Here is a 288,358-nt window from a genome sequence, read left to right on the forward strand (position 1 = left end):
CCCGGGCAGGGGGTAGCTGACGTTATCCGGAGCAACGTGCCTCCTCTCTCCCTCTCACCTTTGTCTCAGTAAAGATGTTTTTCTCTCTTAACTAGAAGCCTTCAGGTAAAAATAAAGCAGCCACAGAAAAAAAAAATTAGTCTTTTTTAGGGTTAAACATCAGAAGACAAGCCTGTGCTGCTTTGGCCAATCAGATACGCCCCTGCCAGCTATAATATAGTACTGAAGACAGCCTCTCGCACAAGCTCTCAGGCTTGCTACCATTTAAAATCAGACTCTTTTTGTCTTTTGATTGCTGTCTTGAGCCCCAACTCCGATGTGTTCCGTTATCAGCGGCCAGCAGCCTGCCGTTCCAGCCCCCGTCTGGGTGGGGATCGGTGGCGAGTCCCCCGCAGCGGCGGCGGGCAAGGTTATATAGGAAGAGAAAGAGCGAGAGGCAGAGAGCGAGGGCGCCAGCAGCCAGCCGGAGCGAGCGAGGGAGGGAGAGCGCACGGGCACACACACTCGCACACCCGCACCCTCGCGCACTCAGACCTGCTCGGGCCAGCCTTGAGGTCCCCGGGCTCCATGGACGAGATGCTACTGCTGGCGAGATGTCTGCTGGTGGTGCTGGTCTCCTCACTGCTGATGTGCTCGGGGCTGGCGTGCGGACCCGGCCGGGGATTTGGGAAGAGGCGGAACCCAAAAAAACTGACCCCTTTAGCCTACAAGCAGTTCATCCCCAACGTGGCTGAGAAGACCCTAGGGGCCAGTGGAAGATATGAAGGGAAGATCACCAGAAACTCGGAGCGATTTAAGGAACTCACCCCCAATTACAACCCTGACATCATATTTAAGGATGAAGAAAACACTGGAGCGGACCGGCTGATGACTCAGGTAGAAACCCAGCACGGGGCGTGGAATGTGTTGCTTCCAAGGGGTTATGTGTAACCATGCCGTTCAGTCTGTTTGCTCTTCAGGCAGGTAGAAAGCCGATTTTGCCCTCTCCTTCCCCACCCACCTGCCGGCCTACCACCCCTTCCTCTTCCTGGAGGGGAATGGAGGTGAAGGGTCCAGCCGGAGAAGTTTAGGCTGGAGGGTGGGCATAAGGACACTAGGAGATGTGGTCCTTGCATGGCCCTGATTTGATCTGTCCTGCTGGGATGGCCTTCCCATCCTGCCTCAGCTCTGGCTTGCAATTTGGGGAGACCTTCACTTTGGGGGCATCCGTCCTTTCCAAGTTGGGAGTGGGAATGGAGGGAGGGGGCAAGCATCCCCCCCCATAAACATAGAGTGGCGTCCAGATCACTGTACAAGTGTAGCCTCGGCACTTACACGTTTCCCTTCTCCTCTGTGTTTTTCTTTCCCACCACTGCTACCCGCCCCCGCTGCCCCCCACCAAAGACCCTCAACTGGAAAAGCCAGGAGGCCGGGCTGACAAAAGGTCGGGGCTCCAGAGGCGGCTGGGCTAGTCCCTGACCGTATCACATAGCTCCACTGCGATTCCATCGCTGGCACTTGTGCCCATCAGAGTGTGAATGTATCGATATTTCTTTAAGGATGCCCTCTTATTCTCCCGAGCCCGCGGTACTTGAGGGGAGGGACTTAGAACTTACTGGCATTGCATCACGCTAGTTTTCAACCTGCTTGCATAGGAAATTAGGAGCGACTAGATATTAGCGGGAGGGGGGCTGGAAAGAAGAACCAAAGCAAAGCACGCATTCCTCTCTCCCTCTCTGCCTCCGTTTGAGACTTCTGGCTGCCAATCTGCCCGTCAATGGCAGACTTTCTGCAACTCCAGGCACGTATAACTGAAGCTAGAAATGGCTTTCCTGGCAAATATAGGTCAACATCTTTTTTATTGCCCTATTAAAATATTCAAGTCCTACCTTTAGGGCCAGGAGCGCACCGCAGCTGACGGAGCGGCGCTGGCGGGGCGCAAGTGCAGGGGAGGCTGGGGGTGGGAGGGACCGAGGAGACACCTCCCGGCCGCTCCGCTCCCCAGCCCGATGCCCGGCCTTGCTGCGGAGCCGAGGAAGGCCAGGGGCATGCGGGGTAGCGGGCTCCAGCTGACGGACGGAGGCGGAGAGGGAGGGGAGGAGAGGGTCCTCGTCCCCGGCTCGCTCGCATCTGCTCCCGACCACCTTAAATCTGGACCGCGAGTGTGGACGCGCGCGCCTGTGCCCGAGAGCAGCGCGAGCCGCAATTAACTCTGCGCAGGCCGCGGGGTGCCCTGCGCGTGCGGCCGGCTGCGGGCGCTTCTCTAGCTCGTCTGGGGCTCCGACCCCCTGGTCACCCTCGGTCCTGGCGGGAGGGCAGGGGCCTTCCCGGGATCCCTCGGCACCGGGGAGAGGGGCGCGAGGCCAGAGAAAGCGGCGGGGGCGGGGACGCCGCAGGTCCCCGAGCCGGAGGGCTCAGCGGCCGCCGCGGTCCGCGCCGGGCCGACGCGGGAGGAAGCGGGTCCCGGCCCGCGCCCTGCCCGGGGCCCCGGGCCTCGCCGCCCCGCCTACAAGTGCGAGCGCGCGGAGCCGCGCACCCGGGCAGACGCATCTCGGCTCCACTTACTCCCGGGTTATCGATCTCGCGGCTCGGGTTTCAGTGCGCGCGGGGCTGGGCTGCGGCCGCCCGCCGGCCCCTCCACGCGCCCGAGCGCGGGCTCGGCCAGGGCTCCCGGCGGCGCTCCGACGGCCCGGCTGCCGAGGCGGCGCGGGCGGGCCCGGCGGGCCCGGGCGGGAGGGAGAAGCCGGTTCCAGGGCGGAGGCGCCTCGCGGCCATGGGCGCCCGGCCCGAGCCCCCCGCCGGGTCCCTCGCCCCGCCGCCCCCGGCCGCCCCGCCGGGACCTACAGCCGCGCGGCCCGGCGCCCGGCCGCTCTGGCCGCAGCGTGCGCTGGCAGCCTTTGAACTTCTGACCTTCTGTCAACTTCCCTCAGACGAACGAAACGAAAACAAATACTTTTTTCCCTGGGCAGTGGCTATTCCCGTTCCCAGCACAAAAGGAGGGGGGAGGGGCAGCCGACGTCGGAGTGGGGTGGGGAGAGCCAGGCCAGGCGTGTACCACGGGCCCCAAAAACGTGCCCTAAAAACCTGGAGGCTGGGAAGGGGGGGTGGCCTGAAAGGCGCCCCCTGCTTTACCCCTTCCCCGTCCTTCCTGCGTCCCCGGTCCTAAGAGTTAAAGTGGGGAAGGCGGGGGACCTGGGAGGTGAGGGCAGGGCCCGGGGAAGGGGAAGCGGCAACGCCTCCCGGGCTCCTGGGGCACCTGCTCCCCCCCCTCCGGTCCCCCACTTAAGATAACCACCTAGACTCTGCTCTCGGGTGCGTGTCCCTCCTCCCCCGTCTCTGCGTGTCTCTGTCTCCCTAATGTGACTGCCGCCCAAGTCCCTCAACCATGGCAAGATCGTCCCCAGTGGAACTTTCAGAGCAGTTCAGGAACGCATGAGCCCCTGGTTAATATTAACTCCGAGAGGGGGAAGCGCAGACAGACACGCTCTCACCGCAGGCCGCGGTGCCGAGGGGCTCCGAGGGGGCAGGAGGCCGCGAGGGGCCGGCCTGCGGGCTGCGCGGGGGACCGGCCCGAGGCGCCACGTTGGGCAGATTTCCGGGTGCGTGGCGGCCCCGGGGAGCGGCGCTCAGGTGTGGGTTTGAAGGGAGGGGCCTGGTTTTCCGGAGGGGGGAAGGAGGATTGGCGAGAGGTGTGTGAGGGGACCCTTCTGAAGTCGGGACACCCTCTCCCCCGCGCTGGGGAAGCCCGTGGGTGTCGGCGGTGACAGTCCCTGCTCGGCTCCCGGGCGCGGAGCGGCTGCGCAGACTGGGGAGGTGGCGCGGGAGCTCGGGCGTGGGGAACAACTTGGCCTCCGCCGACACAAAGCCGGGCCCGTCGGCCCCTCTGGGCTTCACGGTGGCTGCACAGAGACGGGGTTGATTCGCGGCACACGACCCAGTGAATTGATAACCGGCCCGGGCTTCCCGGCTCTGCCCGCGACGATCCCGCCCGGCCGGGGCGCAGAGACTCTTGCAGCCGCGGGCCGAGGCCGCGTTGCGCCTGGCGGAGCCCGGGCCTGCCTCGGCCCTGGGTTCCTCGCCTGGGGTCTCCACCTCTTGTCCGAGTGGCGCAGCTCAGAACGCTGGGGGATGGTACACGTGCTCCCCTTCCTGCCCTCCCCCTCGCCAGCGGTCCCGGGGGAAGCCACTGAAAGCTTCATCTGCCCCCCGAAAGCAGGGAGCTGGGCTGCGATGGGGGCTCGGGAAGCGAGTGTCTGCGTGTGCGCGTCGGTGGTGTGCGCCTGCGCAGCCGGTTCCACATCCCGGCTCTAAACTGACCCTGGTTTACTGATTGATTTTCATGTAAAACGCATTCAATCCTCAAAATGACCTCACTCAAACTCTGTCCTTCTGACTTTTTTTTTTTTTTAAGAAAACTGTTGGCGGGCCTAGAAACCTGCAAGCGCTGACCTGTTACCAGGACCGCCCCCTAGCCTTCTGCCCTCCCTCCTTCCACCACGCGCGCGCGCGCGCGCGCGCACACACACACACACTTGCTGTATGTCTAACTCTACAACCATATACTGGTTTTTACTGCTGCCAACTACACAGGTCTTTTCCCGTCGCGCAATCGGTCGCATCCCCTTAAAACGCGGCAGCGGCCTTGCAGCAGCCCTCCGCCTCCCGCGCGCTCTGTACGAAAGAGTTCCCCCAGGCTATAATTGGGTCCTTGCTGGGGCCGGCTGGTCATCTCGGTAACCGGGGTCCCCGCCCGGATATCAGCCCTACCCTCTGCAGAAGTCAACTTGAAATTGTCCCCTGTCCCTCCTGAGTCTGCCTCTCTGGGGGACGCCCCCATCGTGATTTTGTCACCACCTCCCCTTTTTTCAACCCCGCACCAGCCGCAGTATGAACGCCCAGCGAGTTACCGTGCACACAGACACGCACGTGATTCAACTCTTTCTTGCATCCTCGTCTGAATGGGACCCGAGAATTATATGGGAACTCCCACAGCTTTACCCTGGCTTGAGTCCCGCCTATTCACTGCTTCTTTACTCCTACTGGCAGCTTCCTTGTGGGAGGTGGGGGGAACCCCAAGGGCGGTTTCCAGAAGAAGCCTCCCTAAGGCAAGAGCTCAGAGGCCCCAGGCCTTTCTGGCTCCCCTCCCCCTCCCCTCCCCTCCCCCCCTCCACCTCTTAAGTTGGCTCTTCAAACTTGCAGGACACCATTCTGCGCCGGCCAAGAAAACAAGAGGGGGGGAGGGGACAGGTTAAGGAAAACAAGGGACACAATCAGACCACAGAAAAGCCGGGAGAAAAGAGTTCCACGGGGAAAAGGAATGTTGCTGTCCAGATAAAGAATGTTTGTCATCCGGCCCTGGTCTTATTGAAAATTATAACTCACCTGGTTGCCTTTCACTTCTGGTTCCCCCACCCCTTCAGCTGCTATCAGGGTCCCGCCACCCTCTCTACCTTTGGCTTAATTCTCACCTCAGATAGGCGCAGGGCAGAGATAAGGCAAGGCTTTTAACTCTGTAAGAAGTAGACCGTGTATTTTTCTTTCTACAGCTAAGTTGCACCCGGGGCCTCTCTCCCGCCTCCTGAGAGGGAGTTTGTCCAGGGAGTTGGGTGGAGCCTTGCACAGGTGCGGAGTGATGGGGCCACAGAAGAGGGCAGGGGCGTGGAGGGCATCGTGGAGGAGGACGCGGGCCATAGCCTAGGGTGCTCCTGGAGGCTTCTGCAGCCACTGTCCAAAACCACACAGTTTACTTATTTCGAAGACAGACATTTCATCTGCCTCTCAGGCCGTGACGGGGGCTCTGCTATTTCAGGTGTGGAGAAAGGCGCTCAAGTCGCCTCCGAGAGGACGTGCCTCCTCCTACGATGCCACCCCCTCCTCCCTAGCCGAGCTCCCCCTCTCCGGAACAGGCCGGCCCATTCCAGGCCTGGCCTTGTCTCCCTACTTCTGCGCACAGCCCGCATCCTGGGGGGCTGGGCAGAGCAGCCCAGGGGTAGGGTTGGGGCAGGCCCGGACGCTCACGGGCGCTGGGTGCCCCCTTCTCTCCACAGCGGTGCAAGGACAAGTTGAACGCCTTAGCCATCTCCGTGATGAACCAGTGGCCAGGAGTGAAGCTGCGGGTGACAGAGGGCTGGGACGAGGACGGCCACCACTCAGAGGAGTCGCTGCACTACGAGGGCCGTGCGGTGGACATCACCACCTCGGACCGCGACCGCAGCAAGTACGGCATGCTGGCACGCCTGGCCGTGGAGGCCGGCTTCGACTGGGTCTACTACGAGTCCAAAGCGCACATCCACTGCTCGGTGAAAGCAGGTGAGGGGGCGGGCCCACCCATGCCGACAGCACCCCCCCAGCAGCTCCAGATCTGCGCCCCAAAGCCCGGTTCACGGGAAGGAGGAAAGTGGGGAGGAGGGGGGCAGACAGGGAGGGGACTGGGTGATGACTGGTGTTTCTGTGGCGGGAATAGTCCCCGTGAGGCCTGTCCCGGTCCCCAGCCGGGAGCTGTCCCTACCTTTGAGGCCACAGAGGCCCACGTTCTCTGAGCCCAGATGCAGAGGGCATCTGGCTTCTCGAGCCTTCCCCCACCCCTGTTTCCGGAGTCCCCGCTGCAGGTGGCAGAGACAGGGAGGAAAGATGGTGGGGCGGGGGGGGACTGTCCTGGTGAGAGACTGCAGCCCTGCCCAGTCGGCCAGCTCTGGCCCAGAGCCTCTGTCTCAGTAGAGCTTAAGAATGAACTACTCACCACTCGCCACCGGCCCGCACTCGGCACAGGAGGTTCTGCCCGGGGTGGAAGCCTGTGGATTCTGAACTAACTTAGCTCACTCGGCCTTTGGGAAGAGGCCTGATGGGAGGTAATAAAGCCGGTAGTTACCACTTCCAACATCTGGAGGCCGCAAAGCCCAGAAGCATCCGTCCTTATTAGGAAACAGCTGGGCTGCCCTGAGCCACAGGCAGGGCCAGGAAAGCCAAGCCTGCAGCTGGAGCCCCCCGCCCTGCTGCGTGAGGCTGACTTCCCTGGGCCTGCAACGCCACACGCTGTTGCTGGCGAGGAACAGCTCCGGAAGGAAGGCGCGCGCGCGCACAGGCCCCAGCTCCACTGAAGCAGGTCTCTCCAACTCTCGGCAGAAGCCGGCGCATTTAGCAAGACAGTTCACAGTGAATTTCGGAGGAACTGCGCCTCCCCCCGCCCCCAGTTTCGCCTGTTTGTCACCTAAACTGTATTTTAATAGCGTATGTTAGTAGAAAAACACTTTCGAGGTGTCGAGGCACACTTTGGAGGTAAGGAAAAGAGTGGCCTCCTCTAACAACAGAAAGAAAAGGTGTGGAAGCCTGGGGAGAAGGTCTGGGCTTAGGGCCCGGGAAAGGGTCTCAGACGCCGGCAGGGCGGGGAGGCGCGCCCCGACTTCGCGGGGCTCCTAAATGGCGGCGCGCCGCGCCGCGCCGCCGGCTCCGGGCCACCCCTGTCCGCGGGGTCCCCCTGGCGGGGGTCCCTCGAGGTCTCCTCGCAAAAGAGCAGCGGTCGTCCGGCCCGGGACCCCGCCGGGGGAGCCGGGCCCGGCGCGCAGAGCCGCTCATTGGCATTCCGCGCACAAGGGCCGGGCGCGGGGCGGTGCGTGTCAAGCAGGGTCGTGCGACTCGACGCCTCGGGCTCGCCTGCGTCCCGGGCGCATTCCGGGCGGCAATGTCGGGCCTCCAAAGGCCGGCCCCGCACTTCATGCCGGAGAAAACGATGAGAAGATTAAAAGCCCTCAGTAATTCCAGCAGGAAGATTCTTTCTCGCGATCTCTATTTGCAAAAAGCAGGATCCCGGAGATTGGAATGCAAAGAAGACGGGGACGTCCCCGCCCCTCCTCCACGGCCCCCTGCGCGCCGCCCGACTCCGATTATTGTCCTCGGGACAGTGAGCCTCAGAGAGCGACAGAGGCCGGAGAAAGCGGGTAGTCAAGGGGCCTTGAGAACCCGGCGCTTCCAGAGCTCGGAGCAGGCCCCGCCATTTAAAATTCAAATACATCTCGAGTGCTTGGAAGAGAGGCCTGGCTGTGCAAACAGTGCTTGTGAGGCCCGGGCTTCTGGAGAGCCCGCGTGTGAATCGCCGGGGGTGCGGCGGGGGGGTTGCACCTGAGCAAATAGGGAGGGGGCGGCCCAGAGCTGGAGAGAGAGGGAGCCGGGAAGGGGTGGGGGGATGGAAGGAGCCCCTCTTCCAAGAGCGCCTCCCATTTGTTGCAGAAATTACAATGACAATGGCGAGCCCTTTATTGGATTTTAATTAGAAGATCCACACAAGCCCCGGATTTTCACACCTCGGCCAATTCTCTGGAATGTTTGTCCAGTTGCTACAACTACTACAGCTATTTTTCAGCCCCGCCCTCGCCCCCAACCGGCCGACACCAACCAGCCGACACCAAGGCTCCCCGCTGGGCGCTGGGGGCGGGCGGGTGGGGCGCGGGGAGCGGCCGAGGGTCCCCGCCGCGCAGCCCTGGTGCGGAGCGCACGAGGGGGCGCCGCGCCCCGCGCCGGAGGCGGGAGCAAAGGAGGGTGCGCCCCGGCGCCCGGGTGAGCTCAAGGAGGCTTCCTGAGGAATCCAAGTGGAGAACAAATACCCTCTGAATTCGTGGCGAGGTTGGGTGTGTGCTGAGCCGGCGGGGGAGGGGGAGGGGCGGGGGAGGGGGGAGGCGAAAGGGAAGGAGTGTAACCGGCCTCCCGCCGGAGACGCCAATCGACCTTTGTCACCGCCAGTCCAATCCTAAGAGAGTCGTTAAGGAATGCGTCTGCATCTGAATTTGGTCACCGAGGCGGTGGGGATGGGGAGAGGGAGGTCCGCGCGGGACCAGCCCGGCACCTCTCCCCGGAGCCACGCGCTTCCTCGGTCTGGGCGCGCGGGACACCAAGCGTGCGCCCCCCCTTCCCAGTCGCGTCTTCCTCTCGGGACTCACCGCCCTGTCTCCTCTTCTCTCCCTTCTCTCCCCCCGCAGAGAACTCGGTGGCGGCCAAATCGGGCGGCTGCTTCCCGGGCTCGGCCACGGTGCACCTGGAGCAGGGCGGCACCAAGCTGGTGAAGGACCTGCGCCCCGGAGACCGCGTGCTGGCGGCCGACGACGAGGGCCGGCTGCTCTACAGCGACTTCCTCACCTTCCTGGACCGCGACCACGGCGCCAAGAAGGTCTTCTACGCGATTGAGACCCGGGAGCCTCGCGAGCGTCTGCTGCTCACCGCCGCGCACCTGCTCTTTGTCGCGCCGCACAACGGCTCGGCCGGCCGGGAGCCCGAGGCGCTGTCGGGCGCCGGGCGGCCGCCTGGGGGCGCGCCGGAGCGCCGGGCGCTCTTCGCCAGCAGCGTGCGCCCTGGCCAGCACGTGTACGTGGTGGCCGAGCGCGGCGGGGATCGGCGGCTCCTGCCGGCCGCCGTGCACAGCGTGACGCTGCGCGAGGAGAGCACGGGCGCGTACGCGCCGCTGACGGCTCAGGGCACCATCCTCATCAACCGGGTGCTGGCGTCGTGCTACGCGGTCATAGAGGAGCACAACTGGGCGCACCGAGCCTTCGCGCCCTACCGCCTGGCGCACGCGCTCCTGGCCGCGCTGGCGCCCTCGCGCACGGACCGCGGCGGGGGCGGGGGCGGCGGCCGCGTGCCCCCGGCCGCGCCAGGTGCGCCGGCTGCGCCAGGTGCGACCGACGCGCCAGGCGCCTCGGGCATCCACTGGTACTCGCAGCTGCTCTACCAAATAGGCACCTGGCTGTTGGACAGCGAGGCCTTGCACCCGCTGGGCATGGCGGTCAAGTCCAGCTGAAGGCCAGGGGGCCGGGGAGGGCACCGGGAAGGGGCGGGGCGGGGCGGGCGGGGGGAGGGGCGAGATACCGCAAATGACACACGGAAAAAGCGCACGAAATGAGACTTTAATTATAATAATAATTAATAATAATAATAAAAAGTAGGACAGTCCAAAGTAGACTATAAGGAATCAAAGACCCCGAGAAATTCTGTTGTTGTGTTTAGTTTATATATATATATATTTTTGAATTTTTTGATTCCTGTTTAATTTTGGTTATTTTTTCACCTCTCCTGGCTATTTATTTGTTTGGTATGAATAGATGTTTTAAAATAATATGAACCGGACCTTCAAGAGCCTTAAATAGTTTGTTTCTTGGATAATTTATTATCATGTGAGCTGTACTCACAGGGGGAAAGATTATTTTGTGAAGCCAAGCGACCCGCTCAGAGTCTATTTTTCTACACGTCCCTCGTCCTGACTTTCAGAAAGCAAAATTCTGTCCTCTCCATTCCTCGTTTGCAACGCTCCTGCTTTTCAGCAAGTGTAAACTAAAACATGCTTCATGGGGGTCCACAAATTATATTTTTATACACAGAATTGTAAATTAGATTTTTGAGAGATCAATACTTAACTGAATTACATTTCATTTTTGAAATAGTGTAAAATATGAAAATATATTATTTTAATTTAACTAGTTTCCAATGTAACAGCCATCTCCTGTTTCGTCTTCTGGGTTGAATATTTGCTTTGTCATCACCATTTCGGCCACATGCTTGGAAGTCAAGACTGTTACACACTCACACACACACATACACTTTTTTTTTCTTGGGCAAACTGGAAGAACTCTGTTATTTTTAACTTCAAAGAATTTATTAGAAAATAATATTTTTTAAAAGCGCACATAGTGATCCCACAAGGATGGAGCCTGTAGTTTGTACAGAGAAAAACAAAGGATGTTTTTGCATTAAGAAATTGAGAAATAACTGCTGTAAATTTACTAAAATGTATTTTTGAATATTTTGTAATAGTTTTATAGAAATAAAATGTACCACGCACAGCCTGGTTAGTATATAATAACTAAGAATTCCTGTTGCAGCCCTTTTTCTTTCCTTTTTTTTGGCTTCTTTGTTTGGGAAACCTAGTGCTGACAGGAGTTCCCAGTATTATATTTAGATGTGTTGCTTATACTGTGAATTCAGATCCACTTACGTAGGTAACCGAATCGACTTGTTTGTTTTCGTCACTGGAGAAACCTCAGCTCTGTTTGTATTTATTGTGTGAAAGCCTCTCTACTCAAAGGATGGCGGTGCCGTGCTGGGTGCCCTTCTGCCCTCACCTCCCCCAGCTTAACCAGCACAGCCTCAGCGGCTGCCTGGAGGAGGTGGCCTGGGGCAGTCACCCAGAACTTCCTCCCCAGGCCCCGCGTCATTGGTGGCCGACTTTGTTCCCTCCACTTGGTTGACCCAGGTTGGGGTGCACTGTCCCCCTGGCCTTGCAGGGAGGAGATCCTAACTGCTTTCTGAAGTCCTGGGGTGCCCTTTTCAGAAGGGTCCCCAAGGAGAGGGCCAGGTGTTGACGGTCTGCAGGAGGATGTGTTCCCTGCCTGCTCTGTGCGGACCCGGCCTTCCCTCCTCTCCCGTCACACCCACTAGAGCCTCAGGGTGCCGGGGTCCTCGGGCCACGCTGGTGTCTCCAAGTTGTCTGTCTTGAGTGGTTGTCAGGTGAGGACGTTTGTCCCTAGGTCGTGGTCCTCCTTCTGCGGGCGCCCTGGAGCCAGTGCCCTGTGTCAGCAGGGCCGGGGAGACAGGTCCTCCGTGCCTGGTGCTGTGTCATAGGCTCAGCCGCCCCGGGCGGTCACTCTGAGGGCTTTGGTTTAGTGAAGGCTGCTGTCCCGCTCTGCGCTCTGGGCCCAAATGCCTCTGAGGCTGAGCTTTGGGAAGGTGGGCCGTGTGGCCTCAGGGCCTCTCAGAAGATTAAACAAGGCGGGCCTGGGTTTAGGGGAACAGAATTGAACTCGACGGCCTCGGGCCAGTCTCGGTCCCACCTGGTCAGGGTCTGGAGAAGCTGCTTCTGAGGCTAGGGCTCAGGTCCCTGGGGGGGGTTTCTGTGCTGAGGTCTGGTGAGATGTGGCCCTCCAAGAGGCCGGGGGCCCCGATGGGTGGTGCTGGGGCCAGAGCTCACCCTCCGGGCAGGAGTGGTCCCTGGTCCTCCTTGGTCTCCTAGGTGGTCAGCAGGGTTACGATCCCTGGTAAGGTTGGTGGTTTCTGTTCTGATGACTGTCCAGGTCTGAGTGTTAAGTCAAACCAGGAGCACGCAGCACACCAGCAGCTCTGGCCAGACTGAGCCCCGGACTAGTTAGCGGTCAGAGAGGGAGGTCAGGTGTTGGCCTGGCCCGAAGGTCCCTGGCAGCGCCCCCTCCTGGCCGGGCAAGGTTGTGGCACCCTCGCCTGTTTCCCCCCCTCCCTCCCCACCTTTTAAGACCCTTCGCAGCTTTATAGTGAGAATTCTCTTTTTCACGTCCGCCGCGTAGAGAAAGGAAGTGCAGGGCATCGGGCAGGTGCAGCACTGCTGCCGGACGAGGGCCCGCTTCTCCATCTTCAGGGTTGACAGGACCAAGAGTTTGTGCCAAGCGTGTGCGTGGTGTTGCCGCCGGCTTCCCTCGTGACTAATTGCATATCTATTCCTGTCAAACACGCGTACCAGAATGTACTTGAAACTGTTATCTTTGTGCTCTGTTTGAATAATTAAAGAAGTTACAGAGACTTTGTGCCGCGTCTGTTCTGTGGCAAAATTCCCGTCCCATCCTGTCATCTGCAACTCCCGCTTTCTTCCACCAGGTTGTCCCAAATATGTGAAAGAAGAAGTGTCATTGAGTGCACACTGCGGATCCATCAGGGGTGGTGATGGGCTCTTGCGTGTGGGACAAAGCACGAGGCCCGTCCATCTGAGGAAGCTGCCGGCACGCGGCAGCGTGTGTGGCAGGGAGGGAGGCAGCCCCATCCTCTCCTGGTGGAGACCCTTTGCTGTCAGCATCACATCCACATGGGAAATACTGGGCTGACATGCAAAGAATGCCGGCTGGTTGCAAGATTTGGCAAGAAAGCACCAAAGTGCCTGCCTGTGAGCCAGCTCCAGGGCTGGGGGGCGGCGGGAAGCATCTGGGTGCCCCAGTGACGCAGAAAAGTGGCCGGTCTATCCTTGTGAAAGAACCATCCACTCAAGGGGGCTGAGACGTCCAGGGAAGTGACCTTCATAGTTTCTTATTGGCCAACCATGGCCCCAGGGACAAATCTGGACAGCGGCCCGTTTTTATACAGCCCACAAGCTGAGATCGGGTTTTACATTTTAAATGGTTGAAAATAAAACAGCTAAAGAAGAATATTCCATATGTGAAAATTCTATAAAATCTGTAACTCAGCTTCCATCAGCAAGTTTCTCTTGGAATCTTACTCCCCCCCACCCCACCCCCAGGCTGGCTCATTCCTCTGCCTGCTGTCCCCGGGGGGGCCTTCAGGCTCCCACGGCTCCGGAGAAGCTGCATCAGGGACCACGCAGCCCACAGAGTCTGAAGTATGTACCATCCGGGTCTTTACAGAGAACGTTCGCCAACCCCCATCTAGGATCTCATGGAAACCCAGCCCGCTGTGGTGGGGCTGGAACGTAGTGGGGTGAGGCCAGCACACCACACTCTCTATTGGAATTCAAAGGTGGCTCACATGGCTACTTGCTGGGGTAACAAATCCAGCAAGACCTGGTGGTGTGGCAGGTGAACCTATGCTAGCCTGGAGGTAAACAGGACCTGGTGGTGTGACAGGTGAACCTATGCTAGCCTGGAGGTAAACAGGAGACACCCACCTGTAAAGACCCACAAGCGGGCCGGGGCCAGAAGCCGTGCAGGCTTCATCCCAACCTGGTGAAAATCGCCCCCGGGGGGAAAGGAAGCCCGTGTTTGGAGGTAACCTTCTTGGCTTTTCTCGGCTGAGCCTGATTTTCTCAAAGGAAGAAGAAACTGACAGTAATTCACGTTCTATAAACAAGCTCTGGGCCCACCAAGAAGACAGGGAAACTGCATGAGGGTGGCGTTTTCAATGGGTGTCTTTGGTTTTCAGGATGAGGGCAGCTATGCTTCCAGAAGGGGGAAACTGGTTTAAATAAGAGGCTCAAGAAATCTGAAATGATAAATTCGAAGAAATATTATGCCGAAAACCCAAGGATTTCCCCCGTACAACTGAACCGGTTCCTGGGTGGAAACTTCCACGTCCCAGGCGAGGGCCTGGGTGTTTGCTTCCAGGGGAAGGTGATGCCCTTTCTGCTGGACGCCAAGCCTCATCCCAGTCGGGAAAGTCCCTTTCTCCAGACACCCCCCCCCCCCCCACACACACACACACACAGAAAGGCTCAAGGCTTCCCTTTCTGAGCCTCGCAACCAAAAGGCAGCAAAACAAACCCGGTGTCTTTGGAAGGAGCTTTGGGCCCCGGGTCCCTGTGTCTGTCAAGTCATCAGAATCCCAGCCGAAACCCTCCAGCCAGACCCAACAGGCAGGCCACACATGGGCCAAGAAAGCAGGAGCCTGGGCAGAGACGTGGGCGTGGAAGGGGGGCTGTTTCAGAAAGAGCCCCAAAGCGTTGGCATCAGCACGGGACCGCCAGGTGGAGCTGGACCTGAGCGCTCCCCCTGCTGCTGGTGGTGTTACTCCGTGGCCTATGTGGGAGGGCACAGCCAACCTTCCCGAGCCCGGGGCTCTGCGGGTCAGTGCCCCATCGCTGCCAGCATCGGGCGGACGCGCTCCGGCTGGCCCGGCCGGCCCCGTCTCTTGCCTTCCCGGGACGGCGCCCGCCCTCCCGAGCCTGCAGCCGCTCCGCTTCTCGCTGGGACTTCCGGGCAGCCTCCTTCCCCTCGACGCTGCCCCGGGCAGCAGAAGCGCCAAGTGCAGGAGGCGGCTGGGAGCAGAGGGCTGGGCTGCGGACTTGCTGGCTCAGGGTGGCACCATGCCTCTGGTTCAGCCTGCTCGCCGAGAAATTTTCCCGGGATCCAGCATCACGGAGAGGAAGCCGGGCTGGCAGGAGAAACTCCCCTGAGTGGAGTCCGAGCGCCCTCTGCTGGTCACGGTGGGAAAGTCGGGCCTCGCGCCCAGACGGGGGCCGCCAGCGCGGGTTGATCAACACAAAATACCAAAAGTACCTTCAAAAAGAGGGCAATGGCGGCAGGGCAAGCCCTCAGAGAGGGGTGACGTGTGGGGTCAGAGCCGACAGCACCGCCTTGTCCTGCATCCCCTCCCCACCAGTTGAAGCCCAGCCATCAAACCTGCCCCCCTGCACCAGGCTGGGTCAGTGCTCTAAAGCATCACTTCTTTATTCTGGCCAGTAGTCAAAGAAGGAAGAAGTAAACGATGACTGTGCTGGGAAAACTGAAGCCTAGAAACGTGCGCTGAGTAGGGCGGCAGGGCACCCTCGAGACTTCCTCTCCCTTAACTGGGCCTGAGGATCCCCGGGCTGGGAGGCCCCGCATCGGGGCCCAGCTGCAGCCCTTTCCGAGCTGAGGGGTGTGGCCAGGGGTGCGACTTGGCGAGTCCTCCTCCCGAGGGTCGGGGTGGCAGCGTCCGGAGGTTCCTGGACCTGTGGACCGTCACTTGGCTTCCGTGGCCTGGAAACAGCTTCCCACATCTTGGGGTGAGTGGATGACCTGTGAGAGGCTCTTAGGAAGGACAGGGCCACACACGTGGACAGTATCATGGTGGCCTCTCCTTTACCAAGAGGGAACCGATGGGCTCCCCACTCCCCAGCCCTCTGACTGGGGGGTTAACTCCGCCAGGCCTCCATTCCACCCCAGGGCAGATGAGACAGGGCACCCTGAGGTTCCTTTAAGCTCAGAAATACCCCGGATCTAAGGCTGGATCACTCCTCTGCCCCGTACTCAGGCCTCACCTGGATTCAGATGAGACTCTGATGGAGTCTGTCTACACACACGGAAAAAGATGACCTTACAGTCTTTGAAAATTCTAGATGAAGGCATCTGAGTCTCTGTGAACCGATGTTTGGGGTCAGCTACAGTGGAGCGCTGATGCTGACACCAGCTGTGTCCTGAGCAACAAAGCACGGGGCGGGGGTGGGGGGGGCGTGGCTCTTCCCTCGAGCGGCCTTCACGGGGGACCCGTCCCTGTGCTGGACGCCATCCTCAGTGGGAAAGAACCCAGCATCTGCCCCGCTCCGGTGCCCTCTGCAGCAACACCTGGGGACCAGAGACACTGTAGGAGAAATGCCCCCTCCCTAAAAGCCAGGGCTGGCTGTGGCGGGAGCAGAGTTGTGCGGAGGGCGACTGGGGACGGGGAGGAGAGATCCCTCTCTGTCCTCATCCACTGTAGGCCAGAAAGCACTTTCCTCCCAGCCCCTCCCAGACAGAGCCCAGGCCGCCCAGATGCAGACCCCAGCGCAGCCGCTGCTGTGGGGAAAGCACCCCTTTCAGCTCTTTTCCTCTTTTTCAAGGAAGAAGTTGAAGAAAAAAGTAAAAACCTAATAGACCAACGCTGATCGAACGTCCAGAACCCCTTCCCTGTTGGAGCTCCTCTGCGTTACGACCGGCCCGCCCACGGAGAGGAGCCGCATCTGCCCCAACTTCGGCCACGCGGCACCACAGCCATGCTGCCTGCCGCGCACGCTGCCTTCTCCCTCCCCCCTCCCCCGTTTATTCGCATCCAGGGGTCCACGACCTGGGGACGGCCTGCGGGAGAGGCTTTCAAGTGACCGCCCTAAACCCCAGGGCCGAGCCAAGAACCAGACAGAGCGTGCGGAGGGCGGCCCCTGCAGACGGCACCAAGCTTGGGTCCCACTGCAGCCCCAGACCCCCCACCTGCCCTCCTGGCCACCAGCCCACCCACGGAGGGCAGAGGAAGGTGAGCACCGGGGGTGAGAAGGAAAAGGGGAAACTGAGGCAGCCCGGGGGGTCTCAGCCGCCAGCCCCCATGGTCCAAGGTGCATCTGAGGAGCCTGCCCACCCTCAGCAGAGAAGCCCCGACACCCCTGGTCGGCAAGGAGGCTGAGCCGGGAAGGAGCGGCCCGGGGAGACTCAGCCCAGCCACGCCCATCACAGTGGACCGTCACTTGGCTTCCGTGGCCTGGAAACAACCTGTGAGGAGCTTCGTGGATACGTATCGATTCGTTGCATTCTCTGTGTTTCCCTCGTTCCATGGAAGGAGCGCACTTTTGTCGTGGGGGGAGAGTGAAGTGATTTCTAAATGCCAGGAGCTCAGATCCCGCCCGTGCGGTCAGGCCACCCTCTGCCCTGCAGCCCCTCGCTCCCCGGCCGCGTGGCACTCGGGGGCGGGGCAGGACGGCCTGTTTCATCCCTTCCCAGTTCCTTGACTTAAAGCGACCCCGGTGGCCCTCACGCGGGCCTCTATCTCGGGGTCCCCGGATGCCAGCGCCCTCCCCGCCGCTCCGAGCTATTTATAGGCAGTGCTCCGCGTCGGTCCTGAACACGAGGTGTTCAGTCCAAAAAGAACCTTTTTAGGTCAAGGAAATGAGTTTAAAAATACTTTGCCTGCGAGTGAGCCAGCGGGAGGGCGCAGCCTTCCCGTCCTCAGGCTCCTCCAGGAGGACCCTCTGAGCGCACCGGGCGCCCTCCTGCCAGCTGTGACCTCCAGTCCCCAGGGAAGACGCCCCAGGGCAGACAGACCCCCCCCCCCCACCCCGACCAAGTCCAACTCCAGGAGCGGCAGGGCCCCCGCTGCTTCCCCCTCCCACCCCGGAAGGTGCAGACAGGTAGGTGAGCACATGAGCTTCTGGATTAAGTGCTTGAGGGTGTGGCTGGGTGTGCAAGTGTACGCAAGTATACCGCGGGAGTTGTGAGGGTGCGCGCACACGCGTGTGCGTGAGCGGCGGAGTCGGGGAGGAGTGCGCAGGCGCCGGGCCGCAGAGCGAGGACCAGACTGGCTGAGTAAGAACGTGCCTTCTGAGTCCAAGGGCACCCGGATGGGGGGAGCGCGAGCTAAAGGCGCCTGTCTTCCTGCCCAGAGAGGTGGCTTGGGCTAGAAATGCTAGGCCCCTGGGGAGGAAAGCCTTTCTGTCACTTCTTCAGTATCGACTCCTCCTCTAAGGATGGGTCTTGAGAGGAACGGAACAGGCAGGTGATGGGGTCCTGGGACAGGCCACGCGGGGACCATGGGGCCGCCGGAGGGGCAGGCGGAGGACAGAGCTGAGGGGCCGGAGAGGAGAGGGGAGGGGGGCCCCGGGGAGGCTGTGAGCTCCCTTTCCCCAGCCCCGCCCTCCCCTCTGCTCCTGAGCCCTCGGTTAATACGATTTCATACCCTCAACCAGGACAGGGGCGATTTCCCAAACTTGCGGCAGCAACGTGCCAAGCCGTGTGGCCCTGGCCCAAACCGGGCTGTAGTCGACGTCACCGTTCACAGCACACAGGGGCTGTTGTGCACTGGTCAATACGTGTGTGTGTATCTGTGGTACATGTACGCAACATAACGCACATCACACAGGCCCAGCACTTACACGCGTTCGGTAACTGGCAGCCGTTACACCTATCCAATCGAAGCTGCCTAACTTACCAGTGGGAGGCACCACTGGAAGTTTTCACGCACCACGGTCCTTCCTCGATGGCCGTTTTCTGCAACATCAAGGCGCTGCAGCCGTCTGACGATGCCCTCGAGATGAACAACAAGACGTGCGCGACTGCATCTGAGTGCCTCCTGGCTGATGGCGAGTGTCAGACACACCTCGTCTCAGAGATGCCGAGGGTGAAAAAGAGGAGTATCTTACAGTCAACGTACCACAATGCAGTGTAGACTTCTTCTCTAGAGAACTTTATATTTGTTTCGCAAAGAATAAGGGCCATAATGCCATATTTTATAAAAATCAATATGGATATTTACATACATATATTAAAAAATATGTTTTTTCCTGAAGCCTGGGGCTTACAAGATGACGGGATCGTCACCATGAAATCCAGGAGGGGGATGTGGAAGGTGAGGACCAGAGGTCACTGATGTCCAGGTGTGACCTGAGGGCCTTTCATCCTCCGAGATTCCCCACCAGGATTCCCAGGAAGCAGCCACTTTCCACTGAAGGGCTGACAGCTTTGCTTGATCTCTGGGCCTCATGCCACGTTGGTTTCTGGGCCCCAACCAGGGGAAGACGTCTTGCAGCTGAGGGTGGCAGGGACCCAGCTCAGGCTCCGTGCCTCCTGCCCGGGCCGTGCTCTCCCGTGGCCACGCGCCCCCCTCCATGCCGTGTCCCAGGTGGTCACCGCGCCCCGCCAACTCCTGCACAGGTCGTAACACCTGAATTCCAAGGAGCGCCTGCAGCCGGTCACTCCCATTTGAAACGTTTACAGTTTCTCTTCAAACAGAAGGGTTTCCTCACGGCACACTCAGCCCCCGTCAGCAGACTGAACGAGAGGCTTTCCCAGTGTGCCGGGCAGCCAGGGATGCCGGGCCCTGCGGACGGGAGCACTGAATCTGCGGTCCTCGCGGCCCCCGTGGGAGCAGGTGCGGGGCAGGATCAGGGCCCAGATGGCCCTCCTCCAAGAGGAGCTCATGTGGTACCATCTGGGGACAAGTTCTACTCGTTCACTTATGAACTGAGCACCTTTTGAGTGACAAGCACAATTCTGGGCCCTCTGGATACAGCAGGGAAAGAAAAAAAAAAACAGGAAATATTTCCTCCCTTTCTAGAATTTACTTACTTATAGAGTGAAGGGAGGCATGAGATCAACAAAACATACAAAATGTAGTAAGTTATTAGGTTATATTACCCAACAGGATAGGAGCTCTGCTTCCAACCAGGACAGAACGACCACAACCCAACTGGTTCTGCCCCTGTACCAGGCATGAAATGGAGTGAAATGTACACAGCATCTCTGCCAGGTGCTGGACCACAGGCACACAGGGCTGTCATCACACATAGCCGGCTTTCTGCCTGGAGGAACCTTCCAGACCTCAGTGCAGGGCCGTGGACCCCGAGTGCAGCACACCAGTTCAGCTGAGCCAAGCAGACTGGAATTTGTGGTGCAGGGTCCTGGGGAGGACGAAGCAGAGGAGGAACTCAAGACACTTGCAGGGGGTCCCCGTGAGTCCTGGCTTTCTACTAAGCTGCACGTGTTCTGGGCATGACACCGTGGGGCTTGGCAGGAATCAGCCACGAACCGTGAGCTACGCAGACTGCAGAGGACTCAGTGCTCAGAGAGGAGGTGCTCTGACCAGACACAGCAGAAACATCACTGAACATCCTGGACAATCAATCTGCAACTCCAGCCCCAGGAGCCCTGAGCAAGGGCCCCCCAAGATGGACCAAACCAAGCTGAAACGACACCTCAAAGGCTCGTGCCAACCCTCCATGAGATTGGCTGCCTTCCAGAACAAAAATGAACATTCTTTACATCAGGACAACAAATTCCAGATTCCCAAAATGATGTGTCCAAAATGTCCAATATACAATCCAAAATTACTGGACATTCTAAGAAGGAAGAGACCAGGGTGAAAACTCCCAGGAGAATAAAGTAGTATAAGGAGAGAGAAAATAATGGTAGCAAGGGAACGGGGAGATTATTTAGAGAGTGGTCGCTTTGACAGAGAGCAAAGGCCTCGGAGAGTGTGCACAGAGAAGGCCAGGAAAACATCCAGGGGCAGACCATCCTAGGGCGAGGACACAGCCAGTAGAATCCTGCTTGGCTTATCAAGAAAGGGCAGGGCAGAGAGTGTTGCTTGGGCCGACTGAGCGGAAGGGTGTGAGACGAGCTAGTATGATGGGGGTCAGGGGACCCAAGGCCCGGAAGGCTGTTGTGGGGATTTTGATTTTAGCCCGAGTAAGATGAGAAATCACCGGAGCATTCCCAGCAGAGGAGTGATGTCACCTGACTTACATCTTAAGTAAGATGCTTCCAGCTGATGTTTGGTAACAGACAGTAGAGAGTGGATGCAGGGAAATCAGTCTCGAGACCAGGCCGGCCTTCCAGGTGACAGGTTGGTGGCTTTGACTGGGGTAGCAGCTGTGGAGCCAGAAGTGGTGAGATTCCAGATACACTTGGAGGACAGGGCTTGCTGAGTGTGGGTGGTGCGTTAGGGAGGAAGGGGAGGCAAGGATGGCTCCAAACTCTGGGGCCTGAGCATCCTTAAGAAAGGAGCTGCTGGGCTTCCCTGGTGGCGCAGTGGTTGAGAGTCCGCCTGCCGATGCAGGGGACACGGGTTCGTGCCCCAGTCCGGGAGGATCCCACGTGCCGCGGAGCGGCTGGGCCCGTGAGCCAAGGCCACTGGGCCTGCGCATCCGGAGCCTGTGCTCCGCAACGGGAGAGGCCACAGCAGTGAGAGGCCCGCGTACCGCAAAAAAAAAAAAAAAAGAAAGGAGCTGCCATTTCCTGAGATGGGGAGAGAAGGGAAGAGATCAAGAGCTCAGCTGGATTCGGTGTGAGCTGCGTACTGAACACCTCAGGAGGAATGAAGGTTCGAGTCTGGGGTTCAGGAGAAAGTCCACAGGAGGATGGGAAAGTCCATGGGACTCAGCGGCCTGCTGCTGGCTCTTTAAAGGTACCGAATTGCCTGAGGTCATGTAGGGAGTGTATGGACTGAGAAAGGGGGAGGTCTAAGGGCTCCGACCTTTAGCCGACAGCAAGTGAGGAGGACCCCACCTGGAGACCGAGAAGCAGGTTCCAGTGAGGCAGGATGAAAACGAAGAGAAGGCGGTGTCCTGGACACCAGGGCAAGTCAACTGCTTTACACACGCCGATGGACTGAGGAGTCCTGAGGCTTGATCCTTGAATTTGGTGACATGGGCACCAGGAACATTCTTAGCAAGAGAAGTTTTGGGGGAACGTTGGGTTCGAAAGCCAGACTGGTGTGGACTCAAGAGAGAATTTTTAAAAGAGAATATGGAGGCAGCAAGAAAAGATAACTCTTTCAGTGAGTTTTACCAAAAGGGGGAAAGAAGTACGCACTGGTCACCAAACGTGGTTATGCGGTCAAGGGAGGATTGTTTTCTTAAATGGAGGATATTGCTGCATGTTTGTTGCTAACAGGAAAGGTCCAGTACAGAAGGAAAAATCCAGGGGTGAGAAGAGACACCTGCAGGTGCCGGGTCCTTCAGTGAGGGGGGCGGGAGGCAGTGCAGCCGGGATGCTGGCTTTGCACAGGAGCAAGGATGCTCGCCTACTGTAGCAGGGGCCGGTGGTTCACGCAGGGCACCCGAAGGCATGTTGGGGGTTTCGTGGTGAGGGGATGTGGGAGTTCTCTTCTGAGCGCTCCTGTCGTAGTAAGGAAATGGGAGCGGGGAAGAGGCTGCTAACACTGAAGAGAGGAGGAGATGTGAAAATGCTCCCGTGAGAGTGACTGACCTGATCGGGAGATACGGTAGGGTTTCCCGGCTACACGTGGGGCTCACCTTTGAGGTCTGCAGCTGTGAATTCAGAGTAGGCCAGGCAGTGTGGCTGCCTGTTTTTCCAGCCGTGGTCACAGCTGGGGTGCGAGGCAAGTGTCCTGGAGGACTGGGGTCTTGCCCAGGGAGCATCAAAGCAGGAAGAGAACAAAAGCAAGGGAGTCGAAAGAGCTCAAGGAGCTGGCTCCCAGCAGCAGCCAGAAAAAACCGACGTCAGGTGACAAGCTGTCAGAAGAGGCGGGGCTGAGGCGTGGGGATCCCGGCGGCGTGGGACTCGCTAGTCGGGGCGCCCGCGGATCTGGAGTCCAGGAGGTGTCCACACAGGCCACGGGGGATACTTTCTGGCCATGACCCGGTGGCCGACAAGGGGTGGATGGGGGCAGCTGAGGGCGCAGAGGAAGGCAAGCGACCGAGTCTCCATCTAATACCATGCTGTGGGAATGACATTTCCTAAGAGTAACGACCAAAAAAATGGGGAGAGAAACCGGGACGGCATGACACCGGGGAGCGTGGGGGCGTGGGGGGATGTGTGTGACCATGGGGGAGGGTGGTGACCCTGGGGAGATGGCATCCACAGTGGGCAGTGGGTGGTAGAGTCCCACCTCTGGTTCGTCCAAGGATTCAGGCCTCAGGCAAGTACCCCTGAGGAGAGAGGGGTTCCCGGTCACGCAGACCTGAGCACCCGACGTGCAGCCGCCTTTCCTGGCCCACCGGCTCAGGAAGGAAGGAGGGCTGGGACCTGCATCGCGGAGGACGCAGGACACACGCCGGGCGGGCGCAGGGCGGGTAGGGTCCCCGGGCGGTGCCGACCCGGCTGTGCCGCGACCTGCACCCTTGGGGCAGCTGCAGGGTGCTCCCCGGCCAGTGCTCAGCGCTCACGGCTGGAAGCTGTAGGGGCAGGGCCTCCCCGTGGTCGCGTAGCCCTCAGAGCCCACCGCCCGGTCGCCGCGAGCCACGACCGCCCGAGGACACCTGCCGACCAGGCCGCCAGCGCAGGGGCCGCCATGGGGGCTCGGGCCCAGGGAGGCGCTGTCCTCCGGCCAAACCTCTGCTCTTCTCCTCCCCACGCCCACCCTGGTCCCTAGGCCAGGCTCAGACGTCTCACCTCAAGGCGGGGGGGGATCCATCCGCGAGGGTCCCTGACATGTCCTGCCCCCCTTTATCACCCAGGCACAAGTGTGGACGCAGGTTAGGGAGAGGTACTTGGTGGGAGGCTCAAGGTTTATTTTCTGGTTTGGATCTAACTTAAACCTCTCTGCCTCTCACCCCATCTATAGGCGACACCTCAAGTGGAGCGAGGAGACGTTATTTTTGAGCATATGAAGCTGAAAAACTGCTGTGCTCACCACTTCTTTAAATCTGGAAGCCACGCCTCAAGCTGCAGACACGTTACTTCCTGTGCTTCTCTTTCTTGGAGCCACAATTCCTAAGCGCTGTGCTTGCCTAGAGAACTCTTTCACGACCTATTTTTCTCCTCAGACTTATAAATAATTTCCTTCAAAATATGGAAATACACTGCTGAGTAACAGAGCCTATCAGATGAGAGCTGGGCGAGAACTGTGGGGACAGCTGCAGCCTTCCAACAGGCGTCATGCGAGCGCACAGAGTACCTCCCCGCCTCCCGAGCCTGCAAGGAGGCTCCCGCCTGCCGGAGACACACGCTCTCTCCTCCAGCCCTTGCAGGGATACTCGCCCAGGCCTCTCCAAGCCGGGCGGGGGTACAGAGGGCTGGCGACCTGAAAGCACCTTTCAAAGGAGCTCCATTCATAAGGAATCCCCCCAGTTGCGAGAAACCCACTTTCGACCTGACATCTCCAGGTGTGGAGTCCATCTTCCTGAGATCCCATCACTCAACGCAAAGGTCAGCCTTTTAGAAAAAGAATGACTTATCCATGGAATATGGGTTAAAATAGAAGAAAAATGGCTTTGACTTTATTCACTAGGTATTTTCCGATTCTGATTGAGCTGTAAAAATTCCACTAAATCCGATCTGAGAAGTTGATTAGATGTGCTGGCCTCTGTGACACATCACTTCCTTCTGTTTCCCCAAACCAGCTTTCTTTCTCACCAGCTCCCGTCCTTACCTGAGACCTGGGATCCTTCTCCTCAGCCTTCCCGTGGGTGCCGGGGACAGCAGAGCTAAGCTACGGCTTACCTTGAAAAGTCAGCCTCATTTCTGTCAGTGAGGCAGCGGGTGTGTGTGGATGGAGCCCAGGTTCCTGGCCTGTACAGCATGCCAGGAGGTGGGAGGGGCGAACCTCTGGTTTTCTCCTCCTCAAGCTTTTCCTTTAACAATGTTTGGTTTGTGTGTGGGGGGCGGGGGGGGGGGGGGGAAACCTTTATTTTTTTTAATATTTTCTAAATAGACCGTGAATTATGAGCAATCTGTAGCAGCGTGAAAAGCTCTGAGGATGCCTGAAGTGGGAAGTGGACACAGCAGCGCCAGCGCATATGCGGCTTCTCAGACAGGCCGTGTGCACGTGACAGAAACAGAAGGCGCCGGGCAACGGCGGTGGAAAGGCATGGGCGACGGATTTTCCCCACTTTCAGTGTCACGATTCGTGCTGGAGTACAGATCTCCTTTGAAAACCTGTACAGATTATTCGTGATGTTTTAAAAAATTAAAGAAGAGAATATAAGTCTCCCACTTCCAACAAACAAAACACACAAGGACGCTGTCTGCTTGGTCGGTTCAGACTCGTGAGACCGTGGACCGAGGAAGGCCGTCCCTGACCCTCCCTGAATCAGACACGTTCAAGGCCAAGCGCTGACCAGAGGAGGCGGATCTGGGGGCCTGGGGACAACCCCCATCCTCTGAGGGACGGTCCCAGTGCCCTCTGTCCACATGGGTAAGTCGTGGAACGGACCGAACCGAACCCAAGCGCGAGAAAAAATAAAAGCTACAGAACAAAAGCAGGAACTGCAAGCTATTTATTGACACATCTTCCAAATTACAGTACAGTTCAAGACATTCCTCAGCACGGAGTCACACAAATGATACACACAAGAATACATTTTTTCCAACCATGTCACAACTGTTCTTCACATATATTCCTGATAAAGCTGTCACAGTGATTAGAGCAAAGTGAAAAATGGGGTAAAACAAGGCAACGTCATTTCCCGCAAATGTGTGTAGCGTTTGGTAGAAAACAAGGAGTAGATCACCCAGAGGAAAGCAATTCGCTCAGCTCTTGATGTCTCAACTCCCACTGCGCGCCCCACAACCACAGCTTCAGACTCGACGCCGAGCTGGCCCAGACCAGCTCACAGCGATTAGCAACAAGGTAAGGAAGGGTCACAGTCAGCGAGAGCGGCAACAAAGCCAAACAAGCCGTCGCCTCCCAGTGGAAGAAGAGACACGCTACCACTAACACTGAACCCACGCAAAAGAGGTCCTGCAAACGTGGATAAAAACAGAGAAGGGGTGAGTAATGGCACGGCCGGCGCAGGCTGTAGGACGCTGGCTTCCGCGGGGCCCCAGCCCCTGAGTCGGACTGCAAAACAACAGAATCCAGATGTTACTCTCGCCAACCAAAGACCTGGAGGGACAAACCGTGAGTAAAACCTGTCAAAGCAAAGGTTTAGATGTAATCGAGTTGTCGACACAGCACAAAGATATTCATGGCACTGAGAGTGGAATTCTAAACGTTAACACTTGGACAGAGCAGCCAGGAAGGAGCGCCGTCACCAGATGAAGAAGCCGTCACCAGGGGAGACGGCAGGAGAAGAGAATGGACACCCAGCAATGGCAAGTGAAAGAAGGCGCCGCGCCTGAGGACGGTGGATGGTGGGTTTGGCAGGGAGACCCCCGAAGGAAGGAAGGAGGGTGCACAGCAGGCCTGGCTGACGTGGCCCGGACACTCAGCAGCAGAAGCGAGACCAGACTGGGAGCCCAGCAAAGAGAACCAACTCAAAAATGGGGTGGGGGGTGGGGGGGTGGGGAGAGAAAAAAAATCAGATTTCAGGCTGTGTTGTTGGTGAACCTGAAAATTAAACAGTGGAATTAAAGCCTTAGAGTTAAAATCCTCACAAAGGAAGAACAATTCTGGATCCCATGCCTGTGAAAAGCAAAGCTGAATTATAAAAACAAATGATTATCTGCTCTTCAGTCAACAGTATAAATGTGTGTTGCATGCATGTGTGTTGCTTTAAAAACATAAATTATATACTCTCAGACAATACTGCAGACTGCACACAACTTAAACAGTCCTTTAAAAATCAGGTTCCATTACGGGCCCTTAAAATGAAAAATAGTTTAAAAGAAAATCATGCTAGCAAGAGGTCTACTTTCTAGAGTATATAAATTACTAAATACAGAATATATTAAAACAGCACAACTGTTTGTCCACTCTGTGGAAAATATTAAAATTCAAAGACTATATCATGTTCCTTTTTAAAAGGCCTATATTTTTCTACATACCTTTCAAAATAAGTAAAACAAAACACCAACACGGAGGCCTTTTTACATTTTAGTTGGTGAGAAGTAAAAGCAAAAAGCAGCTTCTCACTAAAAGTACCTGCTCTGCCTCTGCCCATCTTAATGAAAAGACTCCTACCAAAACACCGCACAAAAAAGAGCGAGTTAAGATTTTCTGCACCTTCTCTAGAAAAGGCAGCTTACACGTGTAAAACCAATGATCCTTCCCAACCACACGCTACCAGAAGGTATACCTGGGATCCAATATGAATCAGTGAGTTTTGTTTGGTTCTAGGACACAAAACCATGGGCACTTTAAATGAGAAAAATTAAATAGGTTGTAAAAAACCTTACACAAAATCCTTAGGATTTAATAGAAGTCAAGGCTGACTGCCTTTGGAGAGATCATATTTACCAATGTCCAAAATAATGCATCATTCACAAGTTTTAAGAAGAGTTGAGAAGGTTAATTAATAAAATGCTCATTAAATACAATGGAGTATCTAAATTTTCCCTCTATGGATGTAACTCCTGTGGCTTCCTTCATGGGGGGTGGGGGCATCTCCTGGTCCTATTTCGCCTCACCCACCCCCCCTCCCTCTGTTGGTTAATTCCCTTTTAGAATTCTGTCACTTAAAGCCCTGTAAAAAATCAAATACCTTTCAAGCACCCCACCCCCTCCCCCAACAAACAAAGAGAAAGGAGCTGGGCTGTGGGGGGACAGGACAGGGCGGGGCGCCTCTAGCTGACTACAGGAAAGTAAAAGCAGCTCTACCGGGGTGTGAGTGAAGCCCAGAGAGGCACCAGGAGAGCAAGGGCAGCGTGGGCCTGCGCCCGCCGGGACACGCTTCTGGACAAGCGGCCCGCTGCCTCTCCAGGATCTAAGGGACAGAAGGGAGGACAGAAGCCCCCAAGAGCGGCTCTAGGTGCTCTGCACACAGACCTTGACCAAAACCTGACCGTCCCCAGGAGGGGACGACGAGCACATTGAGCTTACCTTCAATTAAACAACAAAGAGATTTTAAAAAATAAGAAAACAAAAGCCAAACATAACAAAACAAAAACCAGAAGCCAAAAAAAAACACACAAAAAAACAAAAACAAAAAACAAAAAAAGAAAGTGACAGGTTCTCAAAACAACACGGCCTCAGTTCTCATCTACCCTCCACGCAAGCCAGCCAGGCCTCCTCCTGTCCAAGAGCCCGGCGGTCCACCGAACCCAAGGGGCTGGGCCTGGCGCGGACGCCCCTCCTCCAGCCCGGGCCGCCAGCGGACATCTACCGTGCCCACCGTGCCCGCCGCCCGCCTGCAGGCCTCCCCACCAGACCAGCTGACTCCTGTGCAGAGCCAGCGTGTTAGAATAAAGCCTCTGACGGACCCTCGTTAGCACCCCTCCGTGCTACAACTCTCCTCGCCCCACTTCTAGGCTCCTTCTTCCCTCACCCTGGACACCTCCTCCCAGCCTCCTTCCAGCAACAAAGTCTGTTTGCATAATTAAGCCAAGTGCCCTTTAAAAAAAAGACCCCTTTGTGCAGGATCTAAGCTGTCACAATTCAGAAATGCCACAAAACCAAAGCATAAACAACGTTTATCCAGGACCTTTACAAATCATGAGAAGGAAGACCCCCAATTAGAAACAGTTATGATGACGCCCCCCTCCCCTCCCCCCCGGCCCCTCCCCCGCCCTCCCCGGTGGGGAGAGGGCACAGACACCTACTTAGCATGCTGCCTGTCCAGAAAGGGGGGGACCCGCAATATTTCTTTTGGAAAAAAGAGACGATATTTCTCCTTAAGAAGGATATCAGTATAAGAATTTAACAAATGTGGCCAGACCAACGGTAGTGCAAGGTTATGCTCAGATAAGTAGCTAAGTGAGCTTCTATTACAGCATAAGATCAAAACAAGATATAATGCAAAAAGAAAAAGCACCTCAGGTCCACACAGTCACCTACTGTCTTTACCTTATGAGATATACTGATATTCACTGGCTTCTTGAATTTGTGAACAAATAATACACAGGTCAGGATAAATGTATTGACTTACTACCATCTTTATAAAAATCGAATATACACACAAACACATCAACAATCATGGAACTGCATCCATTAAACTTTGATAAGACAACACAAGAGAACTAACAAATAGCTAAGATGCTGCCGAATTGAAAGCATTTCCAATAACATTTAGCTTTAAGAGGCCCGTATTTACTGGTTGTTAACTGCCCCTGCACCCTTTAAATGCACGATAGAAAGAACAAAGATAATGGTTGCAGCAGATCTTCCAAGAGGGTTCGGCTTACCGTGGTCTGATTTCACTGCGAGAAGTGCACCGAAAATGGAAATGACGTTCCTTTCTAATTCTGCTTCTTTCTTTCCCTTTCCAGTTTCCCTCAAGGAAAGCAAAGCCTTTGTTCCCAGGCCTGGCTGGCACTAACAGAGCCCGTGCCCAGGGGCCATGTGCGTCAGGAAGCGACCGCGGGAAGCCTTTCTAACCAGTCCTTTCCGGAAGGCCCGGCTCGACTAGGCCTTTCAAGAACTTTCTATCAAGAGAAAGCTTACTTCTCTGTGTGTGTAGACTGTTACACAGACACACACCTGTTCCGGGGCACCCCTGTCAGACTCAGACAACACAAAAACAGACCTTAAAGTAGCCACGAGGTCTGCCTTGAACAAAGGTGCCCAAATAGGATTCGTTTCTTACAACTAACTAGAAGAAAGTATGCCTGAATGGCTACTTTTCAGAGACAACATGCAGATTTTTAGTTTCAAAGCCACAACACACTCAGACTATTTCAAAACGTGGTAAAATTTTGTATACTCAGCTCACTGCGTCATTAAGTCCTCGGTGATAAAATAAGTCCATTAACTGTAAGCCTTCCTGCTGCCCAGGGCGGGGAAGTGGTGTGGATCTCTCCTATGTGGTGCCTGCATGCTACCCAACTCACCACTTCAACGCAGCTCTCTGTGGACTGAGCTCCTAACCTGTGAACACAACTTTATCTCTACCTGTGAGGACGGCAGCAGCGGCCACTGGCCATCTGGACGCTCCGCTGGAGCACCCGGGGCCAGGCTGGCACACACCACCACCTCCCAAGGGTTAGGCAGGGGCTTTCCGGAGCACGGGTGGCCAGGCACCTCAGCTCAGGCGGGCGAGGGGGGTGTTCTAGCGTGTTCTATGAGTGCCTATAGTTTCCTGGAACCGAAATCTTCTGAAGAGCAGCCATCAACACCCACCTTCACATTCCAGACTCACTCCTAGCACACGGTACCACAGTGGAATCAATGCTACAGAAAGTCTCACAGGGTCTGAAATGCTCTTCTCTGGTTCTGGTAACTTAATTTGAAAAAGTAATACAAAATTTCAACTGTGAAAATAAGAAGATACGAGTTCACATGACCTGTGTCTTAGCTCCCAAGAGAAGGCTGAGAAGGAGGGACGCCTTGCTGCAGGGGGGGCTGCCTGCTCACATCTGGTCCTCGCTGGGCTAACCAGACGCATTAACCGGTGGTAACAGGCTTCTATTTCCCTTACTTCCATTAATAAATCTCACAGGAAATCTCAGGTATAAAATATAGCTAAAAAGTCTGAACATGCCCCGGTATCATTTGCTCAACTAGTTCAGGTCCACGTTAGAATCAATCCAAAATAGTGAAACTCCTTCATGAGCAGAAATACAATAAGGCACTTTTTTCCACGTTTGCCCAGAATGAATTTTACTACAGATGACTTTAAGGGGAGGAAGCGTCTCTCACCTGAAGGAGCCTACCCAGCATCCCAGAGACACACTGCGCCACACGCCACGGAGAACGACAAGCCAGCGCAAACGTCCCCTCGCTCTCGGGTCCACTGAAGGACAGCGCAGCCCCTGCTCAAAAGGCCTTCAAAAAAGAAAATCTTAATCACAGATTGCCCAAGAATGTTCTTTCTATATGCGTCACAGAGCCGGTGACATGAATATGCCACTTGGGGCTGCATTTAAAAAGAGGAAAAAACCAAACAGGCCTGCGAAAGCTTCAGGCTGTCCTACCCTCCTCACCTGGCAGGTATGCTACGCTCGCCTAGCAGGGAGCCCAGCGAGGGCTGGAGGTGAGGGCGTCCGGACACCTGCTCTCAGCCTGGGGGCGCGCGATGATGCCCAGCAGCACTTCCGCCGCATTCAGAACGAGTACAAAAGGGGCGCTCCCTCTGGAACTAGGACTATACAGTTGGCGCTTCTGGAATATTTACAAGAAGCAGGATCGGCCACACAATTGGCACCACTCCCAACCACCCTCATACCCTGCTTTCCAGGATATGCAACTGCCAATCATCATCACCCGAATTTTAACCTACGTTTTTACAAGAGCCTTTTGAGGGCTTTCTGAGACGGTAAAACAAGTGAAGCTGGTTGAGAAAACGCTCATCTAGCCTGCACTGAAGATAAGTGCAACCATTATCAAATATTCTTTGCTGTGAAAACTACTGAGAATTTGTGGCATTAATGTCTTTACTCACTCTAAGTCGCTGTAATCGATCATACATAAGATCACGAAGAACGATGTCTACATGCATTGTAAGCACTTTGAAAACATGAGAAAGCGAAACCTGTAGTTCTTTGTGGTGACAAGAGAATGTGAAACGATCTAACACCGAGTTGAGTCTGCCGCGTCCCGTAAGGTCAGCTCTTCTGGAATCAGTGCTGGGCCGCTGGGCGCTCCGGACAACAGCCACGCAGGGCTGCGGACGGAGAGACCTAAGCTCGCGGGGCTCTGCGCAGCAGCTCCCGGGAAGAAATTCCACAGCGCGTGTGCAGCGTTACGGTCAGGCTCTCCTGCCAGAAGTCACTCAACGATCAGGGCCACATTTATGTGGGACAAATCTATCATATGCCTGTGGGGATTTAAAGAAACAGTGACCATTAAGCTACCTGTGCACATCAGCGGCCACCGGATCAAGCAGAAGAAACATGCAGACTGACAGAGAGGATCCACACACATCCAGGGCGACCACCCACGTCACAAGAGGAGGCGGCGTACCCTCTCTGCACCCCTGGCGCGTCTCCGCAGAGACAGACAGCAGGTGGCAGCACAGATTCCTCCCATCTCCCACCTGTCACCAGGGGATCCAAGGCTACCTGTGGAACTTCTGCTGAAACGCTAATGCATGGGCGGGTTCCTTGAACTTGGCTATGGCTTTCCGCTGCTGGGGAAGCATCTGTAAACTCTGAAGGAAGATGACAGAAACACTTTAGAATCCTGTTGTATGGGGTGTAATATACATATAACATACATACATACATTCGTTCGTTTATTCATTCATTCATTTTTATACATTAGATTTAATGCAAAATTTGAGTCCAGGCTGACCCTTAGATCACTAAAACAAACTAATTCTACCTCCCTGGCAATTTTTTGTAATCTATCCAGATAATCTATCCAGCAACAGTGCTTCGCTAAGTCACTGCCCTGAGCAGCAGTCGTTCGTGTCCTCACAGCTTGGTGTTAAGACCTTCCTTCCATCAGGGGGCTTCCCTGGTGGCACAGTGGTTAAGAATCCACCTGCCAATGCAGGGGACACACGTTCGAGCCCTGATCCGGGAAGAGCCCACATGCCACGGAGCAACTAAGCCCACAAGCCACAGCTACTGAAGCCCGCGCGCCTAGAGCCCGTGCTCTGCAACAAGAGAAGCCACCGCAATGAGAAGCCCACGCACCGCAACCAAGAGTAGCCCCCGCTCGCCGCAACTAGAGAAAGTCCGTGTGCAGCAACGAAGACCCAACACAGCCAAAAATAATATATATATATAGACCTTCCATCATTTGCCCCGTCAGCCACCCAATCTTCTCTCTAAACCTTCCTGGGGAGGCCCAGGACAGGTGTCCTTGGAGAGTTACTTTCTGCTTTCACGTCCTCCTGTCAGGCGATTTTCCACGGGGCCCTCAGTCAGCTTTTTAAAAGCACAATACTCACCATACAGGAGGAGCTGCTGTAAGGCAACGGGGCCCCGCGGTCGGAGTGGGAGGTTATCTCCTAATTATCACTGGGGTAAATTAAGGGTTTCAGATATGTGGGTGGGCCACAGTGAGGGGCAGCTGTGTCTGTGGCAGCCATCAGCATAATTTGGTCACAATCTGTGCTTTAAAAAGTCTGAGAGAAGTGGCATCTTAAATTAAACCTTTAGGGGACTTCCCTGGCGGTCCAGTGGTTAAGTCTTCACCTTCCAATGCAGCGGGGGCGGGTTTGATCCTTGGTCGGGGAGCTAAGATCCCACATGCCTCGCGGCCAAAAAACCCAAAACATAGAAGCAATACTGTAAGAAATTCAATTAAGACTTTAAAAATGGTCCACATCAAAAAAAACCTTAAAAAGAAAATTAAATCTTTAGGATTTGAAACAACCATTCCTGAGGCTACTGTTTGCAGTAAAAACCAAGTGAGTTTATGAAGAAGATGGATCCATCAAGTGAAGAGACTGGTGCAGGGACAGTGAACTTACACCTGGTCCTCCCTCACACTTGCCCTGAGGACAAGGGGCAGCTCTGTGCTTCCCCGAGGCCTGGGGACTTAGGATCCTAGGATTTGGGAGGGATGCACCGGAGGAGAATTTGGATTTCTCAGCCGGTCCCACTCTCCAGAGTCTGATCCTTCTCAAGCATTTTGGTGACTTGCCATGTGTGTCTGCGGCAATGAGCAAAGTGGCAGGGGGGCCTTGCTACCACGGGGACACAGCCTGAGGAAGTAGCAGAGGACTCAGTGGCAGGGAACCGTCTGCTGTGTCTGGGCTTCTGTCCAGTGACGTTTAACAGCCAGAAAAAATATCTAATGGTAACACACAACCCCTTAGAAGTGTTTACACACGTGGCTGTTTCATTTTAAAGCATTTGTTCAAAGACCTACAACAAAAGCACATAGCCAAAATATCCGTTCCTTGAAATACGTTCAAACAAGGTAAACTGGGGGCTTCCCTGGTGGCACAGTGGTTGAGAGTCCGCCTGCCGATGCAGGGGACGCGGGTTCGTGCCCCGGTCCGGGAAGATGCCTACATGCCGTGGAGCGGCTGGGCCCGTGAGCCATGGCCGCTGAGCCTGTGCTCCGCAACGGGAGAGGCCACAGCAGTGAGAGGCCCGTGTACCGCCAAAAAAAAAAAAAAAAAAAAAAGGTATACTGTCTATGAAATAAGCACTCTCCATTTTAGTAAACACAGAACTCCCATGAGTAAAACATGACCAGGAGAGCGCTAAAAAAAATATTCTTTCCAAAAAGTTGCTTTTCAGTGCTTCACACAGAAATAAACCGTTTCAAGTCTCCGTGTTACATGGCACTAAGGTTTACACACAGGCTCCCCTCGGAGGAGCAGTCAGATAGTCTGGGGCACATCACCAACCAGACCCGGACCAGTGCAAGGACCAGGACCGGAGGTGACAGAGGCAGCCACTAGGCTGCAGTGAGCTCCATCTGCCTGGTTTTCTGAAACCAGTTTAGTAGATACTAGAGTTTTCCTCTTCTTTCAGATATAAAAACCAGACGCAGAAGATTTTTCTTGATGATTTCACTTATCATTAAGTTAACTGGACAAGTAAAGCTCAGCAACCTGGTCTTTAATTAATGCCATCAATTAACTTCTCTTGGATACACTGTCAGCATGCGGCTTTTCTGGCCTCTCAAATTCGTTACTTGACAAAGACCTGTTTTCTCTGCCAGGCCCCGCTTTCGGCTCACGCCCACTCTGTGCCTTATCCTTGAACGATCTCCAGTTGCTGAAGCTCTTCTGGAACTGCTCCTGAAGAGAAAATGCAAGAGGAAATGCCGTGCTGTCCTGTCACCACCAGAGGAGGCCAGAGAAGAACGTGGGTAAGAGCCAGCTTCAAGCCACAGGTCCAACCCAAGCACTGCAGCAGAATCTCCCGCCAGGCCCTGCTTTCTGATTCCATCTCAGGCGCCTCAGGCACCCTTTTCCTCTTCCAGCCACGTGGCCGCAGTGCTTGAGGGTGCTGGGGTGTAGGCACAGCTTCATTTCTTCATGAACTGCGGCCAGCACTGTGGCAGTTCTTACCACAAGACTTAGAAGAACTTAACCTAAACTTATTTTGCCCAAAACTACAAAAATCGCTCAATTAGGAACAGACAAGAAAAAACTAACTTGTTATGATACCACAAATGATTATCCACACTCTACTATTCACAGATGGAATCTGGATTTTGAAAATACTATGCTCTTCTTTTGAGAAAAAGCATGTCTAGATGTCATTTCCTCTGGGTGATTTCACAATGTGGAATGAAGGCATGAAGCTTCCTCTTTACCATTTATAAGGTAAGAGGTAAGAAGATAGCTTATCTGTATCTAAGTGGTTTAAAGCGCAATTTGATTGAGAAGGTATCAATCAAGAGAGCATAAACTTTCAATGAAATTTTTTTTAACATTTACTTATTTATTGGCTGCGTCAGGTCTTAGTCGCGGCATGCAGGATCGGTTCTCAATAGTCAACAAAAGTAATAACACTGTCTTAAAATTTGTTTTCTGTCTGTTCCCCTTCATTGACATTTCTGCACCCTTTTCCAAAAAACAAAACCTATTTTCAGATATAACACTGAATTGCTAAAACTGTCAATATTCAGCCATTTCTGACCTACCAAAATGACAAGTATTAGCGATCACTTTATTGCGAAGAGAGGAAAATACACTGTCCACTAATAAGCTAAAAACTTATTATGATCACCAGCTTCTACTTTGAAAATACGTGCTTCTGCTAATCAGTAGCCCATTTCCAAATAATTAAACACGTCAATTCACCCAGAATGAACAAAGAGTTAAACTTTGTCTCCAGTCTACACACTCACTCTGACCCCGCCCCATCTCCCCCACAAATACGGTACTGGCCCTCGGAGAGACAGGCTAACTTGCCCACGCCCACCCTGATATACTTCTCATTTTTCAGAGACAAGACATCTGCAGAAAATTTGAGAATAACTGTGCTACTATAAGTAGCAAAATACCTGTTAAAATACTCCTTTAGTTGGCCGCTTCCTTTGTTTATATTCAGCCACCCCATTCAGGGCCATTTGACTGAACTGCCACAAGGCACTACATTAACAGTAGAAGAGCTGTGACAACCTACAATTTAAAGTCCAGAAAAATGTCCATGCTGTTCAGAACCTTGGCCGTTTTTTCCCTGATTAGGGAAAGTTCTTCCTCTTTCTAGAAAGAGCTTGTGTTCATGTCCATGTATACTAATAAATTACAATATTATGGGGATTCTTTTTTTTTAACATCTTCATTGGAGTATAATTGCTTTACATTGTTGTGTTAGTTTCTGCTGTATAACAAAGTGAATCAGCTATACATATACTTATAACCCCATATGAATGTTAAGGGGATTCTGAAATGATTCTGCAGTCCTGAAAATCAATTAAACTATTCTCCCACTCTGGCCAACAGTTCCCAGCACCTTCAGGAATCAACCTAAAGCCAAAAATGATATTGATATTAGTTGTTTTAAACAAGTGAAATTGCTCAAACAAGAGCCCCACTGATCAATCATTAGAAATCTACTCTCTCGGGCTCCACCCCAGACCTGGTAAGACACCCTGGGTTGGGCCCAGCCTCCAGGGACAGCTTGGGAACCATCGAGGGACACGCACTAGGTCCTCCTTTCTCACGCGATGGCACCTGCACGTGGTGGTGGCAGCTGGCCTACGCCCATTAAATCTTTTCTTCTCCCGCCTCGCAGCCGGGCTCCTCGAGCCAGTCCTCGGGCAGCATGGCGCAGGACCCCTTCATTCCGGACCCTTTCTGCACGCAGCCCACCCGACCCTCTCGCTGGTGACCGGGCAGCGTCTCAGGCCGCTTCTCGCGGAAATCGACGACCCCTCCAGTGCCTGTTCATATTGAACTAATCATCGCAGCGTGTGTGGTCTTTATTGATGCCGATTCCGTTTTCTCCTCGAGTCCTGCGTTGGGGCTTCTTGTGTCCACGGCGTAAGTGCTGTTCTTTCTGCTCTGATACAGTTTTAAAGACATTCTGAGGCCCTCCTCTTCCACACTCACCTTCATCTGGTACAAACGTGTCCTGCAGGGAAGAGCCCGTGTCCTATCACACGGTCTGCCTGGAATCCTCTTCTTTCTTCCGGGATTATTTACAACTGTGCTTTCAGAACTTTGGGTGGGAGCCTCCAACGAACAGTCTTCCCATTACGGTTTCAGATCATGTGGCCATGCCTATATTTTCTTTAAACCTCGTGATGTCGGTTTTCAGAAAGTCTACATTTGACTATGCCTGGTGTTTTCCTTCCCAAACGTCCTGAACTTCAAAATGACTGAACTGCTTTCACTGAGATCCCAGCTTTCTCCACATCACCCACCAGACATCCCTGGTCAGTCAGAACCAGACGCAAAGAAGGTAAGATGGTCTCATCCCAGAAGGCGATATGTTCTAATGTGACCCCAACTTACACGACTGCTCAAAAGGGCTCCCCCTCACTGCGCGGCCCAAGATACCCACCAGAATGAGGGCTTTCCAAGTGTCTGGTTCCCTGGAACTACCGCGTTGGGAGCTTGGCAAACTTCGTGGGTCCCGGACGGCCTCTCCTCAACAGCCTGAAGCGAACCCCCCAGAGGACTCTGCTCTGGGACGACAGGCCGCCTTTCGAGAGCACACGCTTTCCCCCTCAATGGCATGTGGAGGCCTCCATGTTTCTTCCATTCCCCCTTCCGGGTGACGCCAGGGAACAGTGAAAGAGGTAGGAGACAGCGTTTGCAAGCTTGTGTGGTTCATGAGACTCACGTAGGTGAAGCACTTGGTTGGGAAGCTGCACACCAATAAACGGCAGACCTGGGACCAAAACCGAAGCCCTCTCTCAAAGCCTGACACTTGCTGCTGCACTGCCGCGTCCCGAGGGGCCCGGCAGCTTCGAGAATGAGCCGCCATGGCCACTCCGGTCACTCGGGCTCTCGGTTTAGCGACTACCTTCCAGGGTTGTTGGAGAAATCAGGAAAGAAGCCAGGGAAAAGTGAACAGCACAGTGCCAGGCACGTGTTGGCCTAATCTAAGCCTCAGCCGTTGTTACTGCCGTTGCTCATGGCCAGCGCCCGCCTTTTTATTTTAGGAAAATACTTTTATTTTTACACCGTGGCATTTCATTTCTCTATAGGATAACACAGTTTTCTTCTTAATAGTTTTAGGTAAAATCCCTCAAACAGGGAAATAAGGATAACTAAGCAAAGGGGCTCAGAAGTTATAACTACCTTACTTCCTGACCCTAAGAGTTAACTCGACTTCAGTCTTCCGGAACGCAGCGGGAGGCCGCTCCAGGGGAACATGTGCCGGTCACCGGAGGGGCACCTACCTGCGCGAGACTCACCTGTCTGTGGAGCCCCCATGCCCCGCACAAGTCAGCCTCCCGGAGCCCCACGTGCACCCAGCCAGCCCCTCCCTTCCCTAAGAGCAAGACCCCCCCAGTGTCCGGGCAGAACCTTCTTTCTGATTCTTTCCGTATCACTGCTAGAGAGTACCAGGTGGGCTTATTCTCACTGCGCCCTCTCACCTGAAACTCTCAAACACGCTGCGATGCTTCCTGTGTCATTTCTACCACTGGTCAGAACACTTCTACAAAATTCTATCATTTTTCCTTATTCTGTCAGGAAGACTACAGATAAATGTCTTTAAAAAGGACTCTTTAGAGAGGCTTATGAGAACAGGTTATGGGGACAGCACACTAACCGGGGAGTGACGCCGCCACAGAAAACAAGCAGAGCTGACGTGCTGTTACTGCCGTTCCCATAATTAAAGGCCCAAAGGAACCGGCCTTCCTGGTCCAGACACCACCTCTTGCTGTTACACTAAGTGAACGCCAGGTGGCACCACAGCCCAGCCCACCAGAGACTTGACCCACGTTTCTTCCTCAGCCAGTGCAGCGGGCCGGGAGGCCTGGGTCCCCTAACCCTCCCTCTGAACTGTACTTATACTTAAACCACAATGAAGTCTTGTTATAAACGCCTTTAAAAAATTTATACCTAGCAATATTATTCTTTAGCTATCTAATGCTGGCAGAAGCTTGCTATCGACAGATCAGTTTGTTTCCGGACACGCAGGCTCAGCGGCCATGGCTCACGGGCCCAGCCGCTGCGCGGCATGTGGGATCCTCCCGGACCGGGGCATGAACCCGCGTCCCCTGCACTGGCAGGCGGACTTTCAACCACTGGGCCACCAGGGAAGCCCTGTTTGTTTTTCAATTGAGTAACTCAGCACTTTGTGAATGCGGTGCTTAAAAATCTATAAACTCGGGCTTCCCTGGTGGCGCAGTGGTTGAGAGTCTGCCTGCTAATGCAGGGGACACGGGTTCGAGCCCTGGTCTAGGAGGATCCCACATGCCGCGGAGCAACTAGGCCCGTGAGCCACAACTACTGAGCCTGCGCGTCTGGAGCCTGTGCTCCGCAACGAGAGGCCACGATAGTGAGAGGCCCGCGCACCACGATGAAGAGTGGCCCCCACTTGCCACAACTAGAGATAGCCCTCGCACAGAAACGAAGACGCAACACAGCAAAAATAAATTAATTAATTAATAAACTCCTACCCCCAACATCTTAAAAAAAAAAAAAAAAAAAAAAAAAAAAAAAATCTATAAACTCTCCCTCAAAACCATTCCACGGAACTAAGTAAGACTGGCAAGAAATGAGAGCTCTGCTTTTTGCTCCCTGGGATGGACGAACATACCCTACTAGTAAGTGCTAGATCCATCCATCACCCTCGGGGATTCTTTACGGCGGCCTTTTCAGGGTACCTGATGTAACTCAGAAAACACCACTCTCGTTTTCCTATCTCCCTCTCCCTTTCGAGTTAAGAGAAGCCCTTAAAACACTTGGCATTGTTTTTGCCTGGCTTTAAGTGCCCTCAGTTAAACTTTACTTAACACAATGATCTCTAATCCTTCTTTCCAGAACAGGAGAAAAAAAAATTAAAAAGGCAAATGGGAGGAAAGACGGCCCCCAAAATGCAGAACTCAGAATTCCGTTTTTAAGATGGATAAAACCAAGGTTAGGTGTTTTAGCAGTGGCTCCAAGCTAACTTTTGCAGGGCAGTCAACCTCACGCGGTACTGTGAGCAGCAAGAGCGCTGCCCTTCACACTTCCTGAAAACTGAGTCACATTCAAGGACGCTCAAGAGAACTACCAAGACTACGCAGGAAGAAGCGAAGCCCAGAAAATGAGCAGGTCACACGTGGAAAGCAACAGTGCTACCACTTCCCACCCAAACACAGACACCAGGAACACGAGGCCTCAGAGAACAGACTGCACTAGGCCCCAGGTCTTTAACTCCAGGCTCCCTGGTGAACTGTGATTTGACCCCAAGTTTTCAACCGCCATTTGTTTGAGAATCCACTCAGGATAACCATATTTTAATTTATCGTAATTTAACCGTATTTCAATGCATCGTAAGTTCTCTAATGCCAGTTCTGTTCCTGCAAATTAATCCGTGTTATGACGGACTGTCCAAGGACAACTCTCCTTGGCCGTGAGCTTAATGCCTCTTGATGACTGACAAGCTGCTCCCGACCACACAGCTGGAAAACTGACCCTCCTAAAAACAGAAGCCACAGCTTCTGGTTAACATTTCACTATTACGTACACATGAAAACTAAGCTTAACCATCTCTGAGAATCCAAGGATGAAGGCAGAAGTAGTTAAACCTAAACAACGAAACCATCTCGGAAGGGCTTCCATCTACGCCTCACTCTTGTCAACACGCAATGGTAGACGAAGGCTTAAAATACACTAAAACTTAATGTATTGTACTTAATGTAATTAATGTAATATACTTGTGTCAACTCTGTTTCCCCATGAAGCAAGAGACCTTAAAAGAAAGCACTCTGTGCTGTGTTCTGTTTTTTGGCCGTGCTGCGTTCGGAACCTTAGCTCCCCCCGACCAGGGATCAAACCTGTGCCCCCTGCAGTGCAACCACGGGACCACCAGCGAAGTCCCCTTTCTGTGCACTTTTTACTCAGAAATCTAACATTCACACTCCACGTCCTCCGATTTGCATCAAACATCCTTCCCAAGCGCTCCAGCCTCAGACATGGATCCTGGCGCAGGATGGAGGGGTGTGCTGCTCGGGGGGGTGGGGGGTAGGGGGGTTGCGGGGGCGGGCGGAAGGCGGGGAGCTGGCAGGAAAGGCCAGAGTTGGGGACTACAGACACGCTGCTCAAGGAAAACCAGGTCTATCCACTGCACTGGTTTACCTCCAGGGCTCTAGAGGCTGGAGCAATCAGGGATTTCAGTGGCAATTTTTGTTTACAACACAACTGGAGACCTATCTGCAGCCAGCTCGGCAGAGATCTTCACGCATTTAGAATTAGCCAGTTTAAAAATTAAGAGACCAAAATATAGTCCACATTATTTCACATTTGTAAAGTCTAAAGCAAGTTCCACAGGTGTTAACACGTGAGGCTATTTCTGAAAATTAAGGTCAAAAGGCTAGATACTTTAAAATGTTAAAATTGTTACACACAAAACAAGTGTGTGATAGAGCAAAAAGATTGTGTGTTTGGGTGCATATAAGAACTTTAGGATAATATGAGGATTTCAAAGGATAATCTGTTCAGCTAGAATAAATATTTCATAACGTTTCTGAGCACCTGATAATTTCCAAATAATCTAACCCTAAGGCAAAAGTTCTGGCATCAAGTGTGCACAGCAGATAAAATATTTGTCTTTCTTCTCAAGAGTACTGTTTTAACATGAAGTAACCAACACAAAGGGATTTTAAATGAAGAAATAACCGAGTCTTGGGAAGGACAAAGGGCACAGACAGAACGGGCCCCAGGTGACCCACCTGAATGGGTCCTACTGACATCAGCAGGCTCTTCAGTTGGGCGTCGGTAGTGGATGAAGAAAGCCCTTCAACAGACACGACGCAGGGCTGAGGCTTGCACTCCACCACCCGGAGATTCTGCTTGTTCGGCATCAGGCGGCCCCGGCCCATCGCACCTGCCATTCCCCGGCCTCTCCCGTGCATGATGACCTGGCAACAACAAAAGGAACTATTCAAGGTTGAAGCTTGGGGTTTTTTCACAGCTACTAAGATACAAAAGTGAACAAATCAGAATCCATTAAAATATACCGTGAGCGACAGGACCTTCTGTAGTTTTTATCCACTATCAGAAAAGGGTTTAATGTCTAAATAAGACCACAGTACCCAGCAAACTGGAGTAAAAGAAAAGGAAGGAAAAGGAAGCAGCAAAGTCTGCACCTATCTTGGTGCCAAGCATGGTACTAGGTAGGCACTTTCTCTGCTACCATCATCCTGTAGACGAAGCAGCAGGATCACAGGGGTTCAGAAGCCTGCCGCGAGTAACACAAAGATCTGGGTCCAGTCCTTAACGGCCCCGGAGCCCAAATTTCTCCCACGGTACCCCAGGCAAACCCAGCGGGGACCAGGGGACTGTGCATGGTGCTCCCCACAGCCGCCTCCCTGTCACTGCAAGCCACAACACTACGTACCCCGGAGGGCAGATTCTGCAGCAGGAGTCTCCCACCGGCTGCACCACCGCACGTTACACTCCTCCGCAGGGCTTTCAAAACAAAACCAAAAACCCAAACTACAACAACTGAGTGCCCCTGTCCCCCACCGAAATTACAACATCACTGGCCTAAGGTAGGACCCAGACCGTAGCATTTTTAAAAGCCGTCCAGGGCTCAAAACCACTGTTCTGGGATCTTTTAAACAAGAAGGAACCGCTGAGCTTTCCCGCCTTTTCTAATCCGGAAATTAGATAAAGCACCAGCACCCCCCAGATCCGGACAGCAGTGAGACGCAGACGCGGATGTGACTGGGCTCACTGCGCTTTCCAGACGTCCTGCCCAGTTCTGCCCGAGAGTCGGGGAGAAAGAGCCAAAAATGACCTCCCGCCCCATCACAGAGAAGGGCACAGAGGAAGGCAGACAGAAATCAGAATGAAACCTTAGTACATGAATGGCTGCCACACAAAGGGAAACTGAGAAAAGAACGCAACACTTCGGAACATTCCACAGAAGGTGACACAACTACTCCTGTGAAGTGAGTTCCTGGAGTGCAAAAGGGTATTTCAAGAGAAGTCACATGGGAAAACACCATCAAAAAGTGCAAGTTTCACTGCCTGGAAACCAGCAGTGTGTTCTATAACATTAATAAGAACGTTCTCTACCGAGTGCTGGCTCACATTCCAGGCACCGTGTATCTTCTTATAAAACCCTCGCAAGAGCCCAAATAAGCCAGGAGAGATTGCTGTCCTCACTTTTATAGGAGAGTAACCTGAGGCTAAGGGTGAAGAAACACGAGTGCTTTATCTATCTATGTGTACAACAGACTGTGAAGAAACACGAGTGCTTTATCTATGTGTACAACAGACTGTGAAGAAACACGAGTGCTTTATCTATGTGTACAACAGACTGTGAAGAAACACGAGTGCTTTATCTATGTGTACAACAGACTGTGAAGAAACACGAGTGCTTTATCTATGTGTACAACAGACTGTGAAGAAACACGAGTGCTTTATCTATGTGTACAACAGACTGTGAAGAAACACGAGTGCTTTATCTATGTGTACAACAGACTGTGAAGAAACACGAGTGCTTTATCTATGTGTACAACAGACTGTGGGGGGAGGGGTGTCCTACGATCTTTCTCATAGCATACCCAGGGACAACACCTGACCAAAGAAAATTTAGACTGGAGCAATTTTTAAAGAGTATATCTGAAGATACGACTTCATGTGCCTGTGCCTGTGCCACCTGCAGCAAAAATGTCACTACTCTGTTTGTCCCCGTATCATAAGGTATTTATGAGAAAATAAATCCGGAGTAACTGAATTTCTTCAAAGAGCTATAACGGTCTTCAGGCTAACACTACTCCTTAATATCACCTGCAAGGCAAGCAGAGAGGATGAACTGGCAGAGTTCAGAGCTTTCTAGAAGAAACTCAGAGCAGGTACTGTTGCCCCTCTTCCACCCTAAGGTCATCAGGCAAGGGGCACCTGGCTTCTGCGCCAAGAGGGGACCTTGCTGTCGGGCAGAGAGGGGGGCCTTGGGAAAGCTACGAAGACACCCTCACCAGAAGCTGGGGGGGTCTCCACCAGGACATAACGGGACAAGGGGGACGCTCCTCTCCTCGGGAAGGTTAAATTCACAAGGGGTACTGGATGCCCATACCTCGTCTCCCACACTGAGCTCGGAGAAGGAAAACACCCCCTCGACCCCCAGAGCGAGGGAGGGAGGAGGGAAGAGCCGGGGGGAGAGGCACTTTCTCGGGCGAGGTACTTCACCCCCAAGGCTTCCCATCTGCGAACTGGGGTGACGAGGAGGAAGCAGTCTCTGGAGGAGCAGCTGGCAGGGGAGGAAGGAGCGCTGGGCCGGGCTCTGTGCAGGGCTGTCCCCAGAGCACAGCTCAGAGCTGCCCGAAACACCCGCAGCCTGGGTTTAGGGTGATTTCCCAGCATCGTGCCACTAAAAATGTCACGAGAGGAAAGCGCTTTTGTGAACACGTTAGCTTTCAAAGCCAGGGCGAAGGAAACTATGGTCGTTCATCCACAATCTGAGCACTCCTGCTGCGCCAGGCACTCCCATCAGTGGGCTCACAGGGCTCCGCTCCTGGGGCGGGGCAGTAACAGGCAGTACCTTCTTGGCCGGGTGAATTCCTTGGATGCTCTTGATGCCTGGAGGGCCGGCTGAGTGCACGTGGGCCCCCACCGGAGGGTGCTGGGGCTGCTGAAGTGCCCCCTTGGTCAGCGTCACCTTGCGGGCAGGCTGCTGTCTCACTTCTGGGGGCTGAGGGAGCCGCTGAGGCTGGCCCTCCAGGTGAAAAAAGCCATCGCTCTCTCCTCCCTGCTGAAACCAAGGCAGCACGCTGGTCAGTCTCCGCACGAGCAGGCATCCCTCCCCAGCATCGGGGTCCACCTCGATCAGTGTTCAACTGAGAAGCAAAACCATCAAGCCTGCCATTTCACTAGGGCCACTAAGGAAATTTCTTATTTGACAGGTGTTTGGGTTTTAACAGCATTTTTCAAATTTAAAACTAAGATCTTTAATTACTGTATCCACTCAAGAGGTCTCTAATTACTAAAGGAAGTGCTGCTGAGTTCAGTGAAATAGGGCTTGACTTTAAAAATACTTCATACTCGACATGCCTCTTCCATTTTCATGAGCATTCTTGTGAAAATCTGACAGTTTGTATAGGCAGTGGTTTTAAACTTTTAACTCCCACTCAAACCTAGTGAAAGCGGGTCATCATCCTGACTCGCCCCACTGTCCCCCGGCGCTGGTGTGAGTCCCAGGCGCGCCCCAGTGCCTTCCTCCCTGCAGATACAACCCTGAACACTTGGGCTCCCCAGAGCGCCCGCAGGCTGAGCAGCACCCTGGTCGCCCCTCCTCCTCTGAGTCACAAGTACCCACACGTAGGCTGGCCTCCGGCCTCAGTCCTGTTTGGAACAAGAGCAGACCAGCCAGGAGTCTGAGAAACTGAATGAGGAAATTCAAGAAATGAAAGAGTTACTGGTGGCCCAGACAAGTCCTCCCCACATGGTGGACAGGGAACCGCAGGGGGACAGCAGGAAGAAGAGCTGAGGAGGGGTCTGAGGGGGCAACGCACTCACAGCTCGCCGGCCAAGGGCAGGGCGGGGTGCCGAGCACCACCGATCCCTGAGCGCTGGCTGAGCACTAAGCTGGGCAGCGACAGGGCTGCCTCCCAGGAGACCAGGTGAAGAAATGAAAAGCCCAGGCCCAAACGGATCCTCTGGTAAATTCTATCAACTGCTTAAGAAAGACAGACTCCCAATCTTACACAATCTGGTTCAGAAAACAAAAGCGGAGGGACAACTTCCCCACTCATTCTCTCAGACTTGTATTACCCTTTTACAAAAGTCAGACAAAGACATCAAAAGAAACAAAAGCCACAAAAGAATATCCCTCATACATATACATGAAAAAAATTCTCACCAAAACACTAGCAAACTAAATTCAGCAACGCAGAAAAAGAATCCTACACCATAACCAAGTAAGATTTACCCCAGGAATGCAAGGTTGGTTTAACTCAAAAATCAGTTATCAGACCACATCAGTAGACGAAAAGACCACATGACCACCTGCACTGACACAGGAAAAGCACTCATAATAAAAATTTTCAGTGAGCTAGGAACAGAAGGGACAAATCAACCTGACAAAGGAGATCTACCAAAAATCGACAGCTCACATCACGCTTAGTGTGAGACTAGTCAGGGGTATTCGACCTGCACGTTAGTCACCTGGGGAGCTCTCGTGTGTTAGTGTTCCTGGACTTTGACCCAGAACCATCCAATTAGACCCTCTGGAGCTGGAACCCAGACATGAGCATTTTTTTTTTGTCTTTTGGGGTTTTTTTTTTTTTGCAGTACGTGGGCCTCTCACTGTTGTGGCCTCTCCCGTTGCGGAGCACAGGCTCTGGACGCATAGGCTCAGCGGCCATGGCTCACAGGCCCAGCCGCTCCGCGGCATGTGGGATCTTCCTGGACCGGGGCACAAACCCGTGTCCCCTGCATCGGCAGGCAGACTCCCAACCACTGTGCCACCAGGGAAGCCCCAGACATGAGCACATTTTAAACGCTCTTCCAGTGATGTTGTCCAGCCAGGGCTGAGGATGGCTGAACCAGGTGGGTGCCCCCATAATGTTTTGTGACTCTGTGACTCTACAATGTCGGCTATAATTGTCTGAAATGTGATACTGCTGGGCGTTATTCCAACCTGATGGAAGACTGTTCCCCAAATGAAAACGGACGCACTATGGAAAGGCAGGCCGTTCTGCAGGACCAGGATCCACGTGGAGTCAGACTGCTTCTTGTGCTTCTTGAAACTTCTCCATTACATCTTTCATCCAAAAGGTGTGAGCAGGTACCCCAGCAAGGCAGGGATGATGGCCTATTCTCAGCACACAATTTTTCAAAGTTCATATTTTGAAAAGCTATGTGAACACTCTCTAGCGTTGTATATGCTTGAAATTTTCTATACTAAAAAGTCGAAAATTTTAAGGGTATACACCACATATTCCTATCTTTAAAAGCCAGTAATCCATCACTTATTAATTTACTTAAAAGCATATTAAAATTATGTTAGTATAAGATTCATAAATTCACTATTCAAATGTTAAGTCTCACTGTTCTTAAACACGTCTCTTTACATGGGCTGACACTTCACACTAGCCCCCAGGTCCCACCAGAGGCTGTGCCATAGATGCAGGTGGCACTGGGTCACTAAATTCTCCACACAGCTCAGCTACCTAACAGTCTACTGACTGATTCTCCACCGTCTACCTTTTTCACTAATGCGGATAAATGAACTGGCTATTATGTATGGTTTAGAGAAACCAGTGGCTTAGACTTGGGTGAGTCTGTTTTTGTTTACCAAGCCAAAATTTCCTATGCATACAGATGGCAATGAGATATTTACTGAATAAAACAATCAATGGTAGATCAGGCTTCTAAAAACTACGTAGCTCTGAATGTGCTATTAAAAAAGAGATTACAGTATCAGGATACTAGGTTATAGCCACTGTCAATTAGTACATACGTATTTACTAAATGCCACTGTGATACTAAAGAGGCCAGCCTTCAGTTCAGCACTGATACTGGGTGCACCAGAAAACATACTGTCATGCTGTACAAATCGGTAATCAGCTGGTACATGTGGTCTAAAACGAATGATGTCCATATATACGGTGGACTACATGGTGAATATTGTTGCAGATATTTTCTTTAGCAATCCAGAGCTAAAAACGTAGATGATCTTAAAATAGAAAACAAAAAAAGAAAAAGAGAAGAAAAAGGGAATTCCCTCACCACCAGTGGTTAGGACTCCGTGCTTCCACGGCCAGGGGGCCTGGGTTCAATCTCCAGTTGGGGAACTAATATCCCACAAGCCGTGAGGAGCGGCCAAAAAAAAAAAAAAAAAAAAAAAGTAGATGATCTAGATAGTGAAGTTTTATTTAAAAAGAAGAGCTTGCACCAAAAGTAGGATATTTGCCTATTTTTAAGGTATACACTGTGTGTATGTATTTGAGTGATAAATATGTAACGCTGTGGTGATCTGATGATTTTTAAACTGGGAATTAAGAACAGAAACATTTAGTCAATAAACACCCCAAACAAAAATTCTCTTTGCTGTTATTCTGAGTTAAGAGACTGGTGCTAATTTATGTCTGACAATATTAGATCAGAGGAACACCCTGAAAAACAAAGTTCTAAACTTTCATTTTCCTTTCAAAACAAGTTTACGTTTTAAAGTAAGCTTGATTCCCATCTGCAGTTCAGAAATACAGGTAGAGTTATCACAAAAAGCCTCTCCATTTAGGACTTCCTAGGAGATGGCCTGAGAAGACACAGTAAAGGACATCTGTGATCAGAGTGCCTGCAGGTCTGGACCTCGCCGCCTGGCGGTCTCCCCGCTCCGTCTGCATCTCACAAACTCACGGGCACGGTGAGCACCCCTACTCCTCCCCGCCCGGGGAGCCTCAGCAGCCGCCAGCCTGACCTGCTCACTCGAGGGGGCCCCCAGCATCTCTAACCCTAAGGTTTCCCAGGCCACGTAACTGCTTTATTCTTCTTCACAGCGTTAATCACCACTCACAGTCCTGTCACGCTCACGAGAACGGGAGCCCCGCGGGCAGCACTGGTCGCCACGCATCCTCGGCTCAGAGAAGAGGACCGAGCCCTGGGCAGGAAGACGACAAGCACTTGGTGAGTCAACGATGAACAAGAAAGAGGGATGCTTCAGGCAGGGATTATAACAAAGGCCCAACTTTTGGGAAAAACTGCTATCTTCAGCTTACTGACAGGTGACGGGAAGGTCTGGGTAAGCTCTGGAGTTACTTATATTCAGGACAATGTTTTACACCTTCTACAGCTACAAATGATGTAAGAAACTTTATAACAGAAATTTCCAAGGCACTCTAGGCTCTCCATCACCATGCTGAATGGCATCATTCAACATGCTCCACTCATGGGAAGATGGATGGAGTTGTTTGCTGAATGTCTTCAACTTGACAAGTAGTACACTAGGGTCTGTACAGAGACTGTTTTCCTTCAATCCTCCCTCAAGGTAAATATTATTATTCACTTTCCAAATGAAAAACCCGAGATCCTTGGTCACACAGTAAGTGCTTTTAGGACTTCCTGTCTCAGTGGTTCCAAAGCATGGACTCCACACAACCTCGTAGGCAAGGAGCTTATACTAACATAACTATTTTTAGCAGGGTTAGAAACAAAGGGACTAACCATCATTCAATTAAATCATTTTAAGGAAATGAAGGTTTACTATAATGCTCTGCTCCGACATTTTTCTGGAAACCAGGCTGAGGACTCAAGGCTTAAATATAAGTAATAAGTTATTTCATTTTGTAAGAAAAGCAGATTTTTTTTTTCAGTTGAGAGAACAATTATTTTCTTTCAAATTAGCACAACAAAAAGCTAATTCTTAGGATAAATTTTAAATCCCAGAGTTATTCTGGTTAACACCAGGCAACATTCAACCTACTAACTTCTAGGCTGTGGCCAGAAACATATTTTTTACACCTACTCTCACATTCTCACAGACACAGAAAAAAGGTGAATGAGAACCAAGCCAAACTGAACCCACCTATTTACTTAGAAGTCTTCTACAACTTGTGCCATATAGTTAACAGCACTGAAGGAGAGCCCAAAATTATTACTTATGTAAATTTTAAAATACTGTCGATTCAAATCAGGACTTTCAGAAACCTGAAAGTTCCATTAAAAACTTATTAAGTTACATTATCATCTTAATGTAAGGAAATAACTAGTCATCTGTGGATGGCAGATTACATTCCATTCAAAGAAAGGAAATCCACTTTGAAAGTGCATTTCTCTAGGGTGGCACAGTTCCCTTTTAAATTCTTTGCACAGCAGTGTGTTTAGACATGGTTTTAAATATAAATACCTTTTACTTCCTCCAAAACAGATGAAGAGAAAAGAAGTTTGGCCTGTCTTAGACCAACCTGGAAATATTTTCTTGGTTTTTTCCCACAAATAAATATCTTTTAATGAATATTATAAAAATGTCTCTTGAGGGCAGTTTTTCTTAAATATAAAAGGCACTTCCTGAATTAAGTAAGCTTAGGGAACACTTTTTATCAGCTTAATCGTTACAAAAAATGAGGTTTGTAGCCACCAACATTAGCATGACAAATTTATTTATAACAAATTGTTTAAACGTATAGATAAAAATGCCCATTGATATTGTCAGGGTATCCTGCAATTTGACAGATCAAATCTTATTTTCATTCTTAAACATCATGAAGAAGTGGTATCGCTGGCTCGCATTCACTAGTGAGCAAATTGATTAATCCCTCTCTATAGAAATCTCAACTCTTGATTACACCTATCAGACGTTAAGCAGCATTATTCTAGAGTGACAACACTTGACAAATTCCCCAACCATTTTTCTCAGCCTTTGTGGCCCTGCTAGCTTGTATTAACCCTGATGAAAAATTAATTTTCCTTATCTTCCTCTAAACCCCAAAATCCAAATCCGCCAAACTGGCAACTCTTTCTGTAAAGGTATTATGAAAACCTCTAAAAGATTAATTGCATGTCTTCAGGTGACAGTAAATTAATTTCTGTACTCACGACAGACATTTGATACCCCGTACTGAGAGGACAGATAACATTGTCGGGACACAGAGAAGGACAGTGGTTAGGGTCCCAGGGCAGCCTCTTATGAATTCTCCTTTCGATAAGGCCTACTTCACTGTCATGGCAATGCTGCTGATCTGCCAGCCCACAGACCTCACAGAGCAGGTTTCTATTAACCACAACAATGCTGGGCCTGGCCCTGTGATCTTTAGAAAGCTCGCCCAGAATCTGGACAAGAAATGATATGCGTGCTCTGCGACGTTTCTAAACACAAATACATTTCACGCTCTAGTCTGTCTTTGAGACTACTACTTAAAGGAGAAAAGATAAAAGAAAATAAACAGGCTAATAACATTCTTATCCAGGTTCCTGTGTCAATTCCCTAATTAAACTGCTGCAATATGATATGAGGTGAGGACACTTCACATGGGCAGTGTCCATCTATTCTATGCAATAAGCTATCCCTCCATACGGCAAGCATGCAGAACGTGTAAAAGCAGCAACTTAAATCTAAACTGCTTCCTATAAAATTCCAATAACAGGTCTACACGGGCTGGACTGAAACAAAATCCTTAAGGTTAAAGGGATCTCACAAGTGCTTGCTTGGGCTTCCTGGAGAAAAAATGGATTCAACCGATAGGTGCACCAGGATTTCACCTTATGGTGATAACACGGCATAGTTATTCAAGTGCTCTCTCTCTCTCTCTCTCTCTCTCAACATTCTACCTTTCTGAAACTAGTTAGGTTTGGGGACTCTTTTAAAAGCAAAATTAATTGGCCTTTGGAGAAATATACCAAAGCCCTGAGCCTGTGAGGGGATCTGATGCCCCAGGATTCTCCAATTTCTACAGCACAGACCTACCAATCTAAAAAAAAGGAAGGACTGCTAGAAGTGAGACTGCGGTTCACCCAGCAGCAGGGGCCCACGAACTCTGGCTTCTCCAGCAAGAGCGCCCCCGTAGGGATGAAGCTCCAGACTCTGGAAAGCAGAAGCTTCCAACCTGCCCCGATGGGCAGCTGGGAAGGACCTATTTCAGAGCGCCAGGCGACTTCCCGGCGCAGGTGACGAGGCTCCTATCCTTGGTAACCGTTCGAAGTGAGGAGAGGGAAGTTACCCAAGATGCTGGAGAAAGCAGATTCCTTTTCTGCTGGAGAAGGTGGGTTAGCAAATCCTGATTCCTAATTACAAGAGAATTATTTCTGATTTAACCACTTATTTCTCTCTGAAAGAAACACCATATGCCTAAAAACACCTATAAATTCATGTGCAGACGTTCTAATTCATTAAAACTGATTCCTGTCCTCTAATGAACAGTAGTCTATTTTGCCCAAATTTAGAGGTCACATGTTTAAGAATGCTTAAAACGTCATACCTCTAGAAGTTATCAGTTCTTCGCACCGAAGTGTTTCAAAGCTCTTAAAAACAATTATTTATGCACAGTAGCTTCTCCTCCAAAAGAAGATTCTAGAATATACATCTTATCAAACAAGCGATTCATCAAGATTCGTGCCCCATTTTTCTTCCTCTTATTTGCCTTTCGGCCATCTGACTGCTCATCAGCTCCTCTAACAGGGAAATGATCAGGCAACAAATGAGGCCCAACTACAACCAGCCACTTGGCCACTCTCCCCACCAGAGAGGAGAGGGATGGCAGGACGAGAGGGAACCAGGGGTCAGCAAGGTGGGAGTCTGGGCTCTCACCTCCTTGGACGGTGGTGCCTCCACGCCCATCCCCACTCCCCGTCCATCTGGGCAGGGCCTCTCCTGGCTCCCCTACCTGTGTCAAAGAAGTTTCTCTTACACTCAGCTTCCCAGAGGTGTTTCTCTATCACAAGCCCACTGCAGTTCTGTCCTTTACTACCCATTTCCAACTCACTTTCATCTGACTTGCTTTCTCCTGGTCCTCTAGCATGGCATCAGCTCTTGGGTACTGCCCCAAACCACGGCATCAAGTCAGCTTCCACCAGAAACCAATGAGTCAGGACAGCTGAGTCCACCAGCCGTGGCCAGGCAGCTTGGCGAGTCACAGAATGACATACACAACGTGAGCCTTGTTCTGCCTTGGCCTGGGACGTGGGTCTCCCCAAGAACGAGTCATCACCACAGACTCATCAAACAGCAGCCAAAAGTACAATACAATCACATCCTGTAAACTGAATTAACAAGGATTAATGCTAGTTCTGGTGTTATCATACTCTGCTTACTAGTGTCATCTAAATGTCTACAATACACAGCTGTTACTTTTATAATCAGAAGTGCCCGTGGGGCGGGGGGGAAGGAAACGACGACAACACCACACTGTGTTAACTCCTCCTCATTGGATATTTCCATAAAGAAACTGTAAACAATACCTGTATTTTTAAAGGGAGAAGCCACTTATTTTCTCTATTATTTCAACAAATGTTTCTTAAATATTTATAATGTATTTGAGACAAAAAATGAACTGAAGTGGAAACCCAGCCTCAGTCAGGAGCAGTGACTAGGAGACAGCTCCAGCACTAGGCAGAGAAGGGCAGGGCGCGGCGGGGGCGTGCAGGCGCCGAGAAAGGGCGCAGCATGAGTGTGGACGGAGCGGGGAGACAGAACTACAAGAGCAAGGCGGCCAGACCACGGAACAACGGGGCACGTCCGGAGAACGGGAGGCTGCGAGGGTGACCACTTGTACCCCCACCTGCGACTCCTTCTCAGACTAGAGTCCCCGAAGACTGACAGATGACTCCAAGACCAGCACTTCTGTTTCTAGTAAATCTGATACACAGTGTAAGAAACTCCCTATACTATTTTTGCAACTTCTCTTGAGATTACGTATATCAAAATTAAACGTCCTCCACTCCACAAAAAAAGATCAGGTATGCACACACCATCGCGCTAGAGAAAATCTGAGAATAACTTTTGAGGAAGAGAAGAAATCTACAAATGCACACCAACCCCCAAAAGCAAGCTCACACAAACAAATTGGGACCTTTTACGTGAAGCATTTTGACAGCCTTTTAAAAGTAAAATACAAGAATATCATGACTGGACAGCTGGCTTTCCTGCTGAGGCATTCTGTGCTTCTCCCATTTCTCTGTGTGGCCAGCAGAACAAAGGGCTCTTTACTTAATTTGCTGCCAAATTCTTAAAATTTTCATGACCTCAATTAGAATAAAGCAGCTGAATTCAGAATTTGCTTTCATTTTCTTAAAGAACACTGTAAGAACACACTTTTTCTTCCTTTAACTAAAAGGAAAGGGTAGTAACATCTACTGAGCCAATGCCACGTGCCCAAGCACTGTGCCACTCATCTCACCCATGTCACGACAGTTAACCCTCACAGCCACCCTGGGAGAAGCTCAGCCTCATTCTGAGGAGGACACAGGTTCATCTGGGCCAGGTAAGCCGATGCAAACATCTCAAAGATTCCCCATTTCCCCTAAACTGGAAGACAGAGCTGCAGGCCTAATTAAACTCCTGAATAAACAAATTTTGCATGGCACTTGCTCGTCCTAATTCTTTTTTCTGGTGTTTAATCACAACACATGGCTGAGGATGATTATACTAAGTTTACACTAAGTAAACATTTTACATTTTTATATATGCTCTGTTACTAACCTGAAGAGTTTTTCTGGATTATGTATTGGTTATGAGAGAAACTATGATTGGGGGCAGGGGGGCACGGCACGCTGCACGGCTTGTGGGATCTTTGTTCCCCAACCAGGGACTGAACCCAGGCCCTCGTCAGTGAAAGCATGGAGTCCTAACCACTGGATCACCAGGGAATTTCAGAAATTATGATTTAACAAGATTGCTCTTTTGGTTTCTGAAAATTAAATACTTAAAAGTAGCTTTCTGAGAAATGAGCAAATGGAGACTATTCCTATGTTTTAAATAATAAAAAGAGAACCATTCCATCAAATACAATTCTTTAAGTAGATTACTTATATAAATATTATTCAGGGAGGCACATGAAATTTTAGAAGCAATATTTGCCAACATTTAACACTCTTCACAAGTAGCATTAATTTGTTCCTTTTTAAATCTCACCCAACAAATCCAGACAATATAAATGGGAAAAAACTAAAATTCACAAAGAGATTGATTAGCCTCATAACAAAAGGTCTCTCTAAATTTCAAATTCCCTTAATGATTTCAATTTTAAATATAAAATCGGATCTATTTTGATCTACACAGAAATGTTCAAAGGCACATTTCTAGCACACAGCTATAGTCATAGCTACATTCAGCCAGGGTACACCGTCCCTCACTTTAATTCACCATACCAGGCTACTCCACACAGGTTCCAGCACAGGCGTGATGAAACCCCAGCCACTCCCCAGTCCTGACTCCCCAGTCAGGGCTCTGTGGCCCGCCTCTAAACCCTCTCCACATACTCTGCAGCCAGTCAGTACCAACTGGGGTTGGCAAGCAAAATGAAACCTGATCACCCCTCATCCTAGAAGCCGCCCCTAAAAACTCACTGGAAAGAGTAGACTACTCTCCCTAATCTAGAACTAAGAAACCTAGGAAGAAAAGGAGCAGCAAAAATAGCTATTATATTAAAAAAAAAAAAAAAAATAGCTATTATAAATAATGGCAAAAAAGCACAGGATTTAGAAGCCTCACTCTACCAGTTAGTAGCTGAGTGGCCCTGGGCTACTATGTGAGACTCAATTTACTTACCTATGAAATGGCAATAACAGATCTAACTCATAAGGATGCTGTGAATACATGCTAAACACCTGATAAACAGGAGCTACTACCTATTATGTGGCATAAAATCAGGGAATGTATTTCTAGAAGGGGCCTTAGGAGCATTCCAAAAAGAAAATGGACATTTATAAAGTACCTTCTACGTGTTGGAAGGGCCCCCAAGACAATAACTATTAGACAAGCTCCAGCCACGGGTCTTCCTCAAACACAGCCACGCTGTCTTCACCTCATCACACCCTCCTGGTGACTGAGGGCCTCAACCTCCACGCCCCATACACAGGAGCTTTGGATCGGCCAACAAAGAACGCATGATGCCAAACGGCTCCCGAAGAAAGTCAGGTACGACTCTGCGAGCTACAAACCCAGACCTGGTCAGGGAATGTGTGAGAACCAACACCAAGAAATACTTTTCATTACGTCCTTTTGAAAATGCTTCCCATGTCCGTAATGCATTAGCTCTAACAAAGAGGAACAATATAAAAAGACTAGAAATTCTCCTTCGATGATCAGTATGAATTAAAATCACTTTGAAGATAGTATAATTAATGAAAGGGCAGACTGAAAAACCTACAGTCTTAAGACGCAGGCTCTTTCACCTTTCAAAAAACCCAATTTAATAAAATCCAAAGATAAATTATTGAATTACAGACAATGAAATATGGAAATGACAAAAGAGAGGACCTTATTGATTCACAATTGCCTCACAGGTAAAAGTTCACCTAAAGAAAACTAATTTAAGCTGTAATATATTTTCAATTTGTACATCAGAATAAGACTGCCAAGAAAATTCCGCTTCCCTAACAATCCTGTAGATATATATTTTGACTGTGATCACCGCCAGAACACAATTTCTAGAACAGCACTATGTACTGCGACAGTCCTGTGTCCTGTCTGAAGACCAACTACTAGAACGAGGAGACCACTGAATGCAAAGAATAGTTTAGTTAACACATTCGATGCCAGTTTAGGTTAGAAAAAAGTGAAAGAAGTCAAACTGACTCTCTGAAAAGTAAAGTTCTCTAGAAAACCTTATAAATAGGATGTCTATTGTATTTCTGCACTAACAGAATGTGAGGAAGTCCTGGGCTCATAGCAAAATAGAAGAATGTGAACTGACAACGAAATGCTTCTATTAAACAAGTAACTATAAACCTGAAATGCATAAATAATATTCTGCACAGGTACGATATACAAGTCAATCCTCCCATATGCTAAGCCCCTGTCAGACCCTCACCAGGGTGGCTGGTTCAGCTCCAAGCACACAACATAGCACAGCCCTGGGCATTAATGCCATGGTGCATGAAAGGAGAGAAGGACCAGAAGGGACAGAAATAAAAAGGAAAAATGAGAGCATACTTAGCACTTACAAGAACTGTCTCCTTTTTGCACAATGGGTATGTTACAAATAGTTCCTACCCACCAAAAAAACACACCAAAAAACCCAGGCCTTTAGGGAAACACTGCTTGTTCTGGTTCAGAGAGATACAAACAAACAAGAGACATTTATCCTCTGATAAGGTGAAAGTTGCCAACATGCTATTGGAGGAATTATTGGAATAAATCCTAATATACAGAACATGTTGGTTAATTAACTTAATACTTAAGAATTAAAAAGGGAGCTAAAAAACCATTTCAAAGTTTGGCAGACAGCTATTTTCATGTATAATTCCTCTGTTGTTTTCCTGTGTATTGTAAAATTATACAGCATGATTTTGGAATATGGTCTGATATAAAAACTATATTTTTTCCACGGGAGAAAAAAGCAAAAATTGAGGTAGATAAATTCTGCTGAAGTAGATAAATTCGTTAGTTGAAGGCTGCCTGTGGACAGCAGAGCTGTGCCCCGCACCTCCTAGTCTGCCGGAGCCCAGAGTGCCCAGGCCCGCACCGCACCACTGTGGCTGCCCAGGGAAAAGGCCTATTCCCAAACCATCGCCCCATGGCCCATCCTCAGAAGTTTCTAACTCAAGTAAAAAAGTGAGACACCGACAAAGTATGATTAAAATACGGTCAAAAGCAAAAGGCCACACAGACACCGGAAAATGATGAACACTTGGGTCTTCACCTAAAGATAATAAACTCATACAATATTTAAACAATCTGATATAATACAGGCCATCTACTTATCAACATTTTGAATCACCATGAACCGAGGTGAGAAACAACAGATTTGCTCTATCACAAATTTTCTTATGGCGTGTGAAAAACTTCACACCTTAGTCTACAAACCTAGAAACAAAAGCAATTAAAACTCAACTAATTAAGCAGCAACAAGGAGCCGCCCTTAATCCAGCACAGCAAACAGCTCCCGCCCGTTCCTAGTGGTGCTGCTGTCCCTGGGTGAACTGAGGATTAGAAGTCCTTTTCTTTTTTTACTGTAAATATTTTGTGGTTTTAAAAGTAATCATCTGTAGCTGGTTTGCTCTAAGAGCCTGTGTCTTACGGTTCTCCCCCTTTCTTCCCCAGTTTGTAACACAAATTGCACACAATAGGGAGCTGCGACAGAGAGCACGACAGTTACTCGGACCAAAGAGAGTCTGTTGCAGAATTAATTATAATTAAAGCAAGAGATGAGTGCTACCTTCTCTAATAAATAAAGACTATACGGCAGAATCAAGGAAGCAAGTATTCTACAGACGCTGACGGGAGAATCTCCTGCAATGGGAATCTATCTGCAGCAACTCTGTTTAGTTTAAGTACTGAATTTATCCAAACTGCAATGACTGTGCTTTACTGAAAATGCTCTAAAATGGGCACTGTTATGAGGTGAAGAAAGAAATGAGGGGTGCCCCACTTCTGAAAGCACATGGTAGGATCACACATGATTTCACTTTAGAATACTGTCAATCCCTTTTTCCCTCAAATGGAGGCGGGGTGGTGGGCAATTAGCTTGAACTAGAAGACGGGAAAAGTCTTTGAAACAACGCTGCTTAAAAGCAACACACACACTGCCCCCCCCCGCCCCCCGCTGCCATAGATGCTCCCTGAATCTAAAGCTACACACAACAAATTATGTGTTCTGTGGTAAAGGAAATTTTATTTTTAAAACAAACTTGATGATGCTAGCATAAATTATCTATAAAAAGAAGCTAAAACTGAGAAACGTCTAATTTAGGAACTGTCACACTGGTTTTTCACTAAGACTCAAGAGACAACTGAAACATGGGTCCCAATTGGAAGCAGGATTTAAACGACAATTCTTACACCAGCTTCAAGTGGGGAGAGGCTGGTCCACATGATTCTAAGACAGGCAACTTTACTTCCCTTCCTTCAAACATCCTCTCTGGGAGTTAGGACATACTAAGTGAAACATAGATTCCAAGAGGCACTGGTGACCTCGTCAACTTACCCCGCCTGACAACTTAATCACCCTGACCTTGGAGCTGACGTGCGGCCCGTCTCCGCCACCGCTGTTGGCCCGGTGCATGACAGTCCTTTTCGCGCCAGGCTTGGCCTCCGGGGGCCGGCCCTGGAGGGACGCGGCTCGAGCAGTCTGTGAGGGGGGTGGCGGTCCCTCCCCGTCTGCAGGCTTTACCTGCAGGACTTTGTGCTGAGCTGGACACTGAGGTATGGTTCTGGCCTGTCTCAAATGTTTCAGTGGTTTCATCTGCTGTCCTTGATACTGCGTGTTAGCACCAGATGGCACAAAATTGGATGTTTTGGGTGGAACATTTGAAACAGTGGCATCTTGGTTTTTCACGAGAAGTCTGTTTTTCACATGCGGTCTGACCTGTGCCCCCGGGAAGGGTAACAGTGGGTTACCATTGGTGGGCGACGGTGCCGACAGCTGCTCTTCCTGCCCAGCCAGGGCCGGTGGGGGGCAGAGCTGCTGCTGCTGCTGCTGCGCCAGCCTCTCGAGCAGCTCCTTCTTCCTCGCGCCAGCCTGCTGCTGCCGCCGCAGCTCCTTCTGCTTCAGGATTTCTTCTCGGAGGCGCTTCTGTTCTTCTATCTTTAAGCGGTATAACCTCGTTTCTTCATCTTCATCAGGAAACTGAAGCAGAAAACACGCATGGTTTAGAGTACAAGGCTAGGTGACGGTCCCAGTCTGTTTCAGCAAACTTAAGAAAAGGCACTTTCTAAAAACCCTTTAGTTCAGGATTGAAAGAAGCCATTCAAAATCTGCTTATAGACTTTAAGTATAACTCCTTCCCCTGGGGAGGGAAAAAAAAATTACACAGCTAAAGCTAATTTGGAAAATCTTATCAGAATATTAAAAATGAAATAATGTAAATTTCCACTCATTTACAACTTTGAAACCAATTAAACTATTCATTTAAGATATCAAAATATGTTTGAAATGGAAACTGCAACAGTAGGGAGGCCTCGCTGTCACACAGGTTTTATCTGGCTCTCCTCTGACGAACCAACAAAAGGTGGGGTGTAAATGACCTGAAAGGGGCTGATTAGAACTATTGATTTTTCGTACAGAATTTTCAGCCTGATCTCAAACTCATTTGTCACAGAATAATTGCTTATAATGAACAGCACAAATCAATCTCTCTGACCTTGAACTCACGCACTCTCCTCAGAATCAAAATGCTGCCAATTGCGGTATTGGAATATTAACGGCATACAAGGAATGCCTTTAATATGCCAGTCCCAAACCATTCTGAAAGTCTATCAGAAGAATCTTTGTAAAAGTCCAATAATTTTCTTAAAAAAAGCATCCAGGGGCTTCCCTGGTGGCGCAGTGGTTGAGAGTCTGCCTGCCGATGCAGGGGACAGGGTTCGTGCCCCGGTCCGGGAAGATCCCACATGCCGCGGAGCGGCTGGGCCCGTGAGCCATGGCCGCTGAGCCTGCACACCCGGAGCCTGTGCTCCGCAACGGGAGAGGCCGCAACAGTGAGAGGCCCGCGTCCGCAAAAAAAAAAAAAAAAGCATCCAAAGAGGAAAGTAATAATTTTCTTTAAAAAAAAAATCATAGATATCATCACTCACAGATCCTTTGCAAAAGAATATAATAGGAGGGCTTCCCTGGTGGCGCAGTGGTTGAGAGTCCGCCTGCCGATGCAGGGGACACAGGTTCGTGCCCCGGTCCGGGAAGATCCCGCGTGCCGCAGAGCGGCTGAGCCCGTGAGCCATGGCCGCTGAGCCTGCGTGTCCGGAGCCTGTGCTCCGCAACGGGAGAGGCCACAGCAGTGAGAGGCCCGCATACCGCAAAAAAAAAAAAAAAAAAAAAAAAGAATATAATAGGATTTACTCTATCTAGAATTCAGCTGTTAGCAAATAAACCTTAGAAGTTAGGAATTATAAGACCACAACGTAGCTGAAGAGTTGGCTGGTGCCCCCAGAGCCCGTGCACTTGACCTACAAGACACAGAGCCAAGCCCCCTCACTGGGGCTTGCTTGTCATTTTAGAAGCAATCCTGATCAACTCAGTCACCTAATTTCAAAGTCTAGGACAGACCTGAAACAGAAAATCTTAAGTTGGCTGAGGGCTACACAGAGCTAGAAGTGACATTAAGGGGAAGACAGAAAAACAGAAGTTCAAAAAGTACAGGGGGCCAGGGCATTCTGGGGAAATAGTAACAGGTCCAGAGGACCCACTGTTTCAAATGCAAGAATAATTAACATTCACTAGGATTTTCCCCATGTAATCAGAAAAGAGTTAAAGTATGTTCAAGAATATAGGTAGAAATACTTCTAAATAGATTTGTCCTTCATTATATCATCACCAACTGGGTGAATTTAAGAAGATAAACCACACTCACCTAAGCAAAACACACAGAAGATTTTAAAAATAAAAAAACACTTTACTCCTGGTCCCATTCTATGTGCACAGAAAATTAAAAGCAAACAAATTAAGACACGCACCACTTACACTATGGCCACCTGCAAGTTCCACTTCACGCACAAAGCATCCATTTTATCCTACAGAAGACTTCTTCAGAAGCCTGCTTATTAACTCAACTATTATGAAAGGGACAAACGTGGCTAGTGGTATGCCTAAAAAGTCACTTTTCTCTTTTTATTTAGCCACTGTTCTACAAAAGTATATGTGACTTCATTTTTGAGCCAAATCCATTTACACACATGAGTCAGGAGCTAGCTATATAAACTAAAAGCAGGATAAAATTTTTAGCAATGATTTCTTTTTATAAACTATCCCAATCCCATCTGTAAATCTACATGATTTTTTCATATATTGATTTTAAAACCGAAATGTCGCCCTTCTTCTAATAAGATGTTATTAAACGTTAACTCAGTATTTTCACTTTATACTTACATTTCTGACTTGGAAACATTACATTACAGCTGCTATAATAATTCATTAGAAGAAAATCTGACACACACACCCCCGCACTTTAATTGATTGAAAGGCAAAAAACAGTTAACGCTTGTTTTTATTATGATTAAGGGCTTATATTCTCATCTAAGGAAACTTTGTGCCATTATTTTATAAAGTTAATAGATATACTTACTTATTACGTTATATATATTATTATTAACGTAACTTCCACATACTGGTCTCTAGCTATGTCTCAGGCACATACACCCAATAGTTAAGGAAACTGAGGCTTGGAAAAAGTGAAGTAACTGGCTCAGAGCCGCACTGCTAGCGACAGCAGATCATTCCAAGGGCGTGTTCTAACCTGTGCTACACTAGATGCCTATGCTTCATTAGAACCTACATTATACAGATACTGCCCAAATTTGTATCTATAATTCCAGGGAACAGCCCGCAATGGAATCCTGACTTCAGGGAAGCATTAGACAAGAGCATTCACTTCTTTTACAGGAGACCAAGGGCCTCAAGGGGTTTGTCTCAGGCATAAATTTTACTGACGTGAAGAAATTTTTTTTTTTAATGTAGAAGTTTGTGACTAATACTGCATTAACACTGAACTGCCTCTAAGCAAAACATAATCAAGTGGCCAAAACTAAACAAAGGTACAAATAACATCTCAATTGGAAATCATGTAGAATACTGACTTGCATTTATTATTTATTCTTACAACATTTATACAGATTTAGAAATCAGCAATAATATACACAATTCAGAACAAAACAGCCCTCCCCATCTTATTTAAAGGTCTAAACTGGTCCTACCTTCTAGAAGTTCACAGTGTAAAACCAGAAAAGCCACAGGAACATAAGAGTAAATGTAAGGGGTCAGCTAACTATGGCCCATGAGCCCATCCAGCCCAACACTTGACTTTGTCATAAAGTGCTACCAGAACACAGCCATGCCCATTGATGTAAGACTGTCTATGTTTGCTTTTGTGATAAAACAGCAGAGTTGAGTAATTCTGAGAGACAATTTGGACTATAAAACCTAAAATATTTGTTATCTGGGCCCTTCAGAGAAACAGTTGGTTAAGATCCCTGATATACACAGGTTCTGTAACACACAACTATAACTGTATAAATATATGAAAACAATCTGATATAGTACCAGTGAGAATGAAAGTGTATCTTATATGAATATGGCTGTTAGGTTAAAAGAAGGTGAGATGATTTTGTGAAGAACTCACTGGGTGAGAGTGAACTGAGATAAGAGGTACAGACCTTGATTATAAGGTCTCCCTGTTTGAGACCAAACATTATTTTTTAATTAGAAAAAGAAAAGTCCTACCTCTGGTTCTGTTTTTGCTTCCTCTTTAGGCCGGCCCACAGGGCTAACTGGCTTGACTTTCACATCAGCCTTCCCCTGCACAGTCCTGGGCCCCACCCCGGGCCTCGTGGGCGGTGACGTGCTGATAATAGGCTTTACTTGAGCCCCGGCTGGAGCGGAGGAGCAGCGACTGTTACTCACTTCTATAACATGTGATGGTGCTATTGGTAATTCACGCAAATTACTGTTTCTTGGAGCAGTTGGCTGCATTTGCTGCATTGGTCGTTTGGTTACATTCTGAGAAGTTGTGTTCTATCATCACAAGAAGAAAGAAATTCTAATTACAACTGGAAACTTGGGAGAAGAAACATAAAAAGGCACATTAGATTAAAATATTTTTAAAAATCATTCTAACTGAATACGTGACTTCTCCTTTGGGGGGCAGATACCTTCCTGTTGGTAAACATTTCTTCCCTGCATAAATGCTTTCTGCTCTACATAGTAACATACCCTTACTGATAAGGACTGGGGCTAGGAAAGGTACCATACCTGCCTACAGACAGGCTCCTCTTTATGGATATTACACCAGGTGACTTACAGGATGGGGACAAACATTTTTAACAGAATCAACAGTGCAACAAGGACTCCCGCACAAGGAGTCAGCTGGGTTAATGGCACCACCACTGTCAATGGGTCCCCTAAACTGAAGGTAGAACAAACAAAGAATGAAGCATTAAGTTAGAGCCCTAAGAAAAAGGAGAAAGATGCCCATAGCTCTCATCGGGGAGGAGACAGTCAAGTCATGTTCACCCTGAGGATTCTTAACAGAGACCCAACGCCTAGAGGAGTGTGTAGATCTGTGAGATGGCTGGGGGAGGACTGTATTCCACGGCTGCTCAGCTCAAGACTGGGGGTGTCGTCTGCCACTGTTCTTACAAAAGGAAGCCCAGGTTACAAAGCACCCTCTTTCCAGATCTAGAAATCCTTTCTTACTTCTTACATCATTTTAGTCTCAATGTTACTTTAATAAACAAAGAGGCGGGTATGAAAAAACTGAGATTAAAAGCAGCTAAGTGACATGCTTGAAGCTCAAGGTCAAAAGGACCAGTATTAAAGGGAAAACCCAAGTATCTCACCTTACAGCCTGGAACTCTAACCCTGAGCCTCTTTACACGGTTAGTTATTTAATGGAGGATAAGACAGTAACCGTGACTAGTCTTTGACTTTTAAAGCGACACACATCTCCCAGTCTCTTTCAATGCATGACAAGCCGCACATCTGCCGATGGTACTCGAGAGCATAACCTCACAGATCAATGCAGTCCATCCCCCACGATTAACTATAAGCTCCATGAAGGCAGGAAATGTGTCTCTCTCATTCACTGCTGTGTTCCCAGGAACCAGAGTAGTGCCTAACAACAAAGGATATTCAAGGAATTCTTCCTGAATCCATTTCCTTGTGCATTCACTGCCCAAGGAGACAGACAGCCACTGGCAAAGGTAGAATGATTATCACCCAAAACTACTTTCTGAAGTTATGCGTCAATTACTAAGGCCATCTCACACTACAGGAGGATCTAGACACACAAGGCCCCGCGACATAAAAGGTGCCCCCGGAAGACAGCTGAGGAACTGGACACTTACATGCCTTAGCCCCTGGCGCTGGGGGCACTGCGTCCGACTGCTGCTTGGCTGAGGCGGCCCCGTCTGCATGTGAGGCCTGAACTGGGGCTGAGCCGCGGGCATCAGGGGCGGGGGAGGAACAGAGAGGTGGTGGTGCTGGTGCGGGTGCGGGTGAGGCGGTGGCGGCGGCGGCGGCTGGTGCTGCGAGGGTGGCTGGAGCGGGGGCGGGAGCGGGGGCTGCTGCTGGGGCTGCGGGGGAGGGGGCAGAGGAGGGTGCAGGGGCCCCTTCCAAGCCACAAGAGAGAAGCAACAGTTTATCATGTACGTACTGCTCGTGTTCCAATTCAGCCATTTCCTTAAAAACCCCAACACCAGAAAGAAGCTTCAAGTGGCACTCAAATTTCATTTTAGATTTGTTGATGAAGCTAATACTATCTTAAATGCAGTGATAAGCCAAAAGCTACTACCCTGCATTTTATATTTGTCCTAAATCCTTTAGATCTTGAAATTCCAGGAATTTATCCTAAGGAAATAACTAAGGATGCGAGCAAACACAACCTCAAGGATGTTTCCTGCAGCACTGTTTCCAATACCCAAGGACTGAAACCAATAAACACGGCCAGAAATAGTGACGGCCGTAAAACGTCAACTCGTGCAGTGTTTTCAAATGCCGTGGTGAAAGAGAACTCATCACATGAGAAGATGGTAATAACACGTTAACTGGGAAGAGAGAGCATCATGATGACGATGCAAGCACTGAAGAGACTGAAAGGCGTGTGCACCCAGATGTCAGTGGTAACTGTCTCTCGGTGGTGGGATGACTTCATTTCCTCTTCAAATTCCTATCTATACTTACTTCTGCAATGCAGTGGTTATATACAGTACATTATACTGTATTATGTATATATATTTACACACACACACATTTATATATATTCCTATCTATACTTACTTCTGCAATGCAGTGGTTATATACAGTACATTATACTGTATTATGTATATATATTTACACACACACACATTTATATATATTCCTATCTACACTTACTTCTGCAATGCAGTGGTTATATACAGTACATTATACTGTATTATGTATATATATTTACACACACACACATTTATATATATTCCTATCTACACTTACTTCTGCAATGCAGTGGTTATATACAGTACATTATACTGTATTATGTATATATATTTACACACACACACATTTATATATATTCCTATCTATACTTACTTCTGCAATGCAGTGGTTATATACAGTACATTATACTGTCTTATGCATATATATTTACACACACACACATTTATATATATTCCTATCTATACTTACTTCTGCAATGCAGTGGTTATATACAGTACATTATACTGTCTTATGCATATATATTTACACACACACACATTTATATATATTCCTATCTATACTTACTTCTGCAATGCAGTGGTTATATACAGTACATTATACTGTATTATGTATATATATTTACACACAATGCAGTGGTTATATACAGTACGTTATACTGTATTATGTATATATATTTACACACAATGCAGTGGTTATATACAGTACATTATACTGTATTGTGTATATATATTTACACACACACACATTTATATATATTCCTATCTGTACTTACTTCGGCAATGCAGTGGTTATATACAGTACATTATACTGTATTATGTATATATATTTACACACACACGCATTTATATATATTCCTATCTGTACTTACTTCTGCAATGCAGTGGTTACATACAGTACATTATACTGTATTATGTATATATATTCACACACACACACATTTATATATATTCCTATCTGTACTTACTTCTGCAATGCAGTGGTTACATACAGTACATTATACTGTATTATGTATATATATTTACACACACACACATTTATATATATTCCTATCTGTACTTACTTCTGCAATGCACTGGTTATATACAGTACATTATACTGTACCGTGTATATATATTTACACACAATGCAGTGGTTGTATACAGTACATTCTACTGTACCGTGTATATATATTTACACACAATGCAGTGGTTGTATACAGTGCATTCTACTGTACCGTGTATATATATTTACACACAATGCAGTGGTTGTATACAGTGCATTCTACTGTACCGTGTATATATATTTACACACAATGCAGTGGTTGTATACAGTGCATTCTACTGTACCGTGTATATATATTTACACACAATGCAGTGGTTGTATACAGTGCATTCTACTGTACCGTGTATATATATTTACACACAATGCAGTGGTTGTATACAGTGCATTCTACTGTACCGTGTATATATATTTACACACAATGCAGTGGTTGTATACAGTGCATTCTACTGTACCGTGTATATATATTTACACACAATGCAGTGGTTGTATACAGTGCATTCTACTGTACCGTGTATATATATTTACACACAATGCAGTGGTTGTATACAGTGCATTCTACTGTACCGTGTATATATATTTACACACAATGCAGTGGTTGTATACAGTGCATTCTACTGTACCGTGTATATATATTTACACACAATGCAGTGGTTGTATACAGTGCATTCTACTGTATTATGTATATATATTTACACACAATGCAGTGGTCGTATACAGTACATTCTACTGTACCGTGTATATATATTTACACACAATGCAGTGGTTATATACAGTGCATTATACTGTATTATGTATATATATTTACACACAATGCAGTGGTTATATACAGTGCATTCTACTGTACCGTGTATATATATTTACACACAATGCAGTGGTTATATACAGTACATTATACTGTACCGTGTATATATATTTACACACAATGCAGTGGTTGTATACAGTACATTATACTGTATTGTGTATATATATTTACACACAATGCAGTGGTTCTATACAGTGCATTCTACTGTACCGTGTATATATATTTACACACAATGCAGTGGTTGTATACAGTACATTCTACTGTACCGTGTATATATATTTACACACAATGCAGTGGTCGTATACAGTGCATTATACTGTATTGTGTATATATATTTACACACAATGCAGTGGTTGTATACAGTGCATTCTACTGTACCGTGTATATATATTTACACACAATGCAGTGGTTGTATACAGTGCATTCTACTGTACCGTGTATATATATTTACACACAATGCAGTGGTTGTATACAGTGCATTCTACTGTACCGTGTATATATATTTACACACAATGCAGTGGTTGTATACAGTGCATTCTACTGTACCGTGTATATATATTTACACACAATGCAGTGGTTGTATACAGTGCATTCTACTGTACCGTGTATATATATTTACACACAATGCAGTGGTTGTATACAGTGCATTCTACTGTATTATGTATATATATTTACACACAATGCAGTGGTCGTATACAGTACATTCTACTGTACCGTGTATATATATTTACACACAATGCAGTGGTTATATACAGTACATTATACTGTACCGTGTATATATATTTACACACAATGCAGTGGTTGTATACAGTACATTATACTGTATTGTGTATATATATTTACACACAATGCAGTGGTTCTATACAGTGCATTCTACTGTACCGTGTATATATATTTACACACAATGCAGTGGTTCTATACAGTACATTCTACTGTACCGTGTATATATATTTACACACAATGCAGTGGTCGTATACAGTGCATTCTACTGTATTGTGTATATATATTTACACACAATGCAGTGGTTGTATACAGTGCATTCTACTGTACCGTGTATATATATTTACACACAATGCAGTGGTTGTATACAGTGCATTCTACTGTACCGTGTATATATATTTACACACAATGCAGTGGTTGTATACAGTGCATTCTACTGTACCGTGTATATATATTTACACACAATGCAGTGGTTGTATACAGTGCATTCTACTGTACCGTGTATATATATTTACACACAATGCAGTGGTTGTATACAGTGCATTCTACTGTACCGTGTATATATATTTACACACAATGCAGTGGTTGTATACAGTGCATTCTACTGTACCGTGTATATATATTTACACACAATGCAGTGGTTGTATACAGTGCATTCTACTGTACCGTGTATATATATTTACACACAATGCAGTGGTCGTATACAGTGCATTCTACTGTACCGTGTATATATATTTACACACAATGCAGTGGTTATATACAGTGCATTATACTGTATTATGTATATATATTTACACACAATGCAGTGGTTATATACAGTGCATTCTACTGTACCGTGTATATATATTTACACACAATGCAGTGGTTATATACAGTACATTATACTGTACCGTGTATATATATTTACACACAATGCAGTGGTTGTATACAGTACATTATACTGTATTGTGTATATATATTTACACACAATGCAGTGGTTCTATACAGTGCATTCTACTGTACCGTGTATATATATTTACACACAATGCAGTGGTTGTATACAGTACATTCTACTGTACCGTGTATATATATTTACACACAATGCAGTGGTCGTATACAGTGCATTATACTGTATTGTGTATATATATTTACACACAATGCAGTGGTCGTATACAGTGCATTCTACTGTACCGTGTATATATATTTACACACAATGCAGTGGTTGTATACAGTACATTCTACTGTACCGTGTATATATATTTACACACAATGCAGTGGTCGTATACAGTGCATTATACTGTATTGTGTATATATATTTACACACAATGCAGTGGTCGTATACAGTACATTATACTGTATTATGTATATATATTTACACACAATGCAGTGGTCGTATACAGTACATTCTACTGTACCGTGTATATATATTTACACACAATGCAGTGGTCGTATACAGTGCATTATACTGTATTGTGTATATATATTTACACCCAATGCAGTGGTCGTATACAGTGCATTCTACTGTACCGTGTATATATATTTACACACAATGCAGTGGTCGTATACAGTACATTATACTGTATTATGTATATATATTTACACACAATGCAGTGGTTGTATACAGTACATTCTACTGTACCGTGTATATATATTTACACACAATGCAGTGGTCGTATACAGTACATTATACTGTATTATGTATATATGTTTACACACAATGCAGTGGTCGTATACAGTGCATTCTACTGTACCGTGTTTATATATTTACACACAATGCAGTGGTCGTATACAGTGCATTATACTGTACAGTGTATATATATTTACACACAATGCAGTGGTCGTATACAGTGCATTCTACTGTACCGTGTATATATATTTACACACAATGCAGTGGTCGTATACAGTGCATTCTACTGTACCGTGTATATATATTTACACACAATGCAGTGGTCGTATACAGTGCATTATACTGTACCGTGTATATATATTTACACACAATGCAGTGGTCGTATACAGTGCATTCTACTGTACCGTGTATATATATTTACACACAATGCAGTGGTCGTATACAGTGCATTCTACTGTACCGTGTATATATATTTACACACAATGCAGTGGTCGTATACAGTGCATTCTACTGTACCGTGTATATATATTTACACACAATGCAGTGGTCGTATACAGTGCATTCTACTGTACCGTGTATATATATTTACACACAATGCAGTGGTCGTATACAGTACATTCTACTGTACCGTGTATATATATTTACACACAATGCAGTGGTCGTATACAGTGCATTATACTGTACCGTGTATATATATTTACACCCAATGCAGTGGTCGTATACAGTGCATTCTACTGTACCGTGTATATATATTTACACACAATGCAGTGGTTGTATACAGTGCATTATACTGTACCGTGTATATATATTTACACACAATGCAGTGGTTGTATACAGTGCATTATACTGTACCGTGTATATATATTTACACACAATGCAATGGTTGTATACAGTACATTATACTGTATTATGTATATATGTTTACACACAATGCAGTGGTTGTATACAGTACATTCTACTGCACCGTGTATATATATTTACACACAATGCAGTGGTCGTATACAGTGCATTCTACTGTATTGTGTATATATATTTACACACAATGCAGTGGTCGTATACAGTGCATTCTACTGTACCGTGTATATATATTTACACACAATGCAGTGGTTGTATACAGTACATTCTACTGTACCGTGTATATATATTTACACACAATGCAGTGGTTGTATACAGTGCATTATACTGTATTGTGTATATATATTTACACACAATGCAGTGGTCGTATACAGTGCATTCTACTGTACCGTGTATATATATTTACACACAATGCAGTGGTTGTATACAGTGCATTATACTGTATTGTGTATATATATTTACACACAATGCAGTGGTCGTATACAGTACATTCTACTGTACCGCGTATATATATATTTACACACAATGCAGTGGTTGTATACAGTGCATTATACTGTATTGTGTATATATATTTACACACAATGCAGTGGTCGTATACAGTGCATTCTACTGTACCGTGTATATATATTTACACACAATGCAGTGGTTGTATACATTATACTGTACCGTGTATATATATTTACACACACACACATTTATATATATTTTGGTTGTGCAGAGCAGCTTGTGGGATCTTAGCTCCCCGATCAGGGGTTGAACCCGCACCCTCGGCAGTGAAATCACAGAGTCCTAATGACTGGACCTCCAGGAAATTCCCAAATCATATTTTTTTAATAAAAAGAAAAAAACATTTTATCCTACTGTAACACCTTATATAATAACCATTTTCCTGTTCTTACTTTAGGGACATATTCCATGTGTTTCTAAAGAATCGGTTCAAGCCCATCATCATTACATACCTTAACAGGAAACTTAAGACACAAGAAAAAACATACTGGGTAAGAGAGGTATCAGACTCAAGGCAGCTGATGAAACATAAAACACCAGCAGAGGGCACTCAAATCTCTCAAATAATGAGGAAGCAGCAACCCTTTTTTTCCCCCACTACATATTGCAGAAACATAATTTGACAAAGAACCTTATTTCCTGTTAACCTTTTAAGAATCTTGCAATGATAAGCAAAGGTATTATCAAAACATGCCCTAATTTCATTAGCAATGTATAGTATATCCTTTACAAAATCTTACTACTGAATTTTTTCATTTCCCAAAAAATGACAATCACTTTCTCCATTTCTCCTACGATTAAGGAGATAAGCAATATTGTTAAGGAAGTTGTCTTTAATAAAGAGCACAGTTAAGTTGAATACCCTCGCTCTTTAAATAATCTCCACATCTTGGCAGACTAGAATAAAAATGTGAAAGGTTTTAACTTGAATTCTGAAACACAAAACCAGCCCCCGACGCCTACCTGAAGGTTAGGCTGTGTGTGGGCGGGCAGGAAGGGCTGTCCTGGGCCGGGCAGGAAGGGCTGTCGAGGAGGGATGAACGGCCGTGCTGCTGCGGACCCTGGCTGGCTGAAGTGCAGAATCCCCACCGGCCCTGGCGGCTGGAGGGCTGGCCTCACGGGCCTCTCTCTGGGGAATACAGGCTGCTGTCCTTGCTGATTAAACGCTGGTCCAGGCTGGGTGAATGGTAAGGGGCTGGGAGTGGGCACAGGGTGACCACTGCTAAGAAGCGTGGGAGGAGGTGGCGGGGGAGGGGGACTTCGCTGTTCCAGAAAGAGATGGCTCGGGAACCTTGGTTCACCTGAAACGGAAGGGCGTTGCAACGTTACTGCCCTCTGGTCACACAGAACACACACTTCACAGAAATCAGTTTTATGTACTGTCTTACTATGGACGAAAATTACAAGAGGTTGGGTGTGAATGTCTGAAAAGAATTCTACATTTTGCCTCTTATTTCTAGACTGCTTCATTAGTCATTTTCTATAGATGATTTCCTCCTTTGTATGAGATTTTCACATTTCAGATACCAATAATGTCCAATTTTAGCATCTGAAATGACAGGCAGAAGGGCTATGGGACAAAAATCTGACACTCTTATTAACAAAGTCTCCTACTGGGAGCTAAATACCGTTTAAAACACAAGCATGTTCAGGCACATCGCCCCACGCGGCTTTGCTCTATTACTCTGCGCCATCCTTTACCTCCTAAGAAGAAAGGGTCTCGCTCCTGGGGAGGCGGCGGGGCCCTCCACTGGTCCTGAAGAGGAAGCCGCGGGGGCTGGCTGAAGCTGTTGGGAACAGGTCCAGGTGTGTGCTGTGGGAACTCTGGAGGGCCCTGAAGCACAGCAGGAAAACAGGGTGGAAGGCAGGAAAATAAACGGTAGTTTTCAGAAAAGTGTACATGTTTTAAGTTTTCCTCTGCACACGTCAAGGAACTTATCTCCTGAAGCCGCCACCCCTGTATATACACACACACACACACACATATACATATATATATATAACCTCATGTTACAAAATAGGTGATTCTGCCATAGTGAAAGTCAAATGTCAAAATGCAGCATCTAAAAATTAATTCAATGTTTTAACAGCACTACAAAACCAAAAGAATATTAGTTTTAAGCTTACTGAAATCCATGCAATTACTGAGCTTCCTGTCCATTAATCCAAAAGACTAAATGTCTACTTTCAGTGTTCCTGACACTCTTCTCAAACATGCTATTCTTTGCTACCTTTTTCACACAACCGTAAGCCACAGCTATGAAGCTGCTTTATTTCAACAGAAGAAAAAGAAACTGAATGTGTACCATAACAAAAATCAGCAATCTCTGACGAAACAGGAAAATGTGAAATGTTTAAGAAACCACATTGCTACAAAAGAAATAATACAGTCAGATTCCACTGGCTAAAAATTCTGAACTCTTAAAACAGATTACCGTTTTTCAATAACTGCAAGTTACCAGCAGAACTCTACAAAGACAAATTACTTCACTTTTTAGCCAGTATTTTATAATAACTTTAAATGGAGTATAATCTATAAAAATTTTGAATCACTACGTTGTACACCTGAAACTAATATTGTAAATCAACTATACCTCAATTTTGAAAAATTACTTCATTTTTCAGTTGGCCTTTCAAGCATTTATGGAGATTCTTTTAAAACACCACATTTACTTAAGAAAGCCTCACAACTCTTTTTCACTTCTTTATCCAGAAATTCATTGATTATACATACTGCATCATCAAAATAATATTCATTTAATAACACCTCATTCTTTGAAGTATTTCTCAACTTTCAAAAACCACACTTCTTTCTCATAAACTTAAAATTCTAATGACTTTTCTGTCATTTTATTACGAATTAGCTGTTCTTTCTAAATGTGACATCATATTGTAACACTGAAAATGCTTCTGCAAATTACATTTGCCTTCCTTCTCTCTTTAAAGGTCTGCTCTATCCACAGTGTTGTAAGAATAATGCAAAATGAACACAATAAACACCACAAACCCATATGACCACTGGCTATATAACATTAACGAAATTAGATTTACACACAAATATTACATCTTCATAAAAACACATGGTACTGAAACATATGGATCAGCAAGTTGCAAAGCTTAAATTCTTGTAGTCTGTGTCTACCAGTTTAGGTGAAATCAAGGGTATTCTCACCCCACCAGTGTTTGACATCTGACATTAGGGAACATCACTTCTCACTCTAGATAAAGGCATCAATTAAGATACAACTGAAGCAAACCACATCAGAGAAATGTTGGATTTATAACTAAGAATACATACTGTACACACTCATACTAAACCAAAAGCTTTTGACCCCTAACAAATGTATACATTTTATCGCGATGTTTATTTGAGACTTTACTAATATGATGCTTTGGTATGGATATTCTTCAATATTTACTACTTTTTACTATGGTAATAATACGCTCGAAAAACACATTTCTAACAGCATCGGCTATCCAACATTGGTACTGATCACATCTGCACTAGGAGTTTCGATGGACTTGCCTTCTGTCTTTCACTGCCACGTTCTTTCCTCGTTTTGAAACTACTCTTATTTTTATGTGAAGCCGATGAAACACGTGGTGTGCATTTGCATGGATATTTTGCCAGGTAACTTAAAAAGAACATTTATTAATGAAGTATTTCTTTATAAAATATAGCATTAGTATCCTGTGTATAGTTTTACAGGCCTTTTCCCTCATGTATACACATATTTCAAAACTTTCTGGATGATAACAAATTAGCAATCAAGGTTCAGTCATTTTTTTGTTGTTGTTGGCTGTGCCACGTGGGATCTTAGTTCCCTGACCAGGGATCGAACCCGTGCCCCCTGCAGTGGAAGCATGGATTCTCAACCACTGGACTGCCGTAGAAGTCCCCAGTCTTTTTTTTTAATGTTTAAACCATTTTTCGTGGAGTGGCCCAGAAAATAAAACTGAAAACTGTCCGCCCTCTGGGTTGTGGCAAGGTTTGACTGGTCACACTGCCTCCAATCCATGCAATTTGACTACATAAATTAGCAACGTTCACCTAAGTAAAACCCGGTTTCAGCTATACGGCTTGTTTCCTTAAACTAATTTGATGTATACCTGACTGTCCCTCTTCTGGAGGGGGGAACACCAAGAAGGAGTTTCAAATAGATAAATACAGAAGGGACAGATAAGATTCATTAATATCACCACAGCCTAAAACAAGCTATGGGATGTAAAAGGTAAAAGAAATCACTGAAATTTAAAATCTTTTAAAAATGAAATATATGTATTTTTCATGAGGCTTTAGCTTACAAATAGTAAAATATTAACACCTACTTGAAGACAGAAAACATTTTCAGCCTTTAAAGTGTATTAAGAAACGACAGCTCTCTTCAAATACCTGAGCTGCGATCACTTACAAGCAGGTGTATGTTAGTCTGCATCAGGTCACTAGGGCAGGGTTTGCCTGGATACGGGTTTGGTGGGGTAGATCCCAGCCAGGGAGCGAACGGCACCACGAAGCCTCAGGAAAGCCCCTTGGGTATGGGAACTGCCCCACGGCAGGGGGACTGCTGCACCAGGAAAGGACCTCAGGCCCGTCCGTGTTCTGAGAATCAGGCGGCATGCTGAAAGACCGAGTTGTGAACCTGGGCCAGCGCTGGAGCAACTAGCAACCTGCAGGTCCGTCTGCTGAGCTGGGCACGGGGTGGCATCAGGACGGCGCCAGGCAGGACAGGGAGACCTGGGGGATGATGGCTTGGTGAAATGCAGGGGCTGGGACTCAGTGGGTGCTTACGTGGTGTAGTCACCTGGGTTCAGTGTCAATTCTCTTGCTTCTCTGGCTGGTCTGACAGCCCTGGGGGAGCTTGGTGAGAGACTCGGGACCCGCGTAAGAACCCAGGCCGAAGCCTGAACCAAGGCTCAGGTCTGGGCACCGTCAACCAGAGTGGGAGATGATCCTTTCTACTCACAAGGATTCTCAGCCTGTGGGTGTGCAAGCCCATGCTCCTGACACACTTCCACCGTGCAGCAGATAACGACCGCAGCAACTGGCACGTAATTCACACAAGTAACCTTGTGAAGCCAGCGTGAGCATCTGCTTCACAGTAAGAAATAATGAGGACCCAGGCGTGACGGCAGCAGCTTTCCCCACCTGTGGCTCACGCACTGCCCGCCAGGCCCTGTGCAGAGCCCCTGATCACCTGAGCTCATGAACGCACAGCACAGTGACATCGGGGGAGGCGGGGGGGGGGGGGGGGGGGGGGGGGGGGCGGTGTCTTACTTCACAGCCAAGGAAATCGAAACTTAGGACATTAAATAATGTGTCCAAGGTGACACCATTCTTTTTTTTTTAATCACCGATTTCAATACCCAAGAAAAACAAGTTAAAATGAGGTAGGGGAAATTTCATCCCATATGGTATAAACCTTGTCAAAATGACTAAATTCGGTTGGGCTTCCCTGGTGGCGCAGTGGTTGAGAGTCCGCCTGCCGATGCAGGAGACACAGGTTCGTGCCCCGGTCCGGGAGGATCCCACATGCCGCGGAGTGGCTGGGCCCGTAAGCCATGGCCACTGAGCCTGGGCGTCCGGAGCCTGTGCTCCGCAACGGGAGAGGCCGCAACAGTGAGAGGCCCACGTACCACCAAAAAAAAAAAAAAAAGACTAAATTTGGGGATTTTAAAAACCATACTTTCCCCTGACTTAGATATGAAAATGATCGTCTAGAATATGAATTCTGGAAACCATCACATCCCATACAAATTTCCATTAACTACTGATTTCTTCAGGAAATGTTCACTCTATACTTCTGTTTCAGCCAAAACGTGAGCCCTCTCGTAAGCCCTCATTATACAAACTTCATTTTCTCCTGTCCCTCCTTCACGCTCTCACCGACCCGTCCGTCCTGCAGCCACACTGTTTCAGGAGACCCTGCATGCACGTGGGCCCCAGCGCCCCACTTCTCTACGGGATGCTGAGCACTGCTGGGTGATACTCTCCGTATGCTGAATCAGACTCACTCTAAGTTTCTATTTACTCTTTTTTTAAAAATATTTATTCATATGTTTGTTTTTGGATGTGTTGGGTCTTCGTTGCTGCACACTGGCTTTCTCTGGGGGTTACGCTCTTCGTTGCGCTGCGCGGGCTTCTCATTGCAGTGGCTTCTCCTGTTGCAGAGCATGGGCTCTAGGCTCGCGGGCTTCAGCAGTTATGGCGCATGGGCCCTAGAGCGCAGGCTCAGTAGTTGTGGCGCACGGGCTTAGCTGCTCCGCGGCATGTGGGATCTTCCCGGACCAGGGCTCAAACTCGTGTCCCCTGTGTTGGCAGGCAGATTCTTAACCACTGCGCCACCAGGGAAGCAGAGTTTCTATTTACTCTTAACGGGCCCAGCAAGGTCCCTCACAGTTTCCCCTCCTCCTGGTCAGCCCTCCCACTGCCCAGGACATTCTCCCTTCTCTGAGCATCTTCTAGTCCCTCAGCCTCCTGACCTGCCCTCTCTCACCCTCTTATCAGGTAAGATGCTTCCTACCCACCCCCCATCAGGTGTCCCCCCACCCCGGGGGCCAACAGTGCTCTCTGCGTTCTCGCTTCCTTTCTGCCCCCTCCACTTTCATTCAGCTACAGCTACAGAGAATTTTCTGGCATGAATCATGTGTTTGTTGCTAATTTTTAGCAGCAGTCTATTTGTTAAAACTTTTAATTCTCATTCTATTACTGCATTTGGTCAGATTTTTCACTTAAAAGATAAGAACAGTATGCTGAATTATAACAGCAATTGAAATACACTACTAATTTGTTGACAAGCTTTCAACCTGAACTACAGTCAGCATACTTCAGGATTCATTAGCTGTATCAGTCACCACTATGCTAACGAGCTGACAAAAAAAGGACAGACACAGGGAGAAAGGAAGACGGGAGGAGTAAAACGCATTTTCTGAGAAAGAGGGAAAGTCCTTTGGGGCTATTTCCACTTAGCCCTTCAGTACTGTGTTGTATGAATAGCTAGAAAGCAGCATCACTCGTTGTGGGAACTTTTACTAACTTACGAATGTTTCGCCGATTCCCATAAGGGGTAAAGCAAAACGTAACCTCTGTTGTTCAGAACCACTGTGATCACAGGCCCCAGTCCAGCACTGCTCCTGCACCCCAGCTCGGCCCACTTCCACTTCCGTCCGGTGTGCGTCACTGCAGGACACATGGGGTTTTGCACAGTGTTGACATCGGCACTGCCAATACCCAGAAGGCAGAACTCAGCCCCATAAGAACGACTCCAGAACTGCTCCTTCACTCCGCTTCATGGAAGCCAGGGAGTGACAGACTCTCTTTGTCTTACTTCCCTGATTCTGCTCACAACTGGAAGAAGCCTGGAAAAGCTTCCTGACTTTTCTGTCTTGACTAATAAACACCGCTTTCTTCATTATTTAACACGTGAAGCCCCGATATTTATTACCACTTTTCTTAGCAGGCTCGCATCATGCTGGGAAAGTACTCGGTTTCTTCTGAAATCTGTAGTTATTTGTAAATTCCGTGAGTGCATTTTAGTGCCACAAGCCTCGCCCTCTGCTGATGAAGCTCTGACCGGCACTGGTCACGTGGCTGCTGCAACAGGGCTCTTTATAACCTTCTTTTCCTCCTTCCATTAGACAGTTAATTTCAAGTCCTCCAAAGATAGGTTTTCTCATTACAGATAAGGCAAAATATAAGTGGAAAATAGACTGGCTTCCCTCCACATTAAGTAGAAAGTCTGCTAAATTTTGATTTTTACTTTGCCACAGTCTGAGTTCAGGGAAAGTATTCGCCCCTTAGCCTCTTCATCCTTTTCTAAAAGGAAGTAGGGGGCTTCCCTGATGGCACAGTGGTTAGGAATTCGCCTGCCAACGCAGGGGACACGGGTTCAAGCTCTGGTCCAGGAATATCCCACATGCCGCGGAGCAACTAAGCCCGTGCGCCGCAACTACTGGGCCTGCGCTCTAGAGCCTGCAAGCCACAACTACGGAGCCCACGAGCCACAACTACTGAGCTTGCATGCCTAGAACGCATGCTCCGCAACAAGAGAAGCCACCGCAACAAGAAGCCCGTGCACCGCAACGAAGAGTAGCTCCCGCTCACTACAACTAGAGAAAGCCCGTGCACAGCAACAAAGACCCAACACAGCCAAAAATAAATTAATTTTTTTAAAAAGTTAAAAAAAAGAAGTCACTGAGTTACAAGAATAAACTCAAAGAGAGACTGATAATCTCAAGCTGCCTGAGAACTAGGTACATTACTTCTTGGGTCTCTAAGCACTTTCAGATTTCCTAGGAGATTATATTGAATATTCCTAACTTCTAAAGACATTTCTTGGTATTAAACTGAAAATACATTGGGATCATAAATCTTGCCCCCTCTGGAATTTTAATATGATTTTCATCTCTTCCCCAAACCTTCTTCCCTTTTACTAATCATCCATGTGCTAACTGCATATACACAGGCATTCAAGTGTTAGCAATACAGAACAAAGCCCCGGAATTCTTTCTCCATCAGTAATATTTAACTAGAACTTTATTCCTACTTCCAAATGACCCTCTATTATATAATATATAGTATATTACATTGATATAATATTATAATATAGTCACAATTAATAAATATATCAGCTTCTGACAATTAACGTGTTTCCTTGTAAGGTGAAAGACAAATCAGCACAGACCTCCTTCCTGTGCTCTCATTCTGAGTTCAAACCGGAAAGCCGTCACAGAACAGGTATTACCAAGTCCTAGTAATTTTACCTCCTAAATCTCCCTCAAGTCCACCGCCGCCTCTCTCTACCCTTCACCCACAGAGCCATGAGGGCCGAGACCACGACTGCTTCATTCACCAGTGCACTTCCACGCTCGGCACACGGCTGGGCACAAAGACGCCCGTAACACGTAACGCATGGATGAACCGCCTGACTCCAAGGTGAGGGGAGCCAGGCCCCACATCTAATGGAGAATGCCACAGCACGCCCAGCAACCGGCTGCCCAGGAAGCACACGGTCAGGGAGCGGCTGAAAGCCCCAGGAAGCAAGCAGAGGAGGGTGGACTGTGCTGCCCAGGGCGCCAGCAACCAGCCCCAAGGCCACGAGCCGAGCGGACTCAGAGCACAGACAGGGCAGCAGCACCAGGGAGCAGGCAAGACCGACAGAGCCGGACTCTGCAACCTAATGACTGTAGGAGGGAATATGCTGCAACTTGTCCTGTAATGACGTAATATAATTAGACAGGAAAGGTGACATGAACCTGGAGACTCTCGTCCTCACCCTATGACCACGTCCCTAATTGTAGAGAAGAGGGCTGTTCCCTGAAGAATGAAACTGAAGTGGACAGTGGTTAGGGTATACTTCCAGCGCTGCTGTTAAGGAACACAGCCCAGGCCAGTGTCCCCACCTTGCCTGTAGATCCAAGAACAATACACCTGTAACATGAATGAAGCCAATACGGCCTCATGACCAAGTTCCTGGCAGATGGCGTGTGAGCAGAAGTGATGTGGGCTGGTTCCAGGCCCGGTCACTGAAAGACAACCTCCCGTGAATAATCTTCCCTCTTTCCCCACCTGCCAGAGGGTGGAGAGAGAGGCCCCTGAGGGCCAGAGGAAGATGCCCAGAGGGTGATCTGAGCGAGAAATAGGCATCCCGGTGGCGCTGTGAAGTCAGTCCACGCTGGACGCTCCGGGGCCATCGCCGAGTCTCCTTCACTGGGCCAGCACCACATGCCCCAGGTGCTGTAAATGCCGTCCTTCGCCAAGGACTGCCTGACATGGCCACGCACTCTGCCCTCTGCCCCAGGATGGACAACTTACGCCCCAAAGCCCTACCCTCTGGGGATCAGGCCAGGGCTGGGGACTTTCACCTGAAACTGCACCTTACCCTGGGGGCTCTGCCTCCTTCCTATCCTGCATCCCCTGCGCCCTTACCTAGTCCTGGGCACCCCAAATGCCCCTCCCGGGCCCTGCTGTTGCCCACCTAAGGCTCAACCCACACTGCTGCTGCTGCCAATTCTGCAGAGCTCCTCTGCTATCTCCCTCAATCCTGCCAACAGCCCTACGAGGGAGCTACTGTGCTCACAGAAATCTTTTGAGCACTTAAATCACCTGCACAAAGCACAAGGTTAGAAAGCACAGGTCACCTATGGCCAGAGCACGGAACTCGGACCCACCATGCTATCTACTGCTTGCTGCGAACAGCAAACGGCAGGGACTTACTTTCACATCCCCTTATCTGTCTCAATGTCTTACAATCACACATATATATGTAAGTGCGTGAGAGTGTGTGTGCGCTTTAGAGTTAAGAAAACCAGTTAAATACTAAATCCAGTCAAGTCAGACAGCCATGGACGTTCCACTGGCCTGAATGGCTAATACAAATGAGCAGCTCTTATCTGATCAACCTGAGAGACTGATAAAGGAGGGAGGACCAGAGATGCTATCTACAGCTTAGAAAGAAATAGCTGACTCAAGCTGAGTAAACAAGGAAATTTCTGGCTTTGGAAGTTGGCTCAATAGAATAAGAATGGAAAAAGAGGGGTTTTGTGGGCTTAACCTTGAAACTAAGTGACACTAGCAAGGTGTGGGAACCTGGGACAGCCAGGTGGAAGGCAGCGGGTGCCAGCTAAGATCACGGCGGCTAACCCGCAGGCCCCCAAGAAGCTGAAAGCCACCCTGAGGTGTACAAATGAGGGAGGCTGACACTGGCAAAGAGACAGCTTTGATGATAAACGCAGGAAGAAGCCCATTTCCAAGAGGGCAAATGCCTACGTAAGAGGATTAGAAAGAAGAGGGCAGATAATACAAGATATTATTCCGAAAGAAAGACAATGGCTGATACGTGAAATAAACCACAGTGACAACGGCTACTTCTCTGGCGATGTCAGACCATGCCGGACACTAGGGAGAAACCATCTGGGAAGATAAGCGGGCCCCTAGTTGCCTCCATTTGCCTCAATGGATAACAGAACTTGAGAGTCTTGAATATGTAAACAAACTGAAAATTTTTGCGCTTTAAGGTCCTAGAAGCTGCTTGCTGACTGCTATCAGTATTGGCTTTATGAAATAAATACTTAACAAACAGGAGGTATCATTAAGCTCACAGTACCATTTTTCCTCATTGTCTTCTGTTCTGTTTGGAACACAGATGTCACTTTCTTTTTCTCAATTTACACAACTTAAGTTCTGACCACAAGTTTTAGCCACATGGAAAAGACTTCCCATTGCTTACCTAGTATAAATTCTCACTTCTTCCTTAGTAACGGAAGGACAACACTGTGCCCAGCTAGAAGACCACCGACCCCAGCCTGGGACACGGCGAGCTGGCACAGCTGGACAGGGGCTCCGGGAAGGCTCACTAGGGGCTGCCTGACCCTCCTCCTCTTTCAGCCTGAAACTTGGGTAGGGGAAAAGAACGGATCTCTGGTAACAACACAGAACTGCTATACCCACCCAGAAGAACTTTATTTTTATGCAAAGAATATGACACTCGGTTTGTTAACTCACTGTTAACTGAGTTTTCCGTTACCTGCAGCCTCATTCACATCCTGACTGATGAACCAAGTTTCCTTCATAAATACAGTGCAAGAATCAGGCAGAACCAGTAACTTTTCCTTTAAGGGATGAAGAAACCCAGGTTTAGAGTTAAACAATTATCCAGAGTTACACTGACTTGTGGTTTATAAATGCTCTTTCTCCCCTCGCGCACTGCGGCTGCGGCCAACCTGTCCTCAGGTAATGCTGAATAAACGGTTGTTCCTGAGTCTGGTGTTCCCTACCTAAATTCTCTTGATGCAATCATTCATGTAACAGCACCTGCCATTTCACAAGTAGAAAGGATAATAAATGACCAACTCTCTCTAGAAAATGAAGAATTATTTTAAGACTGTTAGTGAGCTGTAAATACCTCACTTAACAGAACTTTTAGGACTACTGTAATTCTGCCTTTTGAAAGAAAAAGCTAGCATAATCCTTTCAAATAACTGCTCTGTTTTGCTTTTCTTTATATCCCTTTGAAAGTCCAAGGTAAGAAATTATCATTCTCCCACATACAATTCTTATACAAATTGTACTTTCTTTTTTGCATCTCTTGTTAATTATGTGATGTTATCTATGTTAATCCTATTCAGGAAGAACTGATAACTTCAGTTACAAAAAAAGAAAGATGAAAACTTTGCATAAATTGCTTAGCACAAAGTTAATCGTATAATGCAAAGAATAAAGAGGCTCTAACAGCTATTATGTGACTTATCAGCTTCCCTGAAAGGGTCAGTTGGTATATTTTAATAAGCCTAATTGAATACCTTAACAATGTCATTGAAGCTTCATGAATCTTTCAATAAATTACAGCCTCCGCTACAACATGTTTTCATTTATTAATCTCACTTAAAATGCAAAGAACTATATAAGAAACCAATAGACACTTGAGAATGCCTCTCAGTTAATTCTGATTAAATGATGGGTTAAGTGCCAAGAATCAAGACCACTAGTGACCCCCGACGTAATTAGAATTATAGCCCGTTGTCACAATGTTAATCCTCTTGTTTCAGTATTTTCCATAGATTTTTTTCTTTCAGGTTATGCCTTGTTTAAATACCTACATTCATTTTCCTAGAAGGTACTTGTGTATTTGCAGATGCATTCTTAACATTCTGGAGCACCATATACCCAGCAGCAAGCGCTAGGTTTCACACTGGAGGTGGTGGGGGAGAGAGGAGGACACCACATGAACTTCAATACGCTAGGGTATTTAAGGTTACTGGTTCAAGCGGTGAAGCTAGAGCAGGCACTGCAAGTTACAACACTGTTACTTTAGTACAAAATACTGTTTCTGATGAACCCACTGAAGACCCTATGCCTCGCCCCCCCCCCCCCCCCCCCCCCCCCCCCCCCCCCCCCCCCCCCCCCCCCAGAAACAAGCTCACCCGCGTCAGGCCCTGCTGTGGTGACGTTCTCCACCTCAGCACTCCTGACAGCCACGATCTTACAGTTACGATGCATCTTACCAGATCCAATCATTTTTACCCAGTTTACTGAGGTGCATTTTAATATTCAGAGAGAAAGGGAGAAGGTTCAGCACGATTAAGAGACTCAGGTCGCCTTGCTTCAAATCCTACCTCCTGCACCCAGCTACGTGAACTTGAGCGATTTCATCTTTCCAAGACTCAAAGTTTCCCTATCTGTAAAGTGGAGAAAATGGTACCTTCATGAGGTTGTTGAACACAAGCTTTGAGCAAAATCTGGAATATTGTAATCACTCAATAATGTTCTTCATTTCCCACTGGTCGTCAATAGTATATGCTCTAAGAAGATGGTATTTCTTCATTCAATGAAGGACTAAGAAAGCAAAGCAGCGGTATCAGCTCTATCGACTGAAAGCACACAGTCTGTCTCAAAATTCTCATCTCAATATACCTACCGTGTGACCCACGATCCCCACCTCCCAACTATTCACTGACAACTATGACCAGAAAAAATTCCCAACGTCCAAATGGTGACTGGGCAGACAAACTGGGCTACATGTGCACAATGGAATAATGCTGGTCAATAAGAAAGGACAAACCACTGGCCGGGGCGACAGGAGGGATGGTCGAGCCTCAAATACACTGTGCTGGGAGCACGAGGCCAGGCTCCAAACGAAGCATGCCATGTGGTTCCATTCATACGCCACAATTTGAGGAGCAGAAAGCAGATCGCTGGTTGCCAGGGGCTGGGGTGGGGAAAGGGGCTGCCTACAAAGGGGCAGCACAAGGAAGTCTTCTGGGGAGACGGAACTGTTCTCTATCTTAATTGTAGTGATTACACAACCGTATGTATTTGTGAAAAATCAGAGTGTACATCAGAAGGACAAAATTTTTAAAGTCTAAAAAAATTCGAATCTTTTGGAAGAAGTGCTTTCAGGTGCTTTAAAATAAAATAGGGCCACTTTCAAAGTTTAAACAGAACTATGGATCGTCAAGGACTCCTGGAAAAATAAACACTAAAAAAAAATTGGTGTGCTTTGCAGGACAAATCAGTAAAAACAGGACAGAGATTTTCTTGGCATGGAAGGAGTTCTAAGACTTTGAAACTTTGTGTTATTGTCAACATTTCATTGGCTGAGTTATTAAATTACAGATGGGCAAGTCATACTCAAAGTTCAAGTCTACTATACAATGAGTGGCACTATGTGTCTGGGAAGATTTATGAAAGGTATTCAATTCAATGTAACAGTTTTACTTAGCCAAAAATGAAACAAAATAGTGCATCACACTTTTACAATGCGGTTTTTACACTGTGACTTAATGGCCGGACTTTCTGATCTCAATGAGTATTCCCTGGCCTTGGAGTTATTGGTGTGGATGCCCACCACCCCCTCTCCACCCAACGCACACAACACTTGCTGACAGGACAGCAAGCCAACAGGGCACTGAATTTTATAAGCAGCATATTTAATAGCTGTTGCCACAGTGCTTAGCTGCTCCTGTTACTGCTGCAGATGGGAATGCACTGATATGATTGAATCTGATGGTATGATAATGTATGGTAATCATGATTAATCAGAAACCCACTAGCAAATGGAGGATGTTGGGTATTATGTCACCTGCATTTTAAAACGCATTGTCTTGCTGCAAGCCTGACAATGTTTGACAGGGGGAAGGACCTCCTCCCACATTCACCTGCTACTACTCAGAGATCTGGTAAGAGAAAATGCCCAGCATTTCTTACCCATCTTAAGCGCTAATAATTACAAGGCATTGCAGGCAAGTTGTAAAAACAAGGGTTCAAAAGAAAGACTTCTTTTTCCTAGACGGAATAAAGTCTGGACTCACATCTGCAAGGGCTATAATCAGAGAGAAATGTAATTTGATGCAGCAGTCTCATCAAACATGATTTGCATGAAATGCCATATAAAATACATCCAGGAAGTGTCAATCACCACCACCTGATACCATGCATCCGCGTTACATGGAAACACAGTGCAGTCAGACCTACCTGTGAGGTGTTATAACTACACGGTAAACACAAATGGAAATCTCATTTATCGGGTCTACCTAATAAGGTAATCACTAAGGAGACTAATTTAAACTTAGTATGGTAGTCTTTTTTAAACATAATATTTAGTTTTCATTTAAACAAAGATCTCTAGGAAATTATTCAGTAGCCAAATTACTCAGTATTTAACTGGCTACCCTGAAATAGCAGCATTTACCAGAAACACCAATGCAAAATGAATTAATAAATAGGTTTTAAAATAGCCTAGGTCAAGAATCTTCACAATGTGAGTTACCAGAAATTCATCTGTATGCTTACCTGACACTGAAAACACTTTAAAAATATTATTAATCAACACTTCAGGGTTGCTTTTTCAAGTGGACAAAGTTTAAGAACAACAAACATCTCTTTGAGGACAAATACATAACTGGATAGCCATACTTATGGATAAAGAAAGGACTTAAAACTTTAATGACAAAAACATCAGGAACAGCCTTGTGGAAAGAGAGATCTATTAAACTAATATGTCAACAAAGAACATGGAACTGAAAACAGAATTCAGACAGACACAAAAACAGAAGCTGACTTGCAGAAAGGTAAACTAGTCTCCCCATCCTCGCTCCCTTGCAAAAACAAAAGAAAAAAGAGGGCTTCCCTGGTGGCACAGTGGTTAAGAATCCACCTGCCAATGCAGGGGACATGGGTTCGATCCCTGGTCTGGGACGATCCCATATGCCGCGGAGCAGCTAAGCCCGTGCGCCACAACTACTGAGCCCACGTGCCACAACTACTGAAGCCCGTGCGCCTAGAGCCCGTGCTCCACAACAAGAGAAGCTGCTGCAATGAGAAGCCCGTGTGCCGCAACAAAGAGCTGCCCCCACTTGCCGCAACTAGAGAAAGCCCGTGCAAAGCAACGAAGACCCAATGCAGCCAAAAATGAAGAAATAAATTTATTTTTTAAAAAAACAAACACACACACACACGAGAAAACCACAACTGTCCTGTGAAATCACACTAAAAGGTCGTGGCATGAACAAAAATGCTTCAGGAGTGGACTGCGGGAAAGTAGGCGGCTAGATGGCAGGATGGGGCAGAAGAGAAGGAGCTGAAATGGAGGAAGGACGAACAGTCAGTCACTAGATGGCCCCCTGATCTCCTGAGGCACATGCTTCCTTCCTGTGCCAATCTGCTCTTGTAAGTAGTCGCTATTTCTAAGGTACATTTTACATTCAGCAGATTAATATTCTGATATGAAAATAAGTATGAAAAAGATTCATTCTCTGATATGCTTGCTATCAACTGAGACACACTTACGATTCCTAAAGATTCATAACTCTGATATGAAAAGTTAAAATAGTCCTGGGAATAAAAGCTTAGGTGAGAAGAAAGCACTAATGGCTATATCTGTAACTAAAATTAAATACGTGAATCTAATTTTTAGAAACCTAAATTACAAAGCACTTCACTAAATTCCATAAACAAAGGAAGAAGGGGGAAAAAAATCCCATCTGGATGCAAAGACTAACATGACAAAAGAAGTGCTGGCAGTGAGCTTAAAAGCTTAAGCGGTATTTTCCAAAATGATCAAAAATAAGGAATCCTTTCTTATGATATTTATTACTTTGACATTCAAACTTTTGTTTCAGAAACTGTTTATTCAATTCTGTAAATAAAATTCATTAACAGGAAATAAAAATATTATTAGTATTGCTACATTAAGCGTAGCCTAGAATACCATATTTTGGTCTAAGATTGTGATTTTAAAAAATAACTAAATAATTCTGTAAAAAAAATTGTGTTTCATATTAGGTTGTCTAGAGTCCTCTGTGATTGTTTAATTAAAAAACTGGATGTGTTATCACTTAGTACAATTTCTAGGCATACTAGTTCTCAAGTTTTCTTACTAGTTCTTACAATTTCTAGGCATATTAGTTCTCAAATTTTCATACTAGTTCTCAAGTTTTCACAAAACTGTCAAACAAACTGGACCATTAACAAAGTAAAGTTTACCAGTGTTGGGGAAGAGAAGGAATATCTTAGCATTAATACCAACTGTATCCTAATCCCATTAAAACTGGGAAATCTAGTGGTACTTCTGTCTACTGCCTGCCTTTTTCACTCTTTAGTCAACCGGGCAGAGCTGAATTCTTGTATAGTTAAATGTGGATAATGTAATTCTATTGTGCAAATTCATTTACGTATTCTTGAAAACAACAAAAAGTAAAAAATTAAAGTATACACCCCTTCTCTACACTATTAATTTTATGTAGGTTCCTAATAAATAGCAAGATAACATTAAATCCCTGTATACACTTATTTAACAACTATTTATCTGGACTTCTGTGCACAAGGCCTGGAGTCAGGTCATCTCCACAAGACACAGGATGCCTGGGACTCTGTACAGACATGAATCGGGTCCTTACATCAATACAAGTATGAAGCTGTCAACAAGAGCATGACCTACTCTAGGAGCAATGGGAATTCATTAAGGGGGCTTAGGCTGGGGAAAGACAAGATCAAAATCAACTTTGCTTTGCTCAATACATTTCTGTAATTCAAATCTTTTTGTGTGCCAAGGAAGTACAGTGATTCAAACAGATCCTATGATGAAACTGAAGTTAGGTTTCCTAACATGTTTTACCAATGTGTGTGTGTGTGTGTGTGTGTGTGTGTGTGCGCGTGCTCGCATACACGTGTGTGTGTGTACAGTCATTTTACAAAGCAAAATTCAGTTTAACAAATAATGACTGAAGTCCCCTACGGAAAAGTACCAAGAAATAGCCTGCAGGGCACACTGCCATCAGTTAGAAATTGCCAAGGGGCTTTGTTAAGCCACAACAGTACTGTCTTCAGGAGCAAAGTTAGGCTTCATTGACCTATGCTTATACACTTTATAGTTTAAGGACTAGCTCTGTGCAGAGCATTCTGCATAGGAGAAACTCACTAAATGGTCACAAAACTATACCTACACTGATAAAAATCCAAGTATAATCTATTAGCAGAAAAGGAAAAAAATAATTTTTTTAACATCTTTATTGGGGTATAATTGCTTTACAACGGTGTGTTAGTTTCTGCTTTATAACAAAGTGAATCAGTTATACATATACATATGTTCCCATATCTCTTCCCTCTTGCGTCTCCCTCCCTCCCACCCTCCCTATCCCACCCCTCCAGGCGGTCACAAAGCACCGAGCCGATATCCCTGTGCTATGCGGCTGCTTCCCACTAGCTATCTACCTTACGTTTGGTAGTGTATATATGTCCATGCCTCTCTCTCGCCCTGTCACAGCTCACCCTTCCCCCTCCCCATATCCTCAAGTCCATTCTCCAGTAGGTCTGTGTCTTTATTCCTGTCTTACCCCTAGATTCTTCATGACATCTTTTTTTTCTTAAATTCCATATATATGTGTTAGTATACGGTATTTGTCTTTCTCTTTCTGACTTACTTCACTCTGTATGACAGACTCTAGGTCTATCCACCTCATTACAAATAGCTCAATTTCGTTTCTTTTTATGGCTGAGTAATATTCCAGGAAAAAGATAATTTTACTCAGAAAAGATATATGCACTCCCATGTTCACAGCAGCAGTATTTACAATTGCCAAGACGTGGAAGCAACCTAAGTGTCCATCAACAGATGAATGAAGATTGGTAAAGAAGATGTGGTACGTATATACAATGGAAAATTAGCCATAAAAAAAATGAAATTTGGGCTTCCCTGGTGGCGCAGTGGTTGAGAGTCCGCCTGCCGGTGCAGGGGACGCGGGTTCGTGCCCCGGTCTGGGAAGATCCCACATGCACAGAGCGGCTGGGCCCGTGAGCCGTGGCCGCTAAGCCTGGGCGTCCGGAGCCTGTGCTCCACAACGGGAGAGGCCACAACAGTGAGAGGCCTGCATACCGCAAAAAAAAAAAAAAAAAAAAAAAAAAAAAAATGAAATTTTGCCATCTGCAGCAACATGGATGGACTTGGAAAGCGCTATGCTAAGTGAAATAAGTCAGACAAAAACAAATACTGTACGATATCACTTATATGTGGAATCTAAAAAATACAACAAACTAGTGAATATAACCAAAAAGAAGCAGGATTCACAGATATGGAGACCAAGCCGGCAGTTAAGGGCGGGGGTGGGGGGGGGGGGTATACAGGGGTGGGGAAATGGGAGGTACAAACGACTGGGTGTAACACAGGCTCAGGGATGCACTGTACAACATGCTGAATGCAGCCAATATTTTGTAATAACTGTAAATGGAAAGAAACCTTTAAAATTACATAAAATTAAAAATTAATACTCATAAAGATATTTTAAAAAAATAATTTGGCGTACGTAAAATGACAGGAGATGGCCTAGAGTTACTCTCCCTTCCCAACAATATTTTGATGGACTATTAAGAAACTTAACAGCTCTAATGTAATTTTTAAAAAACAGATTCCAAATCCAATTGTTCTCTCTAAGGGAGACTGATTGTAGAAGTAAGTAGAGCACTGCATTTTCAAGATCACAAGTTTACTGTAACTTCAGCTTAAGAAACAGCATTTGGGCTTAAAGATACGTATTGGCGCAGTGGTTAAGAATCCACCTGCCAACGCAGGGGACACAGGTTTGAGCCCCAGTCTGGGAAGATCCCACATGCCGCGAAGCAACTAAGCCCGTGTGCCGCAACTACTGAGCCCGCGCTCTAGAGTCCGCGAGCCACAACTACTGAGCCCGTGTGCCTAGAGCCCACGCTCCGCAGCAAGAGAAGCCACCGCAATGAGAAGCCCGCGCACCGCAACCAAGAGTAGCCCCCGCTCGCCGCAACTAGAGAAAGCCTGTGCGCACAGCAACACAGGCCCAACGCAGCCATAAATAAATAAGTAAATAAATAAAAGATACATAATAAACAGCGGTAAATACTTCTGAAATTATATCACACACATGACTAATTTCTAGGCCAACTCCTTCCCATCACCCCCACACACAACCCACCTTAAAAAAAGTAACAAAACATTACACCTTGCAGAAACTTCCAAGAGCAGTTCAATAATATTTACCACCCTCAGAGTACAATATAACTTAAAAATAAGTTCAATTTCTCACAAAGAAATTCTGTTTTATTATCCTCTTGTAAAATCCTCAAGTATTATGAGGTCTGCTTCTTCCAGTATCAGATACAATTATATCTGCACAATCAAAAATTATAAGTAGATAAAAACTGCAAATGATTATTCTAATTTTATATTTACATACAACATTGCTTTATGATTTAAGCTACAATTGCTTTTTCACGTCAAGTTTTATCACTATATTGCAAATAAAACACAAGTCCAATGAGGATTCTAACGCAGAAGCTCACAACCCTGAAAATAGCAAAAAGTACCGTTTTTTCAATGTCAGTGCTTTACAATAACTAGCAGTTAAACTACTTCATCAAAAGAAATATATCTAATGACTAAAATCATACGCGCTTATCCCTGGGTAATACAATTAATAAATCTTAGCTATTTAGACAAGTGCTTCAAATACAGAATTGTACTCAATAAACATCACCTAATTTTTAAAAATAGCTAGTTTTTAGAACTTGGTAAGCAATTTTTAAAAATTAGCTAATACAGGGTATGAAACCAGTAAGAAGCAGTTTCAGAAATCATAATTCATAAATAATTACAAATCAAGGAATTTTCTTAAAAGCACTCTGAAACTTAAATCCAATACTGATTTTTTGAATAATCATCTGATTATACATCTACATATCCTTCATTAAAACCTTTTTGCTAAATGCCCCACATAACTATGGTATCTACTGTAGCATCAAAGCTAGAGTCAAATAGGTCATTTAGGCCTTTCCTGGATATCAGATTGTTTAGCCTCAACAAAACTACACCTGTTTTACATTAAAACTACATTAAAAAGTTATGGTCTGGTCCTTTTTTCCTCAAAATTGTTCTTAGAGAGAACACGTTCTCACTGATTTCACAAAACCATGAACTAACTACATATCAAACCTAAAACTCAAGTAAAACGAAATATAACTATTTAATGGACATTTTTCTTCCACTTAAAACATGTTACAAGAATGGATAAAGTTATGGGAACTACAGGAAAGTGTGGGCAGGAGTGCTTTCTCTTAAAGATATTTTAAAAAGAAAACCTCCATTTTAAAATATAAAACCAATGGCTCATGAAGACTTCTGAGGGTTTTTTTAAAAACAAGTAGGCATCTCATCATCATTCCCTAAAGTTGCACACACATAGCCGTACTTACCCAAATGCACGTGTCCCCCCCCCACACGATAATAAAGGCCCTTTTTCACTTTAACGTAAGGCAACAATGAAATCAAAATTCATATTCTTTAAGACGAAAGCCATCCTACTGACGATCCTGACTCAACAATTTCACAGTTAAACAAAATTAATTCCATCTCAAAAACCCACTGACCTTAAGCTTTTAACAAACATTTTCCACTGCAAAACTTATTGTCAATATTTACAAATCCTTCAACTTATACTGAGCTGGAACCACTTGTATTTGCTATAGTAATACTTCCTAATAAAGGCATGCTCATCCCTATCAGAGCAGAAGGGGCAGCTGCTACTCACCGGGAATCTCTGGGGTCCCACAGCAGGTCTCGGCTGGCTCGGGACTGGCAGCAAGGGCACTGCAAGAAAAACACCTTTCATTACAAACACATCCAAACCCACCAGAAGAGGAATACAATGTATTAAGCTTAATGAAAAATATATACTATGTGTATAACACATATAATAAGTTTACACTTAAGCTAAGTGCTGAATATTTTCACAATTCCATAAAGGGAAAGGGGAGAGAACTTCTGCCTTCAGTATACAATAGCACGAGCAGAAGCTTAAATTTCAACAGTGAATTCTTATTTAGAACTAAAATATTTTGCAACAAAAGGAGATATTATTCCTCTACAATAAAAAACCTACTTTATTTTTGACATCCATACCCAGGTTATCCAGGCTGTCTAATCCGAGTTATATTTTCTGACTCCAATCAAATATAAACCCAAATCCTCTAGGATCATGAAAGAGAGAGGAGGAGGGAAGGAGGAAGTGAAGCAGAGAAAGGAAAACACACACACCCAGGATATTGTGACAAAGAATGACCTACACAAAAACCTGCTATGCCAAGACTACTAGCTTGTCTTAGTTTTGTGTTTAAACAGGTCGAACTCTCATCAACTTACCAGAAGAACAAGGAGCCAAATAATTTTAAAACAGACATTTTATCATAGGGAAGAAGCCAGATGCTAGTTTCACACCGTGGGGCTAAATCAGATATGTTTAAGCTATTTAAAACATATGCCTTATAGTGATTTTGATTTTGGGGGTGAAAAAAAATGCCCACCCGAGTGGTGACTGCTACATGGTAGCCTGCTATATCTTCCATTAAAACGTCCTGCCAGGGCTTCCCTGGTGGCACAGTGGTTGAGAGTCCGCCTGCCGATGCAGGGGACACGGGTTCGTGCCCCAGTCTGGGAAGATCCCACGTGCCACGGAGCGGCTGGGCCCGTGAGCCATGGCCGCTGAGCCTGCGCGTCCAGAGCCACGGGAGAGGCCACAGCAGTGAGAGGCCCGCGTCCCTAAAAAAAAAAAAAAAAAAAAAAAAACAAAAACAAAAACAAAAACGTCCTGCCAAATGCATCCAGTAAGATCTCAGACGGTCAGGGGCTGTGGGCTGACCTGTGGCCCCGTCGCAAATCCCTATGTTAGTCCTAACCACGAGGACTTCGGAAGGTGACTGTATTTGGAGATGGGCCTTTAAAGAAGTGATTAAGCAAAATGAGGTCATGGGTGGGCCCTGATCCAACATGACCAATGTCCTCATAAGAGGACGACGTCCAAACACAGACACACACAAAGGGATAACCATGTACAACTTAGCAAGAATAATATAATAAAAGTTCTGGTAAATGAGAAACACAGAAGTGATAAAGCTTAAAAGTCAATCAAAATTACTTTTAAAATAGAGTGCTAAGGGGCTTCCCTGGTGGCGCAGTGGTTGAGGGTCCGCCTGCCAATGCAGGGGACACGGGTTCGTGCCCCGGTCCGGGAAGATCCCACGTGCCGCGGAGCGGCTGGGCCCGTGAGCCATGGCCGCTGAGCCTGCGCGTCCGGAGCCTGTGCTCGGCAACGGGAGAGGCCACAACAGTGAGAGGCTCGCGTACCGCAAAAAAAAAAAAAAAAAAATAGAGTGCTAAGGATGAATTTTTTTTTAGTTATTATGATTACTCAAAGAATTACGTAACTCAGCTCCTAATTAACATCACACTTCCACAGGTCCAACTGAAAGTGATACAGTGTAAGGGCCTGTGTCAATTGCCTGACCAAAGCCAAAAAGTGAGACCGAGAGAAACTTCCTTTGATAAAATGTAAAAATGGGAGAAGTCCATCCCTCTTGACAATCTAATCTAATGAGTCAAAATTTCAAAGTAACAGTGGGTCACTGTGCAAGACAATATAAAATTTTATACAGCTAGCTAACAGGCACTGGGGTACATGGATTATATACCTGAAGCAAAATATTAGATTGTGAAGTGGAGAAAGAAAAAACTAATAAAGTATCTCTGACCTCAGAAGATTACAATGAAAGTGAGGAAGAAAAAAACTACATAGTAAACAATATAAAGACAGTGTTTTTAAAATTAACTACCTAATAGAAAATACACAGATCTCCAAGAATATGTACCACTTATTTTTTTTTTTTTTTTTTTTTTTTGCGGTACTCAGGCCTCTCACTGCTGTGGCCTCTCCCGCCGTGGAGCACAGGCTCAGGACACGCAGGCCCAGCGGCCATGGCTCACGGGCCCAACCGCTCCGCGGCATGTGGGATCCTCCCGGACCGGGGCACGAACCCGCGTCCCCTGCATCGGCAGGCGGACTCCCAACCACTGCGCCACCAGGGAAGTCCCTGTACCACTTATTTTTAAACTTGGGATTTAAACATCAATTCCTATCAAATAATTCCAACATAATGAAAGGGTAAGTGTTTTAATTCTAAGTTCGGGGGGAGGGGGGAGGGGGGATGGATGAGAGCAAGAAATCCCATCATAATTAATAGATTTCTTACACAGAGGCCTTCTGATGAGTTGGCAATTTTTTTTTAATCAACTGTAAAAGGCAAGGAAGGAGAAAGAAGAGAAAAAGAACAAAAGATGACAGAAGAGAGCATCTGAGAACAGGTGTGATAGGAGCAGATCAGAAATCTAGCCAAACCCAGGGGGGCCGTGGTCAGACTGCCAAGGTGTTTGCAAAGCGTCTTTGCAGAAGTCTCGTAGCCCACGACCTGGTTTGCAAGCAGAACAGTTCTACTTATCTGCCTCCTTCTTCACTGTGAACAGGAGAGAATTTAAAACCTGTAATGCTAGGGTCTCCCTGGTGGTACAGTGGATAAGAATCTGCCTGCCAACACAGGGAACACGGGTTCGAGCCCTGGTCCTGGAAGATCCCACATGCCGCAGAGCAACTAAGCCCATGCGCCACAACTACTGAGCCTAAGCTCTAGAGCCTGTGAGCCGCAACTACTGAGCCCACGTGCCACAACTACTGAGCCCACATGCCACAACTATTGAGCCCACGTGCCACAACTACTGAAGCCCAGGCGCCTAGAGCCCATGCTCCACAACAAGATAAGCCACGGCAATGAGAAGCCCACACACCACAACGAAGAGTAGCCCCCACTGGCCGCAACTAGAGAAAGCCTGCGTGCAGCAACAAAGACCCAACGTAGCCATGAATGAATGAATGAATAAATAAATAAATTTTAAAAATAAATAAAATAAAACCTGTAATGCTAACAGATCATTCTAGTTGAACCCTGAACTCTTTATATTTGATATTTAATATCTATTTCCCATATTGTCCCACAAATTAATGAACTAAATTGATTAATGTTTCAATTCATTACCACAGTTCTAATACTGAAAATCTGGAAAACAAGTTAAATTTCCACCAAAACTGGTTAATTACAATATGACAGAACACTCTTCATCCTTGAAAAGAAAATATGTGCTATCAGGCAATGGTGTGCATACATTTTTAAATTTTTTACAAACAGTTTTTTAAAACACCTTTTAATTGCCTGAGGCTCTGAGAATCACGGGTTAATCTCTCATGTACAGGAGACCACTAGACATTCAGCCTCTCTCAAGAATAACGGCGGCTTTCTATTTCATTAAGCTCGTTCATTTAATATCGAATAAACAACTGCTTCGAAAGTGTTCTGAGTGTATACCCTGCAAAGGCAATTTCTCTCTCTCCCTGTGTCAGGGTTCTCAAGATCAAAGGTACGTTAAAGAGAAGGAACGTGGGTGGGGCACTGAGTCGCCTGGCTTCATGAGGAGAACACATTTAGCTGGTTCTAAGAGTTTAAAAACTTGTCAGAAAGCTGATCTTGTATTTACTGAATCAGGCACAAGCACTGGGATGCAAGGCCTGCATTCTGTACCCATCTGGCAACTGACTCTGGCAAGGCACACTATTTTCATGCCTAGAGGACAGCTTGGGGTTTCCTTATAGCTTTCCCACTGTGTAGTTCCAACACTGTTTATTTTCATTAAGCTAAAGAAAATCTGTGCACCTTACCAACTGCCAGTTTTCCATTCAATTTCAGAAAGAAATACACAGTAACAGATGCTGACATCGGTAAAATTATTTCGACAAATTAGATTTACTGCGGTTTTATGTCTTGGGAAGCCGCTGTGGAACAGGCTTCCCCAATGAGTCGTCCTGCCCCTTCACACAGCGCGTGCTGGGTCCTTCATCCCACAGCTGCTGAAGGAGACCCAGGCCACCGGTGCACTAGCTGCAGGGACTACAAAGGTTAAGTGCAGCAGCCATACTGCCTGCCCCTGGGAGCTAAGAGCCCAGGGAGGGGGTGAGGCCAACAAGTGACTCTAGCACAGCATGGGGACAAGAGAAGGGGCCAGGGCAGGAGGCTCAGGGACCCACAGGTACCAACCCGACTCTGACTCTCCTGGGTGTGTAAAACAAGAGCAACTCCTAGAGCCACACACGGACACTGACACCCACGGCCAGCCAGCTGCCCTCACAGCCCTCTGCTCCAAGGCCACAGCACAGTTTCATGGTGATGCCAGGCCCTGGCTTTCTCCCATACTCCAAGTCCTATCTCAGGCCTCTCTCCAACTTCTGGAACTTCCTGACCCTTTCGAATTCCAAGTTCACCATCAGCAGAACCTGTGATGGCCTCAGCTCTTCCCCTTCTTGGTCTAATGGAAATCTAACTCTCCCAAAGGATGAGGCCGTTTGTCTCCCTCAGCCTTCTTCCCGCTGGCTCTGGAGCGGGGGTGGGGGTGGGGGATCCTTCTCGGTCCTCACTGCTGTTTCAGACCCCAGACTTGGATCTCATGTTATCGGACAACACGGCCCAGGAACCCCCACTGCTGCCCACGTACTGGTCACACCACTGCTCTTTCCTTCCTGTGTCTCAGAGTCCAGTTCCTAGCTCACCGTCTTCAACACCAGCCCTGTCTCAGGCCTCGGCAGCGACGCTCAGGCTCCAGCACCCTGCCACCCCGGCGCCCGGCCGCCAGCCTGTCCCAGCTCCACCACACCTGAGACCTGGGCATTATCCACGACCTTACGCAATCTCTACGAGTCCCCCTTCTTGCCGCACTACCTTCTACCTTTCCACCCCTCTTCCTCCAGGACCCCAGCTCCTCCAACTGTTGGACCCTCAAAGATCTCCTGGCCCCTTGTCACCATACACGCCACAGCCCTTCATTATGAGCAAAGCGCCTTCTCTACTGCTTTGCCAACACCTGGACTCCAGCAAGTCCAGCTCTGTCTAGGCTGCACCTGACACAGAAAGGTGAGTGTGGCTGGAGAAGAGCATGCAAGCACGCGGCCGGGTCTCCGGTCAGGACCCACAGCTCAAGTGGGCGCCAATGCTGCCCAGCACCTCCACTCCCCAGCTTCTGTCTCAACAGGACACCTTTGACAACTGTCAGTACAACCATCTCCCATTTCTGTGCGCCCGTTCCCTCTCAAACCCACCTCAGCGAGGCATGTACTGCCACCACTTCACCAAAACCACTCTGTCAAAACCCCAAAGACCCCTCTACCGCCACGTGCAGCACGCGGCCTGAAGCCCATCCCCAACGACCCAGCAGCAGTGCGTGCCCTGCTGCCCCCGTCCTCTACACTCCTTGGGTTTCCACCTCCCTGCGGGCCCCCGCCTATCACGTCGAGGGCCCCAGGTTCCAGGCCTTGGTCTCCCCGACACGATGACGCCTGGGTCTCCCACTGGGTGCAGACTCTAGGTCCACCTCCGTGCCAACAAACCCCCACCTCTGCTTTGCGCCCAGACCCCTCGTCTCAACTCTTCCTAGTAACTTCATACGTGACACTTCCACCTGCACGTCTAGGTGGCATCTCCAGCACAGAACTTTTGCTGTGCTGCTCCTCAAAACCTGCTCTCCCCCAAGGGCTCTCAGGTGAAGGCAACTCCACCCCTCAAATGCTCAGGCCCCCTCGGCATCATTCCGCCTCTTCTCCCCTCTCATGCTCATCCGGCCCATTGGCTCCATCTTGAATTACATCCAGCATCTGACCCCTAACCACCACCACTGCCCTGAAATGAGCCATGTCATTTGTTACCTGGATTACCGTGGTCACCTCCTAGCTGAATGCCTGGTCTCCACCCCTGCCACCCTAACAAGCCCACTCTCAACACGCAGCAAGAATAACCCTCTTAAAACATACACCAGATCACGTTATTCCTCTGCTCAAATTGCTCTAATCACAGCCCACGTCATTCAGAACAAAAGCCAAAGCTCTCAGGATGGTTCCCAGGTCTTACCTGACCCAGGTTCCGCACTTCTTTCCACCTTTATCACTCTTTTAACGTTACATGGTCTCTTTTTAGTTACTTGAACACAAAAGGCACAGTCTCACCAGAAGAGCGAGCCCCTGTACTTGCCGACCCCTCTGCCCGGAGTATTCTCCCCCGAAAGAGTCACGTCACTAGCTCCTGCACCTTCAACTCTTCCCTTCTTAATGAAGCCGGCCCTCACCACCCCATGGAAAGCTGAAGCCCACCCCGATGCCCCCAACCCTGCACGTGTGTGTCACTGTATGCTCGTCCTCTAACACGCCACACAGCGCTCTTATTTTATTACGTTTACTGCTCACTGTCTCTGCTAGAAAGCCAGCTCACAACTGCAGAAAGCACTGTCTGTTTTGTTCACCAATATATCTCCAACGCCAGGGAGAGCAGGATCTCCATCAACACTGTGCTGAACAGACGCATGAAGATATGCTCCGTATCAACTGCTCAAAGCTAGCTCCCAGCTTCAGGAGCATGCGTCTGTAATCGTAACAGAAGAGGTTATTCACTCAGAATTAATAACTAAAAGATGGGTTTGTACCTCTGGAACTCAAAGGAAGCACACCGAGTGGAACCTGAAGGGAACATTCACTTTGCAAACATCCCCACCTGGGAATTTACGAAGAACACCAATCAGGCACTTCCACAATTACCTCTGATGCCCTTTACATTTACTGTGCCTTCTCAGTACCCGCCACTGAATGATACAACAAGAGACGCACGTGTTGCAACAGACGAACATGGCCTGGCCAGGCAGCACGCGTCTGAGTGGTGGGGGAAGAGTCAGGGAATCCACGTGGTCCTTACAGACCTGCACGTGAGAACGATCTGCCAGAGGAAGCCGGAACTTTACAACAGCAACGGAGACACGTACCTTGAACGGGCGTCACCACTGCCCCCTTGAAGTGGGGATTTATGTGTATGTTCTTGGGCTGCTGTGGAGTCACAGGAGGAGGGGTCATCATCGCCCTCGGGGCCTCAATCTGGGGCGGCAGGTGCATCCCTTGAGGAGGGGAGGGATGGTGCGGATGCTGCAGGGGAAGCAGAGGCTGGAGCTGCTGCTGCTGGAACAGACTTCTGATCGGCTGCTGCTGAGGCGGCGGCGGTGGCGGCGGAGGGGGAGGCTGAGGCTGTGGAGGAGGAATTAACCTCGGAGAGTGCGCCTGAAGAGCACCGGAAAAGAGACACATTCACAGAGATCAATGCTCAGAAGAAAAAAAGCCAGTGCCTTACAGATTTCACATCGACCGAACTGTGAAGTTACGACTTAGAAATAAGTTTACAGGAGCAGCTTGTGTAAAACAGCAGGAGAAATAAGCTGCTCGCCTGCTCACAGTAAGGGCCACTGTCGGACAACATGAGTCGACCTCAGGGCCAGGAGGGAAAACCGCAGCCCCAGAATAACACACATGGATTCCAAAAGGAAAAAAAGTGCAGTTCCACCATCCAAACTGCCCACGGCGAGCCAAGCGCTGCGCTGGGGACGGAACACAACCTGCCCTGGGCTGTCCCTGCACAGCCAGCCCTGCTCCTCTTTGAGAAAGCCTAGGGAGCCAGGCCAGAACGTGCACACACAACCCTGCCAGAAACCAGGCTGCAGAAAAGGACAAAGGGCTCCCTGAAAGGAGTGGGAGGAAGCTCCTGAGAAGACGGCATCCGAACCAGGAAGGAGGGGAAGGAGACGTGTCATGCCAGGAGGGGAACAGAATCACCAGAGAGCAGCAGAGGCAGAAACACATGCCTGCTGGGTACGCGAGGGGGAGACCAGTGTGGCTACAGCCACATCTGAAGACCGGAGGATGCAAAGGTGGGAAAATACACCCTCAAGGTGGTCAAGGATCTCGGGCTGTTTCATGGAAGACTCGCTGGAGAGCAGGAAACCACCACCCACAGCAACAGTTGCAGAGCACCGGGCTCTTGTGTTTTAAGCACCTACTCAAAGGTCAGTACGTGGAGTAACCGACTCGCTCCCAACCACCCTATGCAGCGGGCCCCTGTCAGGACTCTCCCTTTACAAGAGCAAGTGGCTGGTAAGCAGAAGAGCAGAGAATCTGATTCCACAAGTCCTGCTTGTAGCCACTAACCGAACTGGCCACACGCAGCAGGAGAGGCAGCAGGCTACTACCGACCAAAGCGTCTCGTACAATGAGCTGCTTCCCCGGGATGACGCCAAAGTACGGAGGCTTCTCAGCTGTCACAGCATGCGTGACGACGATGACTAACAGTGTGTGAGATGGACGAGGGCAAAGAGGATGGAAGAAGACAGACCATTTAACAGGCTACAGTGGGAGCTGAATGGAAGAAACGGCTGCGGTCTGAAAAAGAGCAGCAGGAAGAAGACATTTCAACGGAACAATGAGAATTTTGAAACCAAAGTGTACGTGACCCTGCCTAACCTATCCTTCCTCAGGGAGGACTTCTCTAAAGATTCTGGAAATGGCTTAAATCCGTGGATACATACATATGCTCCCAGAAACCAGTCTGTTCCCTCCTCTGACTCGTGACATCTGTAATGTGCACATCTGCACATGGTGCGGGAGTCTTTTCTATCTCATTCACCACTGAATCCACACGGAGAGCACACTGACAGAGCGACAGCTAAGCTAAATCTGAACAGAACTGGGAATGAGCACGGTGCAGGGCCATTCACTCAAGAGCGTGAAGGATTTTTAAGGAAATCGTGTGTTTTAAACAAGGGGAATTTAGGGCCTGGGCGACACCCATGCAGAGAGGCCCAGGGCAGCTAGGAAATGAAGAAACTGAGCTGGCAAGAGGCTAGGGCTGCAGACCCAGACTCGTGTGGAGACAGCAGATGGCAGGAAGGTCAATGCTGCTGACTGAGAGCTCTGACTAAAAAGAGGCCTGAGAACAACGCAGCCAGAGGAACAGGAGAGACAGAAGGGGCCCTGCTGGAAGAGAAGAGAGTACACCCCAAGCTCAGACACTCAAAATAAGAAAGGCTCAAGAAAGAGGAGCTCGTGGGTGATGCCCAAGGTCCCAGAGTGCAGTCCAACAGGACGGACTGCAAACGTCAGGTGGCGATTCTGGGAGCACATCCGGGAGAGGGAAAGGCACGAAGTCCAGGCAGCAAGGGACGGACCGAGAAAATGGACACAAGCAAAGACGGTGAGCAAAGGTTATTCTTTCCAGAACTCTGAGGGTGAAGAGTCAAATAGACAGCTCTGGGGTGGGGAGTGGCCAGGAACAAGGGTGGACACAAGTGTGAGCGAGGTTAAGGTCATTTCAGACAGTTGTGACCGTTTCAGTAAACTGCAGCTTTAAAACACCACTGACTAGGGGCTTCCCTGGTGGCGCAGTGGTTGAGAATCTGCCTGCCAATGCAGGGGATACGGGTTCGAGCCCTGGTCTGGGAAGATCCCACATGCCACGGAGCAACTGGGCCCGTGAGCCACAACTACTGAGCCTGCGCGTCTGGAGCCTGTGCTCCACAACAAGAGAGGCTGCGACAGTGAGAGGCCTGCGCACCGCAATGAAGAGTGGCCCCCGCTTGCCACAACTAGGGAAAGCCCTCGCACAGAAACGAAGACCCAACACAGCCAAAAATAAATAAATAAATAAATTTAAAAAAAAAAAACACCACTGACTAGCAAAGATGAGCATAGAGCATATATGCCAACGCTCCAGGAGTGGATTCAGTCCCAGCTCACTGGGAGCCCTATAGCATCTACAGAATTCCAGAGATACGGCATCACTGTCGGGAGGGACTCAGGTCAACTGACACTTGGGCAACGTTTTTAAAGCACTCACAGATCTCCCAGCTGAGCCTCTCTGAAGGAGGCACATATGGGCGCATACTTCCTCCATGCAGATAAGAAAACAGGGAGTTCAGTGACTTTTCCAGGATCACGGAGACACAATTATGCAAAAGGGGGTCTCCTGTGTGGCTGGTTCCCCTCCAGGAGGCCAAAATAACGGAGTTGGCTGTTTAGTACACGGCAAGTGGAGGTTGGGGGCGAGGAGACGGGATGGAGAAGAAAAAGAAAAAACTGAAGGGCCAGTCTTCTCGCTATCAGAGAAGCTTAAGAACAGTTCTATGAGCAGACAGTAGTTATTAATATCACCAACCTCTTTATGCTGTAATCAAGCCACCTGCCTCTCTTCCCTGTAGATCAAAATTAGAATTCTCATGCTAAAACAGTTAAGTCATCCTTAGAGGACAAATGTATGGATACCAAGGGGGAAAGGAGTAGAGTGGGAGGAACTGGGAGACTGGGATTGACACATTTACATTATTGATACTACGTATACAATAGACAACTGATGGGAACGCACCGTACAGCACAGGGAACTCTACCTAACGCACTGTGGTAACCTAAATGGGAGGGAAGTCCAAAAGGGAGGGGATATCTGTATGTGCACGGCTGAGTCATTCTGTCGTGCAGTGGAGGCTAACACAACACTGCAAAGCAACCATACTCCAATAAAAACTAATTAAAAGTAATAATAATAAAAAAAAACAGTAAGTCGTCTTTTCTATTTTGTTATTTCACAAATGAATGCCTCCTAAAACATAACATTTGTACACGGAGGCAAAGTGTGGTTCTCCCCTAAACTCAGATAATAATGTAGGAGGGTAGACAGCGTGGACACATATTTATATTAAATGAATCTGTCCGTGAAGGCTGACTTCTGAAGGAAAAAGCTATAAAATCCTGAAGCTAACTGAAGGAATAACAACAACAAAAAATCACTACAATTCCTGTCTTTATTCCTGAGATGTCTCGTCTTTGAAATACAGAGGAAATTCAAATGAAGCTGAAATTACAAGTACTTGATTTCTTCCTAAATTATGAAAACTTTTTATGGATATGACAATCTCCATTTTTATGGATAGGATATGATAGTTACTTGTAAGAGAAACTGCTACATTTAAGGAAAAACCTACGGTAAGCAGTGTATAAGAAAAAATATTTTATAAAATACGCCATTACTGCCAGATTCTAGATGTAAGACGTTCAGCATTTTCAGAACGGTGCTCGCAGGAGCAGCACGTCTCCACAAGCAGAAGGTAAAAGCAAGGCTCCCCTGTGGTTCGGCCACGGGAGGACACCAGGTCTCCTTATCGCCTCTCTCTTTATCAGCAGTGTGCAGAGAATTAGCTTGCACTACCTGAATACTAGAGGACTGAATGTGTGTGACCATACACGAAATCATACTATAGATTACAAAGAAACTTGAGCCATTATGCCTTTTACTCAATTTTAATTTCAGACTAAGATAAATGCAAAATATGATACCCACACAAAAGCGTATTTTCATCTGAAGTTGCAAAAGCTCCCACAATGAAACTACACAACTTACCACCACAGGTGGCTGTGTGGGCAGCAGGGCGGGCCTGTGATCCTTGGCTCTTCCCCTCTCACTGTTCTCTCTCCTCTGGTCTCCCACTCCACGACACATGGACGAACCTCCTCTCCTTCCTCCCCGCCTTGAGCCGTAGCGGCCCTGTTTATGCTGTCGCTCCCTTTCTTCGAATTCAAGCAACGCAGCTTTGGCTTCTGCTGAAAGCTCTATTTGAAAAGATGCATATGTGTTAGATACCTTCGAAGAGCCTAAATCAGATTTATAGGGAAAAACAGGAAAGAACTACATGACAATGAAACTTAGGAACAGCGAGTGCTTCACCCACTACGAACTACTCAACTAGCAGCATCAAGTAGGATACAATCACAGAGACACTCAGGCCCCATGAGTGAGACCAGTTAAATGGAAGACATGCCTTTCCCTTGTAATAAAATACAAGGATCGCCTGTAAATTTTAAAGTGTTTTCATTTGTGCTGAGGGAAGCTAAAAAGAAGGAGCTGAAGTTCAACCCAACCACCGCCCTTAATCTGCCAGGCATCTTGCAGCGATGGCGGATGACGCTGGTCAAGACCTGGCTCCCCCAGTCTTACACCAGGACACTCTTCTAAGCGGAACCAGGACAAGTATTAGATAATACACAGTGACACAGAGACTCAAAAATGACAAACTCCTGATTGTTCTGCTTTAAAAGCAGAACTAATAAAATCACTCTCGAGTCAAATACTTAATTTCATAAAAAATGGAAACTTATTTAATACTGTCATTTCAGATTTTCAGATTTATTTTTTTTTTAAATAACAACTTTACTCTGTGAAGAAAGGCTTATACCCATGCAGTCTGATAGGGAAGCTACAGCAAATGAGAGCAAAGCCAGAAAAGAAAAAAACCCATTAATGCAGATATTTCTGGGACACCCAGTAGGGGCTGCTCACCTCTCTGACCAATGCTTAAGGGATACGAGAAACATATAGGCTCTGGCCCTAAGAAACTTCAGTTGGCACATTATTCTGAACTCCTAGAAGAAAAATGCTAACTTATTCAAACACGGTTCCTTTATTTTAAAATATTATCTAAGTTATGATAATATATCTTCCATTGATAAATGAATACCTTCTAAAGATTTCACTGAATTCTACTAAGAAGGATCGTTATGCCCTCTTCCACAGTGAAGGGTAAATTTTAAATATTACCAGTTTATCTCCTACCTTGGATTCCATAATCATCTCCAAACTCTTCCAAAACCTCTAAGCCACATTTCATTTTCTTGAAATTGTTTCTATGGTATTCCCCTCCCTTTCAAATGAATCTTTGACTCCATACAAAAGAAAATTTAATCTCTTCTTAACAAGCACACACTTTTATTCTCATCTTGACTACATGACTGGTTCACATACACATTTTATGCAGTGAATCAGCAATTGTTTTGCTAGTGGTTCTAAGTGTCAAGATTAATTTCACTATCCCCAGTAATAAAATGGTTTCAAATGACATCTTTAATCAGCAAGTAAAAATGCTTTCCTCCAATTGAGACAAGCTGTCACAAAAGGTCACCAAAATATGACAGGATGGAAATTACATTTGTAACTTCAACTGAAATGTTAATTTCCCTTTAAGTGTTTTCTGAACTATGTCCATATTACAAAGTAAAGAGATATAGCTCAATGTAACAAGGTTTTACAGTGTTGTCCCTTTATAAAATGTGCTTAAGAAAAACATATTTACATATAAATAATTTCATAATAGTTGAACTAATACATAATGAATATCTATAAAACAGTTTACTTGGCAAGATAAAAACAAATGACAGTCTGAGTTTTTTTCTTTTTTAAACAGATAACTGAATCAAGAAATTTGTGAAAATCTTGCAAATACAAGGACCATCGTGTAAACTGAAGGCAGTATCCTATTGCTGGTACTAGGTGACCTTAAACTGTTTATTACTAGATGAAAATATTTTTCCCAAAGATCCTTTGCCTTAAGCAAAATTAGCCGAGGACATTATTTCAAGAGGACTTTATGTGGGCATAACAACGACGGTCTTCAGGTTAAAGCAGTAAAACATGGTTTAACATATTACATGTGCCAGTGAAACTGAGGACACGGCAAAATCTAGGTGCCTCCTCATACAGAATGAACTGTCAAAGCCTAACTAAAATAAACATAGTCTTTCATTTATTGTTTGTACTGCTTCCAAAGAGAATCTGAGGTCCACCTCCTAGGGCAAAAGAACTGGCAGCTCTGAACTGCTGTGCTGACACTTCAGGGTAACCGGTCAATGACACCCACGTTTTAGAGATGGCTTTTGACATTTCCATTCAAAATAAATCTTTCCCTTACACATGCATGTGCTAGAAACCCTTCTCAACTGCATTCTGTGAGAGAATTAAGCCCTTTTACCCAATGGGGTCCTTTTTATGTAATGAATGAATGTATTTCCTAAGTACGTAGTTTTGTACCATCCTTGGGAAAACTGAGAAACAGTCACATTTTCTCTAAGGTATTTAATTCCCAGAATCCTGGTTGAGGATAAAAGCTCACTACTTAAGATCATAACTCAGGTAAAAGCCCATAATTCCATATCTAATCCAATCTGTAATTCAAAATACAGATCAACAACTGTGAATTAGGTTCTACAATGGTCAAGACTGTCATAAATATGAATTAGTGTTCTTCATATTTAAGGATGACATCATATATTTGAATGTAAAGACGACCAAAAGTGACCAAATGCCCTTCCAGATTTTGAAAAGAACTCACTAGTCCACATGCAGATGGAAGGGTCAGAAATGGGGGATGCCAGACCATCATTTCATTCTTTTTAGAGTGGAGTGTTCTTAACATTAATCAATGATATCACAAAATAATTGTTTTTATTTGTATTCAGAATGTTAAAAGACACCATTTGTCAAGAAACACATATCATATGAGACGACATATATACTCCGGCAGCAAGGTATTTCAATTCCATTACAAAGGTAGGTAAGCAGCTTTATACAATCAAGTAAGTGCAAGCATCTGTATACAGAACCTGAAACTGATATTTCTATCACCAGGAGTATACAAAGTGATGAGAACAAGTTTATGTGAATTTCTAGTATACCAAATACTGTAGTAGCTTCTCTTTCTCACTGAATATTCTTCTTCTATATAAAATTAACCTTTTGTTGGGGGGAGGGGTCTTAAGGAAATAAGGGAGCTCACTGCTTAAGGAAACCAATCTCTAAAATGAACAGAAAAATCGTTTTTGTACTGGGAATAATCCTAACTTTTCAGTTACTAGAAAACTCATGTTTTCAAACACTAAGCTTTCTTAAGTTAGGGCTTACAAACAGGGAACAGAGAAAGATACTTTTAAGTATCATTTTTACTTGCCCTATTATCTAGCCAAAGAATCACATTCTGCACAAATACATTTAAAGCCTTTTTTCTTAACATTTAAAAAAATGGTAAATGGTCAAACTGTTTATGCTTCAGATACTCTGCCTCTAAGAACCCCAGGCCCTCTCTGCCCATATGTAAAGGGCCAACCTGCCCATCACTACCCACCTTCCACCCTCCTGTCTCAGGATGACATGACTATAGCAACTGAGAAATGCCCTAAAAAGAAAAAAAGGAAAAAAAAAAAAAGATTCGACACAAATTCTTTTCAGTTAAGGAAGGACAAATGACCCTGAAAAGAATGAAATGAGGCAAAGATCCTGAAAAGAAAGAGATGCAGGAATGAAACAAGTACAAATTATGAACACAGGCAAGCAGGACATTTCAGAACGTGTCAGTGCTTGGGTCAAGGTAAAGTGAAAAGAGATGAGAAGACCGTAGCTGAGGACCAGGGGACGGGAGAAGCAAGGGCACTGAGGATGCGGGGAGGGTGATCCATGAAATGCACCAGGGCCCATAAGGAGCTGGCTGCAGAGAGGGAAGGCCACCATTCCTGATGGTGTCTGTGAAGTGATTTCACATCCTTAGAACGTGTAGCTATCCCAATTATTAAGATTTGACACGTATGTTCCCCAATTTATGTAACAAAGCCACAGGCCAGCTACACAGAAGCAGAAAAGGGATGATTCACCACCACCACCCGCCCCACATGCCACCCTCCTTCCCTAATAAGCCGCTGCCCATTGCCCTCTGGTGTTCAGCCAGGGGCGCCATCTTTCCTTCGTTCATCTTATCCTAGCCCAAGATTGAGATGTCTATCTATTCCAATAAACTTGTTCTGTAATGTTACCAATTACTCCTGCTGACGGATACGTTTGGTCTTTTCATCCCCGTTTTAAGACCTTTGATTCATCTCCTTTTACCCAAGCCCAACTTCTCAGCTCTGCTTTCTTAGAAACCTATGGTGTACTGGTTCAGACTAACCGGCAACTTTATACCATAACTTAAGAACAGTCTAGGGAAATCCTGGGCCAAAAGGTAGAAGGAGGAAACTGGAGGGAGAAGAAATGGAGAACACTAAGTCTCTAGGTCAACCTTTCCACAAACCTCACTCAGTAAAGGAACATGGTAAGACTGGCTCACTACTGTTAACTTTGGCATCTTGTGAGCTTAGTGCCCTGACAGAGAATTCCTATCTGCCACTTAAAGACACATGCTCAGGGTTTCGACTGAAAACGGTTACAAATAACACTTTTATGAAGTAATAAAGGTAGTAACTAATGGTTAGTTTCTTGACTTTTACTTTGACCAAGACCAGAGAACAAGAACAACCACCCTCTGCCCTTCCATCCTTCCACCCTCCTACCCTCCTCCTTGGAGTACGGGACAATATCCCAGTGGCTCTCAAAGTATGGGTCCCAGAGCAACAGGAACGGCATTACCCGGGAACGCACCAGAAACGCAACTTCCCTGGGCCCCACCCTAAAGCTACCGAATCAGAACAGCTGAGAGTGCATCCAGAAATACGTGTTTTAACACGTCTTCTGGGTGATTCTGCCGCTCAAATGTGAGAACCACTGCTTTATTCTTTGCAATGGGCACTAGACAGAGCCACAGACGAGAGGGGGCGGGGGGTCAATACTGGAAAAGGCTCTGATTAGCAACAGCCTGCAGTAGGTCTGTAACAGGAGTGATGTTCAACTGACTGTGCTACAAACAAGTCATCTTGTCTCATTAAACACTGAGAGGAATGGCATACAGATGAACAGCAGCAAAAAGAGATGGTTATGATAACACTAAAACGTACAAAATAAAAAGTCTGGCCCAGAATTAGCCCTGGCAACAGTCTCAGGAAGGGTAAAATGACCCCGCACCACCCCACACCACCTTCCCAGAGCCAGCCAGGAACCGCACAGTATGCATGAGAGCAGCCACAGACTCCAAAAGAAAAACTATTTTTAAAAAAATCAAATATTTTATTCAAACATGTTTTAATCCAGAAGACAAGTCATGTTTATAGACTGACCTGTACAGCACCGTAACTCAGCTCTCACCTCGCAACGACCATCCACCCTGTAAATGCCATGCATAATACTCTATAAAGGCAACTTTTTTTTATCTGTTTCGTTAATCGTAACAGTACTATGGAGGAAGTTGAAATGGGAGTGAAGGATGGGAGACAGGCAAAAAACGTTACCCAAAGTTTCTGGAATGTTCCTTCTCTCTCTAGTTACATCTGAGAGCCTAATAATTGTTCCTTCTTTCCTTTCAGTTTTGAAACGTAATCGTCCAGATTCTTCATCATCATCCTCTTCTTCATCTGACTCCTCTTTCATGTCCTTCTGCAGCTCCAAAGTTTCCATGCCTCCCTACATTGCAGACATACAAAAAGCAAGAGGGAAAGTGAGTTCATATTCTTTTGAATTAAATACTGAATAATGGTTATGTATACACATATGTGTATGCACACATAAAAGCTCTTTATATTTAAGATGTAAAAATACTGTAAAATGTCCTATTTGTAAAGCCATGTGAAACATTAAACTGATCCCAGGAGACAAAATCTCAAACATTAAAAATTAACAATGTTAGAAAAAATTCAAATTCCTACTCCTGGTTAATAAACAAAGTCTTACACATTGTTACTACTTATACTTCTAAGAGAACAAACATGAATTCCAAAAATCCCTGCTGGCCTGGAGTCTAATTCAGAGCTAAACAAAGTTCAATATATTAATTAAATTAACACTAGCGTTCCATGAGCTTATTAGCATATAACCCACCCTGTAACTCACATTAGATGACAGCACACTCCTTCCCGTTAAACAGGCTCCACATTTCCCGTAATTCCTGACCCCATCTACTTTGACTTTCAATGCCAGGCAAGCGCTCCAAATCTGCTATTGGGTTGATCTGGTTTTTTTCAGCCTCCATAATCTTTCCTGTAACATTTCTCACCCCTTTCTACTTCGTTCCACTGCCTAGTGCTCGCTCACTACCACCTCTGGCTCAGATTATTAACCATAAAACCATTTTTTTCCTAATTCACATCACACTAAAACCAGTTTTCATCTTATATTTCATTACATCAGGATTCCTATAAAAATTCTGCCCAATCTGGTCCCAAACTAAAAGTAATTTCTTCATCAATTCTTTCTGTATAACTCATGTTCCTTTTGACACTAATCACTTTCACCTCATGTTACATCTTAGTGACCTACTGTTAGGTAATAAGGTAGGTACCTTCTGACCGTTAGGTTCACTTAGACTTCTGGTAAACTTGAAAAAAAAAAAAAAGACCCAGAAACTACTCCTTTAGTCTCATCATTCATAATTCCTACAGGTCCTTTACTCTTAACAGAAACAAATATGAACTACTTCATTAGAAAGTGTGCAAGAAAAAAAAAGATACAATCATTTTGGATTCTTTCCCCAACATTTTCCGTGTAAAAAATGCACACACTCATTGCTATAAACCCTAAAGTAGAGAATCAAATGCCTGAAAATAAAATAATGAATGTAAACTGTAACTTTTAGTCTAATGATTGCAAAAGCACTTTTCAGTATTCTGATACTCAGCATACTATAGAATTTTTTGTTTTTAATTTTAGTCCATTTCTTTTTTTTTTAATTTATTTTACTTATTTATTTTTGGCTGTGTTGGGTCTTTGTTGCTGCGCGTGGGACTTCTCTAGTTGCGGCGGGCGGGGGCTACTCTTGGTTGCGGTGCACAGGCTTCTCATTAGGGTGGCCTCTCTTGTTGTGGAGCACGGGCTCTAGGCGCGGGGGCTTCAGTAGTTGTGGCTTGCGGGCTCTAGAACACAGTTGTGGCGCACGGACTTAGTTGCTCTGTGGCACGTGGGATCTTCCTGGACCAGGGATCGAACCTGTGTCCCCTGCATGGGCAGGCAGATTCTTAACCACTGCACCACCAGGGAAGTCCATTATAGAATTTTTTTCATTAATTAATTAATTTATTTTTGGCTGCGCTGGGTCTTCGTGGCCGTGTGCAGGCTTTCTCTAGTTGCAGCAAGTGGGGGCTACTCTCTTTGTTGCAGTGCGCGGGCTTCTCATTGCAGTGGCTTCTCTTGTTGCCAAGCACAGGCTGTAGGCGCGTGGGCTTCAGTAGTTGCGGCACACGAGCTCAGTAGTTGTGGCACACGGGCTTAGTTGCTCCGCGGCATGTGGGATCTTCCCGGACCAGGGCTCAAACCCGTGTCCCCTGCAATGGCAGGCAGATTCTTAACCACTGCACCACCAGGGAAGCCCCTCCACTACAGAATTTTAAAGTACCAAAATGTTGGCATTTTGTTGGTTTAATACGATTACTTCTGTCTTACTGAATATCTGCAACCAAGAACGAGTGACGTGCGAGATGGACCCAGCTATGTTTGTGCTGCACTACATTCAAACTGAGCAAACGTCAACTCACTTACAAAATACTCTTCTCCACCGCCATTAATGCTCCAGAGCAGTGCTTCTCAAATTCAAGGTTTATACCGATCACTGGGAATCCTGCTAAGATGCAGATTCTGATTCCACAGGTCCAGGGTAGGGTCTGATATTCTGTATTTCCAAGAAGCTCCAAGTGAAGCCAACGTGCAGGTCCACAGAACACACTTTAAGTAGCAAGGCCACAGAGGAGGAAAGGAAATCACTACCAATAAAGCAAAGATTCTATTACAATAGTCATTTCACGTAAAAACCTACAGGAAAGGGCTTCCCTGGTGGCGCAGTGGTTGGGAGTCCGCCTGCCGATGCAGGGGACACGGGTTCGTGCCCCGGTGTGGGGGGATCCCACGTGCCGCGGAGCGGCTGGGTCCGTGGGCCATGGCCGCTGAGCCTGCGCGTCCGGAGCCTGTTGCTCCGCAGCGGGAGAGGCCACAGCAGTGAGAGGCCCGCGTACCGCAAAAAAAAAAAAAAAAAAAAAAAAAAAAAACCTACAGGAAAATGTTTACAGTTCTCTTTTGGATCACCGAAAACAGAAACAATAGTGAATGGATATACGAACTATGGTGCATCCAAACCATGGAATGCTCTTTCGGCCATAAAAAGGAATGAACTACTGATACAACAACTGGGATGCAATCACAAAGGCATCGTGCTGACTGAGAGAAGTCAAAAGGTTTATCACTCAAAAGGTGATGCTCTGCGACAATTCCACATATATGACACTCTCCAAGAAACAAAACTGCACTGGTTACCCGTGATTAGGAATGGAGGGAGGGCCTGACTACAAAAAGGATGGCACAAGGGAGCTTTTTGAGAGATGGAATGTCCTAGAATGCAAACTTCTGGTCCAAGTCGCAGGGTCCACTTCAGCTTTGAACTACATCAAGGATTATACAAGCCCTGAGCTAAAACTGAAACACTGCCTGGTCTCAGTTGCCTCAAGTGCAGGCCACCTGGCAACATTCACTAAGCTAGACTCGCTCCTTCAGCCACTGGTCACTACCTCTTACTCTAAATACTGGGCATCTCCTTTGCCTATGTGCTTATAGAATTAACTAACTAACCTACCTGCCAAAATGCTGACTTTCTCTGCAGAGAGATACTTATGAATGGAACATTCATACATATTCACAATATTCCATTCACAACTAAAATTCCACTGAAGGGTGGTGCTGGATAACAATATAATAATTTAATTAGCCTAAGATTATATTTTGTAAGAATTTAAATACGTATGTAAATCTCTGATTTCATTATAGACACTGCCAGAAATATTTGGAGGTTTGATCTTTAGCTATTTAATTATCCTGAAAACCTGAAACATGTAGTTGTAATGCTTAACAGAGGGTGCATATGAAAACCATCATGAAAGTTCTTTAAAAATAGCCAAGTCCACTAAAGTCTTATCATATATACTGGGTGGGCCAAAAAGTTCGTTTGGTTTTTCCTGTAAGGTGGCTCCAGGAGCACGTAGTTGTCTCTAACGTCATTCAAAACAATTTTGTTGGGCTTCCCTGGTGGCGCAGTGGTTGAGAGTCCGCCTGCCGATGCAGGGGACACGGGTTCGTGCCCCGGTCTGGGAGGATCCCACATGCCGCGGAGCGGCTGGGCCCGTGAGCCATGGCCGCTGAGCCTGCGCGTCCGGAGCCTGTCCTCCGCAACGGGAGAGGCCACAACAGTGAGAGGCCCGCGTAACGCATAAAAAAAAAAAAAAAAAAAAAAAAAAAAAACAATTTTGTTAGACTGTATTGTGACAGCTGTCATATCAGCATGCATAAAAAAAAAAAAAAGTATCAAAACTGTTGAATTTTTGTGTAGCCATTTTAATACTGAAGATGGAAGACAAAAAGCAACATTTTTGGCATATTATGCTTTATTATTTCAAGAAAGGCAGAAACGCAACTGAAATGCAAAACATGATTTGTGCAGTTGTGCAGTGTATGGAGAAGGTGCTGTGACTGATCGAACGTGTCAAAAGTGGTTTGCGAAGTTTCGTGCTGGAGATTTCTCCGTTGACCATGCTCCAGGGTCGGGTAGCCCAGATGAAGTTGACAGCGATCAAATCAAGACATTAATTGAGAACAATCAATGTTATACCAAGTGGGAGACAGCCGACATACTCAAAATATCCAAACGAGTGCTGAAAATCATTTGCACCAGCTTGGTTAAGTTAAGCAAAAAAACCTTCCTGACCTATTTCTGCATGCAATTCTCTACTTAACTGCAGTGAAAACGTTCCGTTTTAAAACAAATTGTGACGGGCGACGAATAGTGGATACTGTACAATAATGTGGAATGGAAGAAATCGCAGGGCAAGCGAAATGAACCACCACCAACCACGCCAAGGCCAGTCTTCATCCAGAGAAGGTGACGTTGTGTATATGGTGGGATTGGAATGGAGTCCTCCATTATGAGTTCCTTCCGGAAAACCAAACAATTAATTCCAACAAGTACTGCTCCCAATTAGACCAACCGAAAGCAGCACTTGACGAAAAGCATCTGGAATTAGTCAACAGAAAACACATAATCTTCCATCAGGGTAACACAAGACCGCAGGTTTCTTTGATGACCAGGCAAAAACTGTTAACAGCTTGGCTGGGAAGTTCTAATTCATCTGTCGTATTCACCAGACATTGCATCTTCAGATTTCCATTTACAAACTTCTCTTAATGGAAAACATTTCAATTCCCTGGAAGACTGTAAAGGGCACCTGGTACAGTTATTTGCAGTTCTTGGCAGAAGGTAGTGGAACAAAAGGGTGAATGTGCTGTTCAATAAAGTTCTTGATGAACATGAAAAATGTGTCTTTTATTTTTACTTTAAAAACTGAAGGAACTCTTTGGCCAACCCAATAGAAAACAACTATAGAGAACACTGCTTTAAAAAACTTCCCAATAGTTTTTAGTGCTTACAAAATATTTGACAGAGGATACTTCTTTACTATATCATGAAATACAAAAAGTATCTATTTCTACCAACAGTTAAAATTTACAAGCTGGAAAGACTGAGCAATTAAATTGTGCAAAAATTACAAGAGAAGAAAATTACAGACCAATCTCCTTCGTGAATACAGACACAAAAGTCCTTAAGAAAATAAAAGCACATGGAATCCAGCAAAAAATAAAAGGAAAATTTGTCACCACCAAGTGAAGTTTAGCCGGAAGCATAAGGTTGATTTAACATTCAAAAATCAATTTAACAAATCTTACTTTGAGAAGAATTCCAAATATATGTACATACTCTCCCCTCCTCCAGGAGTGGACCTTAAGTCCCTCCTCTCCCTCGCCTTGGGTGCAGACTAGACTTAGTTACTTGCTTCCAAAGAAGAGAGCACAGAAAGTGAAAGACAGTAACTTTACAGAATTACTATCTTTAACTGGCAAAGGCCACATCACCACATAATCAAGGCTGACATTGCCAGGGAGGTCCTGTACCCAGTGGTATGATGGAATGAGGACACCTAAACTCCACGGTATTCTTTCCAAAAACCCATAACCCCAGTATAATCATGAGAAAAACATCAGACGAGCCCAGGTTGGGAGACATTCCACAGGACACCTGGCCAGTACTTCTTTAGACTGTCAAGGTCGTGAAACTCAAGGAAAGACCAACAAACTATTACAGACCAGAGGAGACAAGACAACAATGTGGTGCCCTGGACTGGATCCCAAAATAGAAAGAGGACATTAATGGAAAAACCTGCAAAATGGAAATTAATTTGGGAATATAGTTAATAGTTTTTAAAGCCAATTTAATTCACATTAATAAAACGGGGGATAAAAGTCACAAGATTATCTCAACAGATGCAGAAAAAGCATTGACAAAATTCAACACTCACTTCTGATTTAAAAAAAAAAATCTCAGCAAACTAGACATAGAAAAGAACTTCAATTTGACTGAAAAACCTCCAAGTAGCTTATATTACTTACTTGATGAAATATTGAATATTTTACACCTACTATGAAGAACAAGGCAAAAACCAGTGCCCTCAATGTTTCTATTCTACATAGCGCTGGAGATCGCAGCAAAAGAAAGAAAGAAAAAAACTAGTAGAAAGAAATAAACTGTGTTTATCAACAGGCAACATGGTTATTACGATGTTAGTTTTCCCCCAATATGATCTAAAGATACAATGTAATTTTCATAAAAACCCCAACCGGATTTTTAATAGATATTGACAAGTGAATTACAGAATTTATATGCAAAATTCAAAGGACTGAGAATAGCCAAAACAATCTTGAAAAGGGAACAAAACTGGTGAATTACACTTCCTGATTTCATGCCACAGTAATCAAGATAGTGTAGTATTGGCAATAGAACAAAAAAGAGATTCCAGAAAGAGGCCTAAACTTAAGTGGTCAATTGATTCTCAACATAAGCACTAAGGCAACTCAATGGGAAAGCCTTTACAACGAATAATGGTACAAAAACTAGATAAACTAATGGGAGAACTGAGACTCTCACACATGACTGGTGGGAGTATAAATGGTACAAACACTTTGGAAAATCATTCGGCTGTTTCTTATAGCATTAAACACACTGCTACCCTGTCTCAGTAATTCCACTCCTAGTTAATGCCAAGGGAAACGAAAAACTACATCCACAAAACGATGTGTAAAATAAGCTTTGAGTTATTCATAATAACAAAAACAAAACTGGAAACAACCCAAATATCTATTATCAGGAGAACACAAATAAGGTATATCCATAAAATGGAATGAACTGTTGACTACTGACATACACAACCACTTGGATGAAACTCAAAAACATTACGGTGAGCAAAAGTAGCTAGACACACAGCATTACATCATCACAAACTGACTGCATAAATGTATGATTACATTTACATGAAGTTCTAGACTAGGAAAGACTAATTTAAGTCAACAGAACTAAGAACACGGCTTGCCTCTGAGAGGAGTCAGGACAGACTAGAAAGAAACAAGGGGGAATTTTCTGGGGTGATGAACTGTTTCTCACCAACAGAAGGATAGTAACTGGGATGTATCAAAACACTGAACCTCAGATCTATGCCTATCACTGAATGTAAATGTTATCACAATTTTAAAAGTTTCAAATTTAACTAGTGCAAAGATATTTTTAAACTTCTCACTCGTTCCTCTGTACAAGCCAAAACCTTTTTAACCATGTCTGAAGACAAGAGCGCCACTGACACTGAAGTGGCTGTGCAAGCAGGAAGGCCTGGGGGCTAGTCTTCATAATGGGGTCTTTCTCATTTGTTTCGAGTACAGTGATTCCTCTGTATTGACCAAGGAAGAACATTAGTTAAATAAAAGGAGCCACTGAAAATAGACCTTTCAACTGAAATTACCTTTTAGTTCCATAATTCAGATTCTAATGTGTACTTAAACATAACTCCTAGAAAGAAGTCATCTGAAAAACTGCAACATGCCTTCCACCTCCGTCTTAAGCAACCCAGAGCCGTGAGCGCTGCAACGCAAGGTGGAGTGCAAAGGTTTGGTTCATCAACACGCTGCAGTTAATTTAAGAAAATGGGTCAAAAAACTAGGAAGACACCAAAACACAGGTGTATGCGGCAAAATAAAACTGCTGCTCTTCCCTGAGGACTATATATTCATACTACTAAAAAGGATGGAAGGACAGCCCTCCAAAAGCAAAGCCTACCAAAAGGTACTGAAATAATACCTCCCAGCACCCACAACAGTACCGTGCATACAAGTTCTCAATAATGATCTCTTCGACTGACATTCAGCGATTCCACTATGAGGAAGAAAACAAGCCCAAGACATCTGTTGCCAGGAGAAAAGACCAGCACAACACCTGCCTCCAAGAAGGACTATTAAGTCCTGAGAGCAAAGAGCAATACAAAGAATTTTCAGTCAGTACAAAAACAAGCAACAAAAACAAGGTAATAAACAAACCAACAATCAAGGACAAAGGATAAGGAAAATGTGTGAGTGACTTTTTAAAAATATTTTTAAATACTACATATAAAATTAAATTATGGAACATACAGCTTAAAAGAAAAGGCAGATAATATACCTCTTAACAGATGGTATAAACTATGTAATCTGGATGAGAGTTTACCTTCTCCTCTATAAAAAGAGTCACATAGAAAACAAGCATTAAGATGTTTCAAGTGAGTTAGCAGCAACTAGAAATCACAGGAGTTAAACAAACGCATTCTACTTCTTTCCCCTCCAAATCACCAAGGGTCAAATTTTAACCTCTCTGTATTTCCCTGTTCACAAAAGTTATTTTATTCGTGGCAAAAACATTTTAAAATATTTGACACAGAGAGTATAAAATAATCCCACCATCCAGAGGTGATCACTATCACCATTTGTCTTTATCCATCCAGACACGTGTTTGAGAGTCACACACACACACATTTAAACATGCAAAGCTATGGAGGAACCTAAGGGGAGGAAATCTGTTAGCCTGCTCTTTTCACTTAACGCATCACGAGCCTCTTTCCATGTCCAATAGAGCAAGGGCATCCTTTGGCAACCTGCAGTCCCCTGACCATCATTTATTCAACCTTTTAGAAAACTCTATTTACATTGGTTCCACTTATTTTCAACGCTGCAAGCAAATACCCACTTCATGTATCCTTGAACAACACATCTTAGATTAACTCTTGGATAACTTCATCAAAGTGGAATTATTGAGCCAAAGGACTTTCAGGCTTTTGATACTGTCACGAACAGTGTAGGGTCTGCAATTTTACTCTTCTTGCAAGTTAATAAGGTAGCCTGCCACTGTTTCATGGAGGCTGTGAGAAGGCACGAGACTCTCAGCCACAGACTAGGACAATTTATTACTCTTAACAACTGCAGTAGCATTTGGGTCCAGCTCCCTAAGCCCCAATTCCCATTGGGCCATCTGACAAAGAGGGCCAGGTGACCCTGTGCAAAGGTAGCTGTATTACAGGAGGGGCACTGAGTTTAGGGAACTGTTATAATGAGCAGAAGGCATGGCTGCCCCCTACTCCAGAGAAAGATACGTCTTTCCTAGATGCTGCTACAAAAACATCCTTGAAAAGACTGTCGGGAACAAAGGAGGTGCTTTGCTCCCCCAAACATGCAGAGACATGACAGAATTGTGGAAAATTCTTCTGGCAGTCAATATTTCCAAAATAATCCCCCCAACAGAAAAAATACCTGACCAATAATTTTGATTTTTGCCAATATTAAGACAGGTTAGAATTCTCAACTGTTATAATTTTTATTTTATTGAATATATTTTATATACTTAGTGATCATTTGCTTATGTTATTTTTGGATTACTTTCTCACATTATTTGCCCTTCTTTCTACAGGAGTGCTCATCTGTATATACGGAACATACTGATATATTAACTCTTCCATACCGAACATATTAACTTTACTACATATACTAATTCTTAGGCTCATGTGTAAATATTTCCTCATATTGTCTAAACTTGTCTATAGTGTTTTGGGGTATTTCTCTATGACTTTCTAAACTTGTTTATAGTGTTTTGGGGTACTTCTGTATGATCAAATCATTCTTTTCCTTTACGGCTTAAAAAGGCCCAATACCAAGAGTAGCAGAGTAGTGAAACCAAGACAGCTTGGTACTCATTTTTACTCATTCTCTATCATGTCCTTAATCATGAAACTCCCAGCTTTAACTGAATATGCTGTCACCTAATAAAACACTATATTCACCAGTCTCCTTTGCTGTGAGGTACAGCCACGTAACTAAGACGTAACTCATGAGATGTTTACACAGTGTTGTTTGAGAACTCTGGGACATGTCTTCAAAGGGTGGGCATGGTCTCATTCAGTCTTCCTGCAATCCACTGCTTGGATGTGGACCATGGTAAGACCAGCAGCCCTGGAGTTGTACCATGGAAATCTGGAAGAAGCCTGGGTACCTGATTACCTTGTGAGGCCAATACCAGATCTGAAATGCCTTCTGAAATTTTTTGACATCATGAGAAATAAACTTGTACTATTTGGTGAGTTTTCTGTTTTGCAGGTAAGCCTAAGGCTAACACACCATTATTAAAACATTTTCTTCTAATACATGTAAAGTTTGGTGTGAATTAATCTGAGATCAATACTGGCATAAGGTACAAGAAAGGGATCTAACTTTTCCCCCGATGATTAAGCCTTCCCAAGTATGTCTGAGATATTGTTATATTAACTCATACATGTTATGAGTTCATTTACTTGAGGGCTGGGTCTGATCGTTCATGTTCCTCCAAAGATAACTCTCCCCCTCAGTCTCTGTTCAGAAGGCACTGAAAACGGAAGGTAAGATCACCATTTTTAATCATAATCCACTTTTGCTTCAATATTTCAATGAATACAGTTCAGGAACCAAAGTCGGAAACATCTGGATCTACAAGTCATACCTTATCAGTGTCCGAAGGCACCCAAGCAACAGCATAACACCTACCAGCATTCTTATTCTTTAACTGCTTTACAATAAAATAGTTTATATCTCCAGAGATCATTTAAAGCTTAAAATCTACAAAACCTTTTCTCACTCTAAAATATGCTACAAACACAATACATTATCCGAGTAAGGAGAAGTATTACCTAAAATGCTGAAAGAATAAATTACTGGGCGGAAAAAAAACACAATGGAATTAATTTTCCAACTACAAAATACTACAAACTAATGAAGAGGAAATGAACTAATTAATGGGCGCTGGATTCCCAGGTTTCCCTTTCAACTACTCACCCCCAGAATGACCTCCACAGCCACTTCCGTCTGTCCCCGCCAACGCCTTAACAGCTTCTTAGATTTCTCCCTCAGAGATCTTTTGCCAAAACACCCTTTCACAGGTCTGACCTAATCTAGGCTCATACTGGCTTTGCACTGGGTGGAACGTGGTGCTAAACACGACCCGCTTAAATCTGGTCTCCCTGAACCTCGGTTCGGTGGCTCATCACTCAGAACAGAGCAGTCACCAGTAGGAGAACCATTTCTTACTTAACATCTTCTTTAGCTTTGTCTTGGTTCCTTGGGCTGAATATATTTGCCTACAATTGAAGAATCTGGGAAAAGGGAGCGTTCTACTATTCTACCTTTTCTCTAAGTTTCAAATTATTTCAAATAGCAAGAGAGACAGAGAGAAAGCACAAAAAGAGAAGTCAAATTTAGCTCGTTGGGGAAAAGCAAGGGTGTCCCAGAAAGTGTCTGTACGTGATCATATACTCTGTCGTAGCATTTTATTAGGGAACAGATAAGGGCAAATGTTTTGTATACTGAGTTTCTAAAGCACTGGTGTAAGACCTAAAGGAAATGACCTAAGCCAGTGAAATACCACTTTTCATGATCTCTTGGGAAAAAGAGGGAAAAAAGTATTAAGGAAAATAACTGAGAAAAAACATTATTAAGGAAAAAAAAAATTTTAACCCACAAGTTCTAAGACTATAGAATGATTTTGTGGCTCACATGCTTGACCCATGGGACAAGTTCTAAGGTTGGAGAACAGAAACTATAAGCCTCCGTCTCAGAGCACACCTCTATTCATCCAATGACATCTATTTTTCCAGACCTACTTCACAGGCTACCTCTTCCATAAAGCCTCAACACATCCCACCCCGGTTCCCCAATCCATCCTCAAGACACACACCCGACCAGAGAGGCCCCCTGTGTGAGCTGCTAAAGCATATACCTGAGCCTCTCTTCCAGGAGGTTTACTTCTATGTTTACATCACTGGAATTTGCCGACGTCTTCTCTCCCTTTTATGAGGCTGCAATTACCTTGAGCACAAGAACCAAGCTTCTCAATCATCCTTATTTCTTCAATACCTAACACAGCACCTAAATCCAGGGAACTCTGCAGTATTTTTTGAATAATGGTCGAAATTAACTAACGTTAACTAATTTGAAATAATTACAGCACTCCTTTCAAAGCACTAACATATACTGCGCATTTCAAAACATTTCTACCCACACTCCCATAAAACATTCTTAGGGGCTTCCCTGGTGGCGCATTGGCTGAGAGTCCGCCTGCCGATGCAGGGGACACGGGTTCGTGCCCCGGTCTGGGAGGATCCCACATGCCGCGGAGTGGCTGGGCCCGTGAGCCATGGCCGCTGAGCCTGTGCGTTCGGAGCCTGTGCTCCGCAGCAGGAGAGGCCACAGCAGTGAGAGGCCCGCGTACCGCAAAAGCAAACAAACAAACAAACAAAAAAACATTCTTAACACTCAAAGGGCAAACAGCTATCTGGAAGCCACAGCTAACCAGAACTCACCGTCCAAAGATTCTAGAGAGCTCAGGGTTTTGTTTTTGTTCTTTTTTTTAAACTACACTCATACTTCAAAGAAGAGATGTATCAACTTTTCGCTAATATTAAAAAGATGCTCATTTTCAATCTGGAAGAAAAAAAAAACTCCAGCAAACTTTTGGACTCTTTTTAAAAGATGAACAAATACCTCTTCAGTTTCAGGAGCAACCTGGGAATCAGTAATCTCATCTAATTCCTCTTCAGCAACACAGTCTTCCTGCTCTTTCATCCCTTGTTGCCCACAAGCCTGCAAGTATTCTTCATCCTAACAGCCATTAAAGAGAAAGTAAGTTTTTCTCATATAGCTTTGGGGTTTTCAAGCACTTTTCACCTTCATGACTCATGCTTAGTTATATGTTAGCAAATTTTACTATGGCAATTATCAGACTGAGCAGAAAAGCACTAAGCACAAAACCAGAATGGGGCCTCCCCTGAGTGTTCATGGGAGCAAGAGAGCAGTATGCCAACCCAATCGTTGCAGGGAGTGATACGGACCCTGCTTCAACCTCCAAGGGCCCTGACAAGTAGCTCTTCTTCAAATCCAACACTAAGGAAATATAATCTTAAAAAGAAAGTGTGTATGTGCTTGCACAGAGCAGCTCAGCAGCAGTACGGGGGCTGGAATCATGCCCAATTCGAACCATTTTTATAGCAACAGAAGACAACAAAAGTATGAGCAATTCAATTCAACTCAGGAGCTGTATTAAAATTACATGTTAGGGCTTCCCTGGTGGCGCAGTGGTTGAGAGTCCGCCTGCCGATGCAGGGGACACGGGTTCGCGCCCCGGTCCGAGAAGATCCCACATGCCTTGGAGAGGCTGGGCCCGAGAACCATGGCCGCTGAGCCTGCGCATCCAGAGCCTGTGCTCCGCAACGGGAGCGGCCACAACAGTAAGAGGCCCACATACCGCAAAAAAAAAAAAAAAAAAAATTACATGTTAGAATTAGTTTCTCCATCAGCCGCTCCCTTGAATCAGAAGGATGCTTCCAGGTTTGCATGAAATGTAAGGGCATGGCAGCAGGCAGGCATCTCTTGAGGGCATAGGGAAGGAAGCAGGCAAGCTGCCTAGAAACAACAACTGCAAGGAAAGAAGGGCTCCTACAGGTATCACTACAAGTAACAAGATCTGATTCACTCCAGGGGAGCTGAACTCCCCAGTGCCCCTGGCCACCAGCTCAAGTGAACAATAGGCAGGAAGGAAGAGCGGACCAGCTGCGGGACCTGCACAGCCCTACTGCACAGAATCCAACAGTCTCTCTACAAAGAACAGCAGCTGTACCCAAGGTGACAGACCACCTTAGTCCCCACAACCGTCTCGCAAGACTGTCCAAACACACTGCATTTTACTTCCCCAAAGAAACTGTTACCATCCTACCTAAAAGAGCAACTATCACTACCCATGATTCACTGAGAGCAGAACTGTCGGATTTCAAATAAGGCCATACGATGCTAATCAAAACTGTCAGCCAACATACAATGGAGAATAGTCTACACCACTGAACTCTCACTGGGAAACAAAAATCTGCTGTCCACTACATAAATTACCAATCTGAAATTGTTTTTACAGAACAATGTCTTATGAAATCTCAATCTATGTTAACTTTAAAGGCACTAAGTAAATCTGGTTGTGCTCAAAAGTATAAATAATCTGACAGTATTCTCATATTCTGTTGAATAATAAATAATATACATCTCTTCCTAATACAAGAATACAAGTTTTTACATCAAATCCCAATTCACTCTCAAGATTAGGACAGGAAAATTCAAAAAAAATTTTTTTGAGTATGAAAGGAAAGAACACCACAATTTACTACCAACTTTTTATGGGAAAATGCAGTTTCTTCATATGTAAGATTGTCCCTTCCAATTGTAAAATTCTGCGATTTTACGATTCCACTCCCAGTTATACACAAAATTCCTCCCTGTGACGTTACATGTGAGCTCAAATAGACAGAACATACTCGTGATGAGTACAGAGTTAATTCTAGCTTTAGAGTATGAGTTAACAAGTCCTAACTAGGACATGAACCACAGTTAAATAAACCATTTAATAAACTAAAATACCACTGGGATACACAGGACTGCAATCTACTCATATGTTCGCTACTCTAATAATGAATAATTAATTAATCTGTGCACCAGTGACAGCCTAAGACAGTAAGAGGCCCGCACTGCAGAGCTGGAGAAAAGTATTTCACAGCTTAAGTCCATTTTTCTCTTCCCATGCAAAGAAGAGGCAGTGCCAGATTCTACCACTGTGATGTCTATAAAGAAACCAATAATCTTAAAGAAACCGGAAAGAAAGGAAAGAATGAGTGTGGCTGTAAAGCCGGATATACTGAGGTGAGCTGACACTGCTCACAGACATTTAACTTCGCCTTGTACCTTTAAACTTCACAACTCTCTGTGAAAATATCTGGACACGTTCAGTTAAGTAAATTTATTTACTTTAAGGTTTTTTTTTAATTCTGAAAAGATTTATTTTAATGCGGAGAAGTACTGTGAGTATAATGAATTTGCATTTTTGTCTTTTCAATACGCGAATCTTAGGCACAAGATGCTGGATAGTTAAGTTGGATTTTATACAACAAGGGGCCTAAATGTAACCTCAAGTTTGGAAAATAAGAGAGGGAAAGTCCTCACTTACTAAAAATTCTCTTTACAACAAACTCTGCAAGAACACCAAAGTGAGAGATACCTCTTATGTGACCATGTATAAGTGCTATCAAGCACTTTCCACACTGTGATTTGTTCCACTAAAGTCTAAGTTCACAGAAGGCAGGGGCCACGCTTTATGCTTCATATTTCAGCAATACTTACGTCCCCACTGCTTGGACACTGGTAAAGATCTGTTGAGCTTTTGAATTTACAAGGGATGTGACTGACTGACCATCTTATTTTAGGGATGAGCAGTAGAAATACTAAAACGCTCTAACCAGGGAATAATGGGGCACATTTTTTAAAGACCTTGGCTTAATTTTTAAGAATCATTTTAATTTACAGTGTCTCACTTTAACACAGTATATGGACACACCAGTAAACCAGAGAGCACCTGTCCACACTACTGAAGGATTTATTACCAAAAGAAACCATTACAGAGTTATCGAAAAAACAAGGACCCATGATGCCTTTTACAGGATTCTGTTTACCAAACCTAGAAATATTTTTTCATTACTATATCTACTAAAGAGAAAGCATTCAAAAAGAATAAATCTTAAAAATAACACTGCGATACATAAACGCAACTGTGTTTGGAACTAAATATTCTAAGGCTCCACGTAAACGATTAGTGTCTTTCAAAACTACACACACACACACACACACACACATTTTTTCTCAAATGAAAAATTACCTACTCTGAATGGAAACATTAAGAGATAAAGGCAGAACTCTAGCCCTAATGCTGCATGCCTCCACCCCATTCCAGCAGCCCCACTCACACTGTACCTTGGGGGAGACCAGCACCCTGAAAACCCTAAGATTCTACTGCACCTATGGAGGTCATGCCCTTCCAACATAAATTTCTTTTAATGCTTATTTCAAAAACAAATCTTTTTAATGATAAATCATGAAGACAGATGAGCAATCTTTCACTAATACCTTTTTCTTTCTTGACAGTTCAACCTAAAAAAAAAAAAAAGCTACCAACCAAAACCACCTTTCTGAAATAAAAATCAGTGCAATCTTTGCTTCCTGATTACAGATAACAAATTCTGTGTGACATTTCCTAAACTAACCTCCAATCTCTTTATTCATGTTTAGACAGTTCTCAGTTACAAAAAAGGATGAATGAACAGGACATCAATCACTCTGGAATATTAGCACCTTAAAGATGTCTTTAGCAGGTCAATAATCTTTTCACCTTAGAAGGACTTTATCAGATCTTGTCTAAAGCCTGGATAAAAGCCCTGCATTAAGTACTTCTAACAATTGACAGTGTATCTCCACCACACAAAGCTGTTTTCTTCCTCAAGGTCACGATTCTGTGCAGCCTTCCAGGATGACAAAGGAGCATTACCTCCAGCCAAACAAGCTGTCAACACAAACTTTGTCAGAGCGCAGATAAAGAAACTGGCAGACAGTGATAATAAGGTCTAATTTCCCGCCCTCCCAGGGGAGGGAAACAGATTTCAAATCAGTCTAGAAACCTGTACCCAGGCAGCCATGCTCTCTTCGGCCATACAAAGGAGAAAGACTCACTGTGAACTCATCTAAGGGCTCGTTGATCTCGATGTCTAACACCTCGTCGCTGTACAGCGGCTCCTCCTCCGGCTCCCCCGCGTACTCGATGTGGTCTTCTGCCAGCTCAGCACCGTGGCCTTCATACTGTCCTTCTTCCTGGTACTCAGGAGCATACAGTTCAGATCCATCGGACTTGTGATAAACGAGTTCATCCTCTCCTTGTTCATACTCGGATTCCTGTTCTCCAGACTGGTCATTAGTGTTGTCAGACAGTTCAAACGATGTGACCATGCCAGATGTGGTATTCAGACTAATTGTGACACCCTGAGAACTAGAGGCGACAAAAATACAAAGAAAGGCAGGCAACTGGAGTGAAGCTCAAAACTAAATCACTGCATAAGTTAACTGTTAGAAAGACCAGTGAAAAGTTACTCCAGTGACTGCTCAAGGCACACTGACAACAACGACTGCAAGCAAAACTCAATGTGCTCCCTACTAAGCCAGCACTACAAAGCCCTCCTGCACACCGCAGAGCTCAGTGCACTACACGTACACAGGGCCAGCACCAGACTCCTACTGCATAAGGCGCCCCCTCTATCATGAGCTGCGGCTTATTTGACTGGGAGAATCAGAGCAACCATGAGAAACAGGTCTACCTGGCAAAAGTCCAGGACTGAAAGCAAATAGACTACGTTTCATTCTAACTTCCAGAATGAAATGGGTGGTATCTATTTTCTAAAACATCCAGGTAAAACTAGGAGTATTACTCTATAAACAGAAAATCATAGATGGAATTTTAAGAACTTGTCTTCTTTTTTAAATCTATGACGCAAACTATAAACTCCTATTTAAGAAATCAAAATATTAAAAATCTGCATGAAAATACATTTCCATGTTCAACTAAAGTTTATACTAGCCACAAATTTTTTTTAAAAAGTTAATTTCTGAGTAAAATAAACGAGGGCAGTTTTAAAACTGCAAAAAAAGAAATCATAATTCACCTGTTAAATCACAACAGATAAATGTCAAACAATTAAAAATGCATAATAACACTTAAAACACAAGGTTTTGTAGCTAAATCTAAGTTTACACTTATTAAGTATCCAATCCTAACAAAAAATTGAACACGCCACATACACTTGAAGACATATGGCTAAAAGCATTCCAAAGGTTTATTTCAAGGGCAATTTAACTAACTCAAAAGATCAAAATATAATAATGATGTCACGGAATGGAACTGGGAAACAAATAACTGACAAAATAAATTAATTTAAAACTTGTTACCCATTATGTTAGAAAAACTATTACAAATCTATAGCTCAACAATGAATGGAATATATTTGTTAACTACATTTATAAGCAGAAAGTGTCTCTATATTTTCACAATAAATGTTTCCTCATAAAACTGAAAAAATTATTCCACCTAACAGAGTATACTAAATGCCTCTTCCTCTTCTAATTGCGTTACTATGTCAGCAACAGATATTCTTTATTGCCATGCACTGAATATTTGTGCCCCCGCCCCCTCCAAATTCATGTGTTGAATCCTAAAACCCAATGTGATGGTGGTCTGGAGGTGAAGCCTTTGGGAGATGCCTAGGTCATGAGGGTGGAACCTCTGAATACGATCAGTGCCCTTATAAAAGGGACCCGAGAGAGCTCCCTCACACCTTCCAACCATGTGAGTACACAGTGAGAGGGCTGGGGGTCCTCACTAGAACCCAACCAGGCCAGCACCTCGACCTAGGACTTCCCGGCTCCCAGAACCGTGAGAAATAAATTTCTGTTCTTTGTAAGCTACCCTTTTATATTTTGTTATGGCAGCCCAAACAGATGAAAACAACTATATTCAGATAGTCAACTAGAGGCGAAGTACAGTCCAAAGGAGTTTTCAAAATGGCAATTCAGTTACTAGATATGTACAGATAAAAACTGTCTAAAATGAAAACAAAAGCAGTAACATCAAACTGTGACCAACAGTATTAAGAGTGCGGGGCCACTGCCCCCCGTCCAAATAAAGGAATTCTTTAAAAGAGCGGTGCATATACCTGTACTGAACTTTTATAACCAACACTCAACAGACCTCTCAGAGGTCATTAAATGCAAGACCAACACTGACTTTAAACAGTTCATCTATTTATAGAAAAATATATATGGCTTCCACATCAAAGAGTTATATTAATATCCTGTTTACAATATAATCATATGTTAAAGATACGGTACATTATCATTTATATCCCACTATAATTATAAATTAGTCACTAGAAATTTAGTTACAGAAGGAACATTTTTAATGAGCTAATGCTGAGTACCTGAAATTTTCTTCGTCTTCGTTATCACTCTGCAGAAGATCATCATTTAGCTCCTCATCTGACAAATCTGATTGATTCTAATTAAAGAAATCTAATTAATGCATGTCACTTCCACAAAAAAAGACTTGTTACAAAAGTGCAAAATTACGTTGACTGGATTGTTTCTAACCTTGTTATTAAAACATCTACCATTCAGAAAGTTTTCTCAGTTTGATATAACCATTTGCCAGTCGAGATTCTACATATGGCATACTGGCTAACTACCCCAGACTAATTTTTATTTATTGATTTTTAATTAATTTATTTATTTATGGCTGTGTTGGGTCTTCATTGCTGTGCGTAGGCTTCTCTAGCTGCAGTGAGCAGGGGCTATTCTTCGTTGCGGTGCGCGGGCTTCCCACCGCAGTGGCTTCTCTTGTTGTGGAGCACGGGCTCTAGGGCGTGTGGGCTTCAGTAGTTGTGGAGCGTGGACTTAGTCGCTCCGCAGCATGTGGGATCTTCCCAGACCAGGGCTCGAACCTGTGTCCCCTGTATTGACAGGCGAATTCCTAACCACTGTGCCACCAGGGAAGCCCCAGACTAATTTTTAGATGCACAGTCAAATAAGTATAGAAGCAGCAAGCATAATGATCATATTTACTATAACTCTTAATGAAAGAAAAAAAAAGGAACGAGTCCTTTGGCAGTATCCTGTAAACAAGTAATTTTTTCTTACCACAAAAAAAAAAAATGGGGCTTCCCTGGTGGTGCAGTGGTTGAGAGTCCACCTGCCGATGCAGGGGACACAGGTTCGAGCCCTGGTCCAGGAAGATCCCACATGCCGCAGAGCAACTAAGCCTGTGCACCACGACTACTGAAGCCCGTGCACCTAGGGCCTGTGCTCCACAACAAGAGAAGCCACCGCAGTGAGAAGCCCGCGCACCACAACGAAGAGCAGCCCCTGCTCGCCACAACTAGAGAAAGCCCACGCGCAGCAACGAAGACCCAACGCACCCCAAAAAAAAAAAAAAAAAATATATATATATATATATGTGTAGAGTTACGTATATCCATATACACACACGATATATAAATAGATATAGACATCAATGATAACTGCTTTCAAGTTTTTACTTGATCAAGAGTTTAGAAAAACCTACATCAGGTTTTAGACTTTTATTCTTATTTATCTGAAAATGTATCATATTTGCGTATGTTTATTTTTATGCTTATCTCTGAATATTCCCAAAAAGTAAGTCCCAGCTCCAGTATGCAAATACTAACCACTAAATGTTAAGGAAGGAGCTGCTGCTTCCTTCTGGCAAGTGGCAGCTTTGCTGCCGCCTTCAGAGATTCAGTGCCTGCTAGAGTGCCTTGGCGTAGCAGGAGCTAGAGTACTTGCTTCAAAGGGTTTAGGGCTTGAATTCTAAGTTATCAAAGAACTTACTAACAAATTAAACACTCAACTCTTTGTGCATTTAAAAAGTAATTCGATTCACAAAATTTTAATCTATATCCAACTTTCTAGTAACACATCCCATGCATAAGATGTATTCCTATATTTTAAATGCAATTAAATAACTATCATTTAGTTTCAGGAAGACCTGTATTTCTTACCTTTTTTCCAGAGAGCAAATCTTCTCCAAGTAAGTCATCTTCAAGTTCACTGTGGAAAAAAGAGACATGACAATGTATTATTCCTATTACACACTGCAAAGTTTGTAGACCACTGGGAAATTTATCCAGGACTTTAGAGTTTGGGTACTTTCACATTAAGTTTGCTACATTTTCCTTTATTAATAATGAAAACATATTTTCAAATATATAGGGAACATCTGGTCCTTTAAGTATGGAAGCTTTGCTATAACTAGCGGCTCTCACTAGACTTCTAATCTTAGTTTTTTCACCTCAATATGAGATCTTAATTTCTCTGGACTTGTTCATTAATGAGCAAAAGAAGAAACTATAATACAATATCTATGCTTCCTCTTACCTACGATGAAATAGGAAAAGATAGATGCCCAACATCATTAACTAGGAAAATTAAAAACCAAAATCATTGAAAGACCATTTAACACTCAAACTGCGAAAACTGAAGAAGTTTAAAAATGAAAAATCAATGCTGATGAAGACATTCAAGTAAATCATAACTAAGAGAATTATCTTTATAACATGGGAGTCACGTCAGCTGTCTGCAATTTTTTGTCAGCGTGTTTATGTTCTGAAGCAATCAGAAGGAGTTTTTCTCATAATTAAAACAGAAACCCTTACCAGATGAAAAACCTGAAGACATTTCCCACTGTATGTTTCTCTAACTGATGAAGATGGCTACCACTAAATTACGTCTTTTAAAAGCAGATGACTAAGGACCAACATCTAGAAAGGAGGAAACACAACTAGGCTATGATTCTAGGTACAAATGCCAATGGAGATTTAACCGCACCAATGTTTATTATGATTTGCTACTTTTCAAATAAGGGCTCTGGTTACAAATATCTATAAGTTCTATAGGTTTTGAGTGCTATTTTACCCAAAACCCATGTTTACTTCTAGTGTGCTACTGGGCAGAATGCCAGAATATCCTGGAATGCACATAGGAAGTTACAACAGAAATTCTATATACTACTTTTTAGAACCAGAAACAACTCAACAAGTCATTTCATTCATGCACTGAATACCTCTTTCATTATTTTATGTTACCCTACATAAATCGTACACCATCTTATAGATAAAGGAAATAAGGACAAGGTTAAATGATTTGCCCAAGGTCACACAGCAGAGACAGATTCAGGACGAGAACTTAGCTCATGGAAAAAAATCTTTCATGGAGGGCTTCCCTGGTGGCGCAGTGGTTGAGAATCTGCCTGCTAATGCGGGGGACACGGGTTCGAGCCCTGGTCTGGGGGGATCCCACATGCTGCGGAGCAACTAAGCCCGTGAGCCACAACTGCTGAGCCTGCGCATCTGGAGCCTGTGCTACTCAACAAGAGAGGCCGCGATAGTGAGAGGCCCGCGCGCCGTGATGAAGAGTGGCCCCAGCTTGCCACAACTGGAGATAGCCTTCGCACAGAAACGAAGACCCAACACAGCAAAAATAAATTAATTAATTAATAAACTCCTACCCCCAACATCTTAAAAAAAAAAAAAAAAAAGTAAGCAGTAATGCCTACCTGGGGAAAAAAAAAAAAAAATCTTTCATGGACCTGTATAAGTAAAACAGTTATTAGAGACTAATGTATAACTTCTTCCAACATTTTCAATCCACAAATCACCTAATCATCTTTCAGATACAATTTTTGTATCTTCAGTGTTACAATCATTTTCCATGGACGAGGAAAAAGTGCTTTCTAGTCACAATATTTACAATAAGCGCATTTGAGAATCTGATTCCAGATAACCCCCCAAAAATACAAGCACCCCTTTGAGGACAAGCACCCCCTGGAGCATCCCTCCAAATAACTGAAAAGGGGAGGTAATCCCATTTGCCCCAGGGAAACTAATTGAGGAGAACTCTTAAAACCATAATATGAACAGGTGCTGGTAATCATACAAGCAAAAATCTAGGAAGTATCTGTTGCTGACAAATATATGGAAATAAGAAATCAGTCTTGGACTACCACCTATTTTTTCTAAACAAAAGCATTTTTTAAAAGAAGATAAATGAAAACTTTACCAGTTGTAAATGAGTGGAGTGTACAGAGGTGGAGAACAGTTGTTTCCGTGACTAACAAAGGCAATAATAGCATGAAATAAGAAAGCAAGATGGGAGACAGAAGGATTAAGTGCACGCGACTACAATATGCATAAATTATAGCTCAAGAAATCACTAACGCCCATTCAGTGTGCTACATGCCAAGAACCACTCCACGCGTTTCACACATACTCGCTCTTTTGTTGACATAACACAACCCCAGCAACCAGACACCTACATCATTCTCCATTTTTTCAACGTGAAAACAAAGACGCCAAGATGTTAAAGAACTGGCCCAAGGTCACCCTGCTTCCAAGTCAGAAACCAGTAGATGAGTTGAGACAGTCTGGCTCCAGAGTCCAAATACTAACTACTATGCACACACCCCACAAAAGTTAAATGTAGTTAGCTATCTATTGTTATCATAAAGTTGGATCCTTACAAAGAGGTACACGAAAGGGAAGAAACTTGTAAACTACGAAACACTACCAAAATTACACCAAGGGTCACCAAAAGTAACAATGAACCAATGGGACTGAATGGTCCAAATCGAGTCCTTTCAAAGGGGTGAGCAGTTATGCTCGTGGACAATAACGGTAACTGTTCAGAAGCGAAAGGAATACCAAAAGCATGAGGAGGTTTCCTGCACTCACCTGCAGAGCTCCCACAAGATTTCACCAGGAAACACTACTGGAGGAAGAACAACCTCTATGGCAGGTATTTCTTATCAAAGAGGAGAGACAACGATCTCTTAGGGAGCAAGTACATTTTTACTAACAAACAGAATTATACTAAAAGACTTTTTCAGGAAACAGGTATTTTGCAGGCAGTCACCTGACTGCAGCCTTTCAAAATGAGAAATCTAAGTGACAACAAAGACTGCACGTGAGCTCATTGTCTCTGTGCCTGCCTACTCCAGGCCACCCTCATCTGGTCCGTGCCGGCTCCAGGCCCTGGATGGGGTCTCCGGGAACAGCTCCCACGGGCTCTCCGTTCCCCCGGCCTTTCTTCTGGATGGGCTCGGCCATGGGAGGTCCCAACGGAAAGTCACAAAGCGGGAGGAGAGACTGCCCCCCCCACACCTGCTCAGCTCCAGTTCCACCCCACACAAGCGCAGCCCTGGCTGGGCCCTCGGACAGCCCTCCCCCGCAGGCCTGCGGCTGCTCCCCCAGTGTCACACCTGCTTCTTTAGCCCTGCCCCTAAACATCCCCGTCATCAAATGACCTTCAGTGGAGACCTTCTCAACATGCCCTTTCCTACCGGGACGTACACTGGTATGTTTTCTGACTCACTCTTCTCCTAAACTTTCAAACTTCTCCTCTACCATCCAGCACGTGGAAGAGGCTATTTTATGCTTTAAAAATATCAAATAAAGAAATACATATGATACAGAATCTTCATATGCAAACATGCACTGAAGATGAGTGAAGAGAGGGCACTGGGACAAATGCTAGTCACACTGGAAAGAACAAGAAAAACTAGAGCCCTGTCTCACTGCAAACAAAACCCAATTCCTTCATAGCAGAAGACCAACTAATGTCATGACAACCAAAATAAATTCCCACTGAACAAATACTGGGACAATTCAAACATTAATAAGAATAATAGCTACAATGGATTAAAAAAACACATGCAGTATTTAAATCTATGAATTTGAAATGATTCAAAAATAGAACTCACCTCTGGAGGATGCTAAGGAACTGACCCATTCTTTTGAAAACTGGTAAATAAAAGTAAAGAATCAAGCACTTATTCTGTACCTCAGAGGAACCAAGTAGTTTACAGAATTACCACAACTAACAGAAAAAGAAGAAATGACAGAATGAGAATATCACCACTTGGATCATCTAATGGCTGGTAACACCACAAAAAGTTAACAAGATATTGTGAAGCTCCTGATGGAGGAACATACCACCAACTAAGACACTGCAGAGCCCCTACTCCTGCCCAAATTCAAACCTGAATCTGATCAACCTCCAGATCTAACTATGAATTTACAGAAAATGCAAGATGAAGGAACATACTAAAAACACTCCAGGAGATGCAATCACCAAAAGTAGAAATTCTCCAAGATAAACCCCTTGTTTCTTCAACAAAAACTGCAGGGAACTAACAAAAATTGTGGAGAGAACTTACAGATGAAACAATACTTAAAAGACCTACCAATAAATTATGATATATGGATCTTATTTGGACTCCAAGTCAAACTATAAAAGGACACATATCCACATTATATGTATGTGTATTTGTAATATACTTATATATACAAGAGACAGTCAGGGAAATGTGAACATTAATAAGACATTCCTATTAAGGGACTTCTTTTTAGATATAACTATTATGGCTACATTCATAAATCCTTTATTTTTTAGAGAAATACAATCTGATATATTTTCAGATGAAATTATGTCTGTAATGTGAGGAGGGTTACAGAGATCACAGATGAAACAAGAGTGCTTCCCACTGACACTGCTGAAGCTGAAGGGTGGTATATCGCCTGCATTGTACTATTCTCATATACACCTGAAATTCTCAATAAGTAAAAAAAAAAAATCAATCAATTTAATCAATTTCAGGAGGAAGGACAGAACGAAGGAAGAAAAGGAGGGAGGGAGGGAGACCAAAAAACACTTTAAAACTTTCATAGGAACATACAGAATACAGGGTAGGGAAGAATTTCTTGAGGACAAAAGGCAGAAAGCAGCTTGACTGACATCACATGTCTCCTGAAGAGGTGGCCTCAGGAAGGCCACAGTGTCACCAAAGAGCGCACCTTACTTACCAAATGCACAACCTGAATCTAGGCTTGAGGAGACACTAGCAAAACCACACTTGAGGGCTGCTACAAGATAAACAGCGTGTCCTCTTCAAAATGTCAAGTCATTAAAGACAAAGCCTTTATAGAAGCCTTTACAGAAGTCTTTAAAGACAGAATTCTTCCAGATGAACAAAGAGGAGGAAAAGAAACTCATTTTTGGCTAGAAAGCACATTACTGGGACAACTGACAAACCTTGGATAACCAATGTAGATTCAGAAGAAAATGGCATGATACAAACTACTGCAAACTACTGTCAAATGGTGCAGGAAAGAAAAATGTTCTATGTGTGTGTGTGTGTGTGAGCATGTAAAGAGGGAGAGAATAACAGGAATATGACAAAAAGCAACTATGAGTCTGAAAGAAGGGCTTATAAGAATTCCTGGGTTTTTCTTGCAACTTTCCCGTAAGTCTGAAAATGATTTCCAAATACATTTTTCATATTTTAATTTAAAAAAATAAACAAAAACCATACAGGAAAAGATTATAATGATATTTATAAAAACCTACTTGAAGACTATTAAGTTTAAGACAATACACGCCACAGACTGGAAGGAGGTATCTCTAAGCGCAAAAAAACAAATTTCAGAAAGTATAAAGAATCCCTAAAATCAATAAGGAAAAGACAAACAACCCAAAAGAAAAAGACATAAATACTACCAGATGACTAACAGAACAGAAAGTCCAAATGATGAGTAAACTATGAAAATACACAAGATTTGACTCAGCTCCCCATCACAGTCTTTTAAATAAAACTAGCTATCAGTACTTCCCAATAGGACCACTGCTTATACAGAAAACTTTGCTCTAAGCTCTTACTTTTTTATGGACTACCTTAAAGAGTCATTGAGGGTAATCAACTTTATGTAGACTATAAGAATTACACAGTTTTTAATGTAGATTTTTCAGTAAAACTTCTGGGACATCACAGTTTTCAAACAGCAACCAGGTATTCTTTTCACAGCAGTATATCATTGTTGTTCCTTATTCACATCTACTGACCTTCATTATCAAACTTTCTGACTGCAACTCCAAGGTAATGTTCACATTTTCAACACAGTATTTAAGATGGTAAGAAATATGTAATGAATAGTCATCATTTGAGAACTCCTCCAACTCAAATGAAGGCCTCTGTGCACTTCTCCAGTGCACATCCCTCTAACCCATACTAGAGCGCCTTCCCAGAAGTAATCACTCCATGGAACTGACATCTATCATAACTGTCAACATTTTTAATAGAGTGTGTGTGTGTGTATGTGTGTGTGTGTGTGTGTGTGTGTGTGTGTGTGTGTGTGTATTCCTAAAGAGAGATTTCCATCTTCACTAGTTATCAGAGAAATCCAAATTTAAACTACGAGATACCATTTTACACAAATTAAAATAGCAAAAATGTTAACATCTAGCCAAATATTATGTAGGATGTGGAGGAATTCTGTTGCTATTGTTGTTGCAGGCATACAATTACTCCAGTAATAGCTCTGGGTGCCCACCAAGTCAATACCATCACTGTATAAAAACAGAGAGATAGGGCTTCCCTGGTGGCGCAGTGGTTGAGAGTCCGCCTGCCGATGCAGGGGACGCGGGTTCGTGCCCCGGTCTGGGAGGATCCCACATGCCGCGGAGCGGCTGGGCCCGTGAGCCATGGCCGCTGAGCCTGCGCGTCCGGAGCCTGTCCTCCGCAACGGGAGAGGCCACAACGGTGAGAGGCCCGCGTAACGCATAAAAAAAAAAAAAAAAAAAAAACAGAGAGATAAGACCCCCCGTGCTCCGCTGGCAGCCCTGAGACAGCACACGCCTGGGGTAGAAGCCCACTACAAAGCCTTCCACTGGAGTGCTCACCCCTGCCCTACTTTAGCCCAGTAAGGACCAGCCTACCCAGGAAAGAGCATCACTAGCTAACACACTGCTCAGTAAAGATCTCTGTGTGGCCTAGCGACAGGAGATAAATCAGCATGGATCCTGCACGTAACCAGGGGTTTCCGCACCTGTCCCAGTCCTCGTCTGCAGCTCTTCTCCTCCAGGACCGCTCTGCACCAGGCTTATCAAACTGGTCAAAGTCATCATCTGTGAGCGAGAGGCCACGAAAGTCAGTCTTACTAAATTAAAACAGACACACATTCAAATACTGAAACAACTTGTTTCATTTAAGGATTCCTGACACGACTTTTTAAAATACTAAAATTTCATATACAACAATTATAAATGCTTTAGCCATTTTTAATAACTAAAAAATTTTAAAGCACATATCTACCTAAAGAAAATCAACTTACTAAACACTATTAGGCATGAAAACTGACAGAATAGTTTTTTTAAAATCATAAATTTAATTAAAACTGTTTTCTTTATAAAACAATGGTTTTTGAGTACATATTTTTTACTACAACTATATAAAAGGGGAAAATTGCCGACTTTGCAAAAATTAAAGAGGCTTTTCTAATACTTTTTGAAATTTTTACATTTTTCCAAATTAATCATGGAAAACAAAGACCCTATTTAAGGGCAGTAGAGATAATGTAGAGAATTAACAAACAATAGAAATACAAGCTACATACACAATTTTAAATTTTACTACTGTTCACATTTTAAAAAGTGAAAAGAAAAGGACACAGAAAACAAACTTATGATTACCAAAGGGGACAGCGATGGAGGGAGGGAAGGACAAATTAAGAGTACAGGATTAATAAACACAAACTACCATACATAAGCAAAAAGGATTTACTGTACAGCACAGGGAATTATATTCAATACCTTATAATAATCTATAATGGAATATAACCTGAAAAAAAATAACTGAATCACTTTGCTGTACACCTGAAACTAACACAATATTGTAAATCAACTATACTTCAATTTTTAAAAAAAGAATTAAAAAAAATTTTTAAATAAAGACGAAATTTAAACAGGTTAAATGTTAACAACATTTTAACCTAGCGTATCAAAAACATCATTATAACATGTACTCGATACAGAAAAGATTAAGATATTTTACATTTTTTTCCACACTGAGTGTATATTTCACATATACACCACATCTCCTACCTCATTTTCAAATTTATTTTTATTATTAGGGAAATCAAAAAAATTGGAATTTAAGTTTTTCATCTTAGAACACATGCAAGCAAAGAGGCTTGAGAAGCAGCAGCATACGTCTCCCCAGAGAGTCTACCTAGGGGATCGAGATGACATAAACATAAAACCCCAGGAATTTTTCCAGCCTGGGGCTAGAAATTAACCAATAAAGTTCTAGCAAGGTAATACATCAATTCCTACCATACACTACCAAGCAGAATAGGTGCTTTAAAAAAAGAAGAAGAAGAAGAATGAGAGATATTAAAGAATTAGCATCCTTGGAGAATTCTGCTTCCAGTATAACATCAGGAGGAGCTCCACCAACCCACTCTCTGAGAAACTGGTGAAAATTATTTTTAATGAAATGACTATTTAATGTCTCTGGAACTGATTCTAAATGCATACATTAAATGGAAAACACTCATTCAAGAAATCTACTCAAATTTGGTAAGAACGGCTACAGGATTCTGTGGGTTTTGAACCAAGACCCACTCACTCCTCCCCCCCGCAGCTCAGTGAGGCATCAACTCCATCCCCTCGAGACCAGTGCAGCCAAGAACACACACCTCAGCATTCCTCCCCCTACGCGCAACCTGCCTGGCGCTGAGGCTAACCCCCGGGCGTGAGAAGGAGGCAGGGGTTCCCTTCTTTCACCCAGGCCCCAAGTGTGGTACAGACGCCACCGGCGCCCAGATCACCCCTGCCCCAGCTCACGGGGTGGGGGTTTCATACCGAGAGGTAAGCAAGCAGATCCAGGGCTACTGCCAGCACCCGCCCCCCACCCTGCTGTCACCCAGGCACTCGGCTCCTAGAGCAAGGGTGTCACCCAAGAGACAAGTACATCACTGTCCCCACCCACAGCACAAGAGCTGGGGCTCAGAGTCAGCCCAAGGGGCAAAGCAAACCTTGTAACAACAGAGCTCCAAAACTCTCTAAGAGGAACTAACTTCGTTATGAACAGAGTACAGAAAAAGTCCTAAGCAAAAGGCGCTCTCAGAAACAGTGAAGGTTTTGGAGAGAGATTATTAGAAAGATAAGAGTCACTGGAGATAAGGACTGAACTGCAGGATGCCTAGTGGACCAGAGAAATGAGGAGACAGGGGCCAGTGCCCTCACTTACTTAGAACAGATCTCAATCACTGACCTCAGACACTATCCAATCAAAGGAGTCTGAATTTGACTGGTCAGTCTGTAAAGGAAATTATGGCCCAGGGCACTGTGGAAGGTGTGGTCAGAGAAAAAGACAGAAGGAGCCCAGCCAAAGCACCACCATCCCAGGGTGCCTGTGGGCATGCCCAAGGCTGTTGTCCCCTTGAGGAGTGACATCAGAAGCTTCACACTGCCCAGGGTGGGGTGTGGGGCGGGAACAGACTTCACTTAAAACCTAGCTGGTCACCAAAAAGGTAAGCAAGCAAGTAAAAACAGGCCCAGGGTGGAGAAGTGGGGAGACCAGCACTCAGACATGACACAATATATTATCTAAAATGATTTCCAACAAGAAATTACAAGACATGCAAAGAAACAGGAAAGTACAACCCACAACCCATCAGAAAAAAGGCAGGCAACAGAAACTGCCTGTGAGGGACTTCCCAGGCAGTCCAGTGGTCAAGGACCTGCACTTCCAATGCAGGGGGCATGGGTCTGATCCCTGGTCAGGGAACTAAGATCCCACACGCCACGAACGTCAGCTTTAACAGACAAATTGGCCACTGAAAGTATGCTCAAATAACTAAATGAAACCATGATTAAAGAACTAAAGGAAGGTATGATGACAATGTTGCACCAAATAAACAGTATGAATAAACAGTAACTATAAAAAAGAAGCAAAAAGAAATTCTATAATTGAAAAATAGCTAAAATGAAAAATTCACTAGAGGGGCTCAACAACAGATTTGAACTGGCAAAAAAGAAAGAACTGGTAAACTTGAAAACAGATCAACAGAGATTATCCAATCCAAAGAACAGAAAGAAAAAAATGAAGAAAAATGAACATAACTTCAAAGAAACGTGAGATACCATTAAGCACACAAATATATGTGTAACAGGAGAAAAAGAGAAATAGAAGCAGGGAGAAATATCTGAAGAAGTAATAGCTGAAAACTTCTCGAATTTATTTGTAAATATTAATCTACACATTCAAAAAGTTCAACAAACTCAAAGTAAAATAAACACAGAGATCTACAAATACACACATCATAGTCAAAATGTTTCAGAGACAAAGAGAAAACCTCAGCAGCAGCAAGAGGAAAACAACTCATCACTTAACAAATGCGGTAAGATTAACAGCTAATTCTCATTAGAAACAATGGAGGTCAGAGGCATATACCAAGTGCTCAAAGAATTCTATATCCAGCAAAACTATCAAAATAAAGGTGAAAAAAAGACATTCACAGCTAAACAAAAACAGAAGAAATTTGTTGCTAACTGACTCTGTAGTTGATTGAACTGTGTGCCCCAAAATGACACATTTAAGTCCTACCTCCCCATTCCCCCACCTGTGAATGTGACCTTATTTAGAAACAAGGTCTCTGCAGACATAATCAAGATGAGAGTATTTGGAAGTTAAATAGAAATTTAAGACTTTGCAAAGCTCGTTTTAAAAATAAATGGTACAGTACTATTGTTTCTTTAAAAAGATGAAATTATACTGGATATTAGACCTAACAGATAAATACAGGACACTCAACTCAGCAGCAGAATATACATTCTTCTCAGGTGTACATGGAACATTCTCTGGAATATGTTAGGCCATAAAACAATTCTTAATTAATAGCTTCAAAAGGTCAAAATCATACAAAGCATACAAACCTGACTAAAGAATGGTTGACCCTTGAACAACACCGGATTGAACTGCATAGGTTTCACTTATGTGTGTATTTTTTTTCAATAAATATGTACTACAGTACTACACAATCCGTGCTTGGTTGAATCCACAGATGCAGAACCATGGACATGGAAAGCCAGTTGCAAAGTTATGCGTGGATTTTCAACTGCATAGAGGGTTGCAGTTGACCCCTATATTGTTCAAGGGTCAGCTGTATAATAAAACTAGAAATAAACAGAAGAAGGAAAACTGAAATATTCACAAATACATGGAAATTAACCAGTACACTTCATCAACCCATAGGTCAAAGAAGAAATAAGAAACAGGGAAATAAGAATGTACTTTGAGAAAAATGAACACAAAAATACAACATACCAAAGTTTATGGGATGCAGCAAAAGCAGTACTTGGAGGAAAATTTATGGCTATAATTGCCTACACTAATGAACAAAAGTCTCAAATCAACAACCTTAATTTAAATCTTGAGGAACTGGAGAAAGAAAAGGAAATTAAACCAAAAGATAGCAAAAGGAAGTAAATGATAAAGATTAGAACAGAGGGACTTCCCTTGTGATCCAGTGGGTAAGACTTCACGCTCCCAATGCAGGAGGCCCGGGTTTGATCCCTGGTCTGGGGACCAGATCCCACATGCATGCCACAACTAAGAGTCCACATGCCACAACTAAGAAGTCCGAGTGTGGCAACTAAGAAGCCCGCATGTGGACTTCCCTGGTGGCACGGTGGTTAAGAATCCGCCTGCCCGGGGTTCCTGGTGGCGCAGTGGTTGAGAGTCCACCTGCTGATGCAGGGGACACGGGTTCATGCCCCGGTCCAGGAAGATCCCACATGCCGTGGAGCGGCCGGGCCCGTGAGCCATGGCCGCTGAGCCTGCGCATCTGGAGCCTGTGCTCCGCAACAGGAGAGGCCACAACAGTGAGAGGCCCGCATACCACAATTAAAAAAAAAAAAAAAGAAAAAAAAAAAAAGAATCTGCCTGCCAATGCAGGGGACATGGGTTCAAGACCTGGTCCGGGAAGATCCCACATTCCATCCGCAGAGCAGCTAAGCCTGCACACCACAACTAAAGAGCCCACGAGCCACAACTACTGAGCCCACGTGCCGCAACTACTGAAGCCCCTGCACCTGGAGCCCATGCTCCGCACCAAGAGAAGCCACCGCAATGAGAAGCCCACGGGCCGCAATGAAGAGTAGACCACACTCATTGCAACCAGAGAAAGCCCGCGCACAGCAACGAAGACCCAACACAGCAATCAATCAATCAATCAACCAATTTATTTATTTAAAAAAAAAGAGGCCCGCATGCCACAACTAAGACCTGGTGCAGCAAAAATAAACAAATAAAAAATAAAATAAGTATTTAAAAGAGAAAACTGTGTCCATTGAATAAAAAAAGATTACAGCAGAGATACATGAAACAGACTAGTAAAACACTTTCAAATTCATCCCTGAGGCCACTATAAAACTAAACAAAGATATTAAAAGAAAAAAAATTTGACCATTATTCCTCATGACCATACATGCAAAAATTATTTTTAAAAAATCAGCATATAGGACTCAGTAATACATTAAAAGGATAATACACATTATGACCACATGGGTTTATCCCAGGAATGAACGGTTTGTTTAACATCCAAAAATCAATACTTTTAAAAAATCAATGTAATGTGTCATAATAACAAACTAAAAGTAGAAAACCCAATTATCATCTCAATATAAGGAGAAAAAGCATTAATCAAAACCCAGTATCTGGGATTTCCCTAGTGGCACAGTGGTTAAGAATCCGTCTGCCAATGCAGGGGACACGGGTTCAAGACCTGGTCCGGGAAAATCCCACATGCCACAGAGCAACTAAGCCCGTGCGCCACAACTACTGAGCCTGCGCTCTAGAGACCACGTGTCACAATTACTGAAGCCTGCGCGCCTAGAGCCTGCGCTCTACAACAAGAGAAGCTACCGCAATGAGAAGCCCGCACACCACAACGAAGAGTAGCCCCTGCTCACCACAACCAGAGAAAGCCCGCGTGCAGCAACAAAGACCCAACGCAGCCAAAAATAAATACATACATAAATACATAAATTTATTTTTTAAAAAAACCCAATATCCACATTCCTTATACAAACTCTCAACAAATTTAAGTATAGAATGGTATTTCCCTAACCTGATCAAAGGGCATCTGTAAGAAAAACCTAGAGCAAACATCACAGGTAAAGGCAAAGACTCAGTGCTTTCATCTGGAATCAGGAACAAGACTGGGATTGGGCTTCCATTACTCTGCAATTCGGCACTGTAATGGAAGTTCTACCTAGTGCAACCAGACAAGAAAAAGAAATAAAAGGAATTCAGATAGAAAAGGAAGAAGTAAAACTGTCATCATTCACAGCAAACATGATCAACTATGGAGAAAATCATATGGAATCTATGAAAAAAAGGTACTGAAACTATTCCGTGAATGAAATAAGGTCACAGAATATAAGAACAATATTTTAAAAATCAATAGTTTTTCTACATACAAGGAATGAGCAGTTGGAAATTTTAAAAATCCTTGCACTAGCTTAAAAATATGAAATACATACTAGGGATAATCATAATAAAATTTGTGAAAGACCTATAAATTAAGAACTATGAAACACTGCCGAGAGAAACTAAATACCTAAAGGAAGTGGAAAATAACTAGAATTCCCAAAAGGAGACACAAAAGGTTGTAAATGTGGGTAACCTTGTGCTTGGACAAAACCACATTAAGCAAAGGAAAAACCACACCTGATAAAGCAGAAAACAAAAACATACTTTCTTTCCACCTAGAATATGGAATGTAAAAATGGATATGAAAAGAACTCTAACTCAAAATCCTAAGAAACAAACTAAGACAAGAACTCTGTATGCCTATTTTTATTCTTCTTACATTTTCTGCATCACTTTCCTTCTGTTCTCCCTTTAGAATACAAACAAATCCTTTTTTTTCTAAAGTTCTAGTTTATATCTGTCATACTGAGCAGAACGAAGAGAACAAAACATGTCCACACTAATCCAGAGTTTTAAAGGAAGAACAGCACATCCCTGAAGACCAAGGGGAAGATTAACTCAGCAGGACAAGAGTGGTCAATGCCTTTACCTAGAAACTCTCCTTCTAAGGCAAAACATTATACCAGACATGCTATGTTATTAAGGGAATCAACTTTCCTCATCTGCAAGACTTAAAAACAGCTACTGGAATTTTTACAATCTTCAATTACACAGCAATTAGATATCTATAACGAACCCAACTCTTTTACTTATCATTCTTATTTCCTCATCCTTTCCAGGAACCTGGAGCTTAGATTAGAAATTTTATAGAATATTAGCTTGGTACAGGATTCTAGCAACTGTCTAGTCCAAGGGTCAGCAAACTACAGTCCACAGGCCACGTAGGGTCTGCCACCTCTTTTTGTCCAAATTTGGCTACTGCCTGACTTATGTAAATAAGCTTCTATTGGAACACTGTATGCTAATTCAGTTACATATTCTCTATAGGTCTTTCAAGCTACAAGGCACAGCAGAGGACTGCAAGAGAAGCCCTGTGATCTGCAGAGCCTAAAATATTTACCATTTGGCCCTTTACGAAGTTTGCCAATCTTCGCTCTAGTCCAAAGGTTCTAACCTTCTTTCTTTCGCCTCAACACCATTCTCATGTATACATGCTGATATTCTGAATCACTAACAGAGTCAAAATTCCGTATTTTATAAGTGAGGAAATCCAGACCCTTTATTTAAACAGCAACTAGAGGAAGGAATTGGACTAATATTTAAGAACATTCAAAGTGAGCATCTTTGCCCTACAGTATAACTACCAAATTTTGAGTAACCAAGCAAAATTTTCAGAAAGCACCCCTACATGTACTTGAAAAAATTATTTGTAGTCTTGTTCTAAAACTCTCTTACTTTCATGAGACCCTGGAGAGGTTTCCCTAAAGTGAACTTTGTATTTCGCTTATGAAGTGCAGTGCACACTGACAATTTGTTTTGCGGGTCTTACAACTGAATTTCCTCTTCCTGTGTTGGAAATTAATCACAGTATGAGTCCTGAAGGAAGACAGAGCAGGGCTCTGCCTCCCAATTACGGAAGCCATAAAAGCTAGACCCTTGAGTTCTCTACTGGCCCGGGCAGGCTGGGAGAGGACAAGAAGTCAGAGCTCAGCCAACTGAATGTTCCCGTCATGACTTAGAATCTAGAGAAAATGACACCTCATTTCTTTTCCCAAGAATCCACACCTTCTTTTTAAAAAGTGAAACCTTCTCAATTGCTAAAGATTAGTTGCTAAATTGGTGAAGTGTAAGGGAAGAAATGTCAAAGAAAGGAACAATTTCCTTCTACCCATCTGTCTTTCCTTCCACAGACAGAAGTAACAGCTCTGCTGAGACTGTGGTCCCCACCGCTCTATGCAATGGTGCAGGGAATGGGAGGAGTAGAGCCTCCTTCCCCGTGTGGCTCTGAGTTAGAGTATGCAAGGTAAGGCAGTCACAGGAGCTTTGAGTCACAATTATCATCAGTTACTCTGATGAGGCAGAGGCAGGACAGATGACGGACGGACACACACACTGCAGATGGGAGGTTCTCAGGGGTCAGAATGTGCTCTTGAAAACCATGTGTGGCATCCGGGCTTGTAGGTGCTGTGACGGTCAGTGGGAGCTTCTTGAGACTCGATACCATCGGAAGTCAACACCTCCAGTACTGCAGACTTGAGACAGTCCACTGGAGCCTCCGCAACAGTCTTCGGTTACAAGGGCTTCCGGGCAAGCTCCCAACCATCAGTATCAGATAATCAGACTAAGTTTTCCTGACCATCACACCCCCAGCCTTTCCAAGGATTGTACAAGCCTCTAATTCCTGTGTTAAAACCCTTCATACTTGGAATGCAAGGCATGGCCTCTGTCCTGACTAAAACAAGACTGATAAAACTCAACTAAGCCTAGCACTACCGAAGAGCTGAAGAGAGGTTTCATTTTACTCCAACAAGCTAGCATTTTCATATTTGTTTTCTCATTTAATCCATCCCCAAATTCTCCTTTTACAGATGTGAAAAGTAAGACTAATCAAAGTTAGTTAACAGCAAAATCAGATTTAAACTCTGGTCTACCAAACACGAAGTACAACGCTCTTGAATTTATTCAGGAAGCAGCTGCAGTAACAAACCCTGATCTCCTACGTAAAAATAGTAAAGGGTAACCATAACTTCCTGAATGCTTAGGGAGGAAGACCACTAATTCATGGAACCTACAAAATCACGAAGGCAGAATCACTCTAGAGCACACGATGCAATCTGCTGGCCTAGAAGACACACACTCTTTTTGAATTATGTTCTTTTTTTAATCAACTTGGTTGCCAATATTTTAAAAATATAATTATATATAAGTACCGGAGTTACAGCTTCTTCCAAAAAAAATAAAAATATCAAAAGATCTAGAACAGTGGACCCACATTTTGCTGTAGCTAAATCAGCTAAAGGTGAACAGCACCTGGCCAAACAGGAACAAAATTCCTGTGTCTATAAGAAGAGTAAGTGACGAGGAAGTGGCAGCCACAGAGCCTAGCTGGAGAAGCCCCATCAGCAGCTGCAAGCCCGCCCAAGGCCCACACCGCCCTGACTTCCGTTGTTCTGCAGTCTTAGCTGTCCAACTCCTTTATCGGACTCTATGAACTACCAAAATATCTATCCTTCCAAAAGAATCTTAATGAACTGCCTCATCATGCTTATCTTCTGTACACAAATGAAGTATCAAAATCCAATAATAAGAATTTCAGAAAGTGAGACAGAGGAACTGAAAGGAGAAAAACAGTACCATAAGAAAATTTCCCAGAACTGAAGGATGCATATTTCCAGACTAAGGTATCCACCAAATGCAGCACAAGAAATAGAAAAAGACCTATGCTAATGAATCTTATAATAAGGAGGAACTGTTAAAACCTTCCAGGAAGACAAAAAGGGTCACATACAAATGATAGGGAATCAGAATGTCATCAGACTTCTCAAGAGCAGAACTGGAAGCCAGAAAACAACACAGCAGTACCACCAAAAATCTAAGGAAAATGAATCTAAGTCAAATCTAGAGTTCAAGACCCTACCAAATCATCAATCAAGTATGAAAATAAAGTAAGAATTTATTCAGACATGCATGGGTCTCAAAAATTTACCTACCTTCAACACACCCACTCTTAGGAAACTGAAGCCTTTAACTCCGTATTTGTTCATTTGAAAATATAAACATAAAGAATAATTTTCCCAGAAAAATTTATCAAAATTGACCCATGGATTTAAAAAAGCTAAATAGACCAATAATATCAGAAGAAACTGAAAAATAAACAGGCAAGAGATCCAAATGGCTTTGCAGACAACAGCTCTTCTGACATTTAATAAAGAGATTTTTTACAATGTCCAGAAAATCTCACAACTCATTCTAGGAAGTCAGCCTATCTTACAAAAAACAGGATAGCACCATGTGCACACACAAATACAAAACTATAAGCCTATCTCTCTTATGATCACAGATAAACCCTAAAATGAAAAGCAACAAAACACTGAAAAGGACTTACAGAGCCAGAAGGTTCTGAACACAAGATTGCATGGTTGATTCAGCATTGGAAATCTATCAATACATCACAGTAAGATATTAAAGAAGGGGCCTCATGATCACCTCAATGGTACAGAAAAGGCTTTGATAAAATTAAAACCCCAACTCAAAAAATAAGCTTTCTGAGCTAAACAAACAGTAACTACCAGAAAACTACAGCAAACACTATACTCACTGGTAAAACATTAAAAGAACGCTCATTGAACTCATGACAGGATGACAAGACAAGGATGCCTGTCATCACCCCTACTACCCAACATTATATTGGAGGACTTGACATGGAATGGTTCCAGAACGAGAAGTACAAGAAAAAGAAATGAGACATAAATACTGAAATAGAAGAGACTGCAGATATGACAGTCTGACTAGAAAATCTAAAGCACCAAACTCTTAAAACAAGATTCCAATAAGCCAGTTATACACAATAAGCAAAAAAAAGTTTTTCTATAGTAGATCAGCAACAAATTCCAGAATATAATAGGATGAAAAACTATACCATCCACAACAACAACAAATACAAAATATCTAGGAATAAAACTAACAAGAAATGTATGAAAACTATATAAAGAAAATTTTACTAAGGGTAAGTTCCATAGAAGACAGAGATCCCTTCTCCTATGGAACTTACCTTAAGTAAAATTTTCTTCGTATCTGCAATCTCTTCTATTCCAATATTTATGTATCCCAACCTCTTAGATCAGTGCCCAGCACAGAGCAGGTACTCAGAAATCTGGTAGATAACTGACGGGCAAAAAAGAGCTTGACAGCAAGACATTCTTGTTGCTGAATGAAAGAACCCATATTGTAAAAGTAACCATCATCCCGAAGTTATATTAATAAATTCAATGCAATCCCAGTAAGAATTTCAGCAGAATTCTTTATAGAATGTGATGATTCTGAAGTTTATTTTTTTTTAAATGCAGAGCTCATCGAAATTTCTGAAAAACATGCTATAATATATATAGACACACACCATGGAGCAGTAATTTTTTAAAACTATGAATGAGAATTTAATATGTTCTAAAGTTGGAAAAGATAGAGAATTCAATAAATCATATTAGAACTGTTAGAAGCCCCAAATTCAAACCACACCCAAAATAAAATTCCATATGCAATAAAAGCTAAACATAAAAAAGTACAGAAGCATAAGGTATTAAAAGCACAGAGGAACTCTTGGCATGGAGACACCATTACGAAAAGAATTTATGAAAGCAAATGACAAAAAAAAAAATCTGAAAAAGAAAATATATATACGTGTAAATATATATAAACGAATCACTCTGCTCTACACTTGAAACTAACACAACTTTGTAAATCAACTACACTTCAATAAAAAAAAAACTTGGGTGGGAGCGGTAGTTCCCTGGTGGCCTAGTGGTTAGGATTCCGGGCTTTCACTGGTGTGGACCCGGGTTCAATCCCTGATCAGTTCAATCCCTAATCGGGGAACTAAGATCCCACGTGCCGAGAGGCAAGGCTGAAAAACAAAAAAACACACACACAAAAAAAGTTTTTAATATATGTAGCCTACAACACCGTATCTCCACTTCTAGAGTTATCAATCCTCCAGAAATATTTGCTTAAGCACACCAAGATGTGTCTGTAGACGTTTAGTGCAGAATTTTCCACAGCAGTGGAAAAGGACATATAACCGAAATGCCCCTCAATACAAAAATGGTTAATCAATAAATGGTGGATCCATGTAACTCTCACCTACTAACACAGGAGAGATCACCAAGACCTACTACTAAGTGAACAAAGCAAACTGGGGCGCACTACGTGATTCCATTCATACCATAAAAAGCCACACAGCTGTAAATGTGCAACTTACATATGCACAGAAAAGGGTGCAAAGGGATTCATAAAGAAAATACTTTATTCTTTAATCAAGTGTTTGCTGAACATACACTACATGCCGGGAACTTGGAATAAACGGCAGGTAAAACAGGCAGCATTCCTGTCCTCAAGGGGCTTACAGGCTCCTGGGGAAGGGAGATTTTAAAAAAGTAAATAAATAACCAAATAAAATCACAGACTCAGATAAATGCTCTGAAGAAAGAAGAGTGCCACAGAATTTAGGTGAGGGAGGCACACAAGCGAGATGAACATATCTGAGACAGAAGAAAGAACGCTCAAGGAAGGCCTCCCAAGGAGCCTGAGGCCTGGGGGATGAAGAGCCAGAGCGAGGGCAGGGGCGGTCCTCCTGGAGGGAAGCAGGCTGACCCAAGAGCCTGGGGAGGCTGGGGGACCGAGTCACGCAGAACTCACAAGTCTTGGTAAGGAGTTTGCCTTTAGTCTAAAAGCAATGGGAAACCAGGCACCTGTGACAAAATGGAAGGAAAAACTCCAAATCATCAAGGACAAAACCTACTTAATCCTCTAAAACAGCCATTCTCAAAAACTTTCTGGACTCAAATTTATTGAAGACACCAAAAAGTTTTTGTTTGTGTGAATCACACTCACTGACATTTGCTATTTTCGAAATTAAAAATGAGTAACTCAAAAAGCTATGCAAGCACACATTCCACTGGCCACCTGTACGACGACGCCTTCACCTGTCACGCAGCCTTTGGAAAACTCCACGATGCTCCAACGAGAGAGCAAAACATACAAGTGACACTAGTACTATTAACGGAAACACTTCTGACCCAGGAGTTCCCAGACTACACTTTGAAAATGATACAGAACCATGATTTTGAACCCCAGAAAGTAACCAAGTAAGGAAGGTAAACCAAGTATTTTCAAAATGTAACTAGAAAGCCTCAGGAAAAAAATCACGTGACAGAAAAATGGCATACAGCGAATCATACTACCAGAAGTGACATTTCTTGCATTTGGTCTCTGTGGGTTTTTCCATATGAGCGCTTCAATACTTAGACCTAGACAGGATCATTGCAATGTACTCATAAATAAGCATTCCTAAAGAACACGCAGTAGGATGGTTTCAATAATGAGAACTAAGCCCAAACACTGCTGTTGTTCATCCTTTACCAGTTAAGGGTCTCCTTTATCAAAGTTTTCGAACTATCGTAAAAGTCACTTTCAAGTGTTTTTCTCACGTTAAAAAAAAAAAAAAAAAAAAAAAAAACCTCAATCAACAAAATGTGATTTCAACCAGAAAGTGATTTGACCTGAAATCTGTTTTGAGTTAGGTCCCCTATCGAACTCATCTACGCTAGGAAAACAAGAGAAACTACCCAGAAGAATTCCATCAGTACCTGACCCTTTTCGGCCCCGTCTCTATCTCTTAGGATGCTGATCACGAAGCTCGGGTCGGTATCAGACCACTAAGGAGTTCATGGAAAATGAGACCAGCCCGGGGAGGTTATTTTTTCAGACTCCTTGCTCTCCGAAACTCCGCACAAACACATCCCCTCATGTAGATGAGTCTTAGCCGGGTCTAGTGCGGGGCTGCCAACCACCCGGAGCCCGACAGGACAACACCCCCTGGGCCGCGACCCTCCCCCAAAGGACCCGGGGGCGGGCGCTGTCACCCCGCCCCCGCGCAGGCCGCCCGCCGCCTCAGGTGAGCCTGAAGCCTCACCGCCGTGAAGGCAGGGACACGAGGGCACAAAGACGGCCAGGAGCGGCCCGCTGCCCCCCCGCCGCCGCCTCCCTCGCGGGGCCGCTCACTTACCTCCAGCGCCGGTTCCTCCGCCCGCTCCCAGGGCGGCCGCCATAGTGCTCGCTGGGCCCGGCCTTCAGCCTCGCCCCACCAAGCCAGCTGTGGGGGCCGCCGGGCCAGCCGGGGCCTGGAGACGCACGGCGGGGGACGAGACACGGGGGGCAGCCGGCCGGGCCTGGGGGCGGATGGCTGCGCGGCCGGCGGGTTGCTGGCCCTACGGCCTGCTCCTCTTCAGGAAGAAAACAACAAACTATCGCAACATGGCGGCCGGCTCGGCCCGCCGCCGCGGTGCACGCCGGGATGATGGCGGCCGGGAGGCGCCGGCGCGGGCCCTCCCCTCCTGGCCGCGGCGGCTCCGAGCCACCTCCGGGAAACGCAGGCCGAGCGCGGAAGTCAAACACAAGAGCGGCCGCCTTCCTCGGCTCCTGATAGCCTACTGTTTAACGCGGGGGCGGTTACCGGCTGTAGTTCGGCCCCGGGCTCTGTCGCAAGGCGCTTTGCAGCAGTTGGCGCCGAGCTTTACGGCCGGCGGAAGTCTCGTTGGAAGTGGGAGGGAGTGGATCCGCGCCCCACAGTGGGACCTGAGATTGGTTTGTGTGTTCAGACTGTGCGGCGCGGGTTGGGGGCGGAGTAACTGAGCGGTGGACCGACGAGGGGAGCGAGCGCTCCTGGGGCGGGCCGGGAGGTGTCGGGCATGCGCACTGCGGACTGCAGGCAAAGGCGGGTGTGCTGCGCCGGTACGGCCCTGAGACAGGCGTCGCGGAACGAGTGCGGGAGAATTTGCGTTTGAGCAGCGACAAAGGTGGAGAGCAAGATGCTAGTGAGTGACAGAAAGGGGACCACACAGTAATGCGGAGAAGAGTGAGGGCTTCTCAGGATAAGGCGTCCGAAGACGACTTATGACCTGTTGGCCTTTGGGGAGGGGGGGTGAATGTAATTAGGCCTTTACGTACCCACAAGCTACAGACGTTGGTTCCAAAACGAGTGTGGGGATTATGGGGAGAGAAAAGGGTCGTTTTAGGTAGAAAGACAAGGCTGAGCAAAGGCGCAGAGGTGTCCAATGACTTCATATGATTCCAGATCTGCAAGCAGTACACGTGGGCGCTGGCGTATTAGTAGAAAAGAATAATTTATGGTGGAAGAGCCTACAAAACTCCACCTAAACTGATGATAGTAAACATTTTCAGTAATGGGATAAATCAAAATTGTGTGCCACCTGAAAAGATGCAATAGGAAGAAACAGCATCACTTATGTGCTAATCCTGTCACAGATACCTAACAGAACCTAATCCTGAAGAAGTAAGGACAAAAAAAGTGAGGGACGTACTACAAAACAATTGTCCTTTAGTCTTCAAAAGTGTTAAAGTTATGAAAGTCAAGGAAAGACTGAGGAACTGTTTCAAACTGAAGAAAAAAAACAACATGACAGCTGAATGCAATGCATGATTCTGAACTGGATCATTTCACTGTAATATTATTGGAACAAGTTGCAAAAATTGATGAAGTCTGAAGATAAGATGGGAGTTATATAGCAAAATTAACTTCCTTGTTTTGATGATTGTAGGTGATATGCAGGAAGAAAGTCTTTGTAGAAAATACTAAGTGTTACGGAATCCAAGTTCATACTGCTCACTGCAGGACAGGCCAATAAATTGAGAGATGAGGTGTTGAGACAAGGAATAGTGAATTTATTCAGAAAGCCAGCTGACCAAGAAGATGATGAACTAGCGTCCCAAAGAGCCATCTTACCTGAGTTAGAATTCAGGCTTCTTTTATATTAAAGGGGTGGGGGTGGGGTTGATTACTTCATCCTTCTTGGGCCAGAATCCTTTTTTCTTGCAGCTGTCCACAGAGGTCTGGTCACAATGTCCTTATAAACCTCCAACAAGACAAATGTTATTCTCTCTTCTGCAACTTTTTATCTCGTTTTCATTCTACATGAATGCAAAATTGTTATACCTTTAAAGGTCAGAGCCCTGAGAATGGGCTACCCTATATAGTTCAGGCTATAGGCAACATTCTTAATGTGTAGCAAAAGCAATAGAATACAAAGGTTAAAGTAAAAGTAACAGATCCAATATGGAGTCAGATTTGTTCTTCCCTCTTACAAAGGTACTTGGGGGTGATGGGGCTTCAAGTCAGGAACTTATTCTCAAATGGATCATAAAAAAGGGTTTTAATTTTACTCTATATTAAATTTTTCTATAAAATTAAATATTGTTTTCTACTGCTTCACAACAAAAAAGAACCAAAGAGAACATTGTTTAAAAGTGCCACTTTAGGGCTTCCCTGGTGGCACAGTGGTTAAGAATCCGCCTGCCAATGCAGGGGACACGGGTTCGAGCCCTGGTCCGGGAAGATCCCACATGCTGTGGAGCAACTAAGCCCGTGTGCCACAACTACTGAGCCTGCGCTCTAGAGCCCGTGAGCCACAACTACTGAGCCTGCGTGCCACAACTACTGAAGCCCGTGCGCCTAGAGCCCGTGCTCCGCAACGAGAAGCCACCGCAATGGGAAGCCTGCGCACCACAATGAAGAGTAGCCTCTGCTCACTGCAACTAGAGAAAGCCCACATGCAGCAATGAAGACCCAACGCAGCCAAAAATAAATAAGTTAAATAAATAATTTTTTTAATGCCACTTTAATTGTGGTGATAGCATCACTGGTATATACCCATATCCAAACACATCAAATTGTGTACATTGAATATGTGCAGTTTTTTGTACATCAATTATGCCTCAATAAAACTAAAAAAATTCATTGTTGAAGTAAAATGCAAAAGAAAAGTTAAACAGATAAGAGACAGTTGAGAGAATTTTAGAATTACAGGCAGGTAGGAAAAGATTTCCCAAAATATGCCACAAAAGTGGGGGAGCAGAGGGACAATATGACTGAGAGGTTTCAAAATTGGGAGGTTGGAATGAGAATGTCAAATTGGAGTTCCAAAAAGTAGATAAAACAGAGGATGGAAAAGAGGCAATGTTTGAAAAGATGATTCCTGAGAACTTCTAAGAACTGGTGAAAGATATAAACCCACAAATACAGGAGGCATAACAAATATCAAGCAAGAAAAATAAGTTCACACCTATACATATGTGGTGAAACTGAACCGCATCCACAAAGGAGATCTTAAAACAACCATAAAGAAGCTGCCACCTCTGGTCACGATGAAGATGCTGGGACAGACTGCCCTTATATCGTAACTTGAAAAGTAGGCAAATTTGAGAAAACAAAACTGCTTTCCAATGTTGGGCCACAGGCAGTACAGGCCTGTGGTCACTGAGAGAAAGGAAACGAATGAAGTGGGCCTCAACAATCATCCAGCTTTCTGCATGGGAACACTTTCTGGATCATGAGGCAGGAGGGGAAACACACGTGAAATGCAGTCGTCTTAAAGGCTTGAGGAGACAGACCAGAATTTAGAGGGCCTAACATGGGGCATTGTGGGGAGGTGGTAGTGGAAATGATGGAGCTATGCTGAGGAAGAACTCCAGAAATCCACACAGAGACACCTTGAATGTGCTGCTGCAGGGCAGAATCCCATGAGGGTAAACAGAGGACCAGAACAACCAGAAAGCTGTAAGTGGAACCATTCCCGGAGCTCACACAGAGCCTGGGAGATGTTTGAACTTCAACCACCCAGAGTGGATGATCCTGGCTGACCACCCAGGACATTCAGGAGAGACCCAAGAAGGGCCAATGTATTAGGACTAGGACAAACCAGTGCTAGAATCTCCTAACAAAGCTTTAAAACAACTCTCGAAATAGTTTATGCTAATCAGCAAGTAATTTAATGGCCTACCAGAACAAACTTCATTTTTCTTTAAAGAAAAACAAACCCAGCACTCAATAAAGTAAAATTCACATAGTCACATTTAATAAAAAAAAAAAAAACTACTAGTGAAGGGAAGAAGCAGGAATATATGACCAATACCAGAGAAAAATTAATCAATAGAAACACAGGTGACCGAATTAGCAGGCCAGGGATTTCTAACAATTATAAATATGCTCAGGGATTTAAGGAAAAATGGGCCCATAATGAGGAAGGAAATAGAAGATACAAGTGGAACTTCTAGAGCTGAAAAATGCAATATTTGAAATTAAATATTCAGTGGATAGGAATGAAAGCAGATTAGAAATTTCCAGTTTCATCTGAGAGACATAGAGAGCTGGAAAGAGCATCACTCCCAAGCTCACAACAAGAAAAAATTACAACCACCTTCAATGTCCTCGAGCATTTAATGAGAGAAAAGATTTCAGAGCAACCAACTGGAAATCAAGAGAAAGACAGACGTCTGCAAAGAAAAGCAGGACCTGAGCCTTTGCTTACCTGGGGCAGACGAGGCCGGATGCCATAGAAGCTGGAACTAAGATTCAGCTAAAAATGTTCAGTGACATCTAAAGGCCACGTGTGGGCTAGCATGAGAGCGTGAAGCCCCTTAGGGCTGCACAGGCAGAGAGACCTGCACCGTCTTGCAAGCTTCTTCTCCATGAACCCCACAAGGCACTGACTGGGAAGATGGGCAGAGTCCCGAGCACACCCCTCCTCATCTTCCCTCTGAAAGTAAGCTGTAGGGCTTCCCTGGTGGCGCAGTGGATGAGAGTCCGCCTGCCGACGCAGGGGACGCGGGTTCGTGCCCCGGTCCGTGAAGATCCCACATGCCGCAGAGCGGCTGGGCCCGTGAGCCACGGCCACTGAGCCTGCGCGTCCGGAGCCTGTGCTCCGCAACGGGAGAGGCCACAGCAGTGAGAGGCCCGCGTACTGCAAATAATAATAATAATAATAATAAATAATAAAAATAAGCTGTAGTCTTCAGGGGGAAAAGCAACAAAAACGGTGGCCTTGGGACAATGGGGAACCCATTTCTACTCTGAGAAGGGGACAACTCACAGGGGAGCCCAGGCGACAGGTGGAAGCAGGGATCCTGGAGTCCACACCCTGAGACCCGGGATGGGACGCTGTGCCGGCCCAAAGAGGCTGACAGAGAACATCGGATTTCCCCTCTCGCACCTCCTGCCACCAGCCCAACAGACGTCAAATAAAACTAACGGTGGAATACAGTTGGGAGAGCTGCAAAGACTGATTCTCCAGGGAGTGCAGTGCAAAGAGAAGACCCCAACCCAGGGGACAAACAGACACATCTCTGCACCCCAGCCCTCATTCCAGCATGAGGCATCACTGGAGGACTTGGGAGCTTTGGGTGCAAAGAAGGTAGCTGTGGCTACAACAAATACCTGCTATATGATCCTTTCAAGGGATACATTACTGTTGCTTACAAAGAAAGAAACTTCGTGATCATATATCCTATATTTTACTTCTCAGTTATTACTTTCAACATAGTTAATTTTCTTTTTATGGTGTTTTTTTTTTCTTAGCCTATTTTTTTCTTTTGTTATTAGGAACATTTTCTTTATAAAGATGTTAAAAGGATATCACCCTAATGCATATTGATAAGACTAAAATATCCCATATGAATTGAGTGATTTTCAATTTAAGATGTCAAATAATGCATTTAGTAATGGCAACTGGAATATGAAGAGATGTTAAATACACACCTGAACAAGCAACTGTGCAGTAGTGTGCAAATCCAAGCTCTTGAGTTTCACTGTTTGCTTCAATTTCAGTTGCATTTAAATATAAGCCTAAGATGGTAATTGATTACAGAGCAGCGGTAAGCCTGATTCTCAATTCTAGCATAAGGTCCTCACCAAAAAGTATCCCACTTCTTAAGTATAAATCTGCTAATGAAACTACACTCGCACCAGGATGGTTTCTGAAACACGATTTCATCCTTTTTGCGAATGGTGACTTGTGTGACACACACACATCGTTGGTGTTTTCTGTCGTGTTTCAGAAGCATGTTTAAAGTGTTACTCTGGACAGCGCTCGTGGGAGTCACAGATGGCAGTGGCTGGTCCCCCAACCTTGTTACCGTCTTCCTTCACTGTTTTAACAGAGAATAAGACCAAGCCCACAAGATTTCCTCACTACCTCAGCGGTCCACCCAGGAGAGATTCCAGTCTGATCCTTCCCCATGTTGTGGAGAGCTGTGTGAAGTCCCTGCAAAATGTGAATAACAAAACTGAGAGTTGTGTAAAAACAAAAAGAAAAATACTGCTAACTTTCTAACTTTCTAAATTAATTCTTCTAGCCGCTTAGGAATATAGCTCATCTTTCGCCACTTGTCCATGCTACACATTTTGAGAGTTCAGGCTCCCACCTTTTTCTTGCTAACGTTGTTTTATCTTTCCAAGTCCAAATGATTTGTCTTGTCCGAATGCTCATCATTCTTCCGTTCCCTCCCCCATTATACCAATTGATAAGTAGTTGCTCGGGTGCGCCGTCCTCACCTTCGGGGTTACCTTCCAGAGGGCGAAGGACCCAAGTTTCTGGCTTATTCTTTTCCCATTAACATTAGCTACCCACCCAGCCACCACGTGCGCAGGTGTGCCAGGCTGGGGCTGGGCAGTGGAGGCGCCAGCCAAAATGACCAAGATCCTGCCCTGCCCCAGGATGTCCCCGTCTGGCATGAGCCAACAGCTCTGTGTGGTTGACGCGAGGACAGCCCGGTCCCGGAGGGAAGCTGCAAGACCAAATCATTAAAACACATTCTTACTGAAGGAAATTAGAGATCCCCACGTTCCATAGCTGGCACTGTCATTCTAATACCCATAAATTTAGTTCCTTGGGTACTGACTGTAGATTGGAAAAAGAAATATGGTTATTGATTATTGCAACTAAAAATTAAAACTGCTCTTCATCATTGTGACTAGAGAGAAATCTCATGAAGTCACACCTCCGTGGGAGCCCTGAGCATTTTGGGGTGCCTTTTATGGTGTCTAACCTGACGGCAGCCACCTACATGTCTGCACCTTCATTTCCTCATTTATGCATAAAAGGCACCTAGTGCCGTACCATGAGCACAGAAAGTGCGCTATGAAGTTCCTGTAGCTTCTGTATAATAGAACTGAAGTCACTCTCCCCCTCCTACCACCTTCGAGACTGTCCGCGAGGGTGGGTATGTAACCCAAGCCGGGGCCCTCAGGACGCTGCACACAGCGGCTGGTGGCGGGGGAATAGCTTTTCACGCAATGACGTTGGGACAGTGTGGCCTGAAAGATGTCAGTGGCCATGGCCTTCCTACGGCAGGAGCCCCGGGCTCAGAAGAGGGGAAGGAAGAGGCAGGAATGACAGAGTCCAAAAGTAATTTCTCGCGACTTCAAAGTCAGGCTAACATATTTTACTACACAAAGGATGGAATCCTCACCAGCAGAAAATGAAGCGAATGTGGATCGCTGCTTTCTGAGCTGTAGATAAATATTTACCAGCTGTATGAAATCTAAACAATCCTGTCCAAGTGGCGTACACCAAATGTTTGTTCAATTTTTCATTTACCACCTTCCATTTATAAACTACTACACTAAGTGCTGGGAGTGAAAACAGCGGTTTAAGCTACATCTGGTCAGAAGGAGTTTTTAATGTGGCTAAAGAGACCAGGGAAAAATCAATGTGAAGCAACAGCAGGCAGTTGGAGGAGTAGCTGGAAGAAAGGGAGGCATTCAGGGAATAGCAGCCTGGGCGGATCTAGGGGAGCAGTGCCCGGATTTATGGGGTAATCCATATTCGAGAGCATATGCTAAGCCATTGTTACTTTTCAGGTCCTCAGTATTGAATTAGATACCTAAGCACTTAAAAGATCTTCTTTTTAAAAAAGATCACTTACAGATAGGATATCTTGTTTGAACTGAAAAACACTTATAAAAAGATTTTGCTGCTAGAAAGTGTTAGTGTTAACATTTAGACAATTATAGGACTGATTATGAAGATAATCTAAGTGCAAGCATTGGAAAAGCCACTAATAAATCATTGACCAGGACTTCGCTGGTGGTGCAGCGGTTAAGAATCCACCTGCCAATGCAAGGGGCACAGTTTCGATACCTGGTCCGGGAAGATCCCACATGCCGCGGAGCAGCTAAGCCCGTGCGCCACAACTACTGAGCCTGCGCTCTAGAGCCCACGAGCCGCAACTACTGAAGCCTGCGCGCCTAGAGCCCGTGCTCCGCAACAAGAGAAGCCACCGCAATGAGAAGCCCGCTCACCACAACGAAGAGTAGCCCCCGCTCTCCACAACTAGAGAAAGCCCATGCACAGCGACGAAGACCCAATGCAGCCAAAAACAAAAAACAAAAACTCTCATTGACCTACATTGGAACTTAAGGAAAAATAATAATGCTTTGATAAATGTTTGCCTCATAGAATTATATCGATTCAGTGGGTAAATGAGGATTTTATTTAAAAGAATTTAAAAAAACATAACATAAAACAAAAACAGGCAGAGACTGGTAAATTGGAGCTCATTAAAATTTGAAACTGCTCCGTTGTTTAAAAATGTCACTTAAATGTGAAAAGACACACCATAAACTAGGAAAAAATATTTGCAACATGTATGACTAACAAAGTACTAGTACCCAGAGTACACACATATACACACTAATCGGTAACAATAATAAAAACAAATAGCCCAATAGAAAAATACGCAAAGGATACAAACACACAGATGACAGATGAGGACTCTCAAATGGCTAATGACAATATGAGAAGCTGAGAAGCCTCACTCTGTGTAATGGAGTATAAGAACTGAAACAAATTCACACGCATCAGATTGGTAGAAATCTAAAAGCTGGACAATACCAAGTGCTGGTGAGGCCGCGGGTGCCGACAGAAGCATAAAGTAGAGCAACCATTCTGCAGAGTGACTGGTAATATCTAGTAAAGTTATTAATTAGTGAAGAACAGAGCATGCTCTCCTATCCAGCAATCTCTCTGCTGGTACACACCCTAAAGAAATGCTCACACGTGTGCATTAAGAACGAGAAGATGCTTGCAGCATTGTTGATTATAGCAAAAGCAAACAAAGCTCCCAAACGAATAAAAACGCAAAACAAACACCGTATCCAAACGCACATTTTGAAAAAGAATAGAAAAATAGATTGTGATATACTCACGAAGTGAAAATGGTGAACCAGAGCTATGCATGCCAAAATGGAAAGACCTCAGGTCAGAGTGTCGAACAAAAAATGAATAAAGATGAAAATACGTATACAGAGAAAACTTTCATATAAAGCCAAGGTATAAAGACGTGCCCACGCAAGATAAATATTCCTGGTAGGGCACAGGGGAAAGGACTGCACAGTCACAGGGTCCATGTATTTTATGCTAGGTGTGTCTCAAACTTCAGTCTCTACAAGGTATTGTATGTCTGAAAGATTACATCATGATAAATCAGGCTTTTGTTCCATATGTGTATGGTAGTAGAATCCTCTGAATTCTGTGACTTCTCTCCTATCACAATATTTTATTTTCCATTGAACAGTTTTATTTGTAAGCATTTGTCATTATAAATATCAAAAAGCATCAGATTTATTAGTCTGAAATTTTTAACACTTGAAAATCAAAAAGTAATATTCTATTAGAAATTGTTTTTTGAATTCAATATAGAAAGAAAATGAAGACAACTCATCACACTGTTGATTTATCAACTGTTTGCTGATTTTTAAGGCTAGTTTGAGATGTAACTGATCAAAAAAGAGAGATTTTATTGAATCAAAACTGCCTAAGAACATTCTCTAGGTTGGCTTCAGTTTTGCAGGAAAGTTGTATTTTTCCATCTTACTTTTTAAACTAAAGATTTGTTAAATCTCCTTCCAACTCAAAAGTAATCCCAAAATAGGGCATTCAGGTTTTTCTCTGGGGAAAACTGATCAAAAAAATTAAGGTCCAAATTTTGTCCATCAGAAGAAAAAACAAAAGAGTTTGCGCACCTCCATATCTGCTAGCACGTGCTTACGTGACAAGCACCTGGATAGGTGTGAAAATGGGAAGTCAACTAAGAACTTGTCCTGCTGTCAAGAATCTCCACACACATATCTATTCTTTTTCACTATCTTTTTCATTATAGGTTATTTTACAAGATATTGAATATAGTTCCCTGTGCTGTACAGTAGGTGTGACCCAATATTTTTAATGCTTAAAAATAATATATTGAAAGAAGGAACAGAGGTGTGCACGGTGGAGATGTGAAAGCGGCCAGTCGGCTTCTCCTCTGGTGTTTACAGCCACCCCTGCCCCACTTCCCGTCAGGGGCTGCCTTTCCTAGTCTTCTGGGTTGGGGAGGGAGAGGCTTGGAGTATATTTCTATCCACAAATAGTATTCTTCTTCAGTGGAATTCTAGTAAACATAATTTTTGCCACCCTTCTACATTTCTAGTGGGTCTCTCTGTGTGTAGATTGACACCACAGGAAACCGCCCAGCTGGTCCACCCCTAGAGGTGCCTACCAGTTTTCTCCACTGTACCATTCTTCTTCCCTTTGCAATTGGTAAGTGTCTCATAAGGAGTTACTTTGAGACTATGTAAATATTCTGTTTCTATTCAAACATCGCCCACTAGTTTACATTCATTGATTATTCTCGCCCGAATTGATTCTGATGATGTTGGGTGGCAACTGATGCTTTTCTAAGTCCACAATTCTGTATTCATCACTTGTAATACTACTGTAAGAAGAGCTTTCACTATTTCCTATTCATTTATTTATTCAATTATTTATTTATATCAGTATGGACTCATGAATTTATATTCTATCCTACAGATTATAATCTATTATTATCATTACTTTTTATGTTCAAATTGTCACAGATTTGGCCATAAGAAAACCTTTCAAGTTGGAGCCGTATCCTTTTGCCTTTAGCTTTCGAGTATGTTATAGAGCTAATGTTTGTGTCTGCCCCCAAATTCCTATGTCGAAACCCTACCCCCCAGTGTGATGGTGTTAGGAGATGGAATTTTAGGGGGTGATCAGGTTTAGATGAGGTCATGAATGTGGATCCCTCATGACGGGTCAGCGCCCTTACAAGAAGAGACTGCAGAGCACATGACGTGTGTTCTCTGCCACGTGAACACACAGCAAGAAGGCGGCCGTTTGAAAGGCGGGAGAGGGTCCTCACCAAGAGCCCATTCTGCCGACATTTCGATCTCGGACATCCAGTCTCCAGAACTGAGAGAAATAAATGTCTATTGTTCAAGATGCCCAGGTTGGAGGTTCTATATTATAGCAGCCAGATCTGACAAGACAGAGAGATGAGAGAAAGAATGTAGTTGCAGTTCTTTCCTTGCCCACCCTCCTCTGTGCGGCTATGTTATTTATGTGTAACACACTAATTGGTTCTTCTGTTTCTGTATCTCATTGGAGTTCTCCCTCCGTCCTTACTGATCGAATAATGTGAAACATTAACTTGGTTCTAACCCGTCAGAACCATACAAAGGGTATATTCAGAGAGGTGTGTCCCTGACACCCGCTTCGCATTCCCCCGTCTTTTGCGCTCCATGCTCACCATCCTCTATAATGTTTCCTGATTCCCCTTTTCTCGGTGTCTTTTTTGCAACAGACAATTCGTATGTTTTCTTGTTCTCCTTACTTCTTAGATGAGAGGAGCTCCCTGTGTAGACACACACACACAGTTTCCCTCTTTCCCGTGCACTGGTGCCCTGTGTTATTTAGTGTCTGGGACCTGTCAGCGATGCCATCCCTCCTCCTTGGGTAGGTGATGGTCTGGAGTCTGCTCCTTCGGCTGTTTTCATTGGAAACTCACCTCTACCTTTGTAGCTGTCAGCTCACGTTGGGAGCACAAAGAACTCTCTGAGACGTGAAAGCTGTAGTGGGCAGTGCCCTGGCTGGACCATTTACATACCACTGTCCCAAACAGTGGAGTAAATACTCCAGAATAAATGCCATTATCTTTGAAGCTGTCCTGCAGAATGGTAGAAACAGATGGCAGTTAGGCAGTGCCAGGGATGTCCTCATTCTAAGCCCGATCTGGACACACGCTTTCACAATTCCATGCTGTTAACACAGCACTCAGCCCACAGGCCATGTGCCCTATTTAAACATAAAACCGCAAGCGTGGATATGAAGACTTCAAAGGGAGGTTGAAGGGAGATGTTTATTGAAATTGTCCTGGGCACTTTTAAGGTGTCCCTCAGCGAAGTCCAAGGCCCCAGGGGTGGGGTCTGGGGAGCAGGGGGAGACAGGAAGCACACGTGCAGCAGGGGGTGCTCCTCTGTCACCCCAGATGGAGAGCTTGCACTTGGGAAGTTTAAAGCAGCTGCGCCTGAGGGGCCGAGCCAGTGCTGGCCTGGGCTCCCAGGTGACCCTGAGGTGTGAAGATGAGCAGGGGTGCCCGGGTAGGGTCTGTTCAGGCTTGAGGCCCAGGTGTCAGCTCACCTAATGGCGGGGAGCTGAAGCAACCTGCGGTCTCCCCGGAAAGGCACAGGCGGCCTGGCCGCAGGGCTCCTCCCCGGGCCCCAAGGATGGCCCAGCAGGGCCCAGGGTGTGCGAGGCATCTTTCCTGCCTGCCTGCGGTGCCACAGACAAGGGGAGGGAGACCCAGGAGGCCCAGACCACCTCTTGTGGGTTCAGTGGGAATTTATAAAAACTGACCTTCTTTGAGTAATTCCTGCTTGATTTTATTTGACCTACTTGTAGATTTCTTTTTTTTTTGGCCTACTAGATGAGAAAAATAAGATTTCTTTATTGTCACTTTAAAGAAATGGCAGTTTGAACCACACTGTTGGCAGTGAAATAGTAGAGTCAGGAAACCAGACCGGCTACAACTGGGTTTCCTTTCACCAGCCCATAACCCCAAACAAATCACCTACACCCCTCCTCTCTGCACCCCTGTCCTCAGATTTCTGGTGGGTGATAATGGTGCTGACCTCTGGCTTATGGACAGGATGAAATGAGCTAATGTACTTAGGTGGTGCTTGACATTGGGTAGGTATTGACCACCCTGCAGCCTGATTATTCCCACCATTGCCAATACCACCACCACTGCCAACACCAACACCACCAGCCCCACCACCACCGTCACCGCCACCACCAGCACCACCTTCACCAGCACCGCCATCGTCATCATCCTCCAGCCATTGCTAGCAGAGTGTACACGGTCCGGGTTGGTCTGGTAGCGTGCTGATAACCTCAAAGTCCAAACAGCTAGCTAGTGGGGGTTGGGGCTTATTTAAAATATGACTGCTGGTCCTGCCATCAGATAGTCGAAGTCAGTAGGTCTGGGTGGGGCCCAGGAATCTGCATGCTTAGTACGCGTGATGACTGATTCTGCTGCAGGTGTCTCTGAGGCTTACACTCTGGGAATCATCGTATCAGCCTGGGTCTGCGGGTGGGGGGTATGGGTGGGACCCAGGACCATGCGCCCAGCTCCTCTTCACCAGACCAGATACAATGAAAAGCTTGCCATCGATTCATTCTAATTTGTAGAAAATATTTGACAAATTCCATCAGCCGGTGTTAAACATCGGCCAGACGCTGCTCCATTCCGGGTGAAATGTGTTCGCGAAGAAAAGGCAGAGATCCCTGCCTTTCTGGAGTTATAGTCTAACTGGGAGAAACAGATAATAACCAATACATAAATTTACTAAATAATGAAGGTGAACATGCCACGAATAGGACAAAAACAGCAAGGCAAGGCTAACTGAAAATGTGGCTGCTGTTTCAAACTGGTGGTCAGGGAGGGACTTACTGAGAAGGTGACTTGGAGGAGGTGAGGGCCTAGTCATGGGATCTCTGGGGGAAGATGCTTCAGGCAGAAGGAAGAGCCTGTGCAAAGGCCCTGGGGCAGGACGGTGTGTGGAGGCGTGAGAAACAGCAAGGTCATTATATGGTTGGAGTAGCCGCGGTGCTGGTCACAGGAGTAGGAAACGAGGATCTAAAAGGTAAGGACTTTTTTTCAATAGTTTTTAACTTTTAAAGTATATTCAGTTCACAAACAGATGAACAGGCTCCTTCGTGTAAACATCAGTCCTTCCCCTGCAAAAGCTGTTAATGAGACACTAAAGTGTGTGTCACCAGGCTCACTACAGGTGTTTTTCAAACCGCGGTCACTACTCATTAGTGGATGATAAAGTCAATTTAGTGGGTCGTGGTCAGCACCTAAAAAAAACCTCAAATAGTATAGAACAGAATACACACCATCAGGGTCATTGCACCTAGCTAGAGCGCTACATCGTGAAACTTTTGTGTCCTGCGTAACAGAAAACCAAGGGAACAGAGGCACTTGTTAAAAGTGAGCTTTGAATCTTGTGGACTCAAATCTCTTCTCGGGCTACTGGATAAAATTAATTAGCAACCGAATTGGCCTTCTTTCCACAAATCCGCACGGAGCTTCAGGAAACACCTCTGCTGTCACTCAGCAAAGGAAAAGCAAGGAGCACTTATCTTTCTGGAGGCGAAATGGCCAGATGGATGCTGATAACACGGAGGGCAAGGGTGCCACCGCAGGCTGCTCGCCGTACGTCATCGGACCACCTACATGGACCTGTTTCCTGACTTTAAAAATGGGGTCACTTGAAGCCCAGTGGGCTTCATTGGGATGGCGTAGGACTGGTAATGTGACGGAGATGAATGTGCTTCAAATACTGTCACCTGCAGATTGGCACTTGCCATCTGCCTTTACGAGGATTAAATCAGGTGCCGCTGTAGCTGCTAACCTTCAACACCCCCTGGAAAGGGGTTCAGGTGGAGATCAGGTATGAGGTGCTCTGTGCTCTGGGAAAAACTGTCAGGACAGGTCTTCAGATCGTTAGATATTTTCAAGAGAAGATTTTATGAGCCCAATTCTTGCATCTCCTCGTATCTAGAAAAGCACAAAATCCTTCATGGTGACGTCTGCTCCTCGTGACGAGCAGCCACCCTCTGCCTCCCCCTACCTCTTCGGAGCAGTTTCTCAGAGCTATCAGAAATGCTGTCTCCCGGGCTACAGTCCTCATTTTGCCCCAAATAAAACTGAGTTAGAACTCTCACGTTGTGTATTTTTTTCAGTCGACAATACAATTGCTACCAAAAGGTAAAATAGGATATTAAAAAATCAATGACTAGCAATTATGAAACTTTAAAAATTTTTATTTATTTTTATGTTACTTTTGGCCGCATTGGGTCTTTGTTGCTGCGTGTGGGCTTTCTCTAGTTGCGGCTAGCAGGGGCTACTCTTCGTTGGTGCACGGGCTTCTCATTGCGGTGGCTTCTCTTGTTGGGGAGCGTGGGCTCTCTGCGCGCGGGCTTCAGTAGTTGTGGCACGTGGGCTTCAGTAGTTGTGGCTCGTGGGCTCTAGAGCACAAGCTCAGTAGTTGTGGTGCACAGGCTTAGTTGCTCCACGGCAGGTGGGACCTTCCTGGACCAGGGCTTGAACCCGCGTCCCCTGCATTGGCAGGCGGATTCTTAATGACTGCGCCACCAGGGAAGTCCCGAAACTTTATTTTTAGAGTGGTAGAATATACAAAACATAATTTTCCATTTTAACCACTTTAAAATGCACAGTTCAGTAGTATTAAGTACATCCATATTGTTGTGCAACCATCACCCCCATCTATGTCCAGAACCTTTTCATCTTCTCCCAAATTATGAAACTTTATTCATAAAACTAAAGAGAAAAATCCACTGTTTTTAGTCTACAAGTTACGAGTTCTCAAAAATGCGTAGAATTATATAACCACCACCTCCATCAGATATAGAATAGTTTCAAATCTTCCCAAATTCCTTCCTGTCCCTTTTCGGTCACCCGTCCCCCAGTCCTTGGCAACCACTGATCTGCTTTTTGACTTTATTTTGCCTTTTCCAGAATGTTATATAAATGCGATCACATACGTGGAAGCATACAATAAGTAGTCTCTTAGGTCTGCCTTTTTTTTTTTTTTTTTTTTTTAAAGACTATATATATATATATTTTTTTTTTATAAATTTATTTATTTATTTTTGGCAGTGTTGGGTCGTCGTTTCTGTGCGAGGGCTTTCTCTAGTTGCGGCGAGCGGGGTCCACTCTTCATCGCGGTGCGCGGTGCGCAGGCCTTTCACTGTCTCGGCCTCTCTTGTTGCGGAGCACAGGCTCCAGACGCGCAGGCTCAGTAGTTGTGGCTCACGGGCCCAGTTGCTCCGCGGCATGTGGGATCTTCCCAGACCAGGGCTCGAACCCGTGTTCCCTGCATTGGCAGGCAGGTTCTCAACCACGAGCGCCACCAGGGAAGCCCAGGTCTGCCCTTTTACGTAGCACAGGGCAGGGAGAAGCATGTGCTCTCTTGAATGGATCAGTGTAGGGTAGGATTCCGCTGTAAAGACGGCCCCACTTCTTCATGCATCTCCCACCTGATTTGGGTTGTTTCCAGTTGTGGGTGATTAGGAATAAAGCACTGTCACTATTCACAGACAGGTTTTCGAGGGAACGTAAGTTGCATTCCCCTTGGGTAAGTAGGAGTGACATTTCTGAGTAATATGAGGAGGATACATTTAACTGTAATAAACTGCCAAGCTGGCTTCCAAAGCGGCTGTGCCATTTTGCATTTCATCAGCAGGTTGTAAGAGAAGAAGTCGCTTCGAATCATTGCCGGCACTTGGCATTGTAGGTTTAAAAAAAAAAAAAAAACTTTAACCATTCTAGTGGATGTAGAGTGGTATTTCATTATGGTTTTATTTGCATTTCCCTACTATGACTAAGGATATTGAGCATCTTTTCACGTGCTTGTTTGTCACCCATATATCTTCGTTCAAACTTTTTACCTATTTTAAGTTAGGGTTGTTCCATATTATCAAGTTTTGAGAATTCTTTTCATGTCATGGAAGCAAGACTCTATCACATGTGTGCTTTGCAGATACTTTCTCCAAGTCAGTGGCTTGTCTGTTCATAATCATTAGTATCTTTCGAAGATCAGAAGTTTTAAATTCTGATGAAGTCTAATTTATCAATCATTTTTTCTTTTATGGGTTATGGTTTTGGGGTCTTACATAATCTTTGCCTAGCCAAAGTTGCAAAGATTTTCTTCTATGCTTTCTTCTAGAAAGATGTTTTATGATTTTAGGTCTTCCATTTAAGTCTGTGATCCATTTTGAGTTCATTTTTATTATGGTGCAAGTTATGGTTCATTTTTCTTTCTCTCTCATGAGATTTTTTTTAACTTTTTTTTTTTACAAATTTATTTATTTATCTATTTTTGGCTGTGTTGGGTCTTCGTTGCTGTGGGTGGGCTTTCTCTAGTTGCAGCAAGCGGGGCCTACTCTTCATTGCAGTGTGTGGGCTTCTCATGGCGGTGGCTTCTCTTTTTGCGGAGCACAGGCTCTAGGTGTGCGGGCTTCAGTAGTTGTGGCACGTGGGCTCAGTAGTTGTGGCTCATGGGCTCTAGAGCACAAGCTCAGTAGTTGTGGAGCATGGGCTTAGTTGCTCTGCAGCATGTGGGATCTTCCGGGACCAGAGCTCAAAGCCGTGTCCCCTGCATTAGCAGGTGGATTCTTAACCACTGCGCCATCAGGGAAGTCCTCTCGTGAGATTTTTATTTACTTTTTTTTATTGAGGTACAGTTGACTCACAGTATTTTATGTTTCAGGTGTACAACATAGTGATTCATGATTTTAAAAAATTATATTCCATTTATAGTTATTATAAAATATTCCCTGTGCTGTACAATATATCCTTGTAGCTTATTTAATTTATACATAGTAGTTTGTACCTCTTATTCTGATGTTTATCTCTGAAAGTATGTATAGACATTATATTATTGACTAAATCTATATAATCATATGGCTATTTTATAATCTAGTTATCTGTTCTGTTGGTGATATTTAGAATGTGTCCTGTGTTCTCCTATTATGTATACTGCTGGAATGAACAATTTCGTTCACGTATCTTTGGATTTGAGATTCTTTTCTTGGGTTGGATTCCCGGAAAGATTTGATCAGTTTTTCCTCTCTCATATAGTACTTGTGATTAATACATTTTCTGTGTGTGATAATTTGATTGGTGAATCATGACATCTCAGGTTGGGCTTTCATTTGTATTTGATTGCTGTTGAGGTTAAACGTGTTTTCCAATGTTCACATTCCTTCGTATGACCTCTTTCATGATTTGTCTGTTAGTCTTTTTACCTATAAGGCAGTATCTCTGTTAGTAGGCGTTCTAAGACATATTCACCGTTAGGTGGAAAACATCACAAAGTCCTGACAGCCTGACACCATTTTCCACTTAGTATAACGTGCGAAAGAGACAAGGAAAATGTATTTCTATCAATCTCTGTGTTGTTGCCCTCTTGATTTCTTGAAAAACAAGAAAAACACAGTAGCATTTTTGACCTTTGAATTTTCAATTACTATGCCAAGCTTTTGAGACAATTAAGACATAATAAATATTCTTTATACAGGACCTTGTCCTTAATCCATGATTGGTGTACAAAAGAATCATCTCAGAGAACACAAATGTTAATACAAGATCGGTTGTCAAATATGTTTAGAAAGAAAAAACAAAGAGAGAACATAATTTGTCTTTCTCAGATGTCCTGACAATATCCCAGTAGGCACTTAACACCACCCGGATTTCCCTCGCCGTGACTCAACTGTTGTGTGTGAGACTTGGGGATGGCACCCACTGGTGGCTGTCAGCACGGCACGTGGACAGCTTCCCGAGAAAGGACCTGTTTTTAGAGCATGGGCTGAATTACGTTTGAAGATTTAAGCCTGTTTCATATGTCTGGGTAATATGTAATGCATTTTATAAACATAAGTTGTTAAAGATGTTCAGTTAATTGGATTGACGATTGAATAAATTCTCCAAAACCAACCAGATCCACAATTTGCTTCTCTTCTCTCATTTCTAAACATTGTAACCACTTTGATGATGATGAAGAGGAGGAGAAGATCTGCAGGTCTTGTTGACGTTTTATAGAGGGTCCTTGAATAGTCCTTTAGGGAATGTTGAGAAATTTGAACTCCTAAAGGAATCATCGCATTAAATGCTGTGTGCTTTCTCTTTTCCACTTATTCAAAGGGAAAACGGGAGTGGAGTAGGTGAGTTCAAACCATGCCATGTAGGACACTCTGCTTTAAGAAAACACGGTTTCCAAAACTCCAAAAGCATGAAGTGGATAATTTAAAGTTAGAACTTGATTGACTGCATTACAAAGGAATTTTTTCAGCTGGGAAAAATATGCTTTGTAATTTTTAAGTATCAGCTCTGTTTGTTCATTTGAAATAACTAAGGGATTCCCTGGCAGTCCAGTGGTTAAGGCCCCTGTGCTTCCACTGCAGGGGTTGCGGGTTTGAACGGTGGTCAGGGAACTAAGATCCCGCTTGCCACACGGTGCAGCCAAAAAAATAAAAATAAAATAAAATAACCAAGTTGTCGCATTTTTCATATCATTCATATTTTTTCCAGTGCACCCACACCAGTATCTTAAAAGTACTTAGAAATACAAAATTGTATCAACCCCGTATTCTCTTTTATTCTCACACAAGTTTTGCGTGGGTATCCTAGTGAGGACGCTAGAGCAAACGCAGACACACTTTGCAGTCACTTGCACCTGGAAATGTGACTCCTCAGATGTTTATCTTTTAGTATATGGTGAAAGATGCACAGTTTTCTTTTCCTCTCCAGTCAGAAAGATGTTTTTATTTTCTTTTGGCAATAAATTTCCTGCTGGGAGAGCATTGGGGCTGATCTATGAGAGCAACACAAACCCATTTAGGCCACTTAAACAATGCATTATGCTTGTCACAGCTAAAGTCTGTGAACCAGCTACTAATTTTCAATTTAGGAAGATATGCCTGTTTGGACACCCAAGTTCTCAACCTAATAGTTTATTTCGTCTAACGCTGCCTCTCTTATTAGGAGCACCCAGTCCATCAGATGGCTGTTAAAACAAAACAGAAATGAGCCCCGGGAAGCAAAGAATCAACGTCAGGCTGGGCATTGCAACGTTTATGTGTTTTCAGTGCATGAAGAGCCCCTGTCCTAGGACCCGGCCACCAGTTAAGTCGGTGGGACCCCGAGGTCCAGGTGTTCCCAGCAGCTCAGTGGTGACGGGCATTCGCGGGTTTGCCGTCACGGTTCTGAAGGAGTCCCAAAGCTGGACGTGTCTCTGTGACTGTTCTGTGACATAGCTACCTGGGTGGGGACTGAGAGACTAAGGTGACACCGGTGGGCTTTAAGGGACAGCCTTGCAATCGAGCAGTGCTCATGACAGATGACTCAGTCTCAGGACTCTTGCCTGCTCTGTGACGCGGCAGGAGAGTCTCCCACCTTCTGGAGAGAGGAGCTGACTGGCATCTCGACAAAGAGAAACTGTGATCACTTCAGACACCATCGCTTCAGAACTTCGAGGGTAGAGTGTGCACATGTTTCTACTCGCAAAGCGTGTCTCAGTGATTCCGGAAGAGGCTCGCATCTCCCTTGCTTTTTGAGGCTCCCACAGATACAGGATGCAGTTGCTTTCCCAGGCAGCCGGTTTGCTTATTGATCTCATTGGAAAAAAGAACAGAACTATGAAAAATTACTCCGACAAATGCTGCTTTCATCTTCAGGCAGTAAAGCGTCTTTACAATCTGATTAAAACACTTGGAGCCAAATAAAATCGCTTTTGGTTTACCAGTAGCAATGGATGTGGGAGTCCCGCCGGAACTGCCCCCCGACCACGGGTTCCCTCCCCGTCACCCACCCACCGTGTTTCTCAGATCCTGAACTCAGGTTTGAGAGTCAGAAGACTGGGGTTTTAAAATCTCAAGCCTGAATTCTTGACGATGTTTCCTTCATCACCCTCTTGCAACCCTCGTTTTAATGCATGTGATTTATTTCTGGTGACTAACTGTCTCTCCCGTCTCTCTTAGGTTCTATGCAGTTTGGAATCCAGGCACAGGCTGTTCCAAAGGTCCCAGCCTCCCCGCAGTCGAGGAAAGGGACTCCGATTGCGTGCTTGGCCCGGGCAGAGGGGGCAGGGACTGCGTGAGCGGGGAAGGGTGAGGGACGGCAGAGCGCAGAGGGGGTCCCAGCTGTGAGAAGGGAACCAGGAGCTGGTGCCAACGGTGACCAGGCAAATGCAGATGCTCAACGCCTTCCTCCTGCCTCTCCTGCCTCTGTGTGACTTGTGCCCCCTTTGAGGCCGTGCCGGGTATTAATTAAACTGATGTCACTTACTGAGGGGCATATGCCCTGTGACTCATTCCGGCGGTTAGAAGGCAGAGAAGCAGCCAGTGACCCTGCCCGTACTTCCTGCTGGGAACTGAGTCCGAATATCTTTGAAGAGCTCTCTGCTCCAAGTTGCCTGGCCTGCCCTGCTTTGGGGAGGGAAGAGGGAGGCTCAGGCTTCCGGATTCTGCAAAGGCTGCAACAGTGTCCAGCGTCCCGACCTGAGGACCAGTGATGTCGTTCTTTGAATTTACAAAGCTGTTTGCAGACATCCGTGGTCTCTAGCTCTTCTCGTTGCGTGGGGAGAAGGGGGGTGCCACGCCAGCAGTTTAGAACCCCAGGCTCTTGGGGAAACGTGAGCTCAAGTCACGTGTACACAGCAGGAGGAAAACACTCCCCGTGCCCAGCTTCCCGATAACGGCAGTAAATGAGTTAGAAAAGATCATTTGTGAGGAAAGGCCAAATAATTGGTTGAAATAAAAATGAATAGTCGTGTCTTTTACTTCCCATAGTTGAGATTTATGGAGCATTTATAATAAAATGGCAAATCCTGGAGCACAGGAACTGTCACAAGTCAGGAACAATTTGTTTCTTGCAAAATTAACCCTTTTTCTCATTAGATGTTGGGATTCTGTGCTTTTAAAAAATCCCTCTGAGGTTGTTCACTGAAATATCTGATTTTAGGAGGAGTTTGAATCTAGCATTGTGAGTAATACCATTTCCTTAAAACTTTTAAAATGGGATACATTGTAGACCTAGGGAAATTTTACTGTAAAAATGATGTCAGGTTTCTAAATCAATCTGACCTGATAGGGTGTGAACTGCATTTTAAATTGCCATTGTACACAGTGACTGAAAAAAATATTCAAACAAGCTACCACTTGGTTGAATAGAAATTAAGGCCTTCTCACACCTGAGGGCACCCAACCAGGACACAAAAATATCCACTAGGGATCGGGCCACGCCCCAGGGATGGGCACTGGGGGAGGGAAAGGGCCCGTCAGCTTCAGAGAAGCATTGCAAAGTAACCTGTGTCCCCAGGGGAGAGATGTGACCCCCCCCCCCCAAACACAAACACGGGTGAATATGGCTTACTTGCAGTCTGGAAGTGCCGAAGTCACTAAAAAATAATTCTCAAAAGGTTTCGTTGTAAGTTGATTGTTGGGAGCTTAGAATGAATGCTTCCAGGGAACGCGATTTGAAATGCTGGTCGGGCTCCCAGTATCCCTGGGAAGGCGGGCTAACCTTACGGTAGCTGGCAACCAGTGGCCGAGACTTACTTGGGAAAAACCACTCATGTTTTGTTTCTGGACAGTGAGACTCTGCGGGGAGAGCTCGGGCAGGGACCTGGAGGCCCGGCAGCTAAGTCCAGTCCTCTGCTGTGGAATTAATGAAGGGGCCAAATGAGAGCAAGCAGAGGCTGCTTCGTCAGAGCTGGGGCAGTTTCATCGTGGCAAAGGGGGCTCAGGGGTGCCCTGGTGGAGGCTGGGGGCACAGGGAGCTGGGGCAGGGTTGGAAACAGGGTTCTTACGTGGTCGCCGCGGGGAGCATATCAGGCTTTCCCCAGCTGGCCCTACATGGGAAGTGGGGACAGAAGCTGGGGATCGAGATATTGATGTCAGATATTGATCATGGCCCAGCTGTGTTGCCAGGGTTACTGAGCTAGTTGCTGGGGACAGAGGCTGACTTCCTGGAAGCCGGGCTGGCTCCCCAGGCTGGTCCCCAAGGAGGAGCTGCTGCACGTGTGGTCAGGGTTCTGTGTTTATATGCGGTCTGGTTGCTGTCCATCTGTCTATCCAGTCTCACCACCAACTACTTCTCAGGCCTTTTACAAGCCACGTGGCTGACTTTCATATATAAAAACCAAGTGTTTAGAATGCATAATCCCTGAGATATTGGCCATTTCTCACATTCTATAAAAAAATAAAAGCACAAGAATAGCAACTTCATATCCATTTAGGGCCTGGGTGGACTCCTGCCCGGAAGCAAACTGTAGCCGACTTTCCATGTGAGTTTAGAGCCTCCTTCGATAAATCACAGACGGCCAGGGGCAAAGAAAGTGGCTCAGAGGACATCAGCCTGGTACAGTCCCCCTACCCCTGGCCTCCCAAGGCAGGAAAACAAGGCCCAGGGCAGGAGGGCCTTTGCCAACCGCACGACTCCAGGCCCAGCGTCCCCAGAACCCCCCGTGAGGCCGTCCCAGCCCTTCCCAGGCTGGCGTATCTGTGCAGAAACACCTTCTGTAGGCATCTGGTGCCGAGCCGCCGGGCTCCACCGCCCCGAGCAGCTGAGGCTTCTGGGCTGTGCTCTCGGGATGAGCGCGGCCCTCATCACGCACAGCCAGCGGGAGACACGGGGTCTGCGGCCGCAAGGAGCAGGTCGGATCTTCAGGGAGACAAACACCTGAAGTAAATAGACCAACTGCCCAACTAGGAAGTGCTGGGGGCCCATCAGGTCCTGTGCGAGGATTATAGACACAGGGTCCTCCTGCAGGAAGCGCCCAGGGCTGCTCCCACTTCCTGTGACAAGGACACCTCAGGAATAAGAAGGGGGAAGCCCACTGGCCTGAGTCCGCAGAACAGGCCTGTGTTTCCCTGCGGAGGGTTGACTCCCCGGAGGCCCCCTCTTCCTGCCGTCCTTCAATCCCCAGGTGCCAGGAGCTGGCCAGGCTGCAGACACGCCCCTTCCCACGGCCCCCCGAACCCCGCTACAGCACCCAGAATTTTCAGTCCCTCATCTTTCCCTCGCCCCACTGAAGTGTTTCTGCTGTGTGCCCACCACTTTGGGGTCTTCTGCCCCTGTAGCGCGTTCCTGCTTTATTTCTGAAACCCCCAGTCCAGCAGCAGCTGTAGCTAGTACCCCGCTCCCGTGAGCTCTGCTTTGCGCCCTGGGGACCCTGACGCACAGGAGCTGCTTCCAAAGTGATGAAATCAGACTCCAGCAGGTAGGGTCAATGGCAAATACTCTTTATTTTGAAAATGTTATTAACTCAACTCTAATGACTGGCAACCGACCCACTGAGCAGCGCTGTCGCCTTCTTGGCATCGTTGTATTCGGGGTGATGTGCCCACATGCTGACCCACTGCAGACCCTGGACCCCCACCGCCTTTCTATTCTCACTTGGGAGAGGAGCCCTGGGTCTCCCCACTAGGCCAATTTTATTCATGGGGTCAAACTGATGCTGCAGTTATAGAGTTTCCAGTAAATGTGGTCGATGGCAGGAGTTATCTCCACTCCTACTCAAAATTCCACTAGAACAATGGCGTGAGAATTTGAAAAAGGTATAAACACGTAAAGATGGAGAGAAGAGGAAGAGAAAAGAACAATGGTGGCTGCAGACAGACCTACAGCACAAGGATTTCACAGGGGCGTCGCCAGGTGAGCTAGAGCTGGGGCAGCCAGAGAGGCTGGGCTGCAGGCAGAGGAGGGCAGACGGAGGACCGGAAAGCTGTGTGGCCAAGGACAGTTCCCAGGGTCGAGGGTCCTCACGCCAGCCGGCCATCGGAGGGGCCCGTGTCTCCCACGGACTATCTTGCCTTAGCTGCCCTCTCCCGCTCAGCCCCAGGGTGGGGAGCAACCCCTGGGAGGCCCAGCTGCACAAGTGTGGTCGTGGATCTCAGAGCAGAGTAGCTGGGACCCAGGTCAGCTGCGCTCCCTGTGGATGAGGCATGGGGGGTGATGGGAGGTGTGAGGGCGGGTGGAGGCGGGGCGACAGGTGAGGGTGCATTCCCATGACCCCACGATTCTCAACAACAAAGACGAAGGTGAAACTCAGTGGGAAAAGCCTTAGGAAGCCAGAGGGAAAATGACTTCCCACCTGGAGACCCAGTCAAATCATCAGTTGGATATGAGGGTGGAATAAAGGTATTCTTAGTTTTACGTGGTCTCAAAAAGGGTCTCCACAGCACGCTGTCTCGGGAGCTACTGGGGAGTGTGTTACATGTAAAGTAGGATGGCGACAGGGAAGGGAGCCCAGAGCCCAGGACCCCACGGACAGGTTCCCTGGCAGTGGTGTGACCGTGTCAGGGAGTGAAGTTCCGTCGGGGACTCTGGATGTGAGTTCCAGATGGGTATAGAAAACAGAGTGAATGGAAAGCAAGTCAGCCGTCGACAAGGTAGGAGAACCGTGCAGGAAAGGGGACATGATGTCACGAGCTGGGGCTCGGCCGCGAGAAGGGTGTCCACAGTCACAGCGTGAGCACTGAACACAGACTTAACAAAAATGCCATCAACCTGCCCATCACCGCGCCAGGAGGGCGCGTGCAGCCATGGGGTCCCCATCTTCTAGAACAGCCAGTCCGGAGAGCCTCACACTGGCACTTCAAGCGATAGTGGTACCAGCTGTTATGTAGAAGCATGACATCGATTTAAACTCTCCACATGGACTGCTTTGAAAGGCATTAAAGGAATATGTAATATCCAACCCCACGCTTGTACACACAGAATAATGCAATATGAACTCACACACCCGGGTGAAGTCTGAAAAATCAAAGACTACACCCGGGAAGGTGGCCTCTGCAGCGGATGCTGTGGGTCCCGGGGAAAGAGGACGCCGGCTTCTCCCCTCCCTGCTGGCGCACGGTGGCGAATCTCAGCGATACTCCTATTAACACCACCCCTGTTTTTTCCCATGTGCTCCAGTGACACTGTGTTTCTGGAAAGGACCATCCCAAGGCATGCAGCTTTGATTGTTTCCAGAGGAAACAGGGAAAACATATGCAAAATGCAAATACAACGCTGTGTACGATGGGTTCGCACGTTATTTCCCTAGTGTGAGCCGGTTACACATGCCCTCGGTGCCTCAGGCCCGAGCCTCATATGGTCCCCGACTCCTGTTACAGCTGAGACCAGAACTGAGGTCTGAGGGTCATGGCCTGCTGCAGGGGTGGGAGGTGATGGTGGGGGAGATGCCTAGTGGGTCGCTGGTGCGGTCGGCCTTGCCTTCCCCGGGTCACGGATCCCGCGGTCCCGTGGCACACAGGACGGTGATGAATGCTGAGAGCAGCCAGCAGTCCGTGCAAAGGGGACCTTTTATGCCAAGCTTTGTTTCCGTGGCTCTTGGTTCAAGGGCAATTGATGGAATGTGAGAGCTGGAAATGCTCTCAGAGTCCCTTTAATAATATCCCCTCCTCCACGGTGGGGAAGTTGGGTCCCTCGGACTTGTGAACTGCTCCGGACATCGGTTACTTCTCTGTTCAGAAACCCTTTCCTGAGCAAGTGTTTGGTGCCGGCGTTCAGTCCTGGGACACGCAGCGCGGGGCCGGCGGGGCCCTGGGGGCTCCACTGTCATAGCGCGGCGAGGAGGGAGGGGTGCCGCCCTGGGGGCACCAAAGCTGGGCTCAGACTCAGACCAGAGGACAGGCGAATGCTCAGGGAAGACTTCCTGGAGGAGGTGACGCTTGAATCAAGTCCTGGAGGACCAGGAGCAGCTGCGAAGGAGGATCAGCCTCTCTGACCGAGGGGCAGAGGTGCAGAGGTCTGAGGAAACATGAAGCATCTGGGAGACTTGAGGTAAGGCACCTGGATGAAACGGCACAGAGAGAGGCAGGTGGGGCCCGTCCTGTAGGAGATTGGGTTTTATCCTCAAGGAAATTCAGGCATCACTGGTGCTGTTGGGGTATTTGGTCTTTGAGCCACCATTAGTTTGGTGGTGTTGACTGCAAAAAAACCCCCACACAATGTGAGGGCCATGAGTTCGGTTTTATCTGGGGGCCCACTGAGGACCATAGCCTGGGAGACAGCAACTCAGAGAGCTCTGAGGAACTGCTCTGAAGGGGGGGTGTCCGTATATATGCGATTTTGGAGAAGGGACGCATGCAATCAAGCACACATCTCTGTAGAAGGTTCCTGTTAGTCACAAGGAACAGAAACCTCAGTTACTGATTTTAGTGCTTTTCTAAGTATGGGAAGAGGCCAGAATCTTTGTTCATGAAATTTTCTCCTGAAAAGTGTCCAGCGATCTGAGGGCCTGATCTGTCGGTTTTCCCAGAGCACAGAGGACCTCATCCCGATCTCCGCCCTGAACTCCTTTCAGGGTGTGTGGAAGGTCAGCGACTGCAGTGGCTAATGGCATGACTTTTGTGGAACTGGATGGCAGACCGCATTGTTTAGTCGCAGTGTCTTTAGAAAGATCCAGCTGGAGCACTTTGGGGACGAACTGGAGCGGCGGAGGAAGAGCCTGGCGGATGTGCCGTAACAGAGGAGGCAGAGCAAGGACCAGAGCGAGAGGGGGGCTGGGGAGGGTGTGGCCTGCGTCCCCCAAGGAGGACATCTCAGCCCTCCCCACTCTCTCCACCCCTCCCCAAGCCCCGGAGGTTCAGTGCTGGTGAATGGCATGGGATAGGCGTCTGTACAGCCCATCCCATCGTCGCAGGCTGGTACAGGTCACAGGCATCCCTCCACAGAAGATCGAGTTCAACGTGTTGAAGGTCGCTTTCAACAGCTGTGTTCCCTGCGGCTGTCCTCTCCGAGTTCCAGCTGCCCCTTTGGGCTCAGGGCTGGTCACTTTGCTTTGCTTAAGCCTGGCCAGCCCTTTGATAAGCCCTCCTTGAGCCACCCAGTTGACACCTGCTGTTTGTTTACTGTAGGGACCCTGAGTTACGTGGGTGCAGCTCTGGTGCGGGAGAGACGGGAGCTCAGAGCTGGAGTCACTGCCCGCACACTCGCTCCCCTGCGACCTCCTCACTCAGCCCGCGGGCACTGCCCCGCTGAGGCCTGAGTTTCCTGTTGCATCTCCACTTTCTAGTCCACTCCTGGCCCCGTCTGGACAGGTTCCAGAGTCAACAGGATTTCACCCAGAAAATGCAGCCTCAGATTCTCAGTCTCTGGGGTGAATGCATTTCAGAAAGAAAGGAGATGGGGAAGGAGGGGCGGAGGGGAGAGAAGCTGGAGGGAAAGCCCCTTCCTGCCAGTCTCTCCTGCCCAGAGGGGAAGCTCGCTCCTTGGCTTCTCAGCTGAGGTCATTTTCCAGAACTGTTGCTCCCCGGGGTGCTGCCGAAGTTAAGGACCGTGCTTTCTAGTGGCCAAAGTTTGTGCAGGGGCGGGTGCAGAAGAGGGGTCCCCAGAACACCCCGAGGGGGCTCTCTCCCTGTCTGCACAGGGTGGGGGTCCTGCCGGGGAGTTGCATGCATGGCCTTCCTCTCTCCTGCATGAATCAGGCTCACGGCCCTGCGGGGCGTGGGCAGGGGGTCAAGCAGGCCCGCCCAGAAGGTTCCCAGTCTAAGTAAAAGAGACAAAACCATTCAGCGAAGGAGAAATACCTGTCCCAGGAAATGAGATGGTGCCTTAAACCTCAGAGCGGGGAGGCCCTTAGCTTTTTCTCTTACTCATTCTTTCTTGCCTTGAGGGTCAACTCTCAACACTATCTCGCTACAAAATGGCCAGGTAAATGTGAAATGCTATCTTGATACAAGTTGACAGGTTCCAGTTAAGAGGGAATGTATTGATTTTAAATGGAAATGGCCGCTTGGCCTTGACCCTGGTTTGGACACAGCACGGTGCGGGCTCACAGCGGCTTTCAGGGCGGCGAGGGGGAGTGGGGCAGACCCGGCTTTTCGGGCATCAGCCATCGCCCCTGCTGCCCAGAGCTCATGTCCTGTGCCTCAGAGAACTCCCACACTCCCTCTGCGTTGCCTACTCCAGCAGCACTTAGGGCAGCACAAGGAGGTTTTAGCCCCAGCAAAGGTGACTCCTACAGGATAACACAGGAGGTCCTCTTCCTGGCAGGTGTTACGTGAGAGGGCAGGGGGAGGACAGCCTCTCCAGCTCCAGACACATCCAGACAGCACAAGTCCGTCCCCTTCCAGCACACACCGCAGCCCAGGGCAACAAGGGAGCCTCCTCTTCCCATCACCTGTTCATCTGCAGGGTGGTGTGAGTACGTCCCGCCCGGCAGGTGGCATTGGGCAAGACAGGGATTGAGGCCTCAAGGAGAGGTCGGTGGATGGGCAACCTGGGAGCTGTGCCTTTTCATCCAGGCATCCCCAGGACCCAGCACGCAGAAGGGGTCCATCACTCCCTGTTGAAAGGTTGAAAGGTGGAAGCACCTTGGATAGACACCCCATCTTGGAATGCTAGGACGGGGTCATTGCTCTGGAGGCTCCGGTTAACGCCGTGGCATCCTTGAAGGCCATTTATGAAGTTCAGAAGAAGGGGCTCACCTCACATCTAACCCAAATGCTGTGCTGCTGTTCAAACACAGCCAGGACCGTCCAGCCCCGCAGCAGCCACGGCAGCAGATCCAAGATGGGGCGCAGGCTCTTCTGGCTCCTGGGGCAGATCGAGGGGACGGGACAGTGCTTCTCCCAGGCCTCGGTCCCCACCTAGTGCCACGAACTGAGTCCTCAGGCCCCTACTTTGGAAACAGAAGGGGCAACAGCTGTTTAAATGCTAGCGTATCCCTGGCACAAATGATGCTCTGATGTCCAGGTAGATAGTCTGAGATGAAGAGGAGAAGAGAGCAGCCCGCTCAGGACACTGGCCTCTCACCCGTCCTCAGAGCTGTCCCTCGCCTGCAGCCGAGGAAGCAGTGGCAACACACGGAGAAGGGCGGCTCTGGGGATGCTCGGACAGGCCTGTCCTCGTGTGGAGGCTGCCCGTGGCCTTCCTGCTGCTCCTCTGAGAACTTGCCCAGGCGGCTGAAGCAGGATATAACCACAGTGGACTCTGCGCAGGATGGCGGGCGAGCCACCCTCTGTGAAGGACAACCAACCAGGGGATGGGAAGGGGGCAGGGGGCGGGGGGCGGAAGTGCATCAGCAGGGGGGCACAGTCGACCACTCGAGTCTCACCTGCAGAGAGGACGACTGTGACGCCCATTTGACACAGGTGATGGACTCAGAACGCATCAGTTTTAACCCGGTGAGTCAGGAACTGAAACGCAAGGCCAGCCCAGCACGGTCGTCTCTACACTGCTCTGCGGTCACCCCAAGCTCCGTCCAGCTTTGACACCCTCTGATTCCCTCTGGTCACAGAAAAACAACCTGCTAAGTGCTTTCCTTCTCTTCTTCTGTTTTGCGTGGCAGAAAAGCCCAGAGGAGAAATGAGGATGCAGAGAAGAAGCCCCGTGAGCAGAAGAATCCAGGGACCGAGCGGGGAGGCTTTTCCGAAGGGCCTGCTTCTCGCCGGCCTGCCCGACTGTGCTGCTGTTTCCCCAGTTCCCGTGTTGCACGAGGCTTTTCTTTCTGTGGCGAAATCAAACACGCCCAAGGCTGCGGTCTCCAGGGTGGGAAATGCAGCTTCTAAAACGTGGAACTCCCCTCCCGACCCGAGCGGCTCTGCCCAGACACCCGTGTCTCGCCAGGTGGTTGCAGTGTTTCTGACTTGGAGGGTTGGAGGTCTGTGTGCTCCAGGCTAGTCGGTGAGATCAGACAGAGGATGAAAGAAAAGGGCTGCCAAGGAGAACAGCGAAAGGATCAGCCTCTCTCCTCTCCAAGGGGACCAGTCCTCCACGAAGCAACGGCAAAAGATCTTTTTTCTTAAGGTCCATCAGGTGCTCAAAATTCTGCCTCATTTTAGTTTACTTCAGGTTTAGACCATGCTTTCATGTACAACTATTTTTTTTTCTCCCAGAGTTAAAAGTATCTTTCTTTTAATTTCATGTATTTAGCTATAAATAGGAAGCATACTTTTAAAAAAGGGACAAATGGTTACAGCAAAAACTCATCCCCCTTTTCTTGTCCTTACTATGACACCAACTTCAATTCTGACACCAGCCACAGGGACTAGGTTCAAACCCCACAGGTTAAGGGCTCCATCCCTCCAAAAGACTGCCCCACTTCAGACACCAGCCACCAGTGGGGTCCCCAGGCCACCCACACTTCTGACAAACTGTCTACAAATCTGGAGGTTCCCATGATGCCCCTCAGGTTTGATAATTCACCAGAATGATCCATAGAACTCAGGAAAGTGCTGTGCCTGTGATTACAGTTTTATCATAAAGGACACAACTCAGGACCAGCCACGTAGAGAGACAAACAGGGTGAGGTCTGGATGGGTCCCAAACACAGAGCTCCGGGCCCTTTCTAGGTGGAAACAGGGGGCATCACCCTCCCCACACATCAGAGTGCATCAGCTGGGAAGCACCACTGAGCTTCAGCATCCGGCGTTCTTATTGGCGTTCCATCACGTAGCAGAACTGATGGCTCACTGGCTACATCACTGAGCTCCATCTCCAGCCCCCTCCCCTCCCTGAGGGTCAGAGAAGGAGCCGAGAGCACCTGGCCCCAAGCCCCCACCCTCTAATCAATCTAATGGTTAGTTTTCCAGTGGTCAACTCCATCTTGAAGCTCTGGTTGGCATAAACTCTCAGGGCCCACCTTGAGTCACAAACACACTCCTGTCACTTGGGAAGTCCCAAGGATGTAGAGGTTGTGTTCTTTATTATTTGAGTCTCCAGCCACCAGTTTTCTTATCCAGAGGAGACGGATATTAAGAATATCTTCGTATCCTTCCAGAAATATTGTATTTTTCCCAAGGGTAGCATTCTATGTTATACACATGGTTTGGAACTTTTTTTAAAACTTAAATGTATATTTTGATTATCCCATAGTTATACTTGAGGCGTTTCTCTTTTTCCTGACATAGCAGTTCATTGCACCTGTGCTATAACTGCGTCCTATTGATGGATAGATTGTTTCCAGCCATGGCTGCTACAATAATGCTGCAATGGATGACTTTATACGAGTCATTTTGCTCCTGTACACGTGTATGTGTGGTCCGAACTCCTGGACTTGGAGTCACTGGGCCACCCCATGTGTGTACTTGTGATTTAAGTGACTATTCGGACATTAGCAGATACCCTCCGCTGAGTCCTGTCTGTTTCCACTCCCACCAGTGATGCACGAGGCTGAGGTTTCATCACGCCATTACCAACCCAGCCCTTTTATTTTGCTAGCCTTTTTGTTCAAACGCTTACTCAGTTTTTAAATTTTTATTTATTTATTCATTTATTTAATTTTTGGCTGCATTGGGTCTTCACTGCTGCACGTGGGTTTTCTCTAGTTCCTGAGAGTGTGGGCTACTCTTTGTTGCAGTGCACAGGCTTCTCGTTGTGGTGGCTTCTCTTGTTGCAGAGCACGGGCTCTAGGCACGTGGGCTTCAGTTGTTGTGGCACACGGGCTTCAGTAGTTGTGGCTCGCAGGCTCTAGAGCGCAGGCTCAGTAGTTGTGGCGCACGGGCTTAGCTGCTCCGCAGCATGTGGGATCTTCCGGGACCAGGGATCGAACCCACGTCCCCTGCATTGGCAGGCGGATTCCCGACCACTGTGCCCCCAGGGAAGCCCCCTTACTCAGTTTTCAATGAGGTTGTTAGATTTAATTTTTTGGTTTCATTTTTAGTAGGCTTTCTTTTTTAGAGCAGTTTTAGGTTCACAGCGATACTGAGAGAATTACATAGATTTCCTGTGTCTTCTCTGTCCCTACAAATGCACAGGCTTCCCCTTATCAACATCCCCACATTTGCTACCTTTGTGTGTTTAAGATATTGTTACAGCTGATGAAAACACATCACACGTCACCATCACCCAAAGTCCACAGTTTACATCAAGTTTCACTCCTGCTGCTGTACATTCCATGGGTTTGGACAAATGTGTAATGACGTCATTATAGTGTGATCCAGAGTGGTTTTATGGCCTTAAAAATCCTCTGCTTTCTGCCGATTGATTTTAATTTTTTTAATGGTTATGAAGGTGCTTTCTCTCTTGTTTTATGATTTAGTTTTTTTGGTAATAATTAGAAAGGCCTGTCCCATTCTGTAATTATATAATAAATAGTCTCCCATAAGTTATTCTAGTATTTTTATGGTTTTGTTTTATAATCCATCTGGAGCTTCCCCTGGTGTGACATACATCCCGAGACCATTTACTGAACAGTCCCTTACTGGAAACATCCCCTTCATCATATCCAAAGGCTGGTTTGTGAAAAGCGCTCTCTGGCCACAGGCAAAGAACAAGTGGATTGTCCGAAGGGTGCAGGCATACCTGTCAGGACTTTCTGTAGCTGGGTGGCTGGCAGGACGTAGCTTGGAGCAGCATGACTTTAAAAATAAAGTCCTGGGGCTTCCCTGGTGGCGCAGTGGTTGGGAGTCCGCCTGCCGATGCAGGGGACGCGGGTTCGTGCCCCGGTCCGGGAGGATCCCACATGCCGCAGATGCCGGCTGGGCCCGTGAGCCACGGCCGCTGGGTCTGCGCGTCTGGAGCCTGTGCTCCGCGGCAGGAGAGGCCACAACAGTGAGAGGCCCACATACCGCAAAAATAATAATAATAATAAAATAAAATAAAAATAAAGTCATGGTCCTAAGCATGCAGACAAGTGCACGTGAGGAAATGGCTATAAATCTCCCTGAGGCTCAGTTTTGTATCTACAGAATGGCGATACCATGTGAGTGAAAGGTGAATATAATACTAGGCTATTATTTATCAAAACCAAGCCTCATTCCTTGAGCCTAGAGTGCATGACAGAGCTGGGGGCCAGGTGGTGGGCAGCAGGGCCATGGACGCTTCGGGAGACATGCAGGGGATTGAGCAGCAAAGAAACCCTTCAAGGGAACCAGGAGCCAAGTTTCTTGCTGTCAGAGGAGGCATTTACTAGTACCGGAAAGGGAGAAGGTTAGAAGAACCTGAGGGGCTGGATTGGGTTGAAGGGATCAGTGTCAACTCACCCATCTAGACATAGCCATGGAGGTGTGTATGCGTCAGGCTGAGTGTGTCTGTAGAGCACTGCATACATAGATTTCCTGGTCTTTCTCCCAGAGAACCAGGGAGCAGTGACACCCCAGCAGCAATAAACAGTGAGTACCCCAAGCTTGGTTTCCAAATTGTCTTCTCTACTAAAGGGTCCCAGGGCTCCCTAGAGGAACGGCTAATTGGGGATGCGACAGTGGTCCCTCCCTCCCCTCCCCCTTCCCTCCCTCCCGCCTTCCTTCTTTCTCTCTTTCATCTCTCCCCTTTCCCCCCACCTAGAAATACTCCCACTTTCACCTTCAATGGGCCAGCATTGTTTTAGAGACAAAGTGCTCAGAATCGAACTACAGAGTTGGTATTTTCTGTGCAACCGTGGTGCCACAAGCTCAGCTTCTCTGTGCACTGGCGCCAAATCAAATCTCAGAGACAGAGTTTTGGGTGAAGTAGAAAAGGAGAGCTTTATTACTTTGCCAGGCAATGGGGAACGCAGCGGACTCCTGCCTCAAAACACTATGTGTCCCCCCCTTGGAGTGGATAGAGGGAAGTTTTATAGTAATTGTTAAAAGAGGGCGTGGTCAGCTCATGGACATCCTTCTGATGGATTGGTGGTGAGGTAAGTAAGAGTCAGCATCATCAACCTTCAGGTCCAACTGATCTGGGGTCTACAAGCTTATGGGCAGCATACCATCGTTAACCCTCAACTTCTCCCACCTGGAGGGGTTTCAGTATCCGCAAAACAGCTCAAAGATATTGTTGTAGGCGTGCCTTGATGGGGAACCAGGACCTTGCCCCAGCCTGCTCTTGGCTGTTTGTTTCTCCCCGGTCTGGCATCCCCTCCCTTCCCTAATTAACAACTGCTTAAATCTGCCCATTGGAACTCTGGGAAGGTCATGGAGGCTGAATGAAGGCTGTTTCCTGTAATCAAAGAAATGGGGGGCACAGAAAGGCTTTGTGCCCAGGAGCCCACAGGGCCTGCTTGGTATCACTCAGAGAGAACAGGGATCAGGTGGATATGGAGGAAATTATTCAGGTTACTTGGAGGAAATTTACAAAAGCATTTCTCTCGCTGAACCAAAATGGCCACCCTTCGCTGTCCACCCGCACGCTGCCCCTCAGCCTGCAGCTGGGTGGACAGGGCTGGAGGGAGGGTAGGGCATGAGTGAAGGAGACCAGGCTCAAGGGTACCACACCCGCTGCTTTTCCTGTTGGGATTTTCATGGGAAAAGGATGCCCTGCTGATTTTTAAGGCAGTTCCTGTTAAAATGTAAATGTGACACTTAATTCACCTGCCCCCTTCACAGCCCAGAGCTTGTGGGGAGGGTGGGGATAAGGCGGAAAGAAACAGGACTGATGGAAGGGGACAGGGGACAGTGGCGAGTGGGCTGGGCGATGGGGCCAGCATCCTCACAGAGCCTGGGAAGGGGGGAGTGACACTGCCAGGGCTTCTCAGGACCCCTAGGAGGACGTTCTTCTGCCTGTCGTAGCTAGCAGTGTTGGGAACAGGCCCACTGGGGCCCAGTGACCTGTGGGTCTGCGCGTCTTCACCCACAGGGTGAGGGCCTGCGTGCAGGTGCGTGGGCACCAAGCAGCTCTGGCTCCCAGGGCCGTCTGTGCGGGAAAGCTGAACCAGAAGATGCTCCTGGCGTGGAGACCTGGGGACGGGACCCGGCACCGGGGTGGAGGTGGGGGACCTGGGAAGGAGGTTGGACATCTGGGGCGGGATGGGGACCCGGGATGGGGGTGGGGACAGGGCGGGAGTGGGGGCGGGGCCGTGGCCCGCCCGGTGGAGGCAGCTGTGTGCACCTGGCTGCAGCTGCGGCAAGAGGGCGCTGGTCTCCTGGGCGACGCGGGGTGGCCGGGCCTCTGCAGCCACTCCCTGCGGGTCGCCCAGAGGCTGGAGGGCTCCGGGAGGAGGCGGCTGCAGGCATGGGGCCTGCGCTAATGCCCGTGGCCCCGCTGGCCCTGCTGGCGTGGCCGGCAGCGGCCCGGGACCCCCGGGACCCCGACGTGTTCCGCGGAGGTGAGTGTGCGGGGCCGCAGTGCAGGCCGGGCTTCCCCGCGGGCTGGTCCGCCGCCTTCCCTGTCCCCGGGCGCCCCAATGAGAAGCTCTCTGGGGTTCCGACTGAGCCCCACGGCCCAGGCCCGGGTCCAGTGGTTGCGACACCTGCCTTGGTGCCGCCAGGGCTGTGGTCCCTCTACCGGTTCCAGCCCTGAGCCTGGGCTGTCAGCTCACTGTCTCTGAGTCTCGTTTGGGGCGGTCTTGGGGGTGCTAGCTCAGCTGTGGGGTCACGCTGGCGTATCTGCTCTGGAGCACTTTCTAAATTTATTTATTTATATTTATTTATTTATGGCCGCATTGGGTCTTCATTGCTGCGTGCGGGCTTTCTCTAGTTGCGGCGAGCGGGGGCTACTCTTCGTTGCGGTGCGCGGGCTTCTCATTGCGGTGTCTTCTCTTGTTGCGGAGCACGGGCTCTAGGCGCGCGGGCTTCAGTAGCTGCAGCTTGCGGGCTCTAGAGTGCAGGCTCAGTAGTTGCGGCTCGTGGGCTCTAGAGTGCAGGCTCAGTAGTTGTGGCTCGTGGGCTCTAGAGCGCGGGCTTCAGTAGTTGTGGCATGTGGGCTTCAGTAGTTGTGGCTCGCAGGCTCTAGAGCGCAGGCTCAGTAGTTGCGGCTCGTGGTCTCTAGAGCACAGGCTCAGTAGCTGTGGCACACGGGCTTAGTTGCTCCGTGGCATGTGGGATCTTCCCGGACCAGGGCTCGAACCCGTGTCCCCTGCATTGATTCTTAACCACTGTGCCACTTTGGTGCCATGTCTCATGGGTCTACTGGACTTACTGGTACCAGTTAATTACAACTGATTCGAATAAATGCGCACCCAGATTTCGTGGCTGTAAACTTGCTCCTTGGACTCTAGAACTGTAGGTGGGTTTAGACTTTTTAGTCATTTAGAGGACAAAAGGCAGAAGGGATGTCCTTTCAGCCACACTGAGGTGATGGGCATGATTAAGGAGGATCGGGTGACCTGTGTGAGGAGCGCAGGGTCTTTGATTGGCTGTCGCAGTGGGGACGAGAACTTGGGACCAAGAGTCTACTACCGCCCGGGCAGAAGCATCTGGTTCGGTCTGGTCGGCTCTGGACGCACGGCGGAGCCCAGCTCTGCGGTTTGCTTCTGCACAGCTGTGGCCCCGTCGCATGGCCACTGGGCCTCTGGGTGGAGGTGGGCCAGTCTTGCCTGTCCCAGCAGCTAGAGGCCACGCTGCTGGCCTGTGCTGGCTTCCCCGGCTGGGCTCCGGGACAGGTTGGGGGTGGGGGGATGGGAGGAGGGAGTCCCACAGGGGCCCTGTGTGAGGCCAGAGTCTGCGGACAGGGTGCAGAGGGACAGGTGGGCTGGAGCCACGGAGCCAAAAGTGGAGAAGGGACCCTGAGCTGGGGGTGGGGGGCGCTAGGAGGCCTGTGGGTCAGGCGCTCTGCTCAGAGCCCCCGAGCTCTTGCTTGTGGCGTCAGCTGAGCCTTTTCCCTGTAGCCTCAGAGTTGGTCCCCACCTACCACCCCTCACACCTGTAATCCGCAGGCCCCCTGCAGTGGGTGACTGGAGATGAAGCAACACATCTCCCTGACCTCACATACTGAATATGTCATCCTTTGCCAGGACCCAGTGCCTCACACTCATTTCTTTACCCTAAAGCAAGATCTCCAGAAAGTTCCTGCTAAAAGGCAAACGTGTAACCCAGCCTGAGGAGCCCACCATACTTTTGGAAGAGAGACAAAGATAGCCTGTCAGGTGATCTAGAGCAGAGTAGGCAGGGTGGGGAAGCTCTGACAAAAAGAGAGAAGGTCTGGGACGTTCTAGAACTGTTTCGAACTTCTTTTTGGCAACAGATCCTTCTTTTCCGATGAAAATCGTGTACCCGGAAGCACGATACGAAGAGCGGGTAGAGCGGGGCGAGCTGGCCTCTCCAGGGCCTCTGCACCCAGGTGTGCGCCCTGCAGGGCGTGGCCGGGAAGAAGGCGAGGAGCCCCGAGGTCCGGCCTGGAGATGTTAGTGCTTCTGTTCGGGTGCGTTTTATCTCGAAACTATACATGGTGTATAAATGTGTCTTAGAACACATGTACGACATTTGAAATAGACATATATGGGGGGTAGTCAACATTTTTAACTTACCGATGCGTCTCGAACACACCAGACATGAGGCTTGGGTGCCAGATGGGTGCAAAAGCGAAAGCACAGAGAACGGAGGCACCAGGATGGTGAGGGACCCTCCCACCAGGCCAGCGCAGCTCCCTTGGGGAACCCCTCCTCTCTCAGGGTTTTGTCTCTTTGCTCTCTCTTTCTGTGTTGCTCTTTTAAAATCTCTTTCAGTGTTTCCTTCCATTTGAAGCCAACTCATTCAGGGAAACCTGGGAGGGAGGGGAGGCCTGCTGCGTTTGGTTGAATCTCTGTCTCTCTCACACAGACGGCCCTGAACCCTGACACTGGATGTGACGGGGCTGCTCGTGTCCAGAAGGAATTCTCCCAATTCTGTCTCCCAAAGACTAGAATCCAGGACACTTTATGCCGGGGGGAGGGGGGGGGGGTGTGGGGGGGCGGGGGGGGGCAAGCCGGCTGCCTTCCCTCTAAGGAGTCAGAGCTGCAGTAAAATGCCTGAAAGCCGCCACCTTGGCCACATTCCCAGTCGTCATCGTCATTTCTGCCGAGGAGAGGCTGTTTTCAGAGCAGACTCTTCCCCTTCTGTGGGAGAGGCCAACAGGATGGACGTGGGAGGTCACAGCTGACTTTCGTGTCTGGCATCCATCGCACATGTGAGGGGTTTTGCACGGATGGCCTCACTCAGGCCTCTGCAGCCCTCTGAGGGGGTGGGACCACCCACCTGCGGGTGTCCTGTCCATCCCTGCAACCTCACCTGGCCCCTGCGACGTAGAGAACAAGCAAACAATCGGACATGTCTATGTTCCAATAAAGCCTTATTTATAACACCAGGCAGAGGGCCAGGTTTGGTCCGTACACTGCAGTTGCCCAGCCCTACTCAGCATAGGCTCCACAGCCCTCAAACGACTGAACCGCACCTGCCGCTTCCATGCAACTTCTTTGCTCACCTCTCCACGCTCCTTCCCACTCCTTTGTTTTGTGGGAACTCAACCTATGACAGGTAGATAGAATTATTACCATCATTTGACAGATGAGGAAACTGAAGCAAAATTGTGGTTTTTCACCTGGGGTTGTTCAGCCAATGAGCGGCAGAGCCAGGCCCGTCCGAGCCGCCTGGTTCTGTAAACATTTGTATCTGTGAACACCTCTAGGGGCCATGGGGACAGAGATTGTGCACTGTGGGGGAAGAAGCTGTAGAGAAAAGAAGGTGCGCTAACAGCGCCGAGTGTCAGAGGAGGGGAGGGGATGCCCACAATGGAATTCAGAGGAGGGATGAATCCATGCCCACCCCCGACTTCCACAGCAGAGTGGGCCCTCCTGACCTCTGCCCTCCTGGCTTTCTCGGCAGCACTTCTTCATCTCCTTTGCTACGCCCCCCACCACGTCTGAATGCTGGGGGCTCAGGCTTACTCCCTGGTGAGCCTCTTGGTTCCCACTGTCCTGGTCCAAAGCCCTGGTTACATCGTTCCCCTCCTGGCGCCTCTGGAAGCAGAAGCCTGACCCCTCTTTACCAGCCAGCCCCCTGGAGCAGTCGGAGCCTTCGCAGACGAGCTGATGCAATGTTACTGCAGTAGGACAGCAGTGAGGCTCACGCGTGTATTTTTTAAATAATTGCTCTGCTTCACTTTTGGCTGCGATGCCCTAACCCCTGAATGTCGGGCCACTGTCCATGCGCTTGGGGAGCCTGACCCAAAACATCTGTTCACTCTGGATGGGTAGGCTGGTCAGTTCTGTTGTCTGGCCACTCAGGACAAAGGCAGACACCCAGCTGGCCCCATGGTGGGTGGGCCTTGGTGGTGCCGATAGCTTCTGTCTGGCACAGCCTGAGGCCACAGGACCTGCGGTCAGCCTTGCTGAGCTGACCCTGCCAGGAAGGTGCCGCCTCTCCATTCCCCTTTCTGAGGCTGTTAGTACAACTCCTCCCAGCTTCCCTCATCACCGGCAAGGCTGAACCCTGCTTAGAGTAGCAAGAAACTCTAATCATTAATCCCCTTCCTCCCTGAGGGGTCAGCCCCCGCCCTCCCGGCCAGGCCCAGGCAGGAACAGAGGCCGCAGAATGTTTGCCATGTCTTACCCATCCTCCACAAGCTTGTGTCTGCAGGTAAAGGGCCCTCACCTGGAAGGCAAAGACCCGCTCTGCTCTTTCTGGAATCAGGAAGCCCGTTTTTCATTGGAGAAATCCATCACGGACTTCCCTGTTGGTCCAGTAGTTAAGACTCCGCACTTCCACTGCAGGGGACCCGGGTTCCATCCCTTGTCGGGGAACTAAGATCCCACATGCCGTGGGGCAGCTAAGCCCACACACCCTAGAGCCCGTGCGCCACAACTGGAGAGTCTGCACACTGCAGCTACTGAGCCCGCGTGCTCTGGAGCCTGTGCGCCACAACTAGAGATCCCGCGTGCTGTGTGGCTCGGCCAAAAGAAGGAAAAATAAGCCTCTACTCATTCACTCTGGGTGATCCAGCCAGGTTCTTGCGCTACTCATCGCTTACATCCAACCCAGTCCCTAGAGTCCTGTGTGCACCTGCCCACGGTACCCACCGGAAGTCCACGAGCATCTCGACCATTGTGCGTCCGAAACGGACCCTGCCCCGTGCTGCTGCCCAGGCTTCCCAGCCCCCTGCGTGGCTCCACCTGCCACTCAGCGGCAGGAGCAAAGCCCTGGCCTCTGGCTTTGATTCCTCCCTCTCCTTCCCCTCCGAGGCCGCCACATCACCGAGTCCTGACGGTTCTACCCCGAGGCTATTGGAAGCCATCCACTCCTCGCTGCCTCCCAAGCAGTGCCACCGCAGTCACCGCGCGCCTGGTTTGTTCCTAAGGGGCCCCACGTCCCTCTCTGCACCCTCCAACCCGTTGTCGATGCAAAGCCAGCCGTCTGTTTTATTTTAGTCCCTTTCTTAAAGTCCCCAGTGTCTCACTATCGCTCTTGGAATAAAATCCAAATCCTTGCTATGGCCTGTGAGACCCTTGGTGACCTCGCCCCTCTGCCGTTTCGACCCCACCTCCCAGACCTCTGCTCCAAGGCCCTGCCCTGTCTGGCTGCTGCCCAGCTCATGCCCGTAGCTGCCTTTGCTCCGGTCCTCTTCTAGAATGTTCTCTCGGGGCCCACTCTCATCCTTTGGGTCTTCGTTCAAACGTTCACCTCCTCAGATAGGCTTTTGCAGCAGAGGCTCCTCATGGCCGGTCACTCTTCTCGTCATCGTTTGAACAGCCCAGGGTGAGCCAGGATGCATGGCCATCCCGCCGAAGGCTGCTCTCCCCAGCCTCCCGTGTGTTCGTGCTGTGTGGTTGCCACGGGAAATGATATCTGCTCGCCTTCCTTTCCCGGCTCTCCCCCCGCCCCCCTGCCCAGGAGCCTCCTTGGACCCAGAGCGGAAAGCCCCGTGTCGAATGGCAGAGCCCCCTGCCAGCCCTGAACCTCTAGCCTCTGAACTCCGAGCCCCCTGGAACACGCTTCATCTCATCTAAGTCACTCCGTTTGGGGTCTTTTTCTTGCTACTGCTTAGCAGTACCTTTGGTAATAGAAACGTACCTGCCACAATCTCTAAGAGAGATTTCCCCAGCCACTTCCTATCTCAAAACCTGGTTCGTGCCGAGCAGCGGCTGTGATGTGCGACTTCTTCCTGTGCTAGTCAGTTGTCACCTCTCCACTTGAACAAAGGCTCTGTGTGCGCGTGAATGTTGTCGTGCTCACCTTGAAGGCAGAGCGGGTGGAAGGCTCCAGGTAAGTCCTGCTGGATGGATGAACAAGGGAAGTGACCCAAGGAGGCTGTGAGGCTGGAGCCCCCAACCTGGAGCTTCACAAGACTCCTTTGTTAGAGTCCAGCGGATCAGAATGGCTCCTCCCGTAGGTGTTGTGAATTTTCTTTTAGCTTTTCTTTATCATGAATTTGTCCGTGACTTTTTTCCCACAAATTTTAATGTAGTCAAATTGATTAATATTTTTCCTTATGATGTTTTGCTTTCATCCCATGCTTATAAGGTCTTAGCCCACTTGAAGACTATTTTCAAAAATCATACTGAGGGCTCCCCTGGTGGCACAGTGGTTAAGAATCCGCCTGCCAATGCAGGGGGACACGGGTTCAAGCCCTGGTCCGGGAAGATCCCACATGCCGCGGAGCAACTAAGGACGTGCGCCACAACTACTGAGCCTGCGCTCTAGAGCCCATGAGCCGCAACTACTCAGTCCACGTGCCACAACTACTGAAGCCCACGCGCCTAGAGCCTGTGCACCCCAACGAAGAGTAGCCCCCGCTCGCCGCGACTAGAGAAAGCCCGCACGCAACAATGAAGACCCGACGCAGGCCAAAAATAAATACATTAAAAAAATCATATTGAATCCACTTAAAATTAATTTTGGTGTAAAGAGTTAGTAAAGATCAAGGCTAGTGAGCTGACCTTTGGCCCATAACATGCTCAGTAAGTGTTGCTATTCTCATTATTTTAAATATTATCTTCTAATCAATTTCTATATGTATTAGGGTCTATTTCCAGACTGCTGGGTTTTTTAAAAAATAATTTATCTATTTCTGTACTAGTATCATTTTATTTTACTTATCATAGCCTTACAGTATATTTCAACATCCCCTATTACTCGTATTTTCTATCAGCTTTTCAATTATTTTAGAAAAGGTCAGGGAAGACCCTGTTCTTATTTTGATTGCAATCTCATTGAATATATGTAGATCAGCTTACAGAGAATTTACATCTTTACAACGCTAACCTTTAGCCGAGAACAAGCTCCTTTATTCAAGTCTTTTTACTATCTCCCAGTCGAGTTAAAAGTTTTCCTGATATAGATCAGGCACGTTTTGGGGGAATAGACTTTACTTTGTAGAGCGGTTTTCGGTTCATGGCACGATTGTGGGGAAGGCACAGACCTTTCCCGTTTACCCTCAGCCCCCGGCGTGCACGGCCTTCCCCACTATCAACCTCCCCACCGGAGAGGGATGTCTGTTACATTGATGACCTGCACTGCCTCGTCACCATCACCAGTGTCCAGAGATGACCTTGGAGCTCGCGCTTGGTGTCCTACGTGCTGTGGGTTTTGGGCAAGTGTATGTATGAGGTCATGGATCCACCCCTGTAGACCGTACAGAGTAGTTTCACTGCCCTAAAGCACCCTTGCTTTTAGGTTTACTTCTAGCTACTTTGTCTCTTTTATTATTGCTGGTGTTAATGAGAATTTTTCCTCCTTCGTGTTTTCTATTGGTTATATTTGTATGTCAGACGTTTATTATTTTTGCATATAAATTTTGTAAGCCGGACTTTGCTGAACTCTGAAGTGTTCTGGAATTCTTTCAGTGGATTTGTTTGCATTTTCCAGGCATCATCTACAAATAATGACCAATTTGCCTACGTCTTGCCAATAGTTACACCTTTCTAGTTCATTCTGCTCCTCCAACGGACCTTCTCCCACTCTGTCACGGACCCTAGACTTTCATACCCTTATCTACCCCTTCCCAAAGGGCCTGGAGCTACCGGTTCCCTGGGTCACCCACAGACACCCTCCTGGCCACGCTCTGGCCCAACAGTGTCGCACAGTGGACTTGTTCTGCCCAGATACTGCCCACGGAGGTGTGTGCGTACGCGTGTGCACGCCTTTGCGGTATAGTTACGGTTACGACTCTCCCGCATACATCGTTGAACTGAATAACCTATTCTCGTCTTCCAAGACCAACTCCCCTTCCTCTTAGTCACGGACCCCTTAGAAAACTGAAAAATGTGCTGCTTCTGGACCCAGTCTGAGCGTTCCTAACCCCGTTCTCCCCGGTGATGTGTTAGCTGTTGCCGGGAGCGCTGCCCCTGGAGAGCAGACCCCACAACCCCCGGCTTTCCATCAGTGCTACTCCCAGGGCTTGCCTTGGGCTCCTGACACAGGATCTATTTCTGCCTTCTCTCTCACTGACCCTTGCTCTGCTCTGTGGGCTCATCTGGAGAAGAGATAAAGGTGGAACAAGACGGGAGGCTCCTGCAGGGTGTGCACGCCGCTCTGGTCCAGCTGCGCAAGAATCCGTGCAGAGCACTGGCCCTGACCTCTCTGCGCGGCTCTGCCTGCGGCATCCGGACCACTGCCTCTTTCCCCTCCTCTTGTGCTTCGACCTGCAGACGGAGCAGACTTTCCCTCTCCTGACCCTCCTTCCCCCCTCCGTCTTCCTACTACGCGAGGGCGCTCTGCAGCCCCACAGTTGTTCACAGACCTTCACGCGTGTGTGTCAGCCGTCAGTGTGATACGCCAAACGGGCTATTGATTTAGTGACAACCACCGCTGCGAGGAATTGATCTAATGTTTTCATTACGCTAAAAATGCTTTAACAAGTTCATTCGGAATTAGGCGATGGCAAGGATCTGCTTGGTTCCCATCATGTTCCCAGGAGGAGGTGACTTGTAGGGCAGCTTGAGGGACAAAAGCCACCACTCTACCCAGCAGTGCCCAGCCCGGTGCTGCGGGGCTGCCTTCCCCAAGGAGACCAGAGCCCTTGGTGTCCCCACCAGGCCTTCGTCTTGGAAATACTCAGTGTGGCTTGCTTGGCTTCCCCGAGTCCCTGACCTCGGGGCCCTGGCCCTTTCTCCATACCCACCCCCCCAGCAAGTGGCCCTGATGGTCCTCGTCCTCCGAAGGCCTCAGCATCCTGTCTGCACGGGGGAGGTAGTATGTTCCACCTGGCTTCCCCGCCCTTCCTGCCCAGGCTTTTCCTGCATATCGACCTCAGTTTGAGGCCTCGCTGCTTCCTGCTTATGGGACCCTGTGCCTCGGGTGTCCACACATAACTGTGGGTAACACCACTCGTTCTTAGGGAGGTGGTGGGTCTTCAGTGCAGTGACGGGAGCCCAGCACAGGTGGGGGGGGGGGGAGGCGGAGGGTACTCAGGGATGCAATCTCCCCACAGGGCCCATTGTGTAGGGTGCTGGGGCCGTCCCCTGGCCAGCAGGGTCCAACTCTCTGACAGCAGAGCCTTGGGTCCCGTCTCAGCCCGGCCTCGGTGCCCACCTCCTCCCGAGCCCAGGTCCCAGCCTGGCACAGAGGGCTGGCCTTCCACTCTGACCCCTATTCTGAGCCAGCAGTCCGCTGTCGGTCACTTAGTTCCCCCAGGACAGGACCGGCTGTAATTTGTGAGGCCCGGCAGAAATGCCGATGCAGAGCCCCTGTTCACAAATCAGGGTTTCAGGACGGTGATGGCAGGGCACAGGTGGCCCTGCCCCATCAGGCTGCGTCCCAGGAACCAGGGTCAGAGATGCAGACGGTCTGCGCATCTGGACTTGAGGGGGCCACCTGCCCACAAGCCCGAAAGATACGTCGCTTCTTGGGTGCCTTATGGCTCCCACTGGGGTCCCTTCTGGTGGGCAGGCCTGAAGCCAGCCCCGTAGGCCCATGCTGGCTGAACCCATGCAGTTGTCATGGCCGAGGGCAGAGAGCCCTGGAGGGTCCCGGCCAGAACTCGGATGTGTGGACACAGCCGTGATTCCAGCGCTTCTGCCCGCTTGGCTTCACGTGAAGCTGGGGGAGCCCGAACGCTGCCTCCCGTACGCCTGGGAGATGAGCAGCTGGTGCTGTTTACCTAGCGGCATTGCTGGCGCCACGTTTCTGAAGCTAAGCCAGGCCTGAGCACAGCTCCGTGACGCCACTGTGATTAATGACGCTGCTGCGGGCATCACCCGAGATGCACCCTCATTTATTCAAAGCAAATAAAACCATCTTGGGGGTTTTCTGCACGTGCACCTTCCTTGTGTTGTTATTAGGCTACTTGATCTGAAAAAAACAGAAACACCCAAGCTAGCATCTAGCATCCACCCCCAGCCTCTAAGTTCTAAATTCTTAATTGATTTGGACGTGCACTGTCAGCCAGCTACTGCTGCATAACAAAGAAGACTTAGGGGCGTTTTCCCTGCAAGTCTGCTGGTTGATGGGCGGCCAGCTGTCTAGACCAGGCTCAGCAGGCAGCTCTACAGGGTAGGATGCGCCCAGGTCTGTCCCTTACGTGACTCCTCCCCCTCTGATCCGGGAGCTGGTTGGGATGTGCGCTTCTCTGGCCAGGTTATGGGCGCAAGAGGGTGAGAGGGCTGCACTCAGAACTGGCCACTTCCACCTCAGTCCACTGGGGTCAGATGGCTGAGCCCCACGTCTGGGGTGGGCCGGGAAGAACTGCAAATTGATGCCGCAGAGCCAGTGTCGCCACCAAAGTGGGGTTCTCTCCCTTCTACAGGTGGGTCTGTGTCTGCAGAGGGAACTGAGCTTGTGCCCTCTCGGCGCTGTTTATATCACTGCTCTGGAAATGCCGGCTTCTCAACCAGCCAGGTAACTGTGCTCCCTCACCGCTGAGTGGGATTAGCTGATGAGATGCTCCCCGGCTTCCTCGGTGGGAACCAGAGCCCCCCTGCCACGCACACGCCGGAGGCAGGAGAGCCGTGGTCTTGCTGGAACCAACGTGGGCATCTTTGGACACTTCATTGGGAAAGTGTTTTCTTTCTTCCTGGGAGGTGCAGGTGTCTACGTCCACTGTGGGGTAAGCGTCCTTTCGGCAGGACTGGAGGGGCCCCTGGTGATGGCAGCGCGCAGCAACTCGGGCTGGGCGCGCCGCGCTCAGGATGAAGCCAGCCTGGGCTATTTCTTAATCGGCTTGTTAGAATTCATGAGAGTTTTGCATTTGAGAGTCTTCCTGTGACCAAACCTCTTAGGATGGAGATAACGGGGCCCGTGACAGTCTCTACAGAGCCCGCACAAGATGATTTGGTTGTGTGAGCCGCTCTCCCCACTGTCCTTGACAGCCCTACCTGCCAGCTCTCACCGTCACTGGATTGCTTTAACGCCTCTCTAGGCGGAAGGCATTTGGGTGGAACCATGGTGGGTTCTGGAGATGCACCTGCTTTTGAATCTCGGCCCTGCACCCCTGTGTGCTTACCTGCTCAAGTCTCAGTGTCCCCATCTGTGAAATGGGACGATGACCACAGCAGCTGCTCCAGAGTCTGTGTTGGTCTTCAGTGTGATGGCGTGTAGAGGGCTCAGCACACAGTCTGCACACAGTGGGCCTCGACAGGTGGAAGCTACCGCCCCAGCGTGTGGATCCCCAGCTCCCCATGGACAGGCCTAGATTCAGTTCCCAGACGGTCTGTTTTTTAATTGAAGTATAGTTGATTTACAATGTTGTGTTAATTTCTGCCGGACAGCGAAGTGACTCAGTTATCCATATATATACATTTATTCATGTTCTTTTCCACTGTGGTTTATCCCAGGTCATTGAATATAGTTCCCTGTGCTCTACAGTGGGACCTTGTTGTTCACCCATCCTACATATAATAGTTTGCAACCCTGATGATCTTTAATCACGTCAAGGTGGTTTTAACAGACAGGGACCTGAGGGCTGGAAGCCCCACTCAAGTAGCTCTGACTACGCCTTGTGAAAATAGAACATGACAAATAGCCTGTTTTATGCTTCTCCCAGACTTTTCTTAATATTACCAAGTCTCAGGGAAATTTAGTACTCAAGACATGCAGAATGAAAACTTACAAAGAGTAGTCAAGCGCGGGCCTTCCCTGGTGGCGCAGTGGTTAAGAATCCGCCTGCCAATGCAGGGGACACTGGTTAAAGCCCTGGTCTGGGAAGATCCCACGTGCCGCGGAGCAACTAAACCCGTGCGCCACAACTACTGAAGCACGCGCCCCACAACTGCTGAGCCTGTGCACCTAGAGCCTGTGCTCCGCAACGAGGGAAGTCACCGCAGTGAGAAGCCCGCGCACCGCAACAAAGAATAGCCCCTGCTCGCCACAACTAGAGAAAGCCCGCGTGCAGCAACGAAGACCCAACGCAGCCAAAAACGAACAAATAAATAAATAAATAATTTTTTTTTTTTTTTTTTTTTAAAAAGAGTAATCGAGTGAGAATGCCCTGAATGAAAGATATAAATTTTAAGTGGTGTTTTGGTTGGTTGCATTTCTGGTCTCCTGAAGGCCAACAGAGACCCTTGTATTGTTAGAACCAGAAATCTTCCAACTCTGTATCTGCCCACATCCTCCCAAAGTAAACAGCATCTTCTGATCATAATCACCTCTTCCCTTGGTGACTGAAGGCCGTTATCCTGAACATCAGGGATGATTAAGATGGGAGGTAAATAGAATTATAGTGAAACTAGAATGTTCCCTGGAAAACAAACACTACCACCGATGAATCCTAATATAGCTGCTTTTTCTTAAAAGAATGTAGGAGGAAAATGCCTGTCGTTTGGGTTCTGAGTAACCAGGGTTTGCCTGTTTGATTAAAAAATATTGTTTATCAGATTTTCCTTTTCTGCCACCCATCTCTATCTTTGAGCATCTTCAAGTTGTTAAAATGACTTCTTCTCACAGTGTCTCTGTTTTTAGATCTGGAAATTATAATTTGGGTTAAAACTCGATGGGGAGTCGCTCAGGCGGATGGGTTGCCGTGGTAACGTGCGGGAAGGGGAGCTGTATGGCCGGAGGTATTTGCAAGAGCCTCTGGGTTGGGCTTTGTCTTTGCGCCGGCTGGTGGGTCTCCTCTTTCCAGGCCCTGCCTCCACCTGCTGCCTTCCTGAATCACTGCCCGGTACTGAGAAGACCATGGGGTCCCGGGGCCAGGCGCATTCTTGCTGGCAGAACTCCGATTTTGTTCAGCTACAGAGAGGCCAAGTGCCTCCTAGGACAGGTTGCACTCTTTCTAGCCCCAGAGGGTGGATCTCAGTTGGTCTAAACTAAACATCATAATTTTATTTCCATGCCAGTGACCGGGTTGGGCCAGGTCATAGGACAGTTCTGGCCAATGACAGTGAGAGTGTGTCAGGCGTGTCTGGGAGCTTTCCTTACAAATAGAAGTTGACAGGTGAGGAAACACCTGTCTAGGACTCTAGATGTCAGGTCTGAGGATTTGAAGCTTAGAACCACAGGTGACATCTCTCACCTGTGAAGGAAAGTCAAGAGGGTTGCAAAGAAGCAGAACCAGAGTCGGGGTGTCACTGAGGCAGAGTTAATCAACCTGGGGACGTCCTGATGTCCCAAAATAAACTTTTTATTCCTGAATTGTGTTCCCCCAAATTCATATGTTGAAGCCCTACTCCCCTCGTACCTCTGGATGTAGTCGTATTTGTAGGTGAGGTCTTTAAAGAGATAATTAAACTAAAATGAGGTCTTTATGGACCCTAACTCTAGTGAGTGTTCGGGTTATAATCAAATAACCAGTGAATTATAATCAGTAACTGTTGGAGGATGGAGGGAACGAAAAGTGTCCACCGAAGAAAAAAATGAGGTGGGCAGCTCTGTTATACTCAGTGGGTCAGTTTCTTATAGGGTGGGGTCTGGTGGGCAACAGTCTGGAAGCGTTCGAAGCTGTATGCCCTGCTGCCAAGGGCAACTTTAGAGTTAATTTCGGGTATGGGGGCATGTGTTTGGAGACAGGATGAGCCTTCCTAAGTCAAGATTTATGAACGGGTAACCAGTCTCTTGGACGCCAGGAAGACATCAGCGAAGGTCTTTGTGACGGTTCAGAGGCTAACAGCGCATGGAGGCCACCTGGACCTAACAATCATTGCACAATACCTCTCAACCACAACAGAGAAGAGATTCACTGAACAGTACAGGCCTGGGTGGGGTCAGCAGGACAGGTGGGACCATACGGGCCCAAGATGGCACCAGTTACGCTAACGGCCTTACAGTAACTCATAATCCAACTTGACTGGTCTGTTACAAGAAGAGGGATTTTGATGCAGACATATGCATACACGGCAGAAAGGCCATGTGAAGACACAGGGAGAAGACAGCCACATATATGCCACGGAGAGAGGCCTCAGGATGAAACTGACATTCCAGCACCTTCATCTTGGACGACTGCCCTCCAGAATTGTAAGAAAATAAATCTCTGTTGTTTCATCTCTGTCTGCCCCCTCCATGGTACTTTGTCATGGCAGCCCTAGGACACTAAAACATCACCGAGGCCAATACGGGCTTTGGAAGCAAGTTGCATCACCCCCAACTCCAAATGGCTTCAGTAATAAGGAGAAAATGGACTAAATCACATCCAAGAAGTCAGGCAGTAAAGCAACCCATGGTAGTCTCAGCAATGCCATCAGAGACCCGGGTTCCTCCATCTTCCTGCCCACTTGGCATGTTGGCCTGACCCTTAGGCGGGCTCCTCGAGGTGCCAGGATGGCCACCATGTATCCAGCTGCCTCCTGCAGGTGACGCTGTGCAGGGGCAGGAATGAGGTGCTGGAATGTTCCTACATGTCTGTTTTGTGAAGGGAAGAAAGCCCTCTCCTCCTGTCTCATTGGCCAGAACTACAACCCTTGCCCATGGCTGGCCATGGGCACAGAATTACTGCGGTGGGAATGAACCAGGAAGAAGGCAGTTGTCTGTCACATGTGGCTGCCAGTGATGGGATGTGAGTGGTGCTTTATTAATACATTAGAAGAAAGTGGAACAGAAATGGTGGTTCGATTACAGCCAGCAGGGTCTTCTCCCCACCTGTGCAACCGGTCATCACCAATCCTATTGATTTATCTCCCAAAGAGCTCTTGAATTCATTGGCTTTTCTGCATCCCCTCTTCCATCACTGTAATCCAAGCTCCAATGATCTCTCACTGGGACTATTACAGTAGCCTATCAGCCTGCCTGAACACACCCTGATCCCCTCTCGTCTCTTCTAACTGTAGCCTAATGACCTCTGAAAAATGTAGATGTCATCAAGTCTCACCCTACTTGAAATACTGCAGTGGTTCCATGCAGCTTAGAATGACATACTTCCTTACCTCTGCCTGCAAGGCTCTGCCTAGCCTGGCCTCTCCCCACCCCACGGCCTCGTCAAACGCCACACTCTTCCCACCCACTCCTCCTCAGGCACGTGGGCTGTTGTTTTTACTGTCCCTCAAACACATTGTGATTTCACTCTTGTGTTTAGCATGTGCTGGTCCCTCTCCCCAGGACCTTGTACACGCCTCACCTGGTAGGTGCCTCACCTGGCCTTATCCCTCAGGGCTTACACATCTCTTCCTAGGGAAACCTGCTGTCTTTCCTGACAAGGTCCAGCCCACCTGATCCAGCCCACCTGATCCAGCCCACCTGCACCCACCTGTGTGTAACCCTCCCACTCTCAGAAGCCTGCATGTGAACCAATCATCCTCCCAGGTCGGGAGCGGGCCGGTGCTCTCCTGGTCCCACCTGTGCTTGCTTGCGCAGCCTGAGGCCTGCGGTGGCTCCCCTGGCTGGAGGGTCTGGGGCCTGTGTGCTGGCTCTCAGCTTGTGCCCTTTCCCACGTGACCTCTCAGTCAGCCGTCCTCCTGGGCTCTGAACGTGGTGGCCAGACCATTCCAAGAGGGCAACGGCGAAAGCTGCAAGGCCCCTGGAGGCCTGGCCCTAGAACTTGCACACGTCACTCACGTCACTTCTACTGGTCAAAGCAGTCCATGGGCCTGCCCAGCAGTGTGGGGAGACGGAGGGATGGCGAAATACTGCCTTTTCTAATCTCCACTCATCACGTGGGTCTCAGAGCACAAGAGGCTCTCTTTCCGGATATGATCAACGCTCCTCTGTCCTCTGCGAACCCCGGAGCGGCTGTGGCCAGGATGGTGGGCTTCTCACCCCCATTATAACTCCTGCGCCCTGTACAGCGCCCAGAAGAGAGTCGGGGCTTTAATACTTATTGGATGACCGGATGAATGAGATACAATTAAGCACCAGGTTAATTCAAAAATGCCACTGTATTGCCAATGAGGATCATTTGTGAGCCTAAATTATCCATTAAACATTTAAACATCTGAAACAACTTAACATGCACAGACAGAAGAGTTAAGGAGATTACGGCACATCTACCTGATGGGATATAATACACAACTTTTATGATAGTCACCATTATGCCACAAGTTGAGAATATACTTATGATACAAAATTGAATAAGAAAAATGACAGAGGGACTTCCCTGGTGGTCCAGTGGTTAAGAATCCGCCTTCCAATGCAGGGGACGCAGGTTCGATCCCTGGTCGGGGAACTAGATCCCACGTGCCGCGGGGCAACTAAGCCTCCTGCGACAACTACTGAGCCCTCGCACCCTAGAGCCTGCGTGCCACAACTAGAGAGAAGCCCGTGCATTGCGACGAAGACCCCACAGGCCGCAACCAAGACCCAACACAGCCAAATAAATAAATAAATAAATATTTTTTTGAAAAAAGGAAAAAATGAGACAAAGAAGACAAAACTTTATAATAATGTCTCTCCATCCGTCGAGCACTTGGTCCCCCGGCTCGCCTCCTGCTGGTGGACACGCCTCTTCCTGGCGCCAGTCTCCGTGGGTCCCAGCATGGCCGTCTCCTGCTTGTCCTTGGAGCTTCAGTTCACATGTCAGTCCTCAGGGAGGCTCTCTGAGGCTCCAACCAGGTACGTCCCTGTAAGTCTCCCTGTCCCTCCCCCGTCGTCTGCCTTACTTGGGGCTGTGTCACCTGGCACAGCGTCGGCACAGGTGAGATGTGGTGCCTCGGGGTGCCTGGGGGGCTTAAACAATAGAAATTTTTTTTTTTTTTTGCAGTACGCGGGCCTCTCACTGCTGTGGCCTCTCCCGTTGCGGAGCACAGGCTCCGGACGCACAGGCTCAGCGGCCATGGCTCACGGGCCCAGCCGCTCCGCGGCATGTGGGATCCTCCTGGACCGGGGCACGAACCCGCGTCCCCTGCATCGGCAGGTGGACTCTCGACCACTGCGCCACCAGGGAAGCCCAAACAATAAAAATTTATTTCCTCGTGGTTCTTGAGGCCAGAAGTCTGAAATCGAGGTGTCAGCAGGGCCACATTCCTTCTGAAACCTCTAGAGGAGGGTCCTCTCTTGCCCCTTCCGATGTAGAGTGGCGGCTGGCGACCCTTGGCTTGTGGACGCGTTGCCTGATCTCTGCATCTGCTGTCCTGTGGCTCTCCACCACCCCCGAGTCTGTACATGCTCTTCCTCTCCGGGTTTCTCCTCTCCTTATATGGACTCTACTCAGATTGGATCAGGGTCCACCCTAGTGACCTCATCTTAACTTGACCGTCTGCCAAGACCCTGTCTCTAGACAAGGTCACCTTCACGGGTACCATGAGTGAGGACAGGCACATAGCCTTGGGGATACTGTTCCACCCACAGCAACGGGGGACGGAGGGAGGAAGTGAAAAGGTGTGGGTGCTGTGAAGCTGAGATTTGCTCCCCAAGCCCGGGAGGCTTCCTGCACTGGCTGGCACTCACATCTCCACTGGGGGCTCTGGGCTACAGCATCACAGGCCCTAGAGGGGATGCCAGGCCCCGGTTCTCAGTTCTAACCCGGTAGCTCGTCTCTGGACCTCTTGGCTTGTGGCCCACCTGCCCCTCTTAGCAGCATGCAGTGCCCACCACACTCCCGCCATGCTTTCTGGTGTCTCGTGGACAGAATTTTCAAGCAAGACTCGAGCATCGGCCGCTTCCGCTTGCGGGAGACTGAGAGTTCCTTGATGGGCGGCGTGTGGGGTCGTGTTGCCCTCTCCAGGACACCCACTACCATGGGGTCAGGGCTTTGTCTTCCCCCAAGGGAGCTTCGGTCCCACTAAGCCGAGACAGGTACTTTGGTGGCGGGAAGAGTGTGGGCCTTTGAGCGGCCGTCCCCCAGTCACAGGTGCAAAGCGACTTTCTCGTGAGGCGGAACCCGGGTCTCACCCCGAGTGCTGACCGGGATCCTCCCAGGTGGGACCTGGATCCGTGTCTTAGCATCTGCCCAGGTGTGTCTGCTGGTCACCTGCACTGGCACCCGGGACCGACTGCTGCGGGTGGTTCTGCGTGGCTCAGGTGTGCTCACTCCCCCTCTGGTCCAGGTGAGGTGTCTGCAGGTGTCCCCTCCACCCCCGACCCACCGCACCGGTTCCTGTGCCATCGGCCAGCTCGCTGACCTCCAGGCAAATGCGGGCTCCTCGAGGGCCTGTCTGTGACCTGCTCCCCACGACTCCCTTGTACCTTGTGCCACCTTGAAGACAGCAGGTGCGAAAACGCTGGTTGAAAACGCAGCAGAGTGTAGGTGGGAGAGGAGTCGGCCGCAGCGTGAGGCTTGCTCCCCGTGGAAGTGTTTTCCCCACGACAGGGCCGGCGGGTGTCAGGCTTCCTGTGTGCTGTCCCCACCCGCAGGGCTGGGACGAGCTGTGCCCGCACCCTGCCCTCTGCAGCCCGCCCAGGCGCTCCAGCGCCCTGCCCCCAGGGACCAGCCCAATTGCCCTGACATCCATTGCCTCCTCCCGAAACTCACTCCCAGAAAGAGCGAAAGGGTGGGAGAGGGGAGGAAGCCGGCAGCGGGCGGGGGCTGGTGGGCCCAGCTGGGGGGAGGGCTCGCCCTCTGGCAGGCAACGTGACCCCCCAGGAGGCCCCATGGCCCCGCCTGCTCTAATAAACTCGAAACTCCAGTGACTTAAGTGAAGATTTCAGATTAACATTTAAATTAACACCGGACTAGAAATCTGGAGGCCCAGGTCGCTGGTGTGACTGTGTTAACTTGTTCTGTGACCTGGGGCGAAAATTTAAAATGATCTTTTCTGATCGAGCCGCCCCCTCCCTCCGTGGGGAGGTCAGGACGTGGGCCTGGAGGACCCCTCCGCCCCTCCCGGGCTGGAAGCCCGGCCTTCTGTGTGGGTGGGGCTCACCTTTGCCCCTGAGTTGCTCTGTTTGACCAGTGAGTGTGGACCCTCCTGGCCCCTGGAGGCTGGGATCCAGGCAGCTGCTACCAGAGAAGGGAAGGGCGGGGCCGTGGGCTTGGGGACCATCAGTGACACTGCCATCAACTCAGCCACTGCAGGGGGACCTCTTTTAGGAGCTTTCCTGTACACGGCCTGTCTTGGTGCTCCCCAAACTTGGGGCCCGAGCTGAAAGGAACAGGGCATTAACACGACCCATAGCCCCGGGGGTGGGCACGTCTGCCAGATCCAGCCCAGTGGGCTCCAGAGAGCCAAGAACATCCCAGATCTGCCAGGGTCTGAAACCCCGGTCTGCAGACACAGAGCAGAGAGCGGAGTGGGATCCAGGATCCCAGGAGGGTAACCAGGTCCAGCTGGGGGGTTCCAAGAATCTGGACTCTTCCAGAGGGGCGGGGAAGGCGCCAGCCCTGGCTGAGTGGATGTGTGTGCTACGTGCCTTAGAGATTAGTCCCCGTCCTCCGACGAAGAGAGAACTAAAAGTGAAGCAGGCCCAGGTGGGCAGGATCTGAAGCCAGGTGCTGTTAACAGGGCCCCTGCTGCCCTCCGGATGGGCAGCTGTATCAGGAAGGGCCGGGGGCACTGCCAGAGCGCAGAGCCACCCGGACCCCCGGGGCCCTGCCCCACTCGCCCGGCTCTGCGGGACCCTGCACACCAGCCTGTCGTATTCGTCTCAGACAGGGATGCTGCACCCCCAGGAAGCTGCCGCGTGGCCCGGGGCCAGACCAGCCACTGCTCCTTCACACTGGCCGTTTCCTTCCCTGCCGCCAAAAGACTGCCTCCCACTGTCTTCCCTCTCCTGGGAGCAAGGAGTAAAGGATGTCAGAAACCTCTAGGAAATCCCTTCTTCTCCACTCTTGTCTGTCCGCAGGGATCCTAATGGCCCTCAGCCTGCAATGGTCGCCCTCCCTTTCTTCCCAAGAGGCCTCCCGGCAGAGCCTGCCGGGCCATCTGTCACGTAGAGTCCTGGGAGGTGTGGCCCTGTACCCTCCCAATCAGCCCCTGCGCCCACCGGTGTGTTCCCACGGCTGGTCAGGGTCCCCGCTGGAGAACCCTGCCCTGGAGGCATAGGGATCTCTTTCGTTGGGAGAGTAGTGAACTCGAAATAGCAGTGGCTGAGGCATCTCACAGAGGATGGAGAATCGCCATCCAGGTGGACGGGAGATCTGTCCTGCAGTGCACAGGACCCTGGTCCTGATGGCCCGAGCTCCGTCCAGGCTCCAGTGGGACAGGAGGGCAACACCGGGCCAAGGGCCTTCAGGAAGGCTCTGGAATGCATGGTTCTGGAGGCAAGTTACATGGCCACAGGAGCTGGAAAGGACACCTGTGGCTACAGGTTCCTTTCCGGGGAAGAAGGAACACACTGCAGGAAGTGCTGGGTCCTCCTGGCCTCTGGTGTTGGGCCCACAGACCTTCCAGCCCTTGCTGTCACCTTGGACAGACAGGCTGTTCCTGGGGACCTGGGGAAGGAGAAGGACTGGGTGCCACTCAGGGGGCTTGTAGTTCCATAATTGGCAACCATAATGATCAAGGACAGCTCACTCTGCCCGAGGGTCACCTGGCCAGTAAGGGGCGGGGTCAGCAGTCGGGCTTGTGCGATCCCACGGCCTGGCTCTCAAGCAGCTGACCTGCCCAGACACGCTCACAGACGTGCACCGGGTGACCCGGGAAGTGGAACTGGGGAAAGTTCCCCAATCTCTCTAAGCCTCGCCGTAAAATGGGGATACAGTAGTCCTTGGGTCACTCTCATAGGCTGAGACGAGCGTCGAGTGCGTGGCACGTGGAGCACGACACGTGGAAGGTGGGAAGCGTCCGTAGCGATGGCACCGTCGTGGCCGTGGTTGGTCTTTGCCACCGTGGATGCAGGCTGAGCCCTCGGCCATCCCATTCTGATGTACAGCCAGGAAACAGCACAAAAATCAGGGTCAGGTCGGCCGTGCCAGCATTCAGATTTAAAGGTTATGCTGTTCTCCCAAAGACACCCCGAAATACAGTGCTCGACTGGTACAGATAACGTCTTCACACCTCGTTTAACGCCAGGCGAGCGGTCATGACCGACCGAGGCTTTGCCAGGCTCCTCCAGCATCCGCGGTCACAGCTGGGGCAAAGACAGCACGTTCAAAACCAGTTTCCTGTTGAGCAAATGAGGCTGACGTTAGAGGCACCGCTTCATTTACTTTTTCTTGGTGAGAATTCTCAGCTGGGCAGCCCTGCCTGAGAAGAAGGGGCAGAATCAGCTGTGTAGCCCATTAGAGGTGAGTTGCAGAGGCTCCCTGAGGTTTTAAATCCAGCCAAAATGTGTCTTCGGGAGCAGGGCCCAGTTTGGGACAAACCTTTTCCATTTGCAAAGGTTCCTTGGGTGTAATTAATGCGACCCAGTGGGGCTTGAGGTCTCTGATGGACTCAGAGCATAGGTCTCCTTATTCTTTAAAAAAGCGTGTTTTAAATGGAAAACGTACAATGTATGTGGTTTATAAAAACACGAGTCCGAAAGGGCATGCAAAGAAAACTAGTCTCAGTTTGACTGTCTTTGAAAACTCTGTACATTCCTGCCTTGGAAGAAGCCGCCAAAGGACAAGAGTCCAGCCCAGCCCCCAGGGACCGTGGGTCTGCTGACTCTCCAGCTGGAGAACGGCTCACAGGAGCCTCACTCCCCTTCCAGAGATAACACGTGCTTTGTGCCTGTTTGTTTAGCGTGCAGGGCCCTGGTGGATGAGGTAGAGTACGACGTCACCAAGGCTCGGCAGAAGAAGACCAAGGTGGGCTCCCTCCGAATAAATCCTGACGGGACGCGGGAGAGGAGAAAGGTAGCGGAAAAGAAATTATGTGTCAGTGTATAATTGCGGATATGGGCAATTACCAGCCATTTATCCAAACAGCAGTTGGTCTTAATCTTCTAACCTTTCTCTTGTTCAGGGTATCAGCTCTAAATTGCTTCCGGGTCCTGGGGGACCCAAAGTAATCTTTAAGCTTGAAATTGAAGTCTCTCTCTCAGCACCTAAATTTTGTGTCTTGTCAAGTCGGAAGACATTTCTGCACTATGGCTTATCAGGATAAAAATAGTGCTTCCGTGGTTCTTGGGCAAGGCCAGCAGGGGACCCAGAACAGCTGCAGGGGCTGCCCAGAGACCTCAAAGGCTGGGCACCCTCCCCCAGGCTCCCCACCCCTGTCTCTGAGATCCACAGGAGTTTCCAGTGTGGGTAAGGATGCAAGACCCATCTCCGGGACAGACTCAGGCACCTGTCTGAGCGGAAAGATGGATGTCCTTCCACCACGGAGACCATGCAGAGAGGGGCCCAGCCCTCGGCATCTGATGGCAGGGGTCTGAGGAGTCAGGAGGGACGGGGCCACGGCGAACTCAGGCTCCCGTGTCCTCCCCCAACCCCGCACTCAGGTGGTAGAAGCGCTCAGAACAATAGGGCAATTCATTGTCATCCTAAGCGCACCGTGACAGGCGAAGGCGTTGCATAGCTTCATCGCTCACTCGGAGCTGAACAGAAGCTGGTTTGGGATTTCCTGTTGGTTTGGCCAAGCACACGGCACCCTGTTTTAGAGCAAATGACCGAGGTGGGCCGTCTGCTTTTTCCACCTCTTTCTGGAATTGTGTGCCCGCCCAAGAGCCTGGGAGTAGGGCCACCAGGGGGCTCTGTAGGGTATTGAACGCACCTTTACGGGAGGCCTAAGTGCGTTGAGCTAGGAGGCCCCCTCTAAGGAGGGCGGGACAATCTTCCCCACAAAAGCCCATCTCCCATCATGTCACCGGGTAATTCACCAGAATTACCAATTCTGATAACTCAGGTACTTTCCCGGGAAGAACCGTGATAACTCGCACCACTGCTCATCCACAGGCCTCGTTCCCTGCGACCAGGCGGCCCCGTTGGTCCCAGAGACCCGCAGGGGAGGAGCAACCCTGGTCCCTGACGCCAGCTACAGAGGACTCTCACGGTCAGGCAGCGCCAGGAAAGGCGTGTGTGCCCGGGGCCACGGCAGCTTCGAAAACAGATGGAGGGTCACTGCCGTAAGAGGTTAAAACGTGGGTTACCTGACCCACTGTTGGTGCACTCGGGCCAGGAGAGAGGAAGCAGTCTTTCTCTAAAAGGTCAAAGGGCAAAAGAGACTGACCCCGGGAAGGAGCAGGGGCAAGGGGAGGGACGCGGGTCCGTGAGGGAGGACGGGGGAAGCCGGCGGCTCTTTATCGAGGACCTGCCACGACAGCCTTTAAGTGAGTTTTAGTCCTGACAGCAACCTGCAAAATAGGTGTGTTTTCTGTTGAGGACACGCAGAGCAGGTTAGTGGTGTCCCGGGGTCCCTCGGTGATGGCATTGCACTCATAGGCCCTCCATCCTCCGAGCTCTCCTGCTGTGTCCTTGGGGATCTTTCCCGGGGTCTGTGCTGAGGATCCCTGAGCCCCCCAGCCGCTGACATGGACTCACCTTTACCGGAAACAGACCTGCTCTCCCTTCTCTATTGTCTTCTGCTTTGAGACAATCGAGTTGAAATCATGTTTTCAGTGTTGCTACAAACGCACCATCTGCTGAGCCGTTTGAAAGCCATCATTCTGCCACGTTCATCAGGTAGACCAGAGTGACCTCAAAGTCCCGGCGACGGTGAGCAGGGCTGTCCTGGACCACGTCCTGCTCAGAGCTGCTGCCTGGCGGTCGGGGGGAGAGCAGCCCCCGGGAGCTTCTCCCCAGCCTTCAGCACTGGAGCCGGACCCTCCCGGCAGACACGTGGAGGGTACGCGGTGCCCGGAGAGGCTGGTCTTTAAGGCCCCGTGTTTTGGAGCCGTGTGGCTTTGGGGCTGAGGGGTGGAGGTCAGGTTTCCTGCCTGCGGTCAACGTGAAGCTAGTGATCACAGCAGCTCCCGTGCTTTGCAGAACCCAGCAGTCCTCCCTCCCTCTCCGAAAACTCTCCTCTGCTTCAAAGGCCCGTGGTTGTTTCCTCGGCCAGCGGGCTGCTTGGCCAAACTTGAAACACAGGGGCCTCGGCGTGAAGTCGGGGCCTCACCCGCCGCCTTGGACGCAGGCCAGCTGTTCTCGCCGGCGGTGCTCCTGTGGAGGCATCTCTGTCCTTCCGCGGGGGGCGCGCGGCCTGTGTGCGCTCAGCTTAGTGTTCAGGAAACACAAGAAAAGCACAGAGAAGCGCCCGGCAGGATCAGGCCGGCGCCCTGGCTGGGAGAGGTGTCAGATTCAGGGCGCTTCCTGGGTCCCTGACATGCCGGCCGAGGGCGACACGACCCATCTCCTGCCCCGTCCTGTCTTTTCTTTTCCTTTTTCGTTCTGTTTCTCCAACGATGGAAGGAAACGCTGACCCGTGGGCTGCGTCCTCCAAGCTGAGGGTCCTGGAGAGCCCGGCCTTCCTCAGAGGGAGGTGGGGAGTGCCCCCGAGGGCCCACGTGCTGAGGGGCAGGGGCCCGAGTTGGCCTTCCAAGTGCAGTGTGGACACTTAACGCACAGACTGGCTGCTGTCGATGCAGGCTGGCCGCTCGGGTGCAGCTCTGCGGAGGGCGGCGTGCGGGGAGGGCCGTGGACAGCTGCTCTGGGCTGGGCCGCGCTGGGTGAGAAGGTGCCAGGTGGTTACTATGGCACATTCTGCCCCCAGACGACAGCCGGGGGGGAGCTGGCCCGTGTGACCGCTGCGGATGGCCACTGCCCCGGCACGCTCTGTCCCTGTGGAGGTGGGCACGGAGGACACAGTGAGGGCGGGGCAGGTGCCCAAGGGACCACGTGTCCTCCAAACAGCAGGTTCTGTTGCCCGTTGCTGAAGCAGCCCCGAGGACCTGGGGCCCTCGCACCGCCGCGACCCGCCCGGGAGCGCCAGCCGTGCTCTCGCTGCCTATCCTGGCGACGTTCTCTGTCCGGCCTTTTCTCCAGCCTCCACTCTGCATTGCTGCCCTGCGGCCTGTGCCCTCTTCTGTCCCAGGACTCCTTCCATGTGCATCCCAGCTGTGGAGTCCCAGCCGCCGGTCCAGAAGCCAGGGTGGCCCGGCCGGGGCGCTCGGGGACCCTGGGAAGCGCTGGCCTCAGGCTGTGCCCGGACTGCGGGAGTCAGGCCCAGGCCACGGTCAGTGAGGTCCCCCGGCCCCCGCCCACCTGCTGCTCCACTTTGCTCTGGCTCGGCCACGTGGTCGCGGGTCCCCCCGGGTCCCGAGCCGGCCGTGCCTTGAGCCCCGTTCCCCTCTTTCCTCCCTCGGCTCCGTACACACATGAGCAGGGCTGCCTGCCCCTGAGGCCGCTTGCGGGGCCACAGAATCCCAGACGTGGCCCCCCACGTGGCCACCTGCGGGATGCTGGCCCTCGGAGGACGGGGTGGGACTTGGGTGGGGTGGGGTCAGGGTTGGGGGTCAAGGTTGGGGTCAGGGTTGGGTGAGGGGTAGGGTCGAGGTTGGATGGGGTGGGGTCAGGGTTGGGGTCAGGGTTGGGTGAGGGGTAGGGTTGAGGTTGGATGGGGTGGGGTCAGGGTTGGGGTCGGGGGTAGCTTTGGCAGATACAGCAGCTCCATTTCTCCCGCTGACTCTGGGAGACGTGTTCTCTCCGTCTGACAGTTTTCTCCGGTGAGCAGGAAGGGGATAGATTGGGGGCGGAGCAGCGCAGGGAAAGGGGTCTAATACTCCTCGGTGGGGGGACCTCCGAGGTGTCCTCTGCCTGGCTCTGGAACGTCCCCAGTGGAATGGGGGCCCCAGCCGCCCCCCGAAGATACACTTTACCGTCTGCCCCCTCTTTTGCCAGCACTGCCCCCTCCCCTCCCATGTTTGGAGAACCTCCCAAGGAAAACCCAGCCAAGATAGTTGCTGTAAAGCCGCCCGACGCAAACTGCCCCCCTGGCACCCCTCCTCCCCTGGAGGGACACGGGAACCACCACCAGCTCCCCACCTGGCAGCAGTGGGCGGGGAGACCCTCAGGGAGAAGCGCTGTCTTCTTGCAGTTGTCACCCAGCAAGGCCTACGACAGGTTCTCCACAGCATCGGTGGACGGCGGGGCTTAGGGCCACAAAGCCAGGCTCGGGCTCCCAAACCGGGCGGGCTAGAGGGAGGGACATGCGGTGCGGGAGTGTGAGAAAGTAAGTCTTGTTTGCTTGAATTGACCCCGTCCTCGAGGCATCGTGCAGGCCTGCTATGAACGTCAAGTTCAAATAGAGAAAGTATCGTCAATAATAGTGATGATGAGACCAGTATCTCCTTACACTAGACTCCAATGCTGTTTTCGTTAAATCCTTTCAACAACTTTGGGAGGTAAATGAGGCCACTTTAATTGGCTTCGTGTTAGAAATACAGAAGATGACGCTCAGAGAGCTTCGGTGACTCGATTTTGACAAATTGGTATTAACTTAATTTGCGGATAAGTCAATTTAGCTCTTGACAGAGCTGCCCCATCCTGTTGCATACCACACAACATCAGGTCACTGTGGTGCCCTGGGGCCGTGCAGTACACAACCTGCACAACTATACACGGGACCCTGTTTGCTAACAAGATGAGGGAGGTGGACTGTTGTAACAGGACAGCTAAGAGGCAGAGGGGAATTCAGTCCGTCCGCAACCTTCAGACTGCAGGCTGCCACCCACTAGTGGGCCATAAATCAGTACAGTGGGGTGAAACTAGCATAGAAAAATATACATAACATTTCAGAGTGCATCTTATAGGAAAGGAAACTTATCTCGTGACGCTTTATGTAATGAGTTGCAACGTAAAAAGTGGGTCATGTCCAAAAAACTGAAAGCCACTACAGCAGATGGCTGTTCTCAGCATGGGACAGTAGCCTAAAGATATTTCATTGGGGAAGATTATTCATACCCAAACAATGCCACAGTAACGCCTGATTCCCCATGCGGAGACAATCAGAACTCCTCCTCTGAGACCAGGTGTTACCACAGAAATTGCATTGGGTTTGGCGATCTATACAGTCTGTAGACCAGGGAACCAGGGCGCCACGAGCACCACTGATGTCTTCCCAGCCCAGCAGTGGCCCCGGCGGCCTGGCTCCTGGCTCGCGGCTGCTGAAGCTCCGGAGTCGTGCTCTGGCACCGTGACTGCCCTGAGTCAACACACCGCGTATGTGTTCAGCCCACGCTGAGTATGGTGTAGAGAAGGAATTCTCACCCCGAAGGAGGTAGCGCTCTGACCCAGAGCTCTCAGAAGGAGCCACCGTGAACACTGCACGCAGCGACAGAGAGGAATGGCTTTGGTTTTTGTCCCAGCTCCTGGCACTAGAGCTTTATAACGTGACCGCTGCTCCTTTCAAACATGTCGCCATGGGAAGCTCTCAGTCTCAAAGAACAGACAAACCAGCTAAAAGCAGTTTGGCCATAAGAGCATTTCCTATCCTACACACTAAAAAGTCTGAGTACAGGTGGCTCCGCGGTGGCGGAGGTGAGTTCAGTGGCCCAGGGGCACCGCGAGTGACCTCATTCCTTTCTGGCTTTCTTTTCTGCCGCTCTTGGCAGTAAGAGAGAGCTCGGCCTCATAGGCTGGTTCTTTTCACGGTCCCCGCACGGCTGCCCATCTCCAGGTGTCACATGTAGACAACGTTCAGAGCAGAAGACGGAAAAGTTTTGCATTCCGTTCTCTTTTAACAAGTGGGGAATTTGTCCACAAGACCCCCGACGCCCCGTCCCCACGAGCCTCGTGCTTGTATCTCACGGTCAGGAGACCACTGGGCAAGGGAATGGGCCCACCTTGAGGGTCCCCATCGGTTGAGGCCCAACCCCGGGGCTGAGGGTCGGGGGTGGCTTTGCGGCAGGTGGCCGCTGGCCCGCGCGCACTTCGGCCACGCGCTGTGAGCGTGAGGGCCCAGCAGGCGGCAGGACCAGTGGCTGGAGACCCCAGTGTGGTGATGGCTCTGAAATGGGGTCGGGGGACTGTCCTGAGTTCCTTCTTGCATTTTCCTGTAAGCAAAAGAAAGAGATGGTGTGCGTGTGGCTTGCAGGGCTGGAAGCTACACCTAGCAAACAGGGATCACGAGGGCACCCTGTGTTGTTTTATGGACATTGTCAGCCCATGGTTAGCACCTTAATAAATAGATTACTTGGAGAACAATCGCGGATAAAATTATGTTCACAGGAACCTGAGAGGCAGCGTGTAAAAAAAAATCAGAAAGGTGTTTTCCAGTTTTTAAGTCCAAAAAAGAGGTAACTAATCGGTGTATACTGACGACCCTTGTGTGTGAGTATGTCTTCTGGGGGTGAAGGGGCACAGAATACACCCTGCGGTGGTGACGGGGTCACATCTCTGGCCTTACCTGAGCTGCTTTTCTTTTTGCTCACCTTTCAAATGTTTTTCCATAATGAACAGATTATTACTGTGACATTAAAAAATAGTTTGGGGGGGCTTCCCTGGTGGCACAGTGGTTGAGGGTCCGCCTGCCGATGCGGGGGACACGCGGGTCCGTGCCCCGGTCCGGGAAGATCCCACGTGCCGCGGAGTGGCTGGGCCCGTGAGCCATGGCCGCTGGGCCTGCGTGTCCGGAGCCTGTGCTCCGCAACGGGAGAGGCCACAACAGTGAGGGGCCCGCGTATCCCAAAAAAAAAAAAATAGTTTGGGTTATTTTTTTGAGAAATCAAAAGAATTCCATGTCATTTCAGGACTTCCAATTCTCAAAAGTAGCCTTGCTCCTGGTGAGATGGAAACCACACACAGATACGTGATACTCTCCTACAAAACCCTTAGCAGGAAGCGGCGGAGCAGCCACTCCCCGCTTTGCGCAGCCTCCATTCCTGGTTCCTGGTGGTCCTGGTTCTGTCCTGTCCTTGGAGGTTTGGAGAGTCCCGGGAAGGTGGGGCTCATGAAGGGTGGCTGTCACTTTGTCTCTTTGACTCTTCTTCCCGTGACCAGAGGGGGCCCAGGACCTAGGGTCTGAGATAAGTTGATCTCATGTTTCTCAGTCATCTACAAGGAAACGAGCAGAATTAGTGTGTTCGGTAATCGACAGCCTGACTGGTTTCCTTCCACCCTCCATTTTCCTTTCCTCTCAAAGAAGAATGAGTGACTTTTCTAGTCCTCAGGACAATATACTTGGGTTCTTTGCACCTTTATCATTAATTTTCTCTGGTGGCTTTTATTGTGTATCATCTTCTCTTTTACTTCTTTTCTTTCTTTCATTTTTTAAAAAGAGAAATACTTCTGCTCTAGCGTTGATTTATGACACTGCGTGCATCTTTCCCGCTCATAAAGCGAGGGGAGGCCTCCCACGATGAGAGCTGGCCTCCTGCCCACGTTGGGTCCAGGGCAGGTTGGCAGGGGAGGCCACTCCACTTGGTCACCCAGGGACCCAGGCTCCTCGTATCCAGTCCTCAGTGTTCTCTGCATTCCTGGGAGGGCGGGGCAGACGGGGCAGAGGGCTCCTCGGGAAGGTTTCACGGGCAGACCTAAAAGTGGGGTGTCTCACTTCTGCCCACATGCAACGGCTGGGACTCTGTCATTCGCGCTCAACTGATTGCAAGAGAGCTGTGTCCAGGAAGAGAAATAAATGAGATGGTGGGGCTTCCCTGTGGCGCAGTGGTTAGGAATCCTCCTGCCAATGCAGGGGACGTGGGTTCGAGCCCTGGTCCAGGAAGATCCCACGTGCCGCGGAGCAACTAAGCCCGTGTGCCACAACTACTGAGCCTGCACTCTAGAGCCCACAAGCCACAACTACTGAAGCCTGCACGCCTAGAGCCCGTGCTCTGCAACAAGAGAAGCCACCGCAATGAGAAGCCCGCGCACCACAACGAAGAGCAGCCCCCGCTCGCCACAACTAGAGAAAGCACGCGTGCAGCAACAAAGACCCAATGCAGCCAAAAATAAATAAAAATTTTTTAAAATTAAAAACAGAAACAGGACAGTGACCATTCAGCAGTTTCTGCCGTGCGGCCGCTGGGGAGAAGCTATGAGCCGGGGGCTCCGTGGTGCGCAGTGTGTGCCCCTCGGGTTACAGGCATCTACCGTGTCACCCGAGTGACGTTGCCTCAAACCTATTACTTGGAGCCCCAGTGCAGAGCAGCCCAAAGCCTGTTAATCTCCCGATGCAGTGCAGTCAACAGCCCACCTCGGGCTCGCCAAAGCCTGGCCTTGTTCCACAGACGCTTCGTCCCAGGTGGTCACAGACGGCCACTCACATCGCTATTTTGCCACTGCAGGCCTGGGATTAGCGGGGTCCCGCTTTAAATGGAACCCGATCTCAGTGCCGCTACCCAGGTAAGGACAGCAGCCCCAGATCCCCGCCCCAGAGGGCTCGTGGCCTGCAGACAATTCTTGTACCAGACCACATCTCAGGGAGGGTTTTGCTGACTGTGAGAATCCCTGCAGCGATTTTAAACAGAAAGAGATTTAACGCAGGGTTTAGGTGCTCCCACGCAGCCACCAGGGAGCTGCTTCCTCTGCCGCTGTCAGGACAAGGGGACTCAGGGGTCCACGGCCAGGCGGCCACGGGGTTCAGGAAGATCGGGCTCAGCAAGGGCACCTGTGGCCACTCTGGCCTCGGAGCCAGGACACGCCTGCTGCCTTTGTGCCACAGAAAGGAGACAATGGCAGCCCCCCTCCCTCCACCGCTGGCTTTTCGAACCACAGACACCCTCGTCCTTCGCGGGACCCACGATGGGGTATCGGGGGCCGCTCCAGAACCCCCAGGCCAGCAGAAGCAGCACAAAGATGGGCTCCCCTCATGCCACCCTCTGGGTCACAGATGAACGCAGAGGATCAGCCAGACCTACGTCCCAAAAAGAACCCCGGTTGTAAGTGGTCCTGGAATTGGGGGTTGCCTGGCTGGCCTCTGCAGTCCGCAGCGGCAGGCGGGCAGGGGAAGCTGAGCGCCCATCTGCACACCCCCGGCGTCCAGGAGCCTGGGGGCCGCTCGTGACGATGAAGAGGAGACCCTGGGGGCCGCGGCCTGGGCTCTGTGGGTTCAAGCCTTTTACGTCCTTCTGACGGGTCTTCCTTCTTATTCCTGTGGGTGCCGTAACTTTCTCCCCTTCCTAAAGCTGGTGTGTTTGACCTAAAGGTGTTGGCTTCTCCCCACCTCTGGGAAACTGTCCCTCCGAGGTCAGGTGCTCCTGGTCTCCCCTCCCGATGGGCTCAAAATCTGGCAGAGAGAAGGGACTGCCTGAAAACCTCCCCGGATGCAGGGGCGGCGGGGCCTGAGACCCCCAGGGGGCCACGGAGCCGTAACCACAGGGAAGAAAACAGGCGTTAGTATCAACTACCATGTCGCGTCCCGAACGCTGGGTCTGTCCCAGAAGCATCTGCAGGTGCTCGGAGCACCACAGCAGGAACACCTGGTCGTGGAAGGTGGTTAGGGAATCGGGACGGGGGTCTGAGCCTGCTTGCTGGCTCGTCTCTGAGCGGCAGGGCCCTCTCCTGCCCTCTGCGTGGGGCTGCGCGTCCACCGCCTTTCCTGCGTCCACACAGCCCAGACCTCTCCCTCAGGAACTGGGTCCCCAGCCGCCTTTGCCTCCCTTCCTAGAGAACGTTCCTGACCCAGAGGGTGTCAGCCGCCTTGGCCTCTCAACTCCATCCCCCAGGAAGAGGCGACATGCCCCAGCTTCCCCAGGCCGCTGGACACGTGGACAAGGGCACAGAAGGGGCTTCCTGGCACTTGTCCGCTCAGCGCCCGGCCAGCCTGCTGCCCCCCACCAGAGGGATGGGGCGTCTGGGACCTGCAGGGCTGTTGATCTCTTCTTCACCTGAGGCTGGAGTCCCATCTACCTTCCAGACTCCATGCCAGCCCCTAGCTCCTGCTAGAGGTGGGGCGAGCTGTCTGAGTTGCCCAGGACCTGCCCAGGGCAGCGGTGCAACTGGCCATCGCCCCAGGCTGGAACTGCCCACAGCCCCCAAATCCTCTTCTCGGCCTGAGCCGTCTCCAGAGAGGCCAGGGTGGAAATGCAAACCCGGAGTACGGGAGCAAGTGTGTGCGAGCACACGTGTGTGCTCACGCATGCACACGTGGGAGAGTGCGTGTGTGTGCGCGTGCCTGTTACGCATGCATGTGTGAGCACCGCGTGTGTGTGGGTGTGAGCGTGCCTTTGCACACGCGGCACAAACCCATTAGCTCGCAGTCGCCCACCACAGAGCAGAGAGTGGAGACTTGGTCAGCCGAGGGTGATATAGGGAAGGAGGGAGCTGCCAGTCTGGGCAGGCCTGGTTGGGACCCACCGAGATCGGGGGACTGCTGGTGGCCCCGGGGGCGGGGAAAGGCGCGTTACCGCGGCCCGACCCACCTGTCTGGTGGCCTTCATTTGGGGTGGGTGCTCAGCGCTCTTCCCAGCAAGGCCAGCAGAGGGACCTTTTCCCCAGGGCTTCCTGTGCCCGCTGGCGTCTCAACAAGGGTTAACCAGCGCTCCACCCAAACCACAGGGATTAAAAATCCATGCTGTCCCCAGGGCATGTGGGGCGGAGGGGTGACATAAAATTAAAAGGGAAAGAGAAGATTATTTTTAATCCTCTTGGTGGGTGTTGAAACAATGAAGGGAGAGCAAAGCCGCTAAAAGTTTGTCCCATGAGATTGAGGCACCCAGGACAGACTTTGCCACCAGGAGCAGGTAATTACAAACTGCATATTTTCCTCTTCTAAATAAGAAAATCGCTTTAATCCCACAGAGATCGTTTCTCCGGTCAAAGGTGCTCAGATTTTCACTGTGCTTGTCGTTGTGGGCAAGTGGAATTCAGACCTGATGTCAACTTCTGCCTCTCGAGGGGTTTCAAGTCAGATGAGGGGAATTGTGGAAAGTGAGCGTCCCGTGCGTCCTAAAGAATGTCCCGACACGGTGTGGGTCAGCCGGGTCTTCTCTGGGGTCTCATTCCGGGGACCCTCTCTACCCAATTACCTGGGTGATCTGTAGCCTCTGCCAACCCCCAACCTGGGCACGTACTTAAAAATAAAAAGAACAAACGTTAACTTTGCTCTGAGAATCTTTTTTGAAATGGCACAGTTTCCTGTTTTCCCTCTCTCTCTGACTAATGGGCATGTTCCAGGATTGAATATAGAGCAGCTCCTTTTTTTAAAATTTTATTGATGTAGAGTTGATTTACACGGTTGTGTTAATTTCTGCTGTACAGCAAAGTGATTCAGTCATACATATATATACATTTTTTTTCATATTCTTTTCCACTATGGTTTATCCCAGGATATTGAATACAGTTCCCTGTGCTCTACAGTAGGACCTTGTTATCTATCCATCCTATATATAATAGTTCGCATCTGCTCATCCCAAACTCCCAATCCATCCCTCCCCTACTCCCCTCCCCCTTGGCAACCACAAGTCTGTTTCCTATGTCTGTGGGTCTAGAGCAGTTCCATTTGTTTGCCAACTGAAAACGTGTCAAGGTTCTGAACTGCCCAGCTCTGGCTTATTCCTTTCTCCTGTCTTCCCGGCTGTGGACGGGGCGGGAGGCTGAGGAAGAGAGGCACAGACACCTGCTGTCCCAGGTTTAGCGCATTTGGGGATGACTGTGACGGGGCAAAGCCCTTGGAAACGCGGTTCTGCAGTTGTCTGTGCGTGGTTATGTTGATTCCCAAGTCACCACACATGCATTATCTCCGTATGGTTTATTCTTAGCTCCTCTAAGGCACAGACGATCCCCCAGAGATGTCTCGCTATCTTTGATCTGTATGTCAGCAAGCGTGCATGGATAGCCATTGAAGATTTTTTGGGTTTATTGAATGATAAAGGAGAAATTAGTGTATTTTGTTTTCTGACTATAGACTGAGGAGGAGATGGTTGGTAACATAAAATAAAGCCATGGCATAAAAAGGTGTCCTGGTCCCCAAATGGTCAAAGAATCATTTAAAGAGACAATGACCCAGAGAAAGAAACAGCCCTCGGGGCTGTGCATGGATTGGCAAGCAGAGAAGGTGGAACTGTCTTTGTTATAAATCAGCTATTAAAGAAAATCAGGCTGAACTTTCAGAAGCAGTTTTTTTCCATCTCTAAATTTCAGCCTCATTTTCGCTTATGGAGCGTCCCACCAGATGCTGATCTAAGTAAACTCCTATCTACGATTTTGAACAGGTGTCGACGCACATTCTGTTTTACCTGCTCAAGCTGTTACCTGAGATCCAAGCTGACTTGCTTCTCACACTCGCACCAAAAATGTGGGTGATTTGCTGTGAGGGGGACTTGTTCTCCCGGGTCTGTCTGATGCATCCTAGGACATCAGGGGCTCGAGGCTCAGCCCTCCAGGGACCCGAGGAGGCAATGTCCCCCTTTCCCCCACGGACGAGGCATTTCCCTGGATCTCTGTCCCTTTAGCCATCACCCACCTGTGCCCGCATTTTGCCTGGATGTCCGGTTGCCGTCTGCCCGCCGGATTGCGAGGTGCTGAAAGCATCCAGAGTTGCTGACGTCTCAGCCCAGGAGCTCTTAGGAAACAGACGAATCAGGAACGATCCCACGGCCGCCCGCAGCTGTGCGTCACCAGCACACCGCCCCCGACAAGGAAGAGCTCGCATCCCAACCCGCAGAGGGAGAGGAGGAGGAAGGCGGGGTACGATCAGGGTCAGCCAGCCAACATCTGGCCGTGCACTCGGCAAGGCCGCGGTCTGAGGCTTGAGGACCTCTCCTACTGTCCAAACACGTTTTTAACCTTCTAACTGTTATCTAAACCTCCATCCAAGTTCAAATGTCACGACTACTCTAATGACCTACGCGCAAGTTCACACAATTTTGAGGGAAAGAAAATCTTTGATTTAGTTTAGCGTTAAGCCACAGAGGCCAGTGCCAAATATGGCCACTATTCCTTCAATTTCAATTAAAACAAAAAAAAGTGACTGTAGAAGGCAGAGAAGATTGATCGTCAAGGATTTGGGCCTAGTATGGCCCAGAGTTTTTTCTTTTTAAGGGTCTATTACGAGGAGAAGCCTACTCCCACATAAAGTGTACGTGGTCACCCGTTTGGCAGCACCCGCCCTCGGAGGCCTGGAGGCCAGCGTGCTCACCTGCGGGGCGAGGCGAGGGGGGTCGGGCTGGACTTGTTTGGCCGAGGACGCTACGATGTGCTGCGCAGGGGTCAGCCCTGACACAGCTGCAAGGAAGAACAGGGCGGCCAGAGAGCCAGGTGGGGGGCAGAGCCATGTTTCCCGCCAGAACGCTTCGGCTGAGGCTTTACACCCGGGAAACTGGTTGGGCAGCAGTGGTTCTGCGCTGGGGGTGACACTGGGCGACGTCTGGAGACGGGCTTGGTTTTCACAACCGCGGGGAGGGGGCGCTGCTGGCATCTGCGGGTAGAGGCCAGGGGCGCTGTAAGCACAGGACAGCCTCCATGACAAAAGATGATCTGGTCTTAAATGTCAACAGCACCGAACTGGAGAAGCCCTGTTCTGCGGAAATCAGGACTTTTCTTTACTTAGATCCGGAATTCTGGTGTTTGGAGAAAGGAGTGGCTGTAACTGTACAAAGAACGGCCCCCTGGGGTTGCGTTGCCGTCCTACGACTGAAGCCCTTAGCTGCTGGTGTTGCACCTCGGCTGTGGTCAGATCCAGTTCGGAGAGAGGGACACGCCAGCAGGACATAAAGGAGGGAAGGGGCATGGAAAAAAATCACACGCCACCCTGGTGAGGCGGTACGCTGGATGGAGTAGCGCTCTACCCGCCCTCCCGCCCCCGGCAACGCACGTCCACCCAAAGCCTCAGATTGCGACCTTATTTGAAAATAGGATCTTCGCACATGTTTATAGTTAAGATGTGGCCATCTTGGATAAAGATGGGCCCTGATCCAGTGACTGGAGTCCTTGCAGGGAGGCCAGCAGACACGGAGATGCCCAGAGCGAGATGCAGGCAGGACACCCAGGACGGCCAAGGGCACCCGAGGTCGGAGCGAGGCTGGGAGAGCACAGCCTGCCGAGCCAGCCGCAGGCTGCAGCCCCCCGGCAGGTTCCCCCTCCTGTGGTCTCCCAGGCTCTGAAGCCCAGTATTCACTGCCGGGGGGCAGTCGTTTCCCTGGCAGGTGCAGAATCTTTGTCTGTAACCAGGTCTCTAACAAAGGAGAGACACTTAAAAGACAGTGCTCGGAGGGAGGGGGCCGCGTGTCGCCCTGGTGGGGCGTGAAGACCACCTACTCTCCCGCAGGGCTCGGCTCTGGGTGGGGAAGCTGTCTCAGCCTACACGGCCTGCTCGGGCAGCTCCGACGCATGGTTTTCAAGGGCTGGACTTGAACGTCCCTTCTCTCCGGCTCCAAGCGGACTCCACGACGGGGCCAGCCCCCGAGTCCCCCTGCCGAGCTTCACGTGGGACAGAGAAGGAAAAGTCGGGGGCCCTGCTCGCGATAAGATGAATTGACAGGATGAACAGAAGTGCTGCAGTGGACAAAGGTTCAACTGAGAGGCTTTAAAATTTATATTAAGAGAGGCCTGACTCCCCTGCCCACCGTTTAAGTCAAGTGAAAAAATAATTAGGCTCTGGGGGCTCTTCTCATGCCCTTTCTCCTGAACTTTCTGGAAACATCAGAGGGAAGGAGGCCTCTTCGGCCACTTGAATGGTCTGAGTTTGGTCTGTCTGGAGAGCTCTATGTAAAAATGTGGGATGAAGAGTAGCCTTTAATATTTCAGAGGCTGCTGGGTCCGCTAATAAGATCACCTGTTTAGCCAGACAGCTCTGTGGGCGGCTGTCCCGGGGGTTTCAGGGAAGGAGCTGAGTTCTTGGCGGAGGGTCGGCCCGTGCCACCCAGAGGCTGGGTTTCGGGGGGCTTCTAGGAGTCCCTAGACAGCGGGGAGCAGTGGGCTGGGAGCCCCTGATGGGTTTTTGAGCAGTTTTCAGGTGGTACCTAAATCGAACTAGAGGACATGCCTGTCTGGTGACTCTACTTCGGGTTTTCAAATTTTTCTTCATTAAAAAACTTACATTGCAGAAGTAACACGGTCATTTGAACTAGAGATACACAGTCCCTTCCCCCCACTCCCCAATGGCTTCCCACCCACTCAGATAATCCAGGGTGAGAGCACTTCCTTCCCAGCATCCTCCACACCCACTCAAACCTGCACAAACATACCCATTTGATATGTTTTAGTTTTTGTCTTTTAGTCATTTAAAAATAATAGTGGGACTTCCCTGGTCGTCTAGTGGTTAAGACTCTGTGCTCCCAATGCAGGGGGCCTGGGTTCGATCCCCGGTCGGGGAAGTAAGATCCAACACGCCGTGTGGCACAGACAAAAAATACAATAAAATAGTAAAATCATGCTACATTTGTTCCTCTGAAGACTGTGGAAATGTTCAATGAATTTTTTTTTTTTTTTTTTTGGCTGCTCTGTGCAGCATGTGGGATCTTGGTTCCCCAACCAGGGATCGAACCCACATCCCCCACAGTGGAAGCACAGAGTCTTAACCACTGGACCGCCGGGGAAGTCCTCAGTGAATTTAAATGTTAAGTTTGAATGCTCTCCTTACACTGTAGACTGGACTGTTGCTTCCCCATTCACATGCTGAAGCCCTAACCCACTGCCACACCATGTGACCGTGTTGGATGGAGATGGGGTCTTTGAGGAGGTGATTCGGGTTAAATGAGGTCATAGGGGGTGGTGTCTCAATCTGACGGGACTGGTGTCCTTATAAGAAGAGAAAGAGATGCCAAAGCTCTCTCTCTCTGCCATGTGAGGTCACAGAGAGAAGGTGGCCACGGGCAAACCGGGGAGCGGGTCCTCACCAGACACCGAATCAGCCGGCTCCTTGACCTTGGATGTCCAGCCTCCCGAACTGTGATAAAAATTTTCTACTGGTCAATCCACCAAATTTGTGGTGTTTTGTAATGGTGGCCCAGGCTAAGATGCTCACTTAATGAAAATATGTCATGGACCCCCTCCAGGTCAGTGGATGGAGATCTAGCCTGGTCAATGAGACCATTCTCCTGTAGATGGACACACAGGTTGTTTCCGGTTTGTTGCTACTACAGCAGCATAGGCAACAAGCCTCCTTGATTACACATCCCCGTGTCTGGTGCATGTGATTTCTGCAGGACAGACTCTCAAGAGGGCAGGGGTCAAAGAGTAGGTACATCTTCACTGGAATCCATGTCGCCAGGTTACTTTCCCCAAATGCTGCCACGTTTTATGTCCCTACTGGCCGTGCATGAGACCTTTCTTGCATTTTTGCACCAGATAATATAATTGTTTAATTTCTGGTAATCTAAAACATGAAAGATGGTATTTCATTTTCGTCTTAATTTCCCTTTCAGTGGCTCCTAGGTTGCTAAGCAGATTTCCTGTGCTTCGAGTTGCTCATTTGTATCCTTTACCCATTTTCTGTTGGGTTGTTTGTCTTTTACGTTATTTCCCAAGTCACCGTGTAAGGACAGGAAGCTCCATGCTGCCCACACGTGTTCTTGGTTGAGGTTTGTCTGTGGCTTTGCACCCTTTGCCCCACAGACAGTCTCTTTTCATGACGCCTGTTGGTGTCTCATCTTGTCAAGAACACCTCCCCCCCCAGTTGTCATACTAATAGTTTTCTGAATTTTCTTCCAAGAGTTTGTGCTTTTATGTTTCAACATTGAGTCTGTACAGAACGCAGTTTTTGGATATGGTATGAGGTACGATCCAGCTTTCTTTTCTTCCAGCTGAAAGCAAGTCCTATGTGTTAGCACCGTTGATTAAACGAACCATACTCCCCTCCCTGTTGCATTAGAAGGACACTACGTTAGCTTTTCTCAAAGATAAATTTGTCAGAAACTGAAATACAGACGTTCCCTCACAGGTTCTGGACATTCAAGTATTTCTGTAGCTCTTTTAGAGCATTTGTTAAATCCTGCATTTTATCCTAGTTATTTGTGTGCTGTCCTACATCTCTACCCTGAAGGACACATTTTATCTTGTATCTCCCCGCTCCCTACGCCACATAGCACAATACTTTGCTCATAGCGTGGCCTCAATTTCTGTGAAATGAGAGAACAGGTGTTTGCTTGATAGGTGCGTCACTTCTCCTCCTTTGGTTCTGTGAGGTGTCTGGGGACTATTTCCACTATTTTGTGAAGCTCCTGGGAAAATGATAGAATGTCAAGGAAAAAAGAGGATTCATCGCCTGTTAACTCCTGGGTATTTAATTAGATGATGTTATAAGTGTCTATGGTATCAGGCTTGCGCTGCTCAAGCCCAGGATGACATAAAAGGAGCCTATGATACCAGAGTTGGAGTTTCTAGACTTGGGAAGGCTGCCCTGTGCCCCCAGCCCTGCTCACCCAGAGCAGGCTCGCACACAGCCAGCCCCCAGCCCTGGGTCTCTAGCACCCTCCTCCTCGGTCCCCACGCGCTCTGCTGCTACTGGTGCTAGTGGGCAGCATACAAGACACGGACAGAGGCAACGTGACCTGACTAACAAATGTTCTGGCTAAGCGAGAAAACACTGACGTTAGCATTTGGGCATATAGAAAGACTAAGCGCCACGCTATCCTCAGGGAGAGGAAATAAAACAGATGATTCGATGCCCCTGAACCGATAAGAATAATAATTATCGGAGGGCATAAAGTGATGGGAGAGAATTAAAGATTACAGTAGCTTAGCACAGAATTAAGGTTAATTGACCAAACCCTGGCCACGCATGCGTTTCAATCGATCAATACAAACAAAAGCCAGGGTAGACTATGCACCAGGAGCTGATGGTGCCCCCTAGCGGCCGGCAGGCTGCTCCCTCCCTGACCTGAATCCTCCCAGGGACCCTGAAGAGGATGGCAACGCCCCCTTTCCCGCTCAGATCCCGGAGGGAAATGAATCTACTCCCCAGTGTGGGAGTGTGGTTTCCCCAGCTTCTCCCATCTACAGCTCCACCTCCTGCCTCCGGGTGTCTGGGCCACTGGACTCGCTTGTTAGTTCTTCATTTCTAAAGCCAGACTTGTGCCACAGAGCACCACGAACCGGGTGCTTGAACAGAGATGGATTGTCGCACAGTTCAGGAGGCCAGGAGTCCAAAACCAAGGTGTTGGCAGTTGGTTCTTTCTTGGGGACCCAGGGGAAACGGGTTCCCTGCCTCTCTTAGCTTCTGGTGGGGGCTGGCGCTCCTTGGCTCTCCTTGGCTTGGAGATGTGACCTCCACAGTCTCTGCATCCGTCAGCTCGTGGCCCTCCCCTCTCTGGGTGTCGTGTCTCTTCTTCCATTCCTATGAGGACATCCGTCACATTGGATTAGAACCCATCCTCACCGAATATGACCTCATCTTATCTACCTACAATCTGCAAAGACCCTACTGTGTTCACAGGCACCGGGTGTGTGGGCGTGAGCTTATCTTTTAGGGGGACACAATTCGATCCGTGCAGGCTTTAGAGGTGGCGACCCCGGGGCCTCCCAGTTCTGTCTTGCTGATTCCATAAGGCTCAGGGGGTTTGTGTTCCCACCTTGCCCTCCTGCTGGGCGTTCTCAGCTGACGGGGGTGCTGGAGGGTGGGTAGGGAGCCCTCTGCAGCCCCTCTTCCTGTTCGCTGGCTGCTAAGGCTGAGGGCCGCCCAGTCGGGGCTGGCACGTCCCGCCCCACGTAGCATGGTGGCCGGCAGCGGCCTCCGTCCAGATCAACAATAAACATGTTAGGGAAACAAATGCTAACATTGACCTCCACGGCCCTCATGAAATGCAGCCCCCTTCCCGGCCTCCATCTGGGCGTGCAGCCGAGTGCCCTGTATCCTTTGTCTCTGATCTTTGCCTCCGCTTCCGGTACCTGAGACTGCTCTCATCCAGGCTGGTTCAGACCATTTGGCAAGAATAATTTCACGAGCCTGGTATTAGATGCTGCACAGAAGTCTAAATACATAATGCATTTTGTAATTCCGTCACACTCAAAACAAGCTGTCCAAACTGTCTGGCATGACTTATCCTTAATAAATCCCTCATCCCGTTAATTGCTCCTAGTCCACAGAATCAGAATTGTTTGAATCCACAAATCAGGAGGAACGGAGGGGTAAAGGGGATGCATTTAGAGGATTGCACTGTTTCCTCAGCACAAAAGGAACCAGGCCTGGCGGTGGGCACCACGCAGCCGTCAGTGAGGGAGCTGGGTTGAATGCACTGCAGCTTTGCATCTGGTGGTTTCGAACGATTCTTTCCTTGGAAACTTTGGAGGGAAAGCAACGCACTGATTGTCTTTGAGAAAGATGACTGAGGCGAGAGACTGAGTTCCGTGACACTGACTGTTCTAGAAACAGTAGCTTTGGGGCGCCTCCTCGGTGCCAGAGGTGAGAGGTGTCTGTCCAGGGCTGTGCGTGGCAGTGCACACGCCCTGAAAGCAGGGGAAGGGTCACTCCCTCTGGCCCCCCACACTCAGAGAAGGGCTTTGGCATCACATGGACCCGATTAGCTTCCGGCTTAGCGTATACACGAGTTCTGTGACCTGGAGCAAGAGACCTGCATCTCGAGGGCTGCATCTGGTGAGGTGGGATGGACAGGACGGGGAGGGGGCCCCTGCGGCAGGCCTCGTGGATGGAGAGAAGGGGGTTTCGCTGGGAGAGGCCCCGGGCAGCAGGCCTGGAATAGGCCGTGGAGGCCACAGACATTTGCTGTGTCCACTGTGGGGCTGGTTATGTGGTGCCGGTGGGGGACATGCAGGCCTGGGGCATCTGTCCCATCCCAGGCCTCCCTGAAATCACTATGTGAATTTCTCGAGGCCTCAGTTTCCTGGCCTGCAGCGTGAGATAACAATGTCCACCCCATCGCGGGGTGGGGTCCTGGACCAAGGCATATGTGCGAAGCTTCACTATTGTAGTGACTGTGGTGTCGCCGCGTACAGGTAGGTAAAGGCAGGCCCCGGGTAGAAGCATCTCTACGCCCCATTGGGGACGATGCGGCTCACTCAGTGTCTGTGCGTGCATGTGTGTCTACACGTGTGCATGCATGTGTATGTAAACAAATCTGGAAGAACTATCGTTGGGTCCTCCAGGAGAGAGGCGCTATTGGCATCCAGAGAAGGGAAGATGCTGGGGAGGCGGGAGCCACGGAGGCGGGCCTGCGTCACTCGGCAGGCGGGGTTGAGTGAGGACGGAACGGCTCTGCCCAGCTCCACCTGGGCAGAGGAGCTTGGCTCGCCAGAGGGGGGCTGGGCAAGAGTCTTCTGGAAAGACCTAGACAACTTTTTGTGGACACTGAAATTTGAATTTCCTATCATCTTCCCGTGTCACAAGATATTCTTCTTTTGATTTTTTCAGCCATTTGTAAATGTAAAAACCAGTCATGGCTCACGACACAAAACAGGTGGTGGCCTGGGGGACCCCGAGGCCAACATGGCCCCTGTGTGATTTCAGGTAGGGGCCCCGCCCACAGGTTCTGGGAGGACAGGGACCACCATATTGTTGTTCCCTGCTGTCTCCTCACATCTAGCTCAACGCCTGGCACCTAGCAGGTGCTCGGTAAACGTCGGTCAAGTGGTTGATTTCACCGCTTAGGTCTGTGACTCGTGCCGGACTCTCTCGGCTGTGGGGGTCTCCTGTGAACCGTTCTCAGGGCTCCCGCACCGGGAGGGGCCTTGCCCTGCCCGTCGGAACAGTTCACTCATTCTCACTTCTCAGCACCGCTCTCGGTGAGTGGAGTTTAGCGGATGCCCACTGCCTCTGCGATCGTGGAGCCCTGAGGCCTCACTCCACCCGCAGCCCAGGCTCCTGGGACCTGGCAGAACGATGGGCAGGGGTTCTTTCCCGTTGGGAGCATTAGGGGGAGTGTTTCTTACTCCCGATTTAGAAGTGTAACCCTTCTCAAAGATCTGGACGTTAACCAGCAGAAAGATAATATTTATCCAAATGCACAGAGAATCAGGAAGGAAGAGATTTCATGTTACCTCTTGGGATTGTTAATCTTTAAATAGTGATAAAGAAAACTCAGCTCAAAGGCAGCAAAATGACCTCGGGTCTATCTCCTTTCGGAAACATTAGCAGCGGGCAAAGTGGTAACACGTGAAGGAATGAAGAGACACTGGTGGGCGTTGCCGGGCACTGAGAGGTGCCTCCAGGCTGCGTGGTAAACCCAAACTGTTGCTCCTTCCATGATCCGCTCTCTACTCGGAGCAGGTTTCTGAGGAATCCCCAGCACACGGGGCCTCGAGGGAGCCGTTCCTCTTTAGGGAAACCGCTGAGGAACTTCACCGCGACTTGATTCATAGTTTATTTTCATAGATGTCTCTCTATTAGCTGGATTGGGTTTCATACCCCGACCAGAAGTATCAGCAGATAAAACCAAACGCGACTTAGTTACCCCACATTTAGGAACACGGCCTGAGGAAATAATCCAACAGGAGAAAGAAAAAGCACTCCATCTACAGGAGTGCTCAGAGCGGAGTTATTCATCATGTTTTAACCGGGGGCAACCCCCTCCCTACCTGTCCCAAAGTGAAGGAGCTTTGAGACGGGCCATAGATTCTCACAGGCGCTGCCACCCAGATGATCACAGGACCGGGTGCCCCTGGAAAGGCCTGCGACGGGGCAGGGCGGTGGGGATGCACAGGCGTGCACAGTCCCATGTGGACGAAGGCTGGGAAGGGCCAGGGCCTGGGTGTAGAGATGCTGAGACAGCGGGCAGAACTCCCCCCTCGCGTCTGCGTCCCGTTGCCTGAGTGAAGCAGCGTACCATTGCACGCTTAGCTTGTGCGCGCTGACTTGGGAAGAGTCGCGGTCACTAGCGGCCTGAACGCTGAAAATGAAACAACACAAACAAAACTGTCCTCTTGCGTAAGAACAAAGCTGACTTGTTAACAGTCTCTCCATCTTCCTTGGAGAGAGGTTGGGCGGGGTCTCAATCAGGGCCAAGTTTTGTGCTCATTCTTTTGAGGCTTTAAGAGATGCGACAGAACTGGAATCCAAGAGTGAGCAGGACCAGCAGAGACACCGACAGCCCTTCCCTCTGGCCCTGAGGTGTGGCGGCCCCCCAAACACTTCAAGAGTTTACCGATGACCTGCCCCCTTTGCATGTCTGCTCAGTACCCTAGGACTGACTGGCTCTGTTTTCTTTCCTTTTCTTTTTTTTTTTTGGCGTGGACCATTTTTTAAAAGTCTACTGAACTTGTTACAATATTACTTCTGTTTTATGTGTTGGTTTTTTGGCCACGAGGCATGTGGGATCTTAACTCCCCGACCAGGGATCGAACCCACACCCGCTGCATTGGAAGGCGAAGTCGTAAGCACTGGACCGCCAGGGAAGTCCCAAAACTGGGAGTTCCTGAGACAAAGGGACTTCCAAGCCAGGTGGACGTGCGGGATCTTCAATGTCGTGTTAAAGCCATTTCCAAGCTGCTTGCCTTGGGTGACCTGAGTTTGGTGCATCAGAGAAACCACTATCCCTTCTCTTCTTAACCGCTTCTTACTAGAAGGGCTGTGGCCCGTGGGGCCTAGTGCAGAAGGGGTGGGTCCTTACACGGGCACCCAGCTCAGAGAGCTCCTCCTGGCGCTAGGACATCCTGGCAAAGTCACACTTGGGACAGCACCCCTGCCTGACATGGGTCTGGAGAAGAGAGGGAAGGTCAGAAACACACGAGAGAAAAACAATGCCATGAGAATGAGCTACATATTTTTTAGAAAATGTTCAGCCTGTAATACAACAGACCTGACTCTCGAGCTGGGCGCCTGGGAGCGGCTGTGACGCCCTCACCGTCCTCAGCTCCTCTCGGTTTTCTCTGGGTGTCGATGAAAGATCTCCGTCCTGGAACTGCGTCTGCTCACTCGTGATCCGCTGTCTCTCCCAGTGTAGCGCTCATCAGGGGAACAGGAGCGTGAGATCCTCAGGTGCTACCTGGGTGCTGTTGGGTCTGAGGACGGAGGCCTCTTTCCAGGTCATCCCACATGTGTTTCTAAGGACAAGCCTTTCGCTTGGTCTCTCTATACTAACTGGTCCTCCTCCAGTTTCTGCTCTTTCTAGGCTGAGCACAGAAGCAGAAAATAGAAACGTCAGCGCAGGTAGCAGCCCCTCGCGTTGCCACCCTGACCGCCGTCCGCAGGATTCTAAGCAACACTGCTCTGTTCTGAGCACACAGCTGCCCGAGGGTCTTGGAAACAGGCAGTCTGACGCAGCAGGTGGTAGTGACCACGCTTTGAGTGCCATGGGTCTGGATGCCCATGCTTGATAGCTCTCGGATTCTGAGAGGATGGGAAGGGGAGAAAATGACAAGAGGTCCTCAGGCCAACTTTTCAAGGCACTGCCTTGGAGTCACCGGACCATCCTACTAGCCCACGGGTAAGGAGAGTGCAAAAGTCAGTCGGCATCACTTTTAAGGCATTTACAAACTAAAACAGTCAGCATCCATCGGAGGGGAAGTAATCATAACCCTTTACGTTTACTTGTCGCGTCAAACTCTCGAAAGATTTTCCTACCAGTTACTTGACCTGATCAGATACACTAGAACAGGTGTCGTCTTCGTCCCAGGTTTACCGGCGAGGACTCTGGGAGATCAAGGAGGCCAGCGTCTGGTCCAGCCCTCAGCGGGCTGTAGGTGGTGCCAGACCAGGATGGAGGTGCTTGGGGGCCTGTGCGGAGTCCTGCCCCCGGCTCAGACGGGATCACAGCACCTGTGCACCGAGGCAGACCAGCATGCATCACGCGTTGCTCCATGTCTCCCCGTCATGGCAGGCTCCCGAGCAGCCCCCAGTCACCTCCTGGGCTTGGGCTGTCCTAGCAAGACTTCAGGCGGGGGCTCCATGGTCTGGGACTGTATTAGGAGCTCGGGCGGCTTCAATGGCAGAAACGTGTTGTCTCCCAGCCCTGGAGGCTGGAAGTCCCAGATCCAGGTGCGGGCAGGGCCAGTTCCTCCTGAGGCCTCTCTCCTTGCTGTGTAGACACTGTCGTCTCCCCATGTCCACACGTGGCCGTCCCTCTGTGCGTGTCTGTGTCCTGATCTCCTCTTCCTATAAGGACCAGTCCTATGGGATCAGGGCCCATCCATGACCTCATTCACCTTCATCACCTCTTTAAAGGCCCCGTCGCCAAATAAGGTCACATCCTGAGGTCCTGGGGGTTAGGGCGTCACCCAGGAATTTGGGGAGTGGCCGCACCTGGTCGCTTGGTGGAGGGCAGCAGCGTGCACCGACTAGAGCAGCTGGCTTCCAACCCTGGCTCTGCCGGGTGGTGCTCAGGTAAGTCGCTCCCGTCTGACCCTCAGTCTCCCCACCTGAGGAGTGGGGGGTTTACCGTGGGATCTCCGAGGTCTTCCCGGCCGCAGTGTCTGCGTTGCTGTGTCCTCAGGCACAGGACCTGGAGGGCATGGAGAGCAATGACCTTGCAGCCTCACGGTGGGTCGTGGAAGGAAGTCCCTGGGGCCTGGGGCTCCTCACCCAGGAAAGGGGGTTAAAAACACTGGCCCCGACCCTCTCAAAACCATTGTTTCAGGATAGAATAAGCTAAGATATATCCCCAAACAGATTTTGAACAAATATTCCAGAGAGAGTCTGCCATAGCTCACGTGGGCGGGAGCTCCCCTTTTGAACCTGCCCTTGGGATGTAGGGCATCTTTGAATCTAAATGGACTTGAGGACTTCCCTGGCGGCTAGGTGGTTAAGAATCTGCCTGCCAATGCAGGGGACACGGGTTCAAGCCCTGGTCCGGGAAGATCCCACATGCCGCGGAGCAACTAAGCCCGTGTGCCACAACTACTGAGCTCTGCGTGCCTAGAGCCCGTGCTCTGCAACAAGAGAAGCCACAAAAATGAGAAGCCCACGCACCACAACAAAGAGTAGGCCCCGCTCAACGCAACTAGAGAAAGTCCGTGCGCAGCAGCAAAGACCAATGCGACCAAAAAAGTAAAAATAAAATTTAAAAAAAAATGGATTTGAGTTTTGATGCCCCCATAGTAAGTGCACCTTCATCCAGTGACCGCCAGGAGACGGTCCTCAGCCTCCCGGGCGTGACTGAAACCTCTTACCCCCAAGTGAGGAAGACAGGGGGTGTGCTGTGCTCGGATCCTGTAAAAAGAGGAGGAGGGACACTCACAACTGCACACATGGACACACTCACACATGGACACATACGCACACGGACACACATGCTTACACGCCTACATGCACACATAGATACACATGGACACACACAGGCACCCGTGCATACAGGCAAACACGGACACACACATACACACACACACACATTCATTACACACTCATAGAGGTGCACTTAGAATGTTTCTGGGGGAAGGAGAGCTGGGCTTCAGGGTCTGGGGGAGCATCAGCCTTATTTTTGATTCTATTCTTTTGTTCCTTCTGGATTAAAAAAAATCAAGTGAATGTGCAACTTTTTCTATTTAAAAATGTTTTTAAAGAAAGAGGGACTTCCCTGGCAGTGGTTAAGACTCCTGGCTTCCACTGCAGGGGGCGCGGGTTCAATTCTGGTCAGGGAACTACGATCCTGAATGCCCATGGCGTGGCCAAAAAAAAAAAAAAAAAGAGAGAGAGAGTGCTTTCTTTGCAGCCAGCGGGAACTGGTATGTGCATGTGTGTTTTCCACAACTGTGGAGAGGGAACACCCAGAGCTTCTTAACTTACCCCATTCTTTCATCCTTTTCCTCTGAGACCTCTAAGGTTTTCCAGGGAAATCTCACCACTTGCCCACAAGTACACAGATGATGAAACTGAGAAATGCCACAACAGGTTCCGCAAACGTGACTTTTCGCCTCTTCTATTCTGAGAAAGTGTTTTGCAGAGGTGGTTAGAAAGGGATAACTATTGTGTTTTCAGTAGCAAGATGGTGAAAGACACGCAGATGGGGGGGGACAGAAACTGTCAAATAAGGACAGAGATATTGTATTCATGTGATCTTTAAATTATCATCAACTAGCATTTATTGACTCTCTTCCAGGCAGTCTTTTTCGAGTATTTCTTTTCACTTTTATTCAGAATCACGGAAGAGTCCCCTTTAAAAAGTCCGAATTAGAGAGGTATGTTTGTCTGACACGGAGGTGGAGTTGAATAAATATTGTTGAGCGAATGAACCAATTCACATCACCTCTATCACTGTTGCAGTCTTAACGGCCTTTGCCCTTTTAAGCACTGTTACTTTCTTCTATTACTTTCTTTTTTAATCTGCAAAATCCTTCCGGGGTAAGCCAGCAGAGGTCAAAGCTCAGAAGGAGCATGAAAAGGTCGTGCTAAATCCTCACTTAGAGTGATTGTTAACAAAGGTTGAAAAATTATAACATTTTCCACGCGGAGAGCTGTATTCGGTTCACCTAAAATGCTTGAAAATTAGTTATTTTGAAGACGAATAGAATAGTTTTTAAGATGAGAAATCAAATGGCGGTTCCAATTTTGTATTTAATAATGAAAAGAGAGTATTTTTTTTAACTTTAGGAAAAAGTCAAATTGAGTTAGATGACCCCCATTTGGAGCTCATTAACGGGGATCCATCATACGATTTTTCTATACTTTCAAGTTTTCTATACTGTTAAGTTGAAGACAGGCTCCAGAATAAGAAAATGTGATTGAAACTTTAATAGTTTTGAATTCTGGGGAAAATTTCCCCCCAAATCACGTTGTTCTTGTTTTATTATTTTTCTCACAACCTGAGAGTATACGTTACGTAGACACAATGTCTCCACGAGTAAGAAGAGGAAACACTCGCAAAATACTTTGTTTCGAATAATAAGAGTGCCTTTTTCCAGTATCCAGATTAAAGGGGGCAGAATTTTGATGTTACTTTCCTAAATTTACTGTGTCATTTGTGGTAAATTGTGCTGCAATCTTCGTATTTTTGCCCCCAAGGTTTTACTGATTGCATAAATTCACCTGTTTTCACATCGAATTTATGGAAAAACTAATATTAATCCTGTTGTCTGGCTCTCTGAACAAAGGCCACTTGAAATCTCTCTTATTGATTAAGTCCACATGGGATTCGTTTTTTCTGATACACAGAACACTGGAAAATGTATCAACCTTTATTATTCCTCATCGAAATGAGCTTCTTTAGGTTTCTAATTATTTTGTTCAATAAAACTAAACAGTCAATGCTATTTGCATATTATATGGTGTCACACAACAAACTCATGGCAGTCAATTAACATAAAAGCTAATTATAGATCTCATCAACTTAGAAGAGTTTCTGAATTTTTGCTTTCCCTGCTGTAGCCTAGAGCAAAGAAGGTTTGAATTTTCACTTCTAAATATTGACTTTTAACTAACATCAGAAGTGATTTCAGTATTTTTATGGATGAAAAGTTAGTGATTAAACTAGATGTAATATTTGCTGTAACGCAGTTAAAATTTTTACATTAACTAAACCTCTAGAAAGAAAATCTTTGCAACAATGTGAAACTAACTATCGGTCACTAAGCAGGCTAAGTGCTGGTTTCCTATCTGAGGGACACTCCAAAATTGTCAGACTTATGAAAAAGACAGTGTACCACAAGGACAGTCTCCACATCAGACTGTGAACTGTAACATAATTGTGATAGCTATCAAGCCAGAAATTTGCTGCAGGATGAACAGAGACACAGTAATGAACGAACATGGGAGGCACCCTGTAATTGACTGTTATTAAAGTGTTGCTATAGTGATCTGGAGTAGATCCCTAACTCCAGTTTTCTCAAGAAACCAAAGCCAAAACTTTCAACTACCTTTTTCCGTTTTCAAGTTGGGATCTGAGTATCTCCTCCCACTCCCATGTCATTGCCCACACAGTAAGCACATGGTCACAAGAGGCCCCAAAGAAAAAAATAATAATAAGCACGACATATACCAAGTATGATTTAGAGTCGTAGCTAGATTCCAAAATGGCAAAAGTTAGGATTTACTTTGATGAGGGTGTGCTAAGATAGTAACGAAAGTGTAGCAGATCGTTTTTGTATTTATAACGTATACCAAATGAGTCTGTCTGTAAAAGTAATGGCTGATAGGAAAACCATGCCAGTGAATCGGTTTTCTCCTGATACAATGATGGCGGCCTTTTTCATTCATATTTTAATGAGGTTAGTATCTCTGAGACCCTCCTTCCAGGGTGGAGGAAATGCTCCCCTAAGATTACAATAGGAGTTGCTTTATTGACAAGTACTATTCAGAATCTTCATAGTGTAGGAAGAAAGACTTAGTTTTATCCCACTTGTCTCAATACTTATTGCACTCTTAGAATCAAAACGCTTTGAGGGGAGAAAAAGGCTCAATTATTCCCTGAACAGTCTTTAAGTTTAGTGAATGTAGTTCAACTAAGTGGAATCATTTAAAACCCTGATCATGTACATTTTAATAAGTGTATAAATAGCTGTCATGCATAAACATCTTTTTCTTTAAAATTTTCTCACAAAATCGGACGCTTTGGCATTTTAGGTCGGTTTTTAAAAAATATTTCTGTAAAACGAACACTACTAGGTCTCACGTTGGGTGTTTTCCTTTCTTGCTTTCAGTGAAGATTGTAACGTGGCATTTTCTGAGCTCTCTGCCTGTAACATTTCCTACTCTTTCTACTAAAGAACATTTACTCAAAAGAGCCAGCAGTTACATCAAAAAGCCAGTTAGCCTTCAAAGATGTATGAAATCAGCAAGATTCGCGTGTTGATCCCTAGTTATAACATATCTGCGTTAAAATAGGTACAATACTACTATATTCAAATACGTAAAATTCCACTTTCAAAATAAGGAAGACAGTCCCGTTTGGTGGAAAGTTATCTTGTGGCGACTGTTCTTTCAAAAGCATCAACCCAGGAAATAAATAACACGGCTCTCAAAAGTAAGTTGTGGAAGGTCTCGCATATTGACATCCTGATTTGCTCAGATCTTATACACTCAGGATTTTTGCACGCAGCTCAGAACGTCAGGTCAGTTTAAAAAAAAAAAAAAAAAAAAAAACAGTTTCCAGAGTAGTCTCCTCTCAACGGGAGATACTGTGGTGTGTAAAGGACGGCATCCAGGGTTCCAAAAGCGCCCTGCCAATGCTCAGACCCTCTCCATTCAGTGATAGCGTGGCCCCTCGGTGTTTACAGTTTGATTGGGGAAGGAGAGGGTTAGGGAGGGGGGAGAGAGAATGGATTCTTGATCACAGTTAGATTTTTTAAATGAAAGAGCCAACTCTTCACTTTGAGGTTAAAAACGCTGCTTTGTGGACATGCAGAAAGTGCTATGAGCCTATTCATATGGACCAGACAAGGAAATATACGAAAGCACACGCAGGGCAGGAAGAAACCATAACCATTCTGTTGATGATCTGCTTGATAAACTGTAATTTAAGAATCTACCTCTGTTTTCTAGCTTTTAAGTCCCGATAGATATTTAATCTTTCGTTTCTGAAACAGATTTTCAATTTGCTAACCTATGTTTTTGGTTTTATTTACAACTTACGATGCTAAAGTGGCACAGTTAAAGGTGTAAATAAAAACGTAACTTGTGTTTTGACTGTGCGCTTTGAGCTACTTTCTTTAGGGTCTTTTGAGTGTAGACATTCAAAAACCTTAAAACACTCAATTTTTTAACTTGATATTTTAGCGGATAAAGAACGCCGCGGTACACTCCAGTTTAATAAACGACTTGATTTCAGAGATGACTGCACGGGCCTTGAAAGCAGTTCGTAATCAATCTCAAATCGAGTTTTGCAGGCAGAAGCAGGGATATTTTATCACGGCGCACGTGGTGGTGGTAATGGAAAGTTCATTAGTGCCGGTTTTCTTTGGCTCCTTCCTTTTCTACAGAGTTCGTTCCTTGCCGAGCCTGGGGGGTGACGGGAGTGACGCTCGAGTGGTTTTGGCTGGAAGCAGGGTTAAGCGAAGAGGCGCGCCGCACAGCCCGCCCCGAGCCCCGCGGCCAGATGGCAGGGAGGGGCGCGGGGAGCCTTTGTGCGCCCGGAGCGCGCATGTGAATGCCGCGCGGTCGCCGGCACCGGAAGGGTTCACACTGCGTCTGAAAGGGGACAATGGAGGCTGGATATATCAACATCGGCGAAATCGAGTTCATTTGTGATTCAGCCCCTTTCACCATGGTTGTCATGCAAACTTCCTACTTTGATCAGCAGAGGGTGGAGAGGGAGAAAGCCCGCAGAGGCCGGGGCCGCGGCGGGGCCGCGGCGCGTCCGCGGCGCCCTTGGCGGGTCCCCGCCCCCTTCCGGAAGGAGCCGCGGGGACGCAGCATCCTGCACCTTGACCTGTCTAGACGGCCCCCGAGTTTTTGTCCCGGTTACCAAGGGCGAGGGGTGCTCTTTGACCCCCGCGCGGGGCGGAGGTGGTTGGCCAAAGGGTCCTCTGAATCCTCGCTGGATTCCGGAGGGAGAGGGGCGCGCGGAGACGGGCACCAGCTGTTCCAAAGGCAGCGCAGCCGCGCCTGCGAGAGGGGCGATTCTGTCAGCCTGGCTTTTCCCTGCCCCCGGGCCCGAGCGGTCGCCGAGGGGCCACGGCGCGCAGGGCAGCGGCTGCGGAGCGCGAAGCCCGGCCTTCTCCCAGCTCGGGGTGCGCTGGAGGAGAGACCCGAGCGCTCTCTCTGGCTCTGTCTGTCTGTCTCTTGCAAGTAGATAGATAATAACAGCCATTACCTGTGTTTAATGCCTTATTCTGCATGTTCCATGACTCTCCAAAATGATCACCTGTAGAAGTATAGTTTCTAGCTTGAATAGAAGTTTTTTTCTTCTGTCCGCTTTCGAACACAGGTACTTTTTAAAAACCGGAATTTAGGCTAACCCCTTAAATTATGTAAATAATAGAACTGTGCACATGTTGTATCAGGACAGGAATACTGTTTGGGGGATGGGATGTGCTACCACGTGCATTCAGGGGAAGGTCTTTTAAATAATATCAACGTTAAGACGAGTTTCCTCCCTTTTTTGGCTTTTCTCCACAGATTCCCTTAGCCCAGTCGGAGGCATTCCTCACAGACCTCTTGGATAAAGTGTGTGAGCGAATGAATGACTACAAGCTCGAAGAAGACCCCGTGACTAAGGAGAAGACTTTCCAGAGATTTGCTCCAAGGAAAGGAGACAAAATATACAAAGAATTTTTTAAATTCTCTTTTTATTCTGATGCTTACAGACATTTGAAATTCTCGGTAAGCTATCTTCTTCGCAGAGGAATTCCGTACTCCGTGAACATGTTTTTGGTACATTTTTTTTTTTTTTTTTTTTTTTTTTTTTTGCTGTTTGTTTGGGGGTTTGTTGAGTTTCAAGACATGCCCATTAAACTGTTATCTATTAGCTTTGTTGTCCTGCTGCTTTCTCAGTGTTAACGGCGCACTTAGTGACTTGCCTTTTGAGACACCTAGGGGCTGTCTCCGTGGAGACAGTTAAGTGATATTTTCCAGAAAGTGCGTTACAAATCCCAGTGACTTGGAGGCACAGTTTGCACGTTGCTTTGCTCCTGGGGACGGTTGGGAAGAGGACTCAGTCCTCCCCGTGCCCGGGGAAGGTCTCTTACAAGTTCCTACGTCAGGAATCAGGGACTGTGGTTCCGAGGTTAAAATCCAAATTAAAATGAATGTCGTTTTCAAATATTTATAACCACATGATGGAGGGAGAGTGACACACATCACTTCTTTTTCCCCAAGGCTACACAGAAGAGGGAGAATTTTTTTTCCTGAGTTCATTCAAGTATTTTAGCACTAAACAAGGGTTTAGTATGATAGCTGGCTTTATGCCGCACTTCCTCCCAACATAATGTTTATTTCACGTGAATGCTGGCCTCTGGCTCTCTAGAATGTGCCTGGCAAAATATATAGCAAGAGGTTTCACTTAATGCTATGGAGTCCGACCAAGTGATGGGAAAGCCTGTCTGAGAAATGTCTTTGGTTCACACGTTGGCCAAAATGTCAGACATGCTGAACCCCTGGTATAAATAAGGGCTGCAGCTGACTTTTGAAGATTTCATTTTAATTAAAAAAAATCAAGGCAATAATTCAGGGCTAAAAGTACTGTAGAATGGGAATCACAGTGAGGAAGTGTGTTCGTATCTCACAGGTCTCCCATAAATATGTAATAGTGGAATTTAAATATTTTTAAATGCCATTTAAAAAATTTTAGCTTCTCACTTAATGAACTCGGAAAATGAGTTACTAGTCTCCAGTGAACACTCTTTACCACCACAGTTCCTAAGCTTGTGCTTCTCCGACGCAGACACACGCTCCAGTCAGAATTTAAGATTTTTGGGTGCGTGGGTACATTTGAGCTCCCTCTTCTCTGAAATGTCAGATGTGGGGTGGGGGGAAGCAAAGAGAAATTATGGATGGATCCCTTAAGTGGTATGAAGAGAAACTTTCCTGAGTAACTGAAAAGCCCTGTTATCCCGAGTGCAATTGAAGATGAACTTGTATTTTGATTGCTGAGAAAGCTTAATTATTTTCAGACCCTGTTTTAAAACCACAAAATGGATTATTATATTAAATCTAAAGGAAACTGCTTTAACCATTTCAAGGAGCCGTGTTCTCTAAAGTTTCAAAACAAACGAACAAAAAACCCGAAGACTTTCAGCTCCATAAATAGGAGCTCCATCCCTCCTGTTCCTTGCATTCCACTCCAGTTTGAGGAAGAGGAACAAATACAAAGAACCATTTTCCTGCCTCACCCTCGTCTTTCAACAGGACTAAACAGTTAGCCAAGTCTCAGGAAAACGATGCAATTAACATTCTGGGAAGAGGGTTCATCCGATGCAATGTCGTCTTAAACCAAAAGGGCTAATAAAATGGACCACCTTGGTAACATGATTTTATATTTTTAGCTAATAAAACTGTGACAAGTTCTTCCTAACAAGACGTCCTGTGAGTGCATATCTATCCACATATGTTGTTATTCTGTTTCTACAGTGTGAACCTATAATGGAAGAGTACGAAGATGAAATATTCTCACTTATCGCCCAGGAGGCACACTGCCTCGCTGACAAGCTGTGCAGTGAAAAACCAGGTACTGTGTCTGATGTAGCATGCGCCCTCTCCCTGGCCCACCCCTCCCTTGAGCTCAGCACTGCAGCATCTTTTTTTTTTTTTTTTTTTTTTCAAACCGAGCCTCGCTGTCTCCCTGCCCCTGACGGGGTCTCCACTGAATCAGAAACGACGCCATGTGAGAGAAAAGCACACAGACCTCAGGGCTCTGAGGCCTTTGCTGGTTGCACTTCTTCTCCTCGACATTTTAAATGAATTTAAAGATGCTTGATTTCCAATTGGGAAGGAGCACAGTTGCACGAATCCAAGAATCCAATGCGTTTCTCTTTTTAAACTTTCAGAGCTGGGTTCTCCATCCTGGACCAGGGAAAGAGAATCCCTTTAGGACTTGTGTACTTACCTCCACCAACAGAAAGTGGGACCTTTCTTTAGTAAGAAATTTCAAACGTTTTTCTGTTTGTTTATTTGGCGCTAGATTTTTTTTCAAGTTCCTTTCCCAGCATACCTACTTCTTAAAAATGTTTTTCTGGGAGAGGGTGGAAGATAATACTTGATTCGTATTCTTAAACACACGCATGCATATACGCACAGTAAGAAGCTAGAAAACGCTGCCAGAAGTTTATTTTCTATACACAGAGTTGAAAAACAGGGCCACCCAGACCCGACCCTCCATTTGGTTGAACACAGTCTGTATCACGTTGATACTTTTAAAATACATTTACAGGAATGTAGTACAAGTCGTACATTCTTTTCAGATATCTTTGAAAAACTGAATGTGATATATGAAGACACTGGTTGGAAGCTGGGGAAATACTTTGATGCAATTATGGAAGCTTGAGATGTTTAGCATTCGGCAATTGTTTTTAATAAAGTATAATATACCTGCAGCCATAGGATCAAATTTAGTGCTGAAGTCCTTAAAATAACAGTTACTGTGACCAGAAGGTAAATATTTGTCATCCAAAGTTACTGAACGAGAAAGTAACAAATTTCCATTAACGTGATGACGTTTTCTTACTCTGAGGAGATAATGGGGTTGTTCTCTGTTTAAAATCCAGTTTAGTTGGGAATTTGAAGGAGAGTGTGGTGAAACGATGCAGTCAGGCTATAGCCAGGGATCCAAGAGCTTTTTCCATTGATCTTGATATTTACTGTTGTAACTTGTGAAATTCACGTAAATAAGTGCAGAGTCACAATTTCCCAAAGAAATTATTTTGGAAGGCTTTCAAGCTATTCAGAGGTGAACGTGTGCGTTAAGATGTGAGCAAAAATGTAACGATGTTGACGATATTTGTTTTCCTATTTTTTCCTCATAAAGGATTTGGGCTTGTCATAATCATCTATGGTAAATGCAAATCATTTGCTGTATGAGCACCTGCTCAAATATTACAAAAGTCTCAAGAAAGTTTCACCAACTCTTTATGGCAGTAGTTGCCTCAGATAATAAGATTCTGAGGAAAGACTCTGTCCCCGAGTGCGGCACTTTGGCTTAATTTCGATAATATTAACTATCTCTTTTCATTCCTTCTGCCTATTTATAATTAGAAATAAAAATTAATATTATCCTAAAGAAAATACAAGCGTAAAGCATAAACTTAGGATATGTGCACTATTACTAGTGTAAAATAAAACATGATCAAATAATTCTTAATAGCATCGATTTTTTAAAACCGATTAAGTGCTTATACTGTAAACATAAGTATCAGTGCCCTAGAACTATTGAGAACACAAAGTAACCACTCCAAAGAGTAAACCACCACATGGCTGCTACATAGTAAAATGGAGTGAGTTTTTGCAGGTTGTTTCTCTGTGAAACATACTTACGGATGTTCTAAACCACTTATAAATTAAAAACTAGGAATACAGTAATCCTAAAAAGAAATAAGAATCCCTGCCCTCCTAAGCCCCCCTTATTATTGAAGTGAGTAAACCTCATGACAAGATAAAGAGTTTTTCAAACTTAAAATTTTTTTGCGGGGAGAAAACTAAAGTGACAGAGCAATGAGAATAATTCCAATTAATGACTGCAGCAGCAAAGATGTAATACGTTTTAACATATTGGGATGCTTTCGGAAATTTGTGTAAAAGGTGAGACTCTCGTATTGTATAAAAAGTCCAGAAGCTTTTAAACATAATCTAATACAAGTACAGTGAGTTTCCTGCTATAGCATGACATTCACCCTCCGTTTTGTAAAGGCGATGCTTTATTTTGTGCTGTTGTACCACAGTTTTGCTATGATCCGTCTGCACGATTTAAATGATGTTTTAAAAATATGACTCTGTGTGTGTATGTGTGTGTGTGTGTGTGTGAATTTTGCTTTTTTCTATTTCATGTAGACCTTTTCACTTTATTTTTAACAATTATATGGGAGCAGATGAGGGCACATTCACAGACTTTAACATTTCAGCTGTAGAGGTATAATTGACCTAGAAGATTGTAAGGTATTTAAAGTGTACATCATGGTGATTTGATATGTGTGTACATTGTGAAAGGATTCCCCCCATCTAGTTAATTAACACATGTATGATTCTTTAAAATATTAATATTCTAAGGCTCACCCCCTACACAAAGTAAATGGGGGAAAATGGAGGAAACATATTTTATGTTAAACTTAAAATGACTGTGTTTGGCTTTAAAAATAACAATTTAGTGAGATTTTCATGAACATGTGTCATCCTTTCAACGAATGAAAAACGTCTCAGTGAAAGGCTGTGGGTCTGCAGATGCCACTATAGCTTTATTCACTGGATAGAAGAAAAGTTATCAAATACACCCTGTTTGGGGGGCATGAGACAGTAATAGTGGTAGCAGGTTATTTCTTATATATCTCTTTTTCTTTCCTAGGCATGAAATAAAAGTGAGTTCGTTAGATTTTCCTGGTTGAATGTTTTGTGGCACATGACTCAGTCTTTTCCAGATTGTCGTTTTAATGTCTTGAAGTAAAAATGGTATTTTAAAATCTTAATAATATATAAGGTCATGATTCAAATGATAGCTATACTCCACTCAAGGTAGAACATGTCACTCTAGATTATGCATAAATGGATACTCTGGTCTGTGGAGGTTTTCATTAGGTAGAGTGAGGGTATAAACACAAATACATAAATATGTTTTGTATACATATCACTTCTGCTTTGATATCAAATCTTAACATTTAAAAACATCAGACCGATGAGAATTTGTGACACGATCATTTTGAATGCCACAGATGGAATAGGTCTCAGATATCCAGAAATGTTTAGCCTACATTTAAAGTAAAAGCATTTTGACCTTTTTGTATAGACTTCCAAGCACTAATGGGGGTGTTAAATTCTAATATTCAAAATAATTACCTTCAAGGCTAATAAATCATAGAAAATAATACGAAGGCTGGCCTACTTCCTACTTTAAATAAATTACGTAGCTAGAATAAACCGTAGCCCAGCCTAAAGAGAGCTGGCATTAATTGCTTCCAGTTGGAAATGTACTATGTATCCAAGCGTCATTGCCTCTCTGCTCCCTGGATTAAATGCCCAGCGCACGGATTCCCTGTCTCGAATATTCCTTAAATACTCCCATGACCACGGGCAAGATGATACAACCCCTGGGCTTTGTTTCAGAATACTCCAGGAAAAAATACTGGAGATGGGACAGGAATAGCAGTGGCTGACCGAGCTACAGGGGAGTAGATTACATTCGTCTTTCTACTCTTGGGTGTATTTGAAAATGTCCATAAGAAAGTTTAAAAAGAAAAATGTGCTTCCACAAGAATGTGCTTTTGCAGAAAGTAAATTATGACTTCTGGGCTGGTGTTAAATGTGATAGTGATGCCATCTAACTTTTTTTTTTTCCAGGTCTGTGTGAAACTTCTGCTAATCACACTGAACTCTAGGAATGACGGTGCTGCTAGTTAGAGGAGAGACAAGTCACAGCCCCAAGGTCAATGTCTGCATTTCTGTCCTCATGTTTCTTCATGAGAAGAAACTTTACGTCTCTTGTTCATACTGCATTGTCTCATGTCTGATATTTTATTGAAAATCCCTTGTTTGGCGTCATGACGAGCCCCAATTCTTTCTATAGGTGAAGCCGAGGAGTGCATGAAACGAATTACCTTTGTGGATTTTGATACAAACAGGCTTGGCAGGAAAGCATTTAACTCGGTAATAGGAAAAAAGTGAAGACATTTCATAAATGAAATAAGGCTTTAATAACGTGTACTGTATATTTCACGCACACATACAAGTATGGTGTTCTGTTTGATAAAAGCTTGATTTCATAAATACTTGATTAGTCATGAAATTAAGGAAACATTGCTGCAAATTCCAGGTTAATTTTTCTGGGCTGTATGGCTATCACCGAAATAAGCAAACTCACTTTATATCAGGAATGAAATTTAAATTTCTAGAAACCTTAAGTTTAAAAACTTTTTAATTTCTAAAATTTAATTAAATACATAAAAAACAGTGAGTACTTTTACAGGGAACAATAACTACATTGGCCTTTCTGATGCATGCATCCTGAATTCAAATGATTTAGAAAGTTGATTTATTATTCATATATTTATTATCATGTAGTCTTAAAGGATGATACCAATGGCCATGCTTTGTTTTGCTGCAAACTCTCCTGTCGTGCCTTTGTTTCTTAAAGACTTTCACCTAACATTTAGCATGTAGATTTTACTACTAACCAACCTATCATTCTTTCTATGGATGTTTTTGTAGGTATGGAGATGGAAGGAGAGGTGGGAACTTATGGAAAATTGCCTTTTGACCACGTTAATAACAGAGTGTAGTAATAATCTCACTCTTGGAGATTTCATCGTCTCTGTTAAGTTTACATTCATTGGAATATAACTTTAATCATTTAAAAGGTCAGGACCTATTTTACAGTTGTTTTAAAGAAGACGTTCTCGTTGCTGTCTCTGAGAATGTACTAGGTGGGATGCTTATACTTTGTTCTGTGGATTACTATTTGCTACGAATAAACCAAGACCAATGAATCCATTTCACTGAGGAGTGGGGAGTGGAATAGAGCAAAGTCCCCAGAACAAAAACTATTTGCCATATGTTACCTGATGGCCTAGAAATTCTGCACATTACGTAAGCCGCTCAACTGACTCGTCAGGAGGAAACAATTCTTACATTTAGAAAACTTTGCCAAAATGAAGGGAGAGGTTTCCATTCTTCTCCTTTTCCCACCTCAACTCTTATTAAAAGTTAGATTTTTAAAGTTAATTTCATTTATTTGGGAAAACTGAGAAGGTTTGTGAGTTTTTGATATGTCTGTAGCTGGCTAAGTAGTATAGATCCTACATATTATAACCCAATGAGGCCACACTGCATGCAACTGCTGAAAAATGGAAATAGGATTTAAGAATAATTAGCATCATTCTTCTGTAGGGTAGTAAAATTGTGACTTAAAGCATAGTCCCTATAACTTTAGTAAACTTAGCTATTTCAGTTTAATTTAGCATTTCAAAAAAGGAGTCATAAACATTTTCCTAACTTAGGCTTCCTTGGTAAGTGCACTAAACTGTTTCTTCACGGGAACATGCAGAGACACTGGCACGAAGTCCCCTCGAAAACCATAACATTCGTGATTGTAGAAGTGTTGGCTGCGGTCCTTCCATACCCTCAATGGTAAATCTGACAAATTCTCACATCTAGACAGTACTAATACTAATCGTAGAATTTAAGAGATTTGGGGCTTTTGTTTCCCACCTAAAGGACCGTGGGGAGGCGTGCCTTCCCTCCACTCATGGCTGTTTCGCACGGCTATCGAGGCTTCTGCTTTGACTGGAGAGAACCAAACATCTTGCCTCTGATGGGGAATATCTTACGGTTTTGCTAAATAGGGCTTTTCAGTTTTTTCTTATTTCCCAGTAAAAATAATCTTGTCTCTTGCGAGATTTTCAATATCTCATGACTTAGATAATGTTTTTCTTTCCAGATTGAACTTGTTAAACGCATGTGAATGTTTGTAGTTACTAACACTACATTTGAGTGAGCCACTGCGTTTCTTATGGCTGCGATGACTCTTAAGTTTCCCTCTGGGTGTGGTGAGGCTGCACTGATTCTAATGAACAATAATGAGAGAGTAGCTAACTGCTGGCTTTGCCAGGCCTCCAAACACATTCCTGCCTTTTAATGACTTTTATTGACCAAAAACAAAGCAAAAGCAAAAAGCCAGGAAAAAAAAAAAAAGGAAGAAAAAGAAACAAAACAACACCTAGGGTGTGACAGAAAAGTTTCTTAGAGTCCATGAAAAGCACCTAATTCTGGGTTAGAAGAGAATCTCAGGAGAATAGGTGGGGAGAGGTTTATAATGCTTATTAAAATAATATGAGGAGAGCAGACATGTTTCAGGTGGATGATTTCAAATCGTACTTTTATGAGATGGTTTTTTTGGGTCTCCATGGAAGACTTCTGTGAGCCTCTTCTCATAAAGAAAAGACCAAATTGGCTGAGATGAACAGCTTATATTTTGTTATGTGGATTACGATTTGCTAAGAATAAGCCAAGACCAATGAATCCATTTCACTGAGGAGTGGAGAGTGGAATAGAGCAAAGTCCCAAAAGGGAGAGATCAATACTTGATTTACTAAAGCAAGCCCTAAAAAAAAAGTCAATAACTGGTTATATTTTTTTATACCTATTTCTCTGCTTGGCTGGTATTTATTCATATATGTAATAGCATTATCTAAATAAATATTTTAAACTATATATCAATCTTAAAGTTCACATTTTAATGGAATATGAGAGAAAGCCAGTCTTTGATGTGATCGTGTAGCCTGTTTTAAAATCTCATACAAATCTATGAGCTAATCTTAAATCTTGAAACCCATTCAATGGCATATTTCATAGTTTTACACCAAAATGCAATTAACAACGATATTATACTGTTACAATAAAAAGGATACCCATTAGATATGTGTTTTTATTGTGATTTTTAACCTATAATTTAATTTCCCTTTATAAGTTTCTTAAATTCCTCAGCGTATTTGCTTTTAGAGCAAGGAACTAAATAAATAAAAGGTCAAATGAAATTGAAAGTCATTGCCCTTAAATTACCTAGGAAAAGAGGCAAGAAATGACATGGTTCTCTCTGGGACTCGTACTTGCTGCCCCTTGCCCTAAACATGTATTTGCTGAGGAAGCAGGATCCACTCTTTTTGTCTGTTTTCAGGACCTGCCCTGCTCAAAAGGAGATGGTGATTAAATTTAATATAATATTGGCTCATTTGTCTGTAGGGCCGTCACCTGAAACATCAAGCTTTGCTTCCTAAGGACAGTTTGTGGAAGTGGAGTCTAAAACATCAGACACAGGTCTGTGCCCGTCCCGATTCTCGGGGGACTCCGGAGATGGATGGGTAGATAGAAACATAGGTACGTAGATGCAGCCTACAAACCTACATACATAGATATGAATAAAGTCAGGACACAGACAGGTCCGCTAAAGCTTTGACTGCTCCGGGGTGATCCCAGAAAAAAAGTGTCTAGAAATTTCTTTAATTCCTTAAGGGAAAAAATTATTCCTATATTCCCATCTTGATTTTCAAGATTTTCGAGAAAGAAAAAATATACCCTCCATCATAACACACATAGAAACACAACAGCAAAATATTTACGAAGCATATTCGTTAAGAAGTTACTGGAAAACAAAAAATGCTCTGAGGTTACATGGGAAATGTAATAGAATGTCATTATAATATGGCTTATTATTGTGGAACTCAGATTTCAAGGAACTGTGGGTCAAAATTGTATCCCCCCCACCAAACATAATAGCGCAAAGTAGCCCAATACGTAATAGCCCAATACAATGATGAAAGCAATTAAATATGTAGAATAGAGTCGTGTTCCATTGAACCACAGTGTCGGACAAAGTTCCTGAACTGCCGACTTGGTTGATCTATGATGCAAGTCAGAGGCATACATGCCTTGCTTTAGAGCAGACAAAGATTCTAGTAACTTCTTTCTCCTTTCGGGATTGTTAATAAACCAACATCTAAGGAATGTAAGTTACATAATGGAACGTTGGAAGCCCCGTGTCAGCTAATTAAGTGTGGCCACGACTGGAAAGATCCTGTAAGTGACAAGTTAAAATATTAATACCAATTTCAAACTTCTTGAATGGAGAGGTTGGCACCTGAAGAGTTAGAATGTATCCTGACATTTTATGTGAAAGGTTTGCCTCAAAGCTGCTTTCTGAACAAATGGGGATTTCTCTGCTGCATGTTCTCTGATATCAGCCCATGAGAGGTGACGATAATCCTGGGGGTGACACCATTGTCCACAGAGAGAGAGAAGATTTCAGTCAGGTGATCTTCATTGTCTGATAGAGATGATCTTTATGGCTTTGTTGTTCTTCATCAAAGGGCCCTGATTCAGCATCTTCATGCCCTGTGGTTCGTAGAAGAAAGCAGAGAACCAAAAAATAGACTCTTTGGTCCCCATTAAAAATGGACCCTATTTAAAGCAACATGGTATTAAAACAGAGCAAAATCTAATACAAATGCAGCTTCAATAAGTGTTATTAAATTATTAGACCTTTAGGTGAAAACACACCCTCGAACTGCCTTTATATGCAATCAAAGCCGTGATTAAATATTAAAGCCCTAAGATTAAAGGGTCACTTGAGTGGGTTTTTTTAAGCAACACCCCCAAATGGTGAACAGCAGATGTTGCAAATTAGCTCCATTTTGTACACTTTGTGGGCACTAAAACCTGGACCAGTTTTGAGAGTGAAAACCCCAGGGGTCTGGGCCAGCGGCAGACAGGCTGACCTGTGTGCCTGTCGGTGCGCTGTGATTGTTTCGTGTCAGCCGTTCTTCCACCCTCCTCCTGGGGCTATGCAGGTCCTTCCACAGCAAGAGAAGCAACTGGAGCCGCGTCTGTGTTAAAACAAAGCCGAGGACGAGCTGTTGATTGTCCTTTCGGATTAAGGGGATGATACGTTCAGCCTTGAGAAAGGAATACTTTTTTTCTTGTTTAGAAATCCTTTTCCATCTTCTTAGTGTCTGAGGCTCAGATCCAGCAGAGCCTTAGTTTCTGTCCTTCCTGTCACTCATTCCCAGCAGTGGTAGCTCCCTTTCCTGCACTAACCCGGCACTGAGGACCTGCAGCCACCCCAGGACTCAGGGCCCAAGCAGGGGGACCAGAGACCCTACTGCTCTCTGGTGAGGCTGTCACGTGACCCGCGCAGAGCCCCGGAGCACGGGCACTGAGTGGGCACCCTGGGCAGGTGAGGGGAGCGGGGCCCGTGACGGGGCAGCCCCTTGGTCGTCTGTGGCGTCCTGCCTCCTTGCTCTGAGCAGCCCCACGCCCTTGAACCTGACTGTGCTTGTCCTGGGTCCCATGGGAGCCGAACTCTCCACTGGCCAGCCCGTTGGGCTCACACAAAGCCTTGTGAACACAGGGAGGCTGGAGCCTGACTGTCTCCCATTTGTTTTCATTGATCTGAACCCCGGGAGGCAGCCCGGCTGACGGCCCTTCTCTTAGTCTGGCAGCGGAAATGGAGCTTCAGAGTCAGATCTGAGTTAGCAATGTGCTCAAACCCACCCGCTCCCCGAAGCCCCTCGTCCACCCGCAGACTTGGGGCAGGCGGGCACCACTGCCGGACGCCTGGCACCTGCCCTGTGTTGGGCTCATTTCATAGCAACTGTCCCCATCATGACTCCCCCCGGTCAAGCCCCCCAGAGCTGAGATGCCCCTGCTCTCTGCACACCTGGCTGTGCCCAGCGGGCCCCTGCACGTGACAAGGCCCCGTGGTGGGTGCTGAGAGGGACACAAGGAAAGGTGGCCATGCCCGTGAGCAGGGCACCCTCCAGGCCCCGTGGAACGGGACCCCGACGTGGGAACGGGGAGGTGAGGAGGGCGGCCTCAGCAGAGTCATTGGCGTGAGAGCTGGTGCCTCCTTGGGTGGACCAGGGCCGGTCTCCTGTCCTCCTCCTGCAAGGGTCACCTCTTCCCGGGCGACCAGCCCCTTTGAGATCAGCAGTGGATGCAGAGACGGAAAGGGCCCTGCTGGAGACGGTAAGGAAATGCGGACACTAAGCCCAGCCAACAACAGCGTCTGGATTTGGAGAATGTATTCTCCTGTCAGTGGCCTTTGGTAGGAGTGAGAGAAGGAATCTGATAAGGCGAGGAGATCGTGAAGCCTGCCCAGTGCCAGGCGCTGAGGACAGAGGTGTCTTCGCCCCGAAGCCCTCAGGGACACCTCAGTGGAAGAGCCTCCCCACAGGTGGACGTAGCCGAGGGACAGGGAACGGCCTGATCTCAGTCTGTTCTTGGTTTTGCAGCGGGACTGGCAGGAATGCTGAGGGGGCCCCATCCGGCCCCCAGGGCCTCCACATGCACCCAGGGGCCACGCCAGGGCTGGACCTCCTGGGGGGACCCACCATCTGGGCTTCCGTGGAACTGCAATCATCTGGGGGCTTGGGACATGGGCATTACTTGAGAGTCAAGCGACGCACAAGCTCAGATTGGAAAATTATTTCATCTAGTTTTGGTAAATTTCAGTACAGTAGAAAGCACTTCATTTTTTAAGTATTTTTCTTTTTTTTTAAAAGAATATTTATTTATTTGGCCGCATCGGGTCTATAGTTGCAGCACTCGGGATCTTTCGTTGTGGCGCGGTGGCTTAGCGGCCCCCCGGGCACGTGGGATCTTAGTTTCCCAACCAGGGATCGAACCTACATCCCCTGCATTGGAAGGCGGACTTTTAACCACTGGACCGCCAGGGAAGTCCCCAAAGCATGCCTTTTTATTGGGTACTTTAGGTTCTTACAGAGCTGAGGGTGTATGAGAGGAGTTGGATGCTCTGTGATCCCTTTAGAGCTTTTATGTTTGTATCTGATGGTGCACCTGTGACCAGCCTGTGTCCCGGCAGCCTGGCAGGGGGAGCCTCCCACAGCCTGGGAACCGAGGGGCCCTGCCCAGCGGACCTTCTTTTATCTACGGGTCACCGCGCGGACCTGCTTTACCTGCCGGCACGACCTCTGCGGTCGCGAGCCCCCTGAGGGGACATCGATGGTCTTTCTCCCCATCCCCCTCGGGAGGCCACACCCAGGACCACCTAAGTGCCTGCTGCCCCCTGCTCTCTCTTTCTGGGGCCCACCGGGGCCGCTCCGCGGGAACCCTCGGCCCCCTGAATGTTCTGGAGGTGCCATTCAGAGCAGATGGGGCCGGGACAGGTGGGTGACCGTGGCCGCCTCGGTCCACCCCGACTAAGAAAACTGCACCAGACAAAACAAAATGAAAACCACAAAACCCCCTACGTTCTTTCTTACAAGTAAAAAGGAATACGCGCATTTAGAAAACATAGATTTTTTTAAAGAGAAAACTTCTCTCAACTTCATCACCCAGCTGACCGTTTACCTCATGTATGTATGCCTGTGCACATACGTGTGTGGGCACATGGATGTGAATTCGACGTCTTTCCTCCTGCCCTGTGACTGGACTTTTCACTCAACGTGTTGTGAGATCCTTTCCGTGTCGCTCCATCTTCTACACCATGAACTCTGGGGGCTGCCAAGTGTTTACCTCCTGTATCGCACACGTCACGTGTGTTTCATCTCCTATGTTAGGTCATTTAGATGATTTTCGGTGTTTTTATTACTGTGCTCAAGGCAGAAGAGAATTCTGGGGGCTGAGTCTTTAGCAAATTCAAGGGAATTCCCTGTGGCTGAATCTCCCGGAAGCGGGAGTGCTGGCACAAGGGCGTGTGAATTGCCCTGGGTCCCCACACGGCCCTCGTGAGGCCAGTTCCTCCCGGTCCAGGGAGGCCTTAGGTCCCTACTCCCCACGACGCCCTCGGAGTCCTAGGACACCACCCATCCCCCTGGGGAGGTTTGGCATCCAGGAGAGCTCTGCCCTGTTGGGCAAATTCCTTCATCTTCAGTCCAAGGACAAGAGAACCTGGACCAACCCACACCCGCCTGGAGCGGTTCCCGGGCTGTGGGCCGGGGGGCTGGTCACCCAGAGTCGGGCCGGGCCACGCCACACGCCTCCCCATCTACCCTGTCAGTGTTCCATTGCTCTGATAACTGCAGCGCTGGTGGTGAACATGGCACAGTGCTTTACAGTTTACAGACCTCTTCCACGGACACCATGTGGCATCACCTCATAGAAATACAGTTATTATCTCCACTTGGAGATGAGGAAACCAGGAGCTGGGACTTCCCTGGTGGTCCAGTGGTTAGGACTCTGCGCTTCCAATGCAGGGGGCCTGGGTTCGATCCCTGGTTGGGGAACTAAGCTGCCACGTGTCGTGCGGTGCAGCCAAAAAAATTAAAGGAAAACGAAACCAGGATCTGGAAAGAAAGTGTGACCAGGGTCAGAGGCCCAGGTGTCCTGACTGCAGTGCCAGCGCCTCCCTGGGGTGCCCAGTGTCTGACGCGGGAAGGGGGTCCGGAACCCCTAGGCAGCCCCGCACAGTTGTCGACACGAGTTTGCTTCACCACGAGCAGGACTTCGGGGGTAGCACCCCGGGCTTGTCCAGGGCCACATGTCTCTTTAAGATCACGACAGGGAAGTGCACGGCAGTGTGGCAGAAGGACACAGCCCACCGTGCACTGCGTGGGCGGCAGGGGCTGAACACCAGACAGGGCCATGCCGTCAACTTTGGGTCACCGACACAGACGGGCGCTGGTGGCTGATGCGGTGCCCATGTGTGCCGGCACAGTCAGACTCGGGAGGAGTGGCCTAGACGCCATCCTGCAGGAACTGGCTGCTCTGAACATGGACAGGTCAGGAAGTCACCCCAGAGCCCTTTAGCCCCCCCAGAGCCATTTCGCTGAGTTCATCCTTCTGCAATAGCAACACTGTTTTCTGAGCTTGCCTTTCCCCCTTTTTGCCCTAAAGAGCCGCTGGTCCTTCAGCAAATGTTCAACCCCCTCAATACCCCTCTAAGCAGAGCTTCTTTACCTTTTTTTTAAGGCCATGGCAGCCCCGGGAACCCTCCTTAGACAAAGATGTTTAAATGCGTAAAATGAAATACACAAGACCTCAAGGAAACCAATTAAATAGTTATAAAATATATTTTAACTGTGATGTGTGCTTCTTTACTGATACGTTAACTAACAAGGTCCAGCAGCAGGTCTAATCACTGATTCTGAAGCAGCAGACACAGAGCAGAAACGATATTATTATCTGTAACAATTGGAGCATGATACAAAAATATCGTGGTTTAAATTGGCAACAATGTCACAGGCAATACAATCCTGCTGTAGCATCATCATGTCTATTTCATAATGAAAAGCACTGGTAAATTTCAGTTGGCGGGAGATGAGAGCAAGGATGAATTTTTCCCACCCAAATTCAGGGAACCCAGGTGAAGAACTCCTGCCCTAAAGCAAATAGAAATAAGCAGCCTTGTTTAGAGGACAAATGAGGCACAGAGAGGCTAACGGTTTGGTCCTAGGCCACACAGCAAGTTAGAGCCCCACTCTGGTACTCCCGTCAGAGGTACTGACCAGTTGGTCTGGCTCAACTTCTCCCCTCCTTAGCCTCCAGTCTTAAAATGAATACTAATCCATGATTTCATCCTGAAATGCTTCCAAAAAGATCAATCGACATTTGCTACTATTAGTAAAGCTACAAAACGTTCTCAAAAGCACTTTAGGAAATGGAAAAAGCTTTATGGATAATACAAAACACAATTCCAAACCCCATAAACAGACTTGCTCTACCAGGGGGAACCAGAAGATTCATTTCAACTGAGAAAACCCCCCAAAAATCCAACTACCAGTGCTCTTTTTGGGGGGAGCGCTGTAAAATTAGTAACAAGGCTCCTTGAAGAAATCCTTCAGACCAACGTTCAGATTTAAAAGAAATATTTACAAATAAGTCAACTGTAAGCTCCACTTACTATGTTTTGGTGGCAAAGGGAGATGGGACCATTGGGTCTTCGGGACCTGCGTTGCCAGAATTCCTTACAAAATTAAGCACTCTGAGGGAAGCGTACCCCCAAATAGACTAATTTCATACTTTTCCAGTAATATCTACCCAAAAGAATGGGACAGCACGTTATTATTTCTTCATCTAACTAATAATCTTAATGAAAAGGTGGGCAGTTGGACTCTTTCTTCCTTTTCATAAATTTAAAGTAGATCTTCCCCTGAATTTTCTCTTCCTGTCGCTTTTTCCTACATCCCAGGGCAGCAGGGCTACTGACTGATGGACAGTCATCCCTCCTTTACCCAAGATGCTCTGAGCGTCCCAGTGAGCTCTCACGGAGGAAGCTGACCCTCACTCCCTCTGCCACTTCCTTGGGGCTGTCTTCCTGTCCCACATCCCCCTGGCATTTGCATCTCTGCTGCATCACCTTTCACCATACTGCCCCCACCCCAAATCTACCACCTCTTCCCCATCTCCTGCTCTGGGTCTACCAGCCTTCATGGAGGAAGATGGCTCCTAGCCTGGCTCCAGCTGCCCCAATCCTCCCAGCATCTGCCCCCCATCCTCTCTGCATCTGTCCCCCATCCTCCCTGACCTCTGCCCACCATCCTCTCTGCATCTGTCCCCCCATCATCCCAGCATCTGCCCCCCCATCCTCTCTGCATCTTCCCCCCATCATCCCAGCATCTGCCCCCCATCCTCTCTGCATCTTACCCCATCCTCCCTGACCTCTGCCCCCCATCCTCTCTGCATCTTCCCCCGCAATCATCCCAGCATCTGCCCCCATCCTCTCTGCATCTTCCCCCCCATCATCCCAGCATCTGCCCCCATCCTCTCTGCATCTTCCCCCCATCATCCCAGCATCTGCCCCCCATCCTCTCTGCATCTTCCCCCATCCTCCCTGCTCTCTGCCCACCTCAACCTTCTCTCACAGCCCGAGTTCTGCCCCTTCTCGCTTCCTGTCCCATGTGTTTTCTCTCCAGTGTTGACCCTTCCCTCTCTCAACATTACTCCTCCTCCTTCCAGGTTTCTTGAGCCCAGTTTTCAAGTGTGACTGCGCATTTGAAGAGCAGGCTGAAAGTACTGTGAAATGACCTCCACAGCAAGTCTAGTACATCCATCACCTCCCTTCGTTACCGTGCTTTTTTCTTGTGATGTGGATTCTTAGATTTGCTCCCTAGCAGCTTTCCCGTAGGCAGTACGGTTGTTAACTGTGGGCATCAAGCTGCACATCACGGCCTTTTGCAACATATACAAATACTGAATCATTACACTGTACACCTGAGACGAGTATAACGTTACATGCCGATTACATCTCAATAAAAATAACTATGTAATAAACAAGAGGCAGGTGAGTGGTGCTGGGGAAAGAGCTTGCAACGGAGGGACCCGGGGAGACCTTGGCCTCAGCGGTCAGAGCTTCCGCCCTCCCTGGGCATGAAGGGCTTGGCTGGATTGTTGCTCAGATCCTCTGATGACCGCGGTTCTGTGAAATTCCGGATGCGACTGGCCGTGATGATGCACGGAAGTATTTGCTCTCGTGGTTGTTTGCGGTCCTCAACCTGCCCTGTCCTGTCTGTTTCAGTCATGTTTCTGTCCCCGCATCCCCACATTGGGCTGCCTGCCCTCCCTCCAGTGCCCACACCCACGTCCCGGGAGCCCCCAAGGCCTTCCCAGCCTGGTCCTCGCTCTCTGGCTCAGATGCTAATCGGAGGCCTGCTCTCCCCTCTCCACTCCGCCTCTCATCCTATCAGCTCCCTTTGCTCTTCCGGCCTTTGTTGGATTGTCTCCTCTTTTTCCTTTTGTCTGTTGGTTCCCTAAACTGTTTGCACATTAAAAAAAGAAAAATTTCTGTCTTCCACGTCAGCCCATTCTCTCCTGCTGTATCGCAGCCCACAGCCATGTTTCCTGCAGGCTGCCATGGATGCCTGAGGCCAACCATGGCAACCGTCGGAAGGGACGTGCAGTGATGCCTCAGATCAGCCCTTTCCAAGCCTCAGCTTCACCTCCTTCTTGGAGGAGGGGCTAGAAGCAGCAGCCCAGGGCTCCGGGGATAAAGGAAGAAGGTTCTAGATACCCAACCCCGCGTCCAAGTGTTCAGGCAGCTCCCCCTCAGGTGCTGCTTGGCTGTGGGGCCTGCCGGGTGGGGGGAAGTTTTGGTGGAGAAACAGCTCTTTGCTCTATAGTGTTGCTAAAAATTAGAGGGCAACTGTCCCAGTGCCAGGAAGAGCTTCAGGCTTGGCCCAGGGGCCCCTCTGTCCTTCACATTAACACTTTCTGACAGGTTCCCATCTTGGGAAAGCTCAGCCCCCTGGAGTCTGAGTCTTCCTGACTTCCCACCAGGGCTGCCCCCATGTTCTGTAGCCTCACGGTCCCCACCAAGCCCTGCGGGCAGGGGCAAGACGCATCCTAGTTCTGGGTCCTGATTAGAAATTTAAAAGAGTGGCTCTGGTGAGAGCAGCTGCCCCATCACTCCCTGGGATGCGCACCCTTTTCTCCCTGGGCTGAGCGCTTCCCACATGGAAAGACCGAGTACACAGAGCAGGTAGCCGAGCGTGCAGGCCAGGCGGCCACTGGGGCGTGGCCCCTTCACCCTTTCCCTTCTGGTGGCTTCGGAACCATGATGTCCTGGTCAGTGGTGCTCAGGACAATCCCCGGAGCGGTGGGGGGGGGGGGGGGGGGGCGGCGGGCCAGGGGCCGGGACCCTGGGAAGGGGGGGGTCCCCCAGCTACTGCTTCCTGTTCTGAAGGATCCCTCCTTCCCGGTTTCCGGGTGGCCGACCCAGGCTTGTGACAGAAGAGCCGGCTGAGAAGAGCTAGCAACACTCAGCAGCAGAGCGCAGTCCTTTGCTGGTGACGATGCCGCCCCCGAGCCTTGGTCATCCCAGCCTGTGCTGGGTGGGAGGGGCCTCTCTCCCCGCTGCTGAGGAGGACAGTCTGGGCCCAGGAGGGACAGAAAAAGGCCTGAGCCGGGGGAGCGAACCCGCCCTGCCCAGCACCGGCACCACTCTGCCCAGCTGCTCCACTGCCTCTCAGCCTTGTTCCTCGGGGTTCTACCTCCGATGCCCTAGTGCCCCACGCAGGCCTTGTCCTTCTCTCCTGGCCTCTGGGAGGCCACGTCCCTCCAATCCGTCCTTCGCCCGCTGCCTGGCACAGGGCTCGGGTTGGCTACGTCGTGTGGACGAGGAAGGGCTTGAGCTGCGGGCTGAGCCAGGTTGGTGATCCCACCCTCTGGGCACAGACCCCTGGGGGATACACATACCGCATGGGACCTACAAACCCATACTTCACCAATTAGCGCTACAGACAAAATACGTAATACAGAGCAGGTGTCTGTAGCACAGCTGAGACCAGCAGCTGTCCACCGGAATTCCTTCTCCCTTTCATAGCACCATCTCCTACCCCGGGGTGTGGCTGCCCCGTCAGGCCATTGCCCGGGCTCTCGGCATCAAGGAGTGGCCTTGAGACGAATGCCTGTGAGGGTGTGTGAGTCTGCTTCTTCCTCGAGGTGCATCCACCTCCAGCTGCACCGAGCCTACACTGGCAGGCAACTCGGAGCCTGGACCGGGCAGGTGTGGGGGAAGCCCCAGCATGGTAGCCAAGAGTCCTGGGGGCAGTTAACTTAAATTAGTTAAAATTAAATAAAATTAAAATTCAGGTCCTCAGTTGCACTGGTCACGTTTCAAATGTCCAACAGCCATATGGGTGAGTGGCTACCATATTGGGTGACACGAACAGCTCTGCTGGACAGCGCTGGGAAGGAGCCTGGGTTTCCAAATGATCCCTGGGGACAGAGTTGCCCCGTGACCTAGCCCTTGTCCCTGCAGAAGTGTCACCAGAGAAGAACTAACTTCTGTGTTCCTTGCAGAATATACTGTATTTGGGGACCTCTTCGTTGTAACACCCTACCTCTATATAGATATACTTGTGGCTGTGTGGTGTGTGTGTGTGTGTGTGTGTGTGTGTGTGTGTATATATATATATATATATATATATAATGTACGTATTTGTGAGCAGATCCAGATGTACACATATATAAATTATACCTCAAATACATGAAGGTGCTGATGTGATTGATAAAATGTCATTTACGGGGAGGGGGAAGGGTAAGCTGGGATGAAGTGAGAGAGTGACATGAACATATATACACTACCAAACGTAAGGTAGATAGCTAGTGGGAAGCAGCCGCATAGCACGGGGAGATCAGCTCAGTGCTTTGTGTCCACCTAGAGGGGTGGGATAGGGAGGGTGGGAAGGAGATGCAAGAGGCAGGGAATATGGGGATATATGTATTCGTATAGTTGATTCACTTTGTTCTACAGCAGACACTAACACAACCATGTAAAGCAATTATACTCCAATAAAGATGTTAAAAAAAAGCCCAATGGAACTGAAAGTTGTTTTTTGTCTCTGTTTTTTCAGAAAGTACTAAAATTATAACTACCATCGGGTTATCTAAAGTCTTTGGATATTAAAAAGAGGTCCTTTCACCTGAAAAGCCTGGGAATCGCTGAGCCGGCCCAGAATGACGAGTAGGGCTGGGGCGGAGGAAGTGGGCTGTGCGTTCCCGCTAGAGGGCGTGCGGGGCTGTGTGGGCGCAGCTGGGCTCCGGCCACCGGTCCTCAGCCTCAGGCCCAGACTGGCTCTCAGGGCGAATGGTTCCAGGCAGACGAGGCAAACAGGGGCGTCCAGCTGTCTGGCATGGGCATGCAGTCAGCCGTCCAGAAACGGAGTGAAGAAAGCCCCAGCGAGGGGGAAACCGAGGCACAGCCAGACAACCTCAGTCTCCCACGGCTGGGCAGTGGCAGAGCCGAGATTCGAGCTCAGAGCCCGCCCCTGGCCTCCCCAGAGTGCTGGCCCCCTGGCGGCAGAAGCTCCCAGTTACGCCGGGTCCCCGCCCCTCCTCTGTTCAGGCTGTCAGATTACAGGCAGTCGCACCCTCCGTTCTCTCTGATGTGTGAGCACACCCCCTGGGAATTCACAGCGACAGCCAAGAAATCATTTGTGCAGAGGTCACCCAGCACCCTTTGCTGAGTGGCGATAATTCCCGGTCCTCCCCGTGCCTCGGTGATGGGGACGCACAGAGCAGCACATCCCCTCCCGCAGACCTGGCACCCCAGGGGCAAGGGTCTCTGGGTCACAGGACCCGGTGCGTGACCGATAGCCTCAGAAGACCCCGCTCCTCGATCCCCTGTTTAGGGCTCCCCGCCACTTTACCGGAGCGGTGAGCGGCCTTGGGAAGGCGTCTTGCGGGTGTGGGAGGTGAGTCCCTGGTAGGCCTGGGGGCCGACGAATCAAGTCAGAGTTCTGGAGGGTCTCTCAAATTCTCAGAGTATTTGTGACCTTAGAAGACAGACAACCCAGTAGGGGCTTGGGCTGTGAGCCAGTGAGGCCGGGGTGGGGCCTTCCGTAGAGGCTGGACCAGCCTGCAGGGAAAGCATCAGAGCCAGGGTGGGAGGGGATTTCTGAAGAACACCAGATGTGCTGCTTAAAAGGGACAGCTGGCCACAGGGGACAGTTAAGAAACTGCTGGCTTCCCAAAGCCAAGGAGAGTCCGGTGGGTCACCAGGGGAGGAGCTCTACTCAGGTGACCCTCACAGGTCAGCTAGCTTCCATCACACCATGGTAGCCATGGTGACCTGGAGCCCAGATGCAAATGGACCTTGCTCTCCTGAGATGAAAATGGGGCTCCAGGGAACCAGCGACAAGGGAAGTGATGCCGTGGGTCACAGCTCAAGAAGGAGCCAGTGGCTGGAGCAAAGGACACAGGAGACCCTGAAAGTCGCTGTCGGGCCAGTGCGGTGCCGGGGCGAGCGGTGCCCCAGTGCACACCTCGGTGTGTCTCGTAGCAGGAGACATCGTGCTTTGCGGTGAAAACGGGTGTCCTGACCCCGCGTGGGGCTCTCGATGGTCACGGTCGGGTGAGTGGAGACCAGAAACCCTGGAGGAGTTATCTGGACACTAGCACGTCCCGAGAAGAATAGCCAACAAGTTCTAATTCAGCACTAAGCCAGCAGGTCTGGGCCAGGGCTGGGTGGAGAGAGGGGAGGGGGACAAAGGGACCCGGAAAGGCTAGGACTGTGGCCGTTTAGAGCCTGCCTGGCACCCCTCCTCTGAAGGGCCCCTCCTGCGTCCACCCCTGGAAGGGGTTGACCCACCCCTAGGTCCGGGGAGGGCCCTGATTGGGCGGGTCAGTCACCGCATCACCTGGTCATTGGCTCAGGAAAAGCACATGACCCAGTTTGAGCCAGTGAGGCATCAAGCAATGTCCGCTGGGAGCCTCTGGAAAGGACCCTCCCTCTCTCCAAGGATGGGACCCAGGGGTGGAAGTTCCTTTTCTTCTGGGTTTGAAGCAGGAAGCTTGAGACCCCCATTTGGGCCAGAAGCCAACTTGTATCCATACAGGGAGGAAGTCTTAGGATGAAGCCAACACCTTGGAAGGCAAAGGGAGAGACTAAGGAAACCAGCCCTAGTGACATTGGTGAGCCTTGGTCAAGCCTTACCTGAAGCCATCCTACTGCTGGACTTTGGGGCTTGTCTAAGCCAGGTCAGCTTGTTTTTTTCTGTTCCTTGTGACTGAAAGCATCCTGACACAGCTGTAAATTCATTTTATGTTAAGCAGTGCCGACAGGCTGGATAAATGAAAGGTCTCGCGTTTGTAACAATATCTGAGATGCTGTTATGATCAGTGCATTTAAAGGCATTACTTAATTCATCATCATGTCTTCCCCTTGTGGACTTTCTCAGTGAACAGATAGTAAAGGACAGTGGCCATCAGGCTGTGTCCGTCACGTTTGGATGTTTAAAAAATGCCTCCTGCTGGTGGCGAGAACCAACCAGACCAAGAAAGACGATTTGAATCTGCACAGGAAGGGGAAAAAGTGACCCTCTTCTATTTTTCAGAATCGTGTCCTGATTTGATTTCTTCTCTCTTTCGCCAGAGTTGGAGGCCCTGTGGGCTCAGCTGGGAGCAGGACTGCTGATCCCACTGCAGGACCTGGGTCCTCTTCCCAGCCCACGAGAGGGGCACCAGCCCGGCAAGTGTGTCCTGGGCGTTCCCAAGATACCGTCCTGCCTGGATGCCTGGTTGCTGTTATCCGTCCCGACACCGCCAGCCGCAGCCCTGCTGGCTGATGGTCACCCGGCCCTGGGTTTGGTCCTAGAAACAGGGAGCTCCCCCCACACCCTGCCGACAGCGGGGACCTAACCTCAAACGCTCTGAGCAGATGCGCCACCAGTCCCCAAACAGCCAGTGGGAAAAAACTCTGTCCTCCAGCTTACTCCATCATGGCTTGATTTCAGATCCACAGAGCGATTGGCATCAAGCATAGTAACAGACAGAAGCTGCCCCCGACGTGCACCCGACCCACCTGACACACACGTGTGCACACGCGTGTATACTCGTGAGTGTGCAGACTCGGCCACCTGCGTCCACGTGGGCGTGCACACACAGGCTCTCGTGCACACACACAAGCACGCACACTCGCACATCTCGCACGTGGGCGTGCGCACACATCACATGGGTGTGCATCTCAAGAACACACACAAGAACAGACTCGCACACATACACGTGCAGGTGTGCACAGCCGTGCGCGTGCACAAGTGGGCTGTATACGTGGCTAGACGCCCAGCAGAGGTCTGCACGTGTGGAACTGGTGCTTCTCCGCTTACCCCTTGGGATGCCTTCGGCCACCCTCCCCCACCGCCGCCCATTTCCCACTTCGGGCAGACGGCTAGCAGGTCCTCTCATGAAAACTCCAGTATTTCCTCTACCTCTCTAGGATGTTTTCAAGTTTTCCGAGAGACAGCGTTCTTGTATTGGAAAGAGGCTTGAATTAGGAACCGGAAAGCTGTCCTGGAAAGCTGTCACGGGTGGGGCTCCTCAGGCAGTGGCACTGAGCAGGGTGGGCTAGGTCCAGCTCCCAGGTTGGTGTGGCACTCGGCCGGGGAGGAGCTGGGCTGCGATGCAGTCGCAACAGTGGCCCCAGGCGACTCCCTGGGGGTTCTGGAGCCGGGCTGGCCCTTCGGAGGTGCCCACGTTGCAGAGGGGGCGTGCAGATACTCTAACGTGGGTGCACAGCTTTGGGGAATCTTTTGCTCGTGTCTTAGGTAACAACATTAGCAAAGCTCAGTGTGAGGCTGGGACAGATAACAAGGGTCAAATCAAGGTCTCATCGCCCCAAACACAAAAGGGCTTTATAGAGTGGGTCCTCCCCGGGGCTCAGCCTTAGGACATGGGAGTCACTGCCGTGTTCAGCCTCAGTCACACCTTGACAGATGTTCTGAGAGAGCACATCGGCTTTAGCCACCCCGCAGGGAACGTGCTAAACAGCGTGAACAAATTTTGTAGTGGGCGACGGAGACGGTGAGATGCACAGGTGATTCTGAATGATAGCGTCAACATCACCGAGGGCCAAGAATTTAAATAGAGATCTGGCATAAGCCTTGCACGGAATTTAAAATAAACACTGGGACAGGGTGATCAATGAATACCCTCCGTAAATCAGTCCCCACATCTCAGATGTGGGCAAGGAAGGAATTTGAAAGAGGCCATTTTCGTCGGCTATCGCCAGTGGAGTAAACACAGCACTGCAGAGCCCTGCAGGACTCAGCGGCTCACAGGAGGGAGCCTGTATTCTTCTGCTCCTGGACTCCCAGGTCAGCGGCAGTTCGGCTGCCCAGGGATGGGCTCAGCTGGGCGGCTGTGCTGTGGGGCAGGTGCAGGTCTGCATCACATGGGTTCCTCTGGAGCCCAGGCCACCGGGAGAGCCCAAGCTCTGAAGTAAGCCAGCGCGCTGCAAACACTTCATGTCCAAAGCCCAACGTCGAAGCAGCTCAACTCCATGCGAAGCAGACGGGGAGGGAGAGTGAATATTTGCTGAAAAATAACCCTAACTATCAACAGACCGAGGCAGTGTCTTCTGTTGTTGTGACTTTTATTTCTGAGTTTATGTCTTGTTTATGTTGAAATAAAGATGAGGTGCTGGCACTCATGTCTTGACACTGCAGAGATTGCCTCTCCTATACCTGCTCTTTTTCTGAGGTCTCCTAGCCTTTTCTACCAGGCCTGCCACTGATGTCTTTGTGCAAATTAGAGAAAGGCTCCCCCTCTGAGCAGTCATAGATTCATGAGTACAAACCTCGATGAGTGGGTGGCACCCTCCTGCAATTTGGAAAAAATGTACCCCTTCCTCGAGGTGGATGCAGCTCTATGCCGGGAAAGAGAACTTGGCAAACAGAATACAAGCTGGGTTTTAACTCAACCACCTGAGGGAGCTGTCCTTGTGCCGTGAGCAACCTGCTCAACTGTACATGGCAGCCTCTTCTCCACCACTCTTCTAGCTCTGCGCTAGCAGATAACATGAAATTACAAATGTAGGTCAACGGATGCTCTCTGAAAAGCAAGAAGGAAAAAACCCTCGCCGCTTTGAGTCTTCAGTAGTGTGTAAACACTTTATATTCTGGGGTGGAGGGATCACACAAGTCCACTCAAACATGTAGTTTTCTCTTACTAAGTTAGTAGAGATGAAAATGTAAATTTATTTGAGTTGGACAAGCATCACCCAGAATGATCACAAAAAAAGGAATGTGGGTGTAGGAATAGTGAACACGTGAGCCTTGAATATTTATTATACTGAGCAGATTACGAGAATGGTGCTAATATCAACATACCCAAATTGTGCTACGTCAGAACCTCAGATGGTAGGGCGTGTGGCGCGGCTCATTGGCTTTGAACGCAGATAAGCATCTGTACCAGAGACACAGCACGAGTTCCTTAACCTCATTCTCAGCTTTGCCTTCTCAGCCCTCCAGCTAAATGCCCACGTGGGCCCTCTTGCCTTTCAGAATTAAACCATAAGTAGTTATAACAACGGACATGCAACCTGTATCATCGCAGGGGCCGTGTGGGCGCAGTGCCTGCACTTCAATCTCCTTCCTCATTCTGGGTCGAGGCTCCTAGAGGGAGAAGCGGGAAAGGATGAGGATGCAGAACAAGAGGTGAAAGTTCAAGGGCAGGGAGACCGTCTCTCTTCTCAGGACCGGGCTGGCACCAGAGTCAGGAGGAACAGGCCACCATCACTGGTGTCACGCACAGGGTTCCTGTTAGGTCGCTGGCCTGTGCCGCTCTGAAATGTTAACTGCACGTCTCACCGTCTCGTCGGCCTAACTCTCTGGGGTCCAGGCGGATGGGGCCTCACTGCCCTCCGAGGTCACTCTCTAACCCAAGACGTCCAGAGCTGCAGAGGCGGGAAAGGAATAGGGGCAGCTCACATCCCACCAGCCTTGGGCCTGAGGTCCAAGTGGGTCACTTTGCCCCAACACCATTGGTCAGTGCTACTCTGCTTGGGAATTCCCTGCCAGTCCAGTGGTTAGGACTTTGCACTCTCAGTGCTGAGGTGCTGAGGGCCTGGGTTCGATCCCTGGTTGGGGAATTAAGATCCCACAAGCCTCGCGGTGCAGCGAAAAAAAAAAAAAAAAAGAAGTGCGACTCCGCTGTCCCCGACCTGCCGACCAGGGAGGCTGGGAAATGCATGGGCGCACGCAGAATGTTTCAGGAGCACCGTGTCGCCCCACAGCCCTCCTACCCAGCACTCGTCCTGTGCACTGGTGCCAGGTGTCCATCCCTGGAGCTCACTCCTTGGGAGCAGCCATGCCCCCGCCTGCCCGGTGACCCGCTTTAAAATGCAATTACTGCTAGACCGTAAATCTTGGGCCTGCCACGGCCAACGCGGTGGCTTCGGGATGTCACCTATGCCCCCTGTGCCTCACTGGTGGCTTCCCAGTAATGGGACTCTGCTCTCGGGACTGCCGTGCCATCATCGTGGCTAGCGTTCGGGAAAGCTCCCGGCTGCTGCCGTGGGCGGTCAGGCTCGGGGCTCTGCAGGCCCGAAGTGGCCGGAGGATGGAAGCCGGGCAAGCCGGGACCAGCGAGGCCCCCGCACCTGCCCTCACGGCTGGTGGGCGGCCAGTCCTCTGAGACAGTGCAGGACGAGAGGCCTCCCTCTAACACTTTTCCCCAAGTGTTTCAATCCAACAAGCTTCTGTTCTTCTCCACCTAACACAGAACCTAGAGCACACGGTGCTGTTTGTCGCGGGCCGGCTCTGTGCCTCCTCCTCTCCCGTCTTCTGTGTTTTGCTCTTCTGCAGTCTCGCCAAGGGCAGCCGCGTTTCCGGTTTGAGAGGCTCAGTCCTGACTCAACTGCTCCACTGCACGCGAGCTAGACTCACTCACACGGGGTTAGCAAGACAGTGAAAACATCGGCCGCAGCAACAGCCCTGCGTTAACACGGGTACCAAGCACCCAGAGAGGCTCGGCTCCCCCTGGGCGCCCAGTGGGACCCCGGCACTGCAGGGCCTCCTGCAGGGACGTCAGCGCTGCCTCCATCGGGACTCCAGTGACGATGCCTCCAGCATCTCCTCTGTGCCAGGCGTGATTCTGCATCGCTCATGGTGCCAGCTCGTGGGGATCTCCCCAGAGCCTGCAGGGTGGCTTCTCTCTTTCCTCCTCTCCAGGTTTCAGATGAGGAAACCAAGACGGCGAGGGGAAAGGAAGACTTGCAACAGAATAACCGTGCTCTGTGCAGCCCCCCTGGGGGACGAAGCGCCTTTCTGTAAATTATTCTACGGGCGGGACAGTGTCTCTCTGGATCACATGGATGCTAAAGTCGAAGGCCGCGTCACGGATGCCACAGACCCGCAGAGGAGCTGAGGGCAGGTGACCGGAGCACAATGACCTGCCGCACGCTGGCCGCCAGGGGGCTCCACTGCAGGGGCTTTACTGGGAGATGGCTTAAGAGAATCCGCCTTACATGCGGAGTACTGGCTGTACTGGGCTGAAGAACATCGCCCCAAAGTCGTGTCCATTCATGAACCTGTGAATGTGACCTTATTTGGAAATAGCATCTTTGCGGATGGGAGTGAAGATGAGGTCATACCGAACTTGGGTGGGCCCTAAATTCAATATAACTGGTGTCCTTATAAAAGGGGGAATTTGGACACAGACATGCATGCAGGGAGAAGGCCATGTGAGCACAGAGACAGAGATTGGAGTGATGTGTCTACAAGCCAAAGAACACCAGGGGTTGATGGTCTGAAGCTGGAGGAGGTGACGGACAGATCCCCTCCTGTAGCCCCAGAAGGAAGCAACCCTGCTGACACCTTGATTCCTGACTTCCAGTCTCCAGAACTGAGACAAAAATCCCTACTGGTTTAAGCCCCCCCCAGTTTGTAGTGCTTGCTTGGGGCAGCCTAGGAAGCTGGTGCCCTGGCCCTTAGTGGGAACTCAACAAACGCTAGATACTGTCATTATTTAAGACAGAAAGACACAACGGACCAAATATCTGGGAACCCTGACCGCTGGAAGAAGAAACCCAGAGGAAGGGCTAGGATGTCTTCTAAGGAAACCACCAGCCAAAGTACACACACTCAAGGAGTTGAGAGAGACAGGAGGAGGGGTCTCCCAGGAAGGGTCTCCTCGGGCCACCCTGGCTGCTAGCCACTGTGCTTTTTTCAGTCTCGCTTCCCTGGAATTCTGAAACTCATCATGTACCAGTTGTGGGTTTACAGTAACTGCAATGTTACGCAACTTGCTTCCTAACTTCAAGGGAACTTGAGAGAATTGTGGCAGAAATGGACATTCCTAAGTCCTGGAAACCAGAGACAGTTTTGGGGGCGAAGGCTGCCGCCAGGCTGCCCCTCCCCCAGTCGGCCTGCCAGTCGCCTCCCCTGGGGGACAGTGGGCCGGCTGGGATCCAGAAGGACAGAGGAGGGTCTTTGGAACGCAGGGGTGCAATGCATTGCCTTAGTGTGAGTCAGGTTTTATGCCCGAGGCAGAGGGAATTCAAACACACACTAGAGCAGAAAGACAGAAACTGCCCTTTAGATGGCTGCCACCAGCAATATCCGGCCGGCAGCTTCTACAGGGAAGTTTAACCTTCTGTAACCTTACAGTAAGCTCTCCAGCGCCAGCGCACACTCTCTCTTTTTCCCTCTCCCTCCCTCTCTTTCTCTCTCTCTCTCACACACACACACACACACACACACACACAGTCAGATATACAGATATACCTGCAATCATCTATAATTTTTACCATAATGGTTTTATCTGGGGTGGGGGCCCTACAGGCTGACGCCCTTCCTTCTTCTCTCCGCACCTAACGTCTTACACATGCATACCCACACAACTCACACATTCACATCTCACAGGAACTGAAACTTAGGCAGCCCCGAACCTGCAAGCTTCTTGCTCATCAGGGCAATACCGGATGTACAGTTGGAGCTCGGCAAATAATTAATAGTAATGAAAATTGACATCGTAAAAATTAAAGTGAGGGGGCTGATAGAAAGGAATTGGTTTGGTTGTCAAACCTCAGGCCTAAAGGGAAACGGATTGCTTTGGAGAATCTTTTAATTAATTTCAGAGTTTCCCTGTTTCATTGCCAAATGAACTGAGCTCCTTTCTTGGCCATCAGGATCTTTCGCAGACTGAGGGAGGGATGGGGAGAGTTGAGTGGTGTCGGGGATCGTCCCATCCCGGGAGCCTCCGGAATTCCCTGCCCTCCCAGCAAAGAAAGCCCGAGATGGGGGTGATGCGGCCCAAAGAGGGGTTCGCTTTGTAAGTTTACTTTTACTACCTATGAATAAACCAGGAGGTCTGCCTCATTCATAGCTAAAATCAAAATGGACCTCTACCGTCTGACCAAGTTCAGCCACTGAGTTGCAGCATTAACTTGTATTCTAACAAGATTAAAATATATTTGTCCCGGGGATTAGCATACTTAAGTCCCCTTTCCCCTTTTGAGCGGTAGCAGGGCACTTTGATCTGCCTTGCGTGGCAAGAGCACGGCTTGGGCCCAGCTATCCGACTGCCAAGTGTGAAATCGGCCTGATGTCATCCTCATTCTTCATCTTTTACATCTTCCACCAGTTTAATTATATTTCCGCCACAAAGCTCTGGCGCCTCATTGCATATTCGAGTTTGACTAGGAAGCATTTAAAAAAAAAAAATAGGTGCGAATGAAATAGCCCTGTAGGGGGAAGGGAGGGGTCTGCAAATCTCACGGTGCAAAGGCAACGAGCCCCAGCCCTCCGGTTGCCCCAGGGACGTTCTCACCTGCATGGAAATGTGCGTCCGTCCTGGCCCGCTCTGTGCTGGGCCCAGCGCCCTCATTTGGTGCCAGGCACAAAGGCCATTGTCACGCCCGTGCGTTGCGTTTGGGGCTGTTTGGCTTGTGACTCCGGCGGGTTTGTATTACATCCATCCTCTGTCGCGTTGGTTTTGTCTCCTTGGGGCTCGGAGTCCACACGGCGCGCTCCTGTCGCTGTGTAAAAGCCGTCTTCCTCGCGGCGGCGAGTGAGCTGATGTGTCACCCACGAATCGCCCACTTTGAGGCAGCGTGCAACCACCACAAAAAACTGTAGGGCGCACTCGGTGCCCAAAGGGGACGTGTCTGGCTGACCTTTGATCACCTCGAAGGAATCAGACAGTTTAACTCTCCAACCAGACGCGGTACTCTGGCCCTCCAGCCCTTCGCAAATTCCCCAGAACTGCTGGGAAAGCCAGGCTGCCGGCCGAATAGGCCTTGGTACCCTAGTGGGGCGCCTCCTGATACCTCAACCCCAGGGCCACCAGAGCCTCCCGGGTGCCTTGGAAGGGGAGGGCGGGGGAGGGGATCCGTGGCCGGGCCGAGGTCCTGCGGGCACCCCTCCGAGGGCACTGGTGTTTGGGAGAGGAAACAAACCACCTGCAGGCGTGCCTGGGTTTTGACCTTCACCCCAGCCCACCCGGCTCTATTCACACCCTGCTAGAGTGTCTCAGAGAGCCAGCACTCTCCAAGGGTCGCCCGTCAGGGACGTTGGGTGTCACTTCCACATACAAGCCGGACAGAACAGAAATGCAGGTCGGCGTTCTGAGCCTTCGGGAGCAGGTCAGCACTGGGAAATGCGCTGCTCTCAGACAGCCGCCTTCGTCTGAGATTTCCCCGGGTCTCCCCCTTTCTCCGTGGGGTATACACAGGTAAAAACAATAAGTAGACGGAGTTGATGTTCACGTTCTCGATGTGGGGAGGACAAAGCGGCAACTCTACGTTTTCTAAAAGGTCCAGATTTAGGACCATTTTTATTTTAAATCATCAGACTTGTTGAAACGGGAGGTTAACAGCACATTGCTTCTTCAGTTGAATGATATAATTATAAAATTATCTCCACATAATTACCTCAGGATTATGGTTCATTCTGGTTAGCATGTAATCAAAGCCTGTTATGCTTTTAGCTATAGGAACAGCAATTAATTTCAAAGCGGTACTTAGACCCTTTAATATTTAGACAAAACAGCTCATCATGTCACGAGGAGGCCGTCTGGCTTTCGCAGGAAGAGCCGTGGGTGGGGCGGGTGTGATGCACCAGGGACGCGGGCTGGACACACTGTAGGGGGCAGCCTCACGCCCAGCCCTCCATGTCCGGGTGGGTGCCCACCGCCCGGGCTGCGAGTCAGCCGTGTCTCATGGCCATGAGGCTCCCTGCTCAGTGCGGTAATTATCGATTGGAATGGAAAATGGAGTGGCAGGTAAAGTTACTGAGCTTCTACAGAAACCCAAGGCACAGCGCCTTGCTCAGTTTTTGGAAAAGCCTGGGGGAAAGATCCTGATATGAATATGGGTGCCTGTGTTTTCGAGCCCTGTGATTACAAAGCGCACGCGTAGCAGTGTTTCAAAAGAGAAGGGGGGTCATGATTCTAGAAAGTGCTAACTGCAGTCCTGCGTCTCTCCTGGTGGGACTGTTTTCTGTTCTCCTTCAGCTCCCACCACTGCTCCACTTTTTATAACCATGTGAATATCATCTCTCCTATTTCACGGTCTCCCCCCTGTCCCGTTTCCCCTAACAACTATATAGATGCAGCACGGGATGGTAGTAGCGAGGAATGTGTAGGCACTTCACCAAAAACAGGCCCTGGGCTGGCTGGGACCCACGTGAGCTGAGCACAACTTTCCCCCGCAGAGGGAGAGTTCCACCACCCAAGTAGCGAGCCCTGTTCTGTACCAGGAGCCTTCTGTCCATTTCCCCACAGAAACCCCTCACAGGAAACCTATTAGGTAGGTGTTCTTTCTGCTTGAAGCACGAATGATTGGGCTCTGGGGCTGGTAAGTAACACAGTCGAGCGCAGGGCCCCGTGTTCACAAAACTCTTCCCTTTCCCCGCCCTGCACTTCATTCAGTGCGAAGTGCTGTTATATAAACACCTGCATGAAAAAATGTGCAACCCGAGCCGTCTGCAAGCTGATGTGAGGGACCCTGAGCCCCGGGGCATCTGAGGGCAAGCTCAGTCTAATGCTTTCTTAGCAGGCTTCAGTCTTGTCCCAAACAAATAGATGTTTGGAAGCCAGCATGTCCATCATTCATTCTCGAGATTGAAATCTGTGCAATTTTCACCCAGATGTTTCGGCACTGCAGGGCATAATCTGAGACTTAAAACGACAGCCACTGAGTTACAATGGAAATGGTTTATCCGGGCACCTTACTCGCAGCAACAGAGTAACGGTATTAGCCTTGGCAGGAATAAATTCTGCCAAAGGCTGGGTGACTCTGCTGTGTCCCCTACTGCCTGAATCTGAAGAAACGCCAGCTTTCCGGATTCATATTTTGTTGGTGGGAGTGTGAGAGTCAAAATCCTCAGGAGAAAGTTATGGCCTGAAGGGAAAACTCAGACGCGCATGCCATGGCCACGCAATGACGCCAGAGGGCAGGGGCCGGGGTCCTGGCGAAGTTGGAGGGAAGCGGCCAGTCTGCTGCCGGGAGGGGCCGCAGACACAGGAACCCGGCAGCAACTCCTCGCGGCACGCTAGGCAGCTGGAGCCTGTGATTACCCATCCAAAGAGGAGAGAAAAGCGGAGGAAGAAAGGGAAGTTAGCGGAGGGGGTAGAGGTTGGGGGAGGAGGAGGGCAAACCCCGGCGCAGAGCCTGACAGTCCTCTTCCAGACAAAGGACTTGGCGGGAGGAGAGAACCCCGAACGCGCCGGCTGAAAGGCGGTCGGAGGCCCCTTCCGCCGGCAGCGCGCTCGGGCCGCGCGGCCAAGTTTCACAGCTCGACAGATGGGGCTGAGCGGCGACCCGCCCCGATCCTTCCAGACGGTCCGCGCACGCAGTGACCCCCACCCTCCCTCGGCCCACGGAGGACCCTGGGCGGTGTCAGGGTCCCTCCCACCCGCGTTCCCACCCCGAGCCCCTCCGCGGAAGAGAAAGCGCCGCAGGCCCGCCGCGCGGGGAAGACTGGGGCGGGGGGCGATGGGGCGGGGTGGGGGGGTCTTCTCTGGGACGCCTTCCAGGCTGAGGGGGTGAAAAGGCGGCCAGGGAGGCAGAACTCGGCCACTCTTTGTTCCGGGCAAAGCGCGGGGCTCAGCCCTGGAAGGAGGGGTGGGGCAGGACAGCCAATGGGGCGAGTCCGGGGCTCCGGCCCCAGGATTCTCCCTTCACGGAACACCGGTCCTGGCGTCCCCCGGGGACACGGAGGGCCCTGGGCTTTGGGGACGCCCTACCTCCGCCCGCAGGTGTTGCCCAGGCCTGGCAAGGGCCTGGGGCTGGGCTCCGCGAAGGGCAGCAAGCCCGGGCCACACCTGTTCCCGAGACTCTGGTCGTTTCCCCCAGCCCCATCTTGGGGGGCTCCCCACAGCCCTCTGCGGGGATTGGGCCCAAGCCGGAGAGGTGGCCAGTCACCCTGGCGGCTAAGCAGGAGGCTAATAACACAGCAATAATAATAACGCGGTCATCGTCAGTCTCACCAGCCAGGCCCTGCGCGAGGCCAACACGCTTGATCAAATCTCGTCATTAGGAGTCACTTTAATGAATGTTATCACATTTCAGGAGATTTCAAGACCGGCCTTTTATTTTCTGTGGGCGGAGATCATAAACAGAATGAAGTATACGAGATTATTAATAAAAACATGAAGGGTCTACGAGGGGCTCGCGCGGCCCGGCTCACGAAGTGCGCCCTGGAGCTCAGGGCTCCGGCACCGCTAAGGGGGCCCGCGGGGTCAGGGGACTCAGCGCTGTGCCCCGCCTGCGACAGCCTGTCTCCCGCCATCCCATCTCCCCCCCCCCCCCACCACACACACACCCGCCTCCTCTTCCTGGAGGCCTCTTCCTCGGCTCTGATAGGAAGGAGAAGCGCTGAAAGGAGGTCCCCACCCCGAGGCCTGGCTGGGGGCTGCAGTGCGTGCGTGTAGGCAGGGTCGGGGTGCGGGGCGGGGGGGGGGGGTCGGTCTCCCCGAGGCCTTGGTCGCCAGCCGCTATTAACCTCCCAGAGCGCGGCGGCTCCTCCTGGCAAGCGACCGTTTTCGGAGGAGCCGGGACCTTCCCGGGGGCGCTTGGGGAGCTGCCCGGGCGGGCAGAGACCGGAGAGGTCGGATATTAAACAAGCGGGAGACAGAATGACTTTTAGCCGAGCCGGAGCGAGCAAACGCGACCTCCCGGCCGGCCCCGCACGGCCTGCGAGCGTACTTGCATACATAGTGCCTGGTGTTTGCTGTGCACGCTGTTCGCCCGGGCACACCTGTACCGAGCGGTCCCGAAGCCCCACGGATTTGCCCTTTTCACTCAAGGGAAAACAGAACAGATGGACCTCCTTGGAGGTCAGACTGGGGGCTCCTCCCTTGTCTCCCCTAAAGAAAGCGCTTGGCCGTTTACTTTGGGCGACCTTCAGACCTGTGTTGACCCACAGATTCTGACGCCAGCACGAGGGTCGGGCGCGACTTCTTCGACCCCTTTCGGCGGCCGGAGGAGGAAGGCTCTCTAAGCGCCAAGGAACCCTGCTCCGCAGGCCTGGGGGTGGCCGCGACTGTCCTCCCCACCCCCGTCCCCGGGCTCCCAGGCCTCAGCCTGGTCTCTACCCGACTAAGGAGGACTGTGGACACAGCTCTGCCTGGGCCTGGCAGGGACACAGCCAGCCCTGGGGGCGGGGGCCGTTCAGCTCCAAGGAGCAAGGACTTCCTTTACAAAGGAACTTTCCTCGGAGGTACATTTAGGAAACCGGCCTCCTGCGGGGGCAACGACCTGGTGGGGGCCCAGCCCGGTGCGTCACCGGTGCTGCAGCCCGGGTCCAAATCCGAGACACGTAGAACCATCCGTGGTGGTCCAGGTGGAACCGAGTGGCAGCTGGGCTTCAGAAAGCGTGGCCTTCCCTTTCGGCCTGACTCTGGTCTCCACTAGCTCCTAGTGAAAGTGGCTGGCGAGCACTGAAGTGGATCTCCATGAGTTATGAGTTTAGACTGTAGCTGTTGAATTTTAAAAATGTAATAAACACAGGAGCAAAACCAGAATCTCAGCGTTTGGAAGGTCTGAGAGCTCATTTAGTCCAATCCCCTACCGAAAGGGGGAGAAAAGCAAAAGAAAAGTCATATGCCACTGTAGGCCTAGTGTCTGCTTGCATGCCTCTGAGGACGGGGAACTCATTATCTTGCAGAACCGTACATAGCCCCTTAACAGTGCTATGATTTGCCAACAGATTAAAAAACAAAACCCAAAAATGCTTAATGTTGCTATGTTGTCTTTTTATTAAAAAGAGAGGGAGAGAGAGGCCAATCGGGTAATAGAAGTTGTGCTAGTGGGGTTTTATTTTGTCTTTAGGAACCCCCAGATCTGTGCAGGGGTGGGCTGGCGGCTAGGGAAGACGCTGGGGATGGCTGGCGTGATCCCGCCCCATTAATGCTCCAGGCAGCTGGAGCTCTGGAGCCTCCGCAGTGAGGAACTTGTCTTTGCAAAACCTGGGAGCAGCTCAGCTCCTGCCAGGAGGCCCAGCGTCCTTCCTCTTGGGAAGCCGGTGTGGAACTGAAAGGCCTAAAAGGTCGCCTTTGGAACAGATGATCCTCTCTAGTCTCTGAGCTTCTTTTTCTGGGAGAATAAAGCTTTTTTAAGCCAAGAAAGTTTGGAAATAGGGCAGTTGGGTGCTGTCCTGCGTGGCCAAGTGGGTTGTGGGTCCCGAGATCGAAAATCCCAACCGCTTCCAGCAGAGGCATCCGGTCAGCTCTGGCAAAGCCGGTCCTTTCCAGGCATCCGCCTTGGGATGTTGTCCATGTCCGTTGCTTTGGGGGTAAAGACAACAACCAAACGTAAAAGGGGAGAGCCTCTTTGTCTCAGGTCAACTAATAGTTCCTCTCCCCGGCGGGTGAGCGCCTCTGTCCAGCTGAGGAGCAGCCAGGGGGATGGAGACCTGTTGAGTCCTGCAAGATTTTAAGTATTTATTCAACGGAAAAGCACCGTACTTTGGAACACTTCCTTCTGGTAAAGAAATGTGTACTTAAATTACTTTGGTTGTTCTGTATTCACATGAGCTATCCAAAGTGTCTTCGTTATTTAAAAAAAAAAAAATTACGCTTCTGGCTACGAAGGTAGGTATGTGCACACCTGCTGGCAGAGGCGAAGCCCACGAGCACCTGAGCACGGGGGAGGATGCCCAGGGTAGTGTGGCTGGACTCAGAAACACACTTTAAAAAAACCTCGTCATTACACCTTGGACATCCAATATTTTACAATAAAGCGTTTTTTTTTTATTTAATGTAACTTTCAAGAATTTAAACACACAAAAATGCAGGGGGAATGTTCACAATTTTGATAGCCACAGTTGTAAATAGAAACATTCATTTCTTATAAGATTATAAATATTTACTACTGGAACTGTAAAACGCACATGTTTTATAAACTAAAAACTAAAAAATAAAAAAATAAAAAACCAAAAACCTTTGCTTCCTGCTCACAAGGCATATCATTTCATTGAGTTTCCTAAGCAGCACATGGTTATTCACAGAATTTTAAATTACAACTTTTGCTTTTATAGTTTTTGTTTTAAAAAGGTTTACATTAGTATGTACAAAGTGAAACTATTTTATCGCAGTGAAATAAAGAGGTTTAAGGCAAAGAGAGAAGTTCACTCTCAGTCCTCAGGGGCAGAGCCATGACTCCTGGCTCAGCCATGGTACACCCCCTGGGCTGTCCCAGTGCACATGGACATTTGGACACAATTCTTTTTCCATACACTAAACAGAAGACAGTGTGGAGTTATACATATAGATATAGATAATGTGCTCGTTTATATATATGTACTTAATGGGGATATACTGAATATATTCAATTTACACTGTACCACACCTTCAAAAAAATAAAATGTATATTTTAAAAAAACAAGAGAAGACAAAAAGTGATAAGAAATGATTATTTACACATTTTCTTCCTTCCTCTAGATCCTGGAGAATTCTGAGTTCCTTTAAAAGTCAAGGTAGCCACATGTTCCAGAATTGTGGACTCTTACACGTCTGCTTGTGTGTGTATATGAGCATATATATATACGTACACACACACACACACATATTTACCTTGAAAGAATGCTCTCTATAGCAGAAGCGGCCACTTTACAAAAAAAAGGAAAAAAGAAAAGAAAAGAAAGAAAGAGAAGAAAAAAGGATGGGAGGAAATGTCAGTTCCCTCTCCAGGCCTCTGCCGGCCAGAGACGGAGGCAGCGGACCTCGGCCGCATTTCTGGGGCCCAGGCGGCCCCTGGGCAGCTGATGGAGCCGCAGGGGAGTCTCTGGGCCCAGGCCCGGAGGGGTGGGGCGGCCTCACCGCCCGCGGGCTTCCGGCCACATACCCGGCCCCTCGGCCCTGAGCCCCGGAGCGGGTGCCCGGAGGCGGGAGGCGGGCAGCTGGACTGGGGACAGAGACACAGACGCAGACGGAAGCACGCAGGGAGGCGCGGGCCAGGTCTCGGCGAGGAGGGGGACCGGAGGACCGGGAGGGAAGGCAGGAGGCGGGGACGGGGGAGCCGGCCGTGGGCCCCTCGGCCCAGGCAGCCCGGCACGTCCAGGCGCGATGCGGGAGAGGGCGGGGCGGGGGTGGGGGGCGAGCCACCAGCCGCCGCCCCGCCATGGCCCTTTCGCCGCCGACTGCCGGATGGCGAGGCCGAGGCCGGGGATGCGGCCCCTCCTGCTGCCCTCACCAAGCCCACACGAACAAAGTGGCAGAACTCATAGACCAAGTAGGAGCTATTTATTCGGTTCACAGTCGTGTGAAATGCAGCAATAAAAATCTTTGGACTTCAGCAAGTTGTTTTAATTTTTTTCTTCTTTTGAAATTAAAAAAAAGAAAAAAAGTGTCCGATGTCCCATAATGGAACTTAGGGGATTAAAAAGGATGAAACCCTACGCAGCCCCCTTCGCAAAAAAAAAAAAAAATCGTAAAATTAGCATAATCTCATAAACATAAGAAAACTCAAAAAATATTTTATAGTCAGATATTTTGGATTTTACACCTCCTGTAAATTATATATACAGAGAATATTGCAGAACCATAGCTAATACACGGTATTTTCACTATTAATGCTGGTATAATCTTTATACACTGGCCCTTTATTTATGATTTGAAATTATTGCATTGTTTAGCTCGGACTGAGACTGGGCTTGGAGCCCGCCCCCTACTCACTGTCCGACTTGCCCTCCTTGGCGGTGGTGGAGTGGTTGTACAGGCCCTGCGCCATGAGGTGCACGGCCAGCGTGTTCTTGTTGCCCGTGGCCTTCTTGATCTTGGCGCGCTTGTTCTGGAACCAAATCTTGATCTGTGACTCGTTGAGGCTGAGCTCCTGGGCCAGGCTCTGGCGCCGCTGCTCCGTCAGGTACCTGTTGGTCTGGAACTCGGCCTTGAGCCTCTGCAGCTGCTCCGCCGTGAAGGCCGTGCGGGGCCGCTTGTCCTCTTTGTTGGGGTTCTTCTTCTTTGGTTTGCGAGACCTGGGACCTAGATAGGCATGGCGGACACAGAGAACTCGGGTGAGGAGGGCTCCAGGCCTGCCTCCTTACTCAGGGGTGGGTCACCCACGGCACGGAAGGATGCAGAAGCCGGGAGGGAGGCAGCTGCCCAGGTCCAGCTGGCTGACCTGGAAGAAAGCTGGCCTGGACTTGAGATGGGACGGGGCGGAGCTCCCACCCACCTCTAGGACTCTCCCCTGGGGAGTGAGGACGTGGCCCAGGGATTCTGCAGGAGGGACTGTGAGTGCCGGTGAAGGGCAGGCTTAGCGGAAAGGGCTCCGGATGAAAGGAGAACTCCTGCAGGAAAGCGAGAAACCACAACTTTGTGGCCAGGTTTCTTCTAGTCCGTCCTTTCTGAGGTTCTGTCCAGGAATAAGGACAGGACGGGGGTAGGTGCTGGAAGAGAGGTGAGGGGGAAAGATCGGGGCGGGGCAGCCGGAGTAGCAGGAAGAGCCCTGGGGGGTGTAAAGGGACTCCCACAGGGAACACCCCCAGGTCCTAAGGGCCGGGGGTGCAGGGGCAGGTGGGCCCCGAGAACAGGAGGGGCCCAGAGGTCTGCCTCCCCACGGGAAGGCGCCTGAGTGGGGCTGGAGCACTGAGCTTCCTACCCCTTCACCACACCAGGTCTCCCCAGTCCCCTGTCCAGGAGAGGGGGCACGGCGCACGGTTGGGAGCGGAGGAGGCCGCTGGGGGCCCGGGTGACCTTGGACAGAGGTTCACACTTCTGACCCCTCACACCTCCTCCGCTGGGACGCCCTACAGCACTTGAGGTTGGCTTGGGACAGAGGTGGTGAGGCTCTCAGGACCTTGCCATGAGAAAAGGCCTGAGAAAGGAGAGCAGAGGGAAGGGGGCCAAGTGCGTTCTTTTCGTTGGTTTCAGAAGGTGGGCCCCGGGAGCATGTCTGTGAGGTAAGAGGCCTTTGCAGGAGGGAGTCACGGCTGCACGCCTGGGGTTCTTAATCTGTGAAGTGTGTGAATTGACTCTGGGGGGCTCCTGGCCCCAGCTTCTTCCGAGGCACCCTCGGTGGGAGGCTGGAGAAGGCTTGACCTCGGGCAGCCGGAGCACCCAGGTCCCCACCCCTCGCCCCCCGTCCCCCGCCCCTCTGCAGGGTCAAGGGGCTGCCGGGCCACGCAGCGCAGCGCTGGCGGAAGGATCCAGCTGCGAGCCCCCGCCGGAGGCACCCGGACCCGGACCAGGACCAGGAAGGTGGGTTCGGTCCTCAGCTCGCGCGGAGCGAGGGGTCTGGGACGGTCCACAGGCCCAGGAGGCGCCGAGCCCTCCGTGCCCCGCCCACCGAGCCCTGTCCTCCCTCTCCGGGAGGCACGATCGAAAAGAGGGGGCCGTGCGCGCTGGCGAGGGGGCGCCAAGAGCTGATTCGGCTCACACTCCGGGCCTTTTAGCTTCCAGAGCACGCCCCCGCTCACACCCACCCACGCGCACTGCCCCACGCGCGCACACACTCACGGTCCCGTCGCACCCACGCCGAGGGCACCGGCTCCTCGCCCAGACGCCTGGCTCTTACCCGGGGGGTGCGGATCCGGGGCGACGGCCAGCGTCCCCGGCGCGCCAAGGAGGAAGGTGGTGTCTCGGCGAGGCCTCGACAGGCCCCGGGCGGCCCCGCGCCTGCTCGGCCCCCCACCGAAGCCTCGCGTAGCGGAGCCGGTTCTCCGTCTCCACTCTCACCCTCCCCACCCCCCCAAACTCCTCTGGTCCTGGGGCGCTCGCACACAACGAATCAGCCCACAAAAGATACACACCATTTCACGCAAAGAAAATCTTTCTAGAATCAGAATTTTTAGTTCCTTTTCTTTCTTGATTTTCTTTCAAACCGCAAACACTTAAGGAGTCTCGGAGACAGGACCAAACCTCCGCAAGAAAACTCTGCGTTGCTGCTTTCTTAAACGCCAAGAAACAAATCTTATCTTACGGGTTTTTTTTAAGTCCAGGAAGACCAGCCGCCGAGCCAGGCCGGGCTGCCGGGCTCCCGCGGTCCACTGGGGCCTGGCGCGGCCGCGACTTCGGCGCCGCACAAAGCCGGGCCGAGGCTCCTCGCCGGCCGCATTGTGAGCCTATATGTTAATTAAATATTAACAAAGGAGATAGGCGAGAACAATGGAGCAAATTTAAGATCTAGCTGGAGAAATCTGGATTTCATCAGAGATATACACACCATCTCTGCGGGAAGGCGGCCAAGGGGTGACTTAGTTGTGCTGTGAACTGGGTAAACGACCCCCGCAAAACAGTTGAGGGCTGGGGCGGGGGGGCAAGAGGGTCCGGTCTGCGCTGCCGGCTCAGGGACAAATGGAGTCTGCGCCTAATGGCGGTTCGCAGCCGCAGACCCGCATTTAATGCGGCTGATGATTTCTACAGGGGCATGGACTTAGCTTTTAAAAATCCCGGATCTATGAAAAATACGCCCAGAAGCTCTGCACACCCCCACGGGCTCCCGCCACATTCCCTCTGAAATCTGCTCCTTTCCTACGCAGAGCTGCCCCAGGAAAGCTCTGGGAAAGGTCCTTTCCATTTGGGGACTGCAGGCCTCCCTCCTCCAAGCTGTGTGCGCGCCGGCTCGGCAATCAAACCAGGCACGGGGCAAAGGGCGCCTCTGTTTCCATCCCGTCCCTCCGCGGATCCCCCCAGGTCCCCTCATCAGCCCCAGCTGAGGAAAAGCAGACAGCCTTGCTTTCTTCCCTGGCCGCATCTGGGATAACTGGATCGTAGAATGAGTCTAGGTCTGCGGTGGGCTGGGCGTGGGTCCCGGGTCTGGACTGAGTTGGAAGAACGCGGAGAAGGGGTAGAGAGTGTGAGCTTCCGGGGCCTGTCTGCCAGCCACCCCGTTCCCACCAAATAAACTCCAGCCAAGGGAGGGATGGGCTAGGGGCTGCAAAGAGAGGCCCAAAAGGCAAGAGAGAAAGGAGGTCCTGTGCTTTTGCCGTTCTACGAAGTCTGTACCCCCTTGTGAATCAGTCCTGTCCCCTCTTCTCCTGGCCGCTGCCGGGATCAGCGTCAGCCGCAAACAATGTCGCTGTGTGTACGTCTTTGTGTTGGGGGACAGGGATCCTGGTGTCTTCTTCCTCCGGGTAAATTCCCGCGCCAGCGCTGCCCCGCAACCCCACGGGCGTCCCCACGGCGGGCCAGGACATGGGTCCCCAGGACTCACCTGAAGAAGGTCGGTCCGAGTAGCGCGTGCAGTAGACCCAAGCCGGCCAGAGCATGGGCTGCGCACCCAGGTTGGCGCTGGCCTGCGAACTGTCCGAGTCCGAGCTCACAGACAGGTCGCCGCCGCCCAAGCCGCGGGCCTTGAGCGCCCCGTCCAGGGGGCCCCCGGGGTCTCCGCCTTTCTTGGCGCCGCTGTGCAGCGAGAGCGCCTTGGAGCCGCCTTCGCCGTCACCCGAAGAGTCGCCGCCGCCACCGCCGGGCAGCGGTCCGCCCGCACCCGGCGCACCCGGCGCGTTCTGCCGGGGCTCCCGGCCCGACCCCAGGAGCTGCTCGGCGCCGCCCGCGCCGCCGCTTCCCTCCGCGCCGCCTTCGCCGCCGCCTCTGCCTCTTCCGGAGCCGGCACAGCACGTCCCCGCGTCCTTTCTCCGGCCGAACTCGGGCCGCAGGATGTTGTCGATGAAGAAGTTGGTAATGCGGTGTGGATGCTGGTGGTTGCCCGGCGCCTGCAGGACCGCGGGCATTATCAGAGCCCGCCGGCGGCCAGTGTCCGCGTCGCCCAGGCTGCTGCCGCCGCCGCCCGAGCCGCCGCTGGGGCTGGATTCCGGCTGCCGCTGCCCCTCCACCGCCGCCGCCGCCGCCGCTTCGCTGGGCTTGGGGTCATTCTCCTCCATGCTGTTGGCAACAAATCCCAAATCGCTTCTCCGGGGAGTCCCTCCAATCAGCCCTCGGCCCGCCCGCTCTGCACGCGGAGACTCTCGCGGCCAGCCCGTGCCCCTACCCCGCAGAGTCTTCCGAGGGCGTGCGCGGCGGCCACAGCCAGGGCTGGGCTCCTACAAGTCGCCGGCCGCGCTCAGAGCGGAGCCACGTTCCAATCCACGAGTGGAGTTAGAAAATACCAAGAGTCGCCCCGCGCCCAGATGCCGGGAGATTCAAAAGAGTCCGGTCCTCGTCTTCGCAGCGCACCCAGGCGCTAGACAGTCACAATGGTCCAGCGTGGACCCGGGGCGCCTCCGGGCTCCGCGCTCCTCTCCACGTCCGGCTGCCTCCGTTCCGGCGCTGCCGCGGCGGCCGCCCGGGACTAGAGCTCCGCGCATGCAGGCAGCGCGCTCCCCCGCGCTCACGCCCGCCGGGGCCCACTCGGGCAGCCGCCGCCGCCCGGCCGCCCCCGCCCGCGCGCCCCGGCCGGCCCTCGAGGGTGCGGGGCGCGAGCGGTCAGCGCGCCCGCCGCCGCCAGCACGCACATGGAGGCCCGCGGGCCTGCGCTGCGCTCCGCCGGCCTCGGGGCCCCCTCCGCGCGGCCGCCGCCCCGCTGCGGACCGGGGCGCCCCACCGGCGTGCGGCCGCGCCCCCGCCGAGCCCCGCCGAGCCCCGCGGCCCGAGTCGCATGAGTGAGCGGCGGGAGGCGCGGGCACGGCCGGGCCGGGCCGGGCTGGGCCGCCCGCGCTCCCTCGCCGTCTGCGCGCCCTCGCCGCCTCGGCCTCCGCGCGGCTCGGAAATTTCCAGGCCACTCAGCGCAACCCGAGACACTTTGACTCTGGATTTTTGTTCTTATTTTTAACAGAGCCCCCTCGAGTGACGTCGCGGGCCGGTCTCCTGGACACGTGCCTCGGGCCAATGGTCGCGGCGCCGCGCGCCCACGTGACGCGCCGGCGGCCGCTCGGTGACAGGAGCCTCCCGCCGTCCCTCCCCCGCCGTCTTCGCCCCTCCCCCCCTTAAAGCGGCAGCGTCCTGGCGCTCCGGAGACCGGAGCCCGAACCGGCGAGACCGCGACCGCGCACCCTGAGCTCGCTCGTGTTTTCCCTGCCGCTTCTCGGTTCAGGGGTCTGAGAAACCCGCGCGATAGCCCCGCCGGGTCACCCCGGCGTGCAGACGTGGACAAGCGCTGGAAGATTGCTATTTTTTAACATTTCCATATTGTTTACCGTGGGGAAAAATCCCACAATTCCTTGCACAAAATGCATAAATAACATTAAGTGAGCTGCCGAGATACAAAGGGACTTTTGTAGTCCGCCTTCCTTGCTGGTCGGAGAGGGGAATTGTCACTTACGTTTGACTTTGGTAACCCGGCAGATTCCTGTCTTAAACGCAGAGCTGACGCGCAGGACCCTCTTCCTACAGACACTCATCGTAAGTGTGCGTGTACGTGCGCGTGTGCGTGCTTGTGCAGGGAGCCGCGTGCATACGGTAGGATTCCACCCCGGGACAACGATCCTCCTCAAACGTGCATGCAGATCCAGAAGAGCTCGGGAATACGCTTCGGGACTCCGTGTGGGGGAAGAGGAATAAAGGAGCATGAGGCTTATAAATGAGTCTTCTTTTCTGGAAAGGGAAGGGGAGCTGACAGCCAGCCAAGACTTCAAAACCACGTGGAGAGAAAATACTCTAGAGCAGCTGCCTCCCCCCAATTTCCCACCCATCATCTGCCCCAGCCCAAGCCTCTCCCCCACGGAGGGACTACCAGAAAGACATTCACCTCATTTTCTTGTCTTAAAACCCTTTAAACTAGTTTTTCTGGAGAGCAGGGCCCATCTGAAAGGGAAATTAGAAATCACGTGGTGGGGTGGCCCCCCAGTTTCTTCCCCGCCCCCGCTTTCCTTTATCCCTTTCTAAATTTCCTTTCCAGTTGCCGTCAGAATGTCCAACTTGAACTTCTGTTTCCCCTTTGCTCCCCCCTCCTCCTCCTGGCTCCTTCTGTTCACTCTTCTGTCCTTGCCCCCAGCTGCAGACACCCCACCAAACACCCGTTGTTACCCCAGGCATGCCTGTCCATCGTTTAAAAGGCACTTTCATGGAAATTTTCAAAGTTCGAGAAACATCCAAAAGGGCAACTTTGAGGGTGCTGGGGCGCCGGCACAATAAAAGTACACTGGAGGGGGATGAGAGGAAGGATGGGGAGAGGCAGAAGAGGGAGAGCCCAGGTGGCTTCGGGGTACCCAGCAACTGAGGCCCCCCACGGGGCCGGCCCTGGGCCTGGGGCAGCCAGCAGGAGGCTGTCAGGCCCGGAGGGATGGAGTAAGGTCTGGACAAGCAGCCCTCCTGGCGGTGTGACCACCAGGCCACGATGAGGCTTGAAGGCTTGACCCCGACCTGGCTCTCCTTTTCTCTGGTTCCCACCCAGGTCCTATCCTCTCTCCACCCCAGCTCTGTCCACCCACTGCGGGCTCCAGAGTCAGGCCTGGGCTGAACTAGAAGCAACAGTTACAGGGTGCTGCTGGGGGGAATTTCACCTGCGGACGAGGGGCATGCACTGGGCAGGAGGAGGTTCTGGGCTGGGTCACCTGCTGCTAAATGCAGGTAGGTGGCTGGGTGTGGGTAGGCTCTGGAGGCAGAGGGGGAGGCTCATTGGTCCTCGGTGAGACTCAGGCAGGATGGGGAAGCACTTCCCACTGGGGTGACTCACATCTCTCTTCCCTCCCCCACCAGTGGAAGGGTCTTCACCAAATTATCTGGCTAGATACACACCTGCCAGTGGCCCTCCCTGGGTCTCAAAAAATGAAGCCCATAGTCTGTGTGTGCCCGGAAAAATGAAGCTGGTGAGTTTTGTGGGAGCACCCTATTCACACATGTTTAGGGTTTGGGGGGAAATTTTCCTGCGACTCTGGGAACCCTAATCATCAGAGCATGTCCCATTATTTTGGGTCTCTGGATCACCAAGTGGGTAGAGGGAGGGCCCAGGACTGGTTGGTTCCTGCAAAGCCACCGCAGGTTAATTTCTCCACCTGTCCCATGAAAACCAGTTAGGCTATCTCCTGAGAAGTATTTCTGATGTCTTGGGCATCTTTGCCCCTATCGCCTTAGCATTAACTGAGCCCAAGTGCTGGACTTCTGCTGTGTTTTCTCCTGCGATCCAGACCCAAGTTACTGGTTGCAGCATGAGCTCTGCAAAGCAGCATGTCATCTCCAGGCCAACCTCACTTTTGGGGGGATAGCATTCTGCAGACACTGGTCTCCAGGCTGCAGATCAGGCTGGTTGAGGAAGCAGGCCAATTCCTGAGTTACGGGCCGTGGTGGGAACGTGCAGGAGGAGGGGAAAGAGGAAGGAATGAGGAGAGAAATCATTAGAGAGCATCAGGCCACTCAAAGCCAACCCAAACATGAACATAATTCCGGAAGCGAGCGCCCCTTGAGAGTGGGCACCACCCAAGGGTACAGCGTGGAGGGTGAGAAAATCTGGGGGGAAGTTGCAGAAAGTTGATTCGCCCCGGGGCTGAGGGAATCCTAAATCTTACAAACACAGAAATCGCAACAAGCTGTTTTCAGGAAGCTCTGAAACACGCTTGAGGGCCGACTGGCCAGGCGGGATCTGGGACCCCGCCTGGCTGTGCTTTCTGGGGGCGCCGGGGAAGGCGGGGGACGCATTTCCAAGTGTTCGCTCCAGAACCCGAGGTGCCGGCCCTGCGCCCAGCGAGCCACGCAGCTCCGCTCTCCCACCTGGATGGCGGCCGTCCCGCAGGGTGGGCTTCTCCGTGTGAACAGGCGACCAGCACTGGACATTTGTTTCTCCCCAACATAGTGAGGCCGAGGCCCGGGACCCCCATCCTTTCTCCTCTCGACAGGCCCAGGAGAGTGGAGGCAACCCCCCCCCTCCCCGCTTCTGGAGAACCATCCTCTAAGCTTCCCCGGTGCTCTGCACAAAGGGGGATCTCGGAATGTATCAAGGGGAAAGACGGCTGCTGGGCACGGTGTTTTCATAGCCCCGATGCTAGACTGACAAAATCTCCGGTGGCAGAGAGCTCCTGGGGACGCTGGGTGCTTGGCTGCAGATCCAAGCCTCCCGTTTTTTCTTAAAAACGAGGCCGGAGGAGGGGAACTTTTCCAGCCACTCTGCTGTCCCCTTACTTGCCACACTTCTCTGGGAGGGCGGGGGGACGCGAAGAAAACAAACGAGCGCGATATGAGCGGCGTTGGCTCGCAGCGGTCCTTGTCACTCGGTTGGTAGAGAAGCCCAACAATTCCGGAGGGCGAAATCTCAACCCCAGCAGAATCAGGCCGGGGAGCCGGGGCCTTGGGGCCGAGCGGGGAGAAAAGGCCTGGCCCGGCGGAGAGCCACCCTTGGCTCCTGGGGCTGCCGCCGCGACCCCGGCCTGCAGACAAAGGCCGAAATGATGGGGCAGACGGAGGAGGGGGTGGCCGGGCGGGGCCGGGGCCGGCGCGCGCGGCCGGCGGGCGCAGGGGAAATGCGGGTGTGCTCACCTCGCAGCCACGCACCGGGCGAACTTGGGGGCCTGGGGTCAGGGACCTCGTCCGAGTAGCCCCAGGAGAGGGTTAAAGCGCAGCAGCACAGGACCTGGAAAGGGCCTGAAGCGTCGTGGGAAGTGGGGCGCAGACGCCCTGGCGCTCCGGACCCCGCGCCTCTCCCTGCCCCGGGCGGCAAGGGGCGCCCCGCTCCCGGAAGTCCCCACGTGGCACCCAGGAGAGCCTGCTGGGTGGGTTGGCGCCAGGCGGAGGCTTAGCTGAGGAAGGGGGAGGGCAGCGAGCGGCATTGCCCGTCAGGACCCTGCCGCCAGAGCCGGAGAAGAGGCGGCCTGTGCTCGGCAAAAGCCCCGTGGGAGCTAAGGGGTGTGAAGTGGGTGCCCTCCTGTCCAGGCCACAGGGAGAGGGACCTACTTTTGACACATCCTCAGAGCCAGACTGGGAGGGCTGGGGAGATGGGCGGAGGGTGGGCAGTTCTCCAGAGCTGAAACCTTCCCTAACGTGGTTTCTCAGGGAAAAGGATGCTTCTAAAGGGAAATCGTAGGATCGCCCCACTTGTGCTAGGAAACACACACCCAAACTCATTCCTTTGCTCTGGCCCGGCGGCCCACCATCCGTTGGCTTTCTCCAGAGCCAGGCGACTCTTGCCTTAAATGACCTGACCTGAGATTCCCTGGGAATCACCTTGTGCCCTAGGAGCCCCTTTCTTGCTCTCTCACCCTGTTTCCCTGCTGTTCTCCATCCCAGTAAAATTTGGACGCCTCGGGAAGTTGGGCCCGCTTCCATTCCAAGTGGCCCACACTGTCCTCACCAAGCCCACTGAGCAGCCTGTGCAGGGTCACGACTGGGAGTCATACAGACTGTTCGGTGACCTCAGGCCTCCACGGTAAAGAAAATGCCCCCTTGGAATTGCGGCAACCAAGAAGAAAGTGACACATTCCAAATAATCCAGAGGCAACTAAGTAGAATTAGTTGGAATTTGAAGAGCGGCACCTATAGCTTGAGCCGGCTGAGCGCACGAAAACAAGGAGAAAAGATATATAAGAGGATAATGAGTTGTGAAGACAACTCGCCACCCTCTCCAATCTTACAATTACTTACAAATAGTGGAAGGAATTCTAGTGTCTATCCACTGTCTTCCTTTTGATCTTTGCAAGGAAAACAAGATCTTCAAAAGGAACTCCTGGAACACCTGCCTCCCTCACAGAGCAGGGGGTTTCTTTTCTTCGCTTTCTTTCCCTGAAAGCCACAGGAAATCACAGCGAAGCATGGCATAAACTCACGTAGGCTGACTTCACACTATTTTTGGAAACATGATTTGAGTGGCTAGACAGTTCCAGAATTTTAGACAAGTTCAGGTTTAACTTAAACCACCTGGATCCAGCCCAGCTGACCTACCAACTGCTACTGAGACAAATAACTCATTAGTCTGGGTTTTATACCAGGAAGAAAATATCTAAACCTTCACCCCCAAATATCAACAATAGAGCTTCACTGGGGGAACTCATGCAGAGTTATATACTGGTTACGTTGGGGGAGATAGATTTTATTTTAAACCTATGTTCAGATAAGTCATGAAATGGATTTTTTTCCTTATCAAATAGAAATATATTAAAATTTATAGTTTGATATAAAAGAGTGAAACTACATTGTGAATGAAATTAACACATTTCCTGTATTTGATGAAATTACCGATCAATTCCACTGATCAATTCCACTGAGTTCCACAGGCCCCAAATTTGGCGGCCTGGGGGCACAGGCTTTCACCTTGGTGGAAAGTTTGTATAGTATGGGGGGTATGTCCCCTGATACGTTCCTGTGCTAAGGGCAGAAGAACACTCTTGGGGGATTGGTGGCCTTTTAGGAGCACAGAATCTTGGTCACTGCATCGTGGGTGTCTGCTCTTGGTGGCTGGTGATCACTGAGGCCCAACTACCCTCCCCGGGCAGCTCCAACTGGTCCGGTCAGGGCCCAGGGCCAGGGAATGGCCCTCAGCAGTTCTCCCAGTACTCATATCCACTTCTGTGTCATCATCCCAGCAGACCTCACCCACTTAAGGAAAAGCCCACCAAAGCGATATTTTCAAGTTAGGACACAGTAGAGAAATGCTCTTTCTGTTCCCCAGAAAATGCTTCCTTCTCCTCAATATCTCTAAAAAAATCTTCCATTTCTCTGCAGGCAGCTCTTCACATTGCATCTTATGTTACGGAGTTTCAGGGTTTTGTGTGTCTCATATAACTTAATCCCCTAAGACACAGCAGCCTCTGTGACGACGGCAAAGTTCAGGAACTCTATACCAGCTGGAGGATAAACACAGGCTAGGAGAGAGAAACGGGATATGCATCAGGATTTCCCACATATGTAGCTAATGCCCTTAAATTCCTAGGGATTTACACCTGCCCAGCTACCCGGAGCCAGAA

General features: G+C 48.5%; 4 protein-coding genes across 13 annotated transcripts; 2 read left to right on the forward strand and 2 right to left on the reverse strand.

Moving 5' to 3' along the window:
• The first annotated feature begins 554 nt into the window (after positions 1 to 554).
• Positions 555 to 9,763, forward strand: SHH (sonic hedgehog signaling molecule). The gene is made up of 3 exons (XM_032643202.1): positions 555 to 876; positions 6,027 to 6,288; positions 8,949 to 9,763. The coding sequence occupies exons 1-3, from the start codon at positions 568 to 570 to the stop codon at positions 9,761 to 9,763; spliced, it is 1,386 nt and encodes a 461-aa protein (XP_032499093.1). The 5' UTR covers positions 555 to 567.
• An 18,802-nt stretch (positions 9,764 to 28,565) lies between these two features.
• RBM33 (RNA binding motif protein 33) lies at positions 28,566 to 151,192 on the reverse strand. Of its 10 annotated transcripts, XM_032644085.1 has the most exons (20): positions 150,783 to 151,192; positions 136,611 to 136,689; positions 129,735 to 129,783; positions 128,139 to 128,215; positions 125,845 to 126,157; positions 121,792 to 121,908; positions 109,140 to 109,311; positions 103,561 to 103,769; positions 99,113 to 99,401; positions 91,968 to 92,026; positions 72,123 to 72,255; positions 71,385 to 71,722; positions 64,044 to 64,307; positions 62,422 to 62,712; positions 58,195 to 58,836; positions 48,132 to 48,215; positions 44,157 to 44,366; positions 41,338 to 41,526; positions 31,647 to 31,735; positions 28,566 to 31,402 (listed from the first exon to the last, which is right to left on the reverse strand). In XM_032644085.1, the coding sequence occupies exons 1-20, from the start codon at positions 150,823 to 150,825 to the stop codon at positions 31,354 to 31,356; spliced, it is 3,696 nt and encodes a 1,231-aa protein (XP_032499976.1). In that variant the 5' UTR covers positions 150,826 to 151,192; the 3' UTR covers positions 28,566 to 31,353. The 10 variants fall into 10 exon arrangements, with proteins under 10 accessions (XP_032499976.1, XP_032499981.1, XP_032499982.1 ...); XM_032644090.1 differs by lacking the exon at positions 121,792 to 121,908; XM_032644091.1 differs by lacking the exon at positions 64,044 to 64,307.
• An 86,870-nt stretch (positions 151,193 to 238,062) lies between these two features.
• Positions 238,063 to 244,804, forward strand: CNPY1 (canopy FGF signaling regulator 1). The gene is made up of 4 exons (XM_032642199.1): positions 238,063 to 238,387; positions 238,873 to 239,111; positions 240,858 to 240,954; positions 244,767 to 244,804. Exons 1-4 carry the CDS (start codon positions 238,063 to 238,065, stop codon positions 244,802 to 244,804), a joined length of 699 nt encoding a protein of 232 aa, XP_032498090.1.
• A 32,222-nt stretch (positions 244,805 to 277,026) lies between these two features.
• EN2 (engrailed homeobox 2) lies at positions 277,027 to 281,777 on the reverse strand. The gene is made up of 2 exons (XM_032643333.1): positions 280,747 to 281,777; positions 277,027 to 277,574 (listed from the first exon to the last, which is right to left on the reverse strand). Exons 1-2 carry the CDS (start codon positions 281,414 to 281,416, stop codon positions 277,258 to 277,260), a joined length of 987 nt encoding a protein of 328 aa, XP_032499224.1. The 5' UTR covers positions 281,417 to 281,777; the 3' UTR covers positions 277,027 to 277,257.
• Between the last annotated feature and the right edge of the window lie 6,581 nt (positions 281,778 to 288,358).

The sequence above is a fragment of the Phocoena sinus genome, chromosome 9 (genome assembly GCF_008692025.1).
Source record: "Phocoena sinus isolate mPhoSin1 chromosome 9, mPhoSin1.pri, whole genome shotgun sequence".
In the NCBI taxonomy this organism is placed as follows: domain Eukaryota; kingdom Metazoa; phylum Chordata; class Mammalia; order Artiodactyla; family Phocoenidae; genus Phocoena; species Phocoena sinus.

Coding starts and splice junctions, on each gene's coding strand:
- CNPY1 (XM_032642199.1), top strand. CDS start 238,063: ATGCAAACTTCCTACTTTGATCAGCAGAGGGTGGAGAGGGAGAAAGCC. Junction 238,388..238,872: donor GCTGTTCCAAAGGCAGCGCA/GCCGCGCCTGCG, acceptor ATCAACGTTAAG/ACGAGTTTCCTCCCTTTTTT. Junction 240,955..244,766: donor GCTGTGCAGTGAAAAACCAG/GTACTGTGTCTG, acceptor TTTTTTTTCCAG/GTCTGTGTGAAACTTCTGCT.
- SHH (XM_032643202.1), top strand. CDS start 568: ATGGACGAGATGCTACTGCTGGCGAGATGTCTGCTGGTGGTGCTGGTC. Junction 877..6,026: donor CGGACCGGCTGATGACTCAG/GTAGAAACCCAG, acceptor TTCTCTCCACAG/CGGTGCAAGGACAAGTTGAA. Junction 6,289..8,948: donor CCACTGCTCGGTGAAAGCAG/GTGAGGGGGCGG, acceptor CTCCCCCCGCAG/AGAACTCGGTGGCGGCCAAA.
- EN2 (XM_032643333.1), bottom strand. CDS start 281,416: ATGGAGGAGAATGACCCCAAGCCCAGCGAAGCGGCGGCGGCGGCGGCG. Junction 277,575..280,746: donor CTCGGACCGACCTTCTTCAG/GTGAGTCCTGGG, acceptor ATGCCTATCTAG/GTCCCAGGTCTCGCAAACCA.
- RBM33 (XM_032644085.1), bottom strand. CDS start 150,825: ATGGCGGCCGCCCTGGGAGCGGGCGGAGGAACCGGCGCTGGAG. Junction 72,256..91,967: donor TGGGACCCCAGAGATTCCCG/GTGAGTAGCAGC, acceptor GCTGTGCTTCAG/GGCCCTCCAGAGTTCCCACA. Junction 44,367..48,131: donor CTCGTGAGCGTGACAGGACT/GTGAGTGGTGAT, acceptor CCTTGGTTTCAG/CAGGGAGGAGAGAGCGATGG.